Source organism: Dufourea novaeangliae, unplaced genomic scaffold (genome assembly GCF_001272555.1).
Source record: "Dufourea novaeangliae isolate 0120121106 unplaced genomic scaffold, ASM127255v1 scaffold208, whole genome shotgun sequence".
In the NCBI taxonomy this organism is placed as follows: Eukaryota; Metazoa; Arthropoda; class Insecta; order Hymenoptera; family Halictidae; genus Dufourea; species Dufourea novaeangliae.
Window position 1 is genome coordinate 1,636,772 of NW_015374114.1, and position 287,124 is coordinate 1,923,895.

Sequence of the window (287,124 nt, forward strand, 5' to 3'; positions counted from 1 at the left end):
GCCTGTCTGCCTGAGAATTCTTCCTTTAAAACTCCATCGTACCTGGAACCAGCCGGATAGAAGTCTCTTATTCTCAGCCGACTTTCGGATGGTGTTTCCTCATGCAGTAAATCGCCGCGTCTCCTCGTTGTTTCCCAGATCGTTGACTCGGTGATGAATCGAATTCTTTTGCGGAATAGAAAATCTATCTCGTTATCGTTGCTGATTTATCAATCGACTAGCGAAAACGAGTCAATTCCGTTCTGTACGACGATTTTGTTTACAACAAAGGTCAACGAACAAATTCAGTGTCCTTTTTTTAACGATATGGGTTATCAAACAGAGTCTGAAACGCGTATTTGTGTTTGCTGGATCACTGACGGCCCGGAATGATGTTGGAACAAACTTAATTTCGCAGGAAGACAGATGGCAAGAAGGACGAGTGCATGGTGGCGCAGGAGAAAATGCATCCTGCGTGTGCGCAACGAGTCGAAGGCTCGTTGGAGATGCCAACGTGCCACAGCTTGGCGGAGGCCTGCAAGGAAAACAGGGGCTGCAGGTACGTCAACCGAGTCGAAATATTCATATGACACATTTTTTATTCATTACACACACGGCAACATTTTAATATAGCTTTCTTCCATTTATTCGACGCACCCGTACCGTTTCTTTGAATAATTTTTTGTCAATTAGTCTGGATACAAGAGTTTTCCATATTTCCTTATTCATCTTTTGAATTTGTACGAGTTATTAGGTCGTTGTCTCTTTATCTCTAAATGAAAAAATAGCACGTTGGCTTTAAGAAACTTATCCGAGAAAGAGATCACTTTCACACTCTCAATTCTTGTTTCCGATTCAATAACACATTGAGGAAACGAATCGTTTTCCCCTCGAAGATTATTATCAAGGTAAATTTCCCCGCGTCGAAGGATATCTAACTGCGATTAACGACACAGAAGCGGGAGCCGCGGGGACGCGAGAACGCGACTTCGAGATTAATAAAGGACACATTAAGATCGGAAAAATTAATCAGCGCCGCGGACAACGGCGAACGGTTATCGCGAGATCGTATCGTAGAGCTGGATAAACCGGATCTCTGATTAAACGCCCGCGAATCCCTTTCCTCTTTTTCTTTTTTTTTTCCTTCTCAACCGACTGCTGCCTCTGGGCTACACTTTCAATTTGAAAGTTAAATTGCAAGTCAACGAGACGTGGCTTGATCCAGTCCGGACGCGTAATGAAACAGTTTATTACTGAGAAAAAGACGTCCGTTCTCCTCCGCGAAATTACGGAAAACCGCTCGATCCGCCTCTAACCTGTGAGTTTCGAGTTCCTTTCCTGGAAGTTAAGGAAGAAGGGATCTGATCCACGGGAACGAGCCGTGAGGAGGAGAAAAAAACAGAACCTATTTGTCATGAGTCGATTAACGGATGAGAAGGATCTAATTAAAAGCGGTGACCAATTGGCCGGATCCCTGGAGGATTGAAAAGAAATCAGACGGGGCGCGACCATCCGATTGGAAATTCGGTGAGCGCGTTCATTGAAATTGAAAATTTCCCATTGGAATCGATTTAATGATATCGATCCTCGACGCCACCCGCCGATTAAATTACAATACCCGCACGCGTCGACACGCCACGGTTTTTTAATTGATTTATTATCGGACCCCGCGAAACGAATTCACTTTTAATCTGTCGGAATTTTCAGCCCCCCCCCCCCCCCCCCCGCCCCCCCCATTTCGTTTTTGTTTCTTTTTTTTTCCTTCACTTTTTCCGTCCATGGAATAATTTTGCCCGCGATTTTATGCTTGCCGATGTAACGCCGCTTAATTCGAGATTCCGAGCGGGAACATCAAGCGTTGGAAAGGCGAAATCTCGGACGAAATTTTGCCGGAGAATTTTCTTTCGTTTATCGCTTTGGAAATCCGCGAGGCAAACGAATTATTCGTAAGTTTCAGCCTTGACGTTTATACGATTAAGTAATTGTTTGTATACACGTTCACGTTTTCCAGAATGATAACGTTATTTTAGAATTGAAATTCTCAACTGGGGTTTTATCTACCATTCATTATTCAGAACTTTATACATATATACTGTACCGAGACTGAAAATTTATTCAGCAGAGTGCTTTCTTTCATAATTTAAACTACGCTGAATAATCCCTCATACATTGTACTGCTTCCACTGTAGTACAATTCACTTTCTTAACCTTATTCAACAATACTTGAAGATCTATACAGTTATAATAATATCATCAAATTCCGTGAGTCTGTTTCATCACCCTTGTATTCTGTATCAATTGTTTATACATATACTTCAGGTTACACTATACAATAGCTTGTCCTATCCCTAAATGAAACAGTTGGAAATTCACAAATCCCCGAAAGATAAAAACCTTGTCCTATCCCCTCAGAGAGCCAGTCCTTTTCGAAACATGAAAGCGGTCCCATCAGTCGTGTTTCCGACAACAACCAAGCGTTCGTCAATGTCGGTGCGTTAATTACCGTAACCTTGGGGATCTTTGTGTCACGCAGAATGAAGTTGGAGTACTACGAGCAAAGTTGCGCGGTGGACAGCGTGACGAAGAAATGTGCGGGTCCGCCAGCCGAGTGTAGAAAAGCGATGCTGGGAATCCTCGGGACCGAGCTACGATACAACTGCGCCTGCAAGGGCCCCGATCTCACGCAAATATACGATTGCCTCGGCTGGCAGAGACTTCTCTGGGTGAATCCATGTGTTGGTGAGTGACGTTCTCTCCTTCGTTTTCTTCTTTTTTTCACGCGTCATTTTTTGTTTTCGTTTATTTCATTTGTGGATTCGGCTACGAAACGAACGCCTGGCGTGAGTTTCCCGAATCATCGACGTACGCGAGTTTCGTCGACGTATGAAATCGTTATACAATTCGACGGGATGCTTGTTGAATGCGTTCGTACTGCCCGGGATATCATTGCTGCTCCCACGATATGATTTGATCCCTCTTTTAAATTATACAAGCTCCTATCTAGGGTTAAGTGTGTCCTCCGTTCATGTATTAACGGGACGAAGAGTTGCGAGTAACAAAACTGTAACATTCGAGAAACGATCTGGTTACGATCGCTGGGAAATTCACGGTTAAATCGAATTTTTTCCCCGCGAATCAGAACCGCGGTCGAGCTGGCATCCTCGTGTCATTTTGATCAGAGATCGAAAGCCTGGGAAGCCCCTTCTTGTCGGCTGGATTCCCCATGTTTGATAAAATCGTCCGACGGGACCAAATATTTGCCCGAGTGAGGCCACCAAACATTTCGTACAATACACACTGACCCGGTGTGCCGGTGATTAATATCAACGAGGATTAATATCACCGCGATGACAGAGCCGAATCCTTTGGGTCCCACCCTTCTTATGTTTCTTGTTTCTCTGTTCCCTAAAATCAAATTTTTGCTTATCGTAGTTTTTCCTTCTTCTAACCAAATACTACGTTCCCCTCACATTTTTTGTATCTTCAAAAACAAATGAGTTTCTGCGTTGAATTTCGAGTTTCGTCAATGCTCCAAAAGGAGTACTCCCGGCTGCCTAAATGCTAAGATATATTAATAACGTCGAACATGGACCTCTAAAGGACAATAATCAACTAGCTGTTTCACAAACGATAAATCCTCGTACGACAAACCGATCGAGAAGTAACCTTCACGGATCGTCCTTCGTGAAACGTTTACAATTCGTCGAGACAATGCCGGGAATTACGTGGACTCGTTGCTTTCATCCGGCCGGCGGTGCACGCCCAGGGAACACATAAAAGCGTTCATCCGCAGCAATCGTCGGAGGATCTCTACACTTCGTTACGGCCGGGCAGCCGATGCAACCCGCGTAGAATTGCAATTACAACGGTCGAAAGAACGAACGAACGAACAACACCGCACGACACGGTCGCGGCGCGTTTATCGATCTTACATCTGTTCCACGAGTCGAGTTGCAAAGCTCGACCGTACCCGGCATTCAGCCGACAGATAAGTCATTTAGATATGAAGAAAATTGCGCGCGCTCCGCCGCCGACGAAGTGCATCGCTGCGCCCCTTTCCCCCGCCCTTTTCAGCGCTAACTGCATCGACCGACTGGCTCGATCGCCTTTCGTCGATTCCCGATAGGAATATAGGTCGAGCGCCCGGGGTTTGACGTCCTCCTTCCGCATCCCCACTCTCCTCCCCGATAAACGTGATCGATGCAAATTAACGGTGGACCGGCAGCCGTCGCTCGAATTTATTCCGTTGAAATGCGAGACGCTCGAGAGTTCGGTTTGACTTTCATTAGAACGATTCGTTTGAATGATCCTTGGACCCAGGGAATTTCTGTTACCGCGTCTCGTCGAGAGTCGGGGGGATGCATTTAGACAGTGGAATATTAATTACCGGACTGAAATTACAAGACGGGGACTGCTCTGCCGCCACTCGAACGGTAACTCGCGAAATTTTTAATAATGAATAGAATATGAAAAGACTTCGATTGGTTGGATGATGGAACGAAGAATTTTATTGTTGAACTGTTTACTGAGAATTGGTTAATTTATTTTTTTGATAATTAGGCTTTAATCATCGGTGAACGGGCAGATTTTGTTCATGACTTTTTATATTTTCGAGTCAGAAGTGTTATGTATGAGTCATTGTTAGACTGGGGATTGTATGTATTTATAGCCTATAGGGCTACGTGGAATATTATAAAAAGGAAAACCTTCATCGGATGTAAGAAGTTTTATAGTTGAGTCTGAAGATGACAAGATACTAAAGAGGTAAAAAAAATGTCTACACTTTCCCCTTGTCTTTATGAATTAGTTTATAAAATATCATTTTGCATCAAAATCCATAGTCTGGTCATAATGTTATACTACAAAATATAAATGACCCCTCTGGAGCATAATAAGAAGCTTATCGCCCTCTAGAGGTTAACACTTCGATGTCGGATGACGTACTACTACGTGTTTTCAAAACAAAAGCTGGGTGCGGTGGACCTAGCAGTACGTCTTTTTTAAATAAGAACTTGAATAATAAAAAATAGATAAAAATCGCTTTTCCTATATGTAAAATTTGACAAATCAAAGTAGTAGTTTCTAAATATTTGTAGATTATCTGAAGTTGTATATCTGCGAACATAAAAACCCACCCGCGAGCAAAGTGTTCATAGCAGGCACAGACGCCCGGCGTGGTGGGTCTAAATTTTCGTTTGATACGCGATGTTTGGAAGAAGATTATTGTATTCGGTTCAATTCCGACCGGAGACAATACCATCGATCGTTTCAGTCGAGTCCCAGAAGGACTATCACGCACGCCGGAAACACCATCATTATCCGCGAACAACGACGACGACCGTCTTATCGACGACCAGGTCGCCGGTCAGCGTGACGACCGCCACCGCGGTGGTCGAACAAGTAGAAGATAATCAAATACCGGAAGTGACGAAGTGGTCGACCACCGAACCCACGGAAACTTGGGAAATCACTACGACTACGACGAGTACGACGACCACCACCACCACCACCACGAGCACCACGCCGAGCACCACCACGACCACCACCACGCCACCCCGTGAGTACTATCTTCAGTTTTTACTTCTTTTCTTCGATCTGACCGGTGACCAACATCTTCGTCCTCCATTCTTCTGTTCATAGAACAGTCAATCGGGTCTGAAATAATTGTTCAACGAAATAACATTCAAGCAAGGAAAGATCCACAAGAAAATCTCCCAAATTGATAGCGTTTAACGGTCCATTCTCAAACGGGAGAAACTCTTCGAATACTAGTACCACAGACGAGATATAAGAATAGACCTAACATGCAATGTAATTTTCTGTCCCTTGCTTCGGGGACGTCAGAAGCCCCCGTACCGTATCAGTAACACATTCCTTGCTAGCGAAACCGAAGCAATAATGTATGTATGTATTGCTGTATGTTATCACAGTGTCGAACGTAGTTCCTGAAATCGGAAACTTTTATGGAGAGGTGCGCTCGAACCAGCGTGATTTTCGTGGGACACGAAGTCCGAATAAGATGTTAGGTCTATTCTTATATCTCGTCTGTGCTTGTACGAAAATGACAAATTACAGAGGGTTAATAAATACTGTAAAGAATTCTAGCTTGAGCTTCTTTCACCGCGGTATTACAAACAACGACGAGAATCGAGACGCGACAACTGTCGATAGTTCGAACACGCCCTGTTCCGTAATTTGTCCGCGACAAGCACTTCCAGGCTATTCGTAGAATCGATAACGAGTATGCACAGTTACGTGTACGCGGAAGGGTGTTTGGAAAGCCGTAAAAGGGAAGGGTAGATGGGGGAAGGAAAAGAAAACTGAGGTGCGTACACACGCGGTGACACAGTATTTCGCGAATGGAAAATTCAGGCTCCTTTGATCGTTCTGTCCGAAACACAAGGAATTTTCGTAACGCCGCGGTGAGAAGCCGCGCGTCGAACGTTACAAAGCGAAGTGGCTTGGAAGCCGACTGAAAGAAGGATTCAAAACGTGGAAGAATCGTGGATCGCGGGTGGGATGGGGTGGGAGGGAGGAAACAAGGAAACAGTTCGCCGGGAAACGTGAAACACGCGTCTGAACATTTTCGTCTCTTTGTAGGCTTCTGCGTGGTTCAAAGGCTGAGGCAGAGTCACCAATACATAAGGGAGGGCAAAGGCAAGAGGGTGAGTCCGACAAGTTGCAAAGTATTTTCGCGACCGGCTGGCCGAAACTTGTTCTCTCGACCGGTCCAGACGCCCGTGGAATTCGTGAGAGAGTTGCGACGGAAAGTCCAGGGAGAGATCGGGAATAAAATCGCGATAAATGACAGAATCACGTTTCGAAATTAGAAGGTCCGACCGAGATCTCTTTTATGTATACATACACTCGTGCTCATAAGTATTAGGACACTTATTATAAGTGTTAGGTATCGAATATGCAGTAAATCTTACGAGGCATAAGATCATTATGGCAAGTCTGATAGAAATATTATTTAGGAGATATTAAACCTCGATGGGGAACGCTTGTGACGCTATGATGTAACAAACGTAGCCGAAAATATATGATTTTTACGGAACATCATATTTTCTTCGTACATACCAGGTGTCCTAATACTTACGAACGGTAACGTACGGACCTACATATTTCATCAGTGAACATCAGGGAAATTTACAAACCCCCGTGTACATCCTTTCTATGATTTTGAGGTTACAGTTTCCGTAATAATTAACGAACTATTTTGAAGCTCGCAGCATCTGTGTGCGTTAATTATTTTAAATATACATATAGGTAGTGCTACGAATTAAACTTTGATGTTCAAATTTAATTTCGTTCCTCGAGCGTATCGTTTTGAAAGCAATAAAAGCGAATTACTCGCTTGTTTTGCGGGTGTAAAAATGTGTTCTCTGTTAAAGTGAAGTTAATTGTCGGGGGGTTAAAATGAAGTAACAATTTCGTGTTGAGCGTTTGGAATTCAATGCCATTCTGTTCGATTATAAAACAATTACCGTTCATAAAATTACGAGGAACAAATATATTTTTCGGCTGTTGCTACATCGTACATCGCTGAATACGTAAAAGTAGGTTTTTAATTGGCGCCTATAGGGCGATTTTTCCGTGAACCCAGGCTATTCAGAATAGAATTTTTGTCCTCAGCAGCCATTTGATGCTCATTATCTTCCCGCTCCGTGCCCGTGAATTATAGATACCGTCGAATTGGAAACCGAAAAGTTTAAATTCAAATATCATAATTAACGTCGACGATAATTAATATTCAGCGAACGTATATCCGCGGGTGGTCATTCATCTTTAAAATATTTCGGTATACTCGGATTATATCGCGGTCTGTTGTTGCAATCGATTACAGAAAGGTGGAATACGCGGTGTGGCCATGGCATATACATTTGTTCTTCCGAGCGTATCCAGGAATCGCGAGGATTCAAATGAAAGTTTATAATTAACAACTCGTCCTATTGAAAAAAAAGAAACATCATTTCAACTCGAGGCGAATGGAAAATGTGGCTCTCCGATGCCCAATATAAATGATAAACCGTGAATATTTACGGAATACAGTAACTCCATTATCGAAACAGATGAACGCGTCTGCACGTATTGACGATTACTTCTGAAACTTTCTGGACTTTCGACCGTAATTCGATGTCGAAAAGGAAAAATAATATAATTTATATTTCATGTATAAGTCTCGTCGACTCGGTTGTGTTGATTCAACGAGAAACGGTGTCGCGTTACCGTGTCGACGGACAGAGCGGGTTTCTATGTTTTGAGAAGCAACCGGGAACGAGCCGCGAATTAACAGACCGGGCCCATTTCTAAACAGCTCTATCGCGACGACGAGCCGGAATGCTCGGAACTCTGCCAGTGCAGCGAGGGTGAAGTTTTGATCTGCAACACGATCTGCGTGGATTCGTCGCCCTGCCAGACGGACTTTGCCTTCTACAATCACGAGGCACCGGCGTATCAGGCGCATCGCGGACCCTGCCTCTGTTACAGCGGTCGTTTCATATGCATGCGGCCTTTACCCGGTGAATATACACCCCTCTTGACGCGTCAGTCCCTTTGAATGGCCCCGCGATCCGGCCGATAACCAGTTCGCTGGATAACACATGTTTCCAATTTGCAACTGACGTTAACAACGTGCGACCAGGCTGATTATGAATTAACACCAACAGATTTAATCGAGCGTGTTCTACATTTGTAAAAATTCACTTAATTTTGCTAGTTACGTGTACATTGCGAGAAATCATTTCCTCACGTATCGCCAATTTTGATCTTCGAACAGATTTAGGAAGAGATTTCATAAATTTGAATGGAGAAAATTTACAGAAATAATAGTTTATGTACATACGTAGGTAGTAGGGCACTGCCCTCCTTAAATTAATTATCGCTAACTGACATATTCAGACATCCGAGAAAAATAAGGTTTTATCATTTTCTTTCTGTCATCCTTGTTTTCCATCTTAGGCCATTTTAATGTAGGAAACGGTTTAAACCATATTTATCTTACTTTTTTACATGTATCTTGAACATAAATAATTCAGAGATAAACATAAGTCATAACTTAGGATTATCTAAGTTAGTAGATGTTACATAAAACAATATAAACTAGTAGAATCATTTGAAAACCAGTTAGGACAAATCGATATTAGGCTGTTTCTAGAGACCTAAAGAGCATGCAGGGAATTCTAGCTTTAACTAAAAAGTGAAAAGCATATGGGACTCCAAGTATTTCGAAAAATCTTGAAAAACGATAATTTGTTATATTGGGTATTTTACATAAGGAGGGCAGAGTACGAATATCTGTGTTTTGATTCGATTCATAGTGTTCTAAAAATTTTGTTTGAAGATTTTTAATTTTGATTCGCGAAGAACCGAAGCTGATCGAGGATTCGCGATTAATCGTTTCCGACTTGTCTCCGCAGATGCTTACTCTATACCGCACGGGGTTTTCATGTTCCTGGGATACAGCGAAAAGGACGAGAGCTTATTGCGACAGCACAATAATGTCACAGTCCTGGACGCGATCTCGTCCCTCGATAACTTTATGAGAGAAGAAGTTAATAATCAGGTAAGATATTCTGCCTACATCGCGTTATCCCATCGTAATTAATACCTTCACATTTTATACTTGTACTAAATTAAAAAACTTTCTGGCGCACAGTTAAGCTTTTCGTTCTTAAAAAAAATTAAAAATCTGACAGCAATTTCGAATGTAATAACTTGTATCCCCACAGACGCTCAAAAGTCTCTTCATGTTTTTTCAACTAATACGATCCAATTTCACGCCTCATTGGAATAATTAACATAAAACCATTCAGCACTGATCACTTCCGGTAGTTTACGGTGGAAAATTGCGTTGTTAATTTTCGATCATCCGTGGAACGTATTATCCCACCATTAGTAAAAGAGGTAACTGGAACTCGAAGCTACTGAGCAATAACCGATAATTACGTATTCACGTTGTCGGCGATTCCTCGACTCGATTCATTGATCAGAACGGCCAGTATACGCACGCTACCCGAAAAGGGGGAGGGGGGGGGGAGGTGTATTCGAGAACAGAAAAGCCCCGGAGGGTTTCATAAATCTGAATATAAAGCCAGTACGACGGGCGAAACTTAATAATCCGAGATAGTACTGTACGACGTCGAGACATGCACCCTTATATATATTTTTTTCTTCTGTTTCATTCACAGACAGTGTGCACGCTCTTCTTGTACAACGCGACCCGAGAGAACGTGATTGCAGTGGCGCGTCTCGGGACTGACAATCCGCCCCTAAATAGCAGCCAGGCTCAAAGTCTCCAGCAACTTCTGCGCGTCAAGGTGAGTAAATTGCAAATAGCTACGGCCCATCCCATGTTACCCTGAATTCGCATCAATTCTGATCTTATTTTCCGGGCAACTGGCCTCCTCCTGCCCCACCAATCCCTTGTAACTTCTCTCGCGGCGGTCCTCGTCTCCGCCTCTATTTAGACACTCGTCGCCAGCTGATACATAACGCGTTATTAAATTACGCGTCCCACCGTGAACGTAACTCGCCAGACCTGGCCTCGCCATCGTGAGTCTCCTCCGCCAGGCTCTCGAAAACTTTATCCTCGGGTCTGGAACCTTCCGCCAACCCTCTTGCTCGAGACTTTCGCAGGACTTATGTCGAACAACCTCGGGAACGGATGAATAGAGAATCATCTTCGTGTCCTGTAATTTTAAACGCTCGCGATTTTTAACGAGGACTAACAGAATCTTGGAGAACCGACGTGGATCTCTGGGCAAGCATGTTTGCGACATTTTGGACAGAATGGGAGTGGATTAAAAGTGGAAGAATGTTATGACTTTAAGGGGGGACCATGTTTGTGCGCGGTTATACATATTAGGAACAGAATCCCCGATGACCCGGGTTAACTACAGTTGGTCAGAGAATGTCGCTTTCTTCTACACGTGGTTTTGTCTGTGGTCTCTAAGTGCAGAGTTTAGACATACAGGAAGATTGCCGATTTCGGACCATCGCACAGTGTCCTCGTATAAAATTAAAAAACAGTGTTTGTCCTGGAGAAGTTGTTTTTATTTTTTCGCGGTTTTTGCAGTGGCGAAAGCAGAAGAAAAGAAGAAAAAAAAGCGAACGAAGGAAAGGGATCTCGCGTGTGCAGCGTCGATTCCGTTCGCGCGCGAAAAGGGCTGCGTGTTCACGCGAGCGTGTGCGTGCCACGCGCAGGAAGTGCGTGCAGTCTATCCACGGAGGCGATATCAAACTTTACAGAACTTTTCATTTCTCTCTCTCTCCCCGACTTTCTCCTTCTTTCTCTTGGTGGTTCTTCGAGGGGGAAAACGAGTCAGACGGGCGCGAACGCTTCTCCCCCAAGAATGCCCCGTGCCCCCTATCAGATCTCGCGACTCGGTTGATATCCAACCATGGAAGAATCGTCCGCGAATGAAAGAACTCGGAATTCCGTTTACTTCGAACCGTGATTACTGTCCCTCTTACATTTACTCGCATGATTTACGGAGCTTAAGTGCTCTCCTCGCGGTGACTAAAACTCGGCTCGATCTTTTAAACCCACCGTCAGAGTGGGGAGGGCTGTTTTATGACTTGGTTTCACGAGAAAAGTGAAATACGGAGGGGAAACGTCAATTAACGAAATAATATTTCCTTACTGAATTTATACGACTAGAGTACGCCGTTAAGACCTCGAAATAGAAAGCTATCCGAGACCGTGCTGGACAAGATTGTTCCCCGACGCTGTGTATTAATCGATAAATTGTTCAATGAACGATAGGAGTACCTAGTGGCCGGAAGTCGTAAATAAAAACTCGTCGAATCGAGTAACGATGTAGCGGATAGCGTTAGCAGCGATGAAAGTAGGATATATCTGTGAAAAATTGATAAACGCGCTGGATATATTCCGGAGCCACCGGGTTGGGAAAAATGCTGGGCAAACATTAAGCGACTGCGGGGGCTGAATTCTGCCATCGAAAATCCGTCTAATTCGTTCCACCGCATGAAACCGGAGGGATTGAAACGGCTGGCCGGCCGGTGTTCTCTGAATTCTGAACAAAAGCCGATCGACCGGGCAAAATAACACGCAATTACTCGCAAAAAACCCCCCCCCCCCCACACACACACACACCTTCACACAGATCGAAATTCTAGGGGAACCGTGCATGCATGGACTTTCGTTGGCGCACAAAAAAAAAAAGATTTATGAAAAACCCAGTTGTGAATTACAGTTCGGCAGCTTGGAAAGTTATTTCCGTCTTGAATAAATGATTTCCAGCCAGTGGATGCTTTTTAATTTTATTCGAATGCTTTGGGAATCGATGTCGATTGTGCCACGATATTAAATCACGAGAATATTACCAACGTATAAATCCGTATCCGTTGGTATTCAAGTAATTCCGAAGTTATCATTAACGAGATCCCAGGTTCATTGATTGAACCGAAATTATTATTTGCACGTGGATTATGAAACTAATATGTGGTGTGAAACTGATAACTGTATTCCACAAGCAAGCTTACATGCATATAGATTGGTTCATGAATCGATGTTCCTATAGGAACTCATTATAGCTTGTAATAATAAAAAAATATTTCGCATCACTCTGGTAAAGATTAGCATTGGAACTACCAGAGTCGTATGTATACTGAATTAAATTGTAGGTAATGATATCTTGATATCTATAATACATAATGAAACATAATATAGTATAATGCAAAATATGTAATCAACAAAAAGTCAACATAAATCCCATTAAAAAAGCCCTCTATGATTTTAGTAACAGTAAAACAAACATTTGAACATCCATCATTTTTCCGGGATTGGTTGTACCAGCGTTAAACAGACCTTTCAAACACTCATGAACCTAGAAGAGTGCATAATCTTTCAAATGAACCGAACGCTTGGAACGATCAGCTGATGTTTCCTCGCGGTGCAAGTTATTCGAATTTACCCATGGCCAATCTGTTCATTATCGGCGAACCGATTCCTGTCAGATCGTTTTCGGTTCTCGAAGACCGCGGTGCTTACATCCTTCCGGTTCCCTATGTCCTCCGTGTTCCACCGATGACCTCTAAAACAAACAATCTGGCCCGAATGCATTTCCCGCACGAACAAGGCGTGTCGGTGTCGACGGACGCGTACGCTTCAGGCACGGAGCGTCGAACATTTTGCGTCGGTCATACGAGCTCCCGCGGCGATTTCCAATTTGCGATTAAGCGCCGGCCGATTTGCAATTTGATGGAGGGATCACGGATTTGAATTGCCGCGCTCTGGCCCTCCCCCTCTCCCCGTCCTTCCTCCAGCAACGCCGCTCTTTTTATTTTCTCTCGCCATTCCCGTTTGTCCCTTCGACACCTCCTCCATGATCAGTCAATTTTTCGAGGCCGTCCGCTACTCCTAACCATTCCGCTATTGTCAAACAGCCCTGTGAAACTCTTCTTAATTAATATTCCGCCTCGATAATTACACGTTTCCGTCCTGCGGCTCTGTTTCCACAAGAAACCGTACGGACTGAACACCGTGGAGCGTATAAAATATTACGCATTATCGTTGATCGAGTAACGAGGAACCTGTAAAATTACGTCGGTCGGTGTTCCAAAAGATGGAACCTCTCACGTACACAGGGAGTGGTCGGTTCGCGATTGTTAAATCGCGTTAATTAACTACCGACGTGTTTCGAGAGCGAGAAGCGTATTTCGCGAGAGCCGCGCTGCTTGCTCGAAACGACCGCGGAATCGTCGCGCCGCGGCAGACTTCTCAATTTCCGCGTACTAACTACCCGCGGGGCTCGGTTTCTGGCCGCGCGTGAACCGGAAATTGGGAGAGCAAATTTTTGGCCGTGGGTCGAAGCAGTCGATTTCCGTGGCTCCAGATGGGGAAAACTAGAGACGATCCTTTTCGGCCTCGTAATTCGACGAACGATCGCGGAACCGATCGCGAAAGGAACTGAAACGAGTTCCAATTGAATTTACCGTATATGTATATGTATAGTATATACAGCATATACATATACATATATATATATATATATATATTTATTTATATATAGACTCCATTGATCCGTTTTAGTCAAATGGCTGGCCCGGATATCGCGTTATTGTTCGGTCCGCGATTCGGAACGCAACGCGGATACGCACTTGGCGGATTTTTTGTCTGGCCCCGGGGTTGCGGAAATGGTCGAACGAGCTTCTCCGGGCCGATTGAACTCGATTCGAAGCGATTATCGAATTTCATCGAGCCCTCTGATATGCGGATATTAGCTTACCCGCGTACAGTTTTCGGCAAAATATTTGCCCGAACCGATGATATTTCCAGCTATCTGAAACGATACGTATAAGAAGGTTAAATAACGTATAAGAAGGCGGCCGTCGTCGGTCTCTGCTGCGAAAAGGATAGAGGAAAAGATGCTCTCGCGACTTCGGGACGCTTTGACTGCGAACAGACAGGGCGTTTATTTGAGATCTTAATTAAGGAGAGTCGAGGCTGGCCACCGGCCAAACGGTAGCGATTAAAAAAGACGTGGAAGAGGAGACAGAGAGAGAGACAGAGAGAGAGAGAGAGAGAGAGAGAGAGAGAGAGAGAGAGAGAGATAAAAGAGAACGTAGATGTGAAGAAGAAATGTTGCAACGGATATCGCTGCAGGCGATTTTTAATGTTTTTCCTAAGCGACCCTGTACGTGCCGCGAATCTTCTTGGTCCGATCCACGGACGAAACGAAATTGTTCGAGGAGCGTAAAAACTGGCAGACGCACCAATCACGAGACGACCCCGAACAGTCCGACCGAAACTTTTTACCGTGTCTCTGATGGCCAGTTTCCAAGTTTTTACACGGCCCACGGACCGACTAACCCGATGAGATTTTCTCTGGAGGAGAGAATTTCCCCACGATTTTCGGCCCCGTGTCTCCTACGGTTCTCACGACCGCGTTACATCCGCCGCTAGTGGTAACAATTATTACAAATCCGTTCCCCGAGGTACCTGAAAGAGAATCCTTTTGGATCAGGATCATTCTGATCGTTGCGAAATATCGTGGTACCCATTTAGTAACATTCCGTGAACTATAAAGTATAATGATCTAATTTACGCAAATACATATTGATTTTTCTTTTCGTATGAATTTCCGCCTCAGGTTTCATTAGTGCAGAAAATTCTTCGATACAGTACGCCACATATCGAATCGGTGGAATAAATTTTCTGTTCGCCCATTTAGTGACCGTGTGATTACAATGCACCCCTTCTAAAACATAATCTTCATGGGCAAACATTCCGAGCATAACGTCAAACGTAGAGTTCGCATCCACAGAATCACAGAAGAACCAATTATGATATAACAAAAACCAGTCGTAGAGAGGTACCATTAATAACTGAGTACACGGTTGAATTTAAAGAATGCCTCGCGAAGAGGTATCTTTCCGAATCGCAGCCAGTCAAATACAGAGGGAGAGGAAGAGTAGAACGACAAGACAAAGAATCCTTTTTACCCAATTAACCATCCGTTCGGGCATAATTAGGCGTCGTAATGTTTCACGGTCCGTTCCTGGAATAGGGGGTGGCAAAAGTAGGTTCGTACGCCCGGGTAGCAGACCGCAAACGAACCGGCCGAACGGGGGCGAGTTCGATCGGTCGGTTTAATTCGACGTGTCGGGTATTCGGCGTCGCAGCCATTTGCGGGGGGGGGGGGGGTTCCTGCAAATGAGTTCCTAATAAAGCAATTACGCGATGGAGAACGAAGTTATGGAGCGCGTGGACCGCGACCAACGGCCCCACCCCGACCCCCATCGTAAAGCATGCTTCCGGGTTAGCCCTCTCGTGAATCGATTTTCGGTCCTTCAAACGAGAGCCCGATCGTTTAGTTTCTCCCTCTCGTCCTCGTTTATTTCGACGCCGCGAGGACGCGTTTATCCCCACCCACTTCCCTCGGCAACGTTTCGAGGGTGTCGTTTTCGCTTACGACGCGTGTGCGCCGTTTCTTTTTTTCTTTTATTAACTTCGGGTCCTGTACCGACGGAACGTGGGAAACAAAACGTGTGGGTTCTATGGTTTAATATAGGGATCCGGGAGTTGGTATTGGTTGATCGAACATTGCGCACACTACGGCGAAGAAAATTGGACGATGTAACTTGTTACGATATTTTCTTACAACATCGTTAATATTATTTCGCTTAAAAAAAAGATATATGGTTTGTAATTTGCATTTTTATCGATTGAACCGAGTTATATTTTAGTTATTTAACTGTTAAAAATTCTATTCCCGGGGAAGGACGTACATATGTAGGCTTCTGAAGATCGTGGCAGTAGAACAAGTCAACGAATGGTCAGCCGTACTCGCGAAATATCTCAATTTCCTACGCTGTTGACTCCGAAGAATTATTTATCGATTGGAAATAATTGTTTCCATCGAAGCTACCCTCAAACTGGTAAAATAGTTGCTACCAAACAAAATTTTTAATTATACTAATTACGTAACAACCTATAGTCCACACAAATTTTCTTCGTAACTCCAAATTCCGCAGAAAGTAACGGAAAGTCCACATATTCGCGAAACGATCGCGAACAATAAATTTCTGCGGAGTTTGTAAATCAAAGGACGACAGGAATCGTGGTTGAACAGTATAAGTTTTCTCGTCGAGCGCTCGCGGAACTCGTTCGCCAAGTTAATTTCTTAAAGTCCCGTGTGTCCACCTAAATCCGGATTCCCGTTGCCCAGGGGGACAGATACGAGGAACAAAACGTCGCGTATCTGCGGTAAAAAAATGTGCTTTTAAGTGCACAGCTCTAAAAGTCTCTCTTTAACTGTGTTTCTCGGGGTTCCTGGCGCAATTTAAGAGTTCGACTGCCACGTCACCCAAATATTCGTGACACATATATTGCAAAGAGGTTGGATTACGTCAAAACTGTCACACAATTTTGCGTATTATTAATATCGTAGTATAATTTAAAACAAAACCGAGAGCCTCTATTAACTAAACGTATATATTTTCGATGATTTACGACTTAGAAAACGAAGAAAAGGTTGTCTGACTATGTACGGTATTATTGCCTGTGATTAGTCAACTTGTTAAAACTTCGAACCTTTACGTATTAAACTATTATACAAACCCGAAATTTATTAAAACTGCATTGTGGAGATTATACATCTCGACCACTGTCCTCGCCATGCGTGAAAACACGTGAAACGACCGAGTACGCCGTCGATTTTCAGAAATCACACGTTCGAACGATTTTCGAGCCATGGTTTCAATTATGCACCAGAGGGAGCCCAACAGGAGAAACCGCGGTTCCGCTCAACCGAGCGTGAGTCAAGTTATTTTCGGCCGAAAATTCGATAACCATTGTTTTAAATCGAAATTCATTTCGTTAAAATGCGCTCTGCCCGCGACCCAGCATTCATATTGAGCGATACACAGCGGCGATCTCGTCTGTGAATCCGTCGATGGAAACACGGCCGAAGTCGAGAGCGCAACTGGGAATATTTTGTTCGGAGAAAATTATACACCGCTGAACGTAATTACTGTTGCAGTCCGAGAGGGAGGGGGAAGAAGCGTTCGGTATCAATTCCTTTCGCGGAAAGTTCGCCGAAGCTGGCCCGCCCGACTGCTCCGCCGGCTTCCACACTATTGATGACGTTTATAAGCATTCGTATAAGCAGAAATGGCATGTAACGATCGGACACAGAATAAATGGTATTTAGGTACACGTGTACGGGACAGAATTTCGTCATCTATTTAATCACAAATGTGAGATAATATGAGAAAAGATTATACACACGACGTCTGTGTTGATACCATCGGTTCGACGTCACCCTATGGCTAAATGGTGATCGAACGGGGTGGAGGTGAGCAATACTAGGGTTCGAGGCAGAACGATATGAAGAAAAGGGCGAATTTAGGGAATTGAACGGTCTTACTGGCCTCCGGTTGACCGTTATCATTGATGGAAGGTTGCCTGATCGCACCGCTACCCTCGAGGACCGTCCGTTGTTCGATCCTCGGGAAGAAAAAGGAAACAATTTAATCGTTTTAAAGTCGGAGTGGCTCGATAGTACGTACCCTCGACATTGGATATGGTCTATGATAGCTGTCGGAGGGGACGTTTCGAGCTATCGGGAAACCGGTTTGTTAAACGATAGGGATCTTCGTCATTTAGATTATATTCTTCGAATGCCAGTCTTGTACGAGCTTTTATTCTTCGATCTCCGGAGACTGGATAACAAGAAACATAAAGAACTCTGTTTCAGTTTGATTGTAGATCTCGTAAAATCTCTAGTCTTCGTCCTCCGTTTCGTCGATTCCACGATTGCTAATTCCAGGCTTCCTAGTCCCAGACCACTTAACCCCAGGTTCCACGGATTCCAGAACACGTAATTCTAGGTTTCGTACTTTGAAACTTTTAATTTCAGGTTTCACCGATTGCCATAACTCCGATTTCCAGGCTCCTTGAATACGTGGATCTCTAATTCCGGGCACTATAATCGGACGAACCATTTCCGAATCTCAAGTCCTCGAGACTTTAAAGGGTATCAACGTGTCACGTTCGATCCTCCCAACGGAGCTGGCTGGCGGTGTCGCAATAGACTCGACGGTAATTCAACCTCTCGGATAAAAACAAAGGTCCCGGATATTTAGCCACCGGATGGCAAGCTGTAAAAAAAAAAGTTCCGTCCAGTCGGTCGTCGAGCAACTCCGCCCGTTTTATTTCAATTTCGGCAGATGTCCCGCGGTTCATTGAGTTGCCACCATCGACGCGGTCCCGGGGGTGTCGTGGAGCCGCGAAAGAAACTTGCATTTTTCCCCGGATAGCACGTCGCGGGCTACATACGTCATAAAACTTTGCTAATATAGGAGAGAAGCGCGGTGCCATCTTTATGCTGCCAACTCGGAATCACCCTCAACTTCCGACTTGGCTCGCCTCATCTTTCACTTTCCACCCTCCAACTTCTTCTCTCCTTGCTCGAAATTTCCTCTAGCGCGGCGCGTGGACCCCTCTCGGTACGAATGAGAAATCCCTGAGCTTCGATCGCGGGACCGCTCGTAGACTCTTCTCGGTTTCAAGACGACTCTCTAACGCGATTGCAGCCGTCAGATTTTTACATTTCTTTGAACCTTAATGTCATACTTAGTACCCTTCAGTGTACATCTATGTGCTACGCGATTCTATCACAGATTATTTACTGATCGATTTACGGAGAACCTTCTCCGGTACAGTAAATCCTCGATAATTTCAGATTTGTAAATGAAGGTTAGACTAATGTAAAGTGAAAGTGTATAAAGGGGTAACAGAACAATTCTCCTGTAACTGCAAACTATAGAAAGACATAATGGTATGACGTCTATGTATTCATTAACATTCTCTGTTCTAACGAGATACAACGGACGAAGAAAGTTCTTCCGTTCCAAGTTTTCTTTTTTCACTACAGGAAGACGACACACGAAAAATTCCGTATCTCGCCCGATTTCCCGACTCGTTAGTGCCTCGTAACACGAGAACACGGAAAGTTCCGGCTGTCGAAGTCTCCGGGCGTGTTATCTAAATCTAGATCAGCGTCAACGCGATCATCGAGTTCATTTGCGAAATTACTTCTATCTGCGGAAGCAAGGGGAATGTCCCTTCCCCCACCGAGCGGTTTTTGTTGCTCGTTCGGTATATCGGGGCAACGTCGAGCAAGCACAGGTGTTCCACATAGATAGGCAAGCATTGGCACATGGCCAATAGAGGCACCTATGCTTTCTCGACCCTCCGGTTACCCTCTCAACCCTCCCTCGCCCTTCTTCCCCACGGCCAAATATCGATCTCTCTCGGCCCTCTCGTGACTTTTCATTGAATTTCCATGCGCCACTTAAGAGGCTGCTTCGCGTTCTTCCTCCTTCGCTGCCCTTTCTCCTTGTGTTCCTCCGCTTCCTTTCAGCCGGACGAGACAAAGACGCCTAGCGGGTACACAAGGGCCGGGATACCGTCGGGACGAGTGCTCGATATAGTTTCGTGACTCGTCGTCTTCCGAGGATCCAATCTATGTTGGATCTGGGACGAACTTTTGGAATTTTTTTCTCATCTGCTGTATATTCGGATTCGATAGAGGTTTTGGGTTTTTGGAAGTTTTGAGAAACTCGAAGGTGAATAGTTGGCTGTCGTTGATAGTGTGCATCCTTGGAATTCAAGATATAGGATTTTTACGTTAGTCCAAATTTGCTGGCATTTAGTCCTACGTTGATTTCCGATCTATCGATTCCTTAGTTTCAGTTGCAGTAAATCTCAGGGAGTATTCATTATTCAATCATAACACCACGGAAGATCGTTCACGAACGTGAATCCGTCATCGTTATCGCGGAAACACGAATATGGGGACGGCAGAAACAAATGAAGAGGAAGCGTTGTAACTAAGATCGAGGCTCGCGGTAATAGAGGGAACGGGGAGAGATCGTCGGTGGGCCCGATTAGTTTCCTACCGTTACATCGGCGAAACTGTAGGAATTTATAGGTGCAGGTTGTTCCCCGAGCTGGATTTCCAGCTGCTGCTCGCTTCCTCTACCCGCGGCTCGCCGGCTTACGGATAATCGCGACGACGTCGACGCCGGGCGGCGAAGTCACCGCTGGAAAGTTAATTAAGCACGTTCCAATAAACTTTGTCCAACGAGCGACGTCGCCGAACGTTGGGAAACGACGACAAGAACGCGGATTTGCCCAACTGGATCGATTCCCGTTGAATAAATCGGGGGATGAACAGAGGGGAGGGGTAGGGATGAAGTGGATGAAGCGGATAGAACCGGATATTTTGTTGCTCCCGTTTAAGCATCGTACAACCGTTTCTTCGTATAGAAACGAGTGTTTTTCGAAGTATATACAGGGTGTCTCAGCCGATTTTGATATCTTGATTTTCTCGCTATTGTTAATGGCAGCACAAAATGTTTCAACGGAAGCTTCTCTAAAATCCCGTGGAAACACTGAAGAGCAGTATCAGCCCCGTTTAATTCCGAGCGGTTCGAAAATTCATAGCCCTCCTTACACGGGGCCGAGTAAAATTGACTGAAAGGCCAGCGTTCGAGTGCCGAGGAATCGGTGGAAATTCTTAATTCAAGCCCGTCGAATGAAAATTTCATGGCGGCATTCGAAGGAATCTAGTCCGTTGGAATGGAAGAGATGGCGCGGTCTCTCCGCCGCGATTCTCGCATCGATCAGTCGCGTCTCGTTCCATTTAACATTTCGAAAGGGAAGAAAAGAAGGGGATCGATGAATCGAACGGGAACCGATTCGCATTGTTGAAGCGGGCCCGTCGAGTTATAGACAAATGCCGTTCTCGTATCCACCGTACGACCCTGAATTATCGGGTCCGCGAACGGTGTGGTTCCGATGTCAGGAGGACTCTTTTTCTTTCCACAACCCCCCACTTTGTCAGCAGCGTTCCTCTCTTAAATTCTGAGATAAAGACTGCTCTGCCGCTCCATTAAGCCTTCGCCATCGAGGAAAAAAAAGATGGAACCGCCTCGCCTTACGTCCCGAACAATCGAAACGTCCTACGCGTCTCTCTGGTGACTGGAATAATGGGAAGAACGAGACGGACGCATACTTTTCCCATACCCCTTGGATGCCCACGGTTCCTCGAAAGATCGAGTTCTCTTGGAATTTCCGACGACGAATAAAGAGTCCTCTACAAGATAGGCAGTTTGTAAAGAATACTTTCTCCGAAGGAGAGAGAGAGAGAGAGAGAGAGAGAGAGCTTACGAGTTGAACGAGAGAAATCGCGTTTTTATAAAGAATTCAAAGTTATTCCGCGGACAACTTTAAACTCGTTCGACGTTCTTCGTGCGTTCAAATGCTCCTACCCAGCCGCGGAGAATATCATTTCCCCGTAATACCGTTTCATTAAAACTCAACCGTGACTTCGGAAGGTAGATGAACGGCATAAATCTCGCGTGGAACGTGCAATTAGCTCTTCGGAAATTATTTTTCTCCGACGGATGATACAGGATTCAAGGAAATTACGGGGTGAAACCCTTCGATGACTCTGTAGCTCGAAGTTAATGACTCGATAACGGTGATATTAATCACTGACAGAGGAATCGGATACCGTGTGTCGTTAGATACGAAGGGAATGATAGGTGAACAGACGAACCAAGAGAAGTATCCTTCCGTGCACGTGGTTCCGCGAAACGACGTGTTCCTCCTTAATTTTCCGCCTTAAATCCCCGAGCAAAGGGTCCTCCGGTCTGGAACAGATACCGAAATCGACTATCGATTCTGGGGGTGTAGGCACTCGTCGTCGAAGAGCGCTCAGCCAGACAATACCGGCGGTACGACGTCAGGATGTTAGGTGGCTGGGTCCGATAGGCCGACCCATTAAGGTATTGAGACCTTATCTGAATGAAGACACCGATATCGCGCGAGGAACTGCTGCCGTGCCATTTCGAGTTCAATCGGCTGGTTTCGATCAACAATCGCGAACGACGAACGTCACGACGACGCCTACAAAGCCGCGTTTCTCCCCCCGCCTGCCTCGTCCTCCTGTTCTCCCGATACCTGCCAGACATCTACGCCGAACCCATTGCGCCGCGCCGCGATATTCCTGCGATCTTCCCGGCTGAATGGCGACGCGAAAATGTCAAGAACGTGTGTGTGTGTGTGTGTGTCCCAGTTGACGTTTCCCGAACGAATACCGGAAACACTCGGTGATTCTCGATGAAATATATCTAAAACAAACGAGAAACCTTGTTGACTGGAAATCAAACCAAACTTCTTAGCTTCAAATTTTTATAATTCCGTTGAGTTTTGAGTTTGGGTTTTTTTTTGGAACTTTGGGTGTTACATTTTTGTTTAAATTTTCATTCGGGTTTAAGAAGTCCTCAAAGTCTAGAATTTCTAAACTAGAGGTATCTAGGATATCTTCCAGAATTTGTACAATCTACGTCTGTGATTCGTTTGTCTTATGCCTGAAATGTTTTATTCGATTTCTCCTCGATTTATGAAATCGTAGTATCGTTTACATCGACGGTCCTCTGAACTTGAATTTTGATTGTGTTTACTTTCATTATAATATTTCCTAACATCAACTTACAACCTTAACATAGGTACTGGGTTTTATACAATTTCTAAAATTCTATCGGAATATATAATAAACACGTACTAATGTTTCCAAGTTAAACTTAAGAAGTAATAAGACGAAAACGAATCGAGAAAATGGTAACTTTTTCTCCGCTACTGTGCTTCCGAATTCTCGAGCCCGTAACGATTACGTTCGACGACTACTCAGGATGTTCCATTCCTTTCTCCTCGAACATCTAGTTCCATTATCACCTAGAAAATTTTCTCAGAAAATCTCCGCGAGGATTGCACCCCGACGTTGTTTCCATCAGATTCCAGCAAATCCCCCTGGTGTTTCATCTTTCCTGTGGCCACGACGTCGCCGTCGAAACAATTTATTCCATCTAGATCGGTGTCAAAGGCGCAGCTAATTTCTCGGCGAAGATCTTTGTGGCCGTAGAAAAAGCGCGCGGGTGGAAAGGGAGGATTTTCAGCGAGACACGAGGGTGTGGGGCGCGTTCCTCCCCTCTCCCGAGAGACGAGAAATGATTCGCCGTGGCTTTGAGAGTCGACCGACTGATCGAGCCACCCCCGATTAATTTCGCCCGAGGGCGCGGCGCCGGGATCTCACGAAAGAAAGTCGCGGAGAACAAACGAGCACCGCGTTCTCGCGCTTTTGAACGCTCGATCCTCCTCTACCCTCAACCCCCTAACCATGGTATTCACGGGGCTGCTGGCCCGCCGCCGGCGGAAGTGAAAATTTAATTCGACCCCTTCCCTCTGGTAATATGTTCCCTTGCGACGCGACGTCGTGAGTCATCGCGGTGGACGTCGGAATTCGGCGACCGGCAAATCTGATAAGAACACCTTCGTCCCTTCGCGGGAAATCCTGCCGGGGGTGAGGGTTAAATATATCGCTGACCGTGTGAGAACACGACCCTGAGAATTACCGCGTCGAATGCTTAAATTGTGGCTCGGATTACCGGACTTATTGGTCGGAGGTTCAAGGTTGAACCGGTCTCTCGGATGTTCCTGCTGGGATTTCACGGTTGAATCGGCTTCTCGATGTAGATTTTTTTTCACCCTGCCGTATGCTTCTCGACGCCAGAAATGTACATGTGTAATTTTATGCAGAGGAGGATCTTCTTAGGGGGATGACGGAGCGAGGGTGTCGGAGAAAGTGATTCGAGGGTCGTTGAGTATTCCTGTAGAAAAGAGGAATATTCGCGTAATAGAGAGAAATATATCTCTGTGCGTAATCGGACAAACGTTCATTTCGTTCTCTAATTCATAAATCGTCGAGAATATGTACGATTAGTTAATAGACATTGTTGGTCCCGTTTCAAATTATACTATATTAATTTTACGCAAAAAATTTCCGATTGCATTTAAATAATTCAACTTCAATATACAGTAATTTCTCGATGAGTGTCCAAAGACTCCTCGGCGCTGAACATAAAATATTTCATAAATTAGTAGCCCTATGCGGCTGAAACAAATACCATTGGCTTCTAAATTCCAAGCTCTATCACTGTACCAAACCTCATTAAAAAGGCAGCGTTACATCTGGGACCTTTTCTTGTCAGTGCTCAGAAGCCTGCGAGCACTCATCGAGGATTTACTGTACGTGTCACCTGTAATTCGGTGACGTGGACAGTCAAAATGTTAAACCAACCCCGAACATATTACCGCAAGAACAGATTCGAGTATATCCGGTATCAGGCTAGACAAGAATACCTAGAGAAAGTGGCCAAGTCGTTGTGTCGTGCGTGCGTGAGTCAGGTGACTCGGAGATGCGCGTTTAAAGAAGGAATCTCTCAAGGTTTACGAACGTCGCGAAGCCACACCCAGCAGTTTCCGCGGATGCCAGCGGTACGTCGAGGCCCCAGGACGAGCAGAGGAGGAGAAACGAGACGAGCCGCGAACGAGGAAATTGCGCGGGGAAATTTACGGTGCCGTCGTCGCGAGTCTCGTTCCCCGCGCGACGCGTTCGCCAATTTGACGAAGAAGGGAACGGCCCTCCGCGACGAGACACACACGTGGCCTACGTGGGATCGTTTCGGAACCCGTCGCACGTCCCGGAACGATCGTTTCCCAGAATCGACCGCGACGATACCACGACGACAGGCGAGACGTAGAGATGTGTGGCGGCTCCCTCTATTTTTTAAACGCGTGTCTCATCTAACGACCGTCGCACCAACCCGTTCGAACCGGGATAAAATTGCTCCGCCCGATAGGTAGTTTACCCTCTTACGTTACCCCCTTTGGTTACGAACTCGTCACGAGGATCTCGACGTTCGAGTAATGGTTTAGTGTATACATCGGGTAATTTATTTGTTACAAACGATACCAGAGGTCATACGGTCTGTCTAATAAGACCGGTCAAATGTTTACCTGTGTGCAGCTATCGTACAAAGTCCGGGGTATTCAGGTAGCCTGACGCTTCCTCTACAACGCTTTGTAGATAAATGTTTAGTAATATTCCGACCTTCGTAAGGAAACGACGTGTCCACGTATGAGCGCTCTGTACGCGATTCGTTTCGAAGCAGTGTTATTTATTAAAAAGAACAGTTGAGCACGCGAAAATATCGACGGGAACTGTGAAAATGTAATTTTTCCGGCCGAAGCTTTTTTTTGGGTGCGAATTTCTGTTAATCGTGTGTGGTGAAATTTATTAAAACCGACTACTTCGACGGACTGCGAAACGACCCTGCGAAAATGCACGTTTTGGAAGTGCTTTTCCACACGGGGATTTGGGATTTTGTCACTATTTACGGATTACTTCAACGAAATAAAAATGATAATCGAATGAAAAATCGAAAATAAAATGAAAAATCGATTTAAAGGAACTAATTCGCAAAATTCGATCAACGCGACGATCTTCGCCCGGAGAATATACTTGGAAGATGCGAGGTAATTATAAAGAATAACGGAAATTAGACAACATATGGACATGAAAGCGTCGTAGAGGAACTACTACCTGAACTCACCGGAATTTTTCTGATAGCTGCGTCCAGGTAAAAATTCTGCTGGTCACGTTCTTATTAGACAGACAGTCTGTACGTAGTATTACGAAAATAGATAAAAACCGGTAAGAGGGAGAAACGAATTACGCGGCGGAATAACCAGAGAACAAATTCGGCTAGATCAGTAAAGTTGTGCTGTCCCGTGAGCTATGGGTCCGGAAACAAGAAACGATTCAGGGAAACAAGTCTGAACTTCCCACGAAAGGAATTAACAAAGTTACATAATCGGGTAATAGGATCGCAAGCGTCCACTGAATCCGGACGTGCATGTAATTGGAATAACGATCTTACATCGCTCTGTGAAATTATTGGAATCCTAATCGGTACGTCTTGCTGCTCCGGGCTTTCTCGAAAGTTTTCTGTTAAAAGATCCAGAGATTCCCCCTGGAAATCGATTCCGTGTTTGAAAAGTCTCTGAAATCTTAAATTCCAAGAACACCGGGACTATTCGACTTTCGAGGGAATTCTTAAATTCCAAATCTCCTGAATTCTCGGGGGAACTCGATTCTCCTATGTCGTACATTCGAAGCACTTTAATGCTCTCAGGGGTGCTTCAAGAAGGATACAGTCGTACACGAACACGTTGAGCTTCGTTAACGTTCATTCGATTGCGGAAACAATTAATACCCAGATAGCACATGACGTCCTCGAACACGCCCATTTTAGGGCTATTTTCGGTCTAAGGCGCCTTTAAGCCGTCTTCAAGACGTCATTAGGCGTCATGTGCTATCTGGGTACATACGTATAATCCCGATAATTCTAGAAACGTTAGAAAAACAAACCAGTATCACAACGAATTCGTAACGTTAACGAAATAGTTGTACCACAAACACTGCAATTTCATAAACGTCGAAGAATCGAAATCGTTACGGAAGAGTTTAAGAGGTACCACGGGGTGACCCGTATCTCGACACACTTTCGCGAGGCTACGAGCGTTTCTTGAAAGAAGAGCGCGGGACTCGAGAGAAAGACCCCTTTCATTTTTTAAAACAGTCCAAAGGCGTGCGCGCGCGGGTTCGCACACACACGTACGATATCTTTAGGGTTTAAGAGCAAGAGAGGCTCGAGTATGCGAAACGTGATGTTTCCCGTGAACGTTTTCCTTAACATCAGGCTTGTTTCGGAAAACTGAAGCAGCCAGTCATTAATTTTAATCGACGTGTTCCAGCCGCCTGGTCGGAGACTTAAATCGTGTTTCCGTGTAGACTGCGCGAAGGATAATCACACAGTCGATGGAACCACGGCTGACTGTAGGATTTCGAAGGACAGACAATTAATTCGTAGGATAAAAATCAGGAATTACCGTCTGGGTTGTGCACGGGGAATTGACGTTAGAAGGAAGAGCCAAGGGGAATTGGCGGAGCTCGAGAAGAAAGAGGGCGGCCAGTAGAAGAATGGCCGGCTTTCATTTTTAAAACAGCGGAACGGCTCACCGACGCCCGGATAGCTTTCGCGAAATTTAAGGACGGACGGAGCCGAAACACGGGGCGGAAACAGAGCGATGGGCGGCGGGGTGGGGGACCCTTTAACACGAAACTCGCTTGTTTCCGCCGGCTTTAAAGGGAAACACAGCTGCCGCTCTCGTCGACGCGTGTTTTCTATCCCTCCCGCTCGTCCCTCGTAGCCACCACCTATCCCTGTCTTTTTGCATCACCACTCGCCTCCGATTCTTCCGTTGTCCGGTCTGCTGCTGCTTGAAACCCCCGTTCCGGCAGATTTCACGGGATTAACGTGCCCACCGTCTCGCCACCGTGAGTCCAGCGTTTTCCTCTGTTTAGGCGGAAAATCCGCGGTACAGGATCTCGAAAAGAGATTCGCGTACGATTATGCAAAAAAGGCTGTTGTTCTCGGATGTTTTGTGAGAAGGGGAGGGTGAATACGATGGTACGGAAATTTCTGGACGGTGGAGAATTTCCGATTCCAAGGTATTCTCCGGTTTGTACAATCTTGCGGGATTGCGGCGATATTCGGTGCCCCGGTGAATCGTGGGATTTTTGAACGTCGAAACAGAGGGGGAATTGCTGAAATGTTCCTGGTCCGGACTGGTGAGATTGTGATATCGTGGAATAGGTGGGAGCACCTCGAGATACACCTTAGTGCTCGTGATGTCGTATGTAGACTGTGGGAATTTGTATCGTGAGGTGTACCATGTCCTCTGTGATCACCGTTTGAATCCGTGTAGACCGGAAGGGTATCTATGCAGTCCTCTGCAATCATCATCATCATCATCATCTATCCGCAAGAAGGCTAGTTCACGTTATACGTTATTGCGAAACCTGTCTTCTATCGAATGGGTGAAACAAACACAAAGGGTTGCTTAAACACTTTGACAAGGGAAAGTCTTCTCTAGATATCTCTTGAATTGATTTTGAACAATATTAAGATCTGTTTTTTCTTCAAAAAGGGAAGGTGACCCATAGCTCCTCGAGCCGCGAAAGATTCGAATATCCTTCTGACGTGAGGACGACCGAAATCGCGTCGCGTTGACCGATAATAATCTACTGGAAAAAGGAGCAACGAAAATCCACGGACAAAAATATCAGGAGAGGCACGCCGCGCGTGGGTATGGTATAGAGAGTCGGTTGTCGCGCGACTCGAAGGCTCATTTGCATTGCGTGACGGGGCTGTTTTCCACGACGGCAACCCTTTACGTGTTATAAAGTCGGCATGCGTTGCATGTCGTTACTCCTTGCCCTCCGCCCCGTCAACCCTGCCCGCCCGACGGCTGATTTTTATTTCTCCGCTCGCCCCCTTTTATCCAGGGCCCTTCTCCATTTTCTTCGGGCATATCCCCCCTCTCTCGTCCCTCTTTTTTCCCCCCTTTCGTTTTAACGACTAACGTCGAGCGGACTCGACGTCGTTATTGATTAAACGGGCACGTGAAGTCGCACAGGCGTCTTGCATGCCGGAATTCCGTTTTTTTCTTTTTATCCGCGGAACTTTATTGGCCCACGCGACGCTGCGCCGGCCTATGTTTCCCCCGCGTCTTTCCTTCCAGACAGAGAGAACGACAGAGTGAGAGCCCGAGGAATATTTCCGAGGCAAGCTTCCCAATGGCATCCCCCGAGTTCATGCTGTGCAACAATGTCGGTCGTCTATTCACGGTATGCTTATCGCGATAATATTATTCGTTGTTTAATTATAACAATCTTTGTTCACGCGACTCTTCGACGGGAATGTCTTCATTTCTCGTCGACGCCCGAGCCCCACCAGGTACGCTCTAATTAGCGTCATCATCCGTTAAGTCGAGCTCCCGGAACATGCGTCGGATCCTATTATATCGCCATTATAAATTGACACCGTCGTTTAGCCGCGGGGGTATGAGACCGGATGCACGAGGATACGATCATCTTAGGCGGAGCAAACGGGGGGTTGGGAAATCCGCGGGAACAATCGTTCCTGATATCGAATGCATTCGTCCCGATGAAAGGGATTCTCTGCGTCGGATGAGATGGAAGGGCCACTGGGAATCGTAATGGCAAGATGGATCCCTGCCTGTCCTTCATTATGCACCGTCGCAAGCACCCCTCGGTACCCCCTCCAGACGTTACTCAAGCTGTCTCCTTTCATTCCCTTCTCGTCTGATATCTAAAATCTCTCTTTCCACTGCACTCGTCACGCGTTCTGTACTTTATTACGCAACCACTCCCCCATTCGTCCGTCCCTGCATTCTGCAGCTAGAGTTCGAGCAGAATTTTCTTTTTTTTCAGCTCTTCCATGTTTCTATTTTCCTAATTCCTGCTTTCTGTAATTTGGTCATTCGTTTCTTCGCCATTTCAGCCCCCTCTACCTCGCTGCCTCGACGTGTCCCCCCTGGGTCCATTTTTTATTTCGTGCATTGTTTTCCACTCTTTCTCCTCTCGTTTCGCTTTAATTTCTCGTCTTTCGACCTTCTCCCCTTCACCCGTTCTCTGCACCCCGCCGCCCCTCCACGGAAAGCTCGACCGGCGTACGGAGCACCACGTCGACGTAACCATTCCGCCGCCAAGAAATCCAATTAGCCGGCCATTAATAAGGGATTCGCCTTTGTCGAGGGGTAATGGCAGCTGGCCGTGTCGAGTGAACTGTCGGAGCTCGGATGCGCACCTGCACCATCTAGCACCTGCTTTTCGTTCGCGATGTACGAATAAATCTGTAAGAATCCGTGACTACTGTGGCTCTATGGGATTCGAACCCCAGCAAGGGCATACGACTACGACGTTGGCCGCTCCGATGGCGAAGCTTCGTCCATTCCGTTCCGTATTTTTTATACTATAGATTAGCCGAACATTGTCCACCGGAGACGGTCCTAATGAAAGATTTATTTTCTTTCCTCCCGGCTGGCTTCCATTTTTTTTCCGACCTCTAATGCCCCTCTATCACCCTCTGTCGTCCTTTTTCACCTCCGCCAGAGGCCCTTGCCACGGATTTTTTCCAACTTCCAACGACGATTTTTCCGTCCCTCCTTGTATCCATGTGGGAATATTGACCCTTTGTGGTTTCTCGCGCTTCCACGTCCCCTTTTTCCGAGAGACATCTCTTTTACTTTTTTTTATTTTCTGCCCCACGTGTCTGTTTTATCTTGCGGTTTTTCTGAAGTTTCTTTGACTCACCTCGCCTGTTCCTCGGCTCCTCTTGCTACTTTCTTGTTGATTCGCGTTGTTTCCAAGCGACTCCTGACTATTCAATTTCGACCACCCATCCTACAAATTAGTTTTTACAGGCACTAAACTTACAATTTGTAATTTCACGAAACTTCGAGGATTCGGTGTCTCGTGGTAGGACTTATTAGGTCTAGCGTTCTCTTCTGCCTTTCATTCCCAACGATTTCCTTTATTCACCCCTCCACCCACCCTCGGGTGTTCCAGATCCGTCGCACTCCCTCTCGTCGTTCCCCAATTTTGCAACCGAAACTCGCTCCGATCCGCCCAACGTCTTCGGAGCGATACGCTAAATGACACCGTTGCTGCTGAATAAGACCGTCTATCGTAATTGCGCGGTTTGATTGGCATCCCTACGGTAGAAATTCGCATAAATAGGAGTCGTTCCTGGCGTACCATCTCCCTAAGAACATCATTAGTTACCCGGCGGGTTTCCGAATCGGGAATATTATTTGCGCGATGAAAGGAAACGATCCGTGGCTGGCATGAAACAGATCCATCCCCCTCTACCTCCCTCCCTGTCTTGCATATCCTGCGCGTACACCACAGCGGGGGGTAACGAACAGCCGGAGGATCGATTTAAACCACCCCTCGGGGGCGTGTCATTATTTTGGGAACCGGTTGATTATTATGCAACGAATGCTCTGCTTTCAATGAGTTAAGGTAACTTTTCCTGTTTGAAGAGAGGAAACTCTGCAGCTCAGCAAACGAGAAATTATTCGAAAATATTGCAGTTTCTTGATTTTCGAATTTAAATTTAGATATTTCGTTAATAATTGCAATGATCGCTCGGAGAATTTAAAATGGGCCAGAGAGGAGGATGGTCGTTCGAAATTCTACGAGTCGCGGAATTATTTAAAGCGAGTCCAGGATTTATGTTACGAATTCCGTAGACCATGGGGTTCTTAATTACAGAGATACAATTCGAGAGCGATTCAACAACGGCTGGTTCTTAGGCGCATCGGGCAGAAGTTCGAAAGGCATCCCCGACGGTGCCGCGCGACGAGGACACGCGACGAACATTCGCGGTCTACGCCGGATATTCGGTAATTAAGCGCGCGCGAGAAACTCTGCGGTACAATTAACGACGACCGATATGTAAAATGAATTATCGTCCTGGGCTTTGACCCAGACCGCGTATGGATCATTATTACTACTGCGCCGGCCGTTCTATTCAATTACGCTGCGAATACCGGCCACGTCGCCTGCGACAGATTCTTTCTATTGTCGTGTGAATTTCATGGCGTGTATGAGATCTTCTATACGAAAGGAAAATTAATTACACGAAATTAACAGACCGTCGCAGATCTATGCTAATATAAAATTAACACTTTATTGACCAGCAGTCTATTACTGGGCTTTTAAAATTCAGTAAGAAGAAGCCTATTAATATTACACTTAGATCAGGTTACAGAAGAAATTGTGGTGTTATTCTATTATAGTTTTTGCTAGTTCCCATGACTGTAATTTGCTACTGAATAAAACGAAAGTTAAACCCTTAAGGATCTATCGAACGTACAATCTTGGACTAAAGCGCATGAAATTTGAATTAGTTGCATCTCTACGCCTTATGCATAACAAATCTATATGTAAGGAACTGAAACGGTAACTGGAGTCTTATTTTTACTCCTAGAAAGACATTTTTTACTTTTCAGATTTTTTTTTCCAGCATTATTTGCGTTTTTATTTTTCATTAATGGGTACGAGTCTGAACTTTAGACAGTGAAAATACTATTTCGAAGATAGGTCCGATACATCCTTAACGTTAAATAGAAAAAATCTGTATCCTTAAAGCCGATCTGATAACACGGTACATCACTCGTTATTTCATTTTACGGAACACTTGAAATTGCTCACAAATTCTGTGGTGCACGATTTTCCGACACCCCGTGGCGTACACCGAAGAATTGATCGAACAAAAAAATCTAACACGACCGCAAGTCTCGATCGAAAAGAAGACTACACCGAACGTGGCCGCTAGATTATTTTCCCGAGAAGAAATAAATAGCCGTCAGAATTCATCCGGACTGTCGCGTAACCGGGCTCGAAAGTTCATCCATCAACGACCGGGAGAAGTCTTCACCCTCCAATTTGTCGAGCGCAAAAACTCTACGCGTATCGCATATTCTCTGGCGGAAATCCGTTATCTAGACACTGGATACACGTACGCACCGAAAACACGATGAAAAATTGAAACCAAAAAAAAAAAAAATACATATATTCCCTTAAAAAACGGAACCGCTCGAGAGACGGAGGTGTGATGGGTGGAGGGATGGGAGGGTAGGAAAATTCGACGCGAGCGGCAGATGCGGACGGAGGATCGATATGGATCGCAGAGGCGGCGTTAGGTGGATAGTTCGAAAAACGAATTCCCAGCGCATCGGTAATTTAAAGGGCCCTCTTTTTCTCTATCTATCTCTCTCTGTGTGCTCGCGGAAAAGTTATTCGAAGGGGTGCACGACTCGCTGGAATGGGCGGAAAGGGGCTGCTCTCTCCTTCCGGGTGGAATTTAATTTCATTGAAAATCCTCGACGTCGATGCGCTCGGAGAGATTCGAGAGCGAACGAAGGACGGAGAACGAACCGGTGACGTCGCCGTGGGTTTCGGAACGCGCTGGTCGAGCCACGTGGCACGCACCCTCCCGCGCCTAGTCACCACACCCCTTCGCCCCGTCCACCAACGACAAAATATCGCGAAAAATCGCTCTGGGCCCTCGGTTCCTCCTCCGCCGGAAATTAAAGATTCAACGAGCCGTGGGTAATTTCGGGGGCGTCGAGGAACAAGAAAGCGAGGCGTGGAGAAACGGGGGATCGAGAAGGGTTTGAGAGGATGAGAGTCGAGAGGGAAAATGATACGGGAGGGATGAAAATGTTAATCGATGCCGGGGAGAGGACAGGCGCGCGAGTTACATTCGGCGCCGTTAAGTCGAAACCATGGGTAACTGGATACCACCACCCCCTCTCCTAAAGAAAACGCCGGGGAAAGTCGCTGTTCTCCCTCGGGACAATGGAAAAAGTTTGTCAAGCGAGCAAAGAGAGGTGGAGACTGCTTCGTTCTCCGGCTTAATGCGCTAGTGACCTTGAGAGCGATTTAATTATTCGGGGGTTCGAACGGAGACTGAATTAAAATCGCATTTCAACTGGAGGGAAACCCCCGTTTCCGTAACGGAGAGTGTGAGAGGCTTTGCTGCTGTAATAATCCTTTGTTTTAATTTATTCGGAATAAAGTAACGGATAAGAAGTACCGTTACGGGCGAGAAGCGAATTTTTAAACGGGTACTTCGAGAGTGTAATACGGAAGGGTGTGAAGACCAGAAACCGTGGTGTGTTTATTAAAAGTACCGGGGCTGCAACAGAGATTAGAGCGGACAAACTTTTCGAGCGCGTAGTCTACGTCGCCCTTAGGACGACGAAGGGTCGTATAAACACGGATCCGGACATTTTTTTCACCGGCGCGCAAGAACAGTTTTAGCTTCTGATGACGTCAAACGTGTTTAAAATTCCCCGAGGATTTGGAAAATTTCATCCGTGCATTTCTTTTTCTTTTTCTTTTCTATCGTAAACGGATTCACGAGATGTCGCCGGAAAAACATACCAGTGGGTTGAAATTGTAAACGAAACTTAATTGGTAAATTCCACGGTAAATAAGAGAGTATTTATATACCGCGTTCCATGTTCGCGTGACCTTTTTCCTCTGAACCGCCCTGAGTTTCGAAAGCTGGTCCTACTATCTCTGTCACACCCTGTATTAAAGCGTAAACGTATAAATGGCACGACCCTGCTTCCGTCGAGATGACTCCGCTTGTACTAGCAAAAATTACTAGAAACTGTGCTTTCCTTTTCTGTTGCGTTGTTCCGTCAGACAATGCGCTCTTCGCGAAAATTAGCTCGAACCGAGAATTGCGGTTTTTCTGAAAAGTGGGCGTGGTGGGTGGGGGAGGGTGGTCGGTTAATAAACTAGGAAGACACGAAACAAGTTTCTCCGACGTAATAAACCGCGAGATGTTTTATAACCGGGAAGAAGAAGCATTCCGCTGGCGGGACAAAGGAATCCTGTTATTGTTAATTTACCATAATTTCTCGCGCGAGAGGGCAGCGCGCGCGGCTTCGAATGCAACGATGCCCGCGGAAAAATTAGCACTTGTTATCTGAAATGTCGGGGGGCAAGCACAATGGGGAACCGGTGGAACAAAAGACGACGAAACTCGAACGCCCCGAACAATATTACAACGTGATTTAATTTTTGATTACAAAGGAAATTCCCCGTATCCCCGGGTTATCATTCTCCGCGGGTTCTTGCTTAATTAAGTCATTAAGATGATGCGCCTTGTGTATTTAGCTCTTCGTGAATTTAGACGACTGGGAAAAAAAGAAGGAGTATAATGAATATTTAACTTTGTCCGCATTTCCACGGAAAACGCGATGTACCGGATGCCGCTTGAAGCATTCGAAGCATCGCTCGATCTTCAGAACGAGGTTGGCCGTTCTCGTGAATGTAGAAACCTTCTTTTATGTTTGTAGTGCACATTGTTTAAAGAATTGTTATGGCCGGTCCAATGGTCCGATTTACAGGATCCGGCCGAATAATATGTAAAACATCCACGCGATTCCTTACGAAATCAGTTAGCAATCGTCCCGATATCGTACGTTCCCGGAACCCAATTAAATAGTTCCGAAGTGAAACTTAAATCAGACTCCCCCGGTAGTTAAAAGTTTCGCGATACCGCCACCATCAACATTCCGCCCGAGTTTATTTTTCATTCCCGCCATTCCCAAAACGATTCCACCCCGCACGAAGCGTTCCGTCTAACGAACATCGGCCGTTTTCTGGTCTTTGCAGGAGGAGTGCGCCTCGATGCTGCAGGATCTCAGCGACAAAATCAACAACAAGCACCACGACGTCCACACGCATCCCCTGCTCTCGATCTTCAAGATGGCCGAGGTCGAGGTCAAGTTACCGTACAGCAACGAGGTCGGAGGTCTCTCGAGGTCGTCGAGCGCCCTACTCGTAGCGATCCTCCTGCTCCTCAGCCTGCTTCGATCGACGACGTCTACGTGCCTGGTCGCCTCGTGACACGGGCCGCTCGCCACCGTCTACTCCTATTGAACAATGAGCATTCTTGAACGCCCGGCGAAGAGAACGTGGAGAACAGAGGACGACGCTTAGAGGAGAATGATCTGGAAGGGGACGCGAAACGGGGGTTGGGGGGTGGGTAACGAAGAATGCGGGGACGGGACTATATTGGATCTCGAAGAGAACCGACGGCCTCCAAAGGGCGTGTGCATCAACGAAACAGAGTCGAGCAGTCGCACCTAATTAACGGGGCTCTAATCTTCGTGCCTCGTGGATCAGGGACTTAGAGAATTCCGACTGGTTGCCGTGATCGAGGATCGAGCTGAGAACAATCGGGAGCGTTGCTACGCTCAGGTTCGATTGCAATTTATTTGAATTTTATTGTTCATCTTCGTTGTCGATTCTTATATTCCCTTCATACTACAATTATCTTACGAAAGATTTCATTTTATCGTTTCTCTCGTCAAACAGATCGGTCCCGATTCGACGATCCCTTAAACCTACATCGTCCACATCCGACGTCGATACTATTCTCATCCATTGTTGAGATGTTAATCAACACTGTCCATAGGTTTAGAGTGCCTTGTTGGAATTTTATTATTTCCATTAACAAGGTATCCTGATCTTTCTCGATTCAGAACACCTCAGGGTCAAACACTTCCAGTCGCCCAGTGTCGATTCTCTTCCCCCCCCCCCCTCCTTTTACTCGCTATCCTCGCACGGACAATGTTCCAGGAATACAGTGTACCTTCGCTCGATTTTTCGACACAACGTTCTCGGCCTCGTTACACGGACGCACGCAAAGTCGCGGCGCGGAACGAGCCGTTATACACGAAAACGGGACACGTCCGTGAAGGGTCGTTCGAATTGAAACGACGACGAGCCGCTGGTATCCGGAATCGATTATTATTTCGCGAGTACCGATATTGAACCGGGTTTCACGTTCGATCCCACCACGGTCCGCGAGAATTTTTATTGCCGCCGTCGCGACGACGGAAACGGCCCTCTTTCGCCTTGCTTACGTGGCCAATAATAAGGGGGATCCCATGTGCGGGAAACGGGCGTAGATCCCAAACACACGTCCGGACGCACACCGCTGCTGGATCAGCGAGGATATTGGCAGCCCGCCGGCTGGGAAACACGATCCACGGTCATTAGAACCGCGAAAGAATCCGTCTATGATAACCGTGGCCCCGTTCCGACCGTGAAATATATTGGAAATATTTTCGCCAGCTTCCTGGGCTTGGATGCCAGTTTCTCGTTTCAGCGTTTTGCATTTTTTCGATTATCTCCTGAACCTCCGCTGGATCGCACGCTGTCCCACGGTTCTAGAGACCTAACCCAGACCGCTCGTAACATCGCTGCGTTGAATTTTTGAGAAATTGATTGGGAGCTTTTAACCGTGGAAACTGATACTTTGTCGAGGAAACTAGTACTTTGCTGAGGAGAGGTCGAGAGGACAGATGAAATTATCGAATGACTGCTGGTTCGATTTTCCGGTGGATTTCTAGACGAAACTACAGTGGTTAAATGACTCATAAGTTAAAGCTGTAGATTACTTCTGATTGTTCATAACAAGCTACACGAAGAACGAAAGAATCTAATATTCTGAAACTACACCCCCGATTACGACCTTCCGAAAATCGTTCCGCTCGGGATTCAGTAGAACCGCCCATCCGTGGTCAGACATATCCGAGAAGCCTTTGAACTGCTCAAATGCATTACGTGCCCATCTTTCGCGATCGACTTGCTTCAAGACGTCAATGTCTCCCCATCCACGTCGTTCCCATCTAGTCGATTCCTCTCTTTTTTTTTTCTTTCTCTCAACATTTCGCCAGCCTGAGCGTGAAAGTCAGTTGCGACTATCGAACGGTCCGAGGTAATTAGAAAAGAAGCACGAGGAGGAACGATCCTCGATCGCGCGTGACGGTGGGGACGCGTGTAAAAAGATAAAATAAAGAAGAAGCACCGTAGAGTCTGTAAATGACACCCGCTAATTTATGGTATACCTAATAAGCTAGCAAAAAGCGAACGCTCCTCCTGTATCGGACCATTAGGTGTTTGTTAAAGTTCAGAGCTAAATTTAAAGGGCGTTTCAGGCATCGCGGGAGGCTCGAGAGTGTGCGTGCGTGTGTGTGCATGTGTGTACGTACATGTGTGTAGATAACTGTAGATTGTTAATAGCGTTGTAACAAAAAGAAGACGAAGAATATTAGATCGGAACGAAAATATACATACATATATAGGTGTCACGGGTGTGTGCGTGTGTGTGCGTGTGTGTGGATTTCGTACAACGGTGTTCCATCGACAGACGCGACAGAACACTTGATCCGCGCGTGGTGCAGGAAAGTGGAACAACAACAACACAGCCTTGTCGTTCCATGGAAAATTCTCTAGCGTCCCACGTGACGCGCGAAGTATTTGAATAAATTCTCTCTCTCGCGTGGTCGAGCCGGGGCGAATTAAACGGGACGGTTTGTCGATCGAGAGGGAGGGCAGGGGGGCGATTGCCGGCTCGCGTTAAAGTGTCAGGTGTTCGACCCCGGGACAGGCCGGATCCAGTCCGTTTAATTATGTTTTACCCCGTGACACGATAAAGTGTGTCGGTATTATCGTGTCGGAAGTCCAATAATTCCGTGCCCGGGCCAACAGCAGAACGATTCGTGGATGGCCTCGAAGAGTACGAGACACCCACCCACACCCACTGCCCCCCACGGCTTTAAAACGGTCGATTTGTCAGCGAAAAAGAGAAAGAACCAGGAAAACCGGAGGAAAACTTCTAAACAGCTCCCGGCCGCGTGACGTTTTACAAACGATCCAAGGAATACAACGACCTCGAATTATTCAGCGGTAACACCTCGTTCCGCGTGTCGGTTCGATTATAATCTCGACAGCCGATCGTCGGGACGCGTGCCGAATAGTAATTTTCTGAAATTCCAGTTTCCGGCGCCACGACAAAGTTCTCCCCCGCCTGTTTTCTCAAAACTTACACCGGTCCGATTATCCTGGAATTTCTCGATCTTAACATCACTAACTTATAATTGTACCCCTTCGACTCGATGCTTTCAACCGTTCGAGGAACAAAGAATGTAATATTGATTCCTTTAACATCGCGTGAATTTTAAATCTTGCATAATTATCCACAGTCTACTGATCAGGAATAGGGTTTTGATTAGGAACTGAGTCCGTGACAATATGATACACGAAATTTCATCCAGTTGGATCTTTAAGTACGACCGATTTCAACGGTTGCAAATCGGCAGGGAGTGCGTGGAATCCCTGGAAAAATTATTCTGGGACGCACAGAAGGAGGCTTTAGAATTTCCGGCAGCGTCTAGCCAGAAAAGGGACCGGATTAAAGCTGAAAAAAGGCGTGGGGAGGAGGGAAGGGGTTAAACAGGACAGGAGTCTGACATATTCAGCGTGTAAGCGGTACACTGGGTGGCCGCGATGGCCGCCGGCACCGGATAAGGAGAAACGAAACGCGACCGAGGGATGAAAAAATAGAGAAAGGGGCCGACGAGTCGTTTGTGCGTGCGTCGTCGGGAATCCGATTAGGAGAGGGTTTCGTCGATTTAGGAAAATTAATTGCGCGTGAGTACGTGTAAAAGGAACGAGAAACCAAGGAATGTTTATTACACGGTTCTGGCTCGCGTTCGTTCGTAACCACGTAGAACACGTGTCTCTCGAACATATTCATTTTGACGAATTAATTGATATTCTAAGAATACGAGAGCATTATATTTATACAAAGTTCCAGCAATTTTACCGACTAGATTACGTGTTTCGATGAATTGTATCGGCAGATTTGATATTGTACTAGTAACAACCAAGCAAAGGAGCTTCGAATCGATATTACGATGAAAATTCAACATTGACGAGAATGTCTTCTATCTGTATATGTATGAATGTGAACGAAAAATGGTGTTACGATTTTTAAGAGAAATCGTAAGCCACAGACACTACACTAGTGAAAATTAACATACAATATTACCGACTGACCAGCACAACGGCTTCAAATTTTCATAATTACAAAAATTATTTCTTCACTACCATTGAATTTCTGAGGAAATTGTACCCTACAAAAATGTGTTATCGGCTCAATTCGCTTTTATTCTTTTGAAGTTTTAATCATCAAAACTTCAACATCCCAATTCGCAACAGTATTCCGAGGCGAGGTGTAGTGTCTGACGGTTAAACGTTCTGCCCAAGAGCTGTCCACTTCGAGCGAAAGAAAAAGCACGGGAACATCAGGACGTAAAAAATGGTGACGTTACCGAATAATGAAATTATACTTTAATTTCTACTGAACGAACATCGATTCGCTGTTCGAGACAGGCAAACAGGGGAGTAATAATCAAAGTGTTATTCGTCGCTTGGAACGATGAAACAGCCTGATAAATTTACGTTTACGTCTACGGCAACGAGAACGGAACGTTCGCTCGATCCTTCTTCCGCGAACGCGAAATGTTTCCAATAAACGAGAGTCGCGAGCGAGCTAGGGGGTGTGCAATTTCGTCGTGAAAAAGGAGCGAGCTTAAGCGCGGCGGAACGCGTTCCATAATTAGTTGAATTTCGACAGAAGTGGGACGAACGTGAGCCAGATCGAAATGTACGTGACGTGGCTATCGGCAAAGCAATAATGTATAAAGTTTACGATCCACGGGCACGTCGCTCAGAACGGAGTAACGGGGTTGGCGCGTACTCGGCAAATGTGTAAATGTCACGTTATACATACACGCACGTAGAACAGTCGTATATATATATATATATATATATATATATATATATATATATATATGTAACGAGTATATATACATATATGTATATGTTAATTCGCGTCGAAAATCTCAGCCCCGCCGGGGGAACAAAGGTTTTTATCGCGAGAGAACGAAAGAGCGATCTCCTACGAGACCTAGGGAGTTGTCTTACGATCGAATGTGTTTAAGGCTTAGAGAACTTCGAGCCGACTCGGGAATCGGGCATACTTTATCATTCACGAAGCACGGAAGTCGTTCCCTTTTCCAACACTTGTTTTTGCTATGGAATCCTTTAGACGTGTTTCAACGGATTGTCCGATATATTTTGTAATCGTTCGATCGCACAAGAAACAAATAATTGACTTCGTTCGCGAGTGATTTGTTTTTGTCGGTAACAATGAGTACAAATTGAAGACACAATAAAGTAGATAGGGTCGAGAAAGGATCAAGATATACTTCGAATCTCGATGCACAAGCTTCTGATACTTTAAGGTTGCAAGCTGTTGTACGAGATTTAGTTAATTTTCCGTCGCACAAAATGTATTAAACACGCACACGCTTGCGGTGATTTTTTTATTTTACACGCGATTCACATTCAGTATAGATTAAGGTACAGAAGAGACTGTTTATTCGATGATGATTTGCGGTGGATTTCTTCGAGTACGCTTTCCTGCTTCGTGAAAACGATCGAAACGGTACCTAAATGTGTATGTGTGTGCACGGAGAGTTACTGCTTGCAAGAACGATGATTTCGCGCGATGGAATGTCTACGAGATACGTGCAAAAGAGAAGGAGAATAAGTTTTCTTCCAATCAGTTGCAGGCATTGGTCTTCGTATGGCTGTCTGATTCTACTCGCGATCGAGACCCTGATGCGTTACAACAAAACGAATTCCTCGTACAGTCGACACTTTGAGAAAGTGAGTTGATCCTTTTTCTTTTCACGAACGACAAAAATACGAAGATCCATCGAATCAATTACACTAAGCGACGCCGTTATGTTTGAAGTTTCGAAAAAGCTTACGAAAGTGCTTCTTCGCGACGAAGCACTCGTCGCTGACAATGATTTCCGGAAGAGAGCGCAACGAGGCTTTTCGATCGATTACTATTGTTAGAATCGTCCAATGCGTCGCCTGATCGAAAGCTGACAAAGAAAACCAAAAAAAAAAATGTAAGAATAGTTTCGAAATACGATGAAAAGACACGGTGGTTCCAATTGAACATATCAAGGCCTCTTAGAAGTGGCCAGCCAACGAGCGGTTTTACTCTGGTTTCACGTAGATTCAGTTTTTTCGACGCTTTTTTCGAACGTGCAGCGGCACAGAGGATAATACGCGAAGCGATTCGTTCGCGGCCTGTTGCCACCCTATGGGGGGGAAGTTCCACAATTGAAGGGGACAAACCTAATAACGCTTTTCCAATAGAGAATCTAGTATCTCGTCGTCGATCGTTTCCTTCTGCCGGCGATTCGATTGAAATTCGGTTCGTGTCCTAGCTACGGCTGCCGCGTGCTCGCGACTTTCCCCACCGAGTTTGCACGCAAAATTTCTCTAGATCCCCAGGATGGAAAGCGTCTTTCCCCCCTAGTGGTGGCGACACTGTGAGCCCGCTACGCCGCCAATCACCGCGCCGATGATTAAGTCGCGAACGAATCACCGCGAGGCGGATATAATAAACGTCGCTAACTGTGGCGGGGGTCAGAAATCGATTTTCCCCCAGAGGCACCGTCGCTGGGCCTCTCGTATTCGATTCCCTAGCTAGTAAGTAAGCTCACTAAGCGTTCCTGTCTTACCGACGACGAGAAAACTGTACCGTCGCTCAATAACTACCCTGCTTTAGTGACTAGTTTCGCGGAGAACTACCTCATTCCTGGTGCCGTGATGCTGTTCTCGGTACCGACGGGACTATAATATCGATCGTTAGGAACGTTTTTCTACCATCCACCAGTCGCGGTATACGGGCTGTTGGTACCACACACCCTGCTTCGTCGATAAAATTCTTCTTTAGAAGGTCCAACAAAGTTATCGTATCACGACTGTCACGGGTGAATCCCTTTTTAGTCTGGATCGATGGTGATTTCATGCCGTAAATACGAACCAGAGTATGTCTTTAATCCCTAATTATTATTTCGGACAAGTTTCCAGCTATCGACACGGAAGGGGATTCCCCCTGTGCAACACATGATACATAACCTTCTACGCCCTGTCTGTTGGTAATACTAAATTTTTAGCGCAAGCGACCTCATTTTGTTTTGCCCCTTTTTAAAGAGATTCGTGTGGAGATACAAAATTCAGTCGGATATCTCCGTAGCTTCGGTCGGATTTATTTGTTTCTCGTGTAGAGTGGTTGGTAAGCCTGTCCTAGGGGACGGTAATTCCCCTTGTTTCTCCGTCGGTAGATCAGAACGATGGCTCAACCTCTCTAACTACACACTGAACAAAAAAAGAATACACTAAACGCGTGCAATTATACATATACACCCGCACGCGTGTATACATATACATAATATACATAATATATATTATACATACACATATATATATATATATATATATATATATATATTTTATTACTTGAAACGCACTCTGACCCCAGCCACGCATGCAAAATAAAATCGTAAGACTACGTAAACGTATACTTAAGTAGCGCACCATTCAAGATGCTTGATCCTTCCTAAACGACTCGCGTGAATCCCCGAATGACCGCCAACGTTTAAAAGTACCGTCTCGTCTCGTAAGCGGCCGTGATCGAATTAACTATACCAGGTGGTGTCGGAATAGCGATGCAACTGGACAAGAGGGTAGCTAATGGAACGAAGCATGGACAAAAATAAATCTTTATCCGCGAGTCTGCTGCAATGGCAACGGAAACGATACAGCGACATTGGTTATTCTATTCTCCTCGACTTAATGATTCCACAACTTCTGCCATTTTGGGAAAAGAAAGCATCAAAAAAATGGAATTTAAACTATGCTACCAATTTAGTAACAAAAAATATTGGATCACTCTTTGACACGCTCGATAGATGACAAATTTGTCAGCTCGCCCAATTTCAAACAAATTTTGTCTCTCTTCTTACCGCACCGCGATTATCAAACCATCCAGTATATCAGAGGAAGGAGACAGATAACAGTTACGCTTCGCTGTCCCGCGCAGCATGTCGAATGATTTATCATCGACCGACGATGTAACTGGCTCCGGAAATTCACGGTTTAATTCAAAATGCAAAACAATTCAGTCTCACGGGGGCCAGTTTGTTCGCCGCGAGCGTTACACACAGATGGAGCGTAACACCGCCGTTTTCTTTCCTCTCCCCCCCTGGTTAATATTTCACGAACGAGAGATACGCTTACGAGACGCCTGTAGGAGGTCCACTTTAGAAAACGCAAAAGTGGGACGTCGCTTTTCAGTAGATCTCTCTCTCTCTTTTTCACTCTCCCTCTCTCTCTCTCTCTCTCTCTCTCTCTCTCTTTCGGTTCGCACGCAAAACGGAAAATAGAGAAAAGGCGGCGGAAAGATAATAATGCTGAACGGACTCTCCCTCGCGAACACTCGAAACGTTCGCGAAGACAAATGTGTGACAGACCTCCTATGTGTGTGTATGTGTGAATCCGAAAACCCCTGTGTACGACCGCTTTCTGCTTCGATCCAACGAGATCACAGGAAGGAAAAATTAATAGTCCAATAAGACAGCCCTAACGCAGATAGGTTATTCCATTTCGTTGAACTGGAAACCGAAAGGAGAGCTGTTTGGGGTCGGATACGCGTTCGCAGCTTTCCTGTTCCGTAATATCAGTCGATTGGTTCCTCGAAAGTCCCTAAGAGAGCATGGAACCTTGTGATCGAGAGCCGAAAACTTCGGATTCGCGATAAATGTAAATTTCTTCTAGAGAAGCTCGTACGATTCTGCTTCCGAGAAGATCTTTGTTCTCGACACACGGGAGTCCAACTTGAACGCAACGTTGCTCTTCTTTTGCATTTTCGTTGTGTTCGATAAGTGGGACAGCGCGTTTCCAGGCCCCGTTTATCCGGTTTAATCTCTCACGATGAACATCGAATAGAGTTTGTGCATGAGTCCAGGAAGGGGCATCAATCGTTCTCCGTGCCGACGAGGTTGTGTTCGGGAAGTTCTCGTTGTAAATACCGCGATAACAAGAAAATAGCCGTGGCGTTATCTGGGAGATAATGCGTCCGCACCGAAGGGGTACAACAATGGCGGCTGCAGGGCAATCGGGGAGACGGAAATGCAACGTGCGCGAGTCCATCCAGCGAGAATGGGACTCCGTGCCGTGGGGGACCGTTTTGTCGAATCCGTTGAGAATGTTCGTTTCGCGAAAAGAGGAAGCGAACCGTACGATCCACGAAAAAGGGGAATTGACGAATATCATGCCAGAAGAGGCGCATCAATTGAGCCCTCCGTTATGAGTAACCACCCTGTCGACTCGCTCCCTAGCGCGATACCCATGTAACGTTGACTGTATATACCTATACATACGTATACATATGCATATACATACATATAAATATAAATATACATAATATACATATACATGTAGACGAAGGTGCGTGGTACCTAAATCACCTAGTTAATCGAACGACACGCTCGAGCCGTCCGGCATCTTCGTCGAGTCTCGTGGATCCCTCGATCGTATCCACGGATGATCCCAGACGACGGAGGGGGGTGGCTCGATCGGTCGTTCGCTCGGGGAGAACGGCCGCTTAGCTAAAATTCCATGTCGGGGTAAAGGGAGGGGAGCGTATGAAGCGACGAAGCGACGACTGGAGAACGAATATTAACGAAACAATGAAACGATTATACAAGAGTGTGCGGGTGTACGGCGAGGGTGTAGAAGGAACGGTTGAGGGGTGCGTGAGCGTGCGTGTGAACGATGCGAACGAGAAGCGCGAGTACTTGTTATAAACTTATTATACGGCACGGCCGATGAGTTGCCGGGGCGTTGGTAAATAAATACGAACGGGCCCTCTAGGGCCCTTGAAATTATACAAATCCCCACGGTGTTGATGATCCTGTACCATTTCTTCTTAGTAGTTTCAAAACGCTGATCCTTGTCCACATCGGAAGGTGAACTTTGTTTCTGGAGAGGATCGTTAGAAACAGGCGGTCGATGAGCAACGAGGCACGTTAGATACGATATACGCTGTTGCTTGTAAGTACTAGAACGCCTAATCTATATAAAGAAAGTGTAAGAGAAAGAAGTGTTTAGCACAGTGATAGAGCCTGGAATTCTGAAGCAAATGATATTTGTTTCAGCCACATATGGCCGCTAGTTTATGAAATATTTAGTATTCGATACCTTCGAATACTCATCGAGGAATTACTGTAGAAAACTATAACTTAAGTGTTTGGAGCATCTTCGGTGTTTAGATGAGCAAAGAGCCTTCCTTGGGATCTCGAATAATCGCTCGCTACATCGTAAACCGGGTTCGAGTGTTCGCAAATGAACCCGCGTCTTGTTCAGCGAATTTTCACGCAAGCATTAATTAAATCGGCGCCGCGGCCCTGTTTGCTGAGCACACAAGCGGCGGCCGAAACGCAGCCGAGGCACTGCGAGTTTGCCGGTGGGCTACCTTGGCAAAACACTCCGGGCGCGAAAACAATGACACGGCGGAATTGAATGCTCGGAGCGGGCGATAGGTTGATATCGATATATCTATCGTGCGTTGGTCGTCCGCGGATCGATCGTTTCATTTCATACGTGTACCAACACGCGTGCATTCGCCGCGGACCGCAAACGCATATACATATAGGTCAAACGCAAACGCGAAACGGCACGCGGCAATGCCACGGTGAGATCTCTGATTGCGACCACCCGCCAATGGATTCCCTCATTGAAAGCACGCTGATTCGGTGAAATCGTGTGCCCCTTTGATATGAACATTTATTCTCGAGCTATTCATCTTTAACACGACTCACTGCCGCGAAACATTTCGCGAAAATTCCATCAGTAAATCTTCGGTTAATGCTCGAAATTCGGGACTACTTTGGACAGTTATCGTAGAGGGACACTGTTTTGACACCACATAAATTTCAGGCCGAGACCTCGGTAGCTCGACCTTTGTATTTGACTGTTCTTCGTAATGTCTAATTGGATCATTCGTGACTAGCCAATACGACTGTCATCGATATATGTCACCAAAATTCATATCCGCGTAACAAAACCCGCATAATTCTTACTCAAGAAGTTTGTTACTTCAAAATTATTACACTTATCGAGCCTCATTACACATTCGAAAATTTATAAAATATTTTATATCGTCCAAGTACACGTAAGAGCACCGAATGCCTGTCTCTCGTGCAGGCGCAATCTTTTCATATTTTATGGAAGACGGGGGAATGGTAGACGAGGGGAATTTTTTTTCTGTACAGAAAGAAGCTCTCGTTAGAACGTCTTATTAGGTCGCGAACGGTCGCTCGACGTGTTTATGGAATGTATAAAGCGCCCCTTGCACGCGCATAACCAGGTAACATCCCTCTTACGATTGTGTTTGACGCGACCTCACGACTAGGCCAGCTTAACCCCACTTACCCCTCGGCTGCTCGACGAGCGGAGAGGATTTAAAACTATATTTTCAGGCCGCGCGGACGTCGGTTGGCACCGGAGCGCATTTACACCGCCGAGAAACTGTCAAAACACACCTCGTTGCTCGTCGAATAATTGGATTCGAATTGGTTGAGACGACAGCTTGCCCGTTTTCCTTCCCCGGTTTCTCGGGGGTTGAGCCAGTCGATTTTTCATTTTTAACACTTTGGTCGCCACAAAGATTTGGAGACTTGCAAAGAGACTGAATTATTTAAATACCGCTAGAAAATTATTATTTATTAATATATACACTAAATGCTCCATGAGAGTTTTAAACTCGCTTCAAAATCTTCACGGTGCACCGCGAACCGTGTCAACACCTCGTACATCCATTTTTTAGCCGAAGCCGGAGCCTGGGGATAAAGTAGAAACCCTCGCAAGGAACTTCCTATCCAACTCTTATGAGCCCTTACTGTATTTAAAAGTTAATATCGTAGGATAATTTAAAAAACAAGACCAGCAACCTCTATCGACTAAACGCATAAAAAACGAAATAAAGCGTGTCTGGCTACGTACGGTTTTTTTCACTGTGGTAGTCAACGTGTTAAAAAGCTTCTACAGGTAATCACTCTAAACACACTTAAGTCCGATTGTTTTTCATCGAGGGTGTATTCGTGTATTCGTGTCAGTCTGATATTTGTAAAATTTGAAAAATTCCAATTTTTCCATTTTGAAAAATTGGAACGATGGTTACGGAGTGAAATAAAGAAAGTTGGGGTAAAAAACGTATTTCTTCGTACGATCGTGTTCTAAGGAACACTGAAAGTTCTTGTTTGCCTCGAGATAGATTACGATAGATGGGGTGGAGACGCGGAAGTTGATCGAAGTGGCCGGTGCCACGTCGAGTAGGTGCCCGATGACAAGTTAAAAATACGGTTTCGATTCACCATCCAGAGTCGCGATTCTTGTTCGTGAGACGGGCTATTCTTGGGGCATCCCCTTCGGCAATGGAACGTTAGAAAACGACAGAAGAAAAACTATCTACGTCACATATTGTCCGTAGACGACCATAGAAACCGCGTCCATGAAATTTCGATTCAACTTCGATGACAGTGTGTCCTTCTATTCCGTATTTCTCTGGATGGAACGATATCGTAAATCTCTCGTCGCGATTAAATTTAATAATTGTCAGAGGGCGTCGAACGATGGCCCCAATTTTTAGTCGGAAACGATCAGCGAATTCTTGGATCCGCAATGGATCGATCGATCGATGGGATCGGCTTCGAGAACCTTGTTCGTTTGTGCTCGCGCCCTCCGGTGAATCTCATTAGACCGGAGCCAGGAGGGTAGGTATCGATACACTCGCGTATATGTATACAGTGGATATGGTCGCGTGCGCGCCATAACCGAGCATGTACGGATATGTACGTATATCCAATAACGCATACATAGAGGCACACACACTGGAGGACGTTCGATGCACCAACTAGCGAACCAGTTCTTACAGCGACAAAGGAAAAGATGAGACTACCGCGGATAACTTTGTTATCGCGGCTCCGAAGAACATTAACTCTTGAATATTGCCACTGACAATCCGGACGGTAGGTGGTCTAGCTGAACCGAATTATTTCGAGTTCGTACAGAAATCATGGTTACGAGATCTTAAATTGGATAATAATGTACAGAATAAATGTTAATTGGAAAGTGTCGTGAGCCGAAGCCAAATTGAAAAGGGTAAAAACAAAGGTTACCTATGATTTAATACGATATATGATTGGAACTTTAATTACTGAAATTCAAATGTTCTATATTAGTAAATTAGTCCAGAAATATCCACAGTGGAATAATAACGAATTTGAGTCCCAACATATACAGCATAACGTTTGAAACGCTGCGCACAGAAAACTGCGTATCGCGTGAAAGAAGCTTAGAATCGTGTGTACAACGTTTCTGGTCAAACCACTGTATAATCTCGAAATTCTAAAAGGAAAAAATATATGGACTCCTTCTTCCCCAAAATTAGATAAGTGCCACGGCTTTATTTAAACGGAGCAACTGTACATGCTCTTCGAACACGGAGGCATGCTGTTTCCAACGGAATTGGGACACGCGTTATTAAAGAAGGAAACAACGCGTTGCAAGCTAGAAAAAATTAATCTAAACTTTCATACGGGGGCTCGAGAGACAGCGCAGATTTTATTATCCCAGCCTCTCGACACCAGTCAAGAGACTCCGCTCGCGAGAACGAGCTACTGAAACGCAATTCCGTTGTGATACACCGGAAAAGTGGGTGTAGACGATCGCGAACGCGTTCTCACGGCCTTCGACCGGCAATAAGGCGCTTATTATACGGGGACATCCAGCAACCGGGAACGGGATTGCCTTCTTTGACGGTAAAGACGCTGGAAATTGGACAAAATGGACGTCTTAAGCGAGTAAAGTACATACGTGGATAACTGCTTTATGGGGATTTCATTGGTTTTGGATCGTGACTTTATTACTTTCTTTAGAAGTCGATCTGTTTTCGTAGCAAGTAATTCAGCGAAATTGTTATTTTTGTTGATTTTTCTATTTTTCGTCCACGCGATTAAAGGCTACGAAGTTTGTTGAGATGCGTAGATTAAGGTTCCAACTTATCGTTTTATGAAAGAAATGTAAAGATTGATTGTTTGACGAATTAATGCTTTGTTGTCGATGTTAAGTAGATTTATAGAATAGTTCTAGCCTCTCGGTACGAGTGCGAGGAGATTAAAGAACGAAGATGATTCTCACAGATTCGCCACTTCGTTTGATTGCGGCACTTTGCAGTAGCATTCGAAATGGATATCATTGTTTACACGGGCATCTCGATATCACGTACCATTGATTGTTCCACGGATTCGAACTTTGTCTGTACATGCATTCCACAGCAATTCCGGAAGAGTTCGTATCGAAGCGTATCCGTCTACGCTGTATTAAAGGGGACCAGATGAGAGCTCGCTGATGCAGTTTCTCGTCCGAAACATTAATAGCTTGTCTGTTCACCTTAAAGTTCTTAGAACGGATCTTAACGAACCCTAATATTGAAATACCAACGAGAGAGACCCGTTAACTTTCTATTCTACCGACAAAATCGGTGATTCAAATTATTCCGTCATATAAAATTCCACGACAAACACCAACGAGAAAATCAGAGTGAAGGATTGTACCAATTTAGTGTCAAAGACTACCGAGGATTCTTTAGAAAAGTACACAAACATCCATTGGAGAAAGACAAAAATTGTCGCGGTCCCGTTGCTCCGATTACAAATCACCGTTACACCGATTACGTAACAGCTCGCGACAAAGAACAAAAGAAACGTTCGAAAATCACCCTCGGAACGGATCCCGAATCCGAAAAAGGACCATGGACGAGAGAGGAGAGCATCATGGCCCCGGGGAAACTGGTGAATCGGCTACGTTGTTGCGAACCCATAATTGTATCTCGTTCCGTCGAAACGCGTTCACGGACTTTCACCTGGAAACAGAGGCACATTCCCGTGTACGACACGCACACACAGAACGCTGTGTCGTCGGCTGGACAGGCAGAGAACGGCATAGAGTAGAAACGCGTAGCGATGGGTGCGATCGAATGGTCGGTTAGCGGCATTCGAGCAATTTCAAACGATAATCAAAGTTCCAAAGAACTCGTAACCGAATCTCTGGTCATTGCACCTGATAAAGTAGAACAGTCTCCTGACTAATCTTCCAACTTGCAATAACGTAAAATACCGTGAGGAAATGTCAATGTCTGTTTTATATTCGAGAAAATAAATTCCTGAGCACTTTGACAGCTATATTGCAAAGAGATTGGATTATTCAAACACCGTTACGAAATTTCCGACGATTACGTATCATTTTCGACGATTCATGACGTAAAAAAAAAAAAACAACGTAATATAGCGTGTCCGGCTAGATACGACCTTTTCCACTGTGGCCGACAACGTTGTTAATAGACAAATCGAACTTTTTTGAAACTAGTATTGCAGCAGCGAGAATTTCCCTAAACGTTCGACAAAAACGATCAACGAGTAACGGACTGCCTAATGGCCAAGACCTCTCGATTCCTCGATCAAAATCGCCCTCGATTCAGTTTCAGCGTGTCAGATAATGGACTGCATAGTTGGACAGAATTTTACTCGAATAATACATAGTGAAATGCAGAAGTATGTAAAATCACAACCATGCCCTTGGAACGGTCAATTAAATTAAATACTTGTTTTTACCAAGTGTCTGCTAATTCAAGAAGGAATAAAAATTGGAGTTTCCACGTTCAATCGATTACAAGAAACGAAATACTTTTTTCATCTTTCATTCGTTATTCGGAACTCTTTATCTGGATAACGAATTTGCTCATCCTCTGGTCGACTGTACGGGGATCGATACCGATCGAGAGTCGTCGTACCCATCGCTACCCTGCACGTCCACCACGAATGAAAGAGAGTAGGGCTTAATCAGTTAGTCGATAGGCAAATTGGCTTAGAGGCAGCGACCGACAGGGTGGTTTACAGAACCAGCAAGCCCCGCCAGTGGCCAGTGGCCGAGTGGCAAATCAACCCCCTCGTCGATAAGAGCCCCGCGTCGCGTCCCCGATCCTATTCCAGGGGTTTCCTCGAAACGGCACTCGCGGCCCGAAATTTCCCAGTGCACGCGCCGGAAGTGATCTATATATTCTGGACGCAAGGGGGACGGTCCTACGAGTCCTTCCGCTCGATCGTCGCACACATCCCGTATCTCAGAGACGTCAAGCGGGTCCATCCAGTTCAGGGGTGAACCGATGATCGGTCGGCGATCGAAGTGCACGCCGATCGACAACCGTCGAACGATCCCAGCACATTGATGGATGTTCGAGGGACCATCCGGTGGATCTGGCTCATCGGTTGATAAGCCGGCTGACGGTGCTGTCGCGATAATTGATCCAGGCGTGGTCGTCTGAGGGGGGTTGGAGTGAGCAAGAGAGAGAAGGACAGAGCTGGTGGGTTGGACAAAGAAGATCGGCACGGTAGAATGTGCAGCTGATCGGTAAGTCGAGGAGCCCATAGCTTGTCAATGTTTCGCGCTTTCTATCGGTTGCTCATCGATACAGAGAATTCAATACTTTCTGTCGATTCACGCTTCACTGTGCAGCTTCGATTGAAATCAGGGTATTTTATAATCAATCCGGTATCGTGATACTCGAGAAGGTTCAATATTCAAATTATCGTATTTCGAACGAGACGAAGTCTTCAACCGAGGAAAATACATTTCCATTTAACTGTCATTTTCAGGATGGTCTATCGACGAGCAACGAAATTCGCGATGAATCCTCGGCGAGAATCACAGAAATTGCGGTTTCGAATCACGGTACCGATCGGCCTATCACAGGCTTCGCGTCCCCCGTCCGCGTTTCAAGGCATCGCGCGATATCCCGGGGTCCAACGAAAATGCACGCAATTCGAGAAGAATGACTTGTTCGCAGCTCCCATCGATCGTGCTCCTGCTGCTCGAGCCCGTCGCGAACGTGTGTGCGAAAACAAAATAGAATCGAGAACGACGACGTTGTACCGCGGCGAAAAGAGAATCGAACCGCTGCTTGCTCGTCGACCTGAATCCCAGAACAGCAACGTCCATGGATTCCCGTGGACGCGAGTTTCTCTCCGCGAACAGTTTCGTTCCCATGTCGATGTAACGTTTCCGCGAAACCTTCGAGAACCTCCATGGAAATTCGGAGAGCAATTCCATCTCGTCCGCTATTCACTGACGAAGCAACCGGCGAACGTTTGTTTCAGGAATGACGAGGCACTCTCTGGTGATCCTATGCTGCTACCTGTACACGCTCTTTGACATGGCGGCCCTACACTTTCCGTGAGTAGGCGAGCATGTTTCGACGCTACGCAGCCCCGCGACCGGACCGAAACACTCGAGATTTTAGCCTTGATCGAAGGCCGAGAGCTTCCCCCCATCCTCTTGCAAACCCCCTCGTTGACCGATCGTCCTTCGATCGACATTTTTACGACCACGGGAAAGCTCTCGGGCCTTCGTTCTTTCTCTGTCTATCTCGATCGATGACGACATATCGTGGCCGCCTTGCAAGAAGGACGAACCTTGCGAACTTCCGGAACCCCCCGCCCCAACTTCCAGTCGATGTTAACGGACGATTAGGCTACAATCTACTTTAATTTACCGTTCTCTATGATAATCAGACTTTTACGGATAGGGTGAACGCACCAATGAGTAAATACTTGAGAGATTTTGCAGCTACAAAAGTGAAATTTTAAATAATACTATTACTTTTCCCATATATGAAAATTCGATGTCTTAATATATGTACCTCTTTTTTATAATGTATAGATCTTGAACAAAATTGTATAGATATAGAACTTGAAAAATTGGAAATATGTAATTGATTGAATTGGAAAGGAAACAGATTTAATCCGTGAATGAACGATTTTTAGTAAATGAACTATTTCTAACCAATGGCGCGAAAATTGTTTCAACGTGTAACAAGGAATTGACAAAAATTATTATTTAATCATTAGCTTATTTTAATAACTTTATTCACTGGATTTTATATACATATAATGTTCATTCACTGGACAGATCGCTCCAGCATACCAAATCGGTAGAGACAAACGGAGCTGTGAGTTCATAAATAGAAATTATAGAACTTTCATCGCTTCGATCACTTTTTTACACATTATTAACACTAGAACTACCGACGCTGAACGCATATTTGCCTGGATCGCTGAATAAACGTGGAAAACTTTTGAAAATTTAAAAATTTAGAAATTGACTAATTTCTTCACTCTCATATCGTAATAAAAGGTGCAAAAGTTGTTAGAGTGTATTGACCAGTCATTTTGACTGTTTTGGTAGTTGTAGTGTTAAGATCAAAGTGTCGTCACGTTACTTAACATTATCGCAATGAAACACGAGGTTTCTGGATGTTGAAAGTCCGCTCGAAAAAGAGGCAGGTTGGGGAGGGGGAGGGGCAATCGAGTCGCCTCGGCGTTCGTTCTCGTTGCAAAATGGCAACGATAGAAGCTGCCCCAGCATCACCCGCGACTCTGTCGAGTTTCAGCGAGGAAATATGCGAACCGGTACTTTCCACGGAGGTCGAAGGCTGGCATATTAAGGTCGATAGCCTATCGTCCAGTACGTTTCGACTTTCGGCGAGAAAGCGCGGGTACCGGTTCTTTCCGAAGATCGAAAGGTAACGCACCAAAAACACTCCCGCGACCTCTTCGCCGTTTCTAGCGATAAACTCATCGCGGGACGAGCTAAATCACCCTCAGTCCGTACTCTCATCATCCCTCTCCAGTCTCGCTAATTATTTACGCGACTGTCTTGCTTCGTGCACGAAACTCCAAGTAGTTTCAGGACGTTTCGACGCTGAGTAACACGTGAAAATTTCATCGACTTGCCAAGATTTTACACGGACATCGCGAAACGAGTCCTATTTAATGACCCTATCCCCCGATTTTTCTGGGAATCGTTTGTTACGGAGCGTCGATACGATTTTCGCGAGTACAGGTAATCTTTCGATGATCGTCATGTTAATTGGTACTTTGCTAATCGAAGAAGTCGTCGAGACAGTATGTTGTAGGAGGCCACGAAACGGTAGCCTGAATTCCGAAGCGACGCGTTTCTGGCTCGAAAGAATCGTAATAATGTCGCGATTGACGCGACGCCAGCCAGGAAGCGATCGGGAGAAATTCCTCGAAAGTCTTGTTATGGATTATCGGGTTGGCAGGTTTCACGGCGCTTATAAGGCGCCACGACGCGTTTGACAGCCCCGGCCACTCCAGTCGCCGTGGATGGATCAACATACGTCGATCGGGGGAACCGATTCTTATCGGTTTAACAATCGCGATTCGCGTTTACTTCTCGGCGTACCTTCACTTTCGATGGATTTCACATCGTAGAAAATTCTTACCTTTGACGAATCTCCGGTTAATCTAGCGTTAATATTCATACAATTCGTATTCTAAATCAGACTTTGGGTATCAGAAATACACAAACAGACAAATATAACCAATGGTCCATGCGGTAACTGACTACCACCGTAGTTCGTACAGTCATTTACAATACACCGAACAGTCCTCACCTGTCGTTTCACCTGTGCCCTCTCTCCGATGCTGACGTGCAAAAGGGTTCGGAGAAACGCCGAACGGTTTCTCGGATGTCCCACGCGTTGAATTTCGCCCGATCTCTCGAGGTGTTGCGCCAGTTTTCTGAAATTGAAGCCATAACGAAAGCTCGTCCGGTCGGTCGAGCGGATCGTAAATCAACCCAGGGGTGGAAATTGCGGGCGAAATAAACCGGGGAAAATTCTCAGGGAAGGGAGGGAAGTGGGCGAGCGGATACGGAGGTCGTAGGTTAGCATATTAAAACGTCCGCATGTAAGGAACACGCGTATCTCGGCCGGACTTAAAGGTGTGCCGAGCACGAAGACCTATTATGGCTTCTGCGATATTGCTGTTTCATCGGAATCGCGCCAATATTTCCGAGTCACTCGCACCGTTCGTGGACTTCCTTTACGCGCTGCGCTGGCTGCTCTCGATATTTATCATCGCCACGTTGCATATCGCAGCGGACATTTCTTTTTTGTTTTTCTTTCGTTCTCCTCGAAGCACCACGTCGCGAACCGATTCCATGTAAAATCGAAATAAGATCATTCGGCCTCGAGTTATCCGAACAAGACCGGAAACTTATTACCAAGTGAAATTTTAATCTCGTCTGTTTTATTCACAATCGAGTGTAACCGTTGGTCCCGAAAATAGCCGGCGGGAAATAGTAAGGCGGGAAGGATGATTTGGGATTTAATAAAACAGCGAAATAGAGACGAGGACCGCGTTTCGCTAGGATACGCGGTCCTACGACGTTGTTGGTGCATTTTCCACTCGATTACCATATTCTATACATAAACAAGTAGCTAACGCGCGAGTCGTCCGAAATAATACAGGCGGGGAATGCTACGGACAGGTGAAAGAGACACCGGCAACTGGGACAGATATAGGACCGAGGTGTGAAGGGAAGAATAATTACCTTCTTCGATTACCATAGTCTGCAAATGTACCGATAGCCAAGCAAAATTAAAATTCTAAACGTAACAATAATAATAGACAACTAATATCTTGTTGATAGAAATTTAAATTTGTTTGTAACCGAAGCGAGACCATAGACATATACAGGAATAGGTAGGCGAACAGATGAGTGGATAGAAGCAAGATCAGTTGCAGGCGCGAGGACACACTCGCTGCATTTCTCAATTAGAGCATGTACTCGAATAGCAAAAGGAAATTGGCTCGCGGAGAGACGGCGCGCGCGACTCACGGGCCTCCCCGACGTGTCAGGCTTGCTTCTCCTCGTTCCTGCTTTCTTTCAGGGAGTCGGACCTCGAGGAGTACGGCAGGAAGGAGGCTTCGCTGTCGCTGAGGGACATTCTGCCGTTGAACCCGAAGCAGTACGACAAACACAGGGCGCCGAAGTTCCTGGGTCAGCCTACTATCGTCTACTTCCACGTCACGGTGCTCAGCCTCGACTCCATAAACGAGGAATCGATGGTGAGTCGCTTGGAACGAAGTTTCACGGCGAACGTTTCGTACAGTAAATCCTAGCTGAGTGGACATCTGCGAAAAAGTAACTCTAAAACTCAAAAGTTCTTAGTTGCCGTTTCATCCTCTTCGTGAATATTTAAATAGAGTTTAGGAAGTACGGAAGAGAGCTGTTACGCGGTTAAAGGGATTGAAACTGGAAGTATTTTAGCCTCTCTGCATACGATTTTGACGAGATACGAAGACGAGATACGGAACACTCTCGGAATACTCTAATCTCGCATGCGGACAGGTTTTTCGGGGACCTCTTTGGCAGCCACAGACGCGTTAATGCGAATGCAAATTGGGCTACAGCGGTGACCGGTAAACGCTTTTTTAACGGACGTTAAAATCTCTGGCAGTGAGAGCTTTTTTGCCCGCGGGAACAATTAAAGTTAAATAACGCGACGGCAGATATTACGAAGAGGGTTGTACAGGGGTGGGGAAAAATCGATGGAGGTGTTGCACTCGGTGGCGCGCAACATTTTCATTTCGGAAACAACCGTTACTGCAATAATACCCGAGAAATGAAGTGAGAATTAATTATTTCGCAGACGTACGTCGCGGATATATTCCTGGCTCAAAGCTGGCGGGACTCTAGGCTCCGACTTCCGGAGAACATGTCCGAGGAGTACAGAATATTGGACGTGGATTGGCTGCACAATATCTGGAGGCCCGACTGCTTCTTCAAGAACGCGAAAAAAGTCACCTTCCACGAGATGTCGATACCGAACCATTACCTCTGGCTCTACCACGACAAGACCCTGCTTTACATGTCAAAGTAAGGATCCTCGTGCGTTTTAATGAAAATGCAATTTCCTCTCGAGGCACGCCCCGGCCTCCAGCTACCCTGCAAACGCGTTCTCGAGCGCTCTGCACGAAGCTACGAAATCGAGAACGTTTAAAAGTCGTCTGCTTCAAGAGAGAGAGAGAGAGAGAGAGAGAAGAAAAAGAATTTACTGTTTCAGGCTGACCCTCGTCCTGTCTTGCGCGATGAAGTTCGAGTCGTACCCCCACGACACCCAAATCTGCTCAATGATGATCGAGAGCCGTACGTATACTATTCCCGTAGCGTAAACCCCGTGAAACCACCACGAAATACCTCATTTCAGCGGGGTCGCTGTCAAAATACACCGCGGTCTCCATAAATTATCTCCTGCTCCGCCGACCGCCCCTGAAATCCAGGCCGCGTAAATTAATTAAAGTCACGTTTAATCGAGGCTCGACCGTCCGTCGAGCCGCATCTGTATCCATTTCTGGCTAAAGCCGATCCACGGTATCGCCTGGATTTAAAACGAATCTCGATTCACACTGAACATATCCAGGGAATCTATCAAGATACACCTGCGAACGCACAGATCCCCATAGAAGCTTCGAAATCCTAGCGAATTTCGAAATTCCCAACTTCAAAGTTCTCCCAACGGGTGCATTTATTTCCCCCGTATACGACTGTTGATACCGGTTTGTCCCTTGTTGCGCCATTGCGACAACACCCTACGGACACGTCCAATGTGAACCAAAGGGAGAACCTCGACAGGGAGTTAGGGAGTGTGCGGTGGGTGGTAGTGGTGGAAAGGACGAGATAAGGAGAGTGGGCGGTCGAGCGACGGGATTAACGCGTGCCTCGTTTCCGTTCGTGTGGTGACGCGTGAAATTACTCGGTTTCAGTGTCGCACACCACCCAGGACCTGGTGTTCATCTGGAACATGACGGACCCGCTGGTGGTGAACCCGGAGATCGAGCTGCCGCAGCTCGACATCTCGAACAATTACACGACCGACTGCACGATCGAGTACTCCACCGGGAACTTCACGTGCATACAGATCGTGTTCAATCTCCGTCGTCGTCTGGGCTATCACCTGTTCCACACGTACATACCGTCCGCTCTGATCGTGGTCATGTCCTGGATCGCGTTCTGGATCAAACCGGAGGCGATCCCGGCCCGGGTCACCCTGGGCGTGACGTCACTGCTGACCCTCGGTAAGGTCGTCGCGCCTGCGGCTCCGAAACGGCGACGCGTATTCGCCGTGTTTCGACGGCGGGTGGTACCCGTCCGCTTTCCGGCCGTAGTCAATTCGCGGGGACGTGAATATGGGGGAGGGGCGAACGGAGATGAACCGATCACTGTGGCGTCCTTTGATCGTTTCGAAGGAAATTTTTCTTGGCTTTTTCCTGACGCTCTTTATCGCAGACTGGTTAACCCTAAATTACTAAACACTATCCTGTGACTGGGCGATATTACTAATCATTCGATATTACTAAAAATTTTACATTAATTATATTGTTTTAATGAGATGGACACCTACGTTATAAGTAGACTGCGGATTTTTATGCAAAATCAAAGTTCTTAAAGTAATTTATAAACGCAGGAGCAATCGTAGAAATTTATTCTCCCTCTGAAGTATCTGATTGGATTCGGAGTGAAATAGAAAACACGTTGGATCTGATGAAAGTTTTGTTTTTTATTATATTTCACAGGGCCATATAGGCTGTAAATGCATAAAATCCGCAGTCTAGTTACAAGTATTTACGATAGCCAGACTTGAGAATAATAAAAAGTTGAGACAGTAATTATTCCCGCACAGCTTATACACATACATCGACAACACATTGACGGCAACGTGTCGATCTCTGAGAATCGTGAATTCGAGGTTGTAATTTCTACGATGGTTCAGTAATCTAGGGTTAAACAGGGTGTCCCACCTAACGTCAGCACATTTAGTATATCTCACTTGCGTTTGATCGACAGAAAATTTGTCAAAGTAAATTATTGAAGTCAACGCTCGGTTGTTCCCGTTTCGCTAAACTTTCGACAGCAAGTTTCCAGCATAGCCTACAGATATTTCGATGGAGGAAATTCGCGTGGAGTAGCTTGATTGCCGAGTAGACTCACGAAACATCGATGCAGTTGTGACGCAACGCAGCGTAGAGCGGGTACACAAAGAGAGAGAGAGAGAGAGAGAGAGAGAGAGAGAGAGGAAAGGTTCCGCGAACCGTGCGGCGGTGATTCAATATTAGCACAAGGGTAGAGGTATTTCGCGTGCGAATCGAAGAACCTAACGAACGAACCCGGCACCGAATGACGACGGCCAGCCATTGACCGAGAAACGCTTCCGTTTTTGCCCCCGCAGCGACTCAGAACACGCAGTCCCAGCAATCACTGCCGCCTGTTTCCTACGTGAAGGCCATCGACGTCTGGATGTCCTCGTGCAGTGTGTTCGTGTTCCTCTCGTTGATGGAGTTTGCCGTCGTCAACAACTACATGGGACCGGTCGCCACCAAGGCCATGAAGGGATACTCGGACGAGGACCTCAGAGAGGCTATCGACGAGTTCAAAGTATGAATTTACTTACCCTTGTTCATTAATTACAGGAAAAATCGACAGGAATAATTGGTTCGACGGGTAGCGTGACGTTGGCAGTTGAGATCCACTAACGATTTCTTTATTGAGCGTTGTTAACGCTTTAACCGACTGGGGTAGTTTGTTAATAGATTCGATAAATTATATAGATAAAAGTAGCCGATCAATTTACCTTTAGATCTGGGTTAAAGAAGAAATTCTTACGTTATTCTATTAGAGTTCTTGATATGTTTCCATGAATGTAATTTTTCTCTGTGATAAAAGTTAAACAACAGCCGGTCGGTAATGTGTTAATTTACTTAGAACATTAAATTATACAAGAATGTAAAGTAATGGGACATAAAGGTTGTTTATTTAAGAGAAAGTTCAATCGCGAAATGAATGAATTTAGGAATAAATAGAGGGTTAAAAACGGTTTAAGATCGAATAATAGGAAATCAGATGAATATCTTGTACACAAACGAAGTAAACATAAAGTACACAGAAGAAGAATCTCCAAGGGAAATGATGACAAAGAGAGAAGTCAGCGTACTTATTTATGTTTATTCGTCGACCGAATGTTGTTCGATCTCTAGAAACAAGGCGAGAGATTCTGTTTCACCCGCGAAAAGAGTTGACACATTTTTGGCCCAGAGATCGTCCGCAAATTCGCGTACCCATTAATTCCTGAGGAATATGGTCCACGCTGGAAATTCGGAGGCACACGGTCGTATTTTCAGCGAGTCACGACCGCGATAGAATAAGAGGAAAAAAAGGCAGTGGGTCCACGGAAGGGAGAGACTGGCCTGTTTTCACAGCCCAGTGAGCATAATTCATGGAGCGGTTCGGGGGTCGGTAGAGGCTCGTTTCGCCAGAGAATTATGCATCTCGAACTTAAAATTAGTAAGGTTAAACGTTTCGAAATGTCGCCCATACGTTCCGTAGTGTAATAGTAAATAACCGGCGGTTTGCGGGTTTCGTGGACGCAACGTTGCGCGTTAAAAAATAGACGATACCGCGCCCGAATTCCACATGTTGCAGCGGATAAGTATTACAGCGTGGAAAAAGCACGAGACAAAAGAGACCGTACGCGTTCTCGGTGCTTTTCGTCGAACGTATTCCGACAGTTCTGAAGCTAATTCTTCTTGCTGACAAAAGACAGAAATAAAAAAATTCGAGGATCTAAAAATCCACCAACACCCGGTACAACTGAAGCTCTAATAACACCTGACACAGTTAGGGCCCCAAGTAACACGCGCGAGCTATGAACTCTTGCGATTTCACCGGGCACGAAGACTTTGAAGGTCGTTACATCGTGTAAGAATGGATCGATATTAAAAAATGGTGAAACTGTCATTTTTTTTTAATTTTTACCCTGGGAAATTGTAAAAGAAACAATTCAGTTTAGTATCTTACTAATAGGAGGAATTTGAATACAATTTGTTAGTTGGTAATAGCGGGGAGACCAGGGAGAAACGTATCGATTTGTCTTTTAAAGTCTGTAACTTTAGAATTTGCATAATTTTTTAAAAATTCGTACACGATGACAAACCTTAATTAGTGGACAACATAATCAAACCTGAATACTTGGAATACATTGCACCAGTTTTTTGAAAGAAGATTTTCTTTAAAATGACTCATTTGTTACTTTTGTCCCAACCTCTAGGGACGATTACACAGAATCTAGTTTGACTAATAAACAATTAATACAATAGATGCTTTTAAATGATATTTTTATTCATTGTATAGATAGACATAAACATAAATAGAAACGAAATAGAACACGAAAAATTTCAAACTATTTTACGGAATTGGAACAGAAAGATACACCCTAATTGAAACAGATAATACAAACTTACTTTTTGGTATATTATTTCGATAGGATACCACCCGTATTAAGAAAACCGCTTACTGCTGCGTGTTGGCGACAAGTGAGGTGGAAGACAAATGTAGACGATTGTTGATCGATTGACATTTGTTTCGTAACAATTGTTACGTTCGTGACGTTTGTCCCGAATCTCCCCTAAGTCGAAAATAAGTCCACCGCTAATTTTCCCTTTAGCGGAAAACATTCTCGTAAGCAACCTTGCGGTTGACGTGTTAATATTTAAACGGGAGTGTTTGTTGTCGAGAAACGGGCTCGAATTGCGAGCTCCAATTAAGGGACGCAGCACACCGTGTGCTCTCGCCTTTGAATTCTTCGAGTCACCCTGCATGTAAATTTCCCGAGGAAAAGCATTGAAGTGTGTGTTTGGATACGCGTGCAAACGGATCGCTTCGTAATTTCGACGACTGGTATCGAGACGCGAGGTCCTCGATTACGTTTCGACATTCACACGGGACGAAACACGGGTACGATTTTCTGGTTTCACGGAAATTCAGTTACAGCTGGCAACGAGCTCCTACAATTCGTTCAATGTTTCGAGAAGTGCTTTAGTAATTCCGTCAACTCGAAATTGAACGTTAATGATTACTCGTCGAGAACGAGGAGAGGGCACGTTCTTGGAGGGGAAACTTGAACGAAACTGGAGAGAAAATGTTTGAAGAAATTCGCGTTGAAATTGTTTTCCAATGAGTTTATCGATTGCCTTTATTAGCTCGAGGTTATTTAAATTCAAGAGAACATATTGAATTTCAGGTATGCATTGAGATTTGATTATACATATTGTCCGATTAATAGACCGCGGAAGTTTATGCAAATTCACAATTTCAGATACGAATATCCGAAAATTAAAATGATACAAAATTTTTTAATTTTGTAGTAGAGACTTCACTACGTTAATAATAACACACAAATGATATGAAATTTTATTAAAGTCTTTACTTATTGCATTTTCCTAGTTAAAGGATGCTAACATCTACTGCTTGATAAATATAAATGCCATTTTTGTTTTTATTTTGGAACACATTTTTTTATATTATAAATAACCCTCGTCGGCTAATATGTAAGAACGCAATATACGGGACATTATTGTCTATATATTTAAAGAGAAATTCTCATTTAATTGTTACTGTATTCGAGTTTTCGCCGATTAGGGCCATTCCTACAGTAGCCACTGAGCCAAGACATTGGACACCGCTTCGACGTGTTATGCGTGTTCAGTATTCGTCGTATTGCCGTAACGGCCATATGGTGGGACACCGTGAAACGGAACGCTTTCTGACTCCACCTTTGTTCGTATCTACATCGTAAGTAGGGGCCGTGAAGCGTTCCCCATACGTTATGGTACCCTACCAAAGGCCCTGTAACATTCTATACAACGAACGTCGACTCACGCGTGACGCGGACAAAATGAGAGTCATCGATGGCCCCTCGGTCGCTGCAGTAGAAATAGCCCCAACTGGCCGATATTCGTGAAGTCAAACACAATTTTACGGATTAACGAGCCCATATATTCCATCGCGTAATTGCAGACTTCTTTTATGACCGACAATCTAAGAAACTTTCTCCCAGCCTTCGCTTGAAAAGGAACTTTAACTCGAAAGAGTTCTCGGTAGAGCAAAGCACACAACTCGCGTTACAAGGACGCAAAGAGTGATATAGTGTGGGGAATGTTTCCAGGGGCCATCGTCCCTCGTTCCTCGACAAAATGGCGGGCTCGATCTTGAAAATTCCGCCTGGATCTGACTTGAAAACGCGGAAACAAATACTCCCCGAACTGTCGAAATGAGTTCGTACGGAGAGAACTGGGTAGACTTTAAAGCTCGACCGAAACTTCAGGCAAAACTTCGACGGTACCAGCCGTCTGCAACGGATCTGCTCGTTAATATCGAAGCCCGAGAAACCGAAAGTCGATTCGCGAACGAAGAGATTCGATGGCCTCGCGTCGAATCTCGCGAACGATAGACATTCAACGGAGAACGGACGCAGAGTTTTTCTTGGTTCTTTTACATTCACGAAGGGCCAAGGTTTCAACGAAAAACTGACGCAATTCCCGGCGAAAAGTACCAGGTTTTACGGCCACAGGGCTCACGCGGAGAAGGAGTTTGCATTTTACGACGAGGGCTGCGTGCCACGAGGGTCCACGGAGAGAGATTGTCTCGCGTGCATTGAATAAAGTATGAACAGAGAACCCGAGATTAATTCAAGTTTAATTCGTGCCGTGGTATGGTGGTCGTTTCGGAGAAATTTGGGACACCTCGTTAATAATTTTTAATGAGGTGGCGTGGTTCCTTAATTTTTTCTTTTTCCTTTCATGTCCTCCACTCGGAAAACTTGCTTCATTTCTTACGTTAAACAGTTCGCGCCCGGGTTGGTCCACTTCATTTCATAAGGGAGAACGACAAAGTCCTTTTCTGTTATGCAAAAACGTTACCACTTCGAGAGTAAAAGCTGCGGGTAATTAATGATACTGTTCCGTCGCGTTACGACGTGGAACTAATGCAACGACTCTGTGATTGAACAGCATCAAGCTTTCCGCTGTGAAAACACGCTCGTAAAAACAGATCCGAGGTAGCTCTTAATGTTAGAGCGCGTTCCCACCTCCATTATACCTACCTATACTTGTGTAACCTCGTTTCGTTTGTTACCTGCTGTATATTGTGCTAACCACAAGTTACACACTTCTACCGGGTCGTGATTTTGCACTTTCCTTGAGAAATCAATATTTGCGTTAAGGGTCGTGTTAAAACATTCGATTCGCTTCGCTCGTCTTACATACAGTCAAACACGACAAAAGATCGTACGGTTCTTCGATCAACAGTCATACTCGAAATAAATTGAGATCAGTCTATACAAATTAGCCAGTAGATTCTCCATACGGTGTGTCTCTCATAAGAGTTAATCTAAATATCTCAACAGACGCCGATGAGGAACGAAACCGAGAGGAGCAGGAGTCCAGTCAGGCCCCTGACGGTGCAGTACGATACATGCTGCCAGGGTCGTGCAACGGCGATCTACATCGACAAGTTCTCCAGATTCTTCTTCCCGTTCTCTTTCCTCATCTTGAACGTCGTCTACTGGAGCACCTTCCTGTAGGAGGCCTGGGTATCGAGGAAGAGACCGATCGACAGGGTGCTCGAAGATCGAAAATCGTCGATTCCTTATCGAAGGGACGCTATCGTTTCGTCTTTATTAACCAGTGCTCGCGGTGATCGTATACTACCGTGGATCCGCCATTGTATCGCGTAGATCGAATAGAATCGTTCAATCATAATATGTACCTACCGTCTCCCTTCGATCGTTCGTAGAATAACGAATCGAGATGGAAAATATTGGAAGGGAATTTTCTTGTTATTCTAATATTGTGAAAAAGATCAATCCATTTACCCGAGGAAGGATCGAGCAGGTTAACAAAGGATCGAACGAGCCGGAGGGTTTTTCTACGACAGAAAGTCTGTTAAAAGAGAATTTTCAGTGGTTTTTATATACAGACCTGACACACACACACACACACACACAGGCACACGCATACACACACATATACCGTCGAGGTCGATTAATTAACGATAAGCGTCCTAGCAATTAAGTCCCGTTAAGGTTTCTCGAAAGGTGTGCACGGTCGATTGATCACGAGTGTACTCACCGGTTAGCTTGTTTCCACGTGATCCAGGCGAACGTAGATCGACGACCTGCAACGAATTGGGTTACCTTAAGAAAAAAAAAAAAAAAAACAGGAAGTGAAAAGAAATCTGTATCGACCCATTTATCACGATTGATGATCCGTTTTAAATTTAGCCGTTTCGTCTGGTTACTTAATTTAATCTCATCCAGTTTTGCTACGATAGATACACTCGACGATATTTATAACGAGACGCTGACGCGTTCAGTCCCGATCTTCTTCGAAATCGACCGATAAAAATCCTTAATCTCGTTTATGAAAGAAGAGTTCCAGAATGAAAAGACTTCGGTGACTTTAAACGCTTGGAGATTGCCCGAATATCAATACATACGACTCGATAAAAATGTCACGTGTCGACGTGGCCATTAAAATTTAATTCAATCGAAATTCATCCAAAGTCAATGAATTCTGTGAACGTAGTGAACAGCACGGAACGGAGCTGCACGCGTCAACTTCTCGGCATGCTTACGACACAGTTAATTCGTTATGCGAGAGAAAAACTTTAGGGACAAATAAACAGAACGTTAATACGTAATCGAATCGTTGTTGCTCAAAACGCGAAGATTCTTTCCTTCGTTAAGAAATAAAACTGTACGGGAAAAGGGCTGAAAGGGTAATGAAAGAGACATCAGACTATATATCAAAGCAGTTTATTCGTTTCAAAGAAGTATATTTATTCTTGGCTTTACACAGAGATCCTTGCTCCTGCTGGACCCTCCTTCCCTGTAGCATCGTCTCTTCCTGCCAGTGGATCGATGGAACCTGTTTGGTTTAGCGACTAAAAAAAGGGGTCTCTGGGTCTTAAATCTGGAGAAATGTGCGCAGCTGAACCTAAATTCTTGAACAAACTTTCGGTTACAAGCTTCTAATAGCACGGAAACATTTAATCTAATCACTGCTAAATTTCTGATAGATTCAGAGTAGTATACATACTGGGATTCAGTCTAAATCAAATTGATATTTACTTATTATACTATTTCAGACTAGTTCAGAAGTAATACTCAAGATGAATTGGTTTCTGAAAATACGATCTAACGTTTCCCATAGACTGTATTCAGCTTTATCGGATACCACTAATGGCGTACCGACTTGCACAGTGATACAGCCACTGTAGATACACCTAATACTGTGTCTATATCACTGCACACGTCATCGAAATCCTAACGAAGCTGATGTGATCTTTGTGAAACATGGAAGCACAGTTCCAAAAGGGAATACCGCTAACGCCTGAACGGTTAACTTAATATTAACTCCAAGCATCTAGATCTATTATATAAAGGATCATCTTCTAAATGGGACACACGATGAAACATATTTTCTAGATAATACAGAACATATTTTTTTAAAATACAGGAATTCATCCCGGAAATCGAGAAAGCAACTATACGGTCCTATTTCTACCCCAAGATTAACACAATCGCCGTCGTATCGACGCGCAGCAATCGTCGCGAATCAAAATGTTCATGCATCTATAACAACTACGACTAATCGTCGAACACGAAACAGTATAAACTATCGAACGTCAAAATTACCATTGGAAAGGATCATGGGTGGACTAAAAGAAGACTACACGTTAAGGAATTCCAAAAAGAATCGTTTGTACAGTCACAATGGTTTTTCTTGTCTGGGAAGAATTTACAGTGGAATCCTAGCTAAAGTGTCGAAACTATTGAACGTTACTGAAATGGCGAACGTGTCAAGAGTTCCGTGTGATCACTGCACGAGTCGAGTGCATCCAATCGATCGACGGAAGCGTCGAAACCGCGAGGAAGAATTCTCAATTCTCGCGACATATTCGAATCCGAAGAAACGGACAATGACGTGTCACAAAGGGTCTCCCCAAAGAGTTTCCCCTTTCGTACCCCCCTCCCCTTTTTTTTTAAATCGCGGCACTTTTAGCGCCGCGCGGAACGCTCCGTCGCGAACGAACCAGCCGTAATGAATTGGACGGAACAGCCGCGCCTTCCTCTAGCCGCCCGGGAAATAATTAAATCCACGCGTAAGGTGCCGTAATTGCGACCTGGTCGAATAGGTGTTACGGTTTCTGCACGAGGGTACGTCGCCGCGTAGAATACGGTACGCCTCCACCTTTTTCTCCAACGTCGTGTAATTAAAACAACGCGTCGTCGACTCCTCCGCCATCTCCGACCCCCATTGACTCTTTAATAAACCCGCGGGACGATCCCTTTTTAACAAGTTTCTCTTTTTTTAACGAGCTTGTTCCGCGTTACCATTTCCTTTGGCTGTTCGGGACCCTGTGAGGCGCGTGTAAGGTCTCCATCGAAGACCTCCGCTCGAAATCTAGCCTCTTACAGGCAGGAGAAGTCCCCAGAGGTAACGCTGACTTTTCAATGAGGATTAGTACAGTGAATAGAGCTTGCAATTCTAAAGCCAATGTTATTTGTTTCAGCTGCGTATGACCATTTAGTTTATGAGATATTTAAGTTGTGGCCTATACAGAGTGTTTCCGAACTGCTGGTACAACACGGAGGGATGTAATTCTACGTATACATAGAAATAAGTGAAAAATATACAATAGAATAAAATCTTCTCGTACGATGCTTCGTTTTCGAGACAATCGAATTTAAAAATCTGCTAGATACGCGTGCAATTGAATAGGACTGAGTTAACGGCGTTCGTTCGTTGCATTCCGTTTCTACTTATTGTCAATACGAAGGCATACGTGTCAGATCATTCGAAAATCGATTACCTTGAAAACGAAGCATCATCCGAGAAAACTTTATCCCCACTGTACATACATATGTTGTACCACCGGTTCGAAAACACTGTATATAGGCAACAACTTTAACAATTAAATATCTAACAAGTTAATAATCATATGCAACTGAACCAAATGTCATTGACTTCAGAATTCCAAGCTTTATCGGTTGGTGCTGAACTTCATTAAAAAATCAACGTCACACCCGACGTACTCTCCTCGTTGGTATGAGAAGCAACGGTTAGTTGTCGAAAAAAGAGGATCGTGTGGAATTGGCCACGATAGTTGGAAGAATATGCGAAAGTTTCCAAGGAGTTCAAAAAAAAAAAGAATCTAGTTACTACGTCGTTATGCCCTCCATTTGTTCCTCGTTAAACTTTGCCCATTTCATTCCCCGATTACCACTTACTTTCTTTTCTTCTTCTCTCCATCTCTCGAGCATTTCCGTATCCGATACAATCTTCCCCCGACCATCCCTTATCCTTCCTTTTTCCCTCCACTTTTTAATTCAATCAGGGCAGCAGGCGTTTTACCACCCCCCGAGCGATCTGGCAGCGCACGTGGACACGGTTTCGAATATTCGAGGGTAGTTTCCGGTGCTCGAAAACCGGTGCTTCATGGACCACAATCTACCTGTCGCCCTCTCCGTTCCTAACCCATTCCAGACTGGCTGGCTTTTATGTGGAGAGAAAAAAACTGCGGGTGGGGGGAGAAACGGAACGTTGGAAAGCCGGCACAATGCTGAAGAGAAAAGAGGCGTCGAGCGTGCGTGTGTACAAACACGTGTCCAAGAAGGGAGGCGAGAGTTTTTAATCATGGCATTTTATCCTGAGAGAGTCTTTGTACCCACGATGAAGATACTTTCGTCTGTTTCAACCTTTATCCTCCTTTTCCCTATCCCTCCGTCTCTCTGTTCGCGCGAGCGGGCTTCAACCGTTCCCTTTGTGCTCCGACGCGTTTCGTCGATTTAACCCTCCTTCTCGGCTTCACCCCTTAAATCCCTTCCGGCGGCGCGTCACCGCGACACGTTGGATATATTACGCGCCTCCCTTTGTCGATTTCCACTTATTCGTGTCCCCCTTCATAGGCCCACACCGCGGTTCTACACCTCTTACGAACTCCTCGTTTGTACACGTTCACGAATACCCAGGTTAATTAAGGAGGCCGACAATGAGACACGTGGCGAGAATCGGGATTTTCGAAAGCTACGTCGGAAATCTGAACGACAGGAGGTGGTAAGTGATCCTATTCTTGGTGTACGGAAATTAATAATGATCCGTACGATGTTCTCGATTATTTTCTCCACCGCGAAGAAAGTTAATAAAGCGAAATAATTAACGTGGACATGATCCGGGCGGGAGTGGACGAAATCGATCGTAGGCTGGTGCTCGGTCGATCGCGGTTCGGCCTCCTCCTCTCGGATCGAGAACGGTCGCGGCGACCCTTAACGAGATCCCTTCGTTTGCGTAATTAACTATCGACTTTCCGTCGGCAATCTTGTTAACGAGAAGCCTGCCCCGATCGTTAATGGATTCCATCGAAGCTAGAGCCGGACAGCGGTACCAGAGACACTGAAAATAATCATTCAGCTTTCGGATACCTCATCGTTGGTCCGCTTGCTGCTCGTTGTCAAATATATAAGATTCGTCAACGGGGGAATCGATGGAAATTATGTTCGAGCCCTCGGTGGCTTTATCCCCGAAAACAATACGATGATTAGACGCTTGGTTTGGTTCACCGTCTCGATATAAACGCGCCTACGACGTCCAATATCGATCATCCTCATCTCTCGATGTGATCGAATCTCGGAGCATCTTAATTAAAATCGTAACTTACGGGATAAGTTAACAACAGGCCGGGTTGGTTATCGACGACTCTGCGTCAAGGAAGATTTCAGTCCCGCTGACGTTCCATAAAAATATCATTCGACACGGTAACCCAGATTCAGGTTTCCACTCGGGGCGTACAATCCCGATCGTTCACGAATAGTTGGACGAAATTATCACCGCGCAGCTGTTGATTTACGACTTGCAATCGCGACCAAAATTTGATCGCCCCACCGCTGGAATCCAGGGGAGGGGAAGAAATTCTAATTATCCGGAGGTTGTTCCGTGACGTTCCAAGATGAATATAGACCGGGAGCCTCTTTCGCCTCGAGGCCGTTGGTTCTCACAGTCGAAGCGAAATAAATAGCGGTCGAGGCTGACTTAGTTTCCCATTTCCACTTTTCCATAGACTAAATAGCTCGTATTTATACTCTCCATTCTTTCATCTGTTTCAGCTTGTATACAGGGGTGTTTCCGAACTGGTGGTACAACCCGAAAGGATCTTATACAGCAGACAAAAATAAGTCTAAAGTGTAGAATAAAATTTTGTTCGAAATCCATCTAACCGGTATGCATACAATCAGTCCTATTCAGCTGCACGCGTATGCAGTATGTTCCGTCGTAGACCGAAACGACGGCTATAGAGTCAGACGATACCGTTATTTTTTATTATTTTATTTCCTTCGTTCGGTCAGTTTATACATTTTAGAGTTATTCGATGTTTCGATGACACATAGTTCGAAGCTAACTTTCCCTCTCTCGTCCATCGTATCTTCTCCTACACATTAATTTTCCATCGGATAATATTTTCGTAATGTTTCTTATTATCGTATCAAGGACATCGACCGCGTTATTAATAATTCTCCTCCTTAAAACCATTAAGTAGTAGACATAATTCGCCCTCGTCCCCCAGCGCTTTAACGACCACTTTCCCTTCTTTCAGGTGCCCTCCCATCGGCGTCCTTGACCACGATTCTGAAAATAAAGCGACCTCCGTACCGACAGAAGCACGATCCGAGGGGAGGTACGCCGGAGGGCTTTGAAAAAGCCGTGCAAGCAGTGTCCACAATCGAGCCATAAATTCCGCCAAGGGAAACGACGTTTACACTCCGGCCTGCAAACACCATGGCGTCCCCATTTAAGCCTTCGAGTAGGTAACGAGCACGTCCTGTCCCTATACGCAAACACGAATCGATTTCCCGCGTAAATGCGCCCCGGCCATACGACACAAGCTTCCACCGACTGTGCCCGGCTTTCGGCAAACATCAATTAATTTCGCTGAACTGTATTTTCTTTCCGTTTCGTTCCAGATTATTTAGCTACCGAATACGAAGACTCGATCGATGGATCGATAAGAATTCATCGATTCTTCGATGGAACCAAACAGTTCCGCTTTGTGCCTTGAATCTTTTACGGGCGCGCCATGATTTTATTTTTAGTCACATATGACCAAGAGTGTTGTCATAGATATATGAATTATGTTTCATTTTTTAATGCACTTTTTAATATATATTTATCACGATTTTTTTTAATACCGTTACTCTGACGAACAAATTCACTTGAAGGACTAATGGAAAATCAAGTTTTCAATTGTATTTTAATGGAAATACTTGCTCATCGCGTTCAATAACTTTTTCTCCGTAGTCGTATAAACTTCTGGATTGAATGCCTGGAAAAATTTTTCAATCCCCTAATTTATTACTCGTTTTTCAGTGTAGTTTCGAGGAAAGAGTTTCCGTGAAGGATCGTGGTTGGGTGGACGTCGAGAGAGCAATTCCCAAAATGCGAGTTCGAAGTTTTCGAAGTGGCCCGCCATTCTTCCCTCCCCACGGGAACGGCTACGGGTATTTCTGTCGTGACAGCGAAAGTTCGTTTTACATGTAAAATGCAAGAGAGGCCCATAAAGATACACGATAACTGCCGGACGGTCGTGCGAGTTGTCGAATTTCTATCGAGGTGCACGCGAGATGTCCACTTTCCTGTTCGCGTGAAAACCGAATAAAACCGTAGTGAAATGCGCCACTAAAAGAGGGGCACTCGGTCGATGAATATTACATCGGCGACATATAACACCCTGGTAAACACGCCGTTACACACGCCGTTTGGTTCGAGCGTATCTAATATCGAAATAGAAAATAATCAATTACACGGGCTTTATGTCCATACATAATTTATGCACAGCCGCTAGAACCGTGCACGGTATTAATAGCCTGGATGGTTTAACCATCGAAAACATTATAAAGTGTACGAAACAGTGACGTGGTGAAAACTTCTAACAATGTCAATTTTTCTACACTGTATACAATGTGTTGCCGAGCTGACGGTGCAATCGGAATAAGAGTGATTCTACGCGAAGAAACAGATCGAAAATATACGATAATAATTGCGGACGTGGATGTTCCTTTTTCGAAAAAGCAAGTTATCCCTTGGGTTGGCAAAAAGTAACCTTGTACTTCTGCTGTGAATGATGCTTATTTCGTTGTCTAATGCGAAATACTGCTGCTAGCTAACAGAATATATGTATACACATATTCTGAAAACTGACATCTCAACACGTCGTTTAAATAAGTAACCACCACGATTGCTTTAAATTTTCTTGAATAGAGCGTGTATTGAAAATGAAGAGTGTGACTCTCGAGTAATTATGCTCTTTTATTTCTGAAAAACACGGTACAAATAACAAAAACTAATGTCCTATACAGGTTGCTGATGCTGTAAATGAACGGAAATAAGAAACAGCATAATTGCTCCGAATTACACCTTCTCGTAACTCATTTTCAAAAAAGGTCAGTTGAAGAAAATTTAATGTAATCGTAATGGTTTTGTTTTTACACAACCCGTTGACGGATCAACATTCATAATATGTCAATATTTTATTCATTGAAAGCAGTACTTTGTATTGAAATCGAAAAAGCAGCGCCCACTGCAGAAATATGGGATTAAAAAATCATTGATGATGATCCACTGCAGAAATGCGGTAAGTAGAATACAACCGTCGATGATCAGACACTCGAATTACAATTGAACATCGATACAAATGAAATTGCATAAAATATTACAGGACGAGTCACCTCTTACTGGGTTGTTCCGTGAGTTTAGCGATATCTGTACTTAAAGAATAGATCAATGAAACTATGACACATGAATGTTGGCCACCATCCCAGATTTGCAAATACCGTGGAAGATGATGAACGATCGAAATGAAGTACGACGTGAAGCATTCTTAAATATGAATTTTCATTTATTTTTCACTTTTGAGTAAGGCGTGGAAGCTACCGAAGACGGGCAACACCTTTTTTCATTGGCTAAAACGTCTTCACCCCGTTCCTAGTTACATCTATCGGGTGTACTCGTTACAACGTGCCGGCGGTTCGCCGTTCTCGACACAAACAGTTTCCATCCGTCGATCCATCCGTCGCCGGTCCGGATCGTTACACACGGTATCTCTCCATCGTTTCCTCCGTGTTCGCGTCTTTTTTTATCGTTCGATTAAAAATATCGTTATTGCCAAAAAAATGATCGATACACAGTGACGCTTGTCCTGTCCGCTTGTATCGATCTAGATCGGTGCACCGGAAACCAGACCGTTCTCGCGAGGATCGAGAGATTCTACCATCCCCTCGGCCCTTGAGCCTTCGAAAGAGAGCTGTGGAATTAACTACCCGGTCGCTTCCGGTTCGAATTCGCCGAGATACGTCCAATTCCATCGAGATACGCGCGATTTATTAGAGGATTTGCTTTTTAAAGGACTCTACGATCTATGTCGATCGATTGGACTTCACTCTATTAGTATTCCTCGATGTAACATCGTAGGAGCTCGTGACCTGCTCGAAAATGAAGCGACAGGGTCTGGTCTCGCAGATCTATTACGAAAATATACGAACAAACAAGGGAATCTCGAGGTTTCGCCCAGCGATTTCTCATATCCATTCGCGAGCTCGATGTTTCCGCACAGCTATGTTTAGCACGCGATTCTTTCCGTTCGACGACACGTGCCACGAGCGTACATTACATAATTGTCTAATTACCAGTGGGGCGAAGGGAGTTGCAAACTGATGTCTCGCGCGGTGTTCGATTCGGAGGAACATTCGGAACGGAGTCGATCTTACTCTTCTGTCATTTTTCAATAAATGTTTCGTTCGCCGTAGGACTGCCTGGTTTGGACGAAGAGACGAAGATACGAAGATACGAAGATACGAAGATACGAATAATAATATTAGTAAATATTTTTATTCCAATTTGAAAAATTGGAAAAACGTAATTAAATAAATTAAAAAGAAAAAATCCAGATTTTACCAGTGAATAAATAGTGAATTAGTAAATGAACATTTCTAACCAATGGCGCGAAAATTGTTTAAATATAAAACAAAATAATTGAAAAGAATCAATATTTAATCATTAGTTTACTTTAATAACACAATTTACTGATTTTTATAGATAATGTTCATTGACTGACACGTGTTCACTTACTGTCGCATCCATCATGGGACGTTGCTTTATCGGAAAAAGAATTCCAATTACTTTCAAAAGCATTGACGCTTCGATGTACCAAATAAGATCGTCTTCGCCTCGCAACTAAGAGGAAGATAAACCTTCTCTCTCGTTCTCACTTTCGAAAATCGATCGTGAAGCACGTAATTTTCCTCGAATGTCCGTATTTCAACTGCAAGAACCCGATCAAGGGGATGTTTCTAAGCGCCAAAGTTTACGACCCTTATTTCTCGAACGTAATATATGGATTCCGATCAATGGTATTCTGTTTCTGTCAACCGCCAGGAGTTCCGTTCGTGCGCGGCAAATCGAGCATCGTATACATCGAGGCGTGACAGAAATTATGGAACTCCCCCCGCCCCGATTCGCCGTAAATCGCGATTAACGGGGGCGAGCGCGCCAGGAACATTTCGGCGATCCTGTCTCCGCTCACAGGTCCTGTGGACGGTGTCCTGGTTACAAAAAGATCGCTTTTCTTTCGACGAATAGCGAAACAGTGAGCGACGGCGAGGGCACCGCTTTTAATCAGCGTGACCAGTGAAACAAAGCGGAAACAGAGGGGAGTACCACGAATCGATCGAACTATTCGGGTTCGAGGCATTTATAGTCGGCGCCGGCGCTGCGTTGCTCGCGGTTCGTCGAGTCCGTTTCGTGCTCTCCGCTAGGAAAAACATACTGCACAGCCGTCGAGAAACGACAGAATCCCGTGAAAGGCCAGTGGCAAGTCGATGAAACAGCGTTTGATGATTGTTTTTTCAGTCATCCTCGAAAAACGAAGCGAGCTTTTTTTATTGGACATGGTTTTTCTTTGCGATCCTGTGGTTCGAAGGTATCGATACTGTTTTTTCTTTTGTAATTTAACGCTTCCAGTGAACGAGCACCATCAGGAACGTAGTGGTTATTCGATTGCAAATGTTTGCACAGGTTCTATTAGCGACGGGGATTGGATTCTTTTTTTTTATAAGGTCATCGAAAATTGAACGAAACAGAAGTGTATATACCAAATGTTCAGGTTTCTTTTTGTCGATTCGTATAAATGCATTCGGTGCTATAAGAGCATGGGTATTCCCAGTCGTTATTCATCCAGGCGAAAGTCCACTTAAAAGAATGCGATACTTTTTCATTCAGTTTCTTTCACTGTCCCCTCAAGCTCCCAACTGCCCATCCCGTTGCAAAATCAATCTCGTTTCCACCGAACTAGGACAAACAATTAGACACACGGTCCTCGACGAGTTTACGAAATCCACAGTGACATTATTGCGAAAAGCTTATCGAAAGACTTGCCGAAAAATCGCAACGGAAAGAGCTACAGGGACGCGCGCGTGTTTTCATCGGTGCAGATCAAAATCGGAGCCCTCGTGAAAGCAGACCATCGGAAGGACCGCAGGAGAGTCCTTGGACAGGACTTGAAAAACGACGAAAGCAAACGAACGAACGTTGGGCGGATCGTGTCCTCCGCCACAACCCTCGCTCATCCCCGCTCTTCGCCTCGTCTTAAACCCTTATTAAAGTTATTACACGTCACTTCGGAAAAATTGGCAGTACGGTAGTGAATTGAAAGACTCGTTATCATGTTTTTTGCTTACTCCCGATCGCAGGTTCTCGATCAATTTCACCCTCCCCGCCCCCAAACCCAATTCTTCTGCCCCCGTCTCACTCGCGATTTCTTTCACGTTCGTCGATGCAAGATGCACCGAGAGAAAAGTGTATGAAATTGACGCACCTTCGATCTCTATTCATCGATATTCTATTAGAGGAAATAAGAAGTCTTAAAACGAGTCAGATGTGTGAAAAATGTTCAACTACTGTTAACACATTCTACGTAATTCAATTCAATTTCGAAATCTGTAGCGTTCATTAGCCGTTTCTCTTTAGCAAGATGATCATTACCTTGACTTTGAATTTGTTTAGGTTAGATATTCCCAAATAAAGAAAAAAAAAAGAATTTTTTAAACAGTCTAAGAGGATCGTGCGAATTTCTTCGTGATTCCGATCATTCCAGTCTAATCGTAACCGCCTTGCCTTCGTTCCTTCACTCTGTTTCTCGACCAGAACGACCCCGGCGTCCGTTTTCCCCAAGGACGACGTTTATCGTACAGCTTTTCGCTCGGCGCATCCGCTTCTACACTTATCGCGAGTGTCGTAGGAATCATTTCTTCCTATAATCTCCCAATCATCCTCCAAAAATTGCTTCTGTGGTCCATTCTCCCAGTGATCGGGAAGAAATCAAACTCGCAAAATTTCATCCATGAAGATCGAGAAAAGTGGACGATCGACCTCCAGCGTGTCCACGCGAACCGGAAGCATAGGCGCGAGATTAAAAGTAAATCCTCGATGAGTGTTCAAAGGCTTCTCAGCGGTAAACATTCAATATTTCATAAACCAATGGCTTGAAAAACCATTGGCATCAAAATTCAAAGTCATATCACTGTGCTAAACCTCGTTAAAAAGTCAACGTAACTTCTAGGGAGCTCTCGTTGTCAGTACCAAAGAGCCTTCGAACACTAATCGAGGATTTACTGTACTCGCCAAGAACCAGAGGCTAGATTAGTTCCCGTGACTAGACTTTGAATGTTACTCACGCACGCATGCTGTGTATCTCCCCTTTATTACTTTTTTCGTTCTTCTCGTTATCACCTTTTATACTCGCTATTCACGCGCTGGTATAACGGGTAAATAGAACGCGCGACGAAAGATGGCGCCGGAGCTCGACCCGTACCCCAACACGTCGGCCATTTTTCCTCGTTAACGAATCCGCGAACGGGGGTCGCGCGTCGCCGTGTGTTTACTCTTTTCTCTCGGGCAAAAAAGTGGAAAAAATGGAAAATTGAAATTTACGACGATCGTTCGATCGATACGCAACTAACGGCAGCTGGAACACAGAAAGTAATTTCGCGAGGTCTGGGTTAAGCTCCGAATCGCGACGCCACATTCGAGCTTCGTCGTGCTTTTCGGGGATTCGTTCCCCAGATTTTTCACGCTGTTCTTATTCCAGCAAATATTCCTCGTATCGCTTTTTAACGCTCGTTCTCGCGATACAACCGCCGCTCTGTTTTCTTCGCGCGACAAAGAGGAACGCACCAAACGCATTATTCTCGATTACCTCTACGATCGTATAATATAATAATCTTCCTTTTTCCTTTCGACTCGTTTACGTAATATTCACGGTTACGTCTTTTTTTCTACCGTTCACTCGCCACAAGGGCACCGAGCCGCGATCTCTTCGTCCTTCCGTTTCCCTCGTAATGCAATAATGCTCGAGCAGAGGAAACAGATACATCTCTTCACGAAGCTTCTTCGAACGCTCTTTCGAAACGTAATTTTTACTCGTTCACCTCGGGGATACGCAAAGAGATCATCTCTTATTTTCTCAATAAACTCGGTAGTTGCCTGGATTCACGCCTCGAGGCAATCCTGCTGAGTTTATTTAACAAAATTGCTTCGATATTCCTTTGCACATTAAATTTATAGATCGTTTGACTTCTTTTCAATTCAATTGAAAATTGATTCGTAAATAAGAATCGAAACAGGACGAATAATTATTTTTTTATTCTTTGGAAAGAGAATTCGTCGTGAGGTCGGTCTAATATATTCTCAAACAAAAACTGTTCCGTATTGCTCCACAAAACATTGCAATCTACGGAAGCGTGAGGGGTTTATTCGGGCAAGTAAATTGGATTTCTCCGCGGTTGCATGTCTACAAAATAACCAATCGTTAGAACAACTTCACAAATAGACGGAAAATCGTTTTCGAAGCGAAATACAGCTTATAGAACGAATCGACGCGGTGTTTAAAAAGAAATCGAACGTCGACCAATGTCCTCCAGAAACCGTTGCCCAGTGGGTTAAACCATATGCGTCCAAAAGGATTCGAAAAGTAGATGGCTCGGTGCCTCTAGAGGGTTGTTCTCCCACGCACTCAGGCACGCATTCTAGTTTGAAAGTTGATTTAGAATTTATTTTATTGCGCGACGCGAGCGTGCTGCAAGTTTTCTGTGTATATGCGTATGTATATGTTACATGTGTGTGTGTGTGTGTGTGTGTGTGTGTATGTTTGTCGGTGAACGTGTACGCGTGGCAACACATCCTTAAGCAGGTCATACACGGTGAGATTTACCTCTAGGCCTGGTCTCAAGGTCGTCTCACGTTAGGGGAGCTGAGTAGCTCGAAGCCTCCTTGTAATCTACATATAACGGGATGATAGAAGCCGCGCCGAACGCACGGGTGTAGGTTCTCGAAGGCATCGAAAAACCCAGCTCCCCTAACGCGAGACGACCTCGTGTGCCAGACCTCGAGGTAAACCTCAAAGTGTATGGCCTGCTTTTATTCGCTTAATCGCACGCCTTTATCGTGTTACGTGTGTATGAGTGTACATGTACGTTTATCTGTATAATATATCTGTATTTTTATGTGTGTATATATATATATATAATATATTCCTTCTTTTTTTTATTAGCAATTATAATATAACATATATATATCCTCTCTTTTTTTTTTTAATCATCTCTGTTCGTATTCGCACGTTAAATCGTTTACAGTTAATTACAAAGTTAATTACAGACAACACGAGACTCCCCATGCCAGTTTCTCACGATTATTTACAGCGAACATTCAACGACGTCGGGGCGTCGTTCAATTAAAACACCGATTCTCTCGTACGCAGCTTCTTGTCGCTCAAGAATGGCGTCCGGGGAAATACATATATGTAATCTGGTACCGTTTCGCCCCCCGAGACGAGCACGGCTCGATCGTGAATCCGATAAACATTCCACTTAGTTTCTCTTTCGCTTCATTCTTTATCACCTGCGCTCTGTATGAAACAACCGGGAAAGGAACAATCGGATCTACGATCGCGCCGCCGATCCGAATCGGCACACGACGATAGGTTCGACCACTTATCGCCTATAGAAACCAAAGTAAAGAGAAAAACTGGACTCATCGAAGAGCATTGAAAGAACGAGGGCATCATCTTACTTTTTATTATATCGTGTACCACAAGGTACGCGGGTCCCTACCGAACACGCTGATCGTCAGGTCCATTCATCGACAAGAGACGTTCTCTTCGATCTCTCACGGGTTGCGTCCACCCTCGACGGGACCCACGAACAATCGATCCCGCATGGATAAAACGGGAATTCCGCGCGCGTTTCATCGCTCTCCGGTTTTACGAGCGCGATCGTAAAGCTTCCGTTTTTACCCCCCTTCCCTTCTCCCCTTTACCAACCACCTTTTCTCCTCCGCGATTCTTAAGATTATCGTTTTTTTTAGTTAAACCTAGCGATTTAAAAGACTCCTTAGAAACGGCGATAATCGATCACCCATCCAAGATCGATCCAAGTTTGCCGAAAAGAGTCTGGGGGATCCGCGTCCGACGACGCCAGCCCCCAGGAACCCTCTTAACCTTTATCGTCCATCGACAAATCGCTGATTTTTATTTCCTTGATTGATTATCCCGGGCTGTTAAGCGAGCAATTAAAGCAGAGCAGCTCCCGACAACTATAAACTTTCGCGAAAACTGTTCGTCGGTTACGAAACATCGCGAATTAACTGACAGGATAAAAATATCGATCGTGAAAAATAAATTTAAAAAATGGCAACCAATTTATCGATTCATCGAGCTCCTCGGGGCTACCGTCGATTCGTTCGCCAGCGGTTGCAGATCCCGGAAATAATCCTCGAAACACACGCCAGCTGTACCGGAAGTGATAGAATCTCGACGCATCATCCCGTTGAAAAATTGAAAAAAATCGCTCGACGAGGAGAACTCCCCCGAGTTCAAAGCCCAAAATATGAAGCACGTTTAATCCTAATTTCTTTCGTTAGAAGAAAACCGATCCAGTTGGCGTGGTTTCCAGGGGCTGCGCTAAAATTCCTCGATCCTCGAATACGTGATGCAGGAACAGATAGAACAACGTGTGCAGACGCGTGTGTGCGTGCATTAACAAATTATCGTCCTCGAAAACGCGACGAATCCCGGGTACGTGAGCAAACAGGAAACTCCTCTGGCTTTCTTCTTCCTCGCGATGTCTTCATTTTCAGTGAAGATCCTGTTCGGAATCGTTGCTCTTCGAGGACGAGCGGCTTCCGTCCTCCTCGAGGACGTCGTGGATCATCGATCCGTGGAACCATCTTGGTTTGTCGAATGGTTTCCAAGCCTCCCGAGGATCCTTTCTCGCGGCGGTTGTCTCCAGACCACCGTTCGCACCGCCGTCTTGTTTCTCTCTGTTTCTCTCTCTTTTCATTACTGAAATTAAAATCCCCACGATACTTGTACAGCGCGGTAGCAGTGGATCGTTTCCGCGTCGAATCGGGCCGCTTGATCGTCGCTGATTTCACAAAGATTCTTTCGTCGAGAGGAAATCGATGGTTGAGATTGTGGAGCTGATAGACGATTCGAGTCACCTGATTATTCTGTTTCTGTCAGCTTAGTTCAGAGTTTTTTCAGGCAATCTAGAGTTGTACGGACGTAGGTTTTACCGATGTAGAATGTGCAGAATCTGATATTTCGTAACCTGATTTATCCATGAAAACTTCCAACTGCCTCGTGTTGTTATGTATTCTGATGGAAATAATAATGTCGATGTCCTTCCCCAGGTGCGTATAAGAGCGATTTATAATCGATATACGATCCTGAATCATTGTGGTTTCGGTGAGTAAGATTTATGTGAAAGACGTCTGAGAAGTGGCCGATAAGAAGTTAGCTTATCCAACGGAATCCTACAGAAGCGTTCGACGTTTTACAAGATCGACAAGGATTCTACGAGGTGGGATTAGCCCGTGGGTATGGGCTCGTTGGGGGAGAAAGTCGCGTTTTCCAGGGACATTGCCGCGTGTTTTGCGTTCACGCTCGATCGTTCCTTGCTTAAACATTTTCGGGTGAAGGGTGACGCGCGTATCCCCCCAACGAAGGGAGGAAAATCCTTTCTGAATGGCGACCGGATGAAATCCTAGCACGAATACAGAGCATCGACTCTGGTTGAGAGAGAAAACCCTCGTCAGGAACTGTGTCAACGTTAAAGCACGCGGAGATTGCCTCTGAAAGTTGTGACGCGGGCAGTCGCATTTTTAAAACGTGTCGGACACGACGTAAGAAACTTCCTGTTTAAGGAACACGCCAGGGATTATTTTGTAGGACGGAACACCACGGAATTCAGAGAGCCTTAGGACAAAAAAGCAGCTTTCTATCTCGATTGCTAGTTCGCTTCGATACAATAAGATTGAATGGGTAGTTTGAGTGTTAATTTAAGTCTGATTCGATAAAAGTACAAATTCAGAGGAAAGGCCGGAAACAATGTGATTTCCCTTGGGTCGTTAACGGCCCACGTTGCATCATTCGATGCATTCGATCGTTTGCCAAACTCTAAACTGTATGCAACGGTCTTCCCGAAGTATAAGAAATATTCTACGTGTATATGTAAAATATCAATAAAGATTTACGCGCGATTTCATCTCATGAAACAGGCCAAATAAGACTTGTACTACCAAAGAAAGAGTTCCAACTTCGAGTCGCCGGTTTGAATGGAACTTTTGGGGCAAGTAGCAAGTTCCTCTTTAGAAATCACCCCCATATAGTGTCAGATACTCAAAAGTTTCCGAGTTATTCGCTTTCGAAGTTCCCCGCGTGACTTGAATGCAAGTTACTCTGCCCGATTATTCGTGGGTGTTGTAACACGGTTTCTAACGTGACGGTTAGATTTCGAAATAGGTCCCTCCCAAAGATTTTCGGATGTATCTAGGACGTATTCGAACACTATCCGTCACGGTAGAAGCCACGAATGCTCCACGACGTTACATCCGCGGAACGATCGATCAACATAATTTCCACTCGAATCACGCGGAACACTTCAACAGGAAATAACTCCGAAACTTTTGACCATCCGACAGTGTATATGGGGCTGATCTGTGAAGAGGAAGAAGCCTGCTACATATTCTGAAAGTTTCATTAAAATCGTCGACCCGAGGTTGGAGCCCTCTCATTGCTAGACACAAAGTGACCCACCGTTCGTTCGTCGTGTCGCGTTCGCCTCGTTCAGAGGGTTAATTTTCGTGCTGGTCTCGACTTTCCGCGGTGACTCGCCTCGAAAGGGCCAATCTAACCAGCTGTCGCCGCGCAGGTTAGATACAAAGACCGGCACAGAATTGTGAACGCTGGCGAATGGTTCAAAGGACGTGAATTCGCGAGACACCTGCCAGCTGCAGTCACCCCACGCGCGATTCTCGGAATTGTGAACGCCCCGTTCAAGAGGAAATTCGTCGCGAATCCTATTTTCGGGACATTACTTCGGCTTGTTGTTCGCGACGGACTTATTTTTGGGAACCAGGAGAAGTTACCACGGGGACGTAACCAAGCCTTCTTCGGAACTCGGTCACTGGCTGGATGAAAGGGCCGATTGTTCGGGACGAAAAGTGGCTCCGATGAAACGAAGAGGCTCGAGGAGGCGCATAGGAGAACGACGAACCCATTCGCGAAGGTTCACCCAAGCCAGACGCTGACGACGGGCTTACTTACGAGGAAAAGAAAAGTTACACGAGGAACGCACACTCGACCGGTTCCTGTCCCTCGACTCTTCGATCGATAACTATCCCGTCGAATTCGAGCGTATACGCGGACTGAACTTCGTGGCTGGTCTGTTTGTCGGTCGGATTGACAAGGGATATGTTTTCCTTCGGTTGAAGTTAAAAGCCTTGTAACTTCTCAACGCTCTCCGCGCGCGTGTACGCCGTCGAAGTTAGTTACTGCTGTAGGCTAGAACTTGTCTTGATCTTCTATGCGGTGAAAGGGGAATTCTTCGGGGAAATACGTTACTATTGTTCTGCTGGTCTGAAAAACTTGACGGGGCTATGAAGTTTATTCTCGAGAATGACAGTGATATCTAGTGCCGTGAGAGACTGAGAGGTGTTATCCTAGGTATTGTCCAGATTCGATTGTAGATAGAAGGTAGTCTTGCTTATTCTGTTCATTAACTATTTAACACATTGTCTGCCACAGTGAAAAAGGCCGTATGTAACCAGACACACTTCATTTCATTTTTTTTAAAGTCATAAATCGGCGAAAATATTTGCCTTCTGTTAATAGAGGCTGCTGTACTCTTGTTTGAAATTATACCGCGATATTAATTTTACGCAGAAATGTTGTAACGGTATTGAAATAATCCAGCCTCTTTACAAGGTACGTGTCACCCGTATTTCGGTGACATGCGGCAGTCAAATTGTTAAAGACATCGAACTGTAAATTCAGACCCGTCTAAAGGCCTGAATAAACTTCCGAAAAGCACCCACACCTTTAACCAACTCTGAATGACATTTTTCTTGAACTGTCTCTAGCCAGCACTGAAGCAATATACTGATCAGAGAAAGATTTTATACATGATACTTCCGTACGTCGTACGGTACGGTACGTTTTTCAATTTTTTTTTCATTAATAACCTTGTAATAACCAATGATCGATGGTTTAAATCTTTTGAAGATTACTCGATAGGGCGACTTTGATAACATATGTCAAGGCCAGGGTCATCGGGTATAGGTACTTTCCGGAAATTCACCCCTGATTACTTCGAGGAATCACTTGAAAAATATTTTACACGCGTGTAAAGAACAGAACGTAGTCATATGCATGTAAGAATCGTTCTACCAACGTGTTCCCTAACTTCATTCCTTATCGACGGCGACGGTTCCGAGTAATTCTATCCGACCAAATTGACACTAGAACTTCGCGGAAATATATACCAGCGAGCAAAGACCTCCACCGTCTGTTTTCTTCGTTTCGTCCCAAATCCAAAGAACAGACCGTCGGAGAAAGTCAAGAGATTCCCATAAGTCGAGCCGCAGTCCAAACGTTGCCGCGATTTGAACAAGGATCAGGAAGCCGCACGGTGGAAAGGGGTCGAGGATGGTGATGGGCGGCGTTTTCACCTGTGCAAATTTGCCTTCGACCTCGTTTCCGGGGATCAGCTTCTTTCTCCGCTCTTCAGCCGACCGCTCGCAACCCTCTCCGCCGGTCGTATTCGAGTAACGCGCGGCGGCCGCTTTGGACCGATCGATGGATCGCCCGATTCATCCACTTCGTAGCCGGAAACGGGGTCGAATAGAAACGTCTGGTGGCTCATCGGCCAGCCGAATTACACCGTAAACGCGATTAAATAAAAAGCCGAGCACCGATCGATGATACAGGGAGAGGAGAGGATCGTTTCGCGGCTGCGGAAGTGGCTCGTGAATTTTCGGAATAAGCACATTGGGAATCTCGACGATGACCGGTCTCGAATTCTCGATGAGTAGCTCGAGAATCTTTCCAAAAGTACCATTTAAAAATAATCAAGAAGAAAATCGTTCGGGAAAACTATACAGTAAAGACGCCATGAGAGTTTAAAACTCCGTTTCGACACTTCGCAAATCTATTTCTTGTCGTCGACAACAAAAGTGGAGGGGGGCAATAAATTATGCGCTTAACAGGTTCCATGGCCTCCCCTCCAGTGGCAGGAATGATGTAGAAACTCTCACGAGGAACTCCTTATCCGTCTCTCATCGAGTCTTTACTGTAACAAGTAACAGAGCAATTGTGTATCGGTAAATAAAATTTCCATTCTCCGAAAAACAATCTGGAAACGAAGAAGACCGATGTTTAACCCATTACAGACCATCGTCGCTATTTCTTCTTCCACCTAGGTACGTAATACTGTAAAGAATAAAAAGAATCTAATGTATAAAGATCCTATTAATCCACTGCTTGGTAATGACGATAAGAAAAAAAATAAATCTTCCGATACCAATAAAAATCGGTCGCTCGACATTGACTTTTTAGTTTCAGCAATACCATCAAAAGACCAGCGAAACTCCACCTTGTGGGTGTGCACCGCACGCATCGTCTTCGATGCTTCCATCAGCTAACAAGCCATTTAACCGCCATCGAGGGGGACTGAAAGCAAACGCGCACCCGGAACGGAGCAGGTGTGAACGTTTAATTTGGACATATTCGTGGCTTCGGCGCGGGCGTGTTCGCTTCGGTCGTGTTAGTGTCGAGTCAACCGTTCGGGCTTGCTGTTTTGATTCCTGAGTAAACGCGGCGCAGGGGAGGGGAGATGGATGGGTTTCATCTTCGAAATGGATGTCAGGTACGTGGCGTGCGCCGTTTTCAAAGCAGGCTTTATGGCCTTTCCCACTGAATACCCTGACGAAGGTTACAGCTAATGTTGACCGACGGTCGAGTACAAAACCAACGGTGGACACCGGAAGCGCGCGACCTTCATCGCGAGCGTGTGTTCTTCCATCAGCTGCTCCAACGACGACGACGCGAAGTGGCTTCTGCAAAATTCTTCTTTACACTTTAATGCACGTCCCAAATCTTTTCCGTCAACTTACGCGGGATGCATTCCCAGAATGTCCTCTTTTAAGTTTTTCTACAAAAACATTATTCGACGACGTCTTCCACTGTCGGTGAATTATTCACACAATCCGCGTGTTATTCGATCACCGAGGATGCCAGCTGATGAAATGTCGGATTATTTTCTTTTCTTTCAAAAGGATCCGGCTTAACCCTTGAAAATTCAATAAGTGCGCCACGCCTCGAATCGGATTAGTTTCTCGCTCCCAGTTGACCAGCAGGCGTGAATATCCACCATCGTGGATATAATTATATTCATAGTTGCACAGATGTTTCTGAATTAATCATCCAACAATCTCAGCCATCGTGTTCCCTCGTTTCTCAGATCCACGCCGGAAGATAGATGTGTCGAATACAGTCTGCGTTCTGGGACCAAAATGATTTCCTTTATTCGTGCCAGACATTTTCAGCCGAATAGAAGAAAAAAGAGAAAAGAAAACGGTAGATCAAGCGGCCCGATCGCGTCGCTTCTCCTCCGGTGCCGCGCTTAAAGCAAACCCCGATGCGTCTTCGTGGGACGAACTGTAAGCCCCTTCGGCCGTATGTGAAGATCGTAGCTCTTCGGGCCAGGCCGATAAAGCTTGATCAACGTCAACGACGAGGGACTTTGGCGTGGATTTAGGGGGGCCAACGCCTCGCTAAATCGTGGCCAGGGTGGGACGCGAACGCTAAGCCTGTGTATCGCCCTCCGAGCGGATCTGACCGCTTCGAATCGAACGGTGGATATCGATTCTTGGCCGCGTGAATCCTCGATTCTCGCAGTAGCCATGCAAATAGAAAGGGGGTAGGGGTGGGGGACGGAGCGATGCGTCTAAAAAGAACGTGCTCTAGATGCTACGATACACGTTGATTCGTTCTCTCTACGAACGAACGGTGTATCGTTTGAAGAGTTACCTGAATGGAATCGTTCATCACCGGAAGTAGCCACACCGAATGAATGTTTATTATTCTAGAAAAGTTTGAACCACAAATGCCAAAAATTCGAAGATCATGGGTTTTGTACATGGAACCTGTGGGCTACTTCTGATGATCGGCGATCCTCAACTCGGAGCTGTAAATAATGCAAAAATTAAGAGAAATCTGTGACGGATGCGTGGACCGAGGGAAGTAGAGCATCGACCCGGGATTATTCAGCAAAAATATTCTTACTCTTGCCAGACGAGACTGCGTGCAGAAATGTGGTAGCGAAATCAAAGAGAAAGGAAAAAAGAAAAGAATCTATTCGATCGTCACGAAATCGAATTTCACAACGCATCGAGGAAAGATGCCTCGTAAAGTAAGAGGTTACAAGAAAGCAGATCAGGGCCTCTAGCCGATGAGAGAGCGATAAGAAAAAAGAAAGAAAAAAAAAGAAAAAGTTTTTGCGGTCTCTCCGGGATCCCTGGACCACTTCCGGCTCGGCCACACGCGGATCGTTCACACCCCTCGAAGGCAATAAATAGATCGTGAATGCAGGCTCACCGTTCTTCCGGCCGGTCGGCCATTGTTCTCTTTCATCTTTCTCATCGAGTAGAAGAGGAGGACGGTTGGTTGATTGGTTGGTTGGTTGGTTTCTTAGAGGTGATTTTGTTATGTTTGTTTTCTATATATATATATATAACGGATATGGCGGTTCGTGATTTGTCTCGGTGATCGACTCAAGCGGTCTCCGATACCGGAAGCGGTGACTGCCCACCGGAAGTAGTCATGGCAGGCACGGTGTTGGTGGTGGTGGTGGTGGTGGTGGTGGTGGTGGTGGTGGTTGGGACCGGAAGTGGCTGTAGGGCCTGCATGTCACAGGTGTGGGAACCGCGCTTCTTTAGGTCCTGGAACAATTCGCATTTCGGAAATGTTTCAATTTAGACTCCTTCGTCCATCTTTCCATTTCTCTCTCTCTCTCTCTCTCTCTCTCTCTCTCTCTCTCTCTCTCTCTCTCTCCAACGTTCACTCCATCGAACACGCTTTCTTTCTCTCTCTTTCTCTCTTTGTGTCTACATTTATAGAGATATCAAGGCTATTCACAAGACAAATTACTCTACTCTCTACGTTTCCTCTCTCTCTCTCTCTCTCCCTTCACCCTCTCCTTCTCTGGTTCTCTCTCTCTCTCTCTCTCTCTCTCTCTCTCTCTGTCTCTCTCGAATTTTCTCTCTTGTGGTTTCGTGTTGTTGCAATCGTGTTTCCTTTTTCGAGCTGCTCGAGCGTGGAATTCCGGAACGACGAAACACCGTGATCCCTTCTCCGTCTCGAGCAATTATTCTAGGTTCGAGACCCGATAGAACAAAATGTACACTTTCGCCGTTCGATTTCCGGAAGAAATGGAATGTGAGCTGTCGTCGATCGCGCGGCACAGATCTCTCTAGAAACGAGAGGAAAAATAGAAGTTTCGAGAGGCGGCGACGGCGATCGGTGCGGCGGGATCGATTCTCCTCCCCGCTTCCGGTCGATGTGTTCGAGCGAGTCGTCTGCGGGGCTGAGATCACGGGGGCGAAGAGAGATGTCGAGAGGAAGGTGGGCTGGGGGAGAGAGAGAGATGAAAGAGGCGCCCGGGCCACGTGCAGAGACAATATCAGAAGGAGAACAAAAATTCATGCGGATACAGAACAGCGAGAAGAAATACAATGTGAAAAACGACGACAAAGAGAAACAAGCGGACAAGACAACGGTGCTATTAAACGGACAGTTCAACAGTGACAAAGAAAGGTAAAAAAGGATAAAGTATACGTGAGAGCGATACACAACAGCAAGAACAGTTGGCTAAAAGGTGTCGAACAGAAAGTATCTACGAAACTGTGATGGCGGTGGTAGTGAGTGAAAAAGGTGGTTCGATCGACACTAGAAAGCATGCCAGGTGCAATTAAAGTATATATGATTCGTTTCGACAAGCCACTAAATTGCAAGACGAGCGTCTCGGATTCTGATCGACATAAGTATAGTTGTTCGAAACAGGTCGCGTTTCTCGGGTGCTCGTCAACAGAAATTTCCTGGACGCGTTCGATTTCTCGTCCAGATCTACTCACGTGTAACAGTTCGATTCGTTTCATTTTTTTTTTTTTTTACTTTCCTTGTTATCGGCTCTGTTCGATTCTCGATGGGGCTAGAAATCAGCGGCTGCGAACAATATAATCGAGCCCGGATTCTCAAACGATAGAAACGCAGATTCAGGATGCATGTGCGTTGCATAGTACGGTGCATTCACAGAAGTTTCTCAGAGGGCATGGTAAAGTACATACGTCGACACAACGTAGCCGACACAATGTCGGGGCGTGTACATGTATATATGTATATATGTGTATATGTGTGAAAATAAAAGCGACTGTGTGCCTACGCAGTGAAGCAGTCGGGACGTCGTGACGCTCGCTCGCTTGCCAAGCGTCTCAAATCTGTGCGTACGCTAGAGTAGCCTTCGATGTGTGTGTGTGTGTGTGTGTGTGTGTTCGAATCAAGAAAATAAAGGTAAGCCGGTTAATCTAGTCAGTTTCGATCGACGACGGATCTTTTTGTGGTACCACCTGGTCTACTTAAACTGTCTCTCGAGAACTCTAAATTACTCCGATAAGTTCTCAGAGTATAAAAAGAGTCTAGTATGGTGAGTATGGGCAAGAGGCCATCGTGTCAATTTGTGTTGTTAGTGTTTCTTAAACAATGTTCTTTACGTAACATATCGTTCTGTAAAATTTCAGATCGCTACACCCTCGTTTCGTATCCAAACAAACAAGCTGCAAGTTTCTGCATTTATGGTGAAAATTACTTGTTTACTTACACATTTGTTCTGTTAAACTAACTTTCTTTTGTAGAATTATAAAGATACTTCTTTATTCTTTATACGTATATTGAACGTTTTATTTTTTTTAACTATGATCCACCAACCCGACCTTCTTAAAGCTTTCCCAGATAATGGTTAAATACTAGAGTGTTACTTCTGATTTTTTTGATGGGTGTCACTCAAAGGGTTGCTTGCGAAAACCACACCCCAAAAATAAATAATTTTTTTTCTACCCTTAATCTACCCAGCTACTTTTTCCTTTTTGTTCCAAAAAAAATAACAAAGTTCAGGGCTTTTACCCCCACATTAACTTTAAACGAGGAGGTAGCGAACTGGAACTTTACAGAATGGTATTTCAAATAAAGAAGATTGTTTAACAAACAATAACAATAAAGACTGACACGAGGGCCACTTGCCCATGCTTTCTTTGCTAGACTGACGGAAATTAAGGAAAAACCAGGGCCCACAGGATTCATCGTTAACCTCCAATGGCGACTAGGCTTAATAGCTACAGTAATAAACCAAAGTACAGATTCGTCGAGAGATTCGACGTTGATCGTCAGAAATGATAAAATTCCTACGAAGCCTGCTCTCTACCGAATACACTAGTTCGCCTCCCGAAACGGTTGAGAAGAGACAAATGAGAAGACAGTCGAACACGTCGACGGCCACATGCACGAAACGTCGGATTTCCCGGTGAATCCGTCGACTGCATCCGTGCACCGCAATGCAGTTCTCTCTTTCTCACTCTCACTCTCTCTTTCTTTGTTTCGAGTGGCCGCGAGTCGACGTGGCCGTCACCGTCTTCTCGACGTCGTTCGACAAGCGTCGTTAATCCTTTTCAGTCGACCTGTCCCGCGACGCTGATACCCGTCTGGACGCTCAAATGCGATCGCGGATATATTTAAGCCTCGTGCACACGAGAATTCATTTTCATCGATTCTGAATATCACGATCGACCGTACATTAACTCACGACTAAACTGTCGATTATTTCTACGAATTCCCATTGTTAAGAATAAATTGCGCTTAACCTTGAACATATTCAAACTCATCTTGATGTCTCAAAAGAATAATATAAAAACAGATTCAATTGTACCCATCCGACGCGTCCCTTAAAATGCCACATAATTCATTAAAAAATATTTTCTGATACAATCAATAAGTAACGAGTTAATTTAGATAATAGTTCTCATTCACTCACCCTGTATATGGGGGCACGAAAATCTTTCAAGTGCCTAGGGCCTCTAAAGGTCGTAGTCCGGCCCTAATCGTGGCCGTTTCACGCGTGAACGAGGCTTTTCGCAAACGGTCGTCTCGTTGCTTCTTTTCTCACCAGTGACGCACGAGACGCACACCTCGTGCTGTTTTCTTTCGGTCGTTATTTCGGTTGCAACGGGACGCGTTTGCCCGCGATTGATCGCTCGCGCCGCCAGGCCCCGCGAGTGAACACACTCGCTCTCTGTCGCTGTCTTTCTTCCCGCGATAGAGCGTCGCGACCGGGTGGATTCACCGGGGAACAAAAGGCTGCACCGTCGTTATTGTTCGCCGCGAACACGATGAGACGCGGTGCCGACTGCGTTCTCCCTCTGTGTTCGCCCGAAAACTCGCGAGCTCTTTCCAACGCTTACACGCGATAATGCTGAGAAGTGGAAATAATAAGGGCGTTAGAGGAAATGCGGACGGACACTTTAATTGCTCCTGGAACAAGCCAAGTGAAAAAGGCTTATACACCACGTGGCATAACTATAAAACTACCCTAAAATTTTCAATTCTTATCTATTCTGGTTAAAATAAAAACAAAACACTTTTACATTCTAGGTTATCATCTCATTTTTACACCCGAGTAGAACGTATCCTCGATTCTCCGAGATTCAGGACAGATTACTGCTGAAGTTCTTCGGAACAGGAAAAGACTTTTAATAGACGATCCACTAATAGTAAATTGTCCGTTGTACCAGCAACGACAGTAGATACCAAGAAAAGCGAACGATATGAAATATTCAATCTATCCACTCTACGCTCGAAATTCCCGGGTGTCGGATCCACGAATCGTAGGCTTTCCGAATAAAATGTGAACCGACGTTTTCGCGTTGCTCCCACGGCCGCTAAAGTGTCCAGGACGTAGGATCGAGGGTGAAATACAACGGAATAAAAACGGTACGTGTCTTCGTGTATCCACATCTGCGGAACGTTCTTCCCCAGCAATGGAAAATCCATCTCTAAACTCGTTTCCCCCCGCAGAGAAAAGCGTTTCGAAGTCACGCTGGTAATCGCGCGCTCGCGAGACCACGTTCGCCTCGATACCGAACACGATACAAGGAAAACGCATTAGTGCGCGATGCTGCGGATACGTGATAACATGGACGGGAGCGCGAGAGAAGCGCTCGCGAAGTACAGAAGCTCGGCCGACGTCTTTCACCGACGAGTATATTAATCACCGGCTGCCGCTGCGGAGCCGTTTATTAACCCGTCTGGCTTATTAACCTGTCCAACCTGACATCGGTACGGCGTACCAACCCGGTGGCCGTTGTATACGGTCGACATCGGTACGACGTACCGACCCACCCACAGATTTTCGCCAGTCACGCGATCTTCGAAGGTAAACGAACGGGTTGACATCTTAAGACGCGTATCTGAGGGATGAAATGAATAGGGGAGGAGGTTTGGATAAAGGGTTTGGAATTTATTTAGGATGAACATCGTCTATGGAAATTTGATAGATTGAACACTTTTCGAGATTGTGTGTCCAGAATTCTATGGTGAATAGTTCAGTGTTAATCGTTAACCAGATACTATTTTAGGTCATTGTAGCTGTATATTAACAGTGTTGGACGTTACACAGGTTTAGTATTTTCTTTATCTGAAAGAACTATTCGTGATCTCTTGAGCAGTAAATATTTACAACAACGGAGCCATTAGGGAGTAGTTCCGTCATTATAAATATTTACCCCTTCAGTTTATTTGACATAAGATGATTACTAGCTACAATCCATAGCAATGAATAATCTGACTATTACGTGTAACGTATGCCAGTGATTCGTCTGTTGCGTACAATACAAAAAACGTATCCCTGTGTATTTATCAACAATCGCTTCATAATGCAAGCCATTCCGAAAAATGTTCAAATACATATCTGCCGTCCAAGTACTTCGCGTTATTCGCATTAATTGAAGTTTTTCCTTCCGTAGACGGAAAAAAAATTAGCTTCCGCAGCGAGGAAGCTAATTGATCGAACAACGAAATACCATTACAGCTGTTTCAGAGACGTCGCGTCTCGTGAACCTTTGTCCCCGTCGCGTTTTCGACCATTCTCTGACAAAATACAAGCTCGTGAAACACCGACGAGATCGGAGAAGCGTCCAAGCGTGGAAAGCCCGGTCCAGTATCGTGGACTCACGTTCGCCATAATTCGTCGACTTTCCTTTCCGTTATTCATCGTATCCTACTTCGATCGCCTTCTAAACGAAGCAGCTAATCTCTGCGTGACAAGTATCGTAACACATCTAATATAATCGTTGGTATCCTAGGCGTAATCACGGCACGATGGAAAGCTCGCTAAAGTTAAAAGAATCTGCATCTACGAGCAGGACACGATGCCGCGAGGGGATTTCAGGGAGGATGGATGGAGGAGGATGCATCCGATTCGGACGCAGGCGTGAAGAATCGACACGTGGGAAGACAAAGAAGCCGCGATCTGCGCGATAATGCATGAATCAGAAGCCAGATCAAGGGTCAGCCGCAACGCGATGAGTTCGTGGAGGAGGGGTGGAGGCACCATGCCAAAAGGGTAACTTCGTGTCTGGGTAGGACCTTTGTCGGTTTTCAGGGGGCGTCGACCGCGGACGAAAGTGAAAAGTAACGGACGACGAGAGGGAAATTGGAACATGAATCGAAGGGGTCCACGTGGAACAGGACGGAAATCTTTTGAAGAGACAAACGGGGCTGTCGTAACGGTGAAGGAGTGGGGAGAAGTTTGTTGGGGCGTAATAGGGATGGAAAACGCCGTGACGCGAAAAAGCGAGGGGTGGGAAGGAGGGGAGAGTGTATCTCGGGGAAAGCAGACACCCAGAAGCCAATCCAGGGATCAGCCACGTGACACGATATATGTATTCTCGACCATCAAGGGGGATGTATGGGGAGGCCTTCGTGTGTCCTTCGTTTCCGTTCCTTCCGCCGAAGGACAAGAAAAGCTGCCTCATATTCTCCCAACGGCCACACAACTATCGTATACACATCTTATAAACACCGTGAAAGATTGTACACGCGCTCGCGATAACGCGTACCTCGTATACACACACCGTGATATCGATCACGTGGATCGAGGGTGTTATCCCATGAAAAACGGATGCCTCGAGTCGAACCCATCCCCCGATTCTATTCACTTGCAAACTAGTAATCGTAGTTCTCGAGTGAATCGCGTGTACCCTACGAACGGTGTTTTTCAGTCTGCCCGTTGCTCGTTCGCGAACTAATGTTCGTCCACAGTCGACGGAAGAGTATCGTTACTTTACTTCGAGTATCGGATACGGAAGCCCTCGGTCTACAAACAGTGGCCTAAAATATCGGATTTTTACGAAACATCACATTTCTCTTCATACAGACCAGGAGTCCTAACACTTACGAGTGGTAGTGTAACTATAACGTTTCAGATATCAGATACAAAAGTGCGATACCATGATCGCTGATCTTCTCTACTCTTAACAAAGAATTCTCGCACCTCCCCTGATTTAGAATCATCAATCTACTATTACGATTTTCCCACGAATGGCCATTTATTCGACACGAATTCGATATATCTATTAACGACAATCGATTCTCATCTTTCTTAACGATACCCTTTCCATAACAACTCTCGATCCACCTGTGTGTGTGTGTGTGTGTGTGTATGTATACGAGCCGACGCGAGGTACACGCAAGTGGTCCGTCGATCACGTCCGCGCGTGTACAACAAGACATTTAAAAAAAAACGATATACAACATAGTGTGTACAGTGTACGAATAATTTGTATCATCGAATCCAAAACGGTTTTCAGGTAACACGGTGTTCTTTACCTTTGTCCGCACTTCTATACGATCTCCGTAAACGAGCACCACTCTATCCTTGCTCTCGTTCGAGGTGAGCTGATACGACAAGCTCTACAATTATAGATGATTCGTGTGCATGATGATCGACGACGATGACGGCGGCGGCAATGAAGGCAGCGGCCATGTTGAGTTTCGCCGCCAATCATCGTACGTTTTGTCCGGTATAACGTGAATCGTACATCGCGTTGTCCCGATTCTCGTGTCCATCGTGGATGTGTTAGCGTGCGTTCGTTTGATTTATTTATGTACATATTTTTATATATGTTTTTTTTTGTATTTATATTTGTTGTCATTTCCATCCACGATATTCCAGCGTGGACGACAGGAAGAGAAGAAGAGAGAGAGCACGCGCGAGAGAGATCCAACGGGGTTCATTACGAATTCCGCATGGTTTCACGCGGAACGGACCAATTTGGTCGTTCCGATGATGTTCGTTTGCGTTCGATATTTTTTATTTTCCATAACGTAAATGTTTTTCGGTTTTTTTTTCAGTTCGTTTTCGTTATGCATTCCCAGGTTCGTTAAAACTTAATGTTAGCCCGTGACGGCCGCGCGCACGCGTGTCGTGAACATGGTAGAGATCGGCAGGAGAACAAAAAACAGATGGCCGGATTCTCGCAGGCCAAGAGGATGAAACACGGACGTGCTCGTGTGGTTCGTGGATGGCGGATGAACACGATGGGCCAGACGATGATGGGCGTGGATGGACGGTAGCGGCGACGTCGTCGTAATGCGTTCGAGGTCCAGTTTCCATGGTCGGGTCGGTCGTCGAAGAACGGGGATGGCACGGAAATGAGGAAATAGAAGAATTTGATTGATTTAATTTTATTGCGAAGATTTTTGCACTGTGTGTGTCTTGTGTCTTAATATATATTTATATTTTTTTTCTGTTATTTCTATCTGTTTTCCAACGTTCTCGCGTGCCTGTCGTATCGTGACGATTATTAGAACGATCATTAATGTGTCGCTTAATGTATATCCTGGCTGGTTTCCTTCCGTGTCCGTCTCTACTCTCCTTATATACATTTACACGGCACGCCTTCTACTACGTATTCTCCTTTTCTGGTCTCCGTATGGATGCTCGTTCTCTGAAATACCGGTTGGTTCGGGCAACCGCGCCTCTGCGTATGCCGATCGACTCGAAATCTGTTTCTAAAACGTGTATGTATCTCGTGTTACCTTTCCTTCGTGTGTCAGTCGTCTTCGATTATATTATTTGCTTTGTTTCCTTTTTTTTGTATACATACATATATATATATATATATCTATTTTTGATGGTTTTACATTTTTTTCGTTCGGCTCGTTTATATTCTCTTCAGGATTGGTTTTTTTTGTTTATCGTGCTTTTAACACTAGGACTGGCTAAGAAAAGTTAGAACGAGGCCTCGACGAGGTATGTCCCGTCCATCGCAGCCCCGGTCTGCCCCCCTTCGGCGCCCGTTACTTGGGCCCTTGTCGCCGGGATGTACTGACTGTACGCCTGCTGAAATCCACACCACAAGCACACACTACATTGTTGCACGCTAGGCACACCTACCCTAAGTCTGATCTACTTTCGGTACCTACGACCGATCTATCTATATCGTGTGTATTTTCTCGCAGATAGCTGGCCGTCGCCAGATCGGACGGTTTTGCGTTTCCGGAGAACGTTTCTAGCCATCGCGGGTGCACGTGAGTAATCGTCGGGGCACCTATTGACCCGCAAACGCTCTACATTCCACGTCGGTATGCGTATACTGCTTTGCACGCCGACACAATGACGTTTGTACGCTGGTCTCGTCAAAGACACCGCGTATCGATTACGCAGCTACTGAATCGAATTGCCGTTCATTCCGTGGGGAACATCGAGCACAAAGTGGGGGCGGTGCGCAAGATATGTAAATCGAAATCAAAATATCAGGATGCTGTTACGGCTGCGGTAAGGATCAATTTGTACCCGGGAACGGAGAAATTGGCTCGTCAAAAACCGTATTCCAATATACGACATTAGCTACCTCGTTACTTGATTCCATCCCTCGATTCCACGGAAATCTTCGTATTTCCGAGAAAGCTGGAATCACAGAAGTAACGATGGAGCCACGATGTATGATTTACGAATGGAAAGCTCACCTCGACCGACCAATTTTTTGCTCTCAGATTCCATCGATCCGATCGTATCGCAGACGTAATATCCTTTGGTCGTAGTGCGTCCTATCTTGTTCGTTACACTTTCTAACTATACAAAACTTCAGTGCTACGGAACATTGACCTAAGCTAGATCCTAGTTTGTTCTAAGTTTCTTTTCTCGAAAAAGAATCGAAAAAGTGTCGGGGCAAGACGGGGGCGAGACACGCTCCATTCCAAACTCTCCAGTTCTCGAACTACGGATTGAAAATGAGGGGGAAGGGGGCGGTTGGCTTCTATCTGGGCATCGTCTGCTGATACACGATTTACCGACAGAGATCGGTAACTAGTTCCGCGGAGGAACTTCCATTAACCCCGACAGTTTGTCATGTTCCCTGTCGCGGAACAAAGTTCCCCCAGCCACCGTAAAGGGTGTATCTATAATAGAAGCGTGATCTAGGGGCGGGTTTCTAAACTCTCTAGAGTGCATATCGTGCCCTCGGTCAGCGATTCTTTTCTTCAACGTGCGACGAGCCGACACAGTTACTGGTTGAAAAAAGTAACACGAGATTCGATTCGCGTTCGTTGACTACGCGCGCGAGCACGTTGATCGACTTGGTGGAATCACCGGGTCGAACTTAATTGGCTCGTTTAATTAAATTTAATTAATTCATGTCACGGGCAGCTGTGACGTGACGCGGTTCCCTGAGCTTTACGAACGGTAGCAACGAAATCAATCGTCCCCTCCACCCTACCCCCCCCCCCTTCCCTTACACGTCGAAGGTCGTTTCCGCCTCCCTTGGATCGTAACGACGATAGGGGGGCTTTCAATGAATTTCAAGGTGGAAGGGCAAATTGATTTTGGGCCGACTCAAGATTTAGCAACTCACGAGTGTGGTCGAAAACAATTTTTTTTTATCTTTCGAAAAAAAGTCACATCAATTTATTATCCACCCTCCGTTGCCACACTGGGTCAAATTTACCAGAGATTTTTTACTTTGGAGTGAGATATCTTGTGGGTGTCATTGAACATTGTATTACTGGTGCCATGTAGTAGTAATTTCAGGTATCCTTAAACTTTTTTTCAGAATTTTGTTTTGCCTCAAGAATTCTTTTAAACGCTATGAATCCTTCAATAGTAATTTTTTTCAATGAGGACACAATCTACAAAAAATTTCATCTCAGAATTTTTCGCGATTTAATTTAACAAATAGCTTTTAAACGACAGCTGATTGGAATATTAGTTTCCAAGAAAAAGAAGGTGTGACAACGGAGGATTAATCGTGGAAGATTTGTTCATGTATTATTGTTCGCCTACACTTTCCTTCCCCTTCCTATAATATCATCGATCTCTGTAAAAAAAAAGAAAAAAGTTCCCTAAAAATTTCGACTTTCATGAAAATGAGAACACCGTTAGTGAATGATGACGTAACCGAAAACGATCTCTAAAAGTGATAATTTCTTAATGAAACAAAATATAATAGTTTTCGAATTTTTAATTGCTTTGGCTAAATAATATCGTACGAGCTGTTAAATTTTGATTCTGGACCACTGTGCGACTGTAGTAAAGTAGACACCACGCTCAGAGCGTCACCGTTATCAACGGCCACGTTAATGGACGCCGTCCGCGTTTCCGGCGAAAAATTGATGAAGCGGCGCGACGTCATCGTGCCTCGCCGGTAAACTGATTATCGCGTGGAGCGGATTTTCCGCGGAAACATTCGTCGCCGGGCAATAGCTAGTGGGAATCGTTGCACCGTTTTTAAAAAATATTTAAAAAAGTGAATACAAATTTTTTGCGCACACGCAATATTCACCGAATCGGATCCACTGCTGTTGACCCACGAACGGGCGTGCTCGTCTAAACTGATTTGCCGCCGGTTTAATTCCCATTGCCGTACACGCGATTCGAATTTATAGTTCTGGCAACCGGAATTTCTGTCCTAACCACGGCCCACAGGAGGTGGAGGGAAGATAATCGAAGCGCGAAACAAGTTTCTCGTCGGTTTAATCGTCGATTATCGGGAATGATAATTTCTGACTGGGAACGTACAGGTGTTTCCAGAGACACGGTCAATCCTAGATATAAGAGTAAGTACAAATGTATTCTCGATTAAACGGAGAGAACATGGAAGTTTAAAAACCTGTAGGGAATAAAACAGACGAAGCTGTCGCAGTGACTACGAATACTATAAGACTTTAGATGTTATTGTTCAGGAGGGGTCACGAATCCTCGAGAATGAGCGCTATCTTCTCTATCTTACATAAAAGCATGAAACTTAACCCTGAGTTCCTAAAACACCCAAAATCCATGACCACTCGAGAACAATGGTACGCAGTCTTATAGTATCTGTAGTCACTGGCTGACGTTATCATTGACAACTGTTGTCGTTAAACACTTATCAGAAGTGATATCGGTAGGTATGGTGTATATCGTAACAATCCGTCGAGCACGAATCGTGTCTTGAGAAGTCAAGTGAAGTGGTTCGCATTCAAACAGTCCAGAAACAAGATTGCTGTGGAGGAGGAACAGTGCCAAGAAACGAGAGTAGTACAGAGAATCGATCAACAACATGTCTCAGAAAAGAACAGGGTAAGAACAATCTAATTCCGAGGCTAGCAGGCTGTCTCGGAGGCGGGGGTGGGAGGGAGACGAGGGGGGGGGAAATATACAAACATATTTACAATATACGAGAGGCATTTGCAAGTTTTCAGGGTGTGTGGGGGGGAGGGGGGTTGCTTCTTATGGGGGAGGGTGGTGGAGTCTGACGAATTCTCAAACGAATTTCTCAAAAAGAGTCTTAATGTCAGCATCACACAAATATCGCTTTCGTTTTCTTACTCTAACGATTTCCATCGATCTCTGTCGATGGAAAATTGTCAAAATCTCTTCGAGAATTCTCACGACTCCAGAGACAGCGAATCAAATTTCCAACGAATCGTAAGAACGCGATGGAGGCTCACATTACGTCGTTACGCCGGTAAAGAGCAATTAACGCCCGACATATATATTATGTATATCGGGCGTAAAAATTGACAAACGACAGCCTGTCGAGCCGTGACGTTTACAGCCGGTGGTCCCATTGACAACTTACCTGTTGAACGGTAATTAATTTCACGACGTTCGGTGTGTGTAACGTGTCGATACGAGTAGTGGCGGGCCAAGCGAACGATAATTACGGCCTACTCCGCGCAACAACCGACGAAAATAGTCACGAAGGCTGGTCCTTCCGGAATGTACCTATACCATGTTCGGATCGTCGCGATCGATTAATCATCCCTCTCCCCCGCCGGCCGTAATCGACGCGGACCGACAGGCTGTACCGGCTAATTTCTGATTAATCTTCTTGGTCGAGCAGGCCTAAGTTAGACCAAAACGCACGGATGATTAATGTAGGGGAACAAGAGAGAGTCGCGAGAGGTGGCCTCGAATTTCAACGTGGACACGTGTTTCTTTCGATCGCGATCGATCCCAACGGTACCCCACGATGATTAATTATCGTGGAACTGTTGCTTCGCGTTTCGGTACCGACTCAATAACCCGTGGAACCGATTGAGAGTTAATCCTTCAATTGCATGATTTAGCGACGCGTGTAAGGAATAGAATTTTAATTTATTGCTCGGGACTGATTGTTTCGATCGTTGTGGAAATGGATACGATAACGGTGATAAACAATTCGTTGGACTCCGTTGGATTCGTTGGATTCCTCGGATTACCGTCTGCTCATCGAAACATACGGGAATTGATTTCCGTATAAGCGAAAATATCGTCCGTTAAATTCGCTTGCCCCTCCGCCACAATCTCCTCAACATCAAAATCTTTCGTGTATTAACCCTAGGTTTACGGACATTTCTGATACTCCTATGTCTACGGAAACGTGTCAACGAAACCGCACATTTTCTTTAAAAAAACGACTTATTTTTTTTAATACTCAATTTACTATAGCATCGAATTTTCGCGTATCGGTAGAAATAGGTACACCGCATAGGGAATCTCGAGATTAAAAAGCATTCCAAATGCGTCAAAATTACGCGTCACGTAAACCTACAGTTAAACATGTATATCCTTGGTCGACATAATAAAATATACACAGGTAACATAATCCACGAACATTGTATGTATATGTATATACAGCATATATTTAATCGAACGGACTATTTATGTATATAGTGTTATATATGTATATAACGAACCAATCAGTTTCCAGTAGCGATCAAATGGAGCAAAACTCGGGGACAATAACCAACATCAACGCCCAAAAATAGAAGTCGAGTGGCCTGAATATCGAGAAAGCGCGAGCGACACTTTCCAGGAAGCTGAAACTCAAGCTTCGACAACTTGTAAAATCTCGAACCATGGTTTATCATTTAAAAATGTAGCTTTAACTGGCACAGAATCGACCGGAGAAAATTTTGTATCAAGTATCATTCACCAACGACGATGTTCTGTCAGTTAAATTTATGATTCAATCGAACTAACAATTTCATCGTTTCACTTCAATCGATCGTTCGAATCAGTCGTTAATTTCACTTAACATCTCGATTTTACGTTTCCCTTGAACCCAGCGACAACGTTCATTCCCACGACGATCACCCTCGATAACTGCCTACACTACTCTCCTGGAATATTTCCGTCGCTCGCACCCTCGACGTTTCGCGCCGCCCCGTTTCCAGGTACAGATTCGAAGTTCCAATTCATGAACTCGATTTCTCCATAACAAAGTGGGGAGGAGGGGGGGGGGGCATCTCCGAACAGAGGGAGGTGGGAGGCCGGGTGTGTCGAAAAAAGATGGTGCTCGTTACTGGGCCGACGGCAAAGTGAAATTGACGGAGCTTTTCAGACAGACACTTAAGATTCAATTTTCTCTTGCCTGGCTGATCTGAAGTGGATGCTCCACTACAGGCTCCCGATGTTCCTTCGGCTATGCATTATTCATGAAAGCAACTCGTGTTATATTATAATGCGGACTATGGGTAGATCGGGGAGGGGTGAGGGTGGGCAATTAGTTCGACGTGACGTGATCGCGTCCGCGGCTCGGTGACACGCTTCCTTCTCGTGTTTCTTTCCCGTCGAGCCACAAAACGAAACCGATAACGAGCCGATATAGAGGAGGTTCGAGAGGCGGGGGGGGGGGCGGGGGGAGCCACGACTCACGAGACCCCTCAAGTTACTTCGTCCAACATCGGATATCGGATCGAACCGAACGATCATTACCTACGAACTGCTCGTGAACACGCGTGCTCACCACAGTGTTGTCTCGAGGCTCGTAATTCCCAGAGCGGATCGTCGACGTTTACCTTAATGACGTGACCGAAATGAACGATACACGAGGATCCAGCGATTGCCTGGCTGCCTCGATTTCGATGGATCAGCGTAGAAGATTCCGTGACCCGGATATAGACTCGAATACCTACACCACTGCGGCGGCAGCTGCAAAACAGCCTGTGCCCGTTCTCGGAAGACGCCGCAATTATCGAGAAACGAGTGCAACAACGGGGGTTTATGCGAGACGATACGATTTCTCTGATCCCTGGCACAAACAACAAAGTGTGCCACGAAATGTAGAGACATCTCTGGTCGCGCCAATTAACTGCGGCCCGGATCGCTCGACAAGAAGACGGGACTGACGTTTCATTTTAACTGGATCGTCTTCTAGAAACGTTCACTAATTCCGTAACGAAGTAACAAAGTATATCGTTACAATATACTGTGGATTGATTCTCGGACGTTGAGAAACGTCTGCTCGATCGATAAAAGTCGCACGAAATGATAAGACATATCCAAACGCGCTGCGAAATTCTACTAATTTCGCCGAGAACGTCGAAATTCCGAAACAGGGGTGGGGGATATAAAATGAATTTCCCACGAATAGGAACTTTTACGAGGGGGCAGCAGGGGCGAAAGTTGCCGGGAAACGCATCTGGAACAGCCGGTCCATCGCGTACGGAAACACGTCGACCGGGGGGACGTTTATTCGACTTTAAGCGGTTCCAATTGTTCGCATCAGCGAGTTAACAGACCGGTCGGCCTCTGAGATTTATCGAGGCCTTGCAGTGGCAGCTCTTTAAGCAAAACTGAGCGAGTCAGCCTCCGATAATTTAATTGCCGCACCCCTCTTTCATCTCTGCTACTCTGAAATTCGCGCCCTCCCACCGTCGGTGACTGCGGCGCGACGACATAGCGGAAGCGGTATCGATCTCCTCTGTACTTCCGCCTGTTTCGGAAATTGAACGTAAGTAAACGAAGCGGGGATGGTAACTGTGCTTCGTTCGTTATGAAAAGCTAATCGAATATCCAATCGGAATGAATCAACGGCTGTTTCTCGAATATTCGATGGTTTCGTGGTGGAAAAATTGAAAAAAAAAATCTGATATACGTTTATTGTCGGTGGTTCTAGTGTGAATTATAAATACCACTCAGTCATTCCTGAACGCTACAACCACCGAACAAGTCGAAATGACTTGTCAGTACACTCGTATAACGATGACGAAAATGTTACAACAATAAATTGCCTCGGATCTTTGGCTCAAAACTTTTACTTCGACATGAAAGTAAAGACATCGATTGATTTATAAATTTGTGAATTCTCAAATGTTCATCGTGTTTATTCGACCGATCGAAATAGATATGCGTTTATCGTCGGTAGTTCTAGCGTTAAAGTAAGGAAAAACAAATTCCGCTTCGTCGAAGACCAGTCTGAAAGTCGTACCGGTTCAGTCATCGATTCGTCAAAACCTATTTCCGTTCTGTTACACTTTACACGTTACACCATCCCGATCTTTCGTGAACCATCGCGATCCTCTTACAAACACAAAGACTACGTTTAACCGTCTTCGTAGCCAGCACGAAGTCGTGCCAGAGAATCAACAATCCCGTTTGCACAGATCCTACGAAGCGCGCGTGGTCTCGCCATTTCTACGCCGACGGAAACACGGCCAAAACGAAGATTTATAACCGAGTCTTCGAGCACAAAAATTCGCCCGTGTTACGCGTGTGTCGATCGCGCGACAGAGGGATCCGCTTCTCCAAGGCGATAAAAAAAGTTTTCCAGCGGATCCGCTGCGCTCTAAACGTCGCGGCGTTCTCTCGGGAACGGTTTTTCTCAAGATTTTCGCGGAAAGTCGTTAAAGCCCAGGAGGAACTCTCGAGCACTCAGAGTTCTTTACTCGACGGAAAAATTTGCCGGGACTCGACTGCTACCTCGAGCAAACTCGAAAAACTCAGACGGCAAGGGAGAAACATTCTCGAGCGAGGTTCTACGCATACCGGGGATTCGGAAGTTCTCGTAAACTTCCGAAACGTTCGACTGTCTTTCGGCGAACACTTACGATCCAGATGAAGTAATTTTTCAACTTCTCGCCAGATCCACCGACCCACGAGCTTCGGATACGTTTCAATTTCGATGACTGAACTGAGTAACAGCTCTCCAGAAGAGACCACTTTCTCGTCTGATCACGAAGACTCGATACTACTTCACAGTCCTACACTAATTACCAGTCGAAACATCGTCGATATTCGTTCAAGTTCTCGAAAATGTGGCGTCTGGGTCAGCCAATACTCTGTTCACACGCTGCCAGGTAACCGTTTGACCTTATAAAACGTAGAATATTAGTAACATACTGGGAACCGTATTTTCTCCAGGAATTTTCCTTATATTCCGTTTACCAGGAACCTACAAGGTATTCAATCTTTCCACTATAAGGTGCGTAACCACTTGTTGCGTATCCCCGTAACGTATCACCGTTGTGTATCAATGTGGACGGGCAAGCATTCCATCGTTGCGTATGAAAATGTATTATACATAGTGATACGATAGGATGATTCGCAACGATGATACGCAACAAATGGATACACACCTTTATGTGTAATTGATAATTCTGAAATTAGTTTGCGAATTTCTATCACGATTAATATCCTAGGCTCGCTTCACGATCAGATGGTTAACCGGAATAAAAAGTTTCGCTGATCCGAACTGGCGTACAACGAAATAGGCTGCACGCTGTTAGATGCAACACGCCTCTCGAGAGTCATAATCCTTTCACCGGTTAATCCCATAACACTTTGTACAATCATCGCCTCTGGGCATTCCCGTACAAATTCGCTAAAAGTGGATCCAGGTCAAACAGTTGGCCAGACAGGTGAGCATCGAACAATCGAGGCGTACCATTCACTGACTGATTAGTCAGGCGACGTCAGAAATCTTCGACTCGAAAGCTTCGCAACGAAGCTCTAAAGTCTAGAGCACCGAAAGCGATCGCACCTCGACGACAAACGAGTGCACGACACGTGTATACACAGGCGTACACATTAAGCCACCCCTGCCCTGCTCTACACACGTATATAGAACAAATGTGCACGTACAGAGAATATATACCTGCTAGATGATGTCCCTAAGGTCAAGGTGACACGTTGCCGTACAATTTTCTAGTCGATAAGCTTGAGTGCTAGGATGACTGTACACCCGTATGAATATCCAACGTGCTGCGGTCTTAACCACGACAGAAGACCACGTGGTTTCTGTGTCCTCACCGCGCCGGAAGGAATAGCCAACACGATCCTCTGCCTAGCCCACGGGAGCTGAAGACCGTGCTAGCACGCCTCTTCCGGGCAGGTGACACGGGAATCGTCGAACGTCTGCAGCGTTGCGGTGTGAGGGATCTCGAGCGCGGTCGGACTGACAGGCACCTGCACGGAGACCCGAATCATTGCCGATTCAACTTGATCACTAGACCAGCGATAGTATGACCAATAGAGGTGTGTTACTTGCGATTGTGATTAAATGCAAAAGTATAGTATCACGACGAATATTCGATTGGAAGATTGTTCATTTTAATCGTGGGTAGCAACATTCGGAAGCGATCGGAGAAACTGTGCTTCGAACCGACGCGACTGAACGCTTATATCGATCGTTTTCTCTTGGCGTATTCTATGGGAAAACGGTGTAACTAACGTCTGTCCCTCGGTATGCATTGCACGGCTATAGTCTTGTATTCAAGGCTAGAGAAACAGTAGAAGTTAATGTACCGTGTCTCTTAACCCTTTCGATACTATGGACGACTACGATCGCTCGCCACTAATTAGTGGTAAGTGACACCACCGTGTACATCGGACAGTTCTTAAGCTGTTAAAGCAGTTTTCATATTAATTTAATCCCGTGTCGCTTTCTCTGGTCTCAGATTTCATCCGCCAAAGACCGCTCCCGCCAATCGCAGTTTCCGGTTTTGCTTTCTCGATTTCAGGGCAGTTCTGTTATTGGATCTCGATCCAATTTCAAGAGTAGGAACGACGACATAGCGTGGTTGAACACGAGAGTATGAAATTCAGGGGGGGAAGGACGCGCTTGATTAAAAAATCTCAATTTCTTTATTTCCTTCAGACACCGTTTCGATTTGTTCGCGCGCACTAACGGATGGGGGAGGTTAGCGTCGGTGAATACGGGACACGCAGAGACAGATCGCATGGAATGTGTGAGAAACACGCGTATCTTTCGTAGCTTGGGCGTTTTATTTGGCGCGATTAAGGGCTTCGTGAAGATCATCGTGGATCGATTTCAAGAAACTGGAAGTGTTTCGATAGGCCGCGTCGCGAAGTTCGCCTTCCAACGATAAGATACGATTGCGAAAACGAAGTGGCCCCGAAACGTTGTCGAATGAATTTCCACCGACAACCCTTAATCGCCGTCGAGGGTTCCGTTCGTGTTCGAACACCGTGGAACGAACCCCCTTCGGTTCGATATGTCGAGATCTATATTCCGAGCTGGCTTGCGTCAACGGACAAAATAAAAGCCGTAAATCTCGCGTGAATTTCGTAAAACGCGATCCTTCGCGGACCGACGCGAATTTATGTCGCTAATACGGATCGATTGCTGGGGATATCGTTGCTTTATCGCGCGGTAAATTCCCGTTAGGTCGGAATATTTAGACGGAAGCGGGCGTAAATTCCGATTAAAATGGACACGGGCAGTAGCCATTCTACGAATGTTTCGATGTCGCGATTATTGCACCCCGAACATCTGAAAATACTTAATTCCTTAAATCGAATCGCATTGGAAGAATCTTGAGAAATCTTTCGAATCTTTGAGTTGAATATTAGTAAACCTTCGCATGAAATTTTCGTATAGTTCGATAGGTACTTTCAATGATTTTCAATGAATGTGGGAAATGAATGATCTGACTTTGCAAGCACGATCTCCTATCGGAAGCAGAAAATGTTACACAGACGTACAGCGTAAATGCTATGTTAAAAACGGCATAGCGACACGACTGAATGACCTAAACATACCTAGCATTTTGATTCGTTCAGCGGAAATCTGTGTATAATAGTATGAGAGTGCTGATAGTGTCGATATGTAATTGCCTAGAATAAACAGATTAGATAATCATTCGTATAGCTTAATACGCAAAGCCAGCTACTAGTTTCACGTTCAATGTATCGATCACGAATCTTTAACAATGCACATCGTTACGTTCTTGCATAACACTCTCTCTTCCCCCATGGAATAGAAACCTGACGCTCTCTTCCCACAGAACGCCAGAAAAGTTCGATCTATATAAATCATCTCTGCCAATTTGAACTGTTTCTTGATTACCATCGATCGTTCGTTCGCGAATCAAGAAGAAAGAAATCAGCAGAGTTCGACGCAAGCCGGCCAGAATACACTGAACAGATAGAGACAATCGTTCTCGATCGACAACGGAAGCAAAGATCGATCCACGACCGATCGAACAATCGACACTTGGCCGTTTATGTACAGTTCGTTCGACGAGCCATCCGCGGCTGTCGCGCGCGTTATCCCCTAAACAATACACGTGGGGTTCATTGCGGTTCCCCTGTCTCGTTCGGACTATCTACGGGAGAGTGGTGTTATTCCTTAAAGCTACTTTTCGGGCCGGAAATCTCGCGCCGTGTCATCGGCGTCGTTGAGAACCTACGGGACCAGGTCCCGAACATCTGAAAACTCGGCCTCGACAAGACTGACCGTGAAAAATGGCCGCGACTCGATCGATGGACGATCGATTTCCTTCGAGGATCGACCGACGACAAGTTCGCTGTATTTTGCGACACTCGATGGAACTTGGACAGGCGCAAGGGACATGAGATCCACGGAAAACCTGGGCCTGTTCTGTTCCACGATCATCGATTCGATTCGATTTCATCGCTTGAAACCTGAACGATTCCTCCACGTGGATCTCGATGGAATCCCGACAGCGCAACGAATGTCGCGATGGCGAACGAGAAAGAAAAAGAGCAAGCTGGATGGAAATGCTGGGAAAGAATCGATCGGTAGATTACACTACCGCTCACAAGTATGTGGACAATTTAGTCTGTACGATGAAAATACAGGAAACCGAGTTTGCTCATGAGTAGACTGCGAATTTTATGCATTTATGGGGCTCTGTGTAACGAAATTCCTACCTTTGCTGTTGTCTTCAACAATTATTTTAAAACATGCTATTTTGCATAAAAATCCGCAGTCTACTCATGAGGGTACGTGCGCCAGCGATCCATTACCCCCGATTTCTCCTTTTCCTTTTCCCTCTCGTTCGCACTTCAACATCGACGCCCATCATTTCGTTCCGCCACGAAATTTCCCTCCTGTCCTTTTTCTCGCCGCGAAACGCGCTTCGACGTCTCTCGTAGAGCTAACTCGATGGAATTCGGAGAAAGTGGAAGGGTTGGCGCCGCGTAGCACGAGAGGCCGTTGATTAATTTGTGCGATCGGACGAGAGGAAGTCGGATACGGGGAAGGGTGGGGGGCACGAGCTCGGGCTTCGGGACTCGATGCCGCGCGGCTTTACGAGTTTTTAATCTAAAAATGGAAGACGTGTAGGGTAGGGCTGCGACGAGCGACACAGGGCTCGATCTAGGGGCATCAGGGGGACGATAGATTCGCCGGTGGAAGACGAACCGACTATTCACGAATCCTCGATATGATCGACAGGACGAAGTTACGTGGCTCGAGATCGTGGTCATGACGCGGTTTCCGATGATAAACGCATTGGAACGATTCTGATCGAGAACATCGATGAACATTCAGTGACATTTGAAGATGGCTCTCAAGATCGAAAACACGGAATTTTCCGGCCCTGGCGGTTAAGGTTTCCACCTACAGAAGCATCTATAATTCATTCGCGTTCTACTTTCATGTTACCCCAAGAGAGTTAATTATGGACCTGATATAAGAATCCTCTCCATTCACGTTCCTACATTCTCTCCCCCTTTTAAATCATCCAAACGATTCGATTCATGAAAGGCAGTTCAAGTCTGAATTACCAACCAGAAACCGATTATCAATTTATAGATTCAAGAATATCCAAAGTTCGACAGGTCACCGGAAGAACGACGAGTGAAACACGAAAGAAAGGGCGCAATATCTTCGATTGAATTCGCCAGTGAAATCCTCTTCGTGGCGGAGAGAACGCTTCTCGGTGGATAGAGTGCCGGCTGTCTCGTACATTTCGGCAAGTTCGAATAGATTCGGGTGGCAGACAGTGAACGAGGACCTTCCATACCAGGACCTAGACGTACATACGTGGGCCCCGACAGGAACACATTCGTCGCGAACTGTGACGGCGCACGTCGAGGCCCCGGCTCGTTGTCCCGTCGGTACGTATGAATCTTATCATTGATTTAAAGCTGGCAAGAAACACATTTGCCACCCTGACGTCGCGTCACGGAACGGTTTACGTTACGGCCAGCCCAGCGGCTCGTTCCAGCGACTGATCGCGTCGTAAAGATCGTGTGAACGCGCGTCGTTCCAGACACACACCGATTACGTTCGTTAATCATCCGTGGCACACGAGCCAATTAAAGTCATTATCCGTGGTGAACTCTGTACGCCCGAGAAAACGAGCTGAAAATTCTTGGATTCCGTTCACACATAAAAAGCGAAACGTTTCGCGGGTACTGGAATCGTTTCACGTTCGCGTGAAGATGATGGACGATTTAACGGGCAGGAACTGGTTTTAAAGTGTAAGGCGAAGGCGGCTGTTGAAGAGTTTTTGCCAGAAGAGCCTGATTAGAATAGACGAAACTAGGGGAAACGTGAACAGAGTTGATTAAATTTCAATGAATTATAGAAGATTCGTGACATCTTTAAGGGAGCAGAACAGTGGTGATAGATGATCTTCGGGAGATGTGGAAGCAGAGAAATAATTACGGATGAGAACCAGTTAGAAGCGTTAATAACAGATATTATCTGTCTCTTTCTGTTATCCGTTGGACGTGAAAGGGATTCAGGATCGCTGAATATGATGACAAAGCAGTAAGCTCTCTAAGAAGTACTTACTACACACTATGCTCGGGATAGTGACGCTATACTAGGTTTACTGAGGCTTTTAAAATATATCATGTTTCAAACAAAGCGTGTAATAATTACGCTAATGACTGTCGAAAGTCGAAACAGGGACTGATTAACGTTCCAGACGAACGGTTTCAATTTCGGGGCGATTAATCTAGAAGGACAATTTACGGAAATCTTGTTGAAGGGAACGAGGAACGGTGATGAAGGGTCAACGAAGAATTTTCAAGTTAATCGACGATTAACACGTGGCGACGGACGGGCGTGTGTAAGGGGTTGCGGAGGACGATGTGGACCACTGAAAAATGGCGTTCGGGGGGAGGCGAAGAGATAGGAGAGGAACGACACTTAATGGGGTTTCGATGGGGCCTCGTCCTCGATCTGTCAGCCGACCGGACCATTTATCACTTCTCATTTTCCCTCGTTAACGTCGCCCCTAGCTACGTGGAAGTTGATTTACGAGTCGATATATACGCCGCTCGGAACCAGGCGCAGTCGATACGCATCGGATTCTCGACACTGGAAACCTTTGCACCGTTTCAACACGTCCAGGAACATCCTATAATTTCCAACTTTTCACCAAGCTATCGGTCACCATGCACACGATACCTTAATTTTTCCAAATGAAAAAGGGAAGACCAACAGAACGGAAAACAAGTCATTGGAATGTTTTCATGACGCATATATACATTCAATACAGCAACCACAAAGTCAGAGTCACAAAATAACAAAGACAAGGTTGCAGAGGGATCAAAGTTTAATGAAGCTAAAGTGGGAAGAACCGAGATTCACAAAATACAGGAACTTCTCTAAGCATGAGAATTCACACGTAGATACCTCTGATATATAGACAATCAACCTACACGGATTGTGTAAATAAGAAGGATGGAAATAGAGGAGCTTGCAGCAAACACCATTCGCAATCCGTACACTATCTTGCCAAAAGAACAACGCAGAGAAACCGAGTTCGATTTAGAGAACGATCACGAGCCACGTTTCGATCGATCCGTGATACGGACAGATCAATCGCTGGAAAACTCACGGGATACGTACTTACAGGGGGTGGACGATTAGAGACGCGGACGCTGCCGAACCCGGCGTGCCACCGTCGAATTTCACTTCGATATACACCAGGGTTCGATTATCTCGATCGCCGATAAATAAAGTGCCGCGCGGCGGAGCACGCCCGGGCTGAGCGGATTCCAGCGTGATTCTAGCAGAGTCACTACACAACATCGATTTAGAATTCGCCACGAGGACTGTTTGCGGGGTTAAGGCTAGATTATTTCAATTAGAATCCCGGTCCTCGGGCGACAACGACAGTATCTAGAGCTAGTCTACGATAAGACCCTAGTCTCGGCTCGATCGAGACCAAGAGCCAACGATTAATTGATTCGTTGGCGGGACGCGTATCGGTTCAGTGTTTCGAATCGTGGAATGATCTTTCAAGAAGATTCGGGAAAGAGACTTAACTGTCTGGAACAGGCGTGATCCAAGATACATTCGATATACCATGTAAGTGATCCACTGTGATTTCGATGAGATTGATTTTTGATCTTCCGACGAGTCAAATAATGACTATTGTTAAGGTAGTTCATGGATATTGAACTTATTCAGACGGAAATACAGAGTTGTATAAATTATCAGTGCACCTAACAACACCGAGGAAGTGTATATCGGATGTATTGTATGACAAGGAACGAAATTTCTTCTCGAAGACGGGATTATCACAGAAATTTGTTACGAAGAAAAACCGTGGAAATTAGACGATTCCTCGGTCTGTGTCGACCATCAACAGAAAATCTGAAGTAAGAACTGGATGGAGGCGAAGCGGCAGCATCGATTCGTGGTAGGGCTGATCAACGTGGATCAACCGGAATAAAATTTCGTCAGAGCGTTCTCCAACCCTTCGGATGGATTTTGGAGGAATTCCAACAGGACGAATCCTTCCGTCCTAACTTGATGCTCGAGCAACACGCTACCGTGGATACTCGTGTTGTTTTGTTATGCTTGTAAGACAAGACACGGGATGAACCTAACATTCAATGCGTCTTTACTGTCACGCAGTCTGAAAACAAGTCTGGTTTAACAGAGATTTTATAGTAGAGCCTCCATTATCCGAAAGTTCTACTATTCACTTTTCTACTATCTATACTAACAGATGCCTTCTCCTGTTGCAAATGTGTATTTGCTTTTGTTAGATCAAAGTTTACATAGTAATGTATGTTGAAAAATTTTCTGGAATTCGGAAGTCCAGGAGATTATGGAATCCATAAATATAATCAATCTATCAATTTTCTTGATCTCTAAATAAATGAAGTTTAGTATCATCGATATTAAACAGACCTACTTTTTTAAATTTATTTATGCAGGAAATGTCTGAATTTCTGAACAAAAAACGTAAAGATCTACTTCACATCGGTAAAACTATAGATCCTTGCAGAAAAAATTTAAATATTAACTGCATTTCGAAAAGGAGAGTTACACCGGTGCAACACTGGAACGTTAAGTAATTAACATAGAAAATCGCCTTCGACGAGTCTCGAAATACAGAAAACTCTGAAAGTGATCAACCTGCGCAGTTCTTCTGCCCTCTCCACAATATCCGTTCTCCAGATACACGCGACGCAAAGTCCCATAGAAATGTAGAAGTGAATCCCGTGGCTCATCCGCGAGTCGATGTGTCGTTTCCTTGAAACGAGAAACTAGAAATCGGTCTCTCGGACGGATCGAGGAAGAACACGATTTTTTACCTTCGAAAATCCTGTTCCACAGAGCACACACGATCACGCTTTTACGTACACGGTGTTCACCTCCCAGCTCGAAATATCGCGAGCCGTCAGTCTTCCTTTTCTCTCGGGATGGAAGGAAGACATCGCAGAAATTTTTACAACTTCCCATTCCCGGACGGCCGGATTTATCTAGCTCTTATCGAGCATACCGAACGATCCACAGAGATAAAATGACGGGAATATCACCGACACCAGAGAGAAGAGAAGAGAGAGAGATAGTGCCGATTCGAATTTCGAACCCTCGCCTGTGGCAGTGTGCTTGAGAGAGAGTCGACCCCGTTGGAGGCCGCGAGCCTCCGCGGGGTCGTGCTTAACAACCGGGATTCGATATCGCCAACAACCGCGATATTTCGTTTCCGGAGTTATGTTACCTCCGGCCCCCCAGCATTGTTCGACGAGCACGCGCGCACCCTTGTTCCGCGAGTGCTGGGACAACCACTTTCGCCGTGAAACCCGGTGAGATATCTGAGATAGATTATGTCTCGAGCTCGTGTACACACGTGAAACTGCCATTGAGTAAATGAGAGAAAAATGTTTTTTCTATCGTAAACAATTTTATACCAAAGTAATTCACATTCATTTCATATGTGAATTATTTTCGGTAAATGTTGATGTCTTTTTTTTTTTTATAATTCTTGAGCCACTGATCCGTGTAAATGTTAGTCAAACTCTACGTTAGGTTAACATCTTTAGGCAAAGATATTAGGTAAATATAACGGACGGAGCAGAATTTAATATATGTATATACACGTAATGTTAGTTTTTGTAAACGCATTTGTGCAATATAAGGCCTAACATAAGAGGTCCTTCATTTTTTTGAAATTGTTTTTGGTAACTTTCAATACCTGTTTTAGACATTTTTGATATATCTCTACCATGGTACACAGGAAATGTGAGTCACCGGGCTATTGGCAGTTTTGTATGCACCTACTTTACAAGGATTGTCTATCGAGCTTAGATTCCCTGGATGAAGTTTTGGGCAATATTATTTATAATTCGATAATGTTTCATCCGGTTTGTACAACATTCGATAAATGTCCCACCACCTGTGGACGAGAGTGTATCTGAATACCGGTTGAGCTATTCGCGGTTTAATCGAATCCCGGAAATTAGCCTCCAAGCCGCCTCCGAAACCAAAATCGTACCATACAGGATCAAGATCATGATTCAAGAACTGGAGAACAGCCAGTTTCCTCCACAAATCGGAGAACACAGTCATCGTATTTCGTTCGTCGACAAGAACCGATAGATCGTACGACCACCCCATCGACAACAGTAAATCTCTATTAACGACGCGAAATCAGAGCCAATCGCGTAACGACCGACAGCTCCAAGAGCGATAAACGAATAAATAGTTGGAGAATCTTTGAGATTCCCTGATATCTCGAGCAACGTGAACTCGATTTAGACCCAAGACTAGAAACTAGCATTCTGGGATTAGAATTTCGAAGCTTCCATTGGATAAAAATCATCCTTTCTCGGAAAAGAAACTCGACCGGACCAGAACCAGATCGAAATCTATCCCTCGACAATTATTTCACCTAACTAAAAAAACACTTAAGGGCTCCCTTATATAAGTCTCTTTCGCTCGGAAAACAAGCTACACCATCGACGGGCATTTCCGTCGTCGAAACAACGAATCAATCTCGATCGCCAAATCTACACTCGCAGCCGGGATGGGATACCGTTCATTAGGAGACGAGCATCTCCGTGACATCGTGGTGAACGGTACCATGGATCGACGTGAATCACGTTCGTCGATCGAAACGGATCGTTCCCGGCGATCAACGGGAACGATGAACGTTCTTGTGCGATTGATCCCTGGCCCGAGCCCGGCTCACACCCTTGTCTCGTTGTAGGGGCTGGAGGAGCTGGTGCCCTGGCGACGTAGACGTTCGTTGTCGCCGGGCACGTTGAACGCGACGTTCGGCACGGTGGTCGGGTCAACGACCACCTGATAATGGGACTGGGCCGGTTGGCCGCTCGGCGGCTGCGATTGATGAGAGTGGGAGGAAGACGAGGGCGCGCCCTCGCTTATAGAGGTCGTCGAGGCGAGTATACGGCGACCGCGTACCTGGTAACGTTGGGGGTAGCACCGGCCGCAGCAGGCGTGCAGCAGGCCGCCCCTCGAGGCAGTGCTGTGCGCGGGCGAGGTCAACGGCGACGGCGAGCCCGGCCTCTTCGGGGCACCGTTGTACGGCACCTCCATCTCCACGAACTCGCGATCCTGAAACAGAAAACACACAACGGAATTTAGGTACCGAGGGTACATACTGGGTGTTTGAAAATTATATGTAACGGCTACCATCGCGTCCCAGATAGCGCATGACGCCGTCCCATAACATCGAAGCCCTAGTATCGAAAAGTCAGGTTTCGTTCGTAAAAACAAGAGCACACCGGGGATCTGACCCCAATAATTTGAAAATTAAATTGATTTATTCGGGCGGATCGACGGCACCCCGATAAAAGTTGTCGATTCCATATAGAAGCTCGACCGATAAATTCGTAACTTTCCACGTTAACGTCTCAAGTTTCGGCGCTACTTATTCGAGAATCCAACCCTGAAACTGCCCCTATCCGATTGCCAATAAAGTACAGAGATACCGTCGCGTTTTTCAACGAGGATTTGATGGCGACCGCGCGCTCAATATCGTCGAACAAGCCCCTGGCTCGAATTCACGAATCCTTATTCAAGTCGACGTGTGTCTTAGAAATTTTTTACTTCTAAAATTGTACACCATGCTCCCGTCCATTACGGAGAATTCACCACAACGGGAGGTACCGATAAACAAGCTCAAATTTAATTAAAGAATCTTTCCACTTAATCAGAGTTATCGACACCCTTCGATAGATTGCGCGCGTCACCTGCCACGGTTGATCGATTCCGTGCTTTGTCAGAAGATCTCGGGCAAAGGTACACTTTCCGTAATATGAAATTTTCTGTCGTGTCAATTTTATTTATCGCATCGAGTCGTAAATAATTTTCCAAACCAATAGGAATCCATTAGAGGGGACCAGAGGGATCGTTTCCAAGGATCCACGGTTCGTTCGTTGCGAATCCAAGGCAATTTCGGCGAAAAATATGGCATTTACCGTTGGTTATAAAACGGAACGAGTTCGAAACGTTCTATGGGACCGTGGAAAATTGTTCTGGGAGCGTGCTCGGAGACGAATTCGCTTTCGAACGAGCGGGAACCGCGCAGAGACCCCGTATTCCCATCAAGTCCCGGAGTTGCACCGGACAAAGTTTCGCCCGCCGAGAGTATTCCCGGCGAACCATAGTGGAAGTTGTTCCGCCGCTCGAATTACATAGCCAACGGGGGAGGGGGGGGTGCACGCATTTTCATCGAGGCCAGTTGTTGTCTTGTCCCGTGCGTTTCCATCAGGATTGGATATTTCGCGCGACCGCGTAATCATAACAGAACTAACTGCGCGCCCAACTTCGTCGTACGATCTCACCTGATATTAGTAGCTCTCTACGTCCATTCCAGTGGAAAACAAACGAAACACTAGATACCTTTCGCGGTGTCGATTTGCTGGAAACATTTTCCTTCTCCCTTTAAGAAAGAAATCCATAATGTACAAAGTAGATATACATGTATACCAAGTTAGACAAAAAGTTTGAAGCGTGACACTAGACTATTGTAACATAAGGATCTGCGTTCTTCGTTGATAGTGTTCGAAATATATTTACGAAATGAAATAGTGTTGTATCAAGTGAACGAGAAAATATTCTTATGAAAATTACTTCTGTTTTTTCGAGATTAAAGAGTTAACCCTTTGCACTTGGAATCTGCTAATCCTTCAGTGGGGACAATCGAGTGCAAAGGGACAACAAACGGACTTAATAGGTGGTAGGTGATAAGGTAGGTTAGCTTCGAATTAGTCCAACGTATTCAGAGAAGAAAAATAGTAAGAATGTTCAGAGGTAAGAGGCATTAAACAGTAATGAACATAATCGTTAGCGCTAATCCGGGGTGAAGTGGTAGCACTAATCCGAATCCTATTCCAGCTAAAGGGCACTCTTACTTCTCGGAGTCCAAAGACAAGACGAAATCTACCTTACGGATACTCAAAACCGAACCAGCCTCGCTTTAGAACACTTCGAAACCTTTTACTAGCGGTTTTCCGGCAGAGCTGGCCTGCTCCATTCTACGAAATCGAATATTCCTACGCAGCTGAAAGTAGCTCGCCCAGATCACTCGATATCCCACATCTCAAGGAGCTTTTCCCGTGGCGTACTCCCATACCAAACTACGCGACGTCGTTCCTCGAATCGTGAAAACATTCACCAGCGATCGCAATTTTCTATACTGTCCTCAACCGAGCAACGAATATCCCCGCTTCTACGGCAGGATCTGCTAGGTTAGCCTTACCGATGAGTCTAGTATCAGACCAGGGACGAAACGCTGACACATCCCTTTCCTCTCCCTTCCTTTTCCTTCCTTTTATCATCCTTTTCCCATCCTCGTACCTTCCTTTTACCTTCCTTTTCCTTTCCTTTCCTTTCCCTTCCTTTCCTCTCCTCTTCTTTTCTTTCCTTTTCACACCTTCCATTACAACCGCCACAATTCAATTTGCCTCCCGTTCAATAAGAATATTCGCATCTCCCAACCCGTGAAAAGTATCGAGAGAAATCCAGCGAATATTGAAATCACGATTCCTCGATCACCGATGGAACCAGCAAGGTGCAGACGCCGGAAACAGTCTGTTCGCCGACTCCCTGCTCGACTCGTCGACCCGAGGAAATATTTAAATTTCACGGGGCTCGGTATAATCCAGGTCGCAGGCGACCCGGAAAATTCGGATTATTTCACGCGAAGGCTTGTTTATCTTAGCCGGTGAAAAGTATTCGTTCAGTGGCAGTGAGCCGGAACGAGGAAAAAAATGAGAAACGGAACAGAATCTCTCGGTGAATCTGCGGTGAGCCTGCGCTCGCCAGGTCGTCGTCTTCGGGGACGGATTTCCTGGATTTCACGGATTAAGCCCGTCTTTGTCGGTCTCCTCGGTAGAAGGGTAGCCGAGCGTGGAAATAAAACGAGCAAGCGGAACAGGCTGAGATATATCCGCGCGACAAAGAACAGCCTTCTCTCGCCTACTCCATTATTATCTCTGTTTCGAGGACCTCGTCGATACCCGTCCTAGCTGGCAGGCGTAATTGTGAAAATGTTCTCCCTTGGATCGACGAATGGGGCCACGGACCCCGGAACCTAACCCAGACGAAGATGATTCTCCTGGATTTGCCTCAATTTTCAAGATATTTCTTCGTTCTTATATACACTGAATCATCGATGAGTACTCGAAGGCTCCTCGGCGCTTAGTATTCAGACGACATTCCTACCACTGTGGTGGTTCCTCGTAGAACGAATCAAACGCCTAATGGTGGGGATAACTTTTGAACACTCATTCATGATTTACTGTATATTTAAATTCAGTTCATTTTTCATTCTGAGAATTCCACTTACTTAGCTAGCTAGCTCTTATTCTCGTACGCGGTACGATAGCGACACGTGGAACTGGAGAGTTTATCGATAGACTCGCCGGAGACAGCCTCAACGATAATGTTGACGGCAGACAGTTCGAGGGGAACAGGTTCGTAAGTCTCCACTGGAAACTTTGTACCGAAGAGCAACTTAAACACGGTTCTTTGTCGCACAGTGGAGCTAGAATCCGAGCGTTCCACTTTGATCAATGGACAAAGGGGCGTCGTTGTTCGGCAATAGCTACAACCCGCCCGATCAATTCCTCCGAGTAGTCGAGGCTCGATCTCGCCCCAGGAATACAGGGAGACACAGAGCTCACGGGTCTGTAACAGTAAACTCGTTAAAAGAACCGACGATCGAAACTCCTCGAAAGACTAGACCGGCAACTTTTTCGTCCAAGACAGAGACTCGACGAGAATAATAATAATAATAATTCATAACAGTAACTCTGTTGGGAAAATTTTGCTTCAGAATGTTGAAAAAGAATTATTATCGCTTCGAAAACTTCTTCGAGCAAACTGATTACCGATTCGGTTCAGTCCATTCAGAGAAGTTAACGAACATGAAATTCCACAATCGATCGAATTTTTTTAGAAGATTAAATGCAACTTTTTGGTCCAGTGCCTCGAATTGGATTCCGATCTTTCACCTGATTTTGCGATGACTAATGGTGATTTCTTCCCGTTCCTGGATTCGTCAAGTATTCGATTTCATCCGTGACAAACGAGCTGTGTGAAAAAGTAGCGACCGGCCAGACGTACCATGTAAAAAGAAAACGGCGTGAAATCTCCAAGATAGTGACGCGTGACATGACACCATTTCGGTGGACCACCAATCGCGCCTTTCTATTTAGCCCCCAGCCATTCATCTAGCGCCGCCCGTTTAAATATAAATTAAACAAATTCCTGCACTCGGGCACGCCGCAACGTTCAACGCCCGTTTGTCGGGGCTCTGTTCTTCGTTTCTATTGCAGACTAAACCGCTAACAACGAGAATTAACAGAGAAACTAGAAAGACACGATCATTCTTAGTGTCTTTCGTTCAACATTATAAATCGGAACCGCGCTGATAAACGATTAATATTCGGGAAACATGGAATATTTCATCGAATGTTTTTTCTATTCGAGGACGTCAAGTTTGAGAATTTATACGGTAGTCTGAGCCCGATCTTTGTTAAGGTTTCGAAACGATTTATAATGGTGTAGTATTACCCAGACTCTGTAATAAATTACGACACAGTGACGTGCAGAGGATAATAAGATCGATGAAAAACAAATCACACCGTCCATGTTTATACCAGTAGAAAAGGTAAGTACATGTCAGACACATCAGTAGAGTGCAGAAGTTTACGTAAATTCACAATTTTAGATACTAACATACAAATATTTTAATTCCACACAAGGTGTAGCTAAGAGTCGAAGCTAAGAGGCTCCGAACACCATTTTATTTCGAGGACCCGAAGAACCGGTTATAAATGCGGCGACGACACCATTTTAGAAATGCACCGGACAGCCGCGAGCCTCGGCCAGGATGAATATGCATTCCCTGCTTAATAGAAGCAGCGATCAGAGTTCGTAAATCCAGCCGGGCCATCCTCGGTGCCCAATAAATAACTCGCCACGTCGCCCGACCTGACCCCGGACACTTGTCGCGATTTTATGGATGTCGTCTACCAACTTGAACGTTCTATCCTGTATCGTCAGAGACAGTGTCATCGCGATCTGAAACTCAAATGTGCCAACATCGAAAAAAAGATGGCTTCGATCCTACCACTGAAGATGAAAAGAAGCAGAACAGATCGCAACTTTAACGACGAATTGAAACGATCGTTCGTGGTCTTACACCAGATGAATTTCTGAAATTAAACGCGGAAGATTGAGCGATCCGAATGGAAGGATGATCCTGGTTGTTCGTTCGCTACCAATTTTGCGATTCAATGGTGAAAGGAAAACTACGAGAATACAAAAGATATCGAAATCCCAGGGAACCAATACCGTAATTACCACATGTAATTTAACGTATGGATACAATGAAGAAAATTGGAAAAGAAAACTAACAAATATTGTAGAAATCCTGCTGCAATTGTTTATAACCGTTAAAATATTAATTTCGACCCATGTTTATTAGGACTTCTTTCGTCGTTTGGCGTATACGATCTACCTTAGAAATTATGAACCTTTTCTTTGTATCTATATGTTTATCACCCTTTTGTGATAAAATTTATCCTAAATTTCGAAATAATATTCGCGATTTTTTTACGTCATTTGATCATACAGAAACAACAGCCTTCTGTGAACAGACGCGTCAGCCGTGACGTAAACGTGGGTTAAAAGTAAACGGCCACAGGTGCAAGAATCGAAAGCGATGTTCGACAGTGTGGAAATTCACAGCTGGTGGTAAGAGAGAGAGAGAGAGAGAGAGAGAGAGAGAGAGAGAGAGAGAGAGAGAAGAAAAGAAAGAAAAGGCGAGGGAAATGTCCATTGGTAAAATATCCGGGAGCTGCGTGTGCATTACCAAAAAACGGTGACACGGCCGGTCTCTCGTGAATTTAATATCGGTCCAGCTGGGAATAAACATAGCGGAAAGGATGTATGGACGAATCGAAGATTTTTCTCTAGATCGATCGAAGTCGACGGGAACACGGTCAAGATCGAGCCTGGAGATCGAGACGCTTAAACTGGGATTCGTGGAGTCGAGCTATTCGTTTCAATTTTCCTCGTCGAATCGCTGGGTCGAGTGGACCGAAGAAAATATTCATTGAATCCTTGGCACAAACACGAACTGCAGTATACGCTCTATTTATAAAAACACCTCGTCGATCTATCGTTCAATATTTCGGAAAATTATTGACAATTTGTTTTTTTTTTTCGCTCATAGAGCAACTTACAAAGTTAACGAAGTTTTTTTTATCGGAAAACTTTGCACACTGTCTGTATACATATAGAACGTCCCGCGTAAAACCGGCCCGCCTCAAACGATTACTTTTTATCTGTTCCGTAAGGTCAGCGTGACTGTGATTTCACGTTGCAAGAAAAACCGTAAAGGCACAAGGTCATTTGCAAAATCCTTTGCGATGATTTATGAATAACATTATACTTTGGGAGAGTGTCATTTGCAAAATTTAATTCTGTAACGTGAGTAAAGTTTTCTTCGAACATTCTCCAAATTTTCTAGACTTGTTTTGCTTAATGCCTATGAATTGCATAATTTCAGTTAAATTGCATTATTTGTTTAAGCACACAAAATTTGTTTCCATGCATTTTTACCCTGATAACTACATAAATCCTATGTACTGCAGCTTAATACATAAATTTAAATTTGTTCAAATTGCGTCGACGTTTTTCCTTATAGCGACAGATATATGGCTGACATGGCAAAGTGTTAATGGTTCTCAACGTTTCTCACTGTGTTAACCTCCACGTGACTCGGGCTAAACTGTCATCCAACGAAGCTCGATGTGACTCGACGAGACCATAACGGTAATGCCGAAAGGAGAAACGGTGACGAACACGCGAACGAGCCCTCCCGAGCGCAAAAGCCCGTCGACGAACACCCCGAGAGTGAAAAGGTGTTTTCTCGAGGCGACGAGAGGCGAGCAAGCCGCGGGAACACTTTCTTCCGCAACGCTTGTCTCCGCCTGCCGCTGTACCACGCGAATCGGAAAATCCGATGGGGTCCGGGGTCTATTCTCGGCTCTCTTTAACGCCGTTTCCCTCCCCGGCTATAATTAGTCCCCGAGTATGACATCTCGCCCCGACAACTACGATTCCGATGAGATTCGATCCGAGGGCCGACCACCACGACACGGAAGAAATCAATACGGCCGACACGAAGATACCGATTGCGCGACGCGTCAGATACCAGAGAGCTGCGCAACTAAGACACGCTCGTCGTCCACGGAGCTGCTCGTGTCTCTCTCTCTCCCTGCGATAAATCATCCTGGAATCTCTGCCGTAGACGCGAACACACAAGTTTCCAATCGTTGGAACTGACTGAAAGTGGGCTACGAACGATCGAACGATCGAAATCTTGTAGCATAACGATATTATCCAGCTAGATGACGACGTAATAGAAATAATCGGCAAAGATCCAAAAATTAAAATAGGGGAATTATGTTTATCTTCAAACGCTTCAATGCGTGGGAATATTAAATTAGACTGATATATTGGATCAGTATTAGCGTTGATGTGGTCGAAACGTCTAAAGGGACCCGTGTATTCGGACATTAGCCGACGCTGTCAGCGGCTACGTCAAGTAGAAACAGACAGCCGAACACGGCCGAGAATTCAGCAGACTTGAACTGCAACCGGTGACATCCATTTGATTCAATGGATAAAGAAACAACTAACAGACTAACAGAACGCGTGAAGTGGAAACGAAGAACGTAACTCTGTGCAAATAAAGTGTGAAGTTATTGCGCCACCGGAGAGTTGCCGCTGTCACCTTAAATGTCAATCACCAACCTGACCATTTGACATGTTTCCAATAAAACAATAGACCACGCAAGAGACCGTTACTGGATTGCACCTCCGCGGACTTTTATTTCCAGGAAACACAATGGGAAGGTGGACAAGGTCTACAGACGAGAAATCAAGAAGAGTTCGTGTAGCCTGTAATTGTAGTAAAAAACATAGACGTCAGTTCGACGATGTCCCCTGTCGAAGGGAAAACCCGATGGGATATTCAGAAGACATTCTACCGCCCCCAAACACCGTATATATTGAGCGAAAACATCCCCAACAGAGACGTTTTTTAGGGCGAACCTCGAATACGCAAAGGACCCACGAAAAAGAGACCCAATGGATCCACGAAGGGAGAAGAATATTCTGGACACGGTCCAAACATCTCAATCCTTGTTATTATAGAATTCCAGCCGGACTTCTTTTCCACGGCCGCGGTGAAAACGGGAAAGGAAAACAATTTCATCGGTCGAGAAAGTCTGGCGATTTCGTAGAAGAAAAGGGGACATCGATGAGAAAGCTGATCGATCGATCGACGAAGCGGATCCTCGAGGGTTCGCCCCTCCTCTTCACGCCTATTCTGTCCCATGATCCCGCGAAATCATCGCGTCTCGTCGCACTGACCAGAAATAAGGGGCCCATCGTTTCTCTGTTCCATGGAAACGGTCTCGGTTGCCAATTACTGGAAAGACGAAAGAGCCGAAATGATTGGAGAACCAGCGCAGGAAATAACGCAGGGAAACTTCGATGAGAAAACCGTCCAGTCTTCCTTTCGTGCGAGAGCACGTAGAAGTTTTCGTCCGTGGAAAGTTCTGATTGGAAAATTCGAAAGGAAGGGGAGAAGAATAGACCGAGAGCGACAGAATCAATGTTTCGTCTTCGGGAATTGTTCCTGGCGCGATTAAACCGTTCCCGAGAGTACCCCGACACGTGGTTCCTCGAGGATCAATTTTAATCATTCTCGACGTCAAACGGTGAACCAGCGTCAAGTTTTGTAGCTTAATGAAGTGTTCTTGAAACGGGTTCGAAGTTAGTTTGGAAAATTGTGGCGAAAGTTCGAGTTTCAGGGGCTCAGTGTCGATTCCCGCCCACGGAATATTAACACTTTGATGTCGCATGACGTAGTAGTCAGTCTTTCATAAACAAAAATAGTAAAAAGAGGGAAAATTGCTTTAACTTCTAAATATTTTTACAACACCTGAAGTTGTATATTTGGATACAGAAAAAACTCTCCCGCCAAGAAAGTAGTTAATCGAATCCCGCTCGAGTCGAACGATTAGCACGAAGAGAGACGGCCGAAAGCGAGCTAAGGGATCGAGGGGGCCAGCTACTAGCGGTCCATGCGCTAAACGTCGATGGAAGATCAAGACGTGGCGCGTGAACGTGCTCAAAAAGCATCCGAAAACGATTGGAAGTGGAACGACGCGGCCCCGGACGGTGTGTGGCATTCTTTCAACATTTCGTTGTGTTTGAAGTATAACTGTTAGTGTGTGTGTGTGTGTTTGTTTTTTCCTTGGGACGAGGTTGAAATATTCAAGTGGCCTGGAGTCAAGTTCAATCCATACGGGCCGGAAACCAATTCCTGTCTCCCGGACTGGATGGGTCAGACGCGATCCTACACACGCGTTCGTAAAAGGGCACACGCACACACAGCGAAACGTCGATCTCTGTCTCTCGAATGGAACAAACCCGTCTTTTAATCGATGCACCCTTGCCCGAGAACTTGCAACTAACAGAATTTCCGTGGAAATTCAGGCTCGAGTAGCCACCGAGACGCGCTGCTTGAATTCACGGAACGCGGAGCTGACCTATTTATCAGGGGCTTTCGACATAGTCGGTTTCGGATTTGGGGGACTGAAAACAGGAAGGGGGTTAGCTGCATTGCTGTGACGACGAAATTTCACGTTGAGCAACCGTTACACTTAGTATTCTTATCGTTCTATCGTTTTTTCCTTTATTCTCCTTTCTGCTACCTTGAAACGTGTAACACGACTACCTAAACAAAAAGAATTCCGCATCACGCAACTGAAATTTATCTTTCTGCTCGGTTAGCAACGTTTTACTATCTGGGTTCAACTATTGTTCCAAGATCCTGTAACGCAATTCGTTTTTCTGATTACTTAAAAACGTTCTACAGAAAGCGAACAATACCCTGTTTCGTTACAGACTCCCAACACAATGGTACCTACTAAACAATAACCAATAACGTATATAAGAATGTCTCTGGTCCGAGAATACACAACCGGGCAAGTGGTAATTCTATAAACAAATATAATTCGAAAATATGTGAAATAAAATTTGGTACAATGCTTCGTTTTTTCGAGATAATCTACTTACGACTATGACGAATATGTACACCGCATTTTAAATGAATTTTCAAATTCAATTTTCCCAAAACGAAAACCTCAAACAAACAAAAAATTATTCTTCCTTCTCGACTTATTTCTTCTTATAGAATCATCTACTGCCAGTTATACTTCCTGACTCGAGGCATCCTGTGCATAGAAAACCCAGAAATTCCAGTCATATCGTAGAAAATTCGTGAAACCCATCAAGCGAAAATCATCCTAAATAATTTGACTTTCCAATCAGTTCAGAATTTCCCGACGAAAATCAACGCGTTACCACCTGATTCATCTAGAACGTTCGTACGATCGAGGCGGTGCACGGTTTCGCGCGTACACACAGACCCTCGCTCTATCTCTCTCCGTGCATACACCTGTGTCACAGCCACGACAACACGCACAAGGGTTATCCTCCGTCTGCCTGTGTGTGTGTGTGTGCATGTTCTGTGTGCTCAGTGGGTGGGCCTACGGCATCCCCCGTTGCACGAGCGACGGAGGCTAAAATTAGACGCGAACAGAGGGGGTTTATTCAAATTACGCCGCGCGTCGCAGCCAGCGCGCCCGGAGCCTCCCTGGGATTTTAAGCGGTAACCGTTCTAGACTTCTCGCCCGAGAATGAACCAGGGGGGCGGCGTCGGATGACACGACGTATCTCCCGGAGTGACGACGACGCCGCCGCGCGAAATTAAACGAGGGCCGCGTGACGCTTAATGAACCGTGCGGGCGGCTCTTCGTCCACAAAAGAGGATTCCGTCGACGGAAACGGGGACGCTTCTAGTCCGACGCTCGGTTTCCGTCCCTGTTTTTGAATCGATCAAAAAGTTAAACACGGCTCCCAGTTTTCCATGGTATCGTACAGCGGGTGTATACTCACCGTGGTTTTCTCTAAACAACGAAGTAGATGATGATGCTGCAATTCAAAAATATCCTCCTCCTTGTAGGAGTCATCCAGCTGAAGACCGCTCTCCTGCGCGGCCAGTCGGGCCTCGGCCGCCTTCTTTTTGCTCACAAAGGCCGCTCCGCTTGAAGCCTTCGCGATCCTGATACGCGCCAATCTGGCTTTCTGTAACAAACAGCATCACGAAAGGGTATTAGTATCGAGTTACTATCATTGTATCTTATAATTTGACTGCGGAAGTTTAGGCAAATATCGAAAAATTAAAATCGAGTAGAATTTTCAATTCTGTACTGGATGCTGTACTGCGTTAGTAATAAGACATAAATAGTATTTGCGACGATTGGCCCCCACATTTTGTCTGAAACGTTTCGATATAGCACACCGCAATACTCAATTCTTGTTAGATCCTATATTATAATAAAATCCTATTTGAACGATACTAAAGTATTTAACAAAATGCCAAAGAAATGTTTAGGGATCCTGAAAATTTCGAAAACGAAATAAGCACGGAAAATGCGAGAGGGCCAAGACGGTATCGCGCCAAAAAGAACCCAAAAATTCGAAAAAAAAAAACTAAAGGATCGAGTTAAAAGTGATGCAGGGAAAGACGCCTGTCTTTCCAGGTCGAGTGAAATTGTCCCCCGCGAAACAATGGGAAACGCCCGGGCTCCGTTGAAAAATCCACGAGAACTGCCTGGAAAATCGCGCGACGACAACGGAAGACACGTCAGGCTCCCTTAGTTTCAGGAACGCAAATTCGCAACAGAAGTCATTCGACTAACAACGACTCATTGTGCGGTTGTTTCTCCTTTTTTGTTCTCTCTCTCTCTCTTTCTCTCTCTACCTGCGCTCACTAGGCCTGACAATTCTCCACATCACCGCCTCGGTCAATTAAGCTTTTAGCGGCGATTTTCCGCGAGAAATTACCGTGCGCCATTCAGACACCGCGAATACGGTACCGCGATCCGAGGCGCTTTAAGCGTGCCCACGCTCGTTTACGGGACGATCACGGGCCGAAACGACTGGATTTTTGCTTCTTTCGAGGGCTTCGAACGACTCTCTCTCTCCCTTCCGCTCCCTCGGTTGGTAAAATTGCCGACGGTGGTGGTATAACGATCGTTCTCGAGGCGATTTGTCGGCTCTTCCATGTGTCGTTAACGAAAGGTAAACGGCGGAATCGAACATGCCTGTAGACATCGTAATTTCTCTCGTTCGATTGTTTACTCGTTGTCCGGAAACAACCCGTTTGACGGCGAACAAACGTTTCTGTGGAAACAACGCCTCGGAGCGCAGCCGAATTCAAACCCTTCCCCCAACCCTTGTCGAAGTTTCGTTCGAGCGAAACTTCCGCCAGGATGATTCAGGGCAACCGTTGCCTTTCAGCTACCACGGGGAAGTTTTAAAGAAAGATCGGCGAGCTACAGTCACGCCCTCGAGAATAAATTCAACCTACCAGCGAAACCAGGATATACCTCGACGTTCACCCAGCGTGAGACGTTTCGTGTGAAAATTCCCTACCACATAATCTCCTTGCGGGAGGAATTCGCCCAGATGCGGAGACCGTTTGTCATCGGGCAGAGCCACGACGGCGCTACGTCCGTAATAAGATGTGATGATAATTCAACGAGAGGTGGGATAAAATTCCGGAACCGGGGAGAAAGGTTTCCTGGAAACTTTTCCCCAGGCCATCTGCATCGAGAGAAGCTCTTCTTTTTGTTTCCCTCGCGGTAGGAGCCGCGGGGACGCGTAATTGTGAAATAACGCGAGATAAAGCTGTTCGTTAAGACAACTTTACCGTCCAACAGTTTTCCTCCTCGAAGAATCTTTTTCTGGCCTTCTTCCCTTCGAGAACATCTTTTGTCACACGGTCCATTTCATCGCTCTCAGCAGTCCCCTCTTTTATGGCGGTGATTTTTTTTTCCTTCGGTCTAGTTAGAGTATAGTGCGAGCGGCTTCCTAATATGGGTACTTTTTTAGTGGGTATGAAAGTTGTAATGAAGTCGATATTTTCTAGCTACTACCTTGATTATTTAACTTCAATTACTTTGTTCAGCTAAAATCTTATCCTGGAAACTGATTTTTAGTTGCTTATCTTATTCTTACTTTCGAATTCGAATTCTTTAACTGTTTATCTGTTAATGCATGGATTTCGAGTGTACTATGATTAGAGAACCTTAGAGTAAGCGAATCTTCCCTTGTTAAAGCTAGGAAAAATCCAGGTACTTGGATAACAGACACATTTCAAAGAAACTTTTTCCCTAGGCAGACCCTAAATATTGTATAATCTCGCCTTTACAATTCCAGATACGTGGACGACTAAAGCCCAGAGAACTTGGGTGGAGATAGCTTTCTCGTACTTATTCTGACGAAGATAATTGCTAGCTACTTGACTCTAATAATAATAGAAGTTTTTTATACTAATAATTTGTAATCGTTCCACCGAAAAAGTGGACATTGGGGTAGAAGGATTCGAACCCGTGACCCTCCTAATCGTAACAAAGAACTCTACTTGCTGCCCCACCGAGTCCTCATCGCTATCCATTGCTTTTACGGCTATTTCTTTTGCTGAAGACTTACACCGAGCGTGTGTCTTAAGTAGAGTAGTACCTCAGTTGCCGAACAGCTGCATCGTGAACCACCCAATTTTACAATGAAATTTGTTGCCCTCGTAATACCCGTCGGGCAGAAATTTTTCCTACGAGCCAGCAAATTTTTTAGCAAGGCATCTCGCGCGCTACTTTACGTCGATATAATTTACGAGACGACGTTGTAACATTTATCTCCGGCGAGAAATCGCGCGCACCTATCCCGAGGGCTCTGTGCGTCCATTGTACGAGGCTTCTCACGTGGAAGGACATAAAGAACGTGAGTTAAATGACATCGTTCCAACACGCAGCGCGCGGCGACGTAGGTCGCCCCCACGGTAGGTGAATCCATCATTAACGCGTTATTTCTCTTTAACGAGCCCTTCGGTACATCCGCAAGCTCCATAAAGCTCGTTGCCTCGGGATCGACGCGTCAAGATACAAGAGCCATGGGCCAGTCGGCTAGACCGTATCAAATAAAATGACATCGATGCCACGGAGATTCCAAACCGTGAACTGTTATTTAGCTTAACCCTTTGATGTCGAATGACGTATTGGTACATCTTTTCAGAAACAAAATCTGAGAGCGATTGACGTAGTGGTACGTCCTTTTAGAAATGGGAACAAGAATCGTAAAAGATGGGGAAAAAATCACTTTTCCTATATGTAAAGTTTGACAATTATAGTTAAGTAGTAGCTTCTAAATATTTTTCGAACACCTGAAGTTGGATATTTGCAAACATAAGAACCCTCCCGCTAGCCTAAGTTGTACAATGTCAAGTGTTAATTTACCGAACAAATGTTTACTTTCGTTCTTGTAAATTTAACCTGTTCAGGGATACTGGCACGTATGTGTACGTTAAGTTTTTCATCGTTCAAACATGCTTTCAAAACATTCATCTCTGAAGAGGTTAAAAGAAGATACCACGTATCGTTCCATTTCCTTTATACAATTATTCTAACAGACCCCTGTGACGATCTTTTCCTCGCGCTTTCGGATCATCGCTGAAATTAACTCCTACTTTCCTCACTCCAGATAAACATCGCGTAATAAAAGTTTATCCTGAACGACAATTTGCATCGCTCGGTCGATCACAATCTCGAATCGTCCCGCGATAAATAAAGAGGGAGAGAGAGAGAGAGAAAGAGAGAATGAGCGTGGCGAGCATACATTTCGCCGTCATTCCTCTTATCTGGCTTCGTGGATCTCGATGAAATTCTTCTGCAAAATCACCTTAACCGGCGCGCGGCTATAACATACAATTCCTAAATTACGAAGTTACTCGACGACCACGGGATTTCGCGGGAACGTTCTCGGAAAATGCCACGTCGCCGCGGTGAAAATCATTGCTTGCCCACCAACGCGTTACGTGTTTTCTGAGATTGTCTTCTGCGCGGCAAATAGCCCGACTCGATGACGTGCACGCGTCTTAAATCAACATCCCGGCAGTGGATCGCTACCGCGACTCCGTTTACATCATACCTCGAATCGTGAATCGCGAAGGTCAAGGCCTGAAGCACCTTCCGACGACACCTTTTCGTTTGGTTGGGGCTTGCATTTTTTTAAATTTCTTTACTAATAAGGCGTTCATCTGACCCCCATGTTCCTTAATTTTTTCGTAGGACTTTCTCAGATTTTCCATAAACACTCCTCTATTGTGTTTCAATGTCGTGCATAATGATTTGAAGTATTCTAAAACAAGGAAGTATTCGTGTCGACGTGAACTGGATCCATGAGGATTTATGGAATGTTTATTTGCGACTGCGTGTTCGCTTTTTTTAGATGAAATTTCCTCCATGTGCGTCAGACATTTGCGTTTCTAACCAGAGGAATCACGGACCTATTCTGTTACCAATTTACTAACTCAATGTTTTTTTTACTAGCTCAGCGTTATTAAAAAATGGCATTGGTAACCGTACACCGATGTGTCGTCCCCGGCTATGGTTAATTTTCGAAAATATTAGTCTTCCTCTGTCGTCTTAAACAGATGCCAAAAGAACGACAATTTCGCCACGCGAGGGACAATAATTAAGAAATCGCAGGAGGAGCTAAACTTGATTCTGCTGATTCAGCTGATTGGAGTTCGTTCAAATGCTAATATCTCGGAAATGTAGCTTCAGATTACAAAACGGTAAAGAAACTTTCGATTTGTATTTGCTTGAGGAATATGCGCAAATGTTTCGTCTTATCCCATCATTTTGGGACACTCTGTATAAAAGTTCTAACTCGAAAATATAAAATATCATTAAAAAAACCTGCCCGTCCTCTAATAATTAATATTAAACAATTTATACATGAGGTCCCCGAACTTTCTGATCAGACCTTGTACACCCACGAGCAAACTCGGCTTTCACTAGGGGAATTAGCAATATACGGGTTAAGGCCTCCTACTGCTTGATAAATTTATTTCAAATACTGAAATAAATGTTAAACCGAATGTTAATATCGCATAATGTTCAATAACTCCGAGACCAAGTGGTAGGAGGTCTTTCACTTATATCACTTTTTCCCCTAGCGGAAGCCGAGTTTGCTCGTGAGGGTACATCGAAGACCCGAGCGAAACCTACTAGAATCCAACGAAATTTCCGTGACACGATCGATCCCCTAGAGGCGGTCTCGGTCGTTCGTCGCGGGTATTTAAATTTACAAGGCGATAGATTCCCGCCGGTGCGAGGTTGTTGCGAAACAACGGGACTCAGAGGGGGGCTGTGTGTGCGCGCCTCGAATGTACGATAGCGTGGTTGCAAGCAGTAAAAGCCAACCGAAAGTGCACGCGGTTGCGCCCCCTTGGAAACCGCATTCGAGGACAACTTCCTGACATTTAGCAGCTGCGGTCGACCGCGTAAACATCCGCGAGTGTAAGCGTGTGCCGCCGTGACACCTTGCAGACGCCCGCGTATCGAACGGCCACAAGAACCGCCGCGAAAATATACGACTACTTCAAACGTCCGCTACCTATAATTAGCATCTTTCAGGCGGTTGTAATGGGCGGGAATCGCAATCGGGACCGTGATTTACGCGTCGATCGGCCAGTGTTTGGCCAGAACCGTTTTCTACTTCCTGTACGGGAAAACCAGGGGCGAATCGGCACGACGATGTTTGATTTTCGTGATCCAGCCGAGGGAGATCGAGCAACAACTCGGCGAACGGCTGAGAAAACGAGAACACGAGCCCTGAGTGCTGTGTCGACAGGAAGCAGATCATGAATTCGGAAGCGAACGGGGGTGGAATAAACCTTGTGGAATAAACCCAATGGCGTTTCGATTATCTTTACTTGCGGGGAACATCTACAGTGAGGTCGAGAGCTGAACACGTGGAGCGTTCGTTCGGTTTGTTACGTTAGAAAGAAGCGCACGAACGTGCCGCTGAAAAGTTTCTTTTCAACCCCTTGGAAGGCGGACGTTTTTAATGTTCGTACAACGACGGTGTTCTGGACACGTAGTACTTCCTGATTTTTAAAACATTATGTTCGAACGCAATTATTCGAGATGACCTGCTTTTTGTGACTTAATATAAACAACTCTCCGCTTACCTTTTTAAGATCCTAATATCGGAAGGTAGTTTGCAAAGAAATAACTCCTCTCCGATGGATTGTCATACCATCAAGTATTCGTAACCCGAATCAAGTGTGTTCTTTAAACCGAAGATGTAGGTCGTGGCGAAATGAAGTCCGGGTTTGTATTGGGGAATCGAGTTCGGTGCTCCTCGATCACTTTTCTACATTGACAAATGAAGCGAATCCATTATCCACCAAAACTGGATACGAAGAATTTCATGCGCGAAATCAACGGAAGAGAGAAATTAGGGCAGCCTGATAAACGTCAGCATAGTGGGTTGTCGAATATATCAAATATTTGTTGCAACGGGTCAGGTCCGTCCGTCGGCGGTGAAAAAACATCGACAACTTCTCTTGGCGACGTTACAAAATCCCGTAAATGCGGCTGGACAAACAGAAGTTGAAGACAAGAGAGGGTCGACTCGTCGACGGGGAGGGAAAAACTGCAATCGGAACAGTCGCATCCACGGCGCGCGTAGAACGCTCTATTAAAAACAGGCCAGGCTAAATATACCGACGAAAGATGGATTGTTTCCAGAAATAAGCAGGAACAGCCGACGGTTTCGCTTCCAAGGGCACATTGTTTTCCATGCTTTTCAAATGGAATCGCGTGTTTCCGTCCGCAACATCGAAATATGTATGGAACCAGTAAAAATGGACAGTTTTTCCTTGAATTAACGCTTCATTGGGATGGAAACTGACAACGTCAGAGTACCCACGACTCGGTCTTTCGTCGATCGTATGTATATCGTCTGGCTGGAAAATGCAACTTTACGAACAGCTGGCGTCATAAAGTCACAAATCCAAAATTCTGAAGAGATACTAAAAGAATGCTCAAGCATTCCTACTTCTGACGGTGTATCAGATCCCGCGGAATGTATAATCAAGTCGTCTGTAAATTTGAATCAACGAAATAGTAGGAGAAAAGTTTATACTACACTTTCGACTTATTTCTTGTATGGAAAATAATCTGTAGGTCCATCGACTATAGAGTATAGAGTCGGCGATGCATTGTCGCCGAGCTAGAGCTGGAAACGGAAGCAGGATGACCAAACGCATCGGTCACTCGGTGGAAGAAGGGAACCGGAAACGGGCAACGACGCGGAAGGTCCCGTGTCATCGGACACGGGATGATCGATCGCGGAGGGGCTCGCGACCCTCCGCCGGAAAGGGAAAACTGAAATTTCCTGGCGGGTGTCCCAGCGGTCTCTCGCGAACACGGATGGAAGAAATGAACAGGTTGCTCGAGATTAATCGGGGACACGGTCAGAGCTACGATACGCGCGCGTGTCCCGACGAAGAAACGTGGAATCGTTTTAAGCGAACGAAGAGGAAGCTGTAGCTCGACGAAGATAAATTGCCAAAGGGAGTTCTCAGTTTGAAACGGGAAATGATCGTAAAATCCGAGAACGGTTTCGTGAACTTTATAACGACTGCGTGTACAAGTTCTTCGAGCGTTTAGAGGCTGAAATAGAGATGAAACACGATTACACTATAAGTATCTGGACACATATATACATGGTTACGCGAATCTGTGAAATATTGTACGAACATTTATCATTACTTCTTACACGAAACGTATTTATTGATTTTTATAACTTTATCTTCATAAAAGTGAAAAGATTTTCTTGGACACAAATAATTTGTTCTCCTGATTCGAACAAATACAGGCCTGATAAAAAGTTATGCACAAATGTATGGTGAAATTACAGTTTGACCGGAAATTTTCGGTAGCCACTGTACAGTATATACCGTGGCAGACGGAGAGGAACACAGAGAGCATCAAATTCGCGCAGCAGGATTTAATCGACATCGCCGCTAATTAATTCGGTTATGAATACCGGTTTTTGTCAAGCTTGCCACTGGACGACAGCGACCTGTTGTCTCGCATCGAATTAATTAACCATCGACGTGCTGCGAGGATCGTCCTTGACTCTATGATACTGATTACCGGGACAGAGGAGCTGCCTTGTTCACAAGGCCGAATCCTGTCGAACATTTCGATATTTACCCAAATAATGTACTATCTGCAATAAAATAACACCAATAGCATACTTTTATTTTATCTTCCAGAGACACATAATTTCTAGTAAATAACTAAGAAAAAATAAATTGTATCATGTAAAATATAAATTGTGATCTACACGTTACACCACTATTCTTTCACATGTATTTAAACTAAATTGCTTTCCTGTTGGTCTACCTACTCTATTGCACTCAGAAAGAATCGAGTTGAAATTCAGCAGAAAAAACTCTCTAACGAGTGTTCGTTCCACCACACCACAGACGGTGCCAACACGCTTCGCTCTATCGACCAACGAGTATAAAAAGAGTATCTCTCACGTGATACCGTTGATAACCATGCGCCGATTCATAAAGAAACAACTCAGCCCTTAACTCTTCCCCAGGTGCTCTCAGCTCCTTATCTCCATATAAACTTTGCACTTCCGTCGCCTCCCCCCCCCCCCCCCCCCCCCCACGAACAGGTGTAAGAGAGGTGGATGAAAATCGAGAAAGGCCATCGGTGCAGGGACACGAATGCGGTCGGAAGTATCGCGTGGCCCCCGACGATTAATCCAGGGAAGATGAGGGAACATACGGTTCGCCGGGAGAGACCCGATAAGAACACACACACACACACACACAGAGAGAGAGAGAGAGAGAGAGAGAGAGAGAGAGAGAGGGCACACGATCCCAACAGTTTTCGGGGTTGCCCTAACCCCGTGGCTAAGTTAATTAACGGGAACGTCGACAAATACCGCTGCGGGTCACGGACGGCTGAACCAGGGGTGCGCACGCGGCATTTCCCCTTTGAAGAAAGCCCCCCACCGCGCTGAAACGATGTACAGTGGGTAAAACAAGTAATTGCACACCTTCTGAATCAGAATAACTTTCTTAAAATTGGTAAAAGTGACTTGAGTTTTTTTGTGAAGTTAGAAAGATTAGTTTCCTAAATGATGGGTAAAAAAATGTTCTGAAAAGTTGCAATTGGCCGGGATCGCGAAGAAAATAGTAAAGCTCGCTCCTTGCAACTTTTTTATCAGGGACTGTAATGAAAATTTAATTTTTTTTTATTGAAGTAAAGAAGTAATCGGAAATAAATACATTCTATAAGCTAATTTGATGTTGTAAGACTAGAAGTAATAAGCCTGTTGAACGGTACGATGAGGACTCTACCTATGAAGAGATCTCTATCTGAAAATTTAATAACTACATTTCGAAGATTTATGTTAGTTATATATATACTGAAGGTTTTATTGAAATTGATTAATACAGAAACCAGCGACAGGCATCTAATGATGTAAGAATCTTTAGATATTTATTAGCGATTAGACCAGACAGTACACATCATTTCGTAAACTAACTCTTCCAACTTGACAAACAAAACTCGTGTCACTTGGTCCACTTTTTAAAAAGTTGTTCCGTTTTAAAGAGTGTGCAAATACTTTTCTTTCCGGTACCTACTTTCCGGTAAGCATTGAAAATTAAAGTAGCAAAGTACCGCCACTAAAAATATTGCCACCGCTGCACTGGATACCCCCACTCTACTTGGGGGCCGTTCCATCGTGTACATTGCCGCGTGAGCTTTCGTTGAAATATTAATGGCCCGCGACTCTGTCCTTCTAGCGGTCGCTCGAAGAAGATCCTCCTTGGAAATGGCTGGTGGATTAAACCAAGGGAACACGGAATTTCGAATAACCTTTTCGCTGAATCGGCGAGGCTCGACGTTCAATAGGTACAGGAATCCGTGTCCTGGGGGCGAAATTTACGGTCCCAGCCCTGAATAACCCTTTCCCTTCCAGGTCGTTTCTTCTTTCGTGAACAAGACCAACGGAAACAAGGTTTTCAAAGAAGAGACGGGGTAATTTTATGCAAATAATTCGCGTTTAATCGAGTTCGGAGTATATCTGGGATAAATACCCATGGTAACCTGTTCTCCGTTGGAGGATCGACGAAAGGATTCCGAAGGGTGTCCCGATGGAAGGGAATATTTAAGGGGGACGTAATCAGGTATTCCTTGGCACGCCTCTGATAACACGGCTCCGAACGAACGAAGTTTATCGCGTAATATTGGCGTTTCGCGGCAAGACCTCTTTCAATTCCTTGGGGGAACGCCTGGATGGTCGTGAAATGAATGGATTACGATACTACATGTAAAAAAGAGTTTTTTCAGTTACACAGTTTCAGTAAAGTGCACTGGAAAAGTCAAGAATATTTTAACATTCTTGGTCTGCGTTACTTAAGTGATATTAAATTATTCCTTACTTTTTTGTACATTTTACTAAAACGGTGTAACTTAAGTGCAGTTTTTCTAATATATTTACAGTGACAATAAGTAAAAACAGAATACAATGAACAGACGCGGTAACCAAATCCTATTCAATTGCACGTGTATTCAGCAGATTTCGAATTCGATTGTCTCAAAAACGAAGAATTATAGCAACAATTTTTTTATTCTACATTTTCGAATTATTTTAGTAATTATTATCACGTCCTTTCGTGTTGTACCACCATGATCGGAAACATCCTGCACAGCTTTATAACATTGAAAAATTTAAAGACAAGAGAAGTCAGTGTAATTTCATCCTGAATTTTCGGTCTTTAACAGGAAATATTTAGAGTAGACTTTCGTTTTTTTGCACTTTCGACTGCGTTCGAAATCTTCGTGTGCCTAGAATTCTCGAATCCCACAGCGGGACTGCGGGTCCGTTCATCACTTTCTTGGCACATTATTCGCGGTTCCATGACATCGTGCTGCGACTGAAAATTGTTATCGGTGACGGCATTCGAGCCGTGCACGCGAACGTCGTTTGAATTGTTCGATTCGCAACGTTGTTTGGGACAGGGGGGAGGAGGAGGTGAACCGGTGCACAGCGTAGATACGGTTCAGAGAGTATATAACTTCATTCTCTCTGCTTCTACGCGAGATATTGTGCAGCGGTGAATGCGTTTCGAGATCTATGTAACTTCTGGTCCTTCGTTGCCGGACGTTGATACACTTTTACCGCCCCCCCCCTTTTATCCTCTCGGAAATCAGTATGTTAATGCCATCGTGAAATCGATTTCCGATGTTCGAATAATACTAATAATAATAATAATATAACGTCCGTAGTACGCTATGAAGAATGATAATTGTAGATATATATTAATATAAATATATATTAGATTTATAAGTTGATGATTTCGATGGAGCTTTTAAGAACTCGAATCCAAACAGTCACGGAATCCATCCTAGGGTGAATAAGAACAAGAGAAAAAGTAAATTGGCGAGGTTGCATTTCTTTGCGTTTCAACCTTTGAGAACCATTCAATTAAATACAACGAATTACAGGTATCCCATGGGTCAGATACTTTTATCAGACAGCAGAAGGTTTGCTCTTTCCAAATTGGATTCGTCACGAACGTCGATCCGGATATGACATAACGAATTAATTCTCCGTCCCCAGAAATCCATCGTGGTCTCCCCGATATGGAGGAAACGGAAGGCCGAAAAAACCTCGACGGATTTCCGAGAGTTTCATTTAATAATCGAGGGGGGAAAGGGGGGCACAGCAGGAGATCGTCGACGGTTCTTTTTACTTTCCCACTGGAAATTGTCACGCCACGTGCGCAAAGTGTTCCAATTAAAGGTCCTTATAGCAAACTCGCGCCAAGTTAATCCGCAGGAAGGAATCTGCGTTCGTGGCCCGCCATTGTTTCCCGTGAAACATTTATCGCAGCCTCGTAATATCCCGAATGAACGGCTGGAACAAAGGTAATCGACGAGCACTCCGGGGAGTTCTCTGTCTCTGAAAGGAGTCCCCCCCGTGCCAGCCTCCTCGAGGCTGCAGTCTGTGTTCCACCTCCGAAAAAAAAGCAAAAAAAAAGAAAACAACGAAAAAAAACGTCTGTATTCGCGCACACGACCCGATAATTCCATTGTTATCGAGGCAGTGTGCATTGTGTCGCGGGCCCTAGCAATCGAGAGGAATAACAGGAAGCCGAGGGGCTGATTCGGTGAGATTCAACGGGGGCCGCGAGTGTATAACGATTCGGAACTTCCGTCGATACGGTAATTTATTGATGCTGCATCAGTGGACAAAGTAAGTTCTAAACATTTTTCACTGAATGCCCCCTTTTCAACGTTTTTTTCTGTTCAGCCCCCCATTCAGAAAAACTATCTCTATTATCAAACTTTCCAAGTGTAGTTGTGTGCATAAACTTCGAATTTTTAAAAGTTAGTGAAAATAAAATAACTAGAACGCCTCTCCAGATCTCCTCAGCGCTCACTTTGGGAACCCATTGCCTCGACGATAAATGCACGAAATAAAAGAAAAACGGAGAACATCCGTTGTATGGACAAAGCATCGTTTTTTAGAGGAAACGCGGCTCGAACGTTCAAAATATGGAATATTAATCGAGCTACGGACATTTAGAAGGGTTCGAACCACGCTGGTGCACGCGCCGTTGCAATTTATACCGGTGGGCCGGAAATTTTGGGGAACATCTGCACGGAATTACGGTCGGCACACCTGAAATCAACTTAGATTGCGCTACGAATAGCCGAGGAGGGAGAGGGGCTCATTTGAATATTCAATCGTAGGCTACGTGGCGCGCCGTTCCGCCAATCGGATTCGACACATGCTAATTAGGCCCCGATTAATTAACGTTGCCTTATGCGAATCTGTGATAATTCATACGGCGGATTAACCATAAGAATTGGAACGTGTCTTCACGATGATTTTCCGCGACCAGCAGTGCGAATTGCTCGAATCTAAACAATCGAGAAACAAGTTTGCATTTCTGGAGGTATGGAGTACTTATGGATTGGACAGGTGCTAACGTATGATATTTACCGAACATCGAGAAATCGTTTAAAAGGAAGTTTACGATCGGTGGAATTTCGATGATTCGTGGAAATTCGAAGTACGACATGGATCACGAGGGCGATAAATCCCGCGCGCGATTTCGCGAAATGAACACGTGGGAGGATCACGTGTACACATTGGTCGTTCAAGACACGGTGATAAACCAACGGTTCTTTCCCTTTCCACACCACCTGTGATTCCAGATTTATAAACCAACGCCAAAAATTCAGCATCACGCGAGGCTGCGCTACCGCGGCTGGCATTTTTGTCCCGTGTAAACACGACGGGGCCGGGTTTAATCGTTAAAGCCGACGGTAATGTCGCTCATAACACGGCCAGTGATCCGAAAACAGCCTCCTAGCGGCAACCGCTAATTACCAGCCATTAATTAACATTATAACAGAGGCCGACTACCGTTCCCTCGTCGAATCGTAAATTCTCGATCGCGAAACGGCTCCACGGGCTGATTTTCCCTTTCGAAACGACCACGAAAATTTTCCGCTATCCTCGCGCACTGATTCTGTTCATGTAGTCTGAATAATATCGGCGCGATCGACCTAATTTTTCTTCTCCGCAGCAGGCCAAATCTTCCGACCAATCACGGGTGCCGATCGACGCGCTCGCGTGGTCACGTAAATCGTCGTTTTATCGGCGCAATAACGGAACGACAGCGTGTCGGCGGTAATTTAAGCCCCGTAGTATCTGGCCCGATTTGATTTATCGAACGTACACCGCCGAGCAGTAAAACGCACGGCCGCCCGCGTGTTTTACGAGGTGCAAAACCCGTTGACAGATCCATTCCACCCGCTCGCCCCCCATCGAAAACCCTTGCGATCGGATCACACCCACCCTCTCGTCTCCTTTTTATTTTCCGCGCTCATCGTCGACGCCCATCGAGGAAGTTATTTTTAAAAGTCCAACGCTTTTCGCCTCCCTTTTTTAGTCGTCTCTCCTTTTTTCGGTCGAATCGAAGCGGCGAGCCTGCCTGCAGCGTGGCGTTCATTACGATCGATTATCGGGAATCCGGGCGACGTGCAAACTCGTTTTAAATAATCGAGCACCGAGTTTCGTGGTTCTCTATTTTTTCGACGCTCGGAGCCTTTTTATTTTTTGAGGGATATTCCCAGCCCTTTGTTTCTACAACTTTATCTTGCACGCTTATGGAATTGGAGACGGAAAAACCGTCGGTGTGCGGTTTTCTTCTTGATGGAATCTGTCCCGAAGGACTTCTTTCGATCGTAGAAATTAGAATTCAAACTCTAAGAATATCTATATATATATTACTACTATAATATTTTTGTGAATAACTTTTAACGCTCCTGACGAAAGTTGAGATTTTCACAAATAGAGACGCGAGCCCGTTGAACGATGAATTCTGTGAGGTGGAAGGAGTAAAAGGAAACGACCTCGAGGTATTGCAAGAATTCAGTAGAAAGAAAAGGGAAGACAATCGTTTCTGGAAAGAATACATTTCTGCTTGACGGTCTTAAATTCACGACAGCGTTGAATCTCAAAGAAGAACGAAAACTATTTCACCTCAACGACAAAATGTTTCTTTGGTAATTTTTAAATTATTTGTGAATGAAAGGGTTAAATTACTTCCCTTGTACCAAAACTGAACAACTGCATATAAACTCCAAAATTAACGTACACGTATCAGGATAGAAGTACTCTACAGGGATGCACTGTTCAAAGGTCCAAGACAGAAGTCGCGATAAAATCCACGACGGCGATAAATTCTCCATCGAGGTCGTTAAGGCCCCTAGCGAGGGACGTCCGTCTAGCAAAAACGACCGAAAGTTTATCGAATCGAATAGCTTCCCAGCAACCATTCATCCAGCCAGGGCTAATCTTTATTAACGATGCCGTCGGCGCGTAAACTGTTTGAAAGTGCGGCTGTGTTTAGCGCGGTTTAAGAATAGCGTAACGCCGCTGACGCGGTCATTTCGCCGCAATTGTCGGTGCAGTGGCCGTATTCGCGAAGAAAAAGAACGCACAACGATTATACCGCGACTACCGGATCCCAGATGACGTCAGAGATACACCTCGTCTTCGTCGATCTTCGTCGATCTTCGTCGATCGTCGTCGATCGTCGTTTCGAGCGCGTGAATCAACCGTGTGGTTCTTCGATTATTTTTGCTTCGATATATTTTGCCCCATAAAAGTTTTCGACGGCTCTTTCTAGAGAGCTACATGTCAATCATGCTTCCCCAGCGATCCTTCGCTTCGAGGTTTACACTATTCTTTTCTGGGATGGGTGGCTGTTCACTTGTCGACAATTGGAATATAGAGAATGTTGGTTTTTTGTGGAACGTGGGGAGCTTTGCTTGGATTTGGATTTGGATTTGGACTTGGATTTGTTTGCTGTTTTCTGAGTTACCCTCTTTTACATTCCTAGCGAGGTTTTCTACCTTTGAACCACTTGTCGACAATTGGAATATAGAAAATGATGGTAGTAACAATGAAAGTAATTATGTTCAAGTCAATACGTGAATGCTTATATGGTTACTATCGACAGACATAAACAAATGTATTTTATTATAATATAGTCCCAATGGTAAAAAATGTGGCGGTCAACGTGTTAAGCATTCGAGTTTATTGTTAGCTGGCGTGATGGGAACATAGGAATTCTGATCGTAGAAATAACTGTTGTCGAAAAGGTGACCCAGTAGTGTAGATAATTATATACATTTACGCTCTCCCTAGATTTCTCTACGGAAACAGGAACTGAATAAATGGTCCTTTTATCGAAGGTCTTATCAGATTAAAAATAATATGGAAACTCTTTGTCTGTATCACGCAGCCAGTTTCGCAGTTCAGTTGTGGAACTAACGGAACACACAGGACGATCTTGGAATTAATTGTATTATTCGCTATAATACAACGTCCTTACCGTTTACCCAAGCGGCAGATCGAAATGGCTCTAATACGACGAGCAGCTGGAAAGGTGAACATCCCCTCAAGCTTTAGAGGATATCAGTTTCATTGATCGTTTCGCATGAATCGCTCCATAGAGGGACTGCTGATGCAAGATTAATGCATCACGCTGCATTAGCTGCACTACTAAAATCGCTCTCAATAGAGAAAGCAACGATATATCGAGAACCTACAAACCGGAACAGAAACTACAGAAGACTAGAAAATTCGATAATCAGAAGGTTCCATTTAACCCTTTAACGCCCAGACCCTCGACTCGTTATTTGAAAATTATGAGAATGATATGTATGTTCAATCTTGTTATTTTGAAGCCAAAAATATCGATATTAAACAGACCTGTTTTTTCTAATTTTGTTCTTTTCTTGTACATTTCTAGAGGGCATATTTGACTTTTTCAACTGAAAACGTGCAGATCTACTTCATATCAGTGAAACTACAGATCATTGGAAACAAAAGTAAGATTAACTGGGCATTAAAGGGTTAAAAGAACACCGTTTTATCGACAGAACAAGCTCCCGTTTAATCGATAAACTGGGCTACTACGTTTCTCGTCAGACGACGTCTATCTTTAAGCATCTTCAACCACGTAAGGTACACACAAATCATCGTCGGCACCGTTTCCACTGCGTGACGTTCGTCGTCGCGACACAGTACGCCGCGTGTCGTCGCTTCCAAAGAGGCCGAAACACTTCGAGCCCGAGAGACGGTTCTGTCAAGCTGGGAACGAGGGAACGTTAAATAGGTTAATCGGTGGTTACGCGGGGCGAATCTTCGCCGTAAATATTCGCAGGCCAGTGGTACCCCGTGGACTCGGGTGTCAAAGGCGTCTGCCAATAATTATTCATCCGGTCCAACGGGCGAGATCGCTTAATGAACGCTCGCGATCATGCCAAATAGGACAAACGCGGTAGAGAGCTTCCTTCGCTTAAGAATCTGTCGATCATTCGCCGCGTTTCAACGTGGTGCTCGCACCCTCTTCAGACCAGTTTACATGTTCGAATATTTAGCCAAAACTGACTTCTGCATCGACATGTGCACATTACATTCGCGGAAAATAGCAAAAACCCTAATAGAAGAACATAATAATTCCTTCTGTAACCTTGATTTAAGGGTAGTATTAATAGGCTTCATATCTATAAACATTGAAATTTAAAAACCTATTAATATGCTATCAGTCAATAAAGTGTTAAGCGTGTGTAATAGAGCGTTATGATTTGTTTACAAAATAAAGTGTCTCCGCCAGGTCCGCCTACCACGTGCAAAACGAAAGAACAAAGGGCAAAGGTACGCGCAGCATTCCACCCGGTACGAAACTTCCACCCCATAATCACTTCATTTCCACTCAAGTTAGTCCAAGTACCATCCATGTCTTCCCCTGCCACAAGACTGCTGGTAGATCGACAAAGCGCGAGGGCAATCGCGTGTTTTCTTTTTTTTTTTTTATAGCCAAAGCTGGTTGAAGGAGCGTGCCGCGTTCACCGCCAAGCGATTTTCACGGGTATCTTGGCAGAGCCGATGCCTGCGGGCGATCACGAAGTCAAGCAAACAAACGAAAAGTTTAAGTAGAGGGGGGCAGGAACAGTCGCGCTTCTTCTCTCTCTCTCTCTCTCTCTCTCTCTCTCTCTCTCTCGCACCGCTCGTTATTTTTCTCTTCGACCCCCTGTGGCTACAGTTACCTTCCCCTCCAGGGTGGCGGCGGCACGAGAGAAAGAAGAAAACAAGGAGACCTTAAAGGGAGCAAGCGTGCCGAGAGTTCGCGCTAAGAATAGCGTATACGTGGTGAAGAGGGAGGAAGAGGCTTCCGCTCGAAAAATCTTCACGTATACATACAGTGGGTAAAACAAGTTTTCGCACACTCTTTGAAACGGAACGAATTTTTTAAAATTGCACCAAGTGACTTGATCTTTCTTTTTCTGAAGCTAGAAGGATTCAGTTTACTAAATAATGTGTCAACAAAATTTTCGAATCGCGAAAGAAATAATAGAGGTCCCTTTTTACAATCGTTTTATCTGAACTGAAATGAAAATTTAGTAAATACACTTTGAAGAATTATATTAGTTCTATACAAGATGAAACTTTTATTGAAATCGGTTGATACAGATACCAGCGACAGGCATCGAAAGATATACGTAACTTCAAATTTACTACAGTTGTAGGTCGAAAGTCGCGAAGAACTGCGATTTTCAACATTTTTAACCGTTTGTATCCCACAGCAACGCTAACAGATTTCGATGAAATTTTCAGCATGTATGGAACTAACATAAATTTAACCTCTTCGCACCGGTGGACGAGATGTCTCGCCACGTGATTTCGTTCAGGATATGTTTTCACGAGATCGTCCAAAGCATATCATGAACAAAATCACGTGGCGAGATATCTTGTCCACGGGTGCGAAGGGGTTAAGAAATGTATTTTTTAATTATTCATTACAGTCTCAGATAACAAAATTTTTAAAAAGCGACCTTTACTATTTTCTTAGCGATTCTTTTCAAACTTCACTTTCAAACTTCACAAGAAAAAGCTCAAGTCACTTGGCTCAATTTTAAAGAAGTCGTTCTGTTTTAAAGGGTGTGCGAATAATACTCTTTTTACCCACTGTACATACCATACACGCTGAAACGATGCGAGAACTGCACGCCACGAGCTTTAACAATTATACATGCTCCGTAGGCGTGTTTGCTGTTCCACGAAGACGAAGTTTCGCCAAGGGTTTCTAACCCAACCAGTCTGCAGGCAAAGCCATGGATCGAACCAAAGAAGGAGTTGGAGGCGTGTTTGGTCTGTGTTTGGCTAAGCCGTTTCGTAACGCAATTTCGGTATGGAACCCCCCCGGAGCTTCCAAGTGCCCGTTCGTTCGGTCGGCAGAGTCAGTTTATCGTTCTGAATAATTTGTATCGCGCGAAGAAACAAGCGAGCCTAGTTTCCGTTGATATTTCGAGACGGGTTTTCCATTTCTCAGGAACGGAGGGGACTAACGGGAGAGACCGACCTACACGGAGGAATAAAATCCTCATAAATTCACGGAAGTGCAAGACCTGGGTCCAACCGTTTTCCCATTTCTCTTGTATACTTGGGACAAGTACGCCCGCGGAAGAAACGGTACGCGAGAAACAACCCTCCGTCGAAAGCATCGCCAGCGAAAGACGAATGAACCACAGCGCAACCGGCTGAAGTTTTCGAGGCGATTAATTTGTAACAGTGAGCTGTGGTTATAGACCGAATAAATACTATTTCAACGACACGATGTTGCTCGTTGTTATTGCGATATTTGGACGGGCTTCGTGAATCAAAACAGTGAATAAACTAAAATATATTTAACTGAATATAAGACGCTATGCCTAAGAATATACGACAAATAACATTATTTTTACCACAACGTACATACCTAACACTGTCAATAGTAGTGAAGTTTTAAGATGAACGAACAATTACAAAGGACACGGAAGACAGCAACACTTCAGTAAGCACACGTCTATCACGATCAACGTTTGTCGATAAACTGATGGAAATGGCGGCGAAATATACCTCAGTACCGTGGAAAGATGGAAAAACGATAGTAGATCCCTGTTTTACTCAGGTACCTGGTTTTGGGCGGGTCACCTCTACCTTTGTCAATACAGTATCTTGTGTTATTACTAAATTGCGGATATTTATGCTTTTATAGCACTCCTTAACTTAAAAAATACAATAAAAAAAATTTAATAAAGCTTAACACTATTTATGTATTATTACTAACACAGTAAATCCTCTGATACAACATTTTTAAATATTAGTACCAGAAATTGTGAGTTTGCATAAACTTCCGCCGTCTAGTTATCAGTTCCCTTTCCCATTACTTCCATATAAGCGTCAACACTGTTTCGAAGCACTCTATATTTCCATCTCACGAATGTGAAAATGGAAATACCAAACTATGTACGTGCTGAAAGACAATACTGAAGACTGAAGTGGCCGAACGAAATATCGAAAGTATCGCGACTGTTAATACCCACTTGTTATTTCCACGGGAACAGAAGGACCAAAGTATAAAAAGAACCTCGCCTGGAAAGAAACGAGAACGTGTGAAGGGATGGTGGTGGTGGGACCGAACGGCGAGCGTTATTGGTTTCGCGTACTATAAAAATTATTTAAGCTCTTCTCCATCCCGCAACTCGGGCCGCTTGCGTCACAGGCCGGGATGCTCCGAGAAGACTTAACTGCCGCGGGTAGAGACGCGAGTCGATAATCGTAAAGCACTTAATCGTAAAAACACGTTCCATCGGAGCCACGCGTTTACGAGCGTCGCGTCTAAAAATTGCATCCATCGAGCCCCTACGAAGAAGCTCGAAAAAAAAGTTTCCTCGGCGAGAAGCCGTTCCTGGAATAATATTCCGAAAAAGTTAACGGCACGCTCGCTAAATTACTTTTGTGCCCGCAACCGTCCTCGTTTCGACGCCGAAAGAGTGGACCAAAAAAAATCGCGTCCACCGTGCAACAACGCACGATTTTTCTCGTCTGTCTGCCTGCCTTTTCGACCGTATTCAACTTTGATTCGTCCGTCTCCCCACCCCTCCAGCCACTGAATCGCGATATTGCGCTCGTTTTTCAATTTCGTCGAGTTAGAACACCCGGAGAGATGTCCGTTGACGAGTGCAAGGGGGCGCGAAAGCGTACATAAACGAGGTAACGTGAAATTCTCGACGACGACCGTGGAATGGGTTTTTGAATTCAAGAGACTTTTACGGCGTTTTGTCTGGTGTCGGTGTTATTAGAACCGAACTGAAAATGTTTACGTGTTCGTAGCGTCAATCTAAGTTACGGACTGTAGTAAAATATATATTTTACAGTGAAAGGTTCAATTCAGTAAATGTATACATTTCCTAGTCGATGTATGTACTTACTAATCTGGTTACTAAATGTATTCACAAGGAACAACGTATATACTTTTACTAGTAAATGTATACATTTACATTTCTGATTTAGTCAAAGTATACACAAACTGTGTATTAAAGAGTGTATTCAATAAAAGTATAACCTAACCTAACCTAACCTATGTTCTTATATTTGTTAAATAAAAACAACAAATTTTCTTAAAAAAAGGTCCCTAAATTATCATTTAAAGTGTTAAGTTTTCAGTTTTCATTTTTGTTCGTTAAATATACCTATATAATAATAATAATAATAATAATAATAATAATAATAATAATAGACCTTGCACACTCATCATTGTATCCAACGCCATGAAAGCTCTATCATTATTGTTATTTCATTTTCTTGTATAATGATACGTTTACCAGTTCAAAGCAAGTCCTTTCTCTCTCTCACCCCTTCCCATCGACTTCTTTTTCCGGCCACAGATCACCCAACGAGTTTCTGGTCTCGAGAAGCGAATTTAGAGTCCATCGAGCGGATAAAAAGTAACAGAGCGGCCGTGGTTTTTCGAGCAGCCAAGATTTATACGCTGACGCGGCGGTCCGCTCGGTCGAAGTTCCGACAGAAAATCCAGAGTTTGTTTCACGACGAGAAGTTCGCGGGGAAGGTGGACGGTTTACTTACGGAAGCTCCCTCTCAAATATTTGTTTACCATTAGCCCGGCTGATCTTGGGTTGGCTCGTGTAGAATCGATCCTCGGGGGAACGGGATCGGAAGCAAAAACCGGGGAGAGCCTCCTTCGGCAGCGACTGCGTGGCTGACTTCGACGTGTTTCGCTTTGAATTCTATTTATTTGCGTACAGCCGCTACCGTCCAACGTTTCGTTTGCATTTCCATCCACGTCCGCGACGTTTCCGCGATAAGCCGGCTCCACGACACGACACGCTTCCTTCGCGAGTTCCGACGCTTTCGCATTAATTAGCTTCGATTACCTTTAATCGATTCTCGGCGTTCTTTCAGTAGTCTGTGGAACTGTTCAGCTCGAGTAGATTCAGACGTTACAGTCTAGACAAGACGTGAAAACTGTCGTCTATGGAAATCCAAGTCGAAAACGGAAGTGATAAGTTGTCGATTCCTTGGAAATCATAGAGCTGATTTTTGCTGTAATTAGATGGAACAATTCATGTCTAGAACATGTTCAATTATATTGAATTACGAAGGAAATTGGGTCAAGTGCACGAAGTAGATTAAGTCGTTTCAATCCAGACAACGAGGTCATATTTATCCGAAATATTCCATCGAGAATAGATGAAACGGTTCTCCCAATTAGCTGTATTTCGATCGAAATTTCATGCGGAATGTCGGAAGAAGATTGAACCGTGACAGGTCGGACAAACAGTTCGCAGACATTTCACTCGACGAGTTTCAAGTAAATACCAGCCATTACAGGTCACAGAACCGATCTATAACACCACTCTATAGCACTGCAAACCTAACGCTACGCCAAATAATCTCTACATTATTCGTTAATCATACAAAAATATTGTGCAAAGAATTTTAAGTGAATTCGGCATTCACAAGTCAGACAATCGATCCATAGTAACGCTCTAAAGTATTCCAACTTCAATGTTAATTATCATACAATGTCCCTAATGACTCTTATGTAAGATATTTCAAGCTTCTATATGTATACACTGTTGCACTAACAACGCGAATTGACACTTTGCTAACAAGAAGGTTGTTGTGTTTGCAAATACACAACCTTAGGTGTTCTAAAAATATTTAGAAACTACTACTTAACTGTTATTTGTCAAATTTTACATATAGAAAAAACGATTTTTCCCCTGTTTTTACTATTTTACTTCTTATTTAAGAAAAACGTGTTACTACGTCAAACGCTTTCAGCTTCTGCTTTTGAAAAGACGTACTTCTACGTCATCCAACATCAAAGTATTAATAAGAGTACCACAGCCATATTAAATACAAAATTCCTTTTCTATTTCCTTACCACGCACGATATATCGACGCTTTTCCAGAAACGAAACGAACCTTCGACAAAACGATTTCAAAGGACTACAACAGAACAAAAGAGGACACGTCGGTGTCCGAAACCACAGATCAGTAAGATCCTGGACCATGAATATATGTAGATACGATCTATCTGCATTGCAGATTTCACCAAAAAGAGAAAGAAAGCGAACTCCGATTTCCGAGCTGCAGAATCGCCGTCAAAGCCCGTCTTCGGACGCCTTCTAATTTGCAAGAACTTCTACACCGATCTCCGACTCGGCGAAACTCCCGCCCAATTTACACAACCCGTGGTTATTCCCGTTTCATTCGACCTATGTCCACAAAGCCTCCATAGATCCTACGATTCCACTTACCAAAACGAGCTGTCAGAATCGAAAACCAACAAAACTAGAAGGAAAAACGTTCGTCGCAAGAATCACCACAAAAAAAGAAACCCAAACACACACAGGACCAACTGTCCAAGATATTCACGTTACTATTGGGGGAATATGTTTCACGTTCCAGGCAACCTGTGCCCGTTTCATGCTAGATCTCGAAGAAACAACCGCTATGAATCAGAGTTCGCGAGGTCAGAAGGCTCCTGACCACGATCATACTGCTCTCTCTAGCCACTTTATTCGGCCAGCTGTCCCAGTCTCTCCTTCTCTCTCTCTCGTTGTGCACGGGATAGTGGTAATGAACTGAGGGTAGCCGCTGGCCGTCAGCCAAAGAAAATTCGTGCTAGAGCTTCGAGAACCGGTCTCTCGGACGCAAAAGACACCGAACGCTACGCTGGAGCCGTTTTCGCAATTGCGCCACGTCTGGGCGGCTCGACTTTCGAGGGACGAGTTTCGAATACACCTACATCAAGTGTTGCACGCAAAGGGGAACAGAGGGTGCCCTCGCCGACCCGGGACACACCTTTAGGGACAACGGAATCGGAGACACTGTACTTTAATCGTGAACAAAGAGCACCTTCGTGTTCGCTGGACACGCTGGTCTGAGCTTTATGGCTCGAAAGTACGTTTTGTTTGGAGATCGAAATATAGTGATACCGTTCATCTGCTGTGAAAACGACATAACTGAAAAATCAGGATTTTAAGGCAAACTACTATATAATTTTGTATGAACGTTATATTAAAGTAACTGTCTTGACAATTTTTGCGTACTATTTAATATCGTAGTATAACTTCAAAACAGGACCAACAGCCTCTTTAACTAAACGCATATATTTTCGACGATTTATGACTTGACACACGAAGCAAAGTATGTCTGGTTACGTACGGTCGTTTTCACAGTGGCAGTCAACGTGTTTAAGAGATATACACCGTTCACAATCATTATATGTAGAAACTCTGAGAATGGGTTCTGATAATTTTTTCTTCAACACGATTAGACAGAGTGACGGTCGAAACTTTCGAATTCACGAGTCACACAAGTTTAGTTAGTCGCACGGAAAAGAAATCATCACGTACAAACCTAATCTAACTCAATATCGATCTCGAGTAACTTGGATTCGATTGTGATTACAGGGAATGTAAAAGAGGGACTAAAACACACACGGCAAAGGTCGTATTCCTTCCACCAGCAAATTGGAGGGGAAATGTGGAAGCGTTCGAGAGGAGCCGAAGGCGGGTACGTGCTCGGCCTCGGTGGTTTAATGGGCGCCTCGCGATCGAATTGACCAGTTTAGCGAATCGACTGTGATTCACTACGTTTAAAGACCTCTCGCCGAGCAACCGGGAATCGTGCACGTCATTAGAGTTCACGATAGCCGGGGCCACTCGACGGTAGACGCTTTGATCCTGGCTAATAAAATGCCGTCCCGTCCACCCACGATTAAAAATAACCCTGCGGAACCACCGAGAATAATTCCGACGCCGGACCGGCTCCGTTCGACGATCGCGTGTGTTTTTCTTTTCGATTTTTTTCTTTTTTTTTAGATTCAGGAGAAGCCCGACACCTCTGTTTCTCGGAGTAAATAGGAAACGACGCTTGTGCATCGATTCCTCGAAGATGGAACAGCGATCACGACCCCTCACCTGGTTCGATTCTAAAAGAGGCTCCCTGGAACGTGAAAATAGAAAACAACAAGTCGCACCAGTGCAACCTGGAGGAATATTGCGACGAGAGGCGACGATAATAAATCGCCGTGAATTTTATTTACGTGGTCCCACCTCTGTGTCCGACAAGCGCTAAATCGGGAGAATGGGTAAAGACGAAGACGAAGCTCGAGAAAGCTGTAACCCTTTTAATGTTTATATTCAGTTTATTCGTCATGAAAAGATGCCCTTGCTTTACAAGATCAAATCCTCGGATAATTTTTAAAGAGAAAGCAAAATTAAAGAGAGGTGTCGAGTCTTTTTGCGAGAAAAAAGGAAAATTCCCCGCGCCACCTCGAAAGTTTCCCGCGGCATGGCCTTGGGGCCGAGCAACCCGCTTCCAAAGACAACATCCAACAATATCCATATCCACTCTACCAGAATAAAGTGAACAGCCCATGGCGCGAATAGTGACACTGTTATTTGTGGATAGATGAGCCATGTATATGCGTGTATGTGTGTACGCGATGAAACTGTCGAAAATATTTTGCAAGATGCCTATAGAAACCTGTCAGAAAACTGGCGGCCGCACACTTTTCCGACAACTTGTACACCCAGCAGGTTTAGAACATTTTCTACAACTTTTTCGTGGCCTTCCTTTCATAGATTTGGTATTTATTTCCAAAAAAAAAAAAATACAATCTAGTCTTGAACATATTTCTTGTCACTTTGCACATTTACGCCATTTCTCGAGCTGTTGGCGAATTCCCTTTCAAAAACATGATGACGGTTTTGAGTCAATAATTAATTGTAAGGGCCACGAATTAATTTTTACACCTAATAACTGTCTGGAAAAATTGCACGTTCACGATAACACGAAAGCATCTCCCCGATTATAGATAAAAAAATATGAACAGTTCGCCGCGAATGCTGAACGATCGTGATCCCTACAACGCGGATCCAGGCCACAGATTGCCCTCTATAAGGAAGTGAAAAAGAAACAGTTTGCTCACCCTCTGCGCCTTTCGCTTGTCCGCCCGCTGATTCTGGTGGTATATTCGACTGAAATTACTGACGATAACAGGCACCGGTAAAGCGATCACAAGGACACCGCTAAGGGAGCATACACCCCCCACGATTTTTCCCGCGATCGTTTTCGGAACCATGTCACCGTACCTGAAACAGACACGAAATTCATATTGTTAGTATGATTACTGTATGTGGGACAAGGTACAGATAACTCTATTTGCTGCTCCAATCGCTATAAAAACTTCCCCCTAGATCCCTAATTTGTACCCCCTAGATTCCTTCCTGAATTGTTTCACAACTCCGGTATATATCGCTAATAATACTGAATTGTTGGAAAATCAGTATCACGCGTTGAAGCTTGGAATTAGCAGGCGAAATATTGCTTGAAATAATTTCAAGAATAACACTATTTGCACCCCTTATGTGTATTTTAATAATACCATGGAATTGTTGGTAAATTAGTAGAAAATATTAAAGATTTAAATTATCAGGAGATATATCGCTTGAAATAATAGTGAAAGTGACATGCGTGTCAAAATGCTGATGGATGACGTTCCTGTCTCGGTCACGACGTGTCTGGCCACTGACGGCCCGCTTTCACTTACACTTCAATCCATTTCATCCTACGTACAATAACCTCTGAATCACTGTATACATTGTTTTAAGTTCTGATTACACGTCTATTCGTTATTTAAATATTGCTCAGAACAGATTTAAGAACCTTCAATTCCGTTAAAACTATTCTGATCACCAGTTAAATCTTACACTTTGCAATACAGTACAGACTATCGATATAATTTATAAAATCATGAAACTGTATATTCATTAAGTACAAAAACAAAGATTTCCGCCGGAATGCCACAAACAACCACCATGTTCTAGCGAATTCTTTCTCGCTCGCCGATTCGAATCGTCCCCCGACAGGTCCGCTTTAATTGAAAAATCCTGTACAGCCTCCGACAGCGTGGTTTGCATAATTTCATAGCTGTTTTACGGCCGCGAGTGCCCGCGATGAATCACCGCGCCGCGATTTATACGATAATTTGCATCGTAAATTTTCGCGTCGCCGCGCGCGAAACACGGAGAAGACAGCGGGAGAAGTATGAAAGTTAACGGGAGACCGCGCAAGGAAAGAGAAGAAAGACGAAGAAGAAAGGAGGGGAGTGCCATTCGAACGGAAATACTTTTAATTTCTCCGAGGTGGGAGGAGGGAAGGGCGCGTTAAACGAAATGAAAAGAAAGAAAAAAAGGGAGGAAAACGGCAAAGGAAAATTCACGACACCCCGGCAAGATTACGAGCGCGTTTCTTCTTCCTGTCGCAAACGCGCGATAAAACTTTTCTACGACTCCACGTGTACCGAAACGCGGTCGTCTTCGTCGTAGTATGCTTTCGACGACATTCCTCCCCGAGAGTTTGTACCTCCGCGAATTCACTTCGTGGAGTTTCATAAATTCTTCGCGGGTGAATTATATCCGAGGTTCGCGTATCTCGCGATTCCTCATCGGCCTTTCTCGTGTGTGCTTTTTGTTAAAAGTACTCCTCTGGTTGGGCTTAATCGGACTTCACTTTCAGAATTTATAATATTATAATAATCTACTATACAGGGTGGGCCACGAAACATGATCAGCTTAAATTATTTTACTGCTGTGTATTCGAGCGAAAAATTGTAAGAGAAACTGAACTCTCCGAGTAGAGTGAATCGATCTTGAAATCTCATTATAGAAAAATTTTAATAAAATGATCAGTAACACTAGATCGTCGTGTATAAATTACAATATAGCTGAGCACAAACGCCACGACCACCTGACGTGGGTCTAGAACGAGATGTCTGACCGTGACGCCTTATTCCACTGAAAGTGGAAAGCCGATTCATTCAAGACAGCTGACATGGGGACGCGACACTGGTATTCAAACGGAACATTCTCGTGAAATACCGAATAAATATTCGTCACGAACTTGTTATTCACAAAGTGTGGCTACGACAAAAGATCTTTTCATTTCGTACAATACAAAGCAAACGTAATAAATACATGTAGCGTCTGAAAATAAGAGAAAATCTATTCGAACCTAGTTACATCGATCGCAACGTAATAAGAAATTAAAAAATCGAGAAAAGTTCAGCAGCACTTCGATGAAATTATTGTAATTAATTGAATGTCTAGTAGAATTCTACGTAAAGTGAGACCAATAAAATTACCAATAAGATCGATTGAATAATGATCAATGGCCCGGCAACCATCCTGAAAAATTGTACGCCGCTCCTTCCATTTAAATAAAAGGAAGACAAATCGAAGGGCCTTGATCGACGTTCACGGAAGATGGGAGGAGAACGCCTTCTCAAGGGCTAACGTTTCACGTTCGAAAATAACAGGGGAGGAATAAAGGGCGGTTGTTCCGGCGCGTCGCTTGAAATGACTCGCGAAACTATGCATGGCCATTTTCCAAGGGAAGATACGATCGACCGTATCGTTCGCGGTCAGATGTCCGTGTTCCCAGGGAACAACGGGGCTCATTCATATTTCTCAAACAGGTGTGCAAGACAAACCACGAGGAAGCATATGCGATCTATATGTACATTCTGCGAGGAAATCCCTTATTCAAATCAGTCTGTAATCGTTCCGTGTGTTCCCATGCAAAATAAAGATACGAAAATTAATTCAATAGATAACAGATAATATTTCAAGATGAACTTATTCCTTAAATTCAAGAAATATTACATGTCTGAAAGAGTTATGGCCCTTGCTAAAAACATTTTATCGAGCCATAAATAACTTCCACCCACGGTGTAGAATATGCATTTTTTCAGATGAAAATGTGCCATACATTCTGGAACAGGTGGAAATCGTTGATTACTAATCATAGAAACTTCACGAGGGATTAATGGTAAGGCTAAAACTTAATCAATACAGTCATTCTTTATCTTTATGCTTCTGTGAGAAGAAAAGAGAGATGACATATAATTATCTGGCAACGAATGAAAAATGGCACTAAACGATTCCAAAACATTAAAATGAACTTGCGAATAATTTATATATCATTTAATATTCCACAACAATGCAACAAAATATTCCTTTGATAATTTTTGGACGATCTGTGACTTAAAAAGCGAAATAAAATCTGTCCGGCTACGTACGGCCTATTTCACTGTGTCAAAGTGTTAACAGCACCATAACAACTCGTCTCTAGTTTACAGATACCGTTTCGAATCTCCCGAGAAATCAGAAGTCTTCTCTCCCGTCCATGGAGTGAAAAATATCGTGACGTGTACACACCGTTTCACACGAGGTCCCTCGTAGAAGAACGTCGAAGTCACGGAATTACGATTTCCAACAAACAGGAAAAACGTCACGTTGCCGTGAGAGAAAGAGGGAGCTATCGCAAGTACCCGCGGAGCTTTTCGAGAGTTCAAAGTGTCGTTCGAATGCATAGGAACCGCTGCGGATAAATTCGACTGTCAAGAGTTCGCGGAAATTTATCGACGTTTCGCCGAACGGCGCGCTTTCCGTGACAGATGCAATCGACGTCGCGGGTTGGTTCCGATGGCGGTGAGATCAAAAAAGCGTTGCGCGACCTAAAACGAAAGAACGGGAAGGAAAATGAACCACGACGAATCAGGGGAAGTAGTCGAATGTAACCAATCATGGTCACGAGTTTCTATGCTTGCAATGCGCGTAATTTTATGGCGGACAGGTCCGATACTCCGGTCAGAATTGAAACGTATCGGGGGAATACTGCCGACCGACTTTCCCTCTGGTCGACAGGAAAAAAAAACAGACACGTATACACACGTACATTCTGTAGATACTCTGGGGACCTGGATTTTTTACGGTTTAACGAATATACTGGCCCCTTAAAAATTCCCTGTTTCCACCTTTTTTTCTCCCACCTGACAGCAGGGGAAAATATAGACCCGGCAAAGGCTGGAATTATTCGGTAATAGATTCGATATAGTAATTTATTTGAAATATCTTTTATCATAGTAAACTTGTTATATAGTATTTATATACTAAACTGATCAGGAACTGGGACCGTGACACGATACTACACAAATAGATATAAGAAGCATGACGCGTGGATTGAATTAGGTGCTAATAGGGAAATACATTCAACTGAACTAGAACGTTCACATGCATCCTTCATTTCCTAAAATACCAAATATAGATTCTCTCAAGGACAAATGTTCGAATAGCAAGGATTTCCACTCTACGTTTCCGATTCATTGTTACGCGAGGAATTACTCGATTTCACGGAGAATATAATCACGAAAACGGCACAGGTAAGCATTGAAAGGGTCAGGAAATGGGTGTTAGCGATGCATGGATGCAGTCCAGTTTCAGAGACGTCCATTCATCGAAGCAGAAATAAGGGGAGGGGGGCGAAATGGTGGAATCATTGAAACCGAGTCGGGCGATAGGAGGAGCGACGTGCATAGATTCCCGTGGTCATGGACGTGGACGTGTTTGCGCCGGCACGCATTAGTGGCCGGCGGTTTCCACGTAATTACGGCCGTTGCTGCGCGGAGGCCGCATATGTAGGCCGTTGCATTATTAAAAAGAGAAACGTGTGCGCTAATTGGCAACCGCCAGTGCCGCTGCCGCCGCCGTTGCGGCTCGTTACCAACACTTTGCGAGAGGATCAAGGAATTCGCGGCGGTGCTGGATACGCCGAACCACTCGAGTAACGAGGTCCGAGCGATGCTGAAAAGAAAGGAAAGAAACGTGGGAATGAAAGGATAACCGTATTCGTTACTTCCTTACCGGACCGGAGGGAAAACATTCGTCTTTGACGGTTTAAAGTTGACCAGTTTTCCAATTGAGAGCTCCCACTATGACTCATTAGTACGATGTTAACGAAAAAGACATTCTGTTCGATTCGTCCTTAACACTTTGACTGTCACGACGCCTAAATATATGCACATTGCAAGAAGGGCTGGATTGATTAAATACAGGTTGACAATTTTCTGTACAATTAATATCGCAATATAATTTCAAACAAGACTAACAGCCTGTATTAACTGAACGCATTTATAACATATTAACTAAACGATTTACGACTATGAAAAACGAAATAAAGTGCGTCTCCTTACGTACGGCATTTTTCCATGTGGAAGTCAACGTGTTAACTTTCGAAAGACGGAACAGACGGTCACTTCTGACCCGTATCGAAATCTCCTGTGAACGTTTCATCGAAAGTTTTCGCCTGAGTTTTATCGTTTACTTAAAGTTTAGGTCTCAAGTGACCCTTTAGGTCGTCATCGTAGGGTTGAGTAGAGAATCAATGGGAATTAAATAATACTGAGTTTAACTAAAAACACGAAAATTCGTTTACTACTTATTGCACATAGTATGAACCATTCCCGATTCTACGGAGAAGATCCTTCAATCTTTACTCTCCTCCCCATGCTACATTCCATTTCTACCAACAATAGTATACTATACAGTAGAATGTATAAAATAAAGACCATCGAGAAGACAGAAGTACTGCTATGGAAATGCATTCCCAAACTCTGAAGCTCGTTTATATTCGGCAAACTTGCCCTTCCCGCCAGTAGAATGATATCGTCACGGTCAGCCCAAGGAGTCTCCACTTCAGGGCTGTTTCCCGAAACTTCCAAGGTACCAATCGAATCGATCGCGAAATGATGGTCAGGTCCGAGCTCTCGCGCGGACAATGTGGGTTAATTGGTCGAATCGTGTGGAGGGAACAGGGTATGATCGTCTTCGCTGAAGGCTGAATGTTCGACGGGACTAGGAAAATCCAGACCATCGACGTGTTCCAGCGATGTATTCCGAATTTGTTGACGGCACACGCCGGCATCCGGTTCTCCCCTGGGATGATGTAGAACGGGACGTCGTGCGCATCCCGGAAGAGACCCACGAAACTGCGACATAATTCGATAAGCGGTGCCCCGAACCTGGTCGAGGGCGACGAGGATCGAGAGAGATTGCCCCGCTGGCGATGTTCCATATTACGGTACCAGAGAGGAGCGCTCGCTTTCGGACGACCACTTAGAAAATATAGGCGGCAACAAGGTAGCCCCAGCAAGAAACACGAGGAACCGGGACCGAATTATCGCCACGGCAATGGATCCGATCCAGGATTTTGTGTTTTCTGCTTCGGCCACACGCGCGATCAGACCTCTTCCTGGATTTATCTATCAACTCGATCACGTGCGGATCATGTTACGTCGCTTCCAGCCGTTTTTTGGCTGATGTTCTCGCTACTTTCTTTCGCCACGCTGTCGCATCCTTGATCACAATCGATGGATCTCTTGGCGTGGAGCGGTACCACGAATACAATTTAGCTGGAAAATTATTCAGTCAAGCGCCCAGTGGTGGGGATGACGTCTGAGCACTCAGTGCCGAAGAGCCTTCGAGCACTCATCGATGATTTACTGTAATGTAAGTCTGTTGAGCCAAACAAAAATCTTCCGTCCAAAATGTAAGCTTCGCTCGGTAAACTTTATCGTGGGGACATTAAACTTCCGTTTAATTAGGCAAAGTTTACGTCCATTTTATTCTTCCTACGACAGCAGAATGCATATATCTCTTTCTCTCTTAGAGCCCCGTAAAAATGAAACTAATCCAGCGATGCCCCCGGAACGAGATTCGCCGTCATCGAGAGGGGCGGAGCCAAAACATCGCGTCGCTCGCAAACGCGATTACTTCGGGGGACTGGGAAGGGGTAGACAGTGTTCCCAGGGGATTAGTCGTAACGCGAGGAGTCCCGTGCTACTGTAGACTCCACGCCGGCATGCATTAAAACCCGTCCCCGGAAATGACTTAACGAACTTCCGAAAGACGATCGCGCCGCTGAGTAATTCGCTTAAAATGAGTTTTGCGCGGCTCCCCCGCTACGAACTTCCGTTGCCACGTCTGATACGTTTCCCGTCAATTTCGATCCGTAGGAATTTCATTAAACCTCGATTAACAAACGAGGTCTTCAGGAGGACCACTCTTCGATCTAGAAATATATTTGTAGGTAGGTGAACCTGCGTATAGGAGAGGAAATATACGTTTTTTCGAGCTGGAAAGCTCTGAAATCTTCTCGATGGATTTGCAACAACTTCGTTTAAAACTCACTCTATCTGTCTCTCTCGATCCTATTTCACGAGTATACATATATATATATAATATGGCGTCCGTTGAATTCAGAAAGACGGATATTCTGATAGAAAAAAACTCTTTCGTATATGGAGCGAAGGCACTCCTTGACTCATCTTGTCAGTCGGATTATACATATATAGAGATTCCATTAACAGAGCTTCGCCCTATATTTCCGTGAGAAACTTGCTTCACACCGTGCTCTTGGATTTGAGATTCGTTTTAATACTTTTCCTCGTGCAACATCTTTCTTGGAGCACGTGTTGGTCGAAATTTGTCAGTGTTGGACCGGTTGTCGGACGGTGATGTGTTTCACCCCGAAATGGGACCGCCTTCTATTTCGGTGAACTGCTCTTCTTTCTCCACCTGTTTCGCTCTTGTCGCCGATCTCTTCGTTCCGACGACAGATCTGTTTATAAACGATCCGTCACACGGTAATAAATAAAACAACATAAGACGATAAAAGATAATAGAAATGATATTTCAAATTGTAGAACTAAACCATTACTCCGATCTAACTATGTTTAACACGTTGACTGCCACAGTGAAAAATTCCGTATGTAGCCAGACACGCCATACAGTAAATCCTCATTGAGTATTCCTAATTCCCAGGCTCCTTGACACTGAACATTAAATATTTCATAAACTAATGGCGATACGCAGCTAAAACAAGTATCATTGATTTCAGAATTCCAAGCTCTATCATTGTGCTAAACCTCATTAAAACATCAGCGTTACACCTGAGGATCTCTCCTTTTCAGTGCTGAGGAGCCTTCGAACAATCATTAAGAATTTACTGTATTTCGCTTTTTAAGTCAAACATCGTCGAAAATATATACGTTTAGTTAATGGAAGCTGGTGGTTTTACTTTAAATTATGCTACAATATTAATTTCACTATATTTTTTGTACTTAAATAATCCAGCTTCTCTAGAATGTACGTATCACTCGTGTTTAGGTGACGTAGTGGTGAAATTGTTAAAAGATGAGAAAATACCCGTAGAGTTTGCAGTAATGGTGGATCGAACGGAAACGAACACGGTCAATCGGTGTTCATAGATAACGAGAGTGTCAACGGTCGATTCTTCCGTTTCCTGGTTCGTAACATCGCGACGATTACGAGGCGCTCTGCGTTCTCGCCGTTGTCACGGTGAGAACGGAGCTTTATTTTCGGACGACAACGTTAACTGTCCGCGGCGAATCTGGAAAGCGGGTGTGTTCTTGTCTTTTAATAGCTCCGTTGCAATCCCGGTGGCCACCAGGAGTCTGGCTTCGACGCTTGCCCAGGAGCTCGGATAACAAGACCCGTGGCGACGGTCACCGAACGATCGTTCCTCTGAATTATACGCGATTCGGACGGCGAGAAGAACGTTTTCCGCATGGATTTGTCGGGAAGTATTGGATGGGATTTTTTGTCCGCCGTGATTCAACGACAAAACGGAGAATTTGTATACGAGAGGCCGTTGACAAATTGCCAAGAAGATGAAATATGGCCGCGGGAAATGGGAGCAATTTTACGCCGTGCTGATGTTAAGCACGGATTAAATGGAGAACACGTTGGAACGATTGAATTGTACCTGGCACGTGGAGAACGGACTATGTATTTATTAGCAGCAATGGGCGTCAAGTAATATCGAAGCCCAAGAATTTCATCGAACAAAAGCTCGCTGTCTGCGCGTAATCAAAGCTTCCGCAGAAGATATCGTAGAATACTTTCGACGATAAAAGGGGGGAGGGGGGAGCACTATTGCTTTCTCTCGAGGATGGGCTCCCGATATATTCACAGTCGCGTCTGAAATTTTTCGCCCATCACTAGTTGCAACACGCTTTCGCCCGAGCATCGTACGTGGACAAAGCTCGAGGAGAGCAATCGCGGAGAGCGACACTTTTTATCGAGCGCGAATCGTATTATCAAACGTGCTGGTGGCCAGCAACGAGAAGGAAATACTTGGTCCTCCGATCGATTCTCATCTTCCCCACCCCCTGCTACCTATACATCCACCCCGTCCCCTGCATTGGCCGCTCTTTCCCTCCCGTTGAAATAAATTCGAATCCATTACATTCGATCCTCGTTAACCCAGACCGCGAGAAGGAAAAAGAAAGAGAAAAATAGAGAGCAAGAGAGGGAGATCGTGTATAAATGGTTCTTTAACAAATTCCACGCTTCCAGCCGCGTCTGGCCCCTACAATAAGGGGTTTAATTGGGGGCTCGTGAGTCTTTATCTCGACGAAATTTTCATCGAACCGATTGTACACCTGTGAAACTCATGGTAGAGAGATATTTGGAACACGAGAAAACTCTTTAGAGAAAATTGAATGACACGAGGGGGTTAATTAACGGGCCATGTCGTATTTTTTTAACGTTATTATGTGAAGAGATACGATGGCATTTTGGTTTTTTAATGGAATTCTATTTAAAAAACCAAATTTGACCTCTCTAACTCTTAATTACCCGTGAATAAACAGTTTTCTTGTATTTCAAATAGTTTAGGAAATAGTGGACTGTGTTCTGTTTATGCGAACACCTTGTAGATGAACAAGACTCATCGATCTTCACGGCTTGGTAGAATAATAACGATCGACGAAGATGGCTCGATCACTCGAGACGAGCTGGATTATTTACGATCGACGCTCGATCGACGGGAGTCGGCTTTTAGGCGAGCTTGACGCGCATTTAAGCGGCAAGTATTCGCGGCTACCGTCAAGGCGTGGTTCTCTAAACATAGATTTCTAATCCGTACACCATTCCCCCGCTAGATTCTAAACTCGTTGTCGTCGCGTGTCCCGGCGGACAGCAGCCATGTGAGATCCGTTCGCGGGGAACGTTCTCCTTGAACTCGGTGTCTGATCGTGTCCGCACCATTTCTACTGCTCTTGGAATCTATAAAGGGAGCTTTTGATTTCGTTGCCTTGTGGTTAAAAATGTCACAAGGATGAGATGAATTTCTTCTTCACCAATTCAACCACGAATGAAAAAGGAGGTTGTTGATGTCAAAACTTTTAGTAACAATAAATTCATTCAACAAACAATAACTCCAACAACAAATCTAACACAATTAAATTTAATTGCAGTTTCTGAACGTTAGTCCATAAAAATCTACGTTTTTATGTTTCGCATTAAAACTATCCGTATAATCTTTACTAGCCCGTCGATTTCGCCTTTTAATAACCTAGCAATATCTGTCGCGGTTGAATCATCCCAGTGATCGTAAAGTTCACAGTTTTCGATCAATGATTCGTTCATGAAAAGGGATCTGGTATTATAAAAATATCTTCGATGTTCCAGGGAAGGCGAGTTCCATTGAAAAGAATTTTCGCCGATCTCCGCGACTAACGGAGAGGGAATAAAAGAAAGTAGGGTGGTATTAAACAGATTACTGAGGATCAACGAGCGTTCAGTTGGGACTTAATGAGACCGTCAGATAAAAGGAATGATCAATTGTTTCGCGTTGAACAATGGAAAAAATATTTCTCTTGTCCGAGCCAGGCTCGATAAATACAACACCGTTCCTCTTGGGAATTATCGTAAGTATTTATTCGCCGATTCACGAGAATTCAACTCCTGCCATGCCATTGCGACTATCCTCGATTCGATGGGGCGACCTTTCAGTTACTTAATAAACGAATAAATGCCGGAGGAGATCCAGGAATTCCGGAACTTTTGAACGGATGACATAAATGGAACCTACATAATTTCGTTAAATGTCCTTGGAAAACGTCTTTCAACGCACAATAAAATAAAGGTTCCAATAAAGTTTCACGCTATTTATGTATTATTGATAAGAATAATTTATTATTAATATAGTAAAGGCTCTAGTGCAGAATTCAAAATTCTGTCTCATTTTCATTTTAAACTAGCGGTATATCGAAAATTATGAATTTGCATAAACTTCCGTAGTTTACTAATCACAGTCCAATGGATGTGAACAACGATTCGATCGGATCGCAAAAAGTTCGGCGCAAGTCCGGGTCGGAGATTGACCATGAAAAAGTTTGAAGCGCTTTTAGTGTCACGTAAAGAACGGTCTCGTGACCATCCTGATTCCTGTTTTCGGCCCCCGTATTCTCGGACCCGGCCGCAATGCCAGCTATTCCAGGCCGTCACTTAGCTGCGAATGCTTCCATTCCGCAGGGAAGATATTTTCTTCGCCCCCGGGCAGGACGACGTTACTGTCGCCGAAATATTCCGGGAATTGCGGTTTTTAACGTCTCCGGAAACGGACGTTCACTGCTTACAATGGAATTCTTCTCGATGAAATATTAGTTAAAAATCGGTTCGAAATGAGAATCGAATCGAAAAGTGTTTTGAATCGTACTTTAATGGTATCGAGTGCTCTAAAAACGAGGATAAAAAATATTCCAAAAATATTTTGTTTACATAGCGAAACCAAGGTCACATTGGTTAACATAAATAGGACCGAATGTTTTTTTTTCATGAGACTGTAGGAGACTTCATAACGTAGTACTTTATGTAGGGAATACCGAGTTGCATCAAGTAGCGCATTAAAAAATATAAGATTCCATTTAAAAAAACAAAGTTGACCTTCATATGACCTCTACGCGTCCACACAGTGAAAAGTTACTGACATCAGAAGGTGTGCTCTCTGGTACTTCTGTTTGCAACATTTTTTAATATCGTCAATAGTTTCGGGGAGATTCAACTAGGTCGATTTAAATGGGGCACCCCGTATAATTGCAGCCGCGTAACAAGGAAGGTGGAGACGTAATCAGACTCGCTCCAGCCGGCGCAATAAATGAAAATCGAGGGAAGTTCGCGTCAGGTAATTCCACAAGAACAGATTAGAAATAATTGGAGGAGAGGTGTCTGGCGATGATCGGGCCGCGGTTCCTTGCAAGCCGCCGCGAGCGCAGCCTGGTCGAATTATAAGCGAGGCCGCGCGAACTTCTTGATTAATCGGATAGTAGAGACCCGGCAGCCGCGACGCCTGGGAAGACGAGCCTCGAACGCTGACGAGGACCGAACGAATCCCCCTAAAATCCCCCAATTTTCTCGCGACACCTTCCTATAATACCATCCAAGACCGTTCGTATTTGATCTTCATCCCTAATTGAAATCCAATTCCGTTGGAGTTCCGATTTGAGAAAATGTTATGGAAAGTCTTCACGAACGTTGGAACAGATTCGTTCTCATTCGAAAATTTCAAAGGTGATTCCACACGACAAGATATCGCGAGATGAAACGCAAGAGTATATGAAGTTAACCTCTAATCTCGTCACACGATTCTTCCTTGTATACTCACCATTTATTCCCAATACTATTTATCCAAAAAATCGTGTACCTTACTTCTGCCGATTAATCGTAGAAAGAAGAAGCCTGTCACGTCTTCCGCGGCGGTAGCTAAATTGATTAAAAGGATCGTCTGCACAGATTTAAATCAAACGGATTCCACTCCGAGGTTCTTCGAGAGACAAACACAGCTGGACGAGCGATAAAATTAAAATCAATGGGAGGGAACTCGAGCTAATCTTTCATCGATAAACAGCGATGGAGAAGAGCGATCGTCGTCGGGGCTATTCGGGTCACCGGTGACGAAGCGGTCGCAAAGTTAGCCGAAGGGCAGGTAGTAAACAGCAACCCTCTGGCGACAAGAAGGGTTTCACGGAAGACTGTTTACGCGATCCATCGATCGATCGAGGGGAGCCGGCGATCCATGCAAGAACATTCTACCCCGTGGATAAAGAAGATCGTCGAGAGATCTGATAGCTTTAACGCGCCTCTAATCGCGGACTGCCGCCGATAAAAAGTGGAAGGGGGTGGTATAACGAGGGTGGGAGAGGGCGAGAGGGGTGGTAGCAGCCTGAACCAGAGCTAGCTGGTCTTTCGTGCTCGCAGTGGCACACACAGCCTTCGCTATTTTTGCCGGGAATGCAAAACGCTATTTATAAGCGTCGTGAGCATTTGCATCGACGAATTCCTAGGACAATACCGCGATTATTAGTAATAATAATAATACCATGTCGCCTCTGCCTTGTCGATGGACACACAGAGTTTCGTGCATCTGTTCGAACGTGTTGAAAATCACGACGACACGGAAACCTTCACAGAGATCCGGAGTGATTTTCATTCTATTCTGAAGTGCGAACGAAGCTTCGAATGGGTGAATTTTGTTTTGTTAACCATTAGAGGAAAGTCTATTTTTAGGTTTCAAACTGTTTTCACTCTCAAATAACACAAGGATTTTTTCGGTCGTCGAATTCAAATTCCATTTGAGAGATTATGTTTCCAGAGTCAGAGTTCTCGTACAAAGTTGCTTCGCACAATGAATTACATACTATGACCTACATTTAATTTCCGTACACTTAGCGACTCACCCTAAATGGCACAAAGGGCTGTGCACACGACGTGCTAAAGTAAAGTTAGAGATCGTGGTAAATTTTTTCTTTTCTCCAGGAAACTCATTTTAATTTCCCTTTGGATGACGGGCCACGGGATCCTCGCGGTTCCACGCCTTTGTACGGTTAACGGCCGCTTTAACGACGGTGTAATAACCACGTTCGACGAGCCAGAATAATCATCGGAGGGCGCTGCTCGGAAAGTTGACGGGGTTGGGATTACGTGGCTGGGAATTCAAATGGAATCGCGAAGTCTCGTTCCGTCCCAGCATCGATTAACCCTATTCTCCGTCCCTCCCTCACGCCGCTTATCTCCGATCTACCCATCCCCCACCCCGTTGCTGTATATCTCTAAATTCCGTTATAATTCCCCGTGTATTCCCTGTCGCATAAATCGTACAAGCGGATAGATGGACGCGATCCCGACCGCTAGATCCCAAACTCTTTTCTGTTCGATAACGACTGATAGCGACGTTGTGAATGTTGAGACGTAAATGGTTATTTCTTCGGATTGACAGAATTAGATTTTTCGTATGTAATTGGGGTTTGTGTATCTATCGTTTGAAAATTATTCGCACTTTTATTCGCTGTATTATTAATTATACAGAAATACGTACACACCATATGTTATTATAACGAATGCATAGAAAGAAAATTTAATTACTCTGTATATATGAAATATATTATGTGTGACAACATTAATGAATATATTGTTACGTGCTATGAACGCGTAAAGAACCGAGTGCTTTTGTTATCGTTGTTACCATCAATAGTAACGTGAACCTATACGACCAAATATCGTTTCATGAATCACCATACCAAAAAACAAAACACTCCTCCATTCGTACACCGAATCATTCGTCGCAAAAGTGAGTTCTTAAAATACGAAAGATCATCCAAGATATTATGCGCCTCTCGTCGACCATTATCCCGAATACAAATGCAGCCTCGGGAGCCCCGTGAGATCGCTGTCTTCGGGCCGAATCGCGATGCAATAACCGGGGACCAGAAAAGAGCAGAAGAAGAAAAGCGAATCGAAAGAACGACGAAAGCCATTGCTCCGTCGGGAAATTTAATTAACCACGATGACTCAGCCCGGCTTCCGTTGTTCCGACGGCATGTTTAATTAATAACCGTCGGGACTGGTGAGCCTCGGATTTACAGAGAACCGGCTGCTGCTGTCCCAGCCGGTTTGCGTTCGGTCACTTCTAATTATTGCGCCGCGACAAGATTGATTTTTAATCGACCCAAAGTCATTTTCCATGAAAACCTGATATTTCTATCTCTCATAAGACGGGATTCAAAGTAGGGAACGCGATTTAGGTTTTCAACTTCCTAAAAGTTCAAGGATATCTAGAGGACTGCTTGGAGCATAGCGCCTTCCCGAATTCATCGCACGTCCACATTGCCCAGAATTTTCCTTCGACTCATCGAACTTGCCAAACTCTTTCAATTCGTCGAATTGATCTTTCCGTCTTACGTTCTGTTTTTAAGCGATATCGACTGCCACGCTTAGTCGGATGGGTCTATCAACTCGAGAGTCGAGACTGTTTCGTTTATTTTTCCAACGATTTTATGCGTTCCTTTTGGAAGAGCAGATAATATTGTTGTGAAGCTTCTTTCGAGTGATCGAAGAGCTTCGCTGATTATACTTGTTCGCTTTTCTTTGTTCTTTTCGCTCAGGCGTTTTTAGGTTTGGAAACGTATGTAGAGATTTACGAAAATGTAGAGTGAAATTTTGTCAAATGATGCTCCGTTTTTGGGACAGAACTGATTAACACGTCTGATCATGACATTCCGTTTCTACTTATTATCACCAGGAATACATACTTATTAAGTACAATGTATGTAATATGTATGTCATAATACGTGTTAGGTGAATATTGAAAATTGATTATGACATTTCCGACTTATTTCTGCATATAGAACCATATTCTTGAGAGTTGCACCGCCAATTTGGAAACAGCCTATGTGTGAATCAAGACTCTCGAAGATTATTTCAATTTTTTGATACAATTAAGACTTTAAAATACCATAGGTAAAGCTTGTTACACGCATAATCATGTAGATACAGATCAGTTGTATCTCACACAGCCCTATAAGCTATAAATGTTTTATTATTATATCTATACATTTCTAAATTCCCACATCTTATTTCATATGTTCTCCACAAGTGGTCTTGCCAACACTTTTCTTACCCACTGCAATCGCTAGCGTTCTCCGCGCATAGAGTAATATTGTAATATATAATATTGTATCTTTGTAGACCTGACACCTATATAATGTAATATTTTTGTAAATTAATGGGCCTTGTCCCGTGGAAATAAATAAATATTAAATATTAATATTAAAGTTACGACGAAAAGACTTTGATTCCGCACAATCAGATCCCTAGACGTGTTTGTTAACGAACGAGAACTTGTTGAGCCGGTTCGATGTTAAATATAGAGAGCCGGGTAACCATCGCCGTGGAAATTAATCACGCGATCGAGAAAACAGAAAGTACAATTTCACGCGATCGTCTGGACGTTATCTGTGATCACTGTCACGACATCCTTGGGCAGCAGCCACCCCCCCCTCCCCCGTTCCCCTCCATGCATTAAACGGTCGTTACGTTGTTAAGTGGGCGCACGCAACGCGATTAACACGCGCGGTTAACCCCGCCGCGATAATTGCTTAAGTTTTCGAGTAATTAAGAAGTTTCCCGTGGAACTTGAAATCTCCCGTCGCTCGTCGCCGTTTATGCTAACGAATATGAATCACTTAGACCACTCGATTCTCGTCTTCACCCCCAAAGATTCTTCCCCCAAACTCGTCGATCAATCTCTTCAGAATTCAATCTGTGCTCCGTTGTCTGTAAACTATCTACGAATAATACAATACGCTTCGAGTATTGTACTCGTGCTGATATCAATTTGAAGTTTAATTTGAAATTGAAGTTTAAAATATCAATGCAGTCACCTGTATCGATTTCTTCTTTGCTCGACCATACTCTTCGACCATCGAAGAAATTTTTCGATGCCATGGTTGAGGAACTTCTATTTCTACGTTTATTTCGAGTAAATTGAGAGAATCGAAACGAGAATAGATCACTGAACGGCGTTGTTCTTCTACAATCACAGTTATAGTAGAGTAGACTCACGTTAAAGTACTGCTGTTGGTGCTCTAGAAGCGACCATTTCCAGGAAACGGTACTTTAACGTGAGCCAATGGGCATGCAGGATCTCGTGGCAGCTCGGTCGATTCACCAATTGGATTAGAACTTTGGTCACAGAAGGCGACCAATAGTGGCGTGCGCGCACCTGTGTGAATGGTGGGTATAAGGTGGGGCGTTCTTAATGCTACTTTAACCTACGGTACTTTAACGTGAGTCTACTGTATCAACAACAAGGTTGCAGAGAACAGTGGACAGGATTCTACGATCGCCTGATTGGTTGACACCCAGCTACTGCGATCTCCCCACCTCTCCGTCGTCACGAACGAATCAAAATCAAGCTCCGCCCACGGTCACTCAACCGTTACGAATACAATAGGAATAGCAACACAGTTACAGAAAGACAGAGAATCGACAAGATTATAAGACGAATACAGGATTCAAGTGGACATGACCCGTTTATTTAACGAACAAACGAATCGTATAACCGTTCCCCGTGTTATTTATACATCCAGAAAGAAACGACTAATTTACATAATTGCAGGAGACGCGGGTACACGAAACGTATAACCGCCACGGAGGGCTCGATAAAATCGGCATGAAATAACAAAGTTATTCCGGAACTTTCGCGTAATAAGCCACCCTTCCGATTACGAAGCGGATTTGTACCAGGGGGAAGGGAACCGACTCGTCGCGATACTAATCGGCTATTAGTTTCGCAGCAAGTATAATTTCATAGGGGGGAGAGGCGACACAACAAACCGGTGATCCCGAATGGTCCAACGCAAACAGAATTAAGTGCAGCTTTATGGGACGATAAAAGCGAACACAGAGATCGCGCGTAATCAGCTATCGTATGACGCGGAATTAAAGCGATTCTGGGTTGTATCGAAATTAAAGCGGGTAGAGAGAGAAAGGTGGAGAAAGAGTGAGCTGCCGGATTTATGGCGTACGAGAAGCCAGTAAACGCTCCGCGAAAACTGCGCCCAAGTGCGTTTAATTAAATACAACTTCTGCCGATTCTATGAGGAGGAAAAATCACGCATTCGTTTTGACCCCGTCAATCTCTCTCTCTCTCTCTATCTCTCTCTCCTTGGCCTCTGGCGTATTAATTAAACGCTCGTACTGCGGATTACGTTTGGCGAGCGAGCGCACTCGCCCCGTAGAAGAGCAACGGAGAAATAATTTGATATGCTTTCTCGCTAATTCAGAACGTAAAATGTGTATCCGTATTCGGACTGCGTTTGATCTCTGGGTTGGTGGATTTAGACGACTGGCAGATGTTCTTCCGGATTGGAATATTAATAATTTTTTTTTCCATTAACAGATACAGACTCTCCATACGAACCATATAAACGTTGGCCTAAATTCATCAAAGCTCAGCGGTAAGCACCTCGATTGAATCGTCTTCATTTACAGACCTTAAACACGAATGTATATCACATAAAGACGGTTCTCGAGTCGAATTTCAAGCCGGACAGGGCCCGATGCAACATTTCTCCATTCGAAGAAACAGATGGGGAGCTGCTGCTCGCGTTCAATTCAATCGGAACATGGCCCGTCGACGTTAAAGGTCTCGACGCTTCTTCGACGAGCCGGGACGACGAACGGAGAAAATCCTGAACGGGACCGGAGGGTAAAGTGGAGGCTCGCCACGATTGAATCACCGTTCGCGGGACGGAATCGGTAATCCTTTTTTTATTCTTTCTCTGGACAATTACCGGCACGAAATAAACGAGTGTAATGTGAATGTATAACGTTTGCACCTGAAAGGTAGCCGGTGGAAAGTTTCGGGGCTCGACCCGAAGTCGACTTCACTTTGTTAGGAATGACCCAGTTGCTTGCTGGCAACGCGGCTTTCCCGATTACGGCGGTAACTTCTCGTGTAAAGGCCTTGCTTCTGACAGAAATTTCACCATCTACCCCACATTCACCAATAGCCACCGTCTTGTATCATGAAAATCGTCTGTTACGGGTTGCTCGAACGGAACCTCTACTCATTTCATCTATTAAACAATCGGTTCTAGATCATTAGCAAGAGATTTTTATATATATCCCTTACCGAATCACGACTACGATCGATTCGTATATATATATATATACAATTTCGTTGCCTCGCTTATACAATAGAAACGAAGCAGTTGGATCGATTATACTTTCTGACCGGCAAAAATGGTGAACACAAACCCGCGGATTGTAGAACACGAATCAATGTATGTAGAACATACATCAATGTATGAACGAAAAATGTTGGTGCATATGGGTCTGCTTTATTGGCAGATATTACAGATGGACATCGTAAATATCCTGTGCGAAAGGAGATGTGGTAATGAATGAAAATATAGTCCCCAGCTCCGATTTCAATTATCTTGAAATATGTTGTCAAGGCGGTCTTTTTTAGTTTCCGAAATATTCGCGGAAAACTGCTGCTACTACGATGAATTTTGTCTACACGTATACGTCTGTTACAACGTGTACGTCAACATGCGACTGCCGCCAATCTTTTGTTTTTTATTTTTTAACTAGCCCTAACCTACTTAAATCACTAATACTGCATTGTGTCTAACAAGAGGTTCGCGAAAAACTGAAAAAAAAAACAAAAAAAAATACTGTTTAAAGCATTATACTGATTTGAGTAGGTTAGAACTAATTAAAAAGCAAACGTAGAGAATGGCTCTACTCTGTTCCCTTGTCACTTTGGATGATCACTTTCGATGAAACATTCAAAGTGAAGAGGTGTAAATTCGACTGAAGTCTTTTCCAGGTGGTCGCGAGCTTCCCGCTGGCGATTCAGCCGACGCTTCGCGATTCACGCCACGCGGAAACACCGTTGGCGACGTTCCAAGGCCGGTGGAACGCGGCCGCTCGGAACCGGAAGTGGACGTTCCAACCCTACTGGCGCAAAACGCGTAAGAACACTTCGCTCGTGTCCCCTCCGCGACTCCCGTCGACGACGTTTCGACCTCGGAACTTCTCCGTGGCAGTTTCACCTACGTGTCCGTCTCCTCGATCCTCACGATGCGAACAGAAAAGTTCCATCGAAGAGTAGCCGACTGAAAAGTTGGAATTACAACCGGAAACGATTCGACGCTCTCGATCTTTATGCAGCATGGAATATACATATACCTCGTTGTTTTTCTGGAAATCGTGTAACGGAGATCCAGCCCTCGTTTCCGGCCTTAGTTTCCGAGATATTCACAAATAAGTTATGTAACACTGAGATTTATGACCAGTCGTATGCATTGTATTCTGTTTCTTTCAACAGACATAGGTTAGAGACCCAAATACAAGTAATTATCGCGACTGTACTGTACTTCGAGCTAATAGGGTTTACCGTATATTGTCCGCGGAGATCTTCTCATTGAAACTTTTAAATTTGCATCGCTTAACGAGGGTTAAAAAATGATTTTGCAATTAATATTTCATTCTTCGTACAGTTGTCAAACTTTGTTTCCTATAGGTCCAATGTGTAATATAATGATGCATGATGGAGATACGTTAGTAATATTAATAATGGTAATCATATGATGCAATATTTTTTGTTTAAATTTTCTTTCGGTTCGAAAGCACAAAATCTTGGTAGCTTGTTGCTGCTGAGGATTGTCTAAAAATAATATCCCCCTGTACTGGACGTGACATTTAACGGTCACTCGCGTCACGAATCGACCGGGCTCCCACAAGCATAATTGCCCTTTTTCATTAGCCTCTTTAACGGTTCACGGTTCACTCGGTTTCTTGTCGTGTCCGGTAATCGGTGCGCGAGAAGAAGATCAGAATAAATTACTGGGTGATCAACAGACCTAACCATGCACCAAGACCGACACTCGTGGCTTTTCTGGGGCGAACCCGCCGCCCTCGAGGGATATTTATTCACGACGATGTAATTAATATATCTTTGGCGCGGTTCGACGCTTTAATGGAAGCTTCGACCCGTTCCTCGGAAAAGCGGTTCGAACGATGGATTTAATTCACGGTTTACACGTGTCTGTCCGGCCCCTGAGGGTCGTTAATTTTTCTTTTTTTCTTTTAATGTTCCCGGGCAACACGGTCAAGGCGGCCTGCGTTAGGCGGTTCTGAGTGCTTTTAGAAATAGATCTCGAGTCGATACAGAGTATTCGGGAGCGGCTGATTACCGCTGTACATGGAGACTATATTGTGCAAGGAAACTATATGTGCTAGTCATCGTGCAAATATTTAACACTTGGGAAATGTTCGAGTAATTAATTCGAAAAATTGTGAATGGTATTGACTGCATCTTGCCTAGGGAGTATGTAAAAACGAGCAGTTAATTCTTACGTAGAAATAAACTCATAAAAGTGACGCACAGTATCTGAATTTATTCGACGTAAACAGATATTCCAGTACTGGTGGTCATGAGTATAGGTATTCATTGGATAACGTTAATCTAAAATTTAAATTAAATCACGGAACCGTATTAGCTTAGACCCGATCGGTATCCATATCGTTTGTCGCAAGAAATAATTTAAAATAACCGTTTCGTTTCGTCTCGAACGAACGCAGACTGGTGCACAAGAGTGAAATTCTGAATAATTCCACAAACAAGGTATGCCCGCAAATGCCCTTCCAGCTCTCTATAAAATAAACCAGAAACCTAGTTCACGGTTCACCTGAACAAATACGAATAAACGGAACAACTCTCACAAGAAGTTTCAAGGGGTCCAGAAATCAAGACGAAAAGAAGGATCCTGTAGGGAAGAGCATTCGAGCGTCGATTTGTCGACGAAGTGACGAAACAAGGGAACAGGGGAATAAGTAGAGTGGATCGAGGAATCGCGAGAATGCAATCGGACGTGGCCGCTAGTCGATCCTTCAGCATGGAAGCCAAGTCCCGAAGGGCCATCGCGCGAAAGGTCCGAAAGGTTGGAAAGTGGAGCGTGAGAGAGGTGTTTCCCCCTCCGTTGCCCCCGGGGCGACCGTGGTAACAGGCATCGATTTCGAATCCTTCTTTCCTCGAGATCCGTTCCGCGCCCTTGGACACGAGCCAGCCTCTCTCCCTCTTCACGCCGAGGGAACACGGACAAAAGAGGTAGCGAAAAACCGAATAAAAGAAAGGACACGCCGTAACGCCGCGGCATAACGCGAATCGATGCCTCTGCCAATAAACGGGAATCCCGCGGAAATCTTTCGAAATTTGGGGCAATCCTATCATCGAACTCTCGGCTCTCCAATCTATCTAGATATACCTGCAAGATACGCCATATTTCGATTCGGTAACGGTACAAATTCGAATATTAACAAGTGAACAACAGTGTGGAGGTACCAATTTCATATTTTAAGAAGATCAACAACAGAACAGACGGAAATATTGTTTTCCTCGAAACTAAAGGACACAAAGGCCTCCCGAAATTAAACCGATTACGATCTCGGTCCGATTCCCGTTCAGCGAACGGAAAGCGTAAAATTTGACGCAACACATTGAGAGCCTTTCAATTTTCCAGGGAAAACGAGGAGCGTGGACGCGCCGCTGCGTGAAGCAAAACGACAGTCGGCGAGGATTGAACATTTTTTGTCCAATGCCTCCACGAATTTCACCGTCCAGACTCTTACGCGAGTAGTGTATCAAACGATCGGTTGTTATTCATTTTTCTTTTTTTCTTTTTTTTCAACACGCGCCTCGATCCACGGCCCCGCCCAAACCGGCCTTGGGTGCACGTCCCGGCCGCCAGCCAGATCGATAGAGACATGGATGCCGGAAGACCATGAAAGATCCTATGGGGGAGAGAGATTGGCCAGGGAACGTGCAGAAGGAAAAGGAGAGGGTTATCGGGAACGATGGAGAAAACGAAGGATCGTCCCGCGGGGACCGGGAAAACTGCTGGTTCGTTCTCGATTTAGCGGCCGAACGAACCGATACCCAGCGAACCGATCACGAAAGAATCGCTACATTCGCGCAACCGTAAAAATGCTAAAAGCAGAAACTAAACACACACACACACACACACACACGCCATAGAACCGCGGAATAATCCTTTTCTCCGTCTTGGGTTCGGGAATATCGGGGATTTTCCGCAGAACGTATGGTTCTGGCTCGTCGCGAAGTTTCCTAGGCGAGGTTTGTTCAAACAAACGGCAGCATACACGGGAGCAGGTCCTGGCCAGAGGTCTTAACTTCAACCATAAAGTTCACGGATAAAAGATAATCTGTTCTGTTCTCTTCTTTTTTTCTTTCTCTTCTCGATCCTCCCGCGCTCGACGATGCAGTTGGATTCAGAATCATGGCGGAAAGATTTCGTTTTGTAAACAGGATTTCTCGAGATGGAGGATTTGTTTCTCGGTAGAAGATGCTTGCCATCGAGGATGGTTATCGTCGAAGGTAAATATTCGCGGAACGGTGGAGCCAATAGAATCTGTTCGTTGGGATTCCGCGAGATCTAAATAACCGTGGGAGATAAATCCTGCGTGGTTAATAAATTCCCTGGATCACTACCCAGTTTCCGGCTACCTTCTCGCTCGAACGTCCTGTTTCTTGCCGGTCGTCTCATGAATTACAGATCGTATCTTGTTAAAGTCCGCTGCTGGATAGAAACGGCCCACGTGACCGAGAACCCGCGGTACCAAGGTTCGACGAATCGTTTTTCGAGAAATTACGTCCCGGTTTTTCGAGTGTTTAAATCGAACTACCTTCCAATTTCGCGGCGAAGCTCAAGATTAATCGGTCACGCGACTGAAACGCGGAATACCTGCATCTTCCTCTCCACGTAAGAAGAATTCAATTGGAATATCGTCTCAGTTTATTTTACAGGAATGGAGCTTTCGAGTGGAATACAACCAAGATAGCCAGGATTTCCGTGGCTAAAATCGATGCTTGCTTCACAATATAAATATCGCCTGCAGGAGTCGATTCTCTTTGATTACACAAATATCGAAGAATTCTGTCTGATGTTTTGTACCCTGAAACAATGTGGTTTGACACTTTATGCCCTGAAACTTCGTACTGTGAAATTTTGTACTTTAAAATTTTGTATCCTGAAAATTTGTACCCTGAACATTTGTACTCTGAAATTCTATACCCTGAAACTTTGTATCCTAAAACTTTATGCCCTGAAATTTTATAACCTAATACTTTGTACCCTGAAATTTCGTACCTCTGAAGTTCTATACTCTGAAATTTTGTAATACACGCGAAAAACAAGCCCAGTAGAATGCGAGAACACCGTGCCGCGAGAAGATACGTGTGCAGAATTCCCCGGAAAGAGCATTGCTCACGAAGATTCATATTTCCGTCGGTCCGTTAAACGAAACAATTCCAGGGCTTCCGTTCCGGCCGTCAAGTATAGCCCCGTGACCGGAAGTGAGCGTCTTCGACACGCAAACGGGACCTTTCCCTGGGCGAAGTCGGCCCCGTCCTCGCGTGACCTCGCAGGGTTAACACAAGTGCGCCGAAGGGCGTGCCCCTTCCGTTTCTCGGTTCGAAGGGCATATATCACGCATTTTCCCCGTCAAGATACGGTCCACCATTTCCCCCTGACATCACGGTAGAAATACGACGGGTATTTCGCGGGATGTGGTTCGAACGAGCCGGAAAAAGGAGAGACCAGAAAGGTTCGAGAAAACGAAACGAGTGCGCCTAAACCGGATGGAGGTAAAATGAGATTGAACGGGATGCGCCTCGAGTTCACGGTGACTCGGATCTCCGATTCTCAAAGTCCAAGATTCCCCGTCGAACCTCGAACTGCGAGACTCGTAAGCTTCGAAAATGTTTTTATCAGGTATAGCATGGTTTCAAGAGACCTTTCACGTGATTATAGCAAATTTTTTGTCAACTCCTTTTTTCATGATTTGTCAAGGTCACCTTCAATTTTCTTTCAAAAAATCAATTAAAAAAAAAGAAACACATGTTATGTTATGATACCAAATTCGTCTTGAAATCCTCCAACGGATGACCTTAAAAAATCATGAAAAAAAAGAGTTGACAAAAAACTTGCTATAATTACGGTAAAGCTCTCTTAAAACCATGCTATACCCGATAAAAACATTTTCGATCGGACTGCTAATAACAGAGTAATCTCTAATGATCACGATTCATGGTTCACCCTGTATACTGCCGAGCCTGTAATTTGTTTTTTCTTACACCACTCTGGACCCAGTTTCGCAGCGCATTAAATACAATTCCATCGTTCATAAACATTAATTATTGTCGCATAACGAGCATGTATAGCGCGAGGAACAATGGTAACGATGAATCCGGCCAAGTGTGTACATTTGCATGGTATTAACGTTTTGAGTTCACGTTTTACACCCGGGAAATTTGCATGGTTGTAAAAACGCATCGTAAACCACGACCGCGAGAGAGTCGCGCGTGTAAAACGTTGAGTGCGCTTCGAAGGAACGAGTGTCCACGGCAAATCAGTGAAATCACGAGCTACGAAAACGTTCGTCTATTGAACTATTAGAAATCAATCTTCGACTCCATTCACTTTACCTGTCGTCTATCTTTCACGCGTTTTCGCAGATCGTTCTGTCCCGCAGGGTAGACATACTACATCGGTAAATAAACACGTGCTAGTGAATGAAAAGTATATATAAAAACGAGCAAAAGAAGTTGTTAAAATAAGCAAATGATTAAATATTGATTTTTCCATTTTTCATTATCAAATAATATTCGTGCCACTGGTTAGAAATGTTCATTATCTCAATTACAAAATCTCACAAGTGTTCATTCATTGGTGCGTGTACCCTAGTACAATCCTTTCCCGTGGGAATTTTAAAAAATGTTCTCTACCAAAGTCAGATTTGTTCATAAAAGGCTGCTACACCTACCTTGCCTCTCCCTGACTTTAATCAAATTCGAGCTTTACTTGTCGAGTGATTATAATTTAGCTCATACATTGTACATTTATATTTTGTTGTACCTCGATTACTGCATTACATATCCAACAAACAATAAAAACGTTAATAACAGTAATACCAATTGCAACGAAACATCTCACGCTAATGTTACGAACGGTAACTAACAAGTGTCCTGTTTTATTCCCCCTGCTCGAAACTTCCCACTCACGGAGCAAATTCGCGAGTCCACTTTAAGGCCCCGTCCCTGGAATTTGATTAAACGTTTACTGCCAGAGTTACGTTCCCTGGCAAGGAGAATCGTTAACAGGGTTGCTTGAGGATAAAACCCTTGGTCGCTCGGTTTCAACGAATCTCATAATTATCCGTATATCTTATCCGTCATTCCAGCACGATTGCTCGTCAACTACGAAGTACGATCTACGAAAAATTTCCATCTTCGGTCTTTAGCTCGATTCTCGGTGCGGAGAAAGCTCGAATGCGCGCGGATATTCGCTCGCTGCGGCGAAAATCTCGAGCGAAACGGATCCTTTGAGGAGTTTTCTTCAATTAAGGATCAAACACGGCCGCGAATTAAGCACGAGGACGCAACGAGCAGTTCCCGTTACGAATCGAAGAAGATTCGGTCGGTTGGCTTTCATCGACCCGATCTCCAGGATATCCCTCTCGTCCGCCATATCTCCCAGAGAGACAGAGAGACAAAGAGACTGAGGAAAATAGTGGGAAAGTGAGCTTTCACGCGGAAAGCAATAGCTGGAAAGCACACCGTGCTGGTAAACACGGGCAAAGCTCTGAGCTTTTATCCTGGCCCGCCATCACCGAGGCTCTGCGCCCCGTAACGAGCGACGTGCCAGGGATTCAACCGGGATACACCTCTCACGGGCTGTATTTTGTTTGTTAGTGCGCTAATACTATTTAGCCAGTGGGAACCCACGTAAATTCCGAGTAACGCGACGGGGGAAAGTATCGTGGTGATTACTTCGTATTTCAGGAACGTATCGATGTGGGAAAAGAAAGGATACTTTTTTATGAAATTAGAAGGATTAGTTTACTAAATGGTGTATAAATATAATTTTGACAAAGTTGCAATCGGTCGGAATCGCGAACAGATTAAAAGTTTAAATACCTTACAAGCTAGATATTACAAATGTATAAAATCCTTGGGCTACTCGCCAGCATTAAAAGAGACGAAATTCCTCTCGTAGAAGAATTATATTCTTTTTCGTCTTTTCAAACATTCCTCCTTCAGCTTCCTCGTTTAAAAACAATTTATTTCATTTCGAAAAAGATGTTGAGAAAAATGGAATTGCATTATTCTGTCTTGGTCGCAAGATTCGAATTCTGTTGTAAAATACAGAGTGGGCCAGAGAATGGGGGTACTATTTTCGACGATCCAATAAAAGTGAATCGATTGTAAACCGATCGAAATTCTGCAACGTACGCTCATTTGATATTGTTCACGCCCGGCATGTTATAGGTAGCGATGAAGCGCGATTTCAGGACGGAATTTCCATGATTCGAATGGCCGATGGATTCCTGGCAATCGACTTCTCCCGACGCGGGGCGTTGTAACACACCGATGACAGGGGCTCCATTAGCATTTTATTGGGGACTATAGCTGCCTGTTGCATTGATTAGTCGCGTGGCGGTGCGCCCGCGATCGAAGCGCGGACGGATTAAGCATCGAGTGGGGTGGGGAGGGAGAGGGGAATCTAGCCGGCGTTTTTCAGTCTCGATATATTAAGAATCCATTAGCTTGTTGCGCGCGTCGGCCCATCGATTACTGTTAACGATACTTAATATTTCAACGCTCCTATCAAGGGACTTTAATGAACTTTGATGAGGCGTCGCTGTCAACAATCGTATTGGCAAAACAAACACCGCAGTGTGAGCGACAGACTGCAAGCTTCACGTTAATACAACCCAGCAGGAACCTTTGGTAAAAATTTTCAATCGTAAGTGTACAAGAAAATATTCTTAGTAACCTAATACCTTAATAGTCTTGTAGAAATTTTACTTAATTTCAAATATCAAGATGTGATCTTCAATCAAATTTGTCTAGAAATAGTTCTTGTTGCCTGTTATATTCAACAAAATGTCACGAAGAACAGATTGGCTATTGAGGATTAAGAATCTACTGTAAATAAATCATGACTGGACTACAGATGTTAGTGCATTTACAGCGTGTCCCTTAACTTGGAAAATGCAATACAATAAAGATTTTTCATAACGTTTAATATTATGTACGTCTCACAGTGTTAATGCAGCAAAGCATTCAGTACAGAATTAAAATTCTATTCCATTATAATTTTTAAATATTGGTATCTGAAATTTTGAATAAACTTCCGGAGTCGAATCACGACTTATATAAGCTCTCGTCGGCATAAAAACGGAAGTGATCTACGTTAGTCAGACATGTACCTGACACCCAACGCATCAATCAGATTCGATCGTTCGGTTCTTCGGGACTATTCCCAGAAGAAAATGAAACACGAGGGGGATAAGAGCCTCCCGTTAACGAAAAGTAACCAAAAATAACGTATTCCGGGCCTGTTATCCTGTCCACCGCGGCACGAATGTATGTCGTAACCGGGAACAGGGAGTGGAGAACGATGGTCGAGCCGTCCCCAAGGTGGTGGCGGTATATTTTTATCGTTCCTCTCGGTAAGAACGACGAGTCCCTGCACGCGGACCGACAGGAAATCGATGGCCAATGAAAGTTCCATTATAAACCCCGCGACGTCGTCGTTCCACGGTGGAATAATTATAATAAAACACTATCCGCACGCTCGAGACCGTAAACTAATCGCTGGCGATATCGAAGCTTCAGCCGCCATCCTTCACGCCTGGAAAAACATCGACGACGATAACATCGAGCGCTTATCGGAGGACACGTGGAAATAACATCGAACGGTCGAAAAGATAGGTGTGGGTGCTCTGTTCGACCTTGTTTTCCAGGTGATATCGATCGATATCAAAGAATATGTTTACAGGCTAACATTAAAGACAATTTTATTATAGATGACTAAAAACCTAAGGATACCTTCATTGTATCCATTCTAAAATATAAAAGTGTTGCTTTCCTAATAATGATATGTAAGATTTACAAAATTTTAATTTTATTCCTTAGTGTTCAGTTTGCATTGTAATGAATTACACACTTGCATTTTACGATGCCGTCAGTGGAGTGCAAAGGGTTACAAGCCTCTCTGGTAATTCACGATCTCGCAAAGAATTAAGGCTGTAGAATCACAGGAGACTCGTAACGAGGTACCTCGCACTCTATTAGACGAACGTTACGAAATTTATTCACCAGACTAACGCTCAACCGTGAAACGCGTTTTCCATTACTTTCATTTCTATCCGTTACAATTGTGATAATGGTCATCTCTCTCCCCTGCCCCCCCCCCCCCCCCCCCCCCCCCCCCCGCCCTTTCCCATCCGTAATCAACCTCATCCGAATAATCCTCTCCAACTAACGTTTTTTTCGGCCTCCTCGATCCTTATCGCTGATATTCGAGTTCACGAAGCCGAAATTTCGGGCTACTTTCTTTTCTTTTTTTAATGCTCCCAGGACCGCTCGAGAGTTTGACGTTTCACCTGTGTCCGTGGCCTATTACCAAGATTAATGCCGGCTGGCTTAGACCCTCGGCCGGTCCCCCGGGTTATCAAACACGCGCGCGCTCCTCTCCCCTCTTTTGTATCTACCGAAAATACATGGTGGTGCTTCCGGGCCGAGCATCCCCGAGCACCGTCAATTATTCTAATTAAAACAGGTACAACAACGCGGCTTTTAAAATTCGACAGAACATCTCGTGGAGACGGTGAAAATGGAAAAGGGGGCGGAGTTTCTATAGCTCGTCTAATCATTTAGATTTCACCGTGACGGAAAATTACGAGTCAATCACATTTAAGCCTGCAACACAGTTTTCTAAACAAGAAAATTTTCGGTTCCAAGGAGATCAAAGGGTCCGTGTTGTGTATGTGTCAACGAGATCCCACCAATCGGATTCAGGCATCTCACGAGAGAACAGGCGCCCGGGTCGCCTCGTTTCCATCCAAAGCTTATTGTGCGCGCACGCTGCATCGTCTGGTTCCCCCATGATTGTCGCGCGCCGTACAATGGAAACCCTGTTTCCCGAAGATCCGAAAAAAAAACATATCTCATTCAAAGGCCCAGGAACAATAGGCACCTGCGGAAAATGTGTCACGTTATTCGATACCGAAAAGTGCCACCCGTGCCTGCGGAAAATTTCAACCGTTGAAAGAGTCGCTCTTCAAGAAAAGAGTCACGAACCGAGGGGGTTAATGAGGCCGTCCGTGCAAATTACCTCTCGCTCGACGTTATCTCTCGCAGCGTTTCGTCCTCGTTGCTCCGTTCGTTATGCGTCCATCGACGTGCACGCACCCCCTTCGCGCCCCATTTTGCGCCCCTTTTATGCCCTCGACAAGCGCAGCGCACCAACGTTTTCACGCCGCGGCGGCGCCCGATTCCGTTCGATCGAAAATGGCGAAATTCATGTAGCTAATCGCGATCCCTGATACGGGGAAGCTCGCCGGCGTTAGTCGCGTAATCCGATATAAACGACGCGAGGGTTGCAAATTATTAGAACGGCGCGCACGGGGAAATTTCGTCCCCTCCCGCCCCTCCCTCGATCGGTGACCGAAGCCAATAAATGCTTCTCGTGCTTGGTACGATTAAACGGTGCAATTTTCAGCTGTTAATGAATCGTACCTTTCGATTTGTGCACAGTTATAATTATATCGTATTATTTAGTATTTCAAGTTCCTATACAGGTGTTTATACATAGTGGTCGTACAAGCGAGTAGGGGGTGATTCTACGTGGAAAAAATAAGTCGAAAATATAGAATAGAGTTTTTGCATTTGAACACTTCGTTTTCGAGATAACCGAATTTGAAGATCTGCTGCATACGCGTGCAATTGGCTTGGCTAGCGCGTCTGTTCATTGCACGTGTTTAAGATTAATTTTCACCTAGAATCACCCATTACCCGGATGTATCAAAAGTTATGTGCATGACACGCCTGTAGATACACTTACTGAGAGGCAACAAATATGTGCACACAGTGTTTGAAATTAACAGAAAGGTGTACGTGTACGTAAAAAGATCGTAATACAAACTGTACTTATAAAATACTAGAAATAATAATAGCATAACAATAGAATAGCATACAACTCCTTAGTGTTGTATCCTGAAAGATTTAGATATATTCTCGCCAATCATCGCCCTTTTATCAATAAAACGAATATCTGTCACACCGAATCGAATGGATCTACCGGGAAATCAATGCACTATTCATAAAAATAGTAATTCAAACTCTTAAAACCTAATTACCCCACCTCCCCCCGTGGAGGAACGGACGTCATAACGGCCGGTCGAAGAAGGGCCATAGTACCCCCGTAGCCCCGATATCTCGCTCCGTCGAAAAGGATCGTTCGGAGGCTCCGAACATTTACGGAACCGCGCGCGCAATATCCTATCCGACAATCTCTATTATCGCGGCGCGCAGATAAAGCCTCTCACGAGGTAGGCTAGAAGGCCCATCCGCGAGACCAGAAAATAACTCGCGTAATCTCCGTTTTATCCGCGAGCGTGATGTGCAATTTTAACGATCATTATCGACCGAACAATGTCACCGGACCATCGAGTCCCCGTATTACGGTATCTCGACTTTCCAACGAATAGACGCGAGTTAACGAGCGTTTGAAAGTCTGCGAACGAGGAACCAGTAATGAATATTGATATAGACGAGTTGAAAGGATTTAAGAATTCGCGATGGCACGGACAGAGTGGAAAGGAATTTTCTTTTTGAGAGGAGGGATAAAGTCTTTGTAATTAATATAGCTGTTTGGTGCCAAATGAATTTGTCAAGGAAATTGACGGAATGACAATGGCGATACCCCTGAATAACTGGAATACTTCGTTTCTAGATAATCGAATTCCAAAATCTACTGGATACACGTGCAATCGACTCGACTAGCGCGTATAATTCACTACCGTTCTGTTTCCACTTGCCGTCAGCACGAATACACGCATTTCAGAAGTACGTTTCAGACTCGATTTTTCCGATAACCAAGTTTCGATTGACAAAAATAATATTCTACACTTTTGATTGGTTTTTAGACAAGAAATCACCTCCTATCCGCTTGTATCGTACTTTTGGCCGCACCCTGTGTAAAAATTGATTGTGATAGATCGTGCAGCTGCTACGTTCTGTCGACACAAACACACGCGTTTCAGATTAACGTTTCAAACTCGATTTTTTCAATAACCAAGCCTTGAAGAAATTATATTCTACACGTTTGATTGATTTTTACACGCAGCATCATCTTCTATCCAGATCTACCACCCCGTGCATTTCATTGACCGAGGTTTCGCGCTCATTCCTCCACGTATTTACCACCAACGAGAGGTGGATATTCAACGAGCGTGATGGTAAAAGCTTTCCGAGCAAACGAGCGTAATGACCGCGCGTTTCCCGCTATACTGCGGATAAATGAGACTTTACGCACGGTGATTCCTCGCCCATCCCCCTCCCTCGGCCATTCCTTCAAAAACCCATCGAATAAAAGCACCGTGGCCAATCTCGCGAGCTACTCGTGGCAGCAGGATAGAAACCGGCCACGATAGATATTCCAGGATGATCGGAACGGCTAAAAACCTTGGGTCGAGAGGGCATTAACTAGAAGAAAAAGTGATCTTTCTTCACTCTCTCTCTCTCTCTCTCTCTCTTCGCGACCCCCTTAATTTCAAAGCTCCCAAGAGGATTTTTCTTACCCTGCCCACGGAACACGTTTCTTGTCCCCGTCCACTTTTCCACGTTTTTCTCCGGGCCAAGGAGATTGATTCGGAGTTTATGCTACGTGGCACACCGGTGGGAGGGGTTGAAGCAACGAGTTTCTTCGAACCAAGACGTATCGTTAAGCTTGCCCGCATATACGCGAACCGTGATTAATCGAGAAAGGTCGGCCATGTTTTTTCTCCTAACCCACGGTTTCGTCTAAACGCCCCATAGAAATACGTTCGAGCAGCGTTCCACCCCAAGGAAATAATATGAAAATTCTTCTTCTTATTTATCCCCCTGCGCGTCACGAAGATTAACGATTTCTGGCATCGGGCTGATGGGAAATAAATGGTCGTTCGTCTTCTGAATACCGAAATTCATGTACGGGGTCGACGTGCTCAATTATTCGCGGGTTTTTTTTTACTGTAATAGGACCGTGTAGTTGTTTATGGGAATCTGTCTGGAATCTTCCTCGTTAAATTTCTTACCGAACACAGTTTCGAAATTACAAGATTTTTGCGCCTTTGATTTGCTCTCCTCTAAAGTTGTAAAGGGTCCAGATATAGAATTTTAATGAAGGTTCATTTATGGAACTGGTAGAAAAATACATATTCCTTTAGCCGGCTCCAGTGACGGTAATGGCGTGCAAAAGTATTGTGTCGCGATACAGAAAAATTCATATAGATTAATTTGAGGATACTTATGTACAGTAAGAAATTCCTCGAGCAGCTTAATATTTAGGGGGTTTCTTATTACAATGATATCGTGGCCCGATGCTTTTGCACGCCACTTTACGTAATGCAGCTCTGTCACGAAAATCGCAGCGTCACGAATACGTGACGAGGGCGTGACGCTGGGCGAACGTGTTAATAGCCATTCTTGTAACAAAAATCTTGATCAAAGATCAAGAGAACAGTGGGTACAATCAAAATACTCTGGTTTATTATTCACGGCCGTAAAACTCGCGTGCACTTAACGATACGTAAGTTTCACCGTTCTCCAGATTCATAAAGATCATCCGTGAACAGTAATAAAGACCAGGGCTATTACGAGACATTCATAGAACATCCATTTTTCTTCCACACTACGATCTCTTTTTTCGAGCACAGTTTTGCAAGGAATCAACCATTTCCGCGAAAGTAGTACCAATCTATCGTTCCATTTTCCATCACGGTGGACTCCATAAAACAACAATCCAGGTTTGTCCTTCGATCACGCGAGTCTCGGAATCCCAGTGATTTCTTATCAAGTGTTTCGAAGGAAAACACGTATAAAGCTTTCAATAACTTCAGAATCGATCTCGTCTCAGCTCTAGTGCGCCTCCAATCGCTGTCCAGCCTGACATTTCCACGATCGAAATATCAGTTTTTCTTGGGGCTGTTCGCTGCGTAGATCGATCCAACGAAAAAAATCGAACAACAACGTTGATACAAAAAAAAAACTAAGAAGACCAGGCTAAGACCAATCTAAAAACCAATGGAAAAAGAGATATTTCCAGTTATTTCAATTTTTTCAGTTAAAAATAAGATCCAGTAGAAAAAAGGTTTGTCAATTATACGTATTAGTCACTAATAAATCAAATTAGTCAATAATTTTCAATTTAATGTCCCGTTTTTTAGTTGAATCGACCACTGCGCGACGGGTACGTTTCACAATGCGACGCGTATCAAAGGATTGAAAGGGTATCTGCGGGCTACTTGGTTTTACAGTTTTACGGGAGGCGCACACCTGAGCGAAATGTATTCCGTGTTTGCGTGGTTATTTTGGCGCGGCGCCAGTCGAACCTCGAGAACCGACCCAACGAGTGTTTGCCGAGCGTTTCGCCCCGTTTTAGTTGCTGCTCGCCTCCACCTCCTTCGTCTATTCTGCTGTCCCTTTATCTCTATATTTTCGTCACCCTTCGATTCCGATCCTAATGCCAATAAAAGCCTGTTGCCAATAAAAGGACGAATTCAAAAACCTATAGCATAATGGCATTCTTCCTATTCTATCGAATTATCCTGTATTATCGACTACCACCACAAAGAGTGGATCCCGATCCTCCCGAAAAAGACGAACGATCAGTTAGAATTTTCCCAGCGGGACGGTTTCGAATCGTTTTCATCGATCTGTTCGAGACTCGAAGCGAGAGAATTCGACGGGGGCAGGCGGCCAGATTTCAGCCAGGAGCATATCGACGTGCCTAGTCATCTTCCTAACCATGCCACTCGCTAGCTACTGCTGCGCCCATGATCCAGCGTGGGCGGAGATGAATATTCGATTCGTAGCAAGGAATCCACCCGCGAAAATCCAGAACCCGGCAGTCTACAGTCCGTTAGAGCGAGAATTCTCGGATCGGTAGGTTATATTCTCGGAAGGAAACAGAGGCTAAAATCTTCCGATGTGAAAGTTTAAAGATGGCGACCGCCGATGGCGATTTTCCATTGTCTCCACCAAAATGTGATATTATTCGAAAGAGTAATCTTCTCTCGGAGAACACGTAAAGGTTTCAACGTGGCGTAGGTTTCTTTTGATCTTACAAGAAATTCGCATCAATTTAGTATTAACCGTGGAGGATTTGTTCCATGCATTATTGTTCTCTTTAGACCATTCACCTTTTTTCTACCATATTACCGAAATTCACGGAAAATTTGTAATCGAATTAAACCGTTTCCGCTTCTCCGCATCGAGAAAGTTTCGAAACAGGAAACCAACCCAATTTCGGGGCGAACTTTCCGCTGCAAATATTTGCCGGTGAAATTCATTTCCATCGATTTAAAAAAAAATGATATAGAGATTTTTCTGCGGCGGAGAGGCACAACTTTCGAAATTATTTCACCGAGGCGCGGCGGCCCGGTTGGTTCCGGCGTTCTCTCATCGCCAACGGGGGGAAATGATTCAGCGTTCAGACTCTCTTTTTTTTTTATTTAAAAGGAAATTACGTTCCAGCCGAGGGAATCGACGATTCCCGTCGTTTACGATTTCCATGCATACATTCCGAAGCGTCGTAAAGCGAGACATCCCGACGATTTAAAGAGGTTTCTGCGATGGGAGACTATCGATGGAAGAGATTGGCCGATAGACGAACCCCTGATTGAATCCACTCGCGGCGACCTAAAGTCACCGGGAACTATAGTCGAGCTTAAAAGTACAGGATGATTAAAAAATAGTTCCACAAATGAAGTCCTAATAAACAAGTATTCTTGCAATCCGTGGACTTAAACCTACTGGTTTCCTGAGACACTTTTAATCGATATTGTAATCGAAATTCTACAGGACGATTCAAGAGTACCTTCACAAGATGTCCACGTATGCTGAGTACTTCAGAATGAATAGAAACGTTCTATTAAGTCGTGTGACCTAAAACCGTTCGTCGACTTATAAAATGAATTGTTATAGGCTGATTCAAAGTAGTATCACGCAAAGTGCAATCTCTAATCTTCGAATAGATCAATGAAAAAGAAATGGGCATTAACATGTTAAGGGTACCAGTTGTCTCTACTATAAGTACAAAATCCGTAGAACTTGGGCAATTGTTTTCATAGGACTGATAAAGATTTTGGTACGTAGAATTAAAATGAACTGAGGCGAGCAGCATTTTGATTTGTTTGTACAAACTATCAAGAGTTACAACGCTACAGACATAAATATCGATCGATCATTCGTTTTCCATTAACCTAACGCTGAACGTTCAGATATAATCTCTTACACCATTGTGTAGTTTACATACGCGGTAGAACGTGTTTTTCCTAAGAGAACCGAGCAACGAGCATCCTTTTTTTCTTTTTTATCCACTGTATATTCGTGGCCGAGGTCGAAGAGACTCAAACCCGTGGTATTTTCGTTCGTTCGTTTCATTCTTTACGAGACCGAGACGATTGCCTCGCGAATCTCTAAACGATCCGCGGCGCGAACTTTTCCGAAACAACACATCCCATCCGCCTCCTCGCGGGCAATAAAAATGCAAAACACGAGATACCATCCCCGTGCGCGGACAAACAACGTCGCCGGGTGGGGAGAAAATTAAAGTTATCGATGCATCGGATCTCAGGCTTGCTCCGTTTCACGAATACCAGGAACGACGTGGGCGTCGATAAATTTTCCACGACGGAAAATTAAGAATATTTCGAGTGAATCAAGCTCTCGAATTCCACGATTCTTAAAGTCGTGGAATATCTCTCTCCTAAATTTCCGATTCGCTCGATGCCCGTGATGCTCAGTCAAATTTCTTTCGCGGCGAAACTTCGAGAAAAGTTTGGAAAGTTCCATCGCCGAATCGCCAGTGGTAAAAATGCATAATGGACTGTTTCACTATGAGAACTTGATACGGCTAAGCATCGTTCTTCTCATCGTAAGGTCGGTTCAAAACTGTGAAACTCGCACGGCTGTCGACGTAACACCTGTATCTTACCCCTTTAACTCCTAATGTTGCAACACTCATTTTATAAGTGCGTTAAATCGTGTCACCGGTTAATATTTAACTTTTGTCACAAGCGAAATTCAAGTATTCCTTAAAAAATATATAAATAAATAGGTTGGCTTAATATCGATATCTTCGACTTCAAAATAATAAGATACACGTATAACATATGTACCTATATTGTAAGTCTCATAATTTTGAAGTAACGATTTTAGGGTCTGGACGTTAAAAGGTTAATTGCGATTATTATAGAATTTACGTGTATAAGATGAAAAATGTACTGTAATGGAAATCACTATAGGGCGAGGTTCGACGATACAGTGGAATGCCGATTATCCGAATTGTCGATTATCGGAAACGCCGAGCCATACGAGATACCATTTATCATCGGAACACAAAACGATTATTCTACTGCATATTATATACTGTTATTACCAACTTCATAAATAACTCTTAATAACAGAAAATTCTCTCGGTACACCAAACCCGAATAAAGAATCCTGAACGCATAAAATTCCCTCGTACGAGCATTCTCGAAATCCAACCGCTCGAAACGAAAATTCATCGAAACAGTGCGGCAGTCCATTTTTCGCCGACACCCTCTCGAATTCCCGAATTTAAAAATCATAAATCCAGCCGAATTAACCTGTCAACAAGTTCCCCGTTAATATTCATCAATCCCGCGAAAACATACGAGGAACTCCCGCGACCAGGTGAAACACCAAGCCTCTCTTCGCACAGTGGATATTGTTTCCTTTTTTTTTAACGACCATCAGCAGCATTCTTCGTGGCCCTCCGAAAATTGCTGAAATTTTTCGACGAGCGAACGCGATACGCGCTGAATCGCGTCCACGCGTGCAACGATGCACTCGCGACAATGCACCGCGATGCAGTTGCACGAGTAACCGCGGGTCCGGCTGGTCGCATAATTTCGAAACGCGTTTTACGCTTTTTCGCGTCCGCACCAGGGAAAATACGTAGCGGATTCGAGAGGGAAAAAGCCATGAATAATCGACAAAAATGGAACGACTACTGGGAAAGTTCATGCACCTACAGAGATATCCTCATCGTAAAGCTGCGTCTACACTATACAGCGAAACAATGTTGTATACCAAAGTTAGTTAAATACAGTATGGATGGCATAATTTTGTGATCTTTTAGTTGGCAAAAAATTGCCCACCCATAGAACAACTCTTACATTATACAATTATTAAAAGTACCAAGGCATAGAACACTCAAAATAAAATTAACATTAAAAGTATACACATTTATGAAAACTAAGAATCAATTGTTTCGAGGTAAATTGAATCGGTAAAAAAATTCGTAACACGATACAAATTTTATCGATAATCTGCAAATGATTGCAAACATTCCGCACAAGTGATAATTATTATACCGCTGACTCGAGTTTGCTCAGCGATATGGGCACACAATTGGTGGCCCAAAAACAACGTCAACCGATCGAAAATCGTTCTCGTAGCGGAATGTGCACTTGACGTAGGTACACAGAACTCGCGGATCGATGGGTCTTCCTGGCAGCCAACCGATCCTCTCTATCGTTAATACGTCGGACACGGGTGGGTGGGGGGCATCGAGGGCGACGCCTGTTTATCTACCTTTCGGAATAGGTTCGGGAAAGTATCGCGTTAGAACGCTGCTAGAGAAATCCTCGAGGCACCTGTTGATCCTGCTCGTTCAAGTTTGAAGGAACCGACCTGGACTAGCCTGGACACGCAAGCTGGAAAGGCCTGGCGCGCCGGTGCTGACGCAGGAAAAACCGACGACGTTATCGTCCCCCTGCGAGCAAACAACCTCCCCCTTCAACCCCACAGACTGTTTGCGGTGGCCCACTATCATCCCCTCGTAACCGTTCGAACGACAGCGAATCCCTGACTCTGACTAATGTGTATGCACTTCACCGTTTGCCCCGAGCATACACCTGATAAATAATAATTCTTTAATTAGGATCGGTAGACTATGGCCAGCTCTGTTTGGAAAATGTTATGAATAATTTAACAGATTTTAGAAAGGCATCGTATACGTAACTTTGGAGAATGATTTTTTTTTTAATACCATCGATTCATTCTTACCCCGATATGTATAAAATATTTTTCTTACTATTTATATAATTGTTTTAGAAATGTTCGTCTAGCAACGAAAACTCTTACCTTTTTTTTCTAAAGATTGTAATACCGTAAAATGAGCCGTTCATCTGCTAAAGCGATTAACGACGCCGAAAACTATCAAGGAAATTTATTTTAAATACAGAGAGTTAAACACCGATCAATTAGTGCACTGGCACTGAAGTTTGCAAAATAAATTCAAAATCTGGAGTTAGTCCAAGTCATAATCATCTTATTCCAAGTTACATTATTTCAGCTAAAAAAAAGACGAACACTGAAATGTAACAAGTTGAACGTTTGTTTGAAATTCCACAGGGATTGGCTACATTTCCGCATTTTGTTGTCATTTATGTACATATCTTCCCCCACCAATTCAAATGTTTATTCAGTATTTATCCGTATTCCAGAAGGATTTTCCGGCTGCTCCCATCTGTTCCATGAAAAGAAAAAAAAAAAGAAAAAAAGAAAAGGCGCGAAATGATAAACAAATGTTTTTCCGTCGAATTACCAAACAAAATCTTGGCAATAGCAGTCGAAACGAAAATCGATCGGATTAATTTTCATTCGAACAAGTAGCGACCAAAATTGACGACCAGAAACAAGAATCGATATAACGGTATAACAGGAGGATCGAGAGTGATCACGCCCAGAGTTCTGATAAATTCACCGTCGACCGAAGTGTTATATGTTTCCACGGTCGAAACAATTTAATGGAGCGCGATTAAAATTATCAAAGGCTTGGGAGGGGTGAGGAAAACAGAAACAGCGAAAATCCGACCGACCGAGACAGAACTGGGAGAGCTAAATCGCGATAATTAACGGCGAAAACGTGGAAACGTCGCCTATTATAATTCCATCGACGAGACACATTTGTCCAGAGGGGATAGAAGAGGAGGGATCGCGAACCGCGTAATAATGGGCCGTCATTATCCTTTAATGAACCTTATACGTTCGCCGATCCGTGTGTCCAGCCGAGTCGTCCAGGAAAGTTACTCCAATCAACGAAACATTGTCACCTGTTCCCTAATTAAATCCCCCCGGTGCAGTCGCAATCGACCGTTCCGCCACGAACTGGAGCTTTTAAACATCTCCCTATACGTTCGTTGAAGGATAAGGGAAGAATATTAGATAAAGAGATTGTGCTGAATCAATGATAAAATTGAAGAGGTTAACGTGGGTAAAGAACGGGGGAACCTGTGTCCTGTTAACTAAACTGAACGTTAAACCAACAGGAATTCATCGAAACGCGTAAACTATCGCAGTCAGAAGGGTTGAAACTTCGTTGTTATTAAGTGATATTCATATATTATTATGTACTATATATTCTGCATGTGATATTTGAGATAAAATGATACATATTAGAGAAGGGGAAATTGATGGATCACGATTGGTTCCGAATCCAATGGTTTTGCTCTATCATTTCACTTCACGACAGAACGTTATTCCATCGGATTCCTTTATCGGGAATATTTTAACCAGGAAATCGTTCGTGACAACTCGCTACTGTCTCTCGTTTGACTTTTCCGTGAGCGTATGAACGAGGAAAACACTGTAGAGTTCGTCATTTTGCCACTGGCCACAAGCGTATAAACACGGTGGACGTTGTAACGTTGCACGGGCTAATTTTTGTTTACTATTGGAACTGTGTGGCCGAATGGAAATTCTGAAATTTCCATTGGATGATTTTTCCAACCGGAAAATCCACAAACTTTCCCCAAAACAGCCACTTCCCGGAGTAAAAACATCACACGCACGGACCACAATATTTTCGTTCATTGGATCAGGCTACACTCGCGATCGTTCCGAACACAAAAATGAAGAAAACGTCGCACGACGGTAGAAAATGACCTGAAAACGCAATGATGGGGGGATCAAAGTTGCGAAGGAACACTCGAATTCGTCGGCTGTTTTTGTGCGATCTTAAAGTCGCAAGCTTGGCGAATAGCTCGCGCTGTGCGAGACGAGACGCGACCACCGGCTGCGTGATCACGCTGATTGTCAGCTGTCCGCGGCGAAAACGAAACGAAAATACCATTGACACAGATTTCACCGGAGCAGAAATAGGAGGGGCTGTACAGGTCGCTTCCGTGGGCCGGAAACGGGGGATAGGCGAGCCCTCCCGCGGCGACCACCGGCCTAGACGATCGCTTTCACGCAACGAAACTGACGCTGAATCCGTCATATCGAGTCAGCCTCCTGTCGGCATTAATCCTTCCATTCCCAAATCATTTAAAAGTTAAAAAAAATAGGTTTCGCAGAATAATCTTTTTACTTGGATTATTACTCTATTACCTAGTGGATAATTTTTACCAAACAATTCTGCACTAAAAATCCAGAAAAGAAATTAAACTTAGTTCGTGTAATTATAAAGAACAAAAACCCAGATGAAATCGTAAAATCGTCAATCTATACAAGTAGCTCTGATAATTTGAGCACCCACAGGATAAGATTGTATATTATCCCAGAATATAAAGCACGGTCTGTATAAATAATTCCCTGGTTATTAGCCGTTAACGCTACACAGTCGTCATTGCGAAATATCTCTAAAGACGGAATAAACGTTTCGGGGTGCCTTATTGCGAGGATCTGCCTGCAGAAAGCGGAGACTCCGTCCTCGTGAAAGGCTGGAGAAGGAATGAAAGAATGAGGTTTGCAGAGAGACAGAAATTTTCGTCGACGCAGCGGCCAAGCGGTCTTCAGAAACTAAAAGCAAACAGAAGCGTTCTCGTTGGACGTTCAGCGAGGATACGGAGGGATCGGTTGGTTTAATTCGCGGAAAAGAGAGGAGGCCTCCGCGATAAAACGACGAGATGAAAGCGGTAAATGCAAGAAATCGTCGTCTCGATGGTGCTTTCCCGGGGGTTGTTGCTTCTCTCTGTCGCGGTGGATATTTAAAGAAAGTCAGCGAGGTCCTTCGGTGGTAAAAAAGGTCGACAACGACCTCTGTTAAAAATACGACCAGTGCTTGTCGCAGCTTCTAGCGGTTTACGCCAAGCCAATTAACTATTTGCGAAACTGTCTGGATACGTTCGAGTGTCGTGGATCTCGAGAGGGACTGTGTTTACCCGATTCACATTTGGATGTACTAATTATTTTATAACTCATCGCCCGAGTTCTTAACTATGCTAACTGCATTTTTCAAACAAAGTTCGTGAATCAATTTACGTCTCATTGGTACAACGAATACAAATTGGTACACTATAATATAAAGAAAATTCAAACTGGAAAATAACAACTATTCCTTTCAGTCCTAACTCCGAAAATTTGAAAGTTTCTTTTTTTCTTAATAGTTGTATCTCTAAATACTGAAAACTATTAGAAATTTGTATTAATAATAAAATTTTGTTAAATACCGTAATAAATAGCTATTTAGTAGATGATACTATAGTGTGCTTAGTTATTTCTCTACTTTCCTGCTTCTATAATATTAAACATCGTAAACTTTAAACTCAGTTTTCTTAGTTTAGTCTTAGAACTGTCTTGTTACACACATCCGATTGTCAGAAATTATTTTATAGATTAGATTGTACAAATAATATCATTCTACCTATTAGTATGTACTTTTTTCCTTTTAATACATACATTTGTTTACGAAACTCTTGCGTGTAAATACTTTTTCTATCCACCATGTGAGCTTGACACAAGTATTGTTAAGGCACAACGGATATTTGTGTTTCGAGTATAGCGACTCAAGGAAAGAGAAAACTTACATTGTCTATCGAGGATATGGCAAACCTTCATTAGGAGCTTTGCTTTCTTGGGATACAATGGTGTAAGTACTGTAAACGCGTAAAATCCACAATCTAATTATTAATACACGGAGTGTCCCTGGATCATTAAATTCTCTGCTCTGTGCGTAGAAGTAAGCCAATTCTGCGATCGGCGCACTTTGCTTCGCCGGAAAGTTGAATGTTTCGACGTGGTACTCGAAGCTTTGTGCCTGTTACCTCTTCACAAAGTAATGAGGATAAAGGACTCGCTACCCTCCCTGAGCCCTTATCTTTGCTTAATTTATGCAAGAAACAAAGTCAATTAGAATTCTCTTGTGGGTTACAATCCGTAAACAAAGAATACCGATTTCCATAATTCAATCGCTGCCTTCCAAGTTGGTCGACAAAAATTGGAATTAAACGGACATTCGTTTCTGCTGATCAACCTTTGAATTCTGCTGTGATTGTACGACAGTTGTAATCTACTCGCACGAAACCTACCACCGTTTCACGATGTAGATATGTTTGGCTAAAAAGCAATTATTTTTAAGGTGAGATATCTCCTATCAACGTGTGACAATATACAGGTAGTTTTAGAACAAATCCAAAAATCTTGAAAGAGAAGATGAATTGGTTGTTTTCGACGTTCTCTCTTGACAGAGAATATTCTAGTGATGTAAAAGAATAATTATCAGATAAGGCAAAGGCTATGTAATTTGATAGATGTCATAAAATCTTCCAGCTGAAGTAGTGTCTTTTTCGTACAACTTTGACAGAACGTAATGAAAATGGAGTTTACAGTTGTTTATACATTTCGTCGGTATTTCACACAGAAAACAAAACAGGAACGACCAATAATAACTTCTATACCAAATACATGTAATTCACGTCTGGAAAATAGTACCCATTCGCGAAATGAAACGAATTTTCCTTCGTCCAGGAAAAATATAATAAAACCACTGTGCTAGAAACTCCATGAACTTTCCGGACGACCCAATAGTAACGAAAAGAAAACAAAGAAGAAGAACGAGAAAAGAACTCACCCCAATGTGGTCATAGTCACGATGGTGTACCAGAATGCAGCGGGTATCGACGTGAAGTTCGTCCCGTCGACGTTCTTCTCCGCGTAGAACATCACGGTGGCGAATATGATGATCGCCATCGCCAGCGAGAAAACGAGAAAACCGAGCTCCGAGGCGCATGACTTCAGCGTGTAACCGAGAATCCGCAGACCTTGAGAGTGCCTGGAGAACTTGAAGATCCGGAACACACGAAATACCCGCAATGTGACGAACGCGCCGGACACGTCGTCGTTGTCGGTGATACCGAGACCGATGTAATACGGCAATATGGCGACCACGTCGATGATCGACATCACGGATCGTGCGAACTTACAACGGCTCGGTGCTGCGAACAGCCTCAACAGATATTCCGCGGTGAATATCATCACGCACGCGGTGTCCAAACAGAAGAACACGATCTTGTAACGTTCGCCGCATGAAAGCGTGCCGGCGCGTCCCGGACGATTACCGCACGGCACGGTCTCGACCACGTTCGCCAGCACGCTAACGGCGATGAAGAAACCGGTCACATAGTAGAACACCAACGCGGCGGTCGATATATGAGGATTCTGAAACGCCCGCCACATCTTCTGCCTGATATCGGGCAGCTGTTGCAACGTTTGATCCCCATTCTCGCTAAGTTTATCATCCATAAGACGTTCCGCGTTCTCCCGTTTCCGGTCACGGTAATCCTCGTAACAGCAATCGCCGATCACGTCCGGCAGTATACCGAAAAACGCCAGCTCCTCGTCGTAGCTGGTCAGACATTCGTGCTTCGGATAGTGTAGCTTCCCGGTACGATAATAGTTCAATATGTGACGGAATATGTCCGGATCACGATCGAAGAAGTACTCCTTGCTCTCCTCGTCGTAGAAGAATTCACGTTCGTTCGAGCCCAACAGAGTGTCCGGATACTTCTCGAGGGTGTTCCGCCACGTCTCGAAACGACGACCGCTCACGTTGATCAGCAGCTTCTCGTCGTCCGCCTTGCGACGATCCTTCGGGATCGGCGGCGGCGGCAACGGATGGGTCGCGATCGGCACCCAACCGATCGCTGCCGCACGTGCGAACGGCAGCCAGGCCGCCACCGAGGCCATGGTTCAATTATGGCGGTGAACAGTTTTACTTCACGCGCACCGAATTTTCGTCAACTTATCTTCTTCCTCTCTCCTTCACCAAGTCGGAGTCTCCTAGCCACCCAAATGCCCCGGCTAGATCTCTAGAATTCGGTAACGTTTACACCTCTTCCGTGTGTATCCTGTGTGCACCCTTTATCCCTTTCTATCCTCTCGATGCTCATCTTTATGCCCCTGTTGGATTTTATGCTTCTTGGAGCAATCCCCCCTCCCCCCTGGAAAACTTGATCCGTCCCGAATCCCACCCTCCCCCCTTGAAGGTAACTGCTACGGATCGCTTTCGACTCCCGGAATAGAAGTCCTTCTAGACCAGTGTCACCTAGCGATTTAGCCCCCGGAAGTCGGGCCCAGTCGCCATGCGACCGTGCAACCTTCTATTAGCTGATCGTCGACCGGCGACCGTCCCACCAGCAACGCGTCGACGACCACGATCCCTTCGGGAACGTCGTAACCGCGATCCTAAGATCGTGCACGGCCACCAAGTCCGTCATCGTGACACACCATTCTATCTACTCCTCCTTCCGCCGGTTTTCTTTTTCTGCCGCTAATTCTTGCACACGTCACCTTACGCGATATTACGAACAACAGAGCTCACTCGAACCGGCGAAGGAACGCGAACACCACCGGCAGCGAATCGCCTCCTGGCAACGTGCCTTCCAACATCATCGATACGGCTCTCCGTGCTCATTCGCCTATCTCTCCCTCTATCTATTCGCCACGTCCAGATCGGTATCCAGCTCCCAAGATCTTTTCCATCTGTTCTTTCCTCGGTTACTCCTTTCCCTGCTCGGTGTGACTTAAGAACCGCGACCAGGGCCTAGTTCCTCTTTATCCTCGAGAACCATCGAACATCTACATCGTCGGGCACAGGACACACACACATGCACACATATACAAGTTTAATTTACACGATGTAACAGTGGCGAAACTCCAAGCATCCCGTACACCATTCTTCACACAGCGTGCAGTAACGTTTCAATTAATCCAAGAAAGGACAATAGTGTATTCTGTCATTGTTGGTTCTCGTTAAAGGACTCCTGTCCGCCACACCAGAAGGTAATCTTCTGTTCCAGACAGCCGAGGAATCACGACAAACGAACTTTATAACGAAGTAACTCCCGCCACTGGATTCTTGGCGAGGAACCAGGGATTTTCTGTTTTCACGGGATCCTCAATTTTCACAGAATTCTTCGAGCCATTCCGCGGCAGTTCCCACGACACGTCCCGGTCGAATATTCGATGTCGTCGCACGGTCCACGAGCATCGTTCGCCGCTCGAGGAGACACACGACCGCTCTCGTCGTCCTCGTCGTCGAGCACAGTGTGCGCGGTGGTGGCCGATGGTGGTGGTGGTGGTGGTGAATCAGCGATTGTTCTCGGCACGCGCGAGCTTTTTTTACCCGCTCGAGGCGGCTCTCCCCGTCGTTGTCGCGGGAACGCCGCAAGTGAAGCTTCTCGGACCACACCACGCTCGCGACTCCCTCCCCTCGGTGTAATACGTCAGAGCAGCAAGTAGAAAGGCGCACGAGTTAAAAAGCCTCGCACCGGTGTATCATCACCCGCGCGGATGTGTGTGTATGTGGTTTTCCTCTCTGGTGGAGCTCCCGCGATAGACGGCACGTCGCATGCGTCACCACGGTGGGCTCCTTCCTCCTTCCTTCCCTCTCTGTCTCTCTCTCTCTCTCTCTCTCTCTCTCTCTCTCACTCGCTCTCGTAACGCCCGTGGAGAAGTCGAAGAGATCACACACCACCAGTTCTCGAGAGACCACAGGGTCCAACCGGGTAAGTAGAATAATCTACACGCTCGACCAGCACAATCCTCGGCGTCGTTCTTCCCTCGACTCGGCGATCTGTACGACGTTCACTCCCCTCTTCGGGTCGATCATGGTCTCTCTCGACGCGAACGACTGGGTAAAAGAAAGCTTCGAGAGCAAACGCGAAATTGTTGAAAACAGCCTAGCCCCACACCGAATATATTCTCTTGTATTCTTAGGTCAGAGACCCTCGAAGTGCACGGTCGATTGAAAGTCTCTGAAGAGGACCAGTCAGACGCCCGTTTTGTACCTCGGTCCACGACAAGGTACTATCCACCACCCAAGGGTTACAGTCCTTCTACACTCGAGATTTAAATCATATTCATCGATGTCCACATCACCTGATCCTCTTCCACGAAGACCAACGTGTTTCTACACGCGCGTGCTAGATAACAGCGTGTCTCCCGCGGTGGTTGTGTATCAGCAACGTCGCCAGGCGATCCCCTCGTGGATCATCGTCCGCGCGTACGCGTGAGAAAGACAGAGACCACGGTCTCGAGGTTAGACGACTGTTTAGACGCGATCACAGACAGACACACGGTATATGGGGATGTATGTATCTGTATTTTCGTGCTGATAGTGGTTGTTGCGATGTGACAGGCTCGCAAGGAAAGAAAAAATGAAGCAAAGTAAAGGCGCGGGGCGGGCAGGCCGGGCGGACACGTTACGGTAGAGGCTATCCGTCTCTGGCCCTGGGTTACCCGCTCGGTTGGCGACTCGCGACTGAGCTCTCTCTGGTGGTGGTGTGTATCGGTCGGTAGCCTAGTCTATGGCTAGCTTGCTTGCTCGCGGGTGGCGAGGTAGCCGGCACACCTCGTCTCCGGAAGAGAAGCGTGCTGCTGCCTCTCGAAACTGCCTCGAGCCGCCGACGTCGGAGCAGCCGCCGCGACGCATGCAGCGCGCCGAACGAACAGTCACCTAGCCAAGGTCCAAATTGATTTTTACGTCGCGGCGTCGGTGGCGACGCACGACGGCGTCCCGACGCGACGGCGGAACCGCTTCCCCGTTGCCCGGGCAACCCTCAACTATGACGTCATGCCCACCACACGACTCTATCTCTTTCTCCTTGGCACAGCGACTTCGACACCCTTAACGGAAAACCTCCCCCTCTCTACGCTTGGCCCTACCTCTCTGGGTACCTAGAAACCTATCTTCTGTCCTTGTTCTTCTGTCCACTACTCTTGATGCTTCCCTCTGCCGGTTCTTGCTGCTTTATCAAATATAGGTGGTACTGCTCGATTTCGTTTCTTGTTCTGCCACGAGCTTTTCTTCCGTGTATCCCTTCTTCCGGTACTTCAAACCTCCGAGAAAGCGGGAGAAGTTACTAGGCCGAGTGAGGGCAGCCTACTAGTTGACGGGCGGGAGGGATTTGACTAACTTGTTGCCAATTGAACGTTGCCGAATGAAGCAAGATTATTGTAGTTTAATGGAGGAACATTTTGATACAACATTCTCTCTAGCATTGAATATATATATTTATCCGCTTACTGTATAAGCGTACGTACAGTGCCTCGCATGTTTGTTCACGGAAGGCTGTCGCTTCCATTTGATCAAACTACGTACCAGAATGCGAACTTTTAACCCGTTATATACTTTTAACCGCCGGCTGTGAATATTTTAAAACAAAACTTATCACGATGGGATGGTAACCATAATGATACTAGAGAATATATGAATAGAAATGGTATTAAAACAAGGTTATACTTACCACGTTGACAGTCACAGTGAAAAAGGCCGTGCGTAGCCAGACACGCTTTATTTCCTTTTTTTAAATCATAAATCGTCGAAAATATAGAGAGTGCCTCCGAAAGGTGTGTACAAGCGGGCATGAGGTGATTCCTCATAAAACGATATGAAAAAAATTAACAAGAAAATCTTTCATTTAAGACTTCATTTTCGAGAGAGCCAAATTTGCAAAATCATTGACACGCGTATGGTGAACGGGACTTGGCCAGCGCGTCTGTCCATTACGTTCCATTTCTACTTACTAGCACGACGAATACATGCGTTTCAGATTAGTGTCCAAAGTCAGTTTTCACGAAAACAAAGTCTTAAAGGAATAAAAAATTGTACTCCATATTTTCGACTTGTTTTTTCACATAGAATCGTCTCATGCCCGCTTGTACATAACTTTCAGAGGCACTCTGTACTCGTGCCGTGTAACCTACGTAATAGTATGCTAACAAACTACTAAAATAATAGCTAAAAAATAGGGAAAATCGCTTTTCCTATATCTAAAGTTCGACAAACAAAAGTAAAATAGTAATTTCTAAATATTTTTAGACTACCTGAAGTTGTGAAATTTGCAAACACAAAAACCCTCCCTCCGGGAAAGTGATAATAGGTAATTGGTCTTACTTTAAATTATACTGCGATATTAATTTATCGCAAAGATTTTCTAACGGTATTTAAATAATCCAGTCTCTTTGATTGCAAATTCAGAAATATGTGAACTGATGTATGAATCACTGTACTCTTCTCTGTGACTTTGTTCCTCTGTTTCAAATATTTTGTCTTTAAATTCATTCCATCTGTCGAACCTTCGAGACTCGCTCGCTTGTTTGTCTCCAACGCGCAAGCTCCTACGCCCGTCGTCGGGGCTTTCTTTTGCTACCCGGTTCCACCGACTCGCTCACCCTCTCCCCTCCCTTTCCCCAACGCGATTGAATTAAAATGTAGGTTTATGGAACTACGCGCGGCCGGCTCCTCACTCGCGAGAGTCACCCTCCAATTATTCCGTGATTTTAATTCGAAGTCAGGCGTGTACCGCTTTTCGATACCGGTTTATCGAATGCTGTAGATCCATTCCGCCGAGCAGAAATTCGGATGAAGCGCGTACAAAATATACTTCGTATTCGATTGTTACGGTAGATGGTCGTCTTTGTACAAGATATCATTTTATAGCGACAAAAGTTACGTAGTTTTTAACCCTTTAATGCTTAGACTCTTAAATCGTTATTTCAAAATTATGAGACTGATATATACATATATGTTGTATTTTATTATTTTTTAGGTCGGAAATGTTGATATGAAACGGACTATAAAAATGATACATACATTCTAAAGAGGGCTGGATTATTTAAATACTGTCAGGAAATTTTTTCTAGAAAAAAGATTTTCCAGCAGTATTAGAAAAAGTACAACAGCCTCTATGAACGAAACGTATATATTTTCGACGATTTACGACCTGAAAAACGAAATAAATTGTGTCTGGCTACGTACGGCCTTTTTCACTGTGCCAGTCAACGTGTCATATTTTCCCCCAAGTAATTCATACAACCGAGAAACAAAAAGGATTATTTCCAATAGTGGTGCAAAAATGGCGAATAAATCATGTAACGTACTGGTGCGGTCTTCAGTGGGGTTAAAGAGCTTTTGGTTTCCAAAGAAATCTACTTCCTTAAATACACTCTGGAACCGGGAGTGGAGGGGAAGGGGGCTCTTCTCTTCAAGTATCGTTGACGTTCAATCACAAAAAAACAAAATAACATTTCTACGCAACAATAGTAACGTAGTCACTCCGCGTTGATTACATGACATGCACCGTCCCCCCATTTAGAACGTATCTTATTTTCCCTCCGTCTCACGTGGCACGTTCCGAATCTTCATGCTACGACCAATTACGCGTTACCTTTTGTCCCACCAAGTTTCCCCGGCTGTCGTTTCTCCTTCTTATTTTCCGTCGGCCCTCCTTTACGCTCGCCGCGGCCCGTGCTCCTGTCTACTTCCGCTTCTCTTCAAGAACAACTCTCCCCTCGCCCCCGTCGCACCTTCGTCGAACACACCTTTTTTTGTTCGTCCGCTGCTCTACCGTTCATAGCTTGGACATACCCAGAACTTCGAGCAGCCTTCTTCTTCTCCTCCTTTTATACTTCTTCATTTTCTTCTTATTTTGTCGCCCGACTTGTTATCGTCCCTCTCAACCCCTAATCTGCCGTCCACCACCTTTCCCCCGGCGAAATCCTCGAGAGTCAACTCGTCGGGTCAGGTCCACCATCCTCCTTCGATTTTTATTTTATCGAACGAATTCATGGCGTTCTCGAGAAGTCCCCTCGAAGTACTGTCCACTTCCGTTCCCAGAGCCTTCTCCTGCCAGCGTCGACTCCGAGGGAATCACCACTTATCAAACAACCCTCGTACATATTTCTTCTTTTTTTCAAGTAATATTTTTTTCTTTGAATATTTTCTTTTCTTGTCTTAAAATATTCTAAAACGTATTAAAATTACGAATACGTTTTCTGTGTTACCTAAATTTTATTTTAAATAGCAAATAAAATGCCATCTTCTCAAGACGAGTATAGTCGGCATAAACATCGAAAGGGTTAAATCTCACCGTGAAAGAAGTTACTACAAAAATACATATATTTCTGACCGCTCCTCTGAATATTCAAAGCCGAGAAGTACAATATCACGAACACATAACGTAGCGTTCAACCGCGGAATGAAATTAAAATCACGATCGTTATCGTAAACGTGTGACGGGTCACGTGTTTGCGCGGGATTACCGCGTGTTCCGTGAATTCGATAAATTTTCCGTGAATCAAAAAAACGATGAACGATAACGCAAGAAGTAGAACAGAACCGAGGCGACGGGGAACATCTGCACGGTTCATTTAGGATGCGAAAGTAGCTCGTGGAAGGAGCTCTAAGCGTCGGAAAAAGGGAGGAGACGAAAAAGCAAGGTATACGGCACGGATCTTTCCGGGACCACTTTGCACCCCCTACGGACCAAACGACAAGGCCTGGTGCCGCCAGGTAAATTTGCGCCCCGCGCTAATGAACGCGCGAAAGAGTGCAACCTCAAAATACGAGTGCATACCCTCCAGCCGCGGAAGTGTAACGTACGGTTAAGTACAAGCTAAGCTCGAGCTTTCTTCTGCGCCTCCCCATTCCCCCCACCGCTGGTCGCGGAGGGCCTTTAAACACCGTTTAACCCCCTGGCATATTTCACAGGGGGAAGGGCCATTATACATATGACCCCAGTGAACCAATCGTGTGCAGCTCGATTATCGTGTAATTCATACGCCCCTAGTACAGAGATGGGCAAATTCAACATAAAGAGTTTCGAATCACGAATATAAAATAAAAGAACAGTATCGTGCAATTTTTAATCGATTAAACCTGGAAATACCAATTTTTCTAATAAAATAATATTTTTTCTCGAATGCGTAGATACTTGGCGAACAATTATTTAATCTCATTAATTGTTTACAACATCAGGATCTTAGGTACTACTGCTTTTCACTATGTATTACTCGAATGAAAAGTCCGCCGAACTCTGGTTCAGTACAAATTTCGACCTAGATTCTCGTGTTTAATCCTAATCGGGAATCTATTTTCTTTTGGAATTATTTTTTCTTCCGTTAAGTATTTTATCCTAATTACGGGTGAGTCGGGAAACGTGGGAAAGAGAAGCGGTTTTTAAAGTGACTTGCACGTTTCAAGAAAGATCGCTTTCTTTGCAAGAATTCTTTAATAGATCTTGACACAGTTGAATGTATGAACACTTGTATGTGGAATACTTGGTCACGTAACTGTGGATTTCATAAACCTTCGAACAACGGTGTCCGGGTCAATTTTGACACAGGATTTCAAGAGCTTCGCCAACTATTCTATATTACAGAAACAATCTAAAGAGTACAATTTGGTTGTACTAGCATTTTATAAAAAGACCTACGTGGTCTCTAGAAATTCATTCCAAAACACATATAAAGCCAATACGTAGGGGATATATCTGGACCCGGGTGGTACTGGTCATCAATTCGATCATTAAAAACGTCCGTCTTTCGGGGGGTTAAAACGAAAGTGTACACGCAAGTTTTACGTTATCGCGAGTCTTTGGGAAATAGGGGAAGTTTGTCCGTTGACAGAAAGATTTTCGAATGAATTCGAAATCGAAGAAATAATACGAACGGTCCACCCGTGGTATTATAGGATTAATTCGTCACTGATAACCAACCTACCCCGATTCAAAAGCAATCCTCATAAAAATAACAATCTGGGAATTATTTGAAATAAAAAGACGTTTCATCGATCGAAATCGGGGAAAATAAGAGGGAAACGATGGATCCCCAAGGATTCCGTCGGACAGTTCCTCCATGATTTCATTCCATCTCCTTAATTTCTGTTGATCTTCCGAGATCGAGGATCGAACCGGCCCAGCCTGACGAAGAACGAGCAAGTAGAAAAAGATAGAAAAAGAGTTCGAGGGAGAAGAGAGAGGTACTTTGCCGTCGCGCTGCTTCCCGCTGCGAAGCTTTTAATCGGATTTCAACTTTTCTCTCGAATGTAACAACAATCCTCCTTTTCGGCGGAACAAATCGCGCTTGTGTTTCATCGGTACCGACCGAAGATCGACGATTCAGACAACGCGAGGGGATCGAACTTTTTGCTCTCGATGAGAAAATACGTTTCTTAAGACTTTTCTGCCCGTCGTAATGCATTTATTGTGTTTCGCTAGTATTTTCCATGGAATTGTTACCAATTTATGAAATTTGATCGTTATCGATAACTCGAAAACGAAGCTTAGAACGCAATTTTGTCATTGTTGATTTGTATCTTAGTTTCTCACGTAGAATCCACCCTGTGAAAGTGTGCCCAACAATTTTATCGTCACCCTGTACAAAGAGATCTGTAGTTTCCAATAACAGCGAAGTAAAATAACAAAATACAATTAAAGTGCCGTTAGTTAGATTACATTTTTCAAATAAAGTATCACACAGACCTAATCCCTGCGCAAGAGTAGAGCTAATTGCATTTCCGTTGGAACCAACTCTTTACACACCAATGAACAATCTCATCGTACATTTATACACACTTATAGTATATATATATTATGTACTTATAATCCTCTTACAACTGTCGACAAAACTGTATTGTTAGTTTCGTTCAAATCTACGAAAGACACAGCGTGTCCCTGGACCCATCTCAAAATTTCGTTCAACAGAGGACGTGGCTCGCGTACCAACACGACACACCTCGAATGAGCTTCAAATGAAAAAAAAAAATTAAAACGAAAGGTGCCGACCATTAAATGATCGGGGCAGCGCGCGTTAATTGAAAAGTTGTGCGGCGAAATTAAAGGAACCGTTTACGCGGGCAGGTACAGGAAAAGTCGCTTAAAGGCCGTGCCAACCGACGAAAAGAGTTCCTTTCCACAGTTACTTCTTCACGCGATAAGATAAACTTGGAGAAAATTTAGGGGAAAGAAAGTTTAAAGGTACAAAAAGAGAAAAATACCATAGGGTGTCACGATAACATATTGATGGTGAAGACACATTGTTTTCGAAATAAATCACTGAAAATTTCATATCTACACATGTTATTGAATTGGGACACGATTAACGTGTCTGTTCGCTATTTACCGTATTTTGTTAGACTTTCGTCGTATTTACAAGATTTCTATTATCTGTCTGTGAACGATAGAGAAACAGTGATTGCTTCGAACAACGCAGAACAATGTAATCCCGGAGCATTTGTCGAATCATAAACACCAAGCCACAGGTACTCGAGCGGACACGAGTCAAATAAACGTTTTGCCAGAGAAATGAAAGAGATATTCCATCGGAAAAGGAAATAAGTACGGCGTGGACTCACCCATGAAGGATCGGGGACATTTGGGCAAGGCGAGGGGTGGAGATTCAGCTTATTGCGACGATTATTTCTTGTGAGACTGGTGGGATCTTCGTTCCGTGACGGCAGGATGTCTATACAAAAATAAAGAAAAACAAGTAATAGAAAATTTTGAAGGAACAAAAAAGATTAATTAAACGGTTAACAAACTAGATTATTTCTATCATTACTATTTAATACATGTCATCGCAGACGAGATATACTTCCAAAAGCTTGTGGAAATATTAACGAATATTGCTATTAATTATAACCAATAGAAATCGAGATATAGACTAACTTGTAAGATGTACATATATCTTCTAACGAAATTTTGCGTTTCTAAAGGTTTACATTGTCGTTGTATATTAAAAATGCTCGTTCGAAATAAAGATTACATACACACCGATGATCCCCATTTGCCTTCCATTAATGTTCGATCTTTTCTACATGTATATAAATACTAAATGGTAAAGGTGGTTTAAAACACCTGTGATGCCATCTACAGCAAAGCGCGCAAGCTACGTATATACTACTATTACAACGTCTGTGCTGTTTTCTCATATATGTATACTACATATTACGTTAAATCTAATTCATAATTTTATTATTGGTGATTACACAACGTTCTTGAAAATTCAAAAATTATTTACTCGCTTCGAAAATTTGTGAAAACCTCGACAAATTAGATTCTTAATTTGCAACCTTGGTACACTGTCGAGTACACAATTTCTCTGTCTTTCAAATTCATGAAAAATACAAACAATTATGCACCGCTGTCGTTGACAGCCGAGTGTTTCGATTTGTCATCTCGAGATACAGAAATATTCGTTGGCATGATACCTACGCTTCCGTGTGAACGAAATGTTTTGGACAAATGATGCAGGTTGTACGATATTTTTTAATATGCAATACCGACATTTTTAAACAATCCCCGATATCATAACATTTTCATTCGAGTTGCTTATTTTCGTACCGTGTAATTAAAATAATACTTTCATTAGAACGTCGTTCTCTCTAATTATCCTTCTCGCTACAGCTTACGTGTCCCTGCCAGATAATATTTGCATACGCACGCGTCTCTGCTTGCATTCATATTCATAGAAACTCGAGTACTATTCAGTTGTTCGTTAAATATCATTAATTAAGAAAATTTGTAAATTTACACTTCGATAAAATGTTGTCTCCTAAGAAATTCCATACCTAGGTCTCCGGTGTATTAACAGTAAGCCACGTTCCCACTTATAAGGTGTAACATTGAATTCACTTAAGTTTACTCGAGCAAGTATCGAGTCGTTTAAACAAACTATATATCTATATTAAAACTTATAATCTCAGCTTCTGGTCCACTGCAATTTCCCACGCTACGACCTATTTACGTGACAACGTGGCTTTGTTTAAAAGAGGGCTCGAACTTGAGGAAAGATAAAAACACGTAGAATCTAGACGTGCCAATCTTGGCAAAATGAAAATCCAGGAATTCGGTGTGCGACAAACGAGCATGAGCATCCAAATTTTGTAATATAAATTTAGTCTTCCTAAATTTGTGAAACCTTGATGCTCTTGAAATACACGGTTTCTGGACAGGATAAAAATTATGCTCCGCGTGCTTTCGAGTATTTGTTTACAAAGCCACAGTAAACGAGGTTCTGAGTGCTTGTTTTCGTAGTATGCAAAACAAAATAAACAGATCAAAAACTATGCAATGTTTCTGATAAACACCGGGACATAGTCACAGAATTTCCCTTCGTGACAATTGTATTTGTGCAAAAAGAAACTGTACCGGCAAAAGAAATCCACGAACGGATGGCTAAAATAGCAAAATGATTTTTTTAGGCTTTACTAAGCAGGATGATCGATCAGCACGTATCAAGGAATAAATCGGGATGGAAAAACCGTTGCTGATCATCCTTGATTGGTGTTCTAGGTCATCAGATGATTTTATTGCGTGTACCAATTGCCTCGGGATATATCTGCAACGAAATCGTAAGCGTTAAATCTTGAGAAACGGAAGAAAATCAAAGAAATACTTTATACTACTTTCCTGTGATCATGGATTTTATGAGAGTCATCCTGAGGAACTTTATCGAGTTTTACTTAACTACAGTCTGCAATAAAAAGCGAGGAAATATCAAAATAGAGAATGTTGTAATCAATCGAATATTATTTTTTTTAAATTAAAGAATGTGGAACTTGCGAAAGGAGAGTGACGTAAACGAGATTGGTCAAGGTGCGTTCTCAGAAAACAGTGCACTTCGATTCAGCGACAATGACAGAAATCACGTCATTATTATTCAGACAGCATTTTTTTTCGATCCGTATCCCAGATCTCACACGTAACATCGACGTCTTTGTGTTTCCTATTTAATAACATTATACAATTATGTACGTACGAATGTATAAAATTCTGTTTTTGTTTTTTCATTTCTTTTCTTTACGACTAATACGGGAATGTACGATCCGTTGCTCGCCGCGAGTGTCATCGCGACACCGTTTTTCTTTTTCTTCAATCTTCATCCTTTTCCTCTCCTGCATTTCTCTTAGTTTTAGATCATCGAAATATCGTTACAACGATCCCCTTGTATATATAAATACGACAGTGCAAAAATTGTCAAGGACGAATTCGCCGAAGTTACGCAGATAGGAATGAACAGTACACGAACAATACCCTTTCTCTTCGACACCTTTTCACAATCGACATAGAAACACCGCCGTTAACTTCGTTGAATTCGTCTTCGAAAAGCCGGAAGTAACGTCGCGGCGTTACTCGCGGGAATGTTTTACGCTAGATTTCGAATTAACAAAACAAGAAAAAAAAACAAACGACAAAAAAAACTAACTTACGCACAAGTGACTTTAACAAATTATCGGATGTCGGTTAACTTCCGCAATCTTCTGATTTTCATTCCCCGATGATCCTCGATTTCAAACAATCCTGACATCCGTATTAAGTACGTTATGGCACACCGACACGACTGTCGTTGTTCCCCGAATCGCTTTCAAATCAGATTATGTGACCAGACTTTTCCCAGGATTCGACGTGCGTGCCCCCCTGAATAAGTAAAATTTTTCGAAGTAAAAAGTTTCGACGTTTGAAAACAAAATTAATTATACATTGTAAACGATTAATACCATATTGGGTTAAGTCGTACAGTATATTTCGTGTCCAACGTAACAGTATCAAGAATCAAATCACGCTGTGGTAAATTTTAAAGGGACAAAATTCCGAATGTTACAAGTTAACCCAATATTTCAAACATTTTTGTTCGACCAGAAATGTTTGGTTATACGGTGCACAAATCTAGTCACATCAGAATCGGACCACATTCCGCGTTAATAGACGAAGAGATCTTACACGGTTAAAAAGAAAATGAATCAACGGTACGCTGTGATTGAGAAACAATGGCCTCTTTCAACAAAAATCACTTCTGTCGCGTCAAGCGTCACGGACAAAAGCCTTTTGTTGCTCTTCAATTACTATTTTACATACATTATTAAAGCAAGTTAACTACATCACAGTTCTGATGGCTCAGTCGTTTGATGTATCGATGCATCGTATCAAACCTAGACCTAATTGACATTATCTCAAATATATTAGACCTTGGAATAGTATTACGTCCTTCCATCATTGACCCTGAATTAACAAAATTAAGTAAATGATAGTCTGTGATGTATGTTTTCAGTTACACAGTGTCGCCATCTTGAATTTAAAAAACCGATTACCCAGCTCTGCGCACTCTCGCATCATCGAATTTGACCCATAGGACACTAACGATGACCATCAGAACCATTCTCCTCGGGAACGCATAAAAATTACATCGTTACAATTTACAGCTTTAAATTACGGCTCTTTATCGGACACGTTGCAATTAGAGAGTAACGTAGAAGGTACGAGAGAAACATGGCGAAAATTTTCGACGATCAGTTAAATATCCTGACAACTGTAGCGTCCCACAGTCGATCCATAAATAAAAGTGAATTAATAGTTTCATAAATATCATTCGTATAAATACTGACGGAAAACGACACAAACAATACGTTACTCCCGATTGATAACTTGAATCTTCGTCTATTGTCGCCTCTTTCGTCGAGAAACATGCATATATCCCGTCGTAGAACAAAGTAAAGAAAAAGAAGCGATTCCTTTGAAACGTCACGACGACCATTGAATAATCTCGAGAGTATCGTTAGTCGATCTTCGTTATGAACTTCTCGTAGCTTACAATCTTATAATATTATGTACACGTTCGCTTTATGAAACCTGAAAAAATGTCTAAGTATTGTTCTTAGCGTTTACCGACTCCCGATGACTCGTGCATCGAGTCCGAGAATCCTCATGGTATACCTTAAGAATTAGAACCGTATCGATATCCTTAAAATCTTCCTTCGCGATATACGCTCAGTCTCCGTAGCGCGTCTTTTGAAAAAAGTCTTGATTACATGTAACGCTTTCTTCGTTCATTTCTATCCCCATCACCCCTCAAACCCCTTTTTTTTCGTTTTTTTTTTTTATCATTTAGACGGAATGGATATATTATGGATTGTGTATCACCAACGAGCTTGTACAGCCGTATCAATACAAGCTGAGTATTTTCGATTACTTGTTCGAGGAAAAGATTCACATCGACGAGGTTTCTGTAAATATTGCCAAAAGAAGAAAAAAAACAGTACAAAATTTAAAAAATTTTGTCGAAATTAAGAGATAATCGTATGATCTGCAAGATGAAACTATTCGAGTCAAACACTTCAAGCACTCTTTTGATATCGTTGCTATATAAAATACGTTTAGATGAGAGAAACTTCTTACGTAATGTTTCATACCTTTGTTTTTTTTGTTTCGTGGTAGTGTCTCTAACGCGTCTTTGTTTTCCTTAAGAATACGAGTATCCTTTTACAAGATTGCCATGTCTCTTTCTCTCTCTCTTTCTCTCTCTCTCTCTCTCTCTCTCTCTCTCTCTCTCTCTCTCTCTAAAAATATGTAAGAACAAAAAACGAACGAAAGAAGATCAGATAAAAAAGCAACATCGAGCCCACTACGATTATTCGCTATTATCAAATATCGAATCTTACGTCTAAATATATGTTAATAAATACATCGCTCTGAATACATCCAACATGATACATGCATACTGTTTATGACACATGGATTGACTTCATATTATTCGCGTTATTATCGGGCCTGTAAACAGCCGTAATTTAGGACCTTCGATCTATCATCCCTCCAGTCACACTTCCAGATGGACACGAGCATGTCAGCTTAAATTAATTTGTTCGGTCATCATTTTTTCCTGTTTGTGTCATGCGAATTAACCTATATAGTCGTAGCCAAAACGTACTACGATAGAATGAGTATAAACTATAGCGTGACCGATCGTTATTTCGCGATCGCAAGGACTGAAACTGTTAGTCGAGTTAATCTGAAGCAACGCAACTGAAGAATGCTTCCCGTTGCTCATACGAAACTCTCCTGTAAGACTCGAAGCTACATGTAGGTCTTTCACTACACCATTACAATGGCTTCTTCACCACAAAACAGGAAAGGATATTGATCGATCATCGTTTGAACGACGTCCTCCAAATATGGCCTCATCGCCTCGAATCTGCCGAGATCGTTAAATTCTATAGGTAATAACGTAGGCCACCAGCAAATTGCCAAATTTTTACTGTCCATACTGTTCAACTTGCAATTTTCGGCCACTCTGGAGAAATATAAGAAAATAATTATATTGTAATATGATACTAAGTTGAATAGAACTCTAGGCGTTGATTTGAACGAATTTTAAGACTTACTTTACAAAATGATGGAAGATGAATTTTAGTACATCAAAGTTTACTGGGTTCAGCTTGTTGAGCATTAAGCGTAATGCCAATAACCTGCAACTTCGATCTGTAATAGATTCATAAGATTTTGTATTAGGGCATAATCCAATTAATTCCTTTTAGTAAATTTAAACAGCATCACTTACCTTCCATATTCATACATGTGGCGGACATAGGTTTACTTATTCCGCGAGCTCCTAAGCCCAAGAAAAAAAGATAAATTAAGGATCCATTTTTTAACATAGATACTACACAAATATTAACAAGTTACCCGATATATCCTCGAGTTCGCTCATACGTTCTTTATCAATTAAAGGTGGCAGCCGTTTTGAAAAGAAGTCCTTTAAAGCTGTTGCGACCGCGTTTACTGGTATATCCAATGAATGTATATCCACATTTTCATCTATTACAATTAAATGCGAGAAAAACAATTCACTAAATGTATGAATAGATTATTGTTTAAAAGATAGTTGTAAAGAAGTTTACCTTCCTCGAACTTCTGAAAGAGAAGTTCAACGTGAGCTCTGTTTCCAGGAACTCTGTAGATTCCTTCAGAATCTAGCCCTTCATCTTCAATAAATTGTACACATTTTTCAAGGAACAAAGGTATTCGATTCGTTTCACTTTGGGCAAAGTCCTCGATTAATGGTTGCTGTTGCGCCTGACTTAATGTGCCACCAGGTCCTTTAGACTGTTTTATTTTCTCCTGTTTCTTCTTCTCCCTTTCCTTTTCTTTTTCTGCGTGCTTCTTGAGCTTCTCCTCCTTTTGCCGACGTTTTTCCAACTTCTCATCTTCTTTTGCTTTCTGCTTGTCCTTTTTTCTATTCAATTTGTCTCCATCTTTGACCTTGTTCAAGATACCAAACTAAGAAAATATGCTGTTAATATATTTCCCAGAGGACTTTTGACACCTTTGATTTTTTAAATATTCATACTACTTACGCTTGGAGAATTAATCTCTCGTGGAGATGACACGTCTAAGCTGGATTCGTCATCTGGAATGTTTCGAAAGGTATTGTCACTCCTTTGCTTGGCTAGAATAACAATAAGTCCATGCAATAACTGACACAAGATAATAGCAAATTCTATGTGAACAAACCTCCTCCTGTTGTACATTGTCTAAACAAGCTTACATAATAATATACAAAGAAATCTACATTCTTACATGAAGTACAAAATTGTCGATTTCCGTAATTTTGAACAGATTTAACACAAAACAAAAGCAGTCCTCAACTACCAATATCACTAGAGAATTATATACGAAACGATGTTGATTACTCTTTTCGAAAAGCAGAGAAGAAAAGTATATAGTGGACAAGAAGCATCACATAAAACGGAAAATTTATATTTCTTATATTTTTCAACATGCAAAAATATTACTAGACATAACATCAAAGGCTTCAAGAACTATTATTCTATTTAAAATAATGTATTAAAATTTTAGTCACTTACAGGAAGCACTAAACATGTCTTGAGCTACATGTTTCATGTTGAACTGGTGCTGTAGCGTTGCAGCGAGGTGTTGTTGCGGCAACGAATTCCCAGATCGTTTTCGTAAACTAGCAGGCATATGTTTATATTGTTTGGATCTCGATCTTGAAGTATGTTCCGGATCACTGGACTCTGACGAGTCTGGTGTGTCACTAGATACTGCGTGAAGGAGACGACATATAACAATTCCAATGTATCCAATATATATAATGAAACAAAATTTTAAATAACTTTAAAAGAAATATTATTGTTAATACGTACCCCTTTCTACAGGATCTACTCGCCAATTTTTTTCTTCCTTAACATTATAATTGAGGCCAACAATACCATCTCCGCTTCCCATACTAGCCAAAAATGGAACTTTGGGTGCTGCGACAGGTATGGCGGTGCGTTTCTTACGTATTCTTTTGTGCGTCGCTGGTTTCTTATTCGCTGTACCTAAGACATCAGCTACCTTCTGTCTTTCCAAAGAGCTCCATTCCGAATCAGAATCGTTGTATGCTGTAGTAAAAAAACGATTAATGATTAATTTATCTCTATCAATAAATAAATTAAACGAAATTTTTTCTCACTGAATACTTACAAAGTTGTCCTTTCTCGCGTCTATTGCGGAGCTTAGGCTTATTGTTCCCAATGGAATCTTGCACCGAAGCGTACATGTAATCACCGTCGTAAGAAGGATACAGGCTTGGTACAACGTCTTTAACTTGGGCATATTCAGAACCAAGGTCTACCAATTCAGGCGTAGCAAGAGGAGCGTGACCCATTGTCATTTTAGGGCCGTGCTCGTCTTTCTCTCCTATTGTCATTCTAGCTATTGCGTCTGTTACGTTCGAGAAGTCTTTCAGATTAATTTTACCGGGCTGTTTTAACGTCTGACTGTTTCCCTTTGGCCGCGGCTTCGGTTGTGAAATATGCCGTCTGCCCGTAGTAAATGCTCTGTGAGGGTAGCTATTTGTCACTCCATCCTGATGAACAAATGAATGCTTCACCCAACCTGCTGAAACAAATAAGTATAAAGAGCATCATATAAAATACTACATGTATAATATACTGCATAGTCATAGATATAAAACTAACCGGGTAGCTTGTTTGCCATGTCGCCGGCCTTTAACAGTTCTCTTTCTCTCTCTTCTCGACACAAATCTACTTGGATGTAAATATCGCTGTCGTCACTAGATGTGGCTCTATTGTCTGCGAATTGCTCACCGTCAGGAGTTAACTGCTCGTACGACTCGGAACCGCTTCTGAAAGTTACAGACATACTGCTTCACGTTAGACTTTTGAACAACAAGAGACAAATTCACGTTAATTGATACACGTTAAGTAGTGTTTGAAATATCGTTCTAAGATTACTTACCCATCATCTGGTGTCTGAAGATGGTAACTTTCGTGTCGTGGTGGAGGCATAGGGTGCAATGCGGAATACTCCAGTGTTCCTTCGCCGCTGTCGTTCAAGTTACCTGGCTCCTCCATGTTAAACGCTTGTTCGATTTCTGGTTTCTTTTCCCATACTTCTTTGAAAAACGGTGTATAAAAGGCCGCTATAATTAAAAAAAAAAACAACATTCAAATGTAAGTTTTAACAGAATACTACCGTTTGCAAGCAACTATTTGTAAGATATAACAATACTTTTTTGTTGGCAACTGGACGCTGAGGTCATAAAATGTGCTTGTAGTCTATCTGCAGTTGCATTCCCCTCCGTGATGAGTAAATGACTTAAATCATTACTGAAGAAAGCATTAGCACCTCCAGTATCTGTTACAGCCATTATTTGTATTGGTAAGTTTGGTATATTCATAGAGAATGCACTGTAAAGGGTACTGTGTTAACATATAATTTCATTAAGTTCAAAAACATTAAGATTCAACGAATAAGAAGTAGATGACAACATTTCTGCTCTACATACTTAAGAGTCGCGAGCGATGCTTTCCTCTTGGTCGAATAAACCAATATGAAACCATGCACCAACTCGTCTCTAAATGCATTCGCCCCATGGAAACTGGAAATTATAACTTCGACCCTTCGTTTTGACTCTCCTAAGAAAGTTTCCAGAACGATTGATCGATCCCCACTCAGAAAACAACACTGATGATTAAGCAAAGGACCAAGTACGTTCTCCACGGAATAAGGATCTCCACAAAACATACACATTATTATTCTACAAAACAAACGCAATAAATTTCTGTAAATCGATTTTTTGTAGAACATACTAAAGTCAAACATTACAGTACCTAATATCAGGTTCTAAACATTCAATGACGCTTTGGTAAATATTCAAAAACCCAGCTCTGTGATTTATGGATTGTATAAGTTGTTGCAGTGCATCTTTCACAAGCGCAGTAGGGAATCTTTTATCCTGCTCCAAGTCTTCAATGCAGACATCGATGAACGGACATTGTAAACTATCGTAAAATCAATAGCTTAACTAGATGATTCTTTAAATGTGTAAAGAAGTTTGAAGGCTATAAATAATACCTATCAGCAAGATTCTGACCCTCCTGCCTAAGTCTTATTGCTTCCATTTCATCTATAGTGGATTCTGGCACGAACATAATGACAATTGGTAATCCTTGAAATGGCAATCGATCTTCCTGCTCTAAATTTGACAATAATGTCTTCTCTAGAGAGGAACGAATATATTCGAACGAATCTTCGTTCGAATAAATGCAAAATGATCCTATAAATGCAAACAATTACTTTACAAATGTTTGTTTCAGAAAATTCGATCCATAATAAATATGAAATCAGTGTGTACCATGAGGCATGAAATCAGACGTAGTAAATGAATTATGTGGTAGCCCAACATCACCGTCAATTATCCGATATCCAAGCGTATATAACTGACAGTCAATCTCCACTTCATCATCTTCCGTCTGGGCTCTAATCTCACGAGCAAATTCCTCGCCAAGGCCATTACTTCCAAGTATAACTAAATTTAATTGATTGTTATCGGATGTTAATTGCCACTGACTACTGTGGTTCCAAGAAGAAGGCCTGCGTAATCATACATTTAGTAACACTGAGCATATACAAACGCAATTTTCGTTTAATTGCAAAATGTAGTCACCTATGGGCTCTTGTTCCAAGTATTCGTTCTATAAGAGCATCCATACAATTTGGATAGGCTGGACAGTGCTCTCTTATAGGACAATGTACAAAACCCAAATGTTGGAAAAGCATTAATTTTCTATCTTGATCCAACCTATCTAAAGCTTTATACCTATGCACCAAAAGAAGCTATTATATATTATTCGTAAATACCCTTTAAAATGAAAATGATATTGACTGAATTACATACCTAAAATCGTCGACTAACGCATCTGTTATTTCTTTAATATCATCTTGTGTTATTGTTCCAGATGGAGCTATACTCTTGAAGTGATAGAACAAATCAGCATGTTCTAGTAATAATTCCTGAAATACAAAATAAAAATAACAATACAGGACAGTGCATATACATTTCTCATAACACATTGTATATTTATTTACTTGGAAATTATGCTTTGCTTTTTCGATAATTTCCTTTTGATGTTGGTCGTATATTTCTTGACAATCATGGTGAGAAAGAGCTTCAAAGCATTCCCTACCCATAAAAAGTACTCTAACCTCCGATAAGTGTTTCCCTGGTGTAACATACCCGGTTTCTTCCAACAGCTGTTTAAACTGCTTTTTCCATCTAATAAATGACAAACGTTAAATTTATATGACAACTTACAGATTAAGTAAATTCTTCTGTTCATCATTCACTCATCTACCACTTATCATTAAGCATTCACTTATCTATACTAAAAATACAGAATAATGAAAAAATGTTATTAAAGCTATTAATCTATTATTTTAAGTAATAAATAAATATATACTATAGCATATTACGAAGCAGTAAAAAAGCAGAATTTACCTTTTAGGAAGTCTGCACAAAGAAACGCCACCCAGAATGAAGCAAAGCATTAGTGTATTGCACATGGATATTACTTTCTAAAATGCTGAACGGTTGTGTAATTTTAATGATTACATTGAAATATATGCAGCAATGAACCAGTTTGTTTGCTATTTGTAAATAGCAAAAATTCAGCATATCTTAGTTATTGTAAAATGTAACCAGAAATATCAGTTTGCCTATATATTTAGCAATCACCTTTGACAACAAAATGATAATACTTACTCTAATCGTCGTTGTTCTTGTTGCAAAACATTTATATGATTTTTAAAGACAGTTTCAGCTTCTGGGGTTTCAAGAACATCATAAGGGATCTTTGTTCCATTATTTTCACCAAAATCACAATCAATCCATGGAATATCTTCGGGACATTCATAGAAATATTGATGAAAATCAGGATGTTCTTTAATATATTGTTGCACTGCAGACCATTCTCTGTAAAAATAAAATTTACAGATTAAATGAACCCACATTATGAATTGGGTAATTCTTATAAAAACGTACTCGTTGATTAAGTTTGTTACATCAGGGCATATTTCATGCAGAATATCAGGCAACATATCCAAATATCCTTGAATTTTCTTTGCTATTTGCTCATCCTTTAATTTCTTAATGTGTCTCCTGAACAATCTTTGGGTCGCGTCAGTACCAAATAATTCCACAAACGTTGCAAATTCTTTGTGCTGTGCTAACTTCTTGGATGCTTGAGACCATAATGCTCTATAGTCAGTAATATGTATTCGAATCAATCTTTGTAATGATTCTGTAGAAGCATCAAGAAGTTCTTTTCTAGCCCTGGCTGCCTCAGCAAAAGCTGTTACTTTACTGCGCGCTTTGGTTTTATCGATTAATTGAGCCAAAACTATAAACGTCAGATCGATGTTAATGTTTTCATGTGCAGAAGTTTCAATTACCAAAATGGAACTCTTGTACTCCTTACGCATCACCAATTTTTCTGCCTCTTTTACATACTGTTCATTTGCATCGTCATTTTTAGTTGTCACCAAAACTATAGGCTTTTTGGTTTTCATCAAATTGTTTAATATGTTTGCCACTATTTCAACTTGTTTTTCTATGGCTCTATTCGGAACGACGCTTACATCGAATACACACAAAAAACCATCGATATTTAATTTACCATCAGGTAAGACTTTCTGTTCGTATTCTTTTTCTATACCTAATTGATTTTTGCAAATGTACATGAGCTTTTCTGCACTGGTAATTTTGGTAGCCGCGCATCTTTTCGCGTAAGGTTCCATTTTGCCACCTTTAAAAGGCTGAAAAGATGCATCATCTATAAATTCAGTATGTTCTATCACTTGAAACTGATAATCAGTTCCATCTTCTGATGCTTTTGTTACTTCACCCCAATATAAGAAATGATCATTATTTACGACACGACCACTAAAATCCGACTGCAAAAAGAAATAGTAACTATTAATAACGGCAATCACCGAAAGTTGTCGTGGCTATGTAATCAATGCTATTTGACAATTACCTGTGACAACACTGATATATGGTCCACGTTATAATCATCGTTCAATGAACGCATGAAACGATTACAGAGACACGATTTTCCAACGCCGACTTGTCCCTTATCTTTCTCAGTACCGGAAAGACCAACAACGGCGACGTTGATAGTCTTGGTGTTATCACTTTTCCTTGCCATTTTTTTAAAGCTTAATACAATTAGATCACTTATACGATTAATAAGTGTGAAAATAAAAATCTTCTTTCCTCCAAGTTTTCCTCAGGACATCTTTAAGTACCACTATTAATAGTTCTGCTTGCCCATTTACCTGTGCAACTATTAAAAATCTCTCTTTGTTCCTTTGGTCATTATGTCAGATCTAAAAATTTGTATGAAAACCAGCATTATCTCCCTTTGGTAACATTTTTAACAATCTGCTTTCTCATTCTATTTTCTCCTTTCCTTCATAGCATTTGAATATCATGCTCTGAATTGGTGTGTTATACTCAAATTTTTATATAAATAATTACAGGCAAGTGTTATTTGTTGGAATCTCATTTGAGCTTCTTTAGCCTAGAATGATCCGAGTGTTGGGAGTAACAGCTGTACACCATTAAAAATTAATAACACAGACCTCTGAGAATCTCAAGACTTGGTATTCTGTGGTAAGCATAGCATGTATGATTTAGCACAACTGTGAGCAATAATTCTTTGGAATGGCACTGCGTATCTAGAAAAATAATATTCACAGTTGAAAAGACATGACATACAAGATATACTTGCTAATGACAATGTAGTAAAGTAACAAATCCTATAGGCTCTTCGTATTTAGGACTGTCTTAAGAGTTTCAAAAATATAAGAAACTTATCCAAAAAGAAGCTATACTTAAGTTCATAAGTTTTAATCGATCAGGATTATTTCTAAGGCTGTGATTTTGGAGCAATTAACTCCCACTTCAATCATTTAAAATGAGGTTTCTCATTTTCCATTACATATTGCAGGGCAACTGAAAGATATCATAAGGTAATGAGGACAATTTCTTAATCTATCCTTAAGATATCTAATTGATTAATTTATATGTAGCAATTATTAACATCTGTTAAGAAACTGAAGCTGGAAGGAAAACAAGTGGTATAATAGGAGTTACCCCTGAATTTTTTATATCAGCCAAACCTTATGAACTCAACTATAATTTAGAAGAAGAATGCTTTATATGGCATAAGGAGAGCCATCAGGTCCCTATTGATACAATAGCCTTTGTTAACCATTGGGATCTTTCTTCATAGCCTTGCTGGGTTTATTATCTCACTGTATTGTTACCACCAAGTATAATTTTTACATCAATGTAAGTTATTAGGAACACATATAAATTGTTCCATCCATCTCACAGGTTATGGATTCAGCTTAAGAGAATAAGAAAGATCTCCCCAAAGTAGATTCCACATTAATTTTCACGCAAATAACGTGCACCTATCCAATAAATTAGAGTCAATACAAGATTACAGTTCACGAATGTTACGAAGGCACTACTCTCGATTAAAGTATCAAAGAAAATAACGTGCACCTATTTTCCAGCAACGACAGAGCATTTCTATCTGCGACGCAGATTCATCGTTTTATCGAATTTTTTTCGTGGTTCCATTTAATACCGAAATAATCTGCAGAACGTCGTCGGTGGAGTCAACGGAGAAATTAACGAGACGCGAGTTCGTGCGGCAGAAACAGAAATTATTTTATGTAGAAATGACAGCTACGAATAGATCAATATACATTGTACACAACCGCGGTCAATTTCGACACGGACGAGTATCCCGGGAATCGGGAGAGATATTCGAGCAGAGACACACGAACTCGTATATAATTCATAAAGAACACGTACACAATTCGGTTGATGAGGATCGACGCAATCACTAAAAGTATCGCGAGGAAGGCATCAAAAAGGCTATGCTACCTGTACAGATTTTCGTTCGACGGGTGAACTTTAGTACACTAACCGGCCGTCCTGTGACGAATTTTTTTCCTTCGTCGACTCGATCGATCCTTCGTCGTTACACGGCCACACGCTCCCCCACGATCTGTGATTTTTACGATACACCGATTAAACGTCCAAAATTCGGCCTGCTAAACCTTTAACTCTAGGTGTGTGTAAATAACTTCACGTCAAACATCGAGTATTGCCCCATAAAGGAGCCATCTTGGTGGGTGGGCACAAGGCGATTAATATTTTCAGAGCAGATAGTACGCGTCGAACAAGAACAAGGCCGTATCAACTGTGCTCCTCACGATCCATTCATACGGGGTGTCCCTAGAATCTTTGGCGAACATTAACTGTGTATTCTGCTGATCTTATTACGACGAGGAAATGTCAGTCTAATAATAGATTGCCGAAAGCCTTTTTCTAAACTGTAGTTGTCAACGATTGCGTGACGATATATAAATCTGGGACATTTGAATGAACTATCTATTGTGATTGTAAACATTGTATGACGTGTTCTGATACGATAACGAAACTATCTATAGTCATACTTAGATATCCAGTAATGATAAGAGCGATAGCATTGGTTTATTGATAACGTGTAGCATAAATTTCAATAATCAATGAAACGGAGCTTGTCTACTCTTTTAAAGGCTCACTGTATCACTTTTTCCAATACCGCGACTTTGAAGTATTGTATCGAAAGAGAGGAAGAGAGAGTGTTGTTAGGTCTATATTTGTACAAGGTTTTTTATTAATCAGAGTTTTAAGGCCGTAAAGTTATTATTGTTGTAGCTTCGAGTGTAAACTGCATCCTTTTGGAAAAATTATTGCAACGTTTTGCCAGCATTGCAGCTTATATAGCTTTATAAGGGGTCGAATGACACACTGATATATCATACAGTATCAGATCATTTTACTACATATACCTATATGTAAAATGTAAAAAAACTTATAACTGAAGGCCTCAACAGTAATTACCGTTTTTATTAATTATCATTGAATACTGTAGAGTAATTAATATTATATTTTACACTATACAGAATACATCAATCGTTTTGTGAATACTATATTATGAACTAAATCTTTAATTACTCAAAAAATTTTATTCACATGACATTAAACATTAAACAAACTACAAATTATGGTAACAATAACTGATGTATCCTGCATTCTGAAAAATTAATTGCGAATAGTTCTGAAAAAAATGTCGAACCGACAATAATGAAAAGTATATTATTTGTCCATATAAAGAATCTAGAACATTATTTTTGAAAAAGGAAACCGTGTGTAAAGAATTTTTGTGGCCACTGTATACACTTACGGGATATTAATTTTCCAAATATTGACTATCATAATTTCCAAATTACTATGAATGAGTTATCAACGTTATTATTAATTATTAAAAGGAATCAATTATTTATGGTCATTATCGATGAAAAATAGGAACTTCAAGAAACCAAACATGGTTACGCTCCTGAGAACGCATAAAAACACCACCTGTGTCAAAGTGGCCGAACTATTCTGAATTAGAATGAAAAATGGCTGACAGCGGAGATGCCGTGAACAGTTCGTCGTCAGGAAAATCGGTCAGAAACACAGTTATCGATGGACCTGTCACCGATCCAGCCTCAAATACTAAGGTAAATCAAAGAACAGTGCCATCCGATGTTCGGGCGGTTAGACATTTTCTTATCTTGGGCTGTCAATGCGCGCGAAAACTTGACAGCCCATTGCCACGAGTATTGCACTTACCGCCGAGTACGATTCTCAGACTAATTAAGTCACTTACAAACTCAACGAAGATCCTTTTCAATTAACGTCTTACGACCCTTTAAACGATTCGATCACACGAAGAAAAAGATCTTCCCCATTACCTTTTCTACGTTCTATTCAAAACACTCTCTACACAATCTTTCGTTTACCTTTGTCTTTTTTTTTTTACCTGTGTTTTGTTTTTTCTATTGCGTTGTGGCCCAACCCTTCTGGGTCTTGTGATGTGACCACATGTTCTTGTTACATAATATTACTTGGTAACATTTAAGAATTTTGTGCATCTGTTCGTAGAATTTAACAAATAAGATGTAATTACTCACAAAATTCAAAGTTGAAAATGATCAGAAACATCATATTCTATTGTGTATAAAAAAGAAATAGCTTAAAACAAAAGTTTGTACAATAATCTTCATTAGAAACATATGGTTGTCTGTAAGATGTATTGCAATTAGCAATTCCTGAAACTTATGCAATGCAGATGTAATGTTATGATAATTGGCATGAAGCTCAAAGACAATTCATGTACATGTCGAGGACACTGCATTTTCTGAAGCTGTAAATGGTCTAACTACTTTGTTCCATACGTGCAAAGCTACTTTTCATGCATTGACGAAGAACCAAATGTTAAAAGTAAAGTATAAAAATACTGTACAAACATAAAGATGTCCTAGTAGTATCTGTGTATTAAACAATAACTTATTATTATTTCAGTTAATCTGGACAGAGAGTACATAACTAATATTTAGTTTCTTTGTATAATTTTATTTTATTATCAATTTCTGTTTCCTAAGTACAGTAATGTCCCATTAAACGTTTGGTCAGGTTGATCTCTTAAAAGTTTCTGCTTCATCCCGACTCCTGTGGGGGGGGGGGGGAAGACACCCTCATTAGAACCAATCAAATAAACAGGATCCAAATTATATCGTGTTCGATCTCATTTTAATCAAAAAAATCTAACCAACGTGTTAATAAAATTTTCATTAATAAAGAACCAAGAACAAAAAAGTTCGATCGTTGAATTATTGTATTGTTTCGCCGATACTGGGGCATTTAAATGTTTGCCTGCCGGCTGCCTCGATATTTCGTCCCTCTTTCTTTATCACTCGCTGTCCTTTTCTACGACCGTCGCTGCCGGAAAGATACAAAGGCGAGCTGCCTGGGCTTGGTTTAAAATTTATGACGTGTGAAACGAATTGACTTGGACCCGATAACAGTTTACCAAAGCGGACCCGACATTCGAACGTTTAACGGAACTTTACTCTACTTTCTTCTTGCGTAATAAATTGTAATGACTTTTAACCGATACTTTTATCTAGCACACGCCAATTATACTTCCGACAGAGGATTATTTAATCCATTGAACATTTTTCAATTAAAAAGCATAGCATAATATAGCTTCGACTCTGACAATGTAAGAGTTAAAAGGTGATTTGCATGCTATTACATGTGTTGCCTGCTCTCAAGGCGCTTATATATTATTTTACATATAGAGCATTATTCTCACAGTAGTCCGTAGGTTCGGTACCAATCACTCATGCATCGCTCATTACAAGCCTAAATACACTATATAGGCGTGGCACGATTAGCACTACTGAACCAATGATAGAGGCATCATAATAGTAACAGAGGAGTAATTGCAAAAAATATAAATAAAGAAAAACAGAAAATATAAAGGGAATACTTTTGCATATGTAAAACTTGCACACCAAAATATACTTCCAAGTTTTATGTACCAAGTAGTACCTTTGGGAGCTTTGTACCAAACTACGGACTGTACTATGAAAATCTTGATGCAATTTGAATCATGAAATGGTGGTTGTTGTGATTTCAGAGCCTAGAGGCATCAAATAATGCCTTTCAAGCCGCGAGAAAAAAATTAGTAAGTAAGAATATATGTGTAAGAAAACACAAAGTAAAACTTGTACTCCTTTCCATAGAGCGATCCTTGCAATTTCCTCAGGGCTGCTTTAATTCCCCATGACTACATAAATATGGTATGTGCCAGTGAGTTTTGTCATCCTTGCCTCTTCCCATCAAATAACACAGGGTAATAATCAGACGATTTTCTTACTTGAATAAATAACCATTAAAATTACGATTGACTCTTTGCATATTATCTGTCTTGTGTGTAATTTCGAAGCGAGCACTATGAACAAGAACAATTAATTTTTTCTCTTCCGTCCGTGTAAATAATAATTGCAATGCAGTTATCTGATACACGATACGTAGCAGACAGTTTCATTACTACATATCGTCTATATTAATCTGTGTCCATTCAGCCAAATAATAATGACTTCATTTGCACTCTTCTGTTTGTAGTTCATTTCGATTCATTGCAGCCCTTCTCAAGACAAAGGATATAAATGATCTTTTAATTAATTCAATCGTTCAAATGTTTAGGATTCCAAGTCTGGCGCGTTGAAGAAGTCCAGCCGCTATCGTAGCCGCTCTTTATCAGCGAGCAGCACAGACAGTTACAGTTCTGGTATGAATTCGTTCGTTTTAAGTTGTTGTTTAATCGTTAAATTTTTTAACTAAAACGATGTACCGTGCATTTGGCGAGCATACACTTACCTTTAACGAACACATTGCGAGAACATAGGAAGCATGGGGGAACGCGCGAACAGGACTTGATTCCGTGATCTTCGGATTTTTCGACCAATCATGATGTGCCTTAATTATAGGCATAGTTCCGTTCTGATTTTCCCAGATTCCTAACTACATGCACTCTCAACTAAGTTTGGGAATCTCGACCCTGCAATATTCATAAGCCTGTTGCATGTGCAGTTTGTTGTGACACTAATCCTATTTGTTTTTTTTTTTCTTTTTTTTTTTTTTTTTTTTTTTTTTTTTTCTTTTTTTTTTTGACACTCTTTTACTGTAGCATCTTATACAGGAAGCTCGTCGGACGAGGACGATGTCTCGCCACGTGAGAAAATCCAAAAAACGGAGAAGGGTTTCACGGATTTTTGCGTGCGCAACATCAATCAACACGCATTCGGTCGTAGAGAGATAGAAATAGCCGAGCAGGAAATGCCTGGTATCATGGCGCTTCGTAAACGTGCAGCTGAAGATAAGGTATTTTCTTTATGTGTAAATTATTAAATAAAAAAAAATAATTAGGTTTTAACAATACCAGACAATTGATACATTTTGAAATATTGTTCAACATAGCCGCTGAAGAATGCCAAAATTGTGGGATGTACTCATATCAATGCTCAAACCGCTGTCCTCATCGAGACATTAGTACATTTGGGAGCACAAGTTAGATGGGCAGCGTGTAATATTTATTCCACGCAGAATGAAGTGGCTGCCGCGCTTGCACACGCCGGTTATCCGATTTTTGCCTGGCGCGGTGAAACTGAAGAAGATTTTTGGTGGTGCATTGATAAATGCGTGGCAGCAGAAAACTGGCAACCCAATATGATATTGGATGATGGCGGTGACGCGACGCATTTGATGCTCAAAAAATATAACGCCATGTTCAAGATGATTCAAGGTTTATCCATTGTTCGTTTTACGTGTTAACATTATTTATAAAAATCTTGATAATATTATCTTGCAGGAATTGTCGAAGAAAGTGTAACAGGTGTACATAGATTATACCAATTGTCCAAAGCAGGCAAATTATCCGTCCCTGCCATGAACGTAAACGATAGCGTGACAAAGACCAAGTTCGACAATCTTTACAGCTGCCGCGAAAGTATTATCGATAGGTAAATTAATCCTAAATATATCGTTATAGTGTGTGTATAATATGTATATACGTATTATTAATCGTTTTAATTTATTTCCTTCAGTTTGAAAAGATCCACAGACATCATGTTCGGTGGTAAACAAGTTGTAATCTGTGGCTATGGCGAGGTTGGTAAGGGCTGTTGCCAGGCTCTCAAGGGTTTAGGATGTATCGTTTACATAACTGAAATTGATCCCATCTGTGCTTTGCAAGCTAGGTAAATTATCCTCGAAGAGATTCGAATGCCGTAATAATTTAATCCACGAATGTTTTGTTTACAGCATGGATGGATTTAGAGTAATGAAGCTGAATGAAGTTATCAGAAACGTAGACATTGTTATCACAGCAACAGGCAATAAAAACGTAGTTACGCGTGAACATATGGACAAGATGAAGAACGGATGCGTAGTATGCAATATGGGTCACAGCAATACCGAGATAGATATTGTACGTTTAAGCTTTAACGATATCAAGTTAGTTCCTATGAAAACTCGATTAGTTCCCCGATTAGACTTCTTAGGGAGAAAAACCTCGTGTTTCTTATATTTCAGAACAAAAAAAAATGACATGTATTGGTAAAACATTAAGACTCGTTTAATATGTGCTTGACAGAACAGTTTACGCACGCCCGATTTAACTTGGGAAAAAGTAAGGTCTCAAGTGGATCATGTTATCTGGCCAGATGGAAAGCGCATCGTGTTATTAGCAGAAGGCCGTTTAGTCAACTTGTCTTGTTCCAGTATTCCCTCATTTGTTGTATCAATTACAGCTGCTACACAAGCGTTAGCGCTTATTGAACTATTTAACGCACCTGCGGGACGATATAAAAGCGATGTTTATCTACTACCTAAAAAGATGGGTAAGCGAAACATGATCACGTATTTCGTTTCATTACATTAGATTGGTGGGTGGGAAACGAGTGATTGTTGCCAACAAGCTTTAATTTGCTACGTAACACGTACCGAGGTAACAATCCTTTAACTTTTTCAGTTGGTTTTACATCGAACACTTTCAATAATTGGCGTGAATTTTGTGATTAATGTAACCTTAGAATAACCTTAGTGTTTTAGCCTAGGAAAGAATTAACAATCACTTATGTCTCACCAACTTGACCATTTACAATTTCACATTAGATCACTCTATATGATAATGACATGATTTGATAGACGAATACGTGGCATCCTTACATTTACCAACGTTTGATGCACATTTAACGGAACTATCGGACGAGCAGGCCAAATACATGGGACTTAATAAGGCTGGACCTTTTAAACCTAACTATTACCGGTTCGTATATTCTTACGTATGAATTAAACTTAGTAGTAAGTATTTGTAATTAAAAGACATCATCTAACTCATTTTATTAAAACATTTCAGCTATTAAAATACGGTCAAGAGACACGGCACAGTAAACGCAGCATTCGAACCTTTATGTTTTCAAGTATTAAAAGAAAGCTGCCTCTTTTCAATGAATAATTTCCTTCTATTGATTTTGTTCATTCAAATCAATAGAATTTTATGACTAAGGTTTCCTGTTCTCTTTATCGTACTCGTAAGCTGTTTCATTAAGTTAGAAGAGTATCCTTTCCGTGTGTTCCAATAGAAATCTCGCCTCAGCACTGGTTGCAATAATCAATAATTAGAAGTTACATAATTGAATCTATGTATCGAACTAACTTTCACACCTGTATAGTGGAATTAATTTATGAATTGTGCAAGCATAGAGTCAAATGTGCAGTTGTTCAGTCGAATCTGAGATGGAGTTTGCCACATGCCAATTTTTTACGGCAAAAAGATTCAAAGAAAGGGAACGAAAATATGGTATACAAAGATCTGTACGTGTAAAACATTTTTAACGCCATAGGTTACGAAATTGTCATCGTCATTGCCATTAAAAGTTATCACGAACTATTAGATACTATTTTCACTAAATTGTTAATCAATGAGAACATTAATTCTCTTGACACAACTGGACATGTGTACATATACGTAGAAAATTGGGGACAGTGATCGTCGTGCAGATCAGTGAACACATAACGCGCGCCTCCTAACCAGTTTAATGTCTTTGAGACAATAACATCCAGTTGTTCTTCTTATCTTGTCCCATTACAACCCAATTATTTATACCTGTATGTAGGGAAGATTGACCCTTTTAAAATTGGTCGTACTACTCCCTTGCCGATAAAAAAAGATATCGATGATCATAAATAGAAAAATAAACATCTATGATGCCTTCAAGATAATCACGTTTACGTTATTGATTTATGCGTCCTACACCTATTATGGATACACTACTTTTATTCTTCGTTTTTGATACATTTATAAAACCAGTTCAATTATAATTATGCCTTACCGAGAACAGATTTTTAACTAATTGAATACAATATTTTGTACTTAGAATTTTATATATTCGTAAAAATTCATAGCTCTCAAAAAATTCATACCAATAAATGCCAGTGTAATTCAGTTTCACAAAGAAAAGAAAAACTGATTCCACTTTGGTGCGACGTCAAGGTAGAACAAGTCAGTGTTCCTATAAAAGGCCTATTACCTATCTCGTTCCATGTAACGCATATCAGGGAATTCTATGAATCTCGAAGCAATAATGGAATTGATTCCTGTAGAAGAATGATCACGGGTCATAACAATTAATGTTTTACTCTTCGATGAATGGAATTACAATACCGAATGAATGAAAGAGACCAATACGTGAACATGAGTATACTTGGTTATATGTTTGCACGCTTGAAAAAACCAAATAGGAACAAACTGCGTACACACGTGTATGAATTGTAACATAGTGACTCAGTAGCTTGCCAATTGTATGGAGCAATATGTACATATAAGCAAAAACGATACGTGGCTAACAAGGAGACCTCATGAGCGTCGGGTGTAGAGGCAAGTTCCCGATCCAGAGTGTTCGTAAGATCTCCTTAGGTGTTGAAACAATAACTATTTAACGCCCAACATTACTAGAGCCTATATATTGAGAGCAATAGGAACGTTTTGTTAAAGTGTAGTATTTTTGTAAATTAGAGGTGTCAATAAATGATACGAGTAATACGAACATTGAATTTTACACTTTAAAACAAGAGTAGAAAATTGATAAGATTGCAGGATAACGTGAAATGCAAAAATGCAATCTGCGTCGAGAATATCGAAGGAACACACTATACAATTAGAAGAAAATTAAAATGCATAACGTCGATATAAATGTTATATATTTCAGCATAATCGTTATAAATGGCTCTTAAAGCGCTTATCAACAGCGTTAATTAAAGATAAGATGTTACAAAGAGTTCTTGCATCCGTTCGTTTCTACGATCCGTGTATATGAGTATTGAAAAACAAAAACGACTTTGGGACTGATTGTAAAAACGGAAAAACCTACGTAAAATGGCAAGGCTCGACGGCATGGCATACATAAATGGCGTACCAGCGGTGGTCTACAGAGACGAACTTAGGCACAATTCCATGTACATAAGAAATAAATAATAAAACCAAAAAAAAAATGTAGTAAAAATATATTTTACAATACTCTGTACAAGATCTCATTAGAATTAGTATAGAGTTTGCTCAGCGCAGATTAGTTGCTGTGAAAAACAAGCTATCAATCCTGGAATACTGTTATCAGAATTTTTGTTTAAAACATTTATCACAACAAGTCACCACTATTTACTATTTACAATACCGAAAAATTACTTCCTGGAGTAGATAATAAATTGTAAATAGTATTACAACATCCCCTATACATGGTAAGAAAAGTATGTAATTAGTAAGAAAAAGGTTTGCAGCCACAGTATTCCACGATTAATATTACCGCCACATGTCCGTACATTTCTACAAAAAAGAATCGTGTTTTCGAAACAATAAAATTCAAATAAAATGTCCCTTACTCCCGTAATTACTATTTCTTTTTCAGGCCAAGATTAAAATGTCCTTGATCGCAAAATAACGAAACTTTTTGCAAAAACGATCAAGACTTCCGGTTAATTCACAAAAAAAATGAACAGGCACGTGAAATACGTAAGAGCACAATTCCTTCAAACACTTTTTTGTTACTACGTCAACAACAAATACCGCCCAATCAAAATCGGTGTCAACAATAATTCACTGCACGCTGAATACATGTAGAAAAAAAATGAAGAAAATGAACTCTACACAACCAGGGAGCCCAGCAAAAAATATGATTCGACACGATTATATTACATGTAAGAAGACGGAGGGAGAGAGAGATATGGAACAAAAACAATCGGTATTTACATAAGTCGATAATTCACGAGTCATTGCACTAAGATTGCTTCGCGCTATATAAAAATGATTTAAACCTGTTTCGCTTCGATCACAAACAGGCTTTCAGTATTCAATTTGATCGTCAATTAAACTCACATCATTGATAACACCGAGCTCCCGCAGTATCAATGAATGCTGTAACATAAACATTATAAACATCCCCAACGACCTATATTCATTATTCAACTAAATTATACAAGGGGTTGTTTGATTACATTTAAAAAAAGTAGTAGTGATGAATACACGCGCTCTATATACGCCTAATCTCTGCAAGGCAAATTAATTGGTAAAGATAAATGTTATAATGATAGAAATATGTCTTACAAGTGTCACGTATCATCGATATATCATCTATTTATATTTATATAAAAAATAGATATATATTGTATGTACAATGTAGACATGTAAAACCTAACAAAGTAGAGATGCACTCGATTATTTTCCTCTAAATCAATCTAATAAGCCTTTACCGTGAGAAATACTTAATTACCCCAACATGAGCATATTCGAAAAATCTTGCGTGCGTTCGTGCATTTTTCTTCGAGTTTTCTTTCGTTTATAAACATGTACTATACAATTAATTAATATTTTGTTTTTCTTTTCCTTGTATATTAACCCTTAACGGTAAAAATAGTTCGGATGGATCGACAGGTTTTTTTTCTTCGTACGAATCGATCAAGGCAACGAATATTCGCCCACGAACTGCTCGTTACGGATTCCATACACGCTTCCGAACACTGTATGTAGGCACACGCGTGTGTCCCTTACATGAAAACCGTGTTTTTCTCGGTTCGATTGCACTCGCGGACACGACACAGAACGGAGGCGTTCCATCGATCCTTTCGATGCATTCAACTGAATATTTCGCCTTAAACTAGGTAGCATTTACATGTTACACGCGATTCGTTAAATATTAGCGGCTGCTCGCTTAGTAACAATAATATAACATACGAGTATACGTAAGCTCGCTCCAGAGACAGTTCCACGAACGTCGAATACTTCCGCGGAACCCGTTACACATCATTTCACAAGTACAAACAACGGTTCGTTGAGGCTCATCTCTTTTCTCGTTCGTGAAATATTTTTCAACAAGATATCGTCGGCAAAAATTATTTGAACTTGTAAAATAACTCAGCTACAAATCCTCCCAGGCCTTTTTTGTACTGATATACATATATATATATTATGTACAGGGTATTCCAGGTCTTAGACAAGAAAAATTTTTTAGACAAGAAAAGCACGTTTCTAAGGGTATTGAGAAGAAAAAAAAAGAACATAAACATCGGCCCACAGATGCTTTTATTCAAAAGTTTCAATAGTAACAAAAAAAAAATATATGAAACGTCTGAAACAAGAGTAATAACGTTTATTTCGAATAGATGATTAGGTAGAGAGAGGGGGGGGTGCCATTTTATTGACTTCAAATCTTAAGTCTTTTTGAACTTTTCCCCGTGGAAAACGTCGAAAAGAGATGTTTACGAAAGAACTAATACATCTGATTCCGTAAAATGAAGCCTTAATATTTACTTACATAAAAGAAAATTAAAATAAAATTCGTACCGATGAATCAAATTGATTTTTGAATGCTTGCATCGACAAGCACGGCCGACATTTTCAAATCTAATATCAACAGAATAACTTTTGAATAGAGCTTCTGTAGTTATATTTATGTACATTTTTATATAACACTGAAACTTCGGACACCCTGTACATTGATTAGTAATTGAGTCGATTATTTACTAACATGAGGTGAGATGCGGGTACTCGATGCGTGATCGCAAGTAGTGATCGTTTGCGATAACGCGAAGAAAATAATTTCTTCTTCTCTTTGATTATCTTTTCTCTGAATAAAATTCCTTTGTGAGTAGATTGCTGCAATGATTGTTTAATGTACCGATTAAAATTTAATATGATGTTCTAAGATCAAATGATTCAACAATATCACAATAATATTCAAGTGTTTAAAAGAAATTACTCCATGATCATTGATGATATAGTGGAAACGGTACGTGTTTAAAAAAAGGCCTGTAAAAACTCATGTACCCCGTCAATGACTAGCTTAAGGTATTATGCATATATATAATCTTGCTTTGTTTTAGCATAAACGATTCAATGGCATTGCATAGTTCCTTAAAATTTCTGCAATGTGGGCTACCTCAGACTGCTATACTAGCATTTCCTTAACATTTCAACCATTTGCCATTTAATGAAATTTGCTGATTGCAAAGAAAAATCTCATCAAACTTACAAATAATTTTGTATTCTTAAAATGATCTTCACCTTAACAAGAAATAACAATATTTAAAACTCTCTGTTTGATTAAGAATGTTCATCTAAAAGTTCGACACCAGAATATTTCTTTCATGTAAAAAGTATTGAAATATCATTAAAAAATGTCTAGAGCAGTCTACAAAGGCATTCATAAAACAGAAATGATAAAGAATATTGTTTTCTAGTATTTTTCAGTTGTTCAAAGATTTTTAACGGACAATGAAATATATATGAGAATCGTGCAAAATCTATATCTGCTCTCAAAGAAGCACTTTGATTAATGTTTCCTTATCTTATTATCTTTGACCCTGTACTCGTTACCATAGTTTCCTTTTACTGCATCTTTTTTTCTGTCGATCATTGCTAGTGATAGATAGTAAGGTACTACAGGAACGATTTGTAAGTTATTATAAACAGATAAACAAATTGCGCGTACGAATGCAGTTTCAGCGAAAAGACGTTAAGAGTTCTTGTACGTGCTCCACGAATGTAACAAACAAATAATTCGAGCGCCTGCGATTTTTATCTTCGTCGTGTTGGGTACGGCGAAAATAGAAATTTGCAAATAAGCAATTCATAATTGCATGTGATTTTTTTTCTTTGTTGATTACGAATAGTTCTTTTACACGAAAATCCTATTGCTTCTCGAAATACAACAAATATATCTTTTTCTACTAGACTATAACTTCAAAGTTTCATTGAGTTTTTTAAAACAAAACCGAAAATCGATATGCATGTTACTATCATGCACAATAGAGCAAAGAACATTTCTGTTATTCAATATTGGCATGACGTCCGAACGAAAAACATTTAAATTTTTGGTTCGTTAAGAACGTATTTTGCTAGTAACATCAGAAAATTTTTACACAGAGTCGATTAAAAGGTTCCAATGAGAATTACTATACTGCCACAGATAATCATGCGAAGATATTTGATTGTTCCGACAACAAGGAGCTGTCCGTCGATGGGTGTATGCCACATAATTTACTTAAGTCTACGGATCCTTACGCTATGGCGCTGCTAGTGACCTTCACGTCACATTGCACAATAATATGATACAAAAGTAATTCATTTTGTACATACTTTCACAAATGAGAGCGTTTTCGTTTCCGACGTGTGTCCTCGTTCCGAATTTATCGTTGTACACGATAATCTTCTTCTCTAATTTCGTTTTTTCAGTCGTAACACGGCATCGAGCCTCGAAAAAACACTAAACTTCTCAAACACTCGTCCATGCCCACCACTATCGGGACGCGCGTTACAATTTAGTATTTTTCAGGCGGTTGATCTAAAATACTATAGTCGTAAAAAGACATGTAGGACTTACAGTTGTCGACTACATTTTGAAAGCACCTACAAATGCGAAATCGTATTGCACCACCTTAGTCCGTTGGAAAGATGTTCCCGTGTCAACGGAAGTTCGTACAGAAACGACAAACACTGAATTTAAGATCCTTTTCATTGAATAGTACTTGGCACAACAGTCACTTTACTGTATTGTTCGTCGGACTGTCCAGCGGTGCTCTGTGGCAGTGGCTTATGCTGATCTAACTTTGGATTCTCCGCTATGGTAACGTAACGGGTGTCCTGTTTGCTCGTGATAACTGGTTTATCCACGTCCAGCTTACCACTGGGTTTTGTTCCACCGGTCTGCCAACAGAGAGGATACGCGGTCGCAGTGTCCTCTTCGTCACGGTCCTCTATCGTTTCCGTAACGGTCGCTTTCGGTATCCCTATTTGTTGCTGCTGCAACATCTGGAAAACCGAACTTGCGAGAACGTACGGTTTCGACCCATCGGCTGTAGACGGTTGAGGCGGACCCATTTTTTGCAAAGGTTCCGGAGCAGCGGCCGACTGAAAGCTCGGTTTCTTCGACACCTCGGATATCGAGGACACGGAAATATAAGGCTTTGATGAGGAATCCAATGCGGATGACAAAGATGTCGGACTAACGAAGGAGGAAACAAACGGTTTGTTGCACGAGTCAGTCAGCGACGTTGATGCAAATGGAGTAGACATTGTAGTACTCCTTGTACCATCGATACTACTCAGTGTAAACGGTTTCTTTAACGAGTCAATCAATCCCGTTTGTACGTACGGCTTCGAAGTTTTGTCAGAAGTAGAAAATGGCGCTGAAGTTTCTAGTTTCGCTTTATTCGACTCTGTGAACGTCAGATCATCTAGATCGCGTAAAGAATCAATGGTCTTTTTATCCTTTTGTTTCTGTTCCAAGGAAGCTAAAGTTATGTACGGATTTGTGAGTTTGGCCTCTGTTTTGATCGGTATCAGTGTGTCTGCAGTAGATTCCGTTAGATCACCATCGTCTTCGGATTTTGATTTTATTGGCTTAGGAACTGCTCCAATGATGCTATACCCACCCGCAGTTGAAGTTTCTTTAGGTACAGGACTTGGATTACTCGATAGTTCTTCTGATGATGGCATGCTGATATAACCAGTTGAGGACCAAGTATGCTGGGACGTTGTATAACCCGTACTATCTGTTAAATTGGGCGTAGAACGTGCTAGTGATAATGTGTCCCCAATTATTGGCTCCCCAGGTTTTGTAACCTTCACATACGGTTCCCATCGTGCTGTTTCTGTAGTGAATCCAGGTCTGGTAATCCCAACGTTTCTTTGCCTTAGACTCGAGGCCTCCCAAGTTGGTAATGTTTCCATCAACTTATTGGGTGACACTGGCACTGGATCTATCTCTGTACCACTATCACTTGAAACTTGAGAATCAGATGTGAGAGATGAGGTAACAGATTCTTGGCCGCTTGAACAACCGCTTGAATCAGCAGAAGATTGTCGTATGTGCTGTTCACCCACTTTCTGTAGAAGCTTCTATAATAAACATTTACAATATACAAATAATGGGCATGTCTTATTAAAGATACATTGTTTGTTTACATAAGGATGATATCTAACCATGTTAGGCGCCAATCCTGGTGGTAATTTGACTTCGACGTCCTGCATGGCTTTGCATTTCAACCACATTCTACAATAAATAAAATGACAGTAAGTTACAATATAATACAAGGACAAGTAGTTACATCTTTCTCATAAAATATTTTGAACCAAGAAGTTATATATACCTCTTTGACATATGTACAAGACAGAAGATCATTGCTAGAATACTGATGCCTCCTATCACCCATATTATGACCCAAACACTGAACGATGGTCCTATGATACAGTGAAATTGTTAAGTAATCGCTTTGATGTACAAAAAGAAATAAAATGTAGCAGAAAAAATTTAAAATTAATTTACTATCGCTGTAACAGTTTCCCTCGCCGGCATCGGACCAAGGTCCGTATAAGTGTGTATTATCGTACGCAACATTAACAGCTCTGACGCGAAACTGGTATAGTCGTTCCCGTCCTACAGTCTTGCAATCAGGGATAGCTAATTGGGCCACTGCAACGAACGCATTAATAACATTAAACATAGTAATATCTGTCTGGTAAAAAAATGTATTTTTTATGGTATTACCTGCTCCAGTACTGTTTTGTATATCACCGTCGCTTGAATATATTTCGTAATAGTTCAAATGACCAGCCGCAATGTTCGGTTTACTCCACTTGATGATCACTTGACTGGAGTTCATGAATCTCACAATAGGCATATTGATTTTTCCAGGTACTCCGATCTTGGTGACTGCGTAGATCGTCGGCGATTTTACACTGCAAGACACAGTGCACGCCGCAACGCTAATGCTGTAATTAGTGTGGGCCATTAGATTTTTCAATTCGGTGTGATTCGCTTCCTCGACTTTCTGTGCCTCCTTATTATAATACACTTCATAGTATCTCAAAACGCCATTCATTGCATCTGGTGGTTTCCATGTGATGAACATAGTCGAGTTGGTCACGTTTATAATCCTGACATCTTGCGGAGAAGTTATTGGTGCAGCTTCGAGTGTTGTGTTATATAATGGATCACTGTGCAATCCTTCTCCACTTTTCGTTAGCACGGCGACAGCCAACATGTACGTTGTATACGGCTTCAAGTTATTCACCACGCCGTGAATAGTGTGAGGATCTGCTCTTATCGTTGTGTTCAGTTTCGGGCCTTTGCAGTTCAAGTTATACGGCGATACGATGGGGCAATAGTATATGTTGAATCCCTCTACGATTCCGATACGATCCGAACAGTCCAGTTTCCACCCAACTTCAATGAAGTCAGAGCCAATGCGGTTTATCCATACTGACTTCATTTTTCCAACAACTTTGTTGTGTATCACAGTACACGAGGCCCATACCATTCCACTACTTCCCTTATTGGTATTCGCGGAAATCGCGAATTGGTATACTTTGTTAGGATCCGGTACGGTCATGTTGTATATCGTTGTATTCTTGGACACATGCACCCAGTCCAGATAACCCTACAATTATCAAATTTAATATAAAAACATTTCAATTAAATAGTATATGGTAACGGATAAATACATACGGTGCACTGATAAGGACGATCACGTTCGTTATCGCACCAAAAAATTGTGTAATTCGTGATTTCTGAACTCATAATAGGTGGTGGCTTCCAAGATAGCTCATACAGTCCCGCAGCAAATGCGATCTTTGTAAACGCTATTGGCTCGTGGGGTACTGAAACATACGCACATTATTATTCATACATTACAAGCATTACAGAATACGGTTTCTTTACTTCTTCATGATCTTACTTGCATATTGACTAGGAACAAATATTCTAGCACGCTCCTTGTTCGCTCCAACAATGTTCGTTGTGATGATTTCAAATCTGTAACTATTGAAGCTAATCCCTTTGAATTTAGCATATGTTTTCGTCGTTTCATTGGGAATGAGCGACAGTTTTCGTCCATTCTCTTCTACATGATCAATCTCATACTTGAAATCGTCACCATTCTGTAAGTATTCTGGTATAGCTTGCCAATACAAATACACATCTCTGCTAGCACTGTTCTCCGCTATTTCAAAGCTTCCAATGTCGGTTTTTGGAGGACGGCCAGGTACTAAAATATTAAACAGACAGCGGTATAAAAAATATCTTAGAGAATATGTAATAGTAAAGGTCTAGTTCCTCACATTTTGGCGATGTTCTGAATGTAACGTCACTGAACTGACTCCATTTATCTTCTCCTGTTGCAACAGCACTTTTCATGAAAACTCGTATATCGTAGGCGGTGTTGGCATACTCCAACCCGGTAAGATTGTAGTATCTCTTAGGTGTATGGACGTCGTTTATAATATTGATTACCTAACAGAAATTTCTTATCAGTAAACAGTATATATTATAATCTGTGATACTGAATCTTTCTATATACTCACCTGCCATGTTTTCTTATGATCGAACTGATTGTTATATGTTATTTTATGATGTAAGCCGGGTGGAAAGTTTTGCATAGGAAAAGGCACGCTCCAATGCAATAATGCGCTGTCGGATGTTTTATTAATGACTGACAAATTAGCCGGTTTTGCGGGAATAACTAGAAATAATTAGATTACCGTAACAATTGCAACAATCTTAGTATGCTTGGTGGTAGAAGAATTATAGACACGAACCATGAGCATAATGATGAAATTTGTAATGAAAACTGGTATTTCCTAGTACGTTTTCCACATTTAACATGAACGTGTAATATTCGTAAGGCTGACGGTAAATCGGGTTCGTAGACGTATCCCACAGACATGTATTCTGTTGCAACAGTCTCTCACTTTCTTTTGGGCATGGAAATAACTTTCGTCCTCCTGCTCTTCCCGGCAATTTGAATACGAGTGTAAATTTCGTTGTAACGTAGTTCTGAACGGGATCCCATGAACAGAACATATTCTCCCAGTTATGAGACACGCAGGTAAAGTTCTGTGGCTCTTGTGGTTTAACTATCGATGAAAAATAGATCATAATTAATAAACTAATATTTTATTCCTTTGAAACTGTGTTCATATTAAATACAGAATGAATCATTTTCTATATAAAAGAAACTTCTATGAAATGTAAGATAAAGTAGAATATATATCCTTATAAATGGTTCTCTTTGTATAGAAAGGGCTTTATGTAATTGAGCTTATCTAGAATGATAGTCAAGAATGGATTCCAAGATCATATTAAATAAGACTCCTATAATTTCTCCTAAGTTCTAATGAAAGCAGCCTCCTGTCTCCATGAAATACCTTTTGACCTGTCCTGATAAGCAAATATAAATGACACTATTTAGGTTGGAATTCATACTGTAAACGTAAAACTAATATAGGTGGCTATAGGGTATAAATTGTGCAATTATGGAAACTAGGAATCAATTAAATTGATATTATTTAAAACACAATACTTACATCCAACCACAACTTTGTTCAAACAAACTGCTTCATATTGTTTATTATAATCATTGTGTAGCTTTAATTTGCAGTAATACATGTCTTCTGCAGGTGGAGGTCTCTCCACATCCAATGATATTGTAGTTTCATTAATGACACTAATATATTGTGGTTCCATTTCCTTCTTATTTCGAAAGAATACAAGATCTGAGACATTCTTTCCAGGAAATTCAGCATCCATAAACGTTTGATTTAATATACAAAGTATTCGTAATGATTGACCATATTCAAGAACAATGTCCCCTGGTGGCCAAGTTCCTTAAAACAGAAATAGACATTTTAATAATCATTACTTTGTAAATATAAGACATTTGGTAAACTAAATCGTTATTTTCCTCCAACTTTGAGCCTACACAGCACATCCAGTGTATTAAGTATAGATATATGCATTTAGCTCCTACACTAGAATTCCAAAAAGAAAAGAGAGGTGCATGCTTTATAAATTTAGCAATGCTAGATAGACTCAAGGAATAGATAATTACTACCTCTGTTACTTTTATATTTGAAATGTATTATTTTAAACCACCATTCAAAATTAGTTTTAGTTAGAGAAAAACAAAAAATTTTTCTATTAACTAAATTATACTTACTTCCAGGTGTTTTGAGACCAATTGCACACTGACTGGTGTCTGCACTGCATAATGATGCACACAATACAATGATAAAAGGGATTAAAAATGTTCTCCAAAAACAATTCCGCCATTGTGTACCGACTTTTTCAGTAATCGGTAGTAGTGCATTTTTATGTGCAGGAGTTCTCCGGAAATTGTATTTCTTAGAACTCACATAACTATTTGAGATTTGTTTCTGTTTTTGACAATGCATTATATCACAATTACAGGTAAAACAATTAACATCTTTGATTGATATACAACGATTAAGCAAACATATGCCAGAAGAATACTCAGTATTTGCTGAACATTCAGCTGTGTCACAAAATTCATTTTCTATCCTATTAAGAGTGTCTTTCTCCACAAGGAGATGATTGTTACAGGACAGAGTCTGTCTCATTCTATGCACATCCAAAGATCTAGCAACATCGTGTTTTGTTGCACTTTCTGAATCTAATGGTGAGAATTGAAACATTTCTTCTAGAAGTTTTTTGGGATTTGCTTCGGTTAAAAACATCTTGCCCTCCCATCACTGAAAAGAAACACAAAATTGTACTGATTACTGAAAAATGATTTCACTAATAAAAATTTGCTGTGGCATTGCAAGCACAAAAGAAACACCAAATCAATTACATTAGAAAATGAAAGTTAAAGCACTAAATGAAGACACTAAATGGTATAGTTCCAAAAGCCAAAGCTAAACTGAGTATACAACTCATAGTATACTGAGTATGATGTATGTCAAGAAAGTCAATCTGTACTCTTGATGACGATAAAGTGAATATTAATGAGATAGACTATAGTTTCGATTGATAAATTCTGGGTCACGACATATTACTCCATATTTCTAATGTAACGAGTTTTCAATAATTTCTTATCTAATTTACCTCATTCTACAAACAACTTGCTCGGTGTATACAAGAATTGCATAATCGTACATCACTTAAGTAATCCCAAATAGGATTTACAGAACAAATCATGGGATAGAATAAATAATAAATATAAAATCTCTTGCATAATATAGCCATTAAATAAATATAATTACAATAACATATTTAAAGTAACATAATACCAAGAATGTGTGCACAAAATCTTATTTGTGTTTATATGTATTGAATAATGCTTTAGTGTTGTACCATAGATGCATACCAAATAAATGGACAAACAGACTAAAATCAAAGAGATAACTCTCCCAGATAAAAGATTGCTGAATGAATTATTCATTGAGCAGATTGAATACCATTATTCGATATGTGGCTCAAACAAGATTTTAAGGAAATTTATACAATTCAGCTTAAAAATAAGCTAGTAGTCTTTTGAATGAGCAATACATTAACTTGCAAATTGCTTCTTTAAATTTACTACAACCCCTTTGTAAAATTTAATGGCCATTGTAAATACATATACCATACATCTGATAGCAGCTACAAACTGAATGAGATTGATAGGTACATTGTAAAATTTGTACAACAGAATGTATTAGTATGTCTACAAATAAAAGGAACATTAACAAAAATAATTAGACTAGATATGTTTGCAAACTAACATTTTTATGGACTCCTTTCTGAGAACAGGAATTGATTGAAAACCTATAACTTCAACAGATGATCTTCCATTTATTGCTGCTTTGCATATTTAGTAGTTAATATTTTCATTACATTTTACTCCATTATTTCATTGCATAAAGAAGAAAATGATCTGAAGAATATCTGGGTTAAACCTTACTACAGTTGATACTTCGTTAAATTTTACTAGACTGCATCTGTCATGATAAATAATAAATAATAGCAACAGTGCAGAAATCAATAAAACTATGGATGAAACGTGATGAGAAATTAACGAAACAGGTTACACGCTACTCGTCGATCATGCCATTGATACGCACTCAGAAGCATTTCCTCGATCTCAAGTTTGTCGTTGTTTAGTAGAAATGAATAATTATCGAAGAAAGAGGAAAATATTGATAACTCGAAAACGTAACCAGTCACCACGGTCGTGGATACGAGGAAGAAATAGAAAAAGAGAGACAGACACACACACACACCACATACGGTGAGAGAGAGAGAGAGAGAGAGAGAGAGAGAGAGAGAGAGAGAGACATATATGTATACATATAGTAAGCACGCATGTACACATAGCGTTCGTAGAGAAATTATTTAGTACGATGCGGTGCACGGCCGTTTCTATAAAACCACGGAATATTCCCGGAGATATTTGAGACGCGTATCGCGTTGAAAGCATTATAATCGTTTATTTACGAGCATACGCTGCCCGTATCCACAACGTAACGCGTCTCGGACCCCGTATCCCGTCTTGTCGCGCGTATATCATGTGTGTACGTGTGGCTACACGCGCGACTGTGTGCGATCTCATGAATGCTGGCCTGACATGAACAATACTATACAGAAGCTTGCACGTACACATACATCGTACGAACACGCGAAACAATGTGCGTAACGAGGTTCGTCGCGCGTGTAAAAAGGGTCCGCTAAAACTCGGTATAGCTACGGATATGAAAATGCACGTTCGTTCGATCGCGTGAGAGAGTCAGCCGATCTCGAAAGTGTAGATCTCATCTCACAGAGAAACGACATATGTATTTTGCAGGAGCTGGGGAAATCCGGAGCAGTCATTCGTATGTATCCAATCTCCTTCGAGTACTCACCGTCAGCAAACGATCGACGAGTACCCGCGGATTCTCCCTCATTGCACTATTCACGAATTCCCGTCCTCGTCGTCACTTCACTGCACCCGAACTTAACGAACACACTACGGGGCGGTCGAACGTCGAACGCGGACTCGCTCTACCCGCTGGGTATATCCTTTGGTGACCGTAACGCGTTCCGAGATACGATGCTCACGGACGGGGCCACTCGTGGAATACACCGCAAACACCTAACCACGGCACGATATCACGAGTCGCAGCCGCTGAAATCGGCCGTGTCACTTCATATTTGCGAAAAAATTCTGTTTACATTCGCCCAGAGGGACCCACGAATAAATATATACGATACACATTCTGAGTAAAATACGTGCGATCAATCGACAGTGGTGCCAACGTGTCGGCGGATCTTGATGAAGGATTGGAAAAACCAGCTATAGATGATCGAATGCTTTTAGTCATGCGATGACTCAAATTTTTGGTTCTTCGAGGCGGTTTTGAGTAAGAATGTCGATTGTTTTAAAGAAGCAAGGAAATACAAGCAATACGGGAAGTATGTTTTGAGCGCCGTAGTTTGACGACATTAGCTGACGTCACGACGAGACGTCAAGCGCTGCATTCTCGGAAATGTAGGCGCAGGCTTCATTGTTGACCGCGATATCGTCTGGCAGGCGCCGTTTTTGAAAGCACTCGAATTCTTGTTTTTAGAGAGGATATCGAACCTTCAGAACAAACACCCATTTCTTAACAGATTACCTATTGTGAGCTCTTTAATAGACTTTTAAGGTGAAACGGTTCAAAACCCAGAACCTACTAATCAATTTTTAATCCCGGCACAATTTATAATAGTAAAGCAACAAGACAGGTCGAGTATAATAATATTCATAATGTAACAATTTCTTCTTCAATTCTTATTTAAAGGGACGTAAATATGATCCTTTTTTTATAAATACCGAAATCAATAAACTTCCGGGCAAGAAAGTTTTAACAAATGTGACGGACAATTTACAAACATGATAGTCAATTTCGACGAACGATAGTAAATTTTAATCAAAGGCCATATTTCTTTATAACAATATTGATCTCTCAAATTTATTCGTGTAGCTGTAACGCTGTAAGGTAATGTGCATATACAGTACTGAACGATTCATAAATGCATCTTAGCAAGAGACAATATCGCAATACAAGTACAGAAGACATGGAGTTCTTTTAATGATGAAATTACAATTATTAATACATTTTAATTGAAAAATCATTGCTTCGTTTACGAAGCTTATAATTATCAATAATATAGTATAATTTTAAAAAATGAGTATATATATATATATATTTACACTTATTTTTAACTTGTTTATAATATCCTACATAATATACAAATTGTGTATATGTATACATATATAATTATAAAAAATAAACACAATAATTACGATGTAAGATAAAATATGATCCGTCTTTAAATACAATTACGGCTGCTTATCGTTAACACGATAGACGGAAAAATTGCTTATATAAACAAACAATCAACAATGACGAATTGATGCTCGTATCATCGTGAGTGCACTGATTTTTTTTTATCTTTCTTACACGAATTAGGTTTAAAAATATAATCTAATTTACTATTACTTAATTCGTTTACCGAACAACGTTCTTTTCCTAGTCGTTACGAACTTACTAGTAAAAAAATAGATTTATTAGTCTTTACATAGTCAACGTGCCTAAGTATCGCAAAAAGACAGGAAGAGGTTGTTTCGACAAAAAAGCTTTTTGCTTAATCTTTGTTAATCATTCGTGTTTTTTCTTCAGTCATCATCTGTTTATTACAACTATTACCGTGTAATCGGTAAGAAAGAGACAACTTTCCAAAAGAAAACTTTTTTTTGTTGAAATATTAAATGCAATCGCCTTTGCATCGATCCTCTGCATTGCACCTCTAGACAAAGCAATCGGTCGGTGCATCTACTTCTTTGGTTGTATCAGCACTTAATTTAATTATTGCTACACGTACATACTTCATACAGTCATAATAAATACTTAAAAACGAAAACAATATCGACAATATCTTGTTTTGTCGAATGCTGCTCATAATGTAATACAGTAAAACAGTCAAACACTAAACCATTCAATTCTACGAGATTTGCATATTCATGCTAAGAAGATGTACGAATTCATGATCAAGGCCACAATAATGTTACAGGATGAATATTTCAATACATACGATTAACTAAAGAGATTTTGACAACGATAACTGTAGTTAACATCTTTCCAGTTTACAATTTCTCTTATTCAAGAAGTTATCAGTGCACAATTGTCTTCCTATATAAATACTAAAATATCTTTTCATACGTTACGTGGGTATCAATCCTATTTGCCGTTACAAATAGATCACACTCCACAAACATTGAGATTTCATATATCTTTACAATTGTATATAGTCTTGTACAATCGATCCTAGTACAAACTCGTGCATTAAAAATTCAAAATCATCCAATATGCGGTAAAAAAAACGTCGAGATTTTCTTCCCAAAAGTTAATATTTAAGCTTACAAAATATTAACTTATTAAATTTATAAAATAGACAGGACCAACATGTCGTGCCTCGTCCACGCGAAACATACTTATCATAAATATCGATTTTTGGATGAACAGCAGTTTAAGAAAATGAAAAATCGTACTTTCTGACGCTTTTTGGGGTGCGCACCCATCTCGTGTAATTTCAATAAATGCCTGCGCGGGATGCCCTCATCAATCGGTCGAATACTTATTTGGTCGATTGTAAGATTACTCTATAACGAACATAAATTCAATAAACGTTTACAATCGTTTTAAAAGCTAAGCGTTTACTTAGTATTTTTGTTATTAAATATTGGAACACGCGCAAGGCACAATAATCTCAAGCTATCACACGTGTTAGGATGAATTAATATTCTCTTCCTCTCGGTAATTAGATTCGTTTAAATACAGAGTTAGCACCAGTCCAATCTTGGTTAGAGTGAGCAAGTATCGTCCCTATAAATCGGGCATTTTTACGAGTCACAATCGTAGCTGCAAGGAAAAAAATATTCACACATTCCTTCCTTCAACTGAAAGTCCATAAAAGATCTCTTACTATAAATTAATGTTAATACCACTAGAAAGTATTTCATTGGGAATCAACAACCATGTCCTCGGTATATCACTAGAATGTAATACATAGAATTCGAAGCTCGTGTAAATAATATTTATCAAATATTAAAATGTTGAACGACACGCGAATGCTTGTAACACTTGATTCCAGTATGTCGCGTATAAAAAAGTATTTTATCTTACTACATACCTACATATATGTATAACCAACTCCATAAAATATTATACAATATAACACACTGTTTCCTTTTTGCACCAGACACTTCTGTACTGATTCTCTTAGCACTGCGCAACAGTATTAATCTAACTCTCGCTGCAATAAAACAACCTCTTGCAAATCATTCTTTCCTTTCTTTGTATTGTCTTTAAAATTGCTTTATTTCTTACTACGCGGTGCCGAATGTTAAAATCTGAAGCTTCAAGTGTGAAATTATCAGGGGAATGTTATACGGAGGCAACGTTAGCATTAGTATAGTCACTTGCAAAAATTAATGGCGGTGTTACTAAAAAGTTTGTTATTTTCATATATTCATATCGTAGAGGTGTGGGGGAGCACCTACCACTGAAGGCATCTGACAACCACGTCGAACCAAAAGTCGAACGGATGGTCCACCGTTTCGTATAATTTCGATCGCCTCTGTGTGTGTCATATTTTTCGTATTAATTCCATTTATCTCGATTATCTGATCGCCTACCTGAAAATGATTATTTACGAAATAATATATTTGCAGCGTATGTATTGCTTTGATAACACGTACAATCTTTTGTTAATAAGGTAAATCTTACCCTTAATCGATTATCAATAGATGCGGGACCATTTTCAGCAATTTGTAACACAAATAGGGGCATATTTTGAAATTCACGTCCTCCACGAATACTAAAACCAAATCCTCGAGTTCCACGCGTTAATTCAACGGCGTGGTACTGACCTCCATCTCCGTCACACGTCGGTTCATCCTGCAATAATTTATATTACATATATAGGATCTCCCAGAATAATCTTATTATAAAATTATGACAGAGACACTTTACATCAACATTTTAAAATACAAAGTATTACCAGTTTTTAACACGTTAAACGCCGAACTTACTTTGTTGTCCTTTCCGTTCCCGCCGCGATATGCCGGCAACCGGAAACATACGTAAGGTTACCATAAGACTACGTGTATATTCTTCATATGTATTCTTTGTATCTTATCGAAATCTGTATACTATTACGCGTATATTTGTAGGTCCTTTTACAAATGCTCAAACTACTTATAAGAATACAATTCTTTAAATTATATACCGTCCGTCACCGGTGATTGACGTGGCGCTTAACGTGTTAATAAATTGAATTCAACTCTTTATAAATCATTTATGTATCGATGTTACACCTTCTTCTTATTTTTGCTCCTGGACACTTTTTATACTTAACTGAAAGTACCTAAATAAGTAATGAACAATACCTTTTGAGACAGAGACGTATTACTGCAACAATCATCAAGAGGGTAACCGATTGTCAAAGTAACAGAATACCCGGAGTCCTTAATCAAATTCACAATATCTTTGTGGCAAACGTTCGTAATATCTACATGATTAACGGCAAGAATATGATCTCCCACATTTAATCGTCCGCACCTTTCCGCGGGCGAACCTTCGATTATTCTACCAATTGTCGAGCCAGCTTTGTTAACCGAGGAAATTATTACAAAACCGAAACCTTCATTCTCCATTCTAGTAACTGTCACATCATAAGGATATTGAAGATTCATTTGTCTATTGTACGGAGTCTGAAGATTGTCCGGCAAGTGTTCTTGTGTGTTAATTCTACGACGTATCCCCAAAGTAACTCTGCCATTTTGAGCTGCAGCGATCATTAACTGAACAACGTGATGATGAGACGAGTTCAATACACTTTCACCATCGACAGACATAATCAGGTCCCCTGTATTTAATCTACTATCCAAATCAGCTGCACCACCAGGTACGATATGTCCAACCGAGACCTGCTGACAATTACATTATCAATACCATTGATTTCCCTGAATTTATACGTTAGCATTTTATTAACTCACTTGAGATCCTTCCTCTGTGCCACCCACTATCCTAAATCCGAATCCTGTATCCTGTCTAATTAATGTGACCAGTGTTTCTATCCATTCTATGTCAGGCACGATCGGACATACTAGTTCATTAGTATATTGAGGGTATCTGATATTGAAACGATGACTTATTAATTTCAGAGAACCCCATATCAAGAACATTAATATGGTTCAAATATATTCTTACCGCGGTATAGAACTGGAATGTGGTTGTTCGTGTTCAAAACTCGTAGTCTCTTTGCGTTTATCCCATATTTCACCAGTATCAACATTTTGCTCTTGACCAATAGAATATACATTGTAGTCTTGTTCACTGTATTGGGAATGAGATTGTGACGTGTATAATTCTTTATAGTAATCCGAATGCAAACAACCGTTTTGTTTTAACATATTATCATGATGAGGTATATCAATAGAATACACATCGTTGTTTATGTTTACTTTATCGTTTGTAACCCAGTCCCTTTTCACAGTATTCCGTACAGAATCGTCGTCTAAATTGGTCATTGCGGCGAAGTTATCGGATAAGTTCGTAATGTTTGCCTTATACGGATCAGTGTAATACATGCCATGAGTATATTCGGAGTACTTATATCGGTTATCAAGCGGATTTAATTCATTATCACTTTGCTCATTCCAATTGGACCTAATTGCATTCGTTGGAGATTTTGGACGATTTCTGGTATCTATGAGCGGTGTTTTCGGTCGACTCGGCACAACAGTCTTCGTCTGAGTGCTGTAGATATCAGCAGTTGGCGTTTTACTCCGGAAAAATTCTTGCGAGTTCTTCTCTTTCTTTTCGTTTGACTTCGATGTCGTTCTTTGTACGTGTATCAATGCTTCTTCATTGCGGGGACAATCTTTCAGAACTTGTACCACCTCGGAGTGACACATGTTTCGCACATTAATATCATTTATGTTAACTAAAATGTCACCCTCCATTAAATTTTTACAACGTTGACGGTCCAAGATCTTCTTCACTTTTTGACCATGAGCAGAATCCGCTATTGTAAATCCGAATCCCATGGTTCCTTTTACAATAGCGATACTAAGAAATTCAGGCTTGGAAGGCACTGGTGAATCCTTACAGTCGTTCAGATCGCTGCTCTCCGACAGAAGAATATCCGTGCTACTGGGTCTTTTAATAGTATTAATCTTATCAGAGATACAGAGATCTGGCATTGAGTTTACAGATGTAGTGGCAAGATTTTCACCATTTTGGAGACTATGTACCGGCAAAAACGTAGAGTCTAGGAAATTGAAACGACCGTTGCTTTGTAGAGCAGGATCCAGGTCCATGTACATCCTAGGATCTTCTGTCAAAATATCTGAGGAAATTGAATTTATTCTTCTAGTAAGAGTTATAGATAATATGAATTTTACCTGGTGCATTAACAGCAATAGTAGTAACAACTTCTGTGTTAGGGTCATTTGGATCAAACGGCAATGAGTAACCTCGACATACTTCTAATGTAACAGTTTCACCACTAACAATTGACTTAAACACATTCACCATTTCATTATGCGTGAAACCCAAAACACATGTATCATTAACATATACCAAGACATCTCCTGCAATTAACATTGTTTTTTGTTGATAGAATCGTTTCAGTACTATCACATATGGTTTATTATGTAAACATATAAATTACCAGTTTGTAATTTTCCATCTAACCATGCTGGTCCATTTGGTACAACACTTTTTATTTGTAAAAATTCTTCTACAGAGTCATCCCCACCGACAATAGTGAACCCTAGTCCTCTTGAACTTTTTACTAAAATGGTCCTTATCCTCTGACCCTTTAGGTTCTCAGGATTTCTAGTGAAATTAGGGCTCTTTCTTTCTCCTAAACTTTGCTGAGCCCTCTTAGCTTGCAATACTGGGTTTTCATATTGAGTTCTACGATTCACATGATCAATAAAATATGTCCCATAAAGAGTATCATCTATTTTCTCCCAACCATATGGTAGTTCATCATCTAAACATTCTTCCAAAGATCTCTTTTGGAATTTGGATAAACGTGGATCCAACCAGTGTGAGGTACCTGTGTTATGGCTGTAATGTACATAAATATTTCAAGTAACAACATAATAAATACAATCTATGGCGATCAACCAATGTACAATGCCTCTCAGTAAATCATGCTGTAACTAGGGTTGCTGATCATGTGAAAATTGTAATAACAATTGATCAATTCATGCTAATATTGTCCTTGTCGCATGTATTTTAGCAAATTGTCACATGATAATCAACCTGAGGAATAACAGGATTCATTGAGACATTCAGTATATTATACATACTCTATAAAATAAACTTCTCCTGTATCTGTATATGCCTTTTCCCAATTTGGAGGCAAAGGTCCTAACTGGTCTTCTGTAGCTTGAGTGCGACTTCTATTGCCCTGCTCTTGATTGGATATTCCTGCATTTGATTCAGAACCTGAATTGTACAAATACGTAGGTGGAATACGATGACCAGTTTCATCACTTCCACTGATAGCTAATACCTCTCTGTCCATGCTTTCTCCTGTAATTGTCCGCATTGCAATAAACATGTAAAAACCCAACTATAATTAGGAATATTGTCTCCTGATGTTCACGAACAGTCCGCGCATATTTGGACATATTTGTACTGTCCGCGGCACAGTAAATGTACTGATCAATACTTAAAAACAATTGAATTACATACCATCATTAGTATTATCGATGGACGTTGTGTCTTCTGTTTTTGTAGCCATTTTACAATTTCCTCGAGTTCCGCCTTAATACCTCGCTAAAATAACAATGAAAAATACAGCGTTCGGAAAATTATGCGAACAAGAAAAATCACTTATTAAATAAATATACAATAATAAACATTCGTACGGAACACAATATATTGTTGGCGGTAACTAAATATATGTATACCGTATCAGGAATAAAGATTATATTTCAACCATTGCGACACCTTTCACGCAACGTTTTCAAACATTTTTCACGTTATGTATTTCAGTATTAGTTACGCGCGTACAATAATCGCGTTATCCGGATCGGCGGGGTCTCAGCGCGACCCAAGAAGAACACTTTTTATCTGCAATTCTAAACATCTTACAGATAAGTGGAAGACTTGAAACGTTGACGGTGAACGAAGTATGCTGGGCTTCCTGACATCGGTCTCGTCGACACCGACACGCATGATACTCTAGCAAGCCGACGGACAGGTGTCTGCGGTAAAATTACACGAAACAGGAGAGGAACACGACACACGACGGACGTGAATGCATTCGTAAGAATGCATTCACCCGAGAGAGCCTGTACGTAGCCCACATATCGCGCATCATTGAATGCAACTTTCTATCCAGGAAAGTAACTTGCCGTCGACTCTCGCGAAACGTAAATACATTTTTCGTTCCGGAGACGCGATTCAAATGCAGTCTAACGTTTTTCCCGTGTACATTGGTGTGCATACATATCTACGAGAAAACGTTACTCGTAGATTCTACTACATCTCTCCTTCTCTCTCCCTTTCTTTCATTCCTTCTTTCTTTCCCCATCGCACGTATACGCATGCACGCGCATACACACACACACACACGTTCGTAGAACGAGATTGAGATTGGCATGGAAATTCACGAAGTGGGAAATAATGATACAGTACGAGCTAGGAAAACGATATTCCGTAGACGGTGTTTTTTTCACAGGGGTCTACTCACGGTGATCACGATCGACGAGATTCCCGGTTGATTCAATCATTGTGGCTCAGCCGTGAAAACGGACTGAAATATTTCGGCACTGAATCACTTTGGAACCATCGGGGTACTAATCATTTTCAAAATGATTGCGGAGAGAAATGTACCCGCGATCGTCACACAACTACATCACACACGACACTGCGAATGCACGCAGTACGCAGTTCGAGCCGTTCGAGGTTCGAGGTATTTAACCCACGTTCACGTATGACGCCGCGCTGTGGATGGATTTTAAACTATACGGGTAGCGCGACGTTCGAACGTGGAATAACGTTTGAAAATTTAAATTTAAACTCGGACGCGAATTCGAACACGAATTTGAATTTCATGTTCATTGTTTTGTACATTTCGACAAATTATAAAATTGTTTACCTATTACCGACTCGAGAATGAACGTTATAACGGTACACAAAACCATCAGAAGACAACATCTCTTTGCTTTCAATATATAGTATTCAGGCAGTAAGTACAATTATAAATAAATTTATACAACATTGATATTCGCTTCGTATTAAGTATAAAAATTAACGTAACAGCACGTGAAATTCAAAGCTGGATGAAATTGTAGTTGTCGATGACTTTGTATCTGCGGTCTCTGTAATGTGTCAGGTCATCCAAGAAGCGCATACTACTTTCGTTATGCAGCTTCGTGATGACAGGTGGTAAGGGCATTACTTCAGCGGTATTCGCAAGATCATCGTAATATTTGCCCTGCTCGTATCCCATCAAGTGAAAGTGTCTCTTCTGGAAGCCCTCTTTCAGTTTTCTCGCCAATTCTTCGTTTTCCTCCCGCAACATATTTGCTTTCGGGGGAAAGGCCTTCTTCCCGAACCAATACTTCAAAATGAATCGGACCTGGAGTTAAAAAATCATTGTGAAATTAGCAATGGCCGTATAAGTCCGCTGAGTCGTTGCGATTTCGATGCTTCATCATAGTAATCTAGACTAAGGAAAGTGATACAAATATGTACAGATTTTCAAGGACTAATTTACAGGAAAAAGAATAAACCGGAATTCTGTCCACCGTAAATACACCGATAAATTCTCTGCTATACCGAGCTTTAGACAATCGTGTAGATTGCAAATGCATAAGATCCGCGGTCTAACGGGATCACACGGTTGTGAACACTGTTTCATTGAAAGTATAAGTCAGTTGAATCATACTGCGTAACCGGCGCAAAATCGCATCTACCTTATATATATATATATATATATATATATATGTTTACCATCTTTCGACTCGCACCTGTAAGTCAAACATATTGAAGGCGCAAACGTAATACGGCAGACCGATCAAAACCATGCTGGTATTTTCAGTCGACACAAGATGCTTCCACAGCGGCGTGACCATGTTCGAATCCACTCGTATACCGCATTTCTCGTCCAAGAACGGAAAATTGTATTTATATCCTACGATTAAAGATTAGAATCCGTTAACCTGCACATCATTTAACAGATCAGGTTCAGGAAAACTCACCTGTACAATAGAAAACTACGTCTGCGGATTCGTTCGAGCCATCCGCGAAAATCACACCGTTTTCAATCAACTCCTTCACATCTGGTTTCTACGAAGTTCAATATAGTACCGAATTGGTAAATTGCATTTAAAGAACAGTCTTATAGACAATTTCAATTGGTACCTGAATAACATTGTCAGGAAAAACGGTGCCTATTGGGTCCCTGGAATGATGGCTCAATATAACTCGCGTCGCTTTTTTCGATATGTCCACGGCCAAGTCCATTCCTGTCGTTTCACAGCGACGAGAAATATTAATATCGACATTAAGAAGAAAGAAAAAGTCCGTGAAAGAAAAAAAAAGTGACAAGATAATTATGCGTAATGACGTACCGGAAGGCCCGGCGCCGATGACCAAAACAGTTTTATCGGCGAATACTTCGGGAGTCCTGTAATCGTGACTGTGCATTTGTCGGCCTTGGAAAATGTCCTTGCCTCTTAACTTTGGAAGACTAGGCTCGAAGTAATGACCGTTGCACACCATAACCGCGTCGAAGGACTCGTTCGTGACAGTGTTTCTCTGCAGATCTTTCACCTTGATGGACCACTTCCGGTCTCCGTTGTTCGTCGGCTCGACCAGTTCGACGTTGTGTAGAAACTGAAAGTATACCGTTGCACGTTTATTACAGAAATTAAAAAAGGAGAGATGGAGACATAATATTTCGTTTGAGAGAAGAACCGTACCCTAATATGCTGGCGCAAATTAAAATGATCGCAGTAGGATTTCAGGAAGTTCAGCATTTGCGTGCGGGTCAAGTAACTTTCCGGACTATCCGGCACAGGATAGTCGGGATACCCCATCACTTCCTTCGGCAGATTCGTTCTATACAACACAAACGATTTTATTCATAAAATAAAATAAAAGGGACTCCTAAGCAGGCAGAAATTTCTGTGATTCCAACTTGAAAATAATATTCGAACAAAATATTTCGCTTTTTCTAAAGTACAAAAGCCAGGCCCTCTCATTTTATTAAACTTTCTTGCTGTATTTCGTTTAATCCCTTAACGCCCAGTATTGCGCCTGTGCAACACTCATTTTAAAAGTGCGTCAGATTCTGTCGTCGGTCAAGTTTTGTCTGATCAAAGTGAACTGATTTATTGTGAACGATTTACCTTAAATTCTTGTACATACTGGTGTGTATCGGTAACCCGTACTTGTCCACGCCAATCTCCTCTCTGTAAACCCATGTTCCTCCAATCTGGTCTGTTTTCTCGTAGCAGATCACTTGGCAGTCGTACGCGCCGGAAGTGCAATGCCGTAGGGCCGCGAGACCAGCGGATCCAGCACCGATCACCGCGATCTTCATGATAAGTTTGAGGCTTGAAGGATAAGTTCTGTAAATCCACAAATGCAACCAGCACGATAATTCTTCCGTATTCGCTCGAAACGACACGGCTCCGGTTCAATGCACGTATGTAACAGATAACTTTGAGAAGCAAAAACACTGACAAAAGTTATTTATCACTTATTCACGTTTAAGAATGAAACACTCTAATCGCATTGGGGTAAGGCCAATGGTATTATTCGCCGTAATATCCGATGCGGTGTGAAGCTTAGTTACACACGGTTGCGTTCCAAATGGGGGGAAAGGTGTAACGAACGAAAGTCGCGTATACACGGGTACGTTTTCTTCGTTCCTTTTTTTTCACGTGATACACACTTTCCTCGTTGTTGCTTAACTATCCAGTAGCGAGCACTGAACGGCGCGGTTACATACATACATGTACATACATATATCGATACCGAACACACGAGATAAAACGTGTCGGGAATTACGTTTCCCGTTTACCGATAAGAATATTATTATTGAACGATAATACGTCGAAAAAAGCGAGACACCGACTAACGTAGCGATGAAAGAAAAATCTGGAAAAATAAGGATTTTTTTACTTACAGAATCGTAATTACAAGGGACGCGTGGAATCGTCCGTCGGTGGAGACGATGTATTGTGGTCGGAGAACGGAATAGCAAATGACCGATCGTAAAATAATCAACGTGTATAAAGTCGAAGTGTATCTCTCGAAAAGAGGCTGTCACTGATAACAAGGCCGTCGAGTGCCCCATGTGTTTACAATATATAAGGAAACCGTCCGACCACTTGTTCAGGAAGTGGTTCGCCTCTGGATGGCTGCATTAACCGTGAAGCGGTTAATGAATTTATGATTACTGTTAGACGACCCGCAGTGGGTGTATTGTTGATGATTGCAGATAAGCTGATCTAAGAAAACCGATGATTACAATAGAATCATTAAAATATCAAGTATTTACTAAACGTCTTCGACCGTATTATTGACCGTATTCTACGCATTAATTTACTGTTCAGTTTCTGGGTACGTCGATTGCTTCAATTTAAACAAATAATTTCGAAACGGATAGTGAAGACTTAAAGTATTCATAGACGATTGCATGACAAACAACTTCTTTAACATGGTCTACTATCTCCGAAGAGTGATAACTTGATACGACAAACACTTAATAGATTTATTTTACTACCTCATATAAATAATTTCTTCACGAATCATCGCTCTTACGCGAGGTGTTATGTCATGATCTTGAAAAGATTTATATATCTGGGTATAAACTAGCGAATAGTAAAAAAGAATACATGTACTATTATAACGTTTAATATTACCTCACATTAATTGTACAATTTGTATGAAATTCAAACTCTTGTCGGGTGGCTGATGAACGCGAAGCTTAGGATTTTCAATGGAGACGACATGCTTTTATAACTGGGTCACCATATTTCAGACTATTCGTATTCTGTATTTGTTGTCTAAGAAAAGGAAGCTATACTTGTAATCTATAATTAAATTGTATTTGCTGCATAATAACGAATAATTTAAACATGTTTGGTAACATAAAAATTAGAGTAGGACACATAAAATAGACAATGGCGCCCGTAGTCTCACGCGCGCCGTCCTCGAAAAGGACACCCCGTTCGGTTAACTCCATTAACTCTACCACATCCGGTTTCTAAATAAATTTTAAACAAAAGAGCCTCGTCCGACGTACGCTATTCTTTCTTCCTTACTTACTCGAATTATATTATTAGAATTTATAAATAAGATTGTTTCAAGTCTTTTAAGCGATGACTGAAAATAACACGTGTAATCATATGTCCAAGCTAATTGTTTTTTTCCTTGGAAAATCTCCTGACTTATACAATATATAAGGAATGGCAAATTGAGTACGGAAAAGTGACCATTCCATCCAAATGATCGCGATACAAGTTCATCAGGTAGTCGAGCGTTTACATGTGGGTCAACAAACTTTCAGGAGCCTCCGGAACCGGGAAATTAGGATAGCACATAATTTCCTTTGGTAGATTTGCTCTGTGTAAACAACTTCAGCGGCTATAAATAGAAGAAACCACAGTTGACTCAACTTTACGCTTGTTTAAAGGAAATTTTACCTCAAACTTTATTATACATGCTTGTGTACGTATAGGTAAATCTATATTGATCCACACCGGTCTCTTCTCTGTAAATCCATGTACCCCCTATTTAGTCTGTTTTCTCGTAACAGATCACCGCGTTTTCATAAATAGACGGTGCACAATTCTTTATAGCCGTGACATCGACCGACCTAGAATCAATCACAGCAATATTCATTCTTTTTAGACGTTTTACGAAGCTTGCGGACTTTGAAATGGAGTTTTAAATGAGTATGGAATATACGTAACGGAGTGTTTGATAATCATCTTTACGCTACCTATCACTTACAAATACTTAACGCCTACTAGTACATACTTAGAGCCTATCGCTTCTATTACCTAATCATTCAAAGAATTCATTGTTCAAAGTTATAAAATAAAATCTAGTTTTAGAAATACACACTTCCGTCTACTGTGCTATATTCCCTTGATTACAATAAAAAATGCATTTTTCATGTTACATTGTTCCAAATTATATACTCAATAGTGACTCTTATTAAATATTATACAACATAAAATGTAAATTATGCACTACGAATGATATGCAGTATTAGAAAAATGTTGACAAATAGAATAACAATAAACAGATGAGATCTGTATGAGAAAGAAGTATATTTCATAATTTTTAACACAATTTTTTACACTCTGATAACAAAATTGTTTATTTACACATTGAGGTTCGGGTAGCTGGATAGAAAATTTAATCTCATATTTCAGAGTACTGCTCAAAAATGGAAGTTGTTGAAAAATTGCACCTTGTTATAAATTGTTATAAAAATCTTAGGAAGTAGTGAATAATAAGTCTGATTAATCTTACATAACACATGTTTTTTTACTGTATATGTTTACATATATATATATATATTTATAAGATATTTTCTACGATTTTTACCTAATAAGAGTAGTCTTTACAATAAGCATTTAAGAAACACATGAAACTTTCTTATATGTACACAGTTTTAACAGATTTTTCTGCGGAGGAAAAAGATTATTTTTCATCCCATGAAAAACTATCGTTTAGAATAGATTTCAGACTCCCACTTATTCTTATACAGTACATATAGGTGCATTGCAGCTCTTGCATCTTCCACTGAGCTGTGTTCTCCTGTCTGTATTTCTATATCTAATAATTCACAAGCAAGTTTCTTTAAGCTGGGTGTGTTCCCTCTAGAGAGCTGTTTGAAGGTTTTAAACTTGGATGTATCTCTCAAATGTTTTCTTGGATGAGATAGGTATAATACATCCAAATCATGTTTCAAAGCATGACCAACCAGAATACGTCCCCTTAAGATCTCTGCTACCTCTTTTTGAACAATCTCAAATTTTTCTCCATTTTGGAGATTGTGAGGTCGGATACCACTGACTTTAGTTCTGTAATCTTGAACAGGCTCCCTTGGCTTAACATATTTATCATAAATGCAATAGCCATGTCGATTTACAATGGATACTCTGGCTATCATACTTTCAGTGCCATCTCCTATGCCTACCATTTCGCAATCCATTGCTACATGCTTTGTCAGCTTTTTCTTACTTTCATCATAAGCTTGTTCTTCATTGAAATGAGGCATAGTGTGTGGATGTATTACAAGTGTATGATGTTTTTTCCTCGAATTTTGGTGATAAGTAATTGTCTTTTTCTTAAGGTTTTCTTCGCTCGGCGTATCTGTCTCCAATGTAGATGAAGTGAACACGATACTCTTAAATATTTGCCAATTACGGCCAGAGGCGTTCCGCTCCGTATGTGGCGTAACGCGATTAGAATTCTTCTTGTTTTTCTCGTCCATGGCTCGCTTGGTAGCAGACTTCTTAGATCGACATTCTTTTTCCGTTTCGTTTTTCCTAAAATTAAAAATACCCATGGGGAAAAACATATTTAAAATTAGTAGCATACAAATTTTGTCATAGCTTTCTGTCAATCCTAACCTTTTCATTTAACACGTGTATATACGAATAGACACAAGCCTTTCGAATATTTCTACAATTTGTAACAAAAATTAAAGTGTAAACTGTCTATTGTCACATACGAATTGAAATATATTCAAGTGGATTGAAGTTATTAGTAAATTTGGTTAGATAATGCGTCAACACAAACATGGCGGCATAAATTTAAAACACGATTGTAAAATTCAATTACGAACTTCCACCATTCTTTCTTCCTGGAATGTACTGATGAAACGAAAAAAACATTACAAACTGATTATCAAGATTTGTAATTAAAATTGTTTTGCTTTCCATCCACGAGAATATTCGTAGATGTTACGAATGAGTCAAGATTGGTCAAGATACATTGAGAAAAATTCAAGTTCAGATTCGAACATGAGAGCTCAGAGTTTATAAATGGGGATTACGCAGTTTTAATGAAACGATTTTTTAAATTCTAGTCAAGTGACGTCTCGTGCACGATCAAATATTTTACAAACCTGACAAATAATATTATTGCGATCAAACACACTACGAAAATTAATGAAGCAAGCATGCTAGAATAACCAGAAATTATTCTAGAGTCTAGAATTTACGTCTGCCAAGTTTGTACTGATGAATCGCTTTTCTCAAAGCCTGCATCTTTCAACGGTTACCATTGGTTACCATCTTCTTGAGTCTTCTGAGCATAAATACCACACCTCTGTGAAGTTAGCCGGACTACTTTAACTTTTTAACTTTTCATTATATCCAATCGATTGGTGGTCGTTTGGTGGTCATTGTTGGCCTAATTAAAACATTTGGTGGTCACGCGTTCTTTTGTAATTAAGTGATCAAAATTTGACCGTGAAGTTAGCCGAAAATTTGTTTTCTTTCGCCGGAATTAGTTTTTTAGATGCTCAATCGATGCGTAATCGTTTGGTGGTCATTGGTGGCCTAATTATAACATTTGGTGGTACTTATAGTAGTTTCTATAAAAAACGATAAAAACGATGTAGTCATCTGGCGGATACAGGATACAGGTGTACGAACGCACGTTTACAGTCGATAACCACGAAATGTTTCAATTAGATTACCAATCATTAGCACACCTTTCTACAGCGATTCATTTCTCTGAAAAGACAATCTATCCAGAAATATCTGTTTTATCGACTTTAAACGTGCGTTGGTACACCTGTACCCTGATCCGCCCGATAACTACATCGTTTTTTTCGTTTTTTATAGAAACTAAGTACCACCAAATGTTTTAATTAGGCCACCAATGACCACCAATCGATTGGGTATAATGAAAAGTTAAAAAGTTAAAGTTGTCCGGCTAGCTTCACAGAGGTTTAGCCATGGTAGTCAATTTAGAGATATCCCCTTTTTGAATCATTAAAATATACTTACAAGGAAAGGAGTTTGAAAAATAAACTTTTAATAGTTTTGTCATCAATCTTATTCATATATAAAAATAGATTTTAATCATAAAAAGTGTTTCCTTTTACTGTTCTTGATTTTTTAAATTATTTGACGTCTATACACAAAGTTTTTAGTCAACAAAATGGACTATGAAAAAAAACAAACAGATTGAATATATATAGTACATAAAGTATATAAATATATATGTATATATATATATATATATATATATACACATATATGTATACATACTAATTATTTATTGAAGGTATTATACAAAACATATTACTCTTAAACAAAGATAAAAATAAATGGTTCTGCAATGTATTTTGCTCATTTCTACAGTCATTTATTACTCATTACCATGCTTTGTATAATTAATCCCACGACTTGGTGTATGATTGCTGCGTTCAAGTAATTTCTTATAGCGCTCAACTAAGTCGCTAATCGAACGTCTTTTTTGTTTCGTCTCTGTGTCCCTTTCGGTTTGTGTGATAATTTTGTCATGATTGCTTATAAATTCTGCTTTTATTGTTTCACATATATTAAAGTGACAAGGCACATTCGATTTCCCACCGAGCATGTTTACCATATCTTCCAACTCAGACACGTCTTCAGACTTATCGTATTTCGTGATAGTCAATTTTACTGGAGTAGTAAATTCCACACTGTTATCGCACAAGTTCTTTGTCGACATATTCAAACTGAGTTCAGATATATCTTGCATTTCTTCAATCATATTTGCAATTGCAGTTGAGTTTGCCTTTGAATTACAAGGTATAGACATGACACTTGTGTTTCCTGTGAAAAAAGGAAATTTTATGTTTTGTAATAAAAACTAATATCGTAATAGTTCAGTTTTTTCACAAACCTGCATTGTTGTTTCTTTTTGTACGCGTAGAAAATAATCGAGAATATTTTTCCGCTTGTTTACAAGATAACAATTTCTTTTTACTTGACATTGGACATGAGCGTAATGAAGAGTTCTCACTGTTTGTTGGTGACATTGTATCATTGAAATTGATGTGAGATCCCAATAAATTACCCCTTAACTTTGATCTATGTGTAGTATAATTCTGCTTTAAATGTTCATACCTCGAAAACAGTGGTCTATGTACAGCTAAAAAGTATTTTTAAATATAATATTACATACTTAATGTTCTGAATAGTTTCGTAAATAATATTACCTTCTACTGGAGTAAGTTGTAAGTGTTTATGTAGATCAGCTTCTATGTCTGTACAACTGGTATCAATTGTTATGATAGGTGATGACATTAAGAGTACATCATTAGTCATAGGTACTTCTGCGTCATCATAAATTTGTAAAATATTCTTTTCTTGTAATATATGACACAATGTTTGTTGTATATCTAATGTCATTGTTTTGATATCCTCTGAATGTATTTGAAACTTGTTTAAAGCTTCTGTTATATCTGTGCAACTTGCCTCTACTTGTAATTGACATTCTGAAAGATTCTCTAATGCACTCAATTTCAATTCTTGATATATCCGAGTTACTACTGAATTGAATAGTAAAATGAAATTATGTAAATCTAATTTATCATTTTTATATAATTGAAATAGAATGCTCTGAAATGCAAAATATATTTTTTTTATTGCTTTATAAATTACAAGGTGAATATCAATGAATTTTAGAAAACTACGTACATGTACATCATGGGGGATTAATTCATACAGTTCCAAATAATCTATTCTTTGAAATTGCTTAGCATCTAACATCTTTATATCATTACTATTGCTTAGTACTATGTTATTCAATTTATGACTAAGCTGTTCTGTATCTTTTAAAACTAAATTCTTTATCTGTATGTAATTCAAACCAGTGTTTAAATTATTCTTCCATACTGAAATTTATACATATATACTATATTTAAGAATGAAAATAGAAAATGCTGACTATATAAAATTTTTTAAATAGAATACTAACTTTGTATCACATCTTCATCATTTACATGAATCAAACGTTTCTTAATTGTAGAATGCACAGGAGCATCATTTGAAAAAAGTTTAATTACTTGTTCTCTTTCAAAAATTTCTGTTTTTATATTCTTTAACTTCTGTTCCTCGTTTCTGAAAAACAAAAGAACAAAGTAAAACATTTGAATTATAGCACTGCAACATAAGGAAGGTTCAGAAAACATAGACATTACTTCAAGAAAGTTTTTGCTGTTTCCACCATATCTGATAAATTTTGATGATATTTTAAGTTATTAGAATAAATTTTTGTATTTGTCTTCTGTAAGAGTTCTTTTCCTAAGTTTCCCTCGATTCCTGCTTGTGGCATGAACAGGACATTATAATTACCTAAAAGAATAAAAGTTACTTATGAGAAACTATATATCATAGCAAAATAATTTTAACAAGAAAATTCTTACTTGTAGAAGAAATATACTTTCTTAGTACTACTTGTGATAATTTCAACATAATAATTACAAATTTTTTTCCGCTAGCATGAAATAAATGAGACACAAGTATGTTTGGAAAATTAATGTCACGATTTTCAGTAGATACAGTTGTCAATAAAGTTTTAACATTATTACGATATTTTGCCTCTGTTTTTTTACAAGTCACTGGCCATTCGATTAATTTTTTAAAGCGTTCCGCATCGTATGTTGTTAATAAATAATGGGAAATGTGTAGAAAACCTGCAGTGTTAGGCTTGTCGAACATGCCCTAGAAAGGAAATAATTTATGATGAAAAATGTAAATGGACACAGAATGATATAAAAAAGTACATCAAAAATATTTAACACTTTTTTAATAAGAAAAGAATGTACCTCGCGGAAGTGTTTCTTGAATTCATCACTGGGTGGAACTTGTTGTGTCAATAAGTGTACATTATGATGGAACAATAGGCTTGTGGCCATTGTATCTAAATAAAACTGATAAAGATTCTCTATAAAATTGAGTAACTTTAATTGAAGTAATAATATATATGCGTAATTAGGTATCTTCTGTACTTCATAACAACAATGAAAGAAATGTGAAGATTACGTTAAACATTTGAATTTTAAAAGCATTTAGTTGCTACGTCATAGAAGGGAAACAAACATAAAATTTACTTCAGTTCTGCAGTGTTACAAATTCGTCCACTGATCTGTATATGTAGTATCACCGACTAGGTCCTTGCAACATCCGTAATTATTACAAATGTCAATATAACGAAATATCTTTTATGCGATGTTTGTGCTGTAATAAAAAATCTGTGTTTCGATTACGTTTTTGATACGTATTACTCACTTATATGTAATAATATAGAATAAAAATATACTATTAATCCGATATTTGAAAATATGCATGCGTTCGTTGTCACTGTTAAAATGTTGTAATAACAATGGAATAATAAAATAATTTACTCAAATGTACATAATAATACATATATATACCCATAAAAACAATATTAAACGCAATAACTTTTTTGTACGCGAAGAAAAACTAATATAGGTCCGTCGGGATCCGAATCCAAGACTCCTTTCTAATACGTCTACTTTATAGCGAGCGGACGGAAGAGAATCCGTTCACGACCATGGTCCCTTCTTAGATTAACGTAGTTCACAAATTCAGGGCAGCAGAAAATCCCTGACTTTTTACACTATCGGTATTTCAGAATATGAGACACGAAATCCCATAAGATGATAGGTCTATCCTATACCTAGTCGGTGGTAGTATGTTATACATATTTGGGAGCTCAGAAGAAGCTCTCTAGTCAAATTCGTTCGTGACTATTCGTGACAAAGAGAGTGAACGGGACACACGAGACCAAGTGAGATACAGCGTTAACAGAGTAATTCAATTCAAATTTGAGTAAATAATATTCTTGTACGCGTTATATATTATGTAAATAGAATTATTTTATAGAAAATTAATACAGCGTGATTCTTATACAAGTGAAATTTCAAAACATGTGAGAAAGCGTTATTAATATTATGATTAAAAAGTATAAACAATAAGAATAAACCGGCAGGTGTCTGTTAATTTCTCGGTCAAAGTATATACTCTTTAGAGTGAATTTAACACTTAAATTCCTTATTTATGAGCTTTTTCAATAACTGTAATCACATGTCGGAAAAACTCTTGAAATGGAAGAATCACAGAATCTTCAGATTTCATCTGATCCAGGAACAAGAGGCTTCGACTTGTCGGCTGGGAAAACATGGATATACCCAGAAAATTATCCTGTCAGAGATTATCAGTTCAATATAGTCCAAGCCTGTTTATACAGCAATACATTAGTTTGTTTACCAACTGGTAAGAATGCAAAAGTGCTGAAGTAATTGTTAAAATCTGTAACTAGCTTTTCTTGTTGATCTCTAATAGGATTGGGAAAAACATTTATTGCTGCAGTTATTATGTATAATTTTTGGAGATGGTATCCATGTGGAAAAGTTGTATTTTTGGCACCTACCAAACCTTTAGTTGCTCAACAAATTTATGCTTGCTACGATGTAATGGGCATACCTAGTACAGAGACAATTGAACTTACAGGTACAAGAGCAGTATGTTTAATTTGTACATCTTCTTTGCTTACCTTTATTACAGAAACTATGTGTTATAGGAGCAGTGAATCAGAAACAACGTGAATTAGCTTGGATAAAGAAAAGAGTAATATTTGGTACTCCTCAAATTTTTCGCAATGACTTAGAAAAGAACATTGTACCTAGTGATTTAGTAAAATGTGTAGTTATTGACGAAGCTCATAAAGCTTTGGGAAATCATTCATATTGCGAGGTACGTCTTAGTAAATAAAAGATTAATATTATTTTATAGATAATTTATTAGCAAATATTCTATTATTTGATAATGCATTGATGGTATGAAATAATTTCCTTTCATTATACCTATAGTGCATTCGAATATTAAGAGAGAAGAACCAAAATTTCAGAGTACTAGCTCTTTCAGCCACACCAGGAAATAACATTGACAGTGTTCATGAGGTATGATTGATTTACGAGAACATCTCTAAGAATTTCTAATATTCTCTATATTTTATGTATAATTTGTAAGAGCAAATAAATAATGTCACTTACAGGTGTTACAAAATCTTTGTGTAGCTCATGTAGAATTGAAAGATGAAACTTCCTCCGATATTATACCATATATTAACCAAAGAAAAATCGATATAATCTTGGTACCTCTTAACAAGAAATTAACCGAATACAAAGAAAAGTATATTTTCATTATGGATCGTCATGTTAAAGTTTTACTTCAATACAATGTTCTTAATGGACAAACAGCCAATATCTCTAAAGGAAGGGTAAATGACGATGTTATGCACAGATTTTCATTATTTATAATTATATCCTCTAACATTAGAATACTCTTTTTTTTGTTTAATAGGTATTCTATTTACTGAAAGAGTTTCAACGAAAGCCGAATAAATCAGGAAATTACGGAAAAATTATGAAAGCACTGAACATATTAATGACAATGTATCATGCTTACGAATTGATGGTCCGCGACGGGATTCGAGCGTTTCATAAATTCTATCAAAGTAAGCGGATGTGCACATTTTAAGACACAATAAAGTTTTGTAACTTCAGCGTCTAGTGTTTTCTATAAATTTTTTATCAACAGATCATTCTGATAAATTTTGGATGAATGAGGAGACACAACTGCAGGAATTACTTGAAGATATTCAAGCATACCTTGGTCCGTTCCCGGATGTAAAAAACTTAAACAATGAACTTATTATGGATGTTTGTAGATGTTAATATATCTAAAGTATGGAGTATTCAAAATACTATTGCGTGTAATACGAAAATTGTTTTCAGATTCCGGAAAATCTTGTGTTCGGCCATACGAAATTTCAAAAGCTGAAACAACTGCTTGAGCATCATTTTAAGAAAGATCGAGATGAACGGAGCGATACCAGAGCAATTGTTTTTGTTGAGGTTTGTAATTTAAAAACCTTTAGAGGCTTGAAGAGGTTTTTTTGAAATTGTAATTGCCATTATTAATATACGTATTATGTAGTATAGAGATATTGTGAGTGAGATTTATGTCTTATTGCTACAATGCCGGCCATTAATTAGACCTCAAATGTTCGTCGGCCAAGCTGGACAAAAACAAAGGCAGCAAATAAAAGCTTTAGATGATTTTCGAAATAATCGCGTTAACGTTCTTATATCTACAAGTATAGGTATGAACCGTAATATCCTAGTAATTATTCGAACTAATTGAAATAGCGATAGCAATACATTAAGAATAATAACAATATTGTCTTACATGCTTTTTAATGTAGGAGAAGAAGGACTAGACGTTGGAGAAGTTGATCTAATAATATGTTTCGACATATCCCAACAGTCGCCTACGCGACTCGTACAAAGAATGGGAAGGACGGGTCGAAAACGCGACGGACACATAACTATTCTTGTTGCGGATGCAAGAGAACACGAGGTAGTTCCATAATAAATGTTTGAAAATGTATAAAATTTGTACAACACACTTCATGAAACAGTCTCAATGATAGTAATTGATGAAAATTGCAGACATTGAAATCAACGATAGCTAAAAGAGATTTTCTAAATAATAAGGTATTAAATATGAGTAACATTTCTTCTTCTCTTTATCAAAATAATCCGCGTATGATCCCTGATACTATTACCCCGGAATGTTTGAAAATGCATATCAATGTGCAACCAAGGAGTAAAACTACAAAAGGAACAGACAAAAATAAAAAGTCACCTACGAAAATGTGTAAACGTAAAAATACTCTAAAAAAATCTACGAATACAGGTAATAAAATACGTTCGATTGGTATTATTTACTCTGTATTCTTACATATACGGGAGTTAATGTGAATGTAAAACTGTGTGGGTGTTTTAGAGTCTCATGGGGAATCACAGAAGGATGGGACTAAATTCTTAATGACGACATTTTTGAAAAGCAGAAAACGTGAAACACCAAATGTGAAGCAGATTGAAAATAGTGACGTTCGTCAAACGATAAAGTCGTTTGATGTAAAGGTTCTATCTTCCGATAGTGATGCGCTCGACTTTCTTACGATGTGCGCGTTGAGAAATTCGCAGAGGGAAACGTGTACCGAGGAAAATGAAAACATAAACAAATGTTATCTACCTGAATTCTCTACGATAAAAGGGTTTTTTAATTTTTCGATACCACACTTAGAAATTTTAGACGGTTTGGTCACATTGAATGATATTCGAAGAAATTGTAAAAGAAACTATATTGTTGAGAATAACATCAGTGATGGAAACGATTCGTGTAATGATAATAATGGATCTGAACATGTGAACAGTACCAATGAGATGGCGCACAACGTGTATGCCACGGGAGAATCGAAGTTCGAAGATTTGCTCGACGACAGCAGCAAATCAGACGAAAGCGACGTATTGAATACAAAGGTAGAAAAAGAAGAAAACAAAAACGATAATGTACGTTCCGTTTGCGTGTTTTCGAGTCCGTCCGAACAATACGCCGTAGGTAGCGATATACCAAAGGTAATTATCAATGATACAGACGTTTCGCAGGATTTTGATTCCGGTAGATTCGAAGATATATTAAACGAGACATCTGATGAATTTGAATGTAATGTTGAAACCGTAAAAGGTGTCGCAGGCACACTTGGGAAATATATCGATGCCCGCAATAGTGAAGACGTTCAAAAGTCTGGTCGGAATTTGAAAGTGGAAGATATCGAATTACACAGTACAGACTTACACGAGGCGGTAAAAATCGATAGTAGCATTATTCTAGATATTCGAAGCGAACGTACTGTTAAGAACTACGAGCAAAGAAATGAGGGCGATGTTAGTTCGAACGTGTGCAAAGGGACGAAAGGCCGAACAATGCTTAGTGTAACGCAAGCAGTAGAAGAAATAGCGCGAATTAATTCATATCCAAACACCCAACGAGTGATTGTAGAATCCGAGGATGACATGTTTCAAGATGAAAGCTTCGCAGACATAATCGATAATAAGACAAAGTTTGATCGGAAAATAGAATGTTCGATGGAAACACGCGTGTCGACTGCCGCGGGAAAACTTTGCGATGACGCGAAAAACACGATCGTTGAGGAGTTTAAAGTCGAAGAATACGAATGGGATGACGATTTTGGAGTTTGTGTCGATTCCAGGCAAGATCGCATCACGTTGAACACACCAGAAGAAAAGAAAAACGGATTGAAAGAAGTCGAATGTAACGTTGAGACATGTATTTCGGATAACGAAGATTGGATTTCGGTTAAAAAATCGTTCAATTTGTCGAAAAGGAATACCTCTTCTATCAGTATCGTGAAAAAAGTGGCAAGCATAAAGAAATGTTTGAACTCGAAGCGCGAACATCTTAATAGATTAACCGGAGATACAGCTAGTGTTGGAAATCGTTCGTTTTGCAATGAGGACAGAATTGTGGGTTCCAAAACCAGTTACTTTTTGAACGAGTCAGAAGAAAATGTTGGAAAAGGAATTGATTGTTTAAAGGTACCTTGTATTAAGAATAGTAATCGTGCTCGCAGGTCAAAGAAGGTAAGAAATAAATTTATAGATGACGAAGCGAAAGTTTCATCGATCAGCGAGACCACTGCTACAGATGAAAGTTCCGGAACTGATGAAGACCTCGTAGATTTTGTAAGCTACACGCAGAACGTGCATGATACCTCCGATATGCATGCACACTATTTACAAACGATTAGAAGTCCAGTCAAAAGACACGATGGATTTCATTTAAAGAGGCCACGCGACCGCAATACCAGTATAGAAATATACTCTCAACCGGTAACGCAAGTTAACGAAACCTATATCAATGTAAGTAAACCGATTGCAGAAGACCAGTATGTATAAGCTTGTAAGCTCGTAACTCTTAGATAAGTTTCTGGTTTGATGCATTTGTAGGATTCGTTTTGTGTGGCGGAAGACGAGGAAGGAGATGAAGAATCGGGAACTAACGAGTCATTGACCCGAAGTGAGGATTTGTCTGAACTGGAAATGGCAGAGCGAGAATTAATAAAGAAAAAAAGGAAACGCGCTCGGGGCGAAGAATTAGAAGACAACGCGATAAAAAGAAGAAAGCGGAATAAAAGGAGAAATCGAATAAACTACTCCAGCAGCAGCAGCGAAGATGAACTTGCGAAACTGCGCGAACAAATTAAACACGAGTAATTTTTGCTGGCGCACTCCAGTTGCGAAGATAAGCTTTGACGCATTTTGACAGGTGCGTGTACATAATATATCGGTATATTTTTGTACTGTTCACCGTGTGAACGTAGAACGATAACCGCAGAGTTTAGAAACACGATAAGGAGACGAAACTTTCGTTAGGATGACAGATTCTTTTGCTGCAGGAGAACGCCCCTTAGATTGAACCGAAAGTTCCAAGTAATGTTACAGGTATAACGTAATCCATAAATCGGCGAAATGCTTTATGTGAAAAGTATGTATATACCTGCTTGAACAGTTATATACGATTTATGTTCCTCTGAGAAATCGTTAGATTTCGAACGGTTTTAGAGGTTCCAGAACGGTAACTCGGATGGATAAGGTTATGATATTTATGTATTGCATATGCATAATTAATAAAAAATACTGTGTATTAGTATGGTTTTATATAAAAAATAACGTTAATTATAATACTGAGCACAAAACTCTGCTATTGAAAATAGGACTCCCGAATCCTCCATGAACGGTGTTGCCACGTTGTTCAGCACTGCTAGTATTGGAGTCGGCTGTGGCGTCGGCATTCAAATATGTTCTTACTGGTATCGCCACAAAGATAAGACAGAATCGGTAGCGGTGTTTCTTTTTGACCGTGAATCACGGTTGATGGTGCCTTCCTCCTCGATCCATTTTGCCGCACATACTTAGTCCACCCTCCTGCCCTGTCCCGCTCCTCTTCGGATAGATGCGTGATGCGTGACCTTTGCACGAAGTGAAAAATGAATAAAAGAACAAACGGAAGGAAGGACGGACAGATAGACAGACAGACAAGCCAACCGACCGGTTCTTACTTTGGTGAGGTCAGAGACGACTTTACAATTTTGTCACGGCGCTTTGTCGAATCGGTTGTATCGTTTCAAGATCAAGTACTCGTAAAACGTGCATTTACGCGACCGCTTGAACAACGAATCAGTGCAACAATGAAGTACCTCGATGTACTGGGTAAGAAATCTTTTCCACTGGCATACAAACTATAAGCATCACTTTGCGTTTCGATTGCCATTAACTTCGCCTTTAAATATCTATAGTTGCAACGGTCCTGGTAGCAACGACGGTACAATTGATAATTGCCCGCGCGCGGGCTGTGCTCGTTCAAAACTTACTTGTCGATGAAAACGATCCAACAGAATACGCTTATTCATTTCAGGCTATGTGTACGTAGCGATCGTGTACATCCTGACGCTCACGACTGAACGATGCAGCTCCGAGATGACTAAGGTCTTAAACAATTCAAACACGACTAAAGACATAGTGCCTGAGATCGTGAACCGCAACGAGGATAATGAGGATTTTGTGCCCTATCGAGGAGAGTCTTTCAGCACTTTTGACTGGATGTTGTTTAGAGTAACGATCCAAAACTTTTGAATAACATTCTCTTTGTACCACGTATTCCTGTGACTTTCTTTTCGCCTCATCGTAGACTATGAGCAAAAAACATCCCGGGAATCTCGTTTTATCTCCGATATCTTTGAAAATCGCTTTGGTGCTGTTATACGAAGGAGCGCAAGGTGAATCCGAGTACGAGCTTGCCAGCACGATGCAGTTACCAGTTACTCGGCCAGCTACAAGAGACAGATTCACCACTATTTTACGATCGCTTCAGGTAAGAAATGCTCGCGAACATTAGCTCTTTTCCTCCTTGGAAATGAATCTTCCTAATAATCGTTTTACAGACCCGTTCACCAGCATACACTTTGAATATTGGAACTCGAATTTACATCGACTCGAACATATTAGTTAGACAACTATATCAGGCGATCGTGAAACAGTTTTATGCTACCGACGTGATCACGACGAATTTATCCGAGACGCGTCCGCTCATCGAAAACATTAATGGCTGGGTCAGTAACATCACCGATGGCAATATCGATAAAATGATAGAGAACGGTAAGTAAGACAGACTGTGAACTGATCGCATCGCGTCGACGAATAAGATATTTGAATCGCTATACATTCCTTTAATTATTCTTTTCTTTTTTCTTTCAGAAAGCGGTGTTAAGGATTCCTTGATGATAATCACGAATGCGGTATTCTTCAAAGGATCATGGCGCCGAAAATACTTTTCACCGAAAAATACCCAAACAGGGTCCTTTTACACAAATTTGAATCGGACAGTTCAAGTTCCGTTTATGCAAACCACTGACCGCTTCTACTTTTCCGAATCTACCGAACTGGATGCAAAAATTCTACGGATACCTTACGACGTAAGGGAAACGATAATAACAAATGTGCGCGGTCCGTTTGGAAGCGTGTTCTAGCTTATTTTGTTCTATTTCATCATATTTTAGGGAGACAAGTTCGCCATGTACTTTATATTGCCGCGAACTCGAACCGGAATCGAACAACTCGCCAACGAAATTAATCCGTCCGTGTTGATGCGACACGGATGGCAGTTGGAGGAACTGGAGGTGGACGTTAGCATTCCGAAATTTAAATTCGAGTATTCCAGCCACATGGAATCCGTGCTTCGCGAGGTATGCTAATTTACACTTTTATACAATCCGTCCCGATAAAACACACAATCGCTAATTCCTGCGGTCTTCGTTCGTTCGTTTACTTGATCAGCTTGGTATTCGTGATATTTTCGACGATACGGCCACTCTGACGCGTATAGCCTTCACCAAACGTACTTCGAGGCGTTTAAAGGTATCGGACATCTTACAAAAAGTTGGAATAGAGGTAAACGAAAATGGAACTATGGCATATGCGGCCACCGGTAAGTTTTTCAGTTTACCCTCTTTCTGTGCTGTCTACGCTAATCTCATAATTTTCATCGTGATTCTTTCCAGAGGTGCATCTCGGAAATAAAATACAGGATAAAACATTCTACGCGACTCATCCGTTCTTATTTTACATCGAAGACGAATTAACAGGAACGATTCTATACATGGGTAAAATAACGAATCCCATCGACACGTCCGAAAATCAGATTAACGAAGGACCAGACTTAGGGTCGAAATCTGAAACGGGAATACCAAACGCAGGTTAATCTTTTTCTCTCGACATATCAATGTATCGATAAACTCATCACATGTTTGCTAGTGAAGGGGTTAAATAATAAAACGCTCGCTCTCACTTAATTATTCTTTACTTATCGTCTTCAACTATTTACGCTTCTATTTTTCACTGAATGATACTATTTTGCTATCTTTAGCTAGACTTGAATTTTACGCAATCATTTTTATTCTTTCTCTGACTTTCGCTTGGATTATCAATCTGAACGTTAACAACTTTAATATGATAGAAGGAGTTGGTAAATGGTTCAACTAATTGTAAGAAAGTAATATCAACGTATAGTCCCAAAAACGATTAAATTCCTGTAATCCCTACATACATATATGTATGTATGTATGTACTTCTCAGAGCATTCGTCGTCTCCTCATATCCGCTATCTATCAACATATAGGTAGAATCGATTTACATATCTCTGTACATATAAGTATGTACACATACACGTTCATGTGCTTTTGTATACAGAACATATTAATTAACTTAAAGGCGTTAATTCTTCGAATACCCTTTCTCCTTTTTAACGATTAGACGCAATCACAGGTATCGCTTGGTTTCTATTTCTTTCGGAACAATATGAAAAGGAAAAGTAAGTTGTGATTCTTCGCAATAAATAAAATTAAAAAATCAACACCAGATAGTAATGTAAACATATTTCTAGACTCCGGTTTGCAAGTTGGTTTGAATGCCGATGATCGGGATAATCTCTTCAGTACACACTTTTCACAGGTAAAAAGACGGACGAGTCTTTATAGTTTTCTTTAGAGAAACTGTCTGTGAATATAAGGGAAATGGTGTACCGAATAAATTAGTATTGTATACGATTTCCTTGCAGACCTTAAACAACGATCACAATGGAAATTTAATATCGTCGCCCGCAAGTGTTAAAGCGGCTTTGACGTTACTAGCCGAAGCAGCGAACGGGGATACTAAAACCGAACTTATGTCGGTTTTGAGATTGCCTGATCATGAATCCCGTGTAAGGGAAGTAACGCAACGTGCTTTGACATCTTTGAAGGTACGCCAAAAAAGATCCGGAAATCTGATTGTGAATTTTAGATTCATACATAGATCCATAGATACAAAGGAGGGTAATCTTACTTATTTTCAGAGAAACGATAACGGTACGGAAATTGATCTATCGATCTGCCTCTGGACAGATAAGAATTTGAATATATTAGATCGTTATGAACAAGTTTTACGATTGTATTACAAAGCAATTATAAAAAGCGTGAACTTCGTGGATTCGAAAAATACCGCACGCGTCATAAACGACTGGGTTCGCCAAGCAGCGCGCGACCAAATTTCTTCACCTTTGGTAACTCACATCCGACCCGATACGCGTTTATTGTTGACTTCGGTAATATACTTTAAAGGAAGCTGGTTGAAGGCCTTTGACAAGGCAAAAACGAGACTAGAATGTTTCTACGTTCTGAACGGTGAATGCAGAAATACTTCTTTCATGACACACACGTCAACGTACCGATACGCGTACATACCCGCGATAGAGGCGGAAATTTTAGACATTCCATACTCGGTATGATGAATATTTTCAGTGGAATTATCACGACATCGAAATATAACTCCGTCGTAATGTATACGTACCATTTGTAGAATGGCAGAACTTCTATGCTAACAATAATACCAAGTAAAAGGGAAAGAGATCCGTACCTGCGAATATTGTCCAGAGATTTGGCTACCGTTCCTGTTTCCGCGATAATAGCCAGTTTAAAGGAAACACGCATTACCATTCATCTTCCGAAATTTAGTATCGAAAACAGTCTTGATCTAGTACCTACGCTACAACATGTAAGTATAGTTACTTTAAATTTTAGTAAAAAATTACGGTATGAATATACACGAGTGCCACGACACATTATTACCGTCTTGAAACGAATAGTACTTTCTTTCAGTTGGGTATCGAAAGTATATTTAGAGATACCACCAACTTAACAGAAGTCATATCCAGAAGTGCTGCTCTACAAGTAACAAGTATATTACAAAATGTTAGAATAAAAGTTGATGAAGACGGAACATTAGCTGCAGCTGATACAGGTACCTTAGAGAAAATTTCTTTTATTAAACCCCCCTGCCATTATGAATCTGTGCGTTGTGCATTTCATTGAAATTTATACTTATAGAAATTGGGTTTGTACCCCTTTCATCATGGGATAACGACATCAAGTTGGACAGACCATTTTTGTTTTTGATAGTTGATTCTGTAACGAACACAATGTTATTTTCTGGTCGTTTTATGGAACCGTTTTAAAAACACATGGTTACATTACTCAATTATTCATGTACATGCCTCAATGTTTACTCTTTACTACTTACAAAATATTCATTTTTAAGTATATAGTCCTTGCGGAGATATAGTATGATTGTAAAATGACTCGAGCGGTAAACATATTTCAGGTTTCGCGACATGTAAATTCACAGAAATGTGAGGAGATAACGATCTTTCAAGTACAAAAAATCCTCGTTCAGTGTTCGAAGGCTCCTCGGGTGCTGAGTGTTCAGGTTCAGACGTCATCCCCACCACTGGGACGGGGGTTGTGGACTAGTCAAGCGCATACTTTGTTGCCCCCCCCCCCCCCCCCATTCCAACTGCTTTGTTTGCCGAGATTCGAATATTCATAAAAGGCGAAACCGAGCCCCGAACACTCAAACGAGGATTCTCTGTATATAGATATATATATTACACAATATATTTGAACAAAAAATCCAAATATTAACTACAAATATCCTAAATAGTAATTAATTTTTGCAGTTTTTCTACTTGTAAATGAATTACCATTAGTCATAAATCATTATTTTTTCATTGTGTGAAACCTTACAATAGAATGTAGGATACAGGCCCAACTGGCATGGCATCAGTTGGTGCCACCATTCAATGTGGTAATTTACGATCACCTTATATCTCTACAAGAACTATAACAACAGTCGACTTAATAACAATTCCGTAATAAATAAAACAATCGTGCATTCAACAGACTTCTTTATTTGTGTAACCACAGATATATAACATACCTATTTAATACACATTATATACAAATGTATATCTAATGATTTATATTGTTTCCCTAGTTTTCATATTTGCTTTTAATATCTTTCCATAGTCTCTGAAACAAAAATTAGAAGAAAGCTGAGATTAAATAGATTTCTTATACCTTCCTAAAATGCCTGGCATCCCTATTATGCAATACTTTCTACTTTCCTTACAATGTTATATTTCACTGTGTACAAAACTATTAAACTTTTTTGATATGCGATTGAGTGATTTAACAAAGTAATTAGTGAATTTGAGCTACTGATAACATTTACTGTGCGTAGCAGAAGAATCGCATAAACATGAACGCGTGGTATCTTAATGAGATGTATCGATTTATAATATGAATTTTAACATATAAATAATGTTTATACATACGCCTTTGTTAACACTATCAAAGATATTATTAGAAATCACATCTAATCCTCGCTCAAATATGAAACTGCCTACCAAAATGGTTAAGGCAAAAGTAGAACTTCTTTTAAACAGGACATTGTAGATAGGCTTTACTATTCCAGACATTGTTCTGACAAATTATTTCACGTAGCAGACGTTAGTTACAGAATCTGAATCGCTTGCACGTTTATCAAGCGTAAGCAATCGTGATTTCCACTCCCAACTATTTAGACAATGCTCTAGCAGCTCTAGTTGGCTCTAGGTAATTCCAGTACACCTCGTACCCATAGTAGATATATATAATAGCCATAGACATGTATAATAGATTGCGCGGTCTTACGGTAGGGATGAAGTCGGCATTAGAAAGAGTGGACAGTAACTGGAGTAACTTTCCTCTCTCTCTCTTTAACGGGGCTGTTGGTGAGGGATTCTCCTACAGCTGGTGGATGCATTACACGCGTGCAGTATTCTTTCTCATCGCCCTCCAGTAGAGATGGCGTGAACTGCTACTTGTGAATCAGTCGTGATTCGATCACGTTCGTTCCCAATCACGATGATTTTTCACAGTGATTCGTGATTTCCCGTGATCGTTTCTTATTGGTGGAGAAACCTAACAGTTCTTTACACGCGATACATAATTTGTATATTTCACATTAACGACATCAAAACAAAAATTAGGGTTATATCGTATAAAGTGAAGGAATAAGTAGAAACAATGAAGAATAACGAATAAATTAATGATTACAAATTATAATCTACATGTTACCCAGCAAATCATTTTTTTAGAATTTCTTGTTTTTTCTACTGATGTTTACAAACACGAATAGTAATGTAATTATCGTAAAATCATATTGAATACGTTTTTCTGTTTAAAGATCAAGGACTTACGATCGCAGTGAGCAAATTCACCCAAGATAGAAAAATCGCAATCACGGTTGTGAATGAAGTTAAATCACGACCATCTCTACCCTCCAGTCGCTTTCATCCCTCCTTCTGCGATGTGCGTGCAAGAGAGGAATGACTCCATCGCTACTTCTGTCCTTCGGTCTCGCTTCATCCCTACCATAAAACCCGCGCAGTTTATTGTATATGCTATGCCGCGACTGAACTCATGAACATAGGAATTAGAAGACGGAACGCAAGGTCCCGTTCTTAGGTCCATGACTGTCGAAAGACTGTAGTGCCTTCGTTTCGTGGCAAAGTTTGAAAGTACACTTTGTTTCTTTAAGGGATCACTCCCACCACAGGAGTTTCCGAACCTGTGTATACGACCGTGCGTAAGAGTAAGGACGTACTATTCTTGGTAAATATAATTCAAGTATTGAAATAATATTAAAATGAATGTTAATTTGGCATAAATTTCAATAATTCCCAATTCAAGAGTAGGAGCATAGTAGGAGGTCCTTCCCCTACGACACTTTTTCCCCTAGCGGAAGCCGAGTTTGCTCGCAGGTGCATATTGTGGAGCATGTAGAGACACAGAAGTAGAAGCTACCGACATCTGAGAATGTATGTTAGAAATGTGTTAAATTCAAATTTTAAATTATACATACCTACATTTGGAACATGACGGAACGACACTGACGAGACGCATGTCATAAGAACGTTACTCGATTTCGAGTAATCGGCAGCTTCTCTCAACAGCGAGTAACTGTGATCGATGTGTGTCATTCTTGACAGCTTGTCGTTCGCTCGGAAATTCTCTCTCTTGTAAATTTGTCGTACTATGAAACGTGTTAAAAAATTGTTGGTATGAATTCGTTATGTCAAGAAGCATGTAGAACGAAGAAAACGAAGTATCTTTGGATTCCAGTGTCCCAGAAACATCTACGAAAGTGGCAGTACCTACTGAAAAGCATAACCTGAAAGTTAGACGACGAAATGTAATCGAAACAGTGAACTTCGTACAGAAAGAAAATAAAAACTCGGGTTCCAAAAGTAACGTGCCTCTTGTAAGAATGACTGACTCAACAAGGGCATGGTATGATAACGTTATACCACGAATACCTGATATCGCGGACATTAGTTTGTCAGGTAAACAAAACGGAGTGTTAAGTCACATAGACGATAGGGGTTTATTAAAAGGTGATTCTGGTGATACAGACACACTCACAAATAGAGAACTAATGAAGATAAGCGTTATTCGTGGAAGCGTCATCAACCCTAATTTGACGTTAGGGGAACTGAGACTACTGGGTTGCAGTAGCGAGGGTCTAGTTAATGGTATTTTATTAATACGATTATATATTATTGTCAACAAGGAACCTCTATTTAAACTATAATTTTCATTGTCAATGTTTATCTTATAGTTTGCTTAATCGAATGTGTAATAGGTTCCTTATTGAATATAATCATATATTTTTTAATCATGTCTTAAAATCATAAAGATGATCTGTAGATGATATAAGAAGGATATTGTGGCCAAAGCTTTTGAGAATATCAGAAGAAAATAGTTTTCCTGCAAATGGATTAGAAACAATACAGGATCATATACCAAATGAAGTGTATCAACAAATACTAAAGGATGTTGCACGTAGTGGCAGCCACATTTCCCAAAATGCCACGCATCGTGAAATAGACTGCTTTCACAAACAATTAACGCAATTAATGTGCTGGGTTCTACACAAGCATACTACACTAAAGTCAGTATTACTTATTCGTTCATTGTACCAGAAAGCATTTAACTTTTTAATGCTGTCTGGTTACGTGTATAAGAAGCATTATCTCCAGGTACATAAATAATACAAAATATAATAATACAAACTTAGTTACTACCAGGGATATAACGACATAGCCGCAACTGTTTTATTAGTGATGGGTTTAGAAAAGGCATTGAACATACTTGAAAGTATATCGTTAGAATTTCTGGAAAGATTTATGGAAAGAACAATGGAAAAAGTAAATCAAGAATTATTCTATATATTTGCCCTTTTGGAAAGAATACATCCCACTTTATTGGAACACTTGGAAAAGTTAGTATAATGGTGATGCTAGATTCCTTAAATATTACTGACTTAGAACACTTTTGTAGTTACTAAATCTGTTTTATACTGTAGTGTAGAATTATTTCCGCACTTTGCATTGGCCGAATATACAACATGGTACGCACACAAGTATGCAGAAAATAGGAAATTATTACACAGGCTATTTGACTACTTTCTCGGCAGTCCTCCATTGATGCCACTTTATTTAAGTACTGTGATCGTAGCACATAGGGCAACGGAAATTTTTAATACTACTCCTGATATGGGACATACGCATCAAGTATTATGCACTGTGAGTATTGATTCGCTTTAGTCATACAAATACAATTGCATTTTATAGCATACAGTTCACAAAAAAAAATTATATTTATAGTTGCCAGACGATTTACCGTTTGAAACGCTCTTAATCGAGGCAAAAAATTTATATCATCAATATCCACCTGAATCTATAAGTAATGATGTTATAGAATATGACAAAAAGAGAAAATGCAAGGAACAAGAATGGAAGGCAAAAGCGGAAGAGAGTCGTCAAGAAAGAGAAAAACAACGTCAACTTAGAATTGTGAAATCCACGCCACGAATACCGTATCGTATTAGAAATTATAAAACTATCACAGTGGTAACAATATTGGCTATAGGATTGTATGCTTTTTTAAAATCTTCTTCTGGCCTTAATTGACATTAAATGAAACTGTCTTATTCAAAAAATAGAGTATGCGCATTTTTTAAACAAAATTTTAGTGTATTCATCTACCATTAATAAGGTAAATGATAACAAGAAATGTCCATCGCTCGGATCTAATGGAAATATCTAGTACTATGAGGTACACATGATAAAAAACCATTATACGGTTTGCTTGTCCATAACTCATTGAACTTGTTTCTTAATTTGAAATAAGAAGTATATCTAGCATTCCTGTGCTGTCTGTATGCTGTATTTCAAACCACAACATAACTTGTGTACTCTCGTCAAGAGTAGAACTAAAAATGTATACTTGGAGAGTGCAATATACTTATGGGAAATGAATACTCTTGAAATAAGTATATTTTGAGATATAAAACAAAAATTTATAACACAATAGATGTATTTGTGGGTTAGATTGTAGAATGTTTTCATAATCTATGATGCAATTTTGAGTGCATTCGTTTAAATTTCTACTACAGCAGCAAGACAAATATTATTAATAAAAATACTTACTTTTTCAATTATAGTTATTTCTCTATATGTCTTTAATTATATTTTTCACAACATAATTTTAATTAAAATCTTATTATTACAAACATATTGTTAGGAATTGAGTCGTGTCTTTTACCCTCGGAAGACGGACGTCAAGTCAGTTTTGACCTATAGCAAACTTTCTCGTGTATCTGTTGCAAAACAAATTTTTACATGAAAATGTGTGTCATTTGTTTCTTCATTACCTTTTTTCAAAAATAGTAATAATATGTAATAATTTAAGGGAAAGAAAAATATATTTATAAATTATAAGTGAAGAATATTTATTCTTGCAGTTCTGTACAATTAATAGATAAAAGGTTTTTCTGCGTGATTGCATGAACTGAATTCCTTTAAAATTGCTTGAAATGTGTCTTTCCTCGTCGCTGATGTACTGAATACTGCCTACAAAGTGTTTTCTTTGGACGCATGCGAATTGCCTTGTCACTAAGCACAGAAAAGTAGGGAAGCTCAAGTTACAGGACTCCTTGAGCCATACGATTTAAACGAGTGACCTGGCGTCCGCCAGCGCAGGGTTAAATGACATTCTTTGTAGACAATGTTTGAATAAAATTTAAAAAGAGCTTTGAAATATAAGAGAAACACATTGGCGAAACCTAAGTAGATTACCGGCATTACCATGAAGAATAAAAGTAATTTTCTTTTATTCTTAAATCATTTATCAGAGTTCATCTTAACAACACTGAATAGATCTTGTATACGAATTCACGAAAGAAAATAAACAGGAATAAATACAAAAGAAACAGTAATTAAATTCACTATCTACAACTTCTCATTCTAAATTTGTTGAAAATGTGACATCGAAGCAATATTGTAAGCTGTTTACATTAGATTTTATGTAAGACAAAACACTGTACATATATACATAGAGTTGGAAAAATTAAGTCATTTCAATTTGAGAATTAAAGTACATATAGGTAATACTTAAAGACACATTTCTCCGTATAATGCTCTCATACTTTCAAAACAGTTTCAATGTAAGTTAAAACATTAGTATTTCTAAGAATGTCCATATGATTTACACCAGAAAAGGCTTGAGAATAAATTTTGTGCTTTTGTTTACCTTGCCAGTGTTTGCAAGCTTCCAAACTTCTTATATTCACAGTACCATCACCATCTCCAGGAATTAATTGAGGAGTACCTTCTATTGACACACCAGGCTTATAATATAATCTGCAAATAGTTTACATTCGTACATTACAATAAAACTGATTATTTCAAATTGGCACATTTTAATACAAGTTTGTACCTTTCCACTGTATCTATTCCACTTCCGTATAAACAATGTACTTCAACTCCTGGAGGAGTAAAATTTAATTGATATTTTTCGTTATCTTTTCGAAATTCCCATCCATTTGGAACGTTTATGTCTCTGTAAAATATACAGAGTTGTTATTATTGTTATTTATGCTATCGTAATAGAATTACAGATTATATGCATCATACGTTACATTAAATAATCTCGTAAAGTGGACAGTGTATAGTTTTTCTGCTCCGATTGCACCAATATTTCTGTTTCTTTCCAAAATAATCTCGATGGTAACAACCATCCTAAACTAGGACTAGTTATCTGTTCATCTTTGAGAATATTTTGACGAAGAAGATATGCACCTAAATCGTCCCCTATAATAGCCAGTAATTAAAGAGAAACTTTAATGTAAACAGTGTACATGTATATGCATGAGTATTCTTTACCAATAGCAAAAACTTTAAGAGCCTTAACACTGCCACCCCAAACAGCTGAAAGAGTGATCAAGGAACTGATGTATGTATCTTTCCATTTCTGATTTTGACGTTGTAAGAATATTAGTGTCATTGGTCCACCCATACTGTGTGCTATCAATGTTACGGGAGTCTGCTTATTTGTATAATATGTTTCCTCAACTAATTCCTTTAATTTATTGAAAAATTCTTCATTTTCATCTAAAAAGAAGGATTCTTAAATAACACTGTATATTGTGACCACAATTTTAACAAAAGTTTCTTCAAGTATACATACTGGGTGCTTTCCTAAAATCATAAGGTGCACCTCGTATAGAATGATTCCTAATGTATCCAAGCTGAGTAAGCAACATGTTACCAATGTCTTTGAAGTAAACTCCAGGAGAAGCTTTACTTGGATCCAAATATTCAACAACTAATGGATCACCCCAGCCTGGTATACGTATATCAACACCATCTTGATTTCTTGTTGTTCTTGTTACATTGTCATAAATCAATTTCATGTTATCAATCTAAAATCACAATTCTGTTATAAGTCAACGAAAGCAAAATTATTGAAAGTATAAGAGATACAACATTTACCCAACAGTCTATAATAATTGGCACAAGTAATTCCAGATTCAACCAAATATTAAAATATTCAGTGGAAATCTTTTCACATAAATAATGTACTACTGTTGTCTTATTGAGTTTTGCTTCGACCTGACTGCCACCATCGCCTGGAACTTTTTAATATAACAATCATTTTAGTCTTTAACACCATTAGCTGTAAAATATCATATGTTAACAAAAAATGATTACCAAATATAACTGGGGATATTTGTGTATTTCTTAAATGCCACAATTCCACTGGTGGAACCCAATACGAAGAAATAATTAAACAAATAAACAAATTCAAGTGCATGGTACTTTAAACGATTCTAGAAATCAGACTTTGAATCTCATTGAAAATATAAAGCCTAATTCACACTTTACAAATAATCTGACAATTTAGGATAAATTTTTATGTGATCGTGAGCACACGTGATTAACAAATCGAAAACGTTGCGTCAAATATTTATTTTTCTGACCTTTGTAGTGCGCAATCAGTTGATGACGCACCCATACGAACGAGAATTGTCAGGACCAGTCAGGACTGCTCACCATTGTAAAGTAAATGATCAACTGATATTTTTAATTAACGAGCTATTTAATGATAGGCTTGTCAAATTGTTGATAAATAATGTCTTATAGTGTCCTCTGATAATCATTAAGATAATGCAGAACAAACAAAGAAAAATATAACAAAACCAAGATTTCCCTACCATTTTCATAAAAACGGTCTTTTCATATACTTACATATATTATGATATAATTAAATCACTATGTACTTACAATACGTAATTACTGTTAATTATAATTCTTATTATAAGGAAACATTCATTTTTAATTTGCTGCACTGAATGAATTGTTTTGTTAAATATATATAAAATTATTTCTATGTATGTACACAACATTGGAAAAATGGACACTCCTTTTATATACTTATGTAAATATATGAATACATATGTTTCTGAAGATTTCCTCATTAAATTAATCACAACTAAGATTACTATTTAAGGTTGTTATTGTATATCTTTTACCTAATGTAATACTCTACTCGGGTGATGTTTATTATGAATGAATATATATACATATGTATATATATATACATAGTACACCTATGTACATTGTACATACATATATATATAATCTTTTGAGATTGTGGAAAGTGTTTTTACGTGAAAACTAAGAGGAATTAAGTAATATTTAAAGAAAATTAAAATATTACTGTATGTACTGATTTAAATGTGTAAACAATATGTAGAGGTCAATGTATAACTATTTATATATATATATATGTAAGTAGGCTATAAATAAACAGTGTGATTAACCTAAAAGTTTCACATCTTTGTTATTCTATGGACTATTTCTTATATATTTAGTCAACAAACGTACAAAAAACTAAGTTTGTAAAAGATGTTGATGTAAAGTGGAATTTAAAATTTAGAATTGAAAAATGCCAACAGTGATAGCATTAGATGTGTCTTTGTCAATGAGACGTCCAATATTAGGAAGTGGATCATGTGAAAATAATCAAAATGAACAGTTAACAAGGCATCATCTAGCCATACATGGAATAAGTGCATTGTTACATTATTTACAAGTAAATTCAAAGTTGGAATTTGTATCTCTTGTAAGTACATACATGTTAGAATAATTATTACTTTGCTATTAGTTTTAGTTCATTGTAACGTTTTGTATCTTTCCTAGGTGGTGTTTTCTTCTTTGTATGAAGTTATTTGTCCCTTTACTCGGGATTATGATAGTATACGTTCAAAATTACAAAATATAGAAGAATGCGATAAGACTTGTATAGAAACTGCTCTCCATGGTGTTAATAATGTTATTATGGCAGAATGGGGTAATACTACAGCTTGCCAAGTAGTTTTAATCACAGATGGTAATCCTGGAGTAGGTCCTATGTCTTTAGGTGATTCTTTGAATTCCTTAAATATAACAAGGGATGTAAATCCGTTTCCATTGCCATTTCCATATCCAGGAAAGTTAAGTATTGTATGCATTGCACCACAACAAGGTATGTGTATATGAGGGTTCAGGTATGTGAGGGTTTAGAACAGTCAATCAGTGTGTCACTGTTTCGTTAAAATTAATTTATGTCGTGTAAATATACTTTCATTGTTTATTTTATACAGAACCAGTTTCATATGTATGTATCCTGTACATATGAATCATTTTGTATTTATTAATAGCATATATTGCTTTCTACAGTTCATTTTGTAAATCATTATCTCTGCTAACTTGCTTTGTGACTTACACTGATTGGCTTCTGAATTTACACATGGCTAGATGGTGGTTTACATATAGGTTTACCGCTTTACCAACGATTGGTGGAATTGGCTGGTGGTGATAGTGTAGTGCTTGTCCCTGAATCGCCACTTTCGAAGCATTCAGTTACAGCCTGTTTCCAGAAATTAGCAGAAACTAATTATATCTCTTTTCAAGGATATCTAAAATGTGGGAACCTAGGTTCCTGCATTTTTTTATCACCAGCGCCTATGGTAAGCAAAAAAATATCGAAGAAACAAATATATATCAGTGTAAACTTGGTACAGTATATGTATGGATATGTGTATCTTATTTATTTTAGCCTTATACTAAGAAGACAGATTTTGAATTAGTATCTGGTTTGATAATATCGAAAACCATAGAAATCTGTGGTTTTATATCTGTAGCAGATGTTGGAAGTCCCAGTGCCATATCTAGGCACTTAGTTTTGCCATTAGCCACAGACAAGAGTCCAAGTATACAAGGCATATCTTTGGAAGAAGAGTCAGATACGGACGAGAACGGAGACGAAGGAAAAATACCATCGTTTTGCGTATTACTACATGGGGCTTTGAAGGTAGCATTTTGAGAAATTCAATTTTCGTATTTTAATTATCACACACATGGTCTATATATAAGACTAATAAATGCATTGATTGCAGGTTGAAAATATGGTGGCACTCTGTTTATTAAATAATGAGTGGTACGGTTTTATATACTCATGGGCGGACACAAAGAAAAAATCGAACTTAATGTTAACAGTATTAGAACCAGGTCTAGATGTTGTTCCCTGGTTAGGTAGTTTTAATAATTTAGGACCAGTTGATGCAGTCAAAGGTACTGCTGTCAATTTTCCAGTCAGACCAACTGAAAAAAGAAGTTACACGCAAAATGCACCTTCTTGGATTCGCCAAGTTGGATTGCAATCTGATATTCAGAAAATTTTAAGACATGCCAGAAAATTACCTGAGAAGACACAGAACTTTTATAAGGTAAGATTGCAATCCGTAAAAACACAAATATCATTGACTTTTGATACTTTAATTTTGATACAGGAAGTTAATCGATTGCGCAGAGCTGCTGCATCCATGGGATTTGTGGAACTTTTAGAAGGATTGGCATGTATCTTGGAAAGAGAATGTACATTATTACCTCCCAATTTAAATCCTGACTGTACAATTCAGATGGGCCATGTAGCTTCTATGATAAGAAAACCTGAATTTCTTGAGCTTAGATATAATATACCACCTGCACGTACAAGATTCCAACATGGAGGATCATAGATAAGGCAATAACAGCATTTTTGATAGTCATTGGTTTTTATTGCAAATACATTTAACATGCTGTTTTTAAAAGAACTATTGTAATTTAAATATTACAAACACTGTTCCTTGGTAATTTTTAATTATTCATCTCTTATATTTTTAATCATATAACATAAAATACAATATAAACCTTTTGCAGTTTGAATGCTTGAATATTTATTAAAATCAGGGACATGTACAAACAGTGTTTTCATAGGTCTGATTTGCAAAGATTTATAAAATATATATTCACACAGATACTTGCCTGCATTGTACGAAATGCAAGCATTACAATCGGTTTCCCTTGAACTTTCATTAACTACATCACACACTTCACTGACATTGATAGTAGTATTTAAAATCTGGGGTATAACAGCATACTCATCTGGACATTTATTATGTATATCTGGTTTAATGTAACCATTATTATGAGCACAACATTCTATGGTTAAACATTCTGCTTTACTAGATACACCTACATGCAGAATTACCTGGAAAAAAGAATTGTTTACGTTTCAAATAACACGACAGTTTTACTATAAGTAAAATATTACCATCGGATTGTACTTCTTCAGAAGTTTAGGTACATAACTAGATACATCATCGTAGGACACAGGAATCTCTTTGGTGATTACTTTGACACCTTTTAGTTCTTCCGAATCGACAGATAATTTACTTAGTTCTTTTACCGCTTCCCAACTTGCGTTAATAACGTGACCAGTAAACGGGCCGAATCCAGTTATTAAAGCCGAGTACTTATAGTCCGACTCCATTATGTACTACGTTTTGTGCACATATATTGCTCTTTGAAAAAAACCTTACATCATTCTTTTTTTTTTAATGACGTTGCTTATCGGAGTTCATCGTTAGTCAAGTTTCATATAAGGTGATTTCTATTGGTGTCGTTCGAAACATTCGTGGCGCTATTTACAACAAAACGCCCAAGCAACTACCACAGTCGGTGGTACTATAGTATGTAGAATCCTAATAATAGTTGTCAAAGATTTACAGAATAAGGAAAGGAATCTAAGAACGTGGGGTCACAGAACCCCCGCCGGTGGCGCCAGGGACCGTGTGGTGAGATCGTGGGGTCACAGAACCCCCGCAGGTGGCGCCCGTGTGGTGAGACCGTGGGGTCACAGAGCCCCGCAAGTGGCGCCAGGACCCCGTGTGGTGAGACACGGAGTCATAAAACCCCCGGTGGAGGCGCCAGGGACCCCGTGTCTGTGAGGAAGTGGGATCATAGAACCCCCGGAGCATGCGCAAGAGTTTTGAAACGTGATTCTTGCGTTCTAACGTTGCTCGTGCAACTTTCAAAATCTGACTGATACTTGTGCGTGCTTCCGTGAGTAAATTATATAGTAACCCCAACGATGACAGGTTCTGCAGATACTACTACAGCCCAAGTTTAAAAGACGTAAGCAGTAGTTAGTTTCTGTAGTAACCTGTTGAACCATACAACTATAATTAGTATAGGATTGTACAATATTTATGTAGTTATATTTAAGACAATTCGATGAAATGAAGCTTATATTACCTGACGTATGTTTATTGGAATATACATATATACATATAAATTATAATGATATAAAAGTTTGAAATATAATACGATGCGCTGCGGTACAATACGTCTATTCGATTCAATTGCTCCCTTGCGACTACAACATCATGCTATCCGCGTTC

At 42.1% G+C, this 287,124-nt stretch overlaps 17 protein-coding genes across 27 annotated transcripts in view; 7 read left to right on the forward strand and 10 right to left on the reverse strand.

Annotated features, from left to right (window-relative positions):
* Positions 1-35,725, forward strand: part of LOC107190895 — a 253,254-nt gene extending 217,529 nt beyond the window's left edge. Inside the window, exons 10-17 of the mRNA XM_015579782.1 lie at positions 398-538; positions 2,513-2,718; positions 5,252-5,536; positions 6,580-6,644; positions 8,297-8,501; positions 9,399-9,544; positions 10,170-10,298; positions 35,484-35,725. Coding sequence (XP_015435268.1) covers positions 398-538; positions 2,513-2,718; positions 5,252-5,536; positions 6,580-6,644; positions 8,297-8,501; positions 9,399-9,544; positions 10,170-10,298; positions 35,484-35,717 — 1,411 coding nt within the window. The 3' untranslated portion in view covers positions 35,718-35,725. The remainder of the gene's footprint in view (positions 1-397; positions 539-2,512; positions 2,719-5,251; positions 5,537-6,579; positions 6,645-8,296; positions 8,502-9,398; positions 9,545-10,169; positions 10,299-35,483) is intronic.
* Positions 35,726-52,806: 17,081 nt separating this feature from the next.
* On the forward strand, positions 52,807-64,929 carry LOC107190965 (glycine receptor subunit alpha-4). The gene is made up of 8 exons (XM_015579882.1): positions 52,807-52,880; positions 54,097-54,228; positions 56,404-56,581; positions 57,166-57,392; positions 57,580-57,662; positions 58,280-58,591; positions 59,743-59,948; positions 64,753-64,929. The coding sequence occupies exons 1-8, from the start codon at positions 52,807-52,809 to the stop codon at positions 64,927-64,929; spliced, it is 1,389 nt and encodes a 462-aa protein (XP_015435368.1).
* A 22,493-nt stretch (positions 64,930-87,422) lies between these two features.
* LOC107190959 (potassium voltage-gated channel protein Shal) lies at positions 87,423-196,609 on the reverse strand. 3 transcript variants are annotated; one of them, XM_015579874.1, is made up of 6 exons: positions 195,495-196,609; positions 151,980-152,142; positions 126,113-126,301; positions 115,025-115,177; positions 94,722-94,805; positions 87,423-87,730 (listed from the first exon to the last, which is right to left on the reverse strand). In XM_015579874.1, exons 1-6 carry the CDS (start codon positions 196,607-196,609, stop codon positions 87,563-87,565), a joined length of 1,872 nt encoding a protein of 623 aa, XP_015435360.1. In that variant the 3' UTR covers positions 87,423-87,562. The 3 variants fall into 3 exon arrangements, with proteins under 3 accessions (XP_015435360.1, XP_015435361.1, XP_015435362.1); XM_015579875.1 differs by lacking the exon at positions 94,722-94,805 and adding an exon at positions 101,729-101,779; XM_015579876.1 differs by lacking the exon at positions 94,722-94,805.
* A 14,437-nt stretch (positions 196,610-211,046) lies between these two features.
* LOC107191019 (rho GTPase-activating protein 190) lies at positions 211,047-220,957 on the reverse strand. Of its 6 annotated transcripts, none has more exons than XM_015579946.1 (24): positions 220,788-220,957; positions 218,820-219,522; positions 217,826-218,736; positions 217,547-217,756; positions 217,283-217,294; positions 216,874-217,060; positions 216,683-216,798; positions 216,452-216,604; positions 216,140-216,378; positions 215,860-216,061; positions 215,616-215,786; positions 215,291-215,542; positions 215,014-215,192; positions 214,741-214,924; positions 214,461-214,645; positions 213,964-214,377; positions 213,642-213,881; positions 213,342-213,539; positions 212,832-212,884; positions 212,376-212,754; positions 212,161-212,292; positions 212,036-212,086; positions 211,860-211,956; positions 211,047-211,768 (listed from the first exon to the last, which is right to left on the reverse strand). In XM_015579946.1, exons 2-24 carry the CDS (start codon positions 218,988-218,990, stop codon positions 211,570-211,572), a joined length of 4,935 nt encoding a protein of 1,644 aa, XP_015435432.1. In that variant the 5' UTR covers positions 218,991-219,522; positions 220,788-220,957; the 3' UTR covers positions 211,047-211,569. The 6 variants fall into 6 exon arrangements, with proteins under 6 accessions (XP_015435432.1, XP_015435430.1, XP_015435431.1 ...); XM_015579944.1 differs by having other exon boundaries at positions 212,832-212,923; XM_015579945.1 differs by having other exon boundaries at positions 213,964-214,380.
* Positions 220,958-222,309: 1,352 nt separating this feature from the next.
* Positions 222,310-227,688, forward strand: LOC107191020 (adenosylhomocysteinase 2-like). Its single transcript, XM_015579947.1, has 11 exons — positions 222,310-222,411; positions 224,376-224,423; positions 224,945-225,029; positions 225,429-225,622; positions 225,719-226,043; positions 226,110-226,260; positions 226,345-226,497; positions 226,562-226,727; positions 226,893-227,139; positions 227,447-227,567; positions 227,658-227,688. Exons 1-11 carry the CDS (start codon positions 222,310-222,312, stop codon positions 227,662-227,664), a joined length of 1,599 nt encoding a protein of 532 aa, XP_015435433.1. The 3' UTR covers positions 227,665-227,688.
* Positions 227,689-233,815: 6,127 nt separating this feature from the next.
* LOC107190897 (cytokine receptor) lies at positions 233,816-240,323 on the reverse strand. The gene is made up of 12 exons (XM_015579783.1): positions 239,786-240,323; positions 239,154-239,453; positions 238,386-238,703; positions 238,152-238,309; positions 237,909-238,080; positions 237,527-237,835; positions 237,298-237,449; positions 236,338-237,229; positions 236,116-236,262; positions 235,940-236,030; positions 235,773-235,842; positions 233,816-235,688 (listed from the first exon to the last, which is right to left on the reverse strand). Exons 1-12 carry the CDS (start codon positions 240,321-240,323, stop codon positions 234,303-234,305), a joined length of 4,533 nt encoding a protein of 1,510 aa, XP_015435269.1. The 3' UTR covers positions 233,816-234,302.
* Positions 240,324-245,841: 5,518 nt separating this feature from the next.
* Positions 245,842-251,544, reverse strand: LOC107190937 (membrane-associated guanylate kinase, WW and PDZ domain-containing protein 1-like). Of its 3 annotated transcripts, XM_015579850.1 has the most exons (11): positions 251,368-251,544; positions 250,365-250,448; positions 249,977-250,202; positions 249,328-249,731; positions 249,059-249,247; positions 247,863-249,003; positions 247,649-247,784; positions 247,040-247,582; positions 246,378-246,548; positions 246,152-246,286; positions 245,842-245,904 (listed from the first exon to the last, which is right to left on the reverse strand). In XM_015579850.1, the coding sequence occupies exons 2-11, from the start codon at positions 250,411-250,413 to the stop codon at positions 245,890-245,892; spliced, it is 3,009 nt and encodes a 1,002-aa protein (XP_015435336.1). In that variant the 5' UTR covers positions 250,414-250,448; positions 251,368-251,544; the 3' UTR covers positions 245,842-245,889. The 3 variants fall into 3 exon arrangements, with proteins under 3 accessions (XP_015435336.1, XP_015435335.1, XP_015435334.1); XM_015579849.1 differs by lacking the exon at positions 245,842-245,904 and having other exon boundaries at positions 246,091-246,286; positions 247,040-247,579; XM_015579848.1 differs by lacking the exon at positions 245,842-245,904 and having other exon boundaries at positions 246,091-246,286.
* Positions 251,545-251,913: 369 nt separating this feature from the next.
* LOC107190966 (senecionine N-oxygenase-like) lies at positions 251,914-254,226 on the reverse strand. Its single transcript, XM_015579883.1, has 7 exons — positions 254,033-254,226; positions 253,604-253,742; positions 253,253-253,517; positions 253,044-253,147; positions 252,881-252,968; positions 252,650-252,813; positions 251,914-252,258 (listed from the first exon to the last, which is right to left on the reverse strand). The coding sequence occupies exons 1-7, from the start codon at positions 254,224-254,226 to the stop codon at positions 251,950-251,952; spliced, it is 1,263 nt and encodes a 420-aa protein (XP_015435369.1). The 3' UTR covers positions 251,914-251,949.
* Positions 254,227-257,267: 3,041 nt separating this feature from the next.
* LOC107190980 (RNA exonuclease 4) lies at positions 257,268-258,867 on the reverse strand. 2 transcript variants are annotated; one of them, XM_015579900.1, is made up of 2 exons: positions 258,778-258,867; positions 257,268-258,196 (listed from the first exon to the last, which is right to left on the reverse strand). In XM_015579900.1, the coding sequence occupies exons 1-2, from the start codon at positions 258,831-258,833 to the stop codon at positions 257,368-257,370; spliced, it is 885 nt and encodes a 294-aa protein (XP_015435386.1). In that variant the 5' UTR covers positions 258,834-258,867; the 3' UTR covers positions 257,268-257,367. The 2 variants fall into 2 exon arrangements, with proteins under 2 accessions (XP_015435386.1, XP_015435387.1); XM_015579901.1 differs by lacking the exon at positions 258,778-258,867 and adding an exon at positions 258,281-258,584.
* Positions 258,868-260,030: 1,163 nt separating this feature from the next.
* LOC107190898 lies at positions 260,031-262,699 on the reverse strand. The gene is made up of 8 exons (XM_015579784.1): positions 262,477-262,699; positions 262,075-262,372; positions 261,850-262,003; positions 261,627-261,769; positions 261,347-261,543; positions 260,866-261,268; positions 260,550-260,798; positions 260,031-260,479 (listed from the first exon to the last, which is right to left on the reverse strand). Exons 1-8 carry the CDS (start codon positions 262,564-262,566, stop codon positions 260,031-260,033), a joined length of 1,983 nt encoding a protein of 660 aa, XP_015435270.1. The 5' UTR covers positions 262,567-262,699.
* Positions 262,700-263,741: 1,042 nt separating this feature from the next.
* LOC107190899 (Fanconi anemia group M protein) lies at positions 263,742-269,016 on the forward strand. Its single transcript, XM_015579785.1, has 13 exons — positions 263,742-263,947; positions 264,017-264,184; positions 264,255-264,427; positions 264,544-264,633; positions 264,729-264,953; positions 265,037-265,190; positions 265,274-265,395; positions 265,471-265,590; positions 265,673-265,838; positions 265,941-266,095; positions 266,188-266,434; positions 266,525-268,464; positions 268,552-269,016. Exons 1-13 carry the CDS (start codon positions 263,779-263,781, stop codon positions 268,816-268,818), a joined length of 3,996 nt encoding a protein of 1,331 aa, XP_015435271.1. The 5' UTR covers positions 263,742-263,778; the 3' UTR covers positions 268,819-269,016.
* Positions 269,017-269,731: 715 nt separating this feature from the next.
* LOC107190901 lies at positions 269,732-274,150 on the forward strand. Its single transcript, XM_015579786.1, has 14 exons — positions 269,732-269,814; positions 270,020-270,216; positions 270,293-270,475; positions 270,546-270,759; positions 270,859-271,076; positions 271,161-271,346; positions 271,438-271,588; positions 271,662-271,856; positions 272,543-272,610; positions 272,717-272,899; positions 272,993-273,418; positions 273,496-273,690; positions 273,795-273,936; positions 274,023-274,150. The coding sequence occupies exons 1-14, from the start codon at positions 269,793-269,795 to the stop codon at positions 274,148-274,150; spliced, it is 2,508 nt and encodes an 835-aa protein (XP_015435272.1). The 5' UTR covers positions 269,732-269,792.
* A 712-nt stretch (positions 274,151-274,862) lies between these two features.
* On the reverse strand, positions 274,863-275,553 carry LOC107190989 (cytochrome b-c1 complex subunit 9). Its single transcript, XM_015579909.1, has 2 exons — positions 275,309-275,553; positions 274,863-275,003 (listed from the first exon to the last, which is right to left on the reverse strand). Exons 1-2 carry the CDS (start codon positions 275,450-275,452, stop codon positions 274,965-274,967), a joined length of 183 nt encoding a protein of 60 aa, XP_015435395.1. The 5' UTR covers positions 275,453-275,553; the 3' UTR covers positions 274,863-274,964.
* Positions 275,554-276,962: 1,409 nt separating this feature from the next.
* Positions 276,963-278,989, forward strand: LOC107190944 (TBC1 domain family member 20). Its single transcript, XM_015579857.1, has 5 exons — positions 276,963-277,549; positions 277,725-277,968; positions 278,095-278,298; positions 278,383-278,602; positions 278,684-278,989. Exons 1-5 carry the CDS (start codon positions 277,285-277,287, stop codon positions 278,987-278,989), a joined length of 1,239 nt encoding a protein of 412 aa, XP_015435343.1. The 5' UTR covers positions 276,963-277,284.
* Positions 278,990-280,500: 1,511 nt separating this feature from the next.
* LOC107190945 (group XV phospholipase A2-like) lies at positions 280,501-282,232 on the reverse strand. Its single transcript, XM_015579858.1, has 7 exons — positions 282,071-282,232; positions 281,852-281,994; positions 281,547-281,781; positions 281,243-281,470; positions 280,999-281,170; positions 280,797-280,919; positions 280,501-280,720 (listed from the first exon to the last, which is right to left on the reverse strand). Exons 1-7 carry the CDS (start codon positions 282,171-282,173, stop codon positions 280,501-280,503), a joined length of 1,224 nt encoding a protein of 407 aa, XP_015435344.1. The 5' UTR covers positions 282,174-282,232.
* Positions 282,233-283,307: 1,075 nt separating this feature from the next.
* LOC107190981 (von Willebrand factor A domain-containing protein 9) lies at positions 283,308-285,421 on the forward strand. Its single transcript, XM_015579902.1, has 6 exons — positions 283,308-283,484; positions 283,562-283,886; positions 284,159-284,370; positions 284,460-284,714; positions 284,800-285,129; positions 285,193-285,421. Exons 1-6 carry the CDS (start codon positions 283,308-283,310, stop codon positions 285,418-285,420), a joined length of 1,527 nt encoding a protein of 508 aa, XP_015435388.1. The 3' UTR covers position 285,421.
* A 136-nt stretch (positions 285,422-285,557) lies between these two features.
* Positions 285,558-286,214, reverse strand: LOC107190993 (pyroglutamyl-peptidase 1; the record flags this gene model as incomplete). The annotated part of the gene is made up of 2 exons (XM_015579913.1): positions 285,996-286,214; positions 285,558-285,932 (listed from the first exon to the last, which is right to left on the reverse strand). Coding segments are annotated over exons 1-2 (594 nt in total), but the record flags the coding sequence as incomplete, so codon positions are not given.
* Between the last annotated feature and the right edge of the window lie 910 nt (positions 286,215-287,124).

Excerpts from the sequence above, each read along its gene's own strand:
- LOC107190965 (XM_015579882.1), top strand. The coding sequence starts at position 52,807 with ATGACGAGGCACTCTCTGGTGATCCTATGCTGCTACCTGTACACGCTC. Across the intron at positions 54,229-56,403 it reads TTCTTTCCGAAGATCGAAAG|GGAGTCGGACCTCGAGGAGT; the intron begins GTAACGCACCAA and ends GCTTTCTTTCAG. Across the intron at positions 56,582-57,165 it reads CCATAAACGAGGAATCGATG|ACGTACGTCGCGGATATATT; the intron begins GTGAGTCGCTTG and ends ATTATTTCGCAG.
- LOC107190959 (XM_015579874.1), bottom strand. The coding sequence starts at position 196,609 with ATGGCCTCGGTGGCGGCCTGGCTGCCGTTCGCACGTGCGGCAGCGATC. Across the intron at positions 126,302-151,979 it reads ACAAGCGAAAGGCGCAGAGG|AAAGCCAGATTGGCGCGTAT; the intron begins GTGAGCAAACTG and ends TGTTTGTTACAG. Across the intron at positions 94,806-115,024 it reads GCTACCCCCAACGTTACCAG|AGCTTGTCGTATCAGCTCAC; the intron begins GTACGCGGTCGC and ends CTATAATTGTAG.
- LOC107191019 (XM_015579939.1), bottom strand. The coding sequence starts at position 218,990 with ATGGCAAGGAAAAGTGATAACACCAAGACTATCAACGTCGCCGTTGTT. Across the intron at positions 218,737-218,819 it reads ATATATCAGTGTTGTCACAG|TCGGATTTTAGTGGTCGTGT; the intron begins GTAATTGTCAAA and ends TTCTTTTTGCAG. Across the intron at positions 214,646-214,740 it reads CTTCAGACACCAGATGATGG|TATGTCTGTAACTTTCAGAA; the intron begins GTAAGTAATCTT and ends AACGTGAAGCAG.
- LOC107191020 (XM_015579947.1), top strand. The coding sequence starts at position 222,310 with ATGGCTGACAGCGGAGATGCCGTGAACAGTTCGTCGTCAGGAAAATCG. Across the intron at positions 224,424-224,944 it reads AAGCCGCGAGAAAAAAATTA|GATTCCAAGTCTGGCGCGTT; the intron begins GTAAGTAAGAAT and ends TCAAATGTTTAG. Across the intron at positions 226,261-226,344 it reads CGCGAAAGTATTATCGATAG|TTTGAAAAGATCCACAGACA; the intron begins GTAAATTAATCC and ends TATTTCCTTCAG.
- LOC107190897 (XM_015579783.1), bottom strand. The coding sequence starts at position 240,323 with ATGTTTTTAACCGAAGCAAATCCCAAAAAACTTCTAGAAGAAATGTTT. Across the intron at positions 237,230-237,297 it reads ATCGTCCTTATCAGTGCACC|GGTTATCTGGACTGGGTGCA; the intron begins GTATGTATTTAT and ends TGATAATTGTAG. Across the intron at positions 235,843-235,939 it reads CTTGTACATATGTCAAAGAG|AATGTGGTTGAAATGCAAAG; the intron begins GTATATATAACT and ends TATTTATTGTAG.
- LOC107190937 (XM_015579848.1), bottom strand. The coding sequence starts at position 250,413 with ATGGCTACAAAAACAGAAGACACAACGTCCATCGATAATACTAATGAT. Across the intron at positions 249,732-249,976 it reads GGAGAAGTTTATTTTATAGA|CCATAACACAGGTACCTCAC; the intron begins GTATGTATAATA and ends TGTACATTACAG. Across the intron at positions 247,583-247,648 it reads GCACAGAGGAAGGATCTCAA|CAGGTCTCGGTTGGACATAT; the intron begins GTGAGTTAATAA and ends TGTAATTGTCAG.
- LOC107190966 (XM_015579883.1), bottom strand. The coding sequence starts at position 254,226 with ATGAAGATCGCGGTGATCGGTGCTGGATCCGCTGGTCTCGCGGCCCTA. Across the intron at positions 253,743-254,032 it reads AGTATGTACAAGAATTTAAG|AACGAATCTGCCGAAGGAAG; the intron begins GTAAATCGTTCA and ends TGTGTTGTATAG. Across the intron at positions 253,518-253,603 it reads ATTTGCGCCAGCATATTAGG|TTTCTACACAACGTCGAACT; the intron begins GTACGGTTCTTC and ends GTATACTTTCAG.
- LOC107190980 (XM_015579900.1), bottom strand. The coding sequence starts at position 258,833 with ATGCTTGCTTCATTAATTTTCGTAGTGTGTTTGATCGCAATAATATTA. Across the intron at positions 258,197-258,777 it reads GCAATAATATTATTTGTCAG|GAAAAACGAAACGGAAAAAG; the intron begins GTTTGTAAAATA and ends TTTTAATTTTAG.
- LOC107190898 (XM_015579784.1), bottom strand. The coding sequence starts at position 262,566 with ATGGCCACAAGCCTATTGTTCCATCATAATGTACACTTATTGACACAA. Across the intron at positions 261,269-261,346 it reads TAATCCCCCATGATGTACAT|AGCATTCTATTTCAATTATA; the intron begins GTACGTAGTTTT and ends TTTGCATTTCAG. Across the intron at positions 260,480-260,549 it reads AAAAAGAAACAACAATGCAG|GAAACACAAGTGTCATGTCT; the intron begins GTTTGTGAAAAA and ends CTTTTTTCACAG.
- LOC107190899 (XM_015579785.1), top strand. The coding sequence starts at position 263,779 with ATGGAAGAATCACAGAATCTTCAGATTTCATCTGATCCAGGAACAAGA. Across the intron at positions 264,428-264,543 it reads GAAATCATTCATATTGCGAG|TGCATTCGAATATTAAGAGA; the intron begins GTACGTCTTAGT and ends TTATACCTATAG. Across the intron at positions 265,191-265,273 it reads GTTTCATAAATTCTATCAAA|ATCATTCTGATAAATTTTGG; the intron begins GTAAGCGGATGT and ends TTTTATCAACAG.
- LOC107190901 (XM_015579786.1), top strand. The coding sequence starts at position 269,793 with ATGAAGTACCTCGATGTACTGG. Across the intron at positions 270,217-270,292 it reads TTGACTGGATGTTGTTTAGA|ACTATGAGCAAAAAACATCC; the intron begins GTAACGATCCAA and ends GCCTCATCGTAG. Across the intron at positions 270,476-270,545 it reads CTATTTTACGATCGCTTCAG|ACCCGTTCACCAGCATACAC; the intron begins GTAAGAAATGCT and ends ATCGTTTTACAG.
- LOC107190989 (XM_015579909.1), bottom strand. The coding sequence starts at position 275,452 with ATGTCTGGAATAGTAAAGCCTATCTACAATGTCCTGTTTAAAAGAAGT. Across the intron at positions 275,004-275,308 it reads TTGATAGTGTTAACAAAGGC|AGACTATGGAAAGATATTAA; the intron begins GTATGTATAAAC and ends TTTTTGTTTCAG.
- LOC107190944 (XM_015579857.1), top strand. The coding sequence starts at position 277,285 with ATGACTGACTCAACAAGGGCATGGTATGATAACGTTATACCACGAATA. Across the intron at positions 277,550-277,724 it reads TAGCGAGGGTCTAGTTAATG|ATGATATAAGAAGGATATTG; the intron begins GTATTTTATTAA and ends GATGATCTGTAG. Across the intron at positions 278,299-278,382 it reads TTATTGGAACACTTGGAAAA|TGTAGAATTATTTCCGCACT; the intron begins GTTAGTATAATG and ends TTTATACTGTAG.
- LOC107190945 (XM_015579858.1), bottom strand. The coding sequence starts at position 282,173 with ATGCACTTGAATTTGTTTATTTGTTTAATTATTTCTTCGTATTGGGTT. Across the intron at positions 281,471-281,546 it reads TGATTTTAGGAAAGCACCCA|ATGAAAATGAAGAATTTTTC; the intron begins GTATGTATACTT and ends CCTTCTTTTTAG. Across the intron at positions 280,721-280,796 it reads GGAATAGATACAGTGGAAAG|ATTATATTATAAGCCTGGTG; the intron begins GTACAAACTTGT and ends AACTATTTGCAG.
- LOC107190981 (XM_015579902.1), top strand. The coding sequence starts at position 283,308 with ATGCCAACAGTGATAGCATTAGATGTGTCTTTGTCAATGAGACGTCCA. Across the intron at positions 283,485-283,561 it reads AGTTGGAATTTGTATCTCTT|GTGGTGTTTTCTTCTTTGTA; the intron begins GTAAGTACATAC and ends TATCTTTCCTAG. Across the intron at positions 285,130-285,192 it reads AGACACAGAACTTTTATAAG|GAAGTTAATCGATTGCGCAG; the intron begins GTAAGATTGCAA and ends ATTTTGATACAG.